The sequence below is a fragment of the Salmo salar genome, chromosome 02 (genome assembly GCF_965601325.2).
Source record: "Salmo salar chromosome 02, fSalSal1, whole genome shotgun sequence".
Taxonomy (NCBI): domain Eukaryota; kingdom Metazoa; phylum Chordata; class Actinopteri; order Salmoniformes; family Salmonidae; genus Salmo; species Salmo salar.
The window spans coordinates 54206776-54495133 of NC_138292.1; the positions used below are offsets into that span (position 1 = coordinate 54206776).

At 44.4% G+C, this 288358-nt stretch overlaps 9 protein-coding genes, 4 non-coding genes and 2 pseudogenes across 20 annotated transcripts in view; 7 read left to right on the forward strand and 8 right to left on the reverse strand.

Annotated features, from left to right (window-relative positions):
* The first annotated feature begins 7558 nt into the window (after positions 1–7558).
* LOC106585752 (uncharacterized) lies at positions 7559–13451 on the forward strand. The gene is made up of 5 exons (XM_014172329.3): positions 7559–7697; positions 10579–10772; positions 11328–12077; positions 12671–12731; positions 13039–13451. Exons 2-5 carry the CDS (start codon positions 10595–10597, stop codon positions 13145–13147), a joined length of 1098 nt encoding a protein of 365 aa, XP_014027804.2. The 5' UTR covers positions 7559–7697; positions 10579–10594; the 3' UTR covers positions 13148–13451.
* Positions 13452–33154: 19703 nt separating this feature from the next.
* Positions 33155–34968, forward strand: LOC106586353 (uncharacterized). The gene is made up of 5 exons (XM_014173553.3): positions 33155–33379; positions 33628–33984; positions 34150–34210; positions 34329–34370; positions 34612–34968. Exons 1-5 carry the CDS (start codon positions 33199–33201, stop codon positions 34676–34678), a joined length of 708 nt encoding a protein of 235 aa, XP_014029028.1. The 5' UTR covers positions 33155–33198; the 3' UTR covers positions 34679–34968.
* A 14721-nt stretch (positions 34969–49689) lies between these two features.
* Positions 49690–56217, reverse strand: ima2 (Importin subunit alpha-2). Of its 2 annotated transcripts, XM_014171600.3 has the most exons (11): positions 56095–56217; positions 55670–55786; positions 55425–55565; positions 55071–55159; positions 54694–54962; positions 54277–54371; positions 52063–52326; positions 51528–51761; positions 50759–50941; positions 50215–50364; positions 49690–49887 (listed from the first exon to the last, which is right to left on the reverse strand). In XM_014171600.3, exons 2-11 carry the CDS (start codon positions 55733–55735, stop codon positions 49801–49803), a joined length of 1578 nt encoding a protein of 525 aa, XP_014027075.3. In that variant the 5' UTR covers positions 55736–55786; positions 56095–56217; the 3' UTR covers positions 49690–49800.
* LOC123739885 (small nucleolar RNA SNORA84) lies at positions 50478–50612 on the reverse strand. The gene has a single exon (XR_006767993.1). It is a non-coding gene; the product is annotated as a small nucleolar RNA SNORA84 (small nucleolar RNA).
* On the reverse strand, positions 51867–52001 carry LOC123739890 (small nucleolar RNA SNORA84). The gene has a single exon (XR_006767998.1). It is a non-coding gene; the product is annotated as a small nucleolar RNA SNORA84 (small nucleolar RNA).
* LOC123740248 (uncharacterized) lies at positions 54546–54665 on the reverse strand (annotated as a pseudogene).
* A 236-nt stretch (positions 56218–56453) lies between the features above and the next one.
* Positions 56454–56526, forward strand: trnar-ccg (transfer RNA arginine (anticodon CCG)). The gene has a single exon. It is a non-coding gene; the product is annotated as a tRNA-Arg (tRNA).
* A 1780-nt stretch (positions 56527–58306) lies between these two features.
* On the forward strand, positions 58307–64418 carry LOC106585744 (UPF0450 protein C17orf58 homolog). Its single transcript, XM_014172323.2, has 5 exons — positions 58307–58519; positions 60652–61272; positions 61692–61778; positions 62161–62352; positions 63004–64418. Exons 1-5 carry the CDS (start codon positions 58456–58458, stop codon positions 63189–63191), a joined length of 1152 nt encoding a protein of 383 aa, XP_014027798.1. The 5' UTR covers positions 58307–58455; the 3' UTR covers positions 63192–64418.
* Positions 64419–67867: 3449 nt separating this feature from the next.
* LOC106585727 (nucleosome-remodeling factor subunit BPTF) lies at positions 67868–118388 on the reverse strand. 4 transcript variants are annotated; one of them, XM_082964786.1, is made up of 32 exons: positions 117591–118388; positions 114583–115405; positions 108126–108346; positions 102392–102637; positions 101653–101844; positions 100419–100768; positions 99980–100198; positions 98030–98178; positions 97017–97148; positions 94458–94587; positions 93771–93906; positions 93102–93422; positions 90930–92856; positions 89814–89938; positions 84256–84408; positions 83866–84016; positions 83589–83628; positions 83284–83509; positions 82858–83001; positions 80173–80303; positions 79729–79843; positions 79292–79512; positions 78672–78897; positions 77755–78335; positions 76823–76905; positions 75578–75803; positions 75096–75382; positions 74388–74561; positions 73464–73656; positions 73003–73087; positions 71838–72024; positions 67868–71242 (listed from the first exon to the last, which is right to left on the reverse strand). In XM_082964786.1, exons 1-32 carry the CDS (start codon positions 118105–118107, stop codon positions 71236–71238), a joined length of 8718 nt encoding a protein of 2905 aa, XP_082820912.1. In that variant the 5' UTR covers positions 118108–118388; the 3' UTR covers positions 67868–71235. The 4 variants fall into 4 exon arrangements, with proteins under 4 accessions (XP_082820912.1, XP_082820909.1, XP_082820910.1 ...); XM_082964783.1 differs by having other exon boundaries at positions 67868–70259; positions 117591–118387; XM_082964784.1 differs by having other exon boundaries at positions 67868–70259; positions 83284–83506; positions 117591–118386.
* Positions 118389–119357: 969 nt separating this feature from the next.
* On the forward strand, positions 119358–119439 carry trnas-aga (transfer RNA serine (anticodon AGA)). The gene has a single exon. It is a non-coding gene; the product is annotated as a tRNA-Ser (tRNA).
* A 4639-nt stretch (positions 119440–124078) lies between these two features.
* Positions 124079–137592, reverse strand: LOC106585723 (nucleolar protein 11-like). The gene is made up of 18 exons (XM_014172269.3): positions 137412–137592; positions 136857–136970; positions 136663–136719; positions 136263–136411; positions 134307–134364; positions 133993–134134; positions 133125–133325; positions 132762–132838; positions 132497–132620; positions 132064–132158; positions 131891–131956; positions 131566–131750; positions 127117–127242; positions 126480–126707; positions 126018–126096; positions 125629–125721; positions 125421–125528; positions 124079–124895 (listed from the first exon to the last, which is right to left on the reverse strand). The coding sequence occupies exons 1-18, from the start codon at positions 137556–137558 to the stop codon at positions 124782–124784; spliced, it is 2163 nt and encodes a 720-aa protein (XP_014027744.3). The 5' UTR covers positions 137559–137592; the 3' UTR covers positions 124079–124781.
* Positions 137593–139484: 1892 nt separating this feature from the next.
* LOC106585713 (cytoplasmic phosphatidylinositol transfer protein 1) lies at positions 139485–216644 on the reverse strand. The gene is made up of 9 exons (XM_014172239.3): positions 215907–216644; positions 159917–160065; positions 157247–157335; positions 156656–156663; positions 154268–154339; positions 151046–151144; positions 147185–147340; positions 146994–147057; positions 139485–145007 (listed from the first exon to the last, which is right to left on the reverse strand). The coding sequence occupies exons 1-9, from the start codon at positions 215952–215954 to the stop codon at positions 144649–144651; spliced, it is 1044 nt and encodes a 347-aa protein (XP_014027714.3). The 5' UTR covers positions 215955–216644; the 3' UTR covers positions 139485–144648.
* Positions 216645–225508: 8864 nt separating this feature from the next.
* On the forward strand, positions 225509–231920 carry LOC106585705 (26S proteasome non-ATPase regulatory subunit 12). The gene is made up of 11 exons (XM_014172226.3): positions 225509–225729; positions 226401–226460; positions 226600–226728; positions 227088–227195; positions 227376–227480; positions 228233–228382; positions 228772–228906; positions 229149–229261; positions 229727–229901; positions 230143–230220; positions 231273–231920. Exons 1-11 carry the CDS (start codon positions 225604–225606, stop codon positions 231480–231482), a joined length of 1389 nt encoding a protein of 462 aa, XP_014027701.1. The 5' UTR covers positions 225509–225603; the 3' UTR covers positions 231483–231920.
* A 587-nt stretch (positions 231921–232507) lies between these two features.
* LOC106585679 (ATP-dependent RNA helicase with zinc finger domain) overlaps positions 232508–288358 on the forward strand; it is a 72025-nt gene continuing 16174 nt past the window's right edge. For 2 of the 4 annotated variants that reach the window (XM_014172153.3, XM_082964804.1), the window contains exons 1-27: positions 232508–232728; positions 238134–238373; positions 238812–238848; positions 240011–240135; positions 241196–241252; positions 241433–241481; positions 241761–241854; positions 242255–242453; positions 242945–243052; positions 243675–243981; positions 245246–245513; positions 247351–247687; positions 249790–249920; positions 258622–258801; positions 259825–259926; positions 261154–261332; positions 264455–264573; positions 266175–266320; positions 266855–267002; positions 268046–268229; positions 269210–269438; positions 274673–274949; positions 281601–281652; positions 283986–284173; positions 286187–286409; positions 286510–286592; positions 287306–287807. In XM_014172153.3, the coding sequence (XP_014027628.3) occupies positions 238152–238373; positions 238812–238848; positions 240011–240135; positions 241196–241252; positions 241433–241481; positions 241761–241854; positions 242255–242453; positions 242945–243052; positions 243675–243981; positions 245246–245513; positions 247351–247687; positions 249790–249920; positions 258622–258801; positions 259825–259926; positions 261154–261332; positions 264455–264573; positions 266175–266320; positions 266855–267002; positions 268046–268229; positions 269210–269438; positions 274673–274949; positions 281601–281652; positions 283986–284173; positions 286187–286409; positions 286510–286592; positions 287306–287807 (4546 nt within the window). In that variant the 5' untranslated portion in view covers positions 232508–232728; positions 238134–238151. The other 2 variants (XM_082964806.1, XM_014172162.3) reach the window with 2 other exon arrangements.
* The window catches only part of LOC145863941 (toll-like receptor 12), a 2337-nt pseudogene continuing 1949 nt past the window's right edge, over positions 287971–288358 (reverse strand).

Sequence of the window (288358 nt, forward strand, 5' to 3'; positions counted from 1 at the left end):
CTTGCCAGGCTTCCCATCATTACGCGCATCAGTGCTTCATTGGACTCACCTGGACTCCTTCACTTTGTTGATTGCCCCCTCTATCTGTCCGTTCCTCAGCTTGATCCCCGTGTCAGCATTAATGTTGTTTTGTTTCCCTGTCCAGATGCTGTCCGTGTTTTGTTTTGTGTCCATTATTTATTAAATGTTCACTCTCTGTACTTGCTTCTCTTCTCCCAGCGTTTTTTTGTTTTTGTTTGGTGACGTCGGGTGCAGCTGCTGAAGGAACCGGGGGTGCCTCGGCTGGCTCGTCGGGCTTCCACGCCTTAGCTGGCTCGAGAGGTTTTCTTTCCTCGGTTGGCTCGGCAGGCTCCCATCCCGCATCATGCATTCAGCCGGCATGATACTCAAAAGACTCAGTCGCCAAACTAAATGTCCTTACAGCTGAGAGCATTAGTAAAAATAGAGGCTTTTTCCCTTTTCCGAGTATGAAAAGCTGTAGTCCGGGGGAGGCTTCAATAAGGGCGGCACTACAATCTGAAGACACATATGTTTCAGTGAGAAACATGCAATGAACTTTGCACTCAGTAATGGGGTCATTCACAAGAATGGTTTCTAGTGATTGCTCTAACATTTAAAAGTGCCATATTCAATGTGTGGGCCACTCTGCCACCGGGGCATCAGTCTCAAGGTAACCAATGGAATAACAAATAAATTAATAACGTTACAACCATGTTTTCTGTAAGTCTCCAAACTATCAGAATGGTAGGAGATGACAGTTTCTATAAACTCTGTAGAAGGCGGATTTAGAGGAACATAATTTAGGTTACTCACAATCAGTGGCGGTTCTAGCTTGTATGGCTCCCTCCCAAGACTAAACCAATTCACCTTGGTGGTGTGCAGACTGGTTTTATATTATTCTGAACGATTTCGGCACAAACCAGAAAAAGCAATATGTCTGTGAAACTATATATTCACAGTATTATGAATGAATTGTGGTTAATTTGGTAGCATTTCGTAGTGTGACTGATTTTACTAATTGCATTAGTACTGTACAAAGTTATAGGTGCTCTATTTGATAGATTCCCCTGCTCCCTCGGGCTTCCAGTGGGGAGACCTGAGGTCAACCTACTCCCTCCCCATCTCGTACTTCTGAGTGGGAGACCTTCCCAGGCAGTAGCCTGCCTAGCTCACAAACTAGAATCAGGTCGCCCACTCCGACAAGGTTAATTGACCCACAGTCCCACACAGTGACATGATATCATTGACGTGACGTGCAAATGAGCGATAGAAAACCGATCGCGCAAATGTCACCATTTCGATTTTTTTGAGATGCCCATGTTGCCTAAGTCCCCCACTGCTCACAATAACCATAGAGCCATTTCTACGGGAGTTGATATGGTTTCCAAGTCCTCTGTCACTTATTCTGCCATTGAGGACTGGAGCTCTACCAGACCCTGTCTGTCAGTCTCTAAAATCAAATCAAATTTATTTATATAGCCCTTCTTACATCAGCTGATATCTCAAAGTGCTGTACAGAAACCCAGCTTAAAACCCCAAACAGCAAGCTGTCACAGCTGTCTACAGGAAAGGACCAAAATGCAGCAGAGTTAGTGTTCAACATCATTTAATTTAAAAAAAGATCACTGGAACACTACAAAACAAGAAAATAACAACAGCTCAACAGTACTGACAGCATAACACACTGAACAGAAACAATTACCCACAACCCCAAAGAAAAACACACACTCCTATATAGGACTCCCAATCAAAGGCAACTCAACACACCTGCCTTCAATTGGCAGTCCTAATCACCAACAACCTCTCACACACACACAAAAACCCTGCCACATCCTGACCAAAACGAATCCAATTGCTCCCTCTGCTGGTCAGGATGTGACAGTACCCCCCCTCAAGGTGCAGACCCCGTAATGCACCTTACAAAAAGAAAACACAACAAAAAATCCCCAATACCCCAACAAAACCAATAAACAATAACCCCTAAACAATAAGGGAGGGAAGGGAGGGTGGCTGCCGTCAACGACAGCACTGTGCTACACCCTCCCTCCCCAACCCACCTATCCTGGAGGTGGCTCAGGTGCAGGACGTGGACCTCGCTCCACCTTCGGCGTCGCCCACTTCGGTGGCGCCGATAGCTGCGCCGGGCAGCCGGGCCACTCGGGCTGACCCTGGCAGACGGGCCACTCGGGCTGGGCCGGAGGACAGGCGGGCCACTCTGGCTGGGCCGGAGGACAGGCGGGCCACTCGGGCTGGGCCGGAGGACAGGCGGACCACTCGGGCTGGGCCGGAGGACAGGCGGGCCACTCGGGCTGGGCCAGAGGACAGGCGGGCCACTCGGGCTGGGCCGGAGGACAGGCGGGCCACTCGGGCTGGGCCGGAGGACAGGCGGGCCACTCGGGCTGGGCCGGAGGACAGGCGGGTCACTCGGGCTGGGCCGGAGGGCAGTCGGGCCACTCTGGCAGCTCCGGGCAGTCGGGCCACTCTGGCAGCTCCGGGCAGTCGGGCCACTCTGGTAGCTCCGGGCAGTCGGGCCACTCTGGCAGCTCCGGGCAGTCGGGCCACTCTGGCAGCTCCTGACTAGCGGGCGGCTCTGGCAGCTCCTGACTAGCGGGCGGCTCTGGCAGCTCCTGACTAGCGGGCGGCTCTGGCGACTCTTGACTGGCGGACAGCTCTGGTGACTCTTGACTGGCGAGGCTGGGCTGATGCACTAGACGCCTGATGCGTGGGGCTGGTACCGGACGTGCCAGCCTGGAGACACGCACCTCCATGCTAGTGCGTATAGCGGGAAACACCGGACCGTAGAGGTGCACTGGCGGTCTTGAGCGCAGGGTTGGCATCACCCCTTCTGGCTCGATGCTCACCTCGCCCTGGCACATGCGGGGCGCTGGTTCTGTGCCTACCGGCCTGAAAATCCCAGTCCTCACCACAGCCCCAACCCCAAAGCACGGGACCTGTCCAGTCTGTCTCTGCCCTACAAGGGTACGGGGAGCTGGCCTGGGGCTCCCATCTCGCCCCGCCAAACAGCCCTTGTGCCCCCCCCCAAAAAAATGATTGGGGCTGCCTCTCGAGTTTACTAAACTCCTCCATAGCTCTGGAAACGCTCCTCCTTAACTCTGCCCATGTCCATCCTTCCTCCTCGTTCCTCTGCTGCTTGGTCCTGGTTTGGTGGGCAATGCAGATGTAGAAGCAATTTGCGATGTTGCTGGAAATAATCCTGGATGCCCTGCGGTTAGGGTGAATCCTGTCTCTTTTAAAAAGTGCGGGAGTTGATATGGTTTCCCACAGCAAATCAAAGTTGTCACAAAACGAAACATTCCTGTCATTGCAAAGTTTCTTCGGGTACTCATTTAGGGCAACAATCATTATTTGGAGGGATGATTCTGGTGTGAAACAAGGGATCAAAACTACAAGGAAGTACAATGTTATGGCCCTTGGGCCATTGAATGTTTGGCACTGTCACGTCCTGACCATAGAAAGCTTTTATTTTCTATGGTAGAGTAGGTCAGGGCATGACAGGGGGTTTTGTCTAGTTTAAACTTTCTATGTTGTGTGGTTCTAGTTTCTGTTTTTCTATGTTTTTTGGGGGGAGGTGATCTCCAATTAGAGGCAGCTGGTCATCGTTGTCTCTAATTGGGGATCATATTTCAGTTGTTGTTTTTCCCACTAGGTTTTGTGGGAGATTATTTTGAGTTAGTGTATGTTGCACCTCTTCGTCACGGTTTGTTGTTTTGTTTATTAGTTTATTTGTATGTCTTGCATAGTTCCACAGTTAAAATAAAATGTGGAACGATACACACCTTGGTCTCCTTCGTCATACGACAAGCGTGACAGAATCTCCCACCACAAAAAGACCAAGCAGCGTGGTCAGGAGGACTGGACCTGGGAGGAAATCCTGGATGGGGCAGGACCCTGGACAAGGCCCGGGGAGTATCGCCGTCCAAAGGAGGAAATTGAAGCAGCCAGAGCAGAATGGCAATATTACGAGGCGTTATACCATCAAGGCAAGCACGAGAGGCAGCCCCCCCAATTTTTTTTTGGGGGGGGGCACACGGGGAGATTGGCAGAGTCAGGGTTCAGACCTGAGCCAACTCCCCGTGCTTACCGTGGGGAGCATGTGACCAGTCGGGCACCGTGTTATGCGGTGATGCGCACTGTATCTCCAGTGTATCTCCAGTGCGCATTCACAGCCTGGTGCGCTCGTTGCCAGCGCCCCGCATTTGCCGGGCTAGAGTGAGCATTCAGCCAGGAAGGGTGGTGCCAGCTCAGCGCTCCTGGTCTCCAGTACGCCTCCTCGGTCCAGGATATCCTGCGCCGGCTCCACGCACTGCATCGCCAGTGCGCATTCACAGCCCGGTTTGTCCTGTGCCAGCGCCCCGCATTTGCCGGGCGAAAGTAAGCATCCAGCCAGGACGGGTTGTGCCAGCTCTACGCTCGACCTCCGGTGCGCCTCCACGGCCCAGTATATCCTGTACCTGCCCCACGCACCTGGCCTCCAGTGAGTCTATCCAGCCTGGTACGCCCTGTGCCTGCTCCTCGCACTTGCCCTGAGGTGCGTGTTACCAGTCTGGCGCCACCTGTGCCAGCCCTACGCATCAGGCCTCCAGTGCGCCTGCCCAGTCCGGTGTGTCCTGTTCCTGCTCGCCGCACTCGCCCTGAGGTACGTGTTACCAGTCTGGCGCCACCTGTGCCAGTCCCACGCATCAGGCCTCCAGTGAGTCTATCCAGCCTGGTACGCCCTTCGCCTGCTCCTCGCACTTGCCCTGAGGTGCGTGTTACCAGTCTGGCGCCACCTGTGCCAGCCCCACGCATCAGGCCTCCAGTGCGCCTGCCCAGTCCGGTGTGTCCTGTTCCTGCTCTCCGCACTCGCCCTGAGGTGCGTGTTACCAGTCTGGCGCCACCTGTGCCAGTCCCACGCATCAGGCCTCCAGTGCGCCTTCCCAGTCCAGAGCTTCCTGCAACAGTTTCCAGTCCAGAGCTTCCTGCGACAGTTTCCAGTCCAGAGCTTCCTGCGACAGTTTCCAGTCCAGAGCTTCCGGCGACAGTTCCCAGTCCAGAGCTTCCGGCGACAGTTCCCAGTCCAGAGCTTCCGGCGACAGTTTTACAGTCCGGAACCTCCTGAGACGGCCCGCAGTCCGGAACCTCCTGAGACGGCCCGCAGTCCGGAACCTCCTGAGACGGCCCGCAGTCCGGAACCTCCTGAGACGGCCCGCAGTCCAGAGTCTCCGGCGACGGTCCGCAGTCCAGAATCTCCGGCGGCGGTCCGCAGTCCCGAGTCTCCGGCGACAATCCGCAGTCCCGAGCCTCCGGCGATGATCCACGGTCCGGTGACACAAAAGCGGAGGGATCAGCTGGCGGAGTGGGGGCTACGCCCCGAACCAGAGCCACCTCCTATGCTGGCGGATAAGCAGGATGAGAGGGTTCTTCGTCCAGCACCAGAACCACCTCCGATGCAGGAGGATCGGCGGGATGAGAAGGTTCTTCGTCCTGCACCAGAGCCGCCACCGACATTAGACACCCACCCTAACCCTCCCTGTTTTTTTTTGTTGTTTCAGGTTTTGCGTTCGGAGTCCGCACCTTTGGGGGGGGGGGGGGGGGGTACGATCACGTCCTGACCATAGAAAGCTTTTATTTTCTATGGTAGAGTAGGTCAGGGCGTGACAGGGATTTTTGTCTAGTTTAAATTTTCTATGTTGTGTGGTTCTAGTTTCTGTTTTTCTATGTTGTTTTTTTTGGGATGATCTCCAATTAGAGGCAGCTGGTCATTGTTGTCTCTAATTGGGGATCATATTTCAGTTGTTGTTTTTCCCACTAGGTTTTGTGGGAGATTATTTTGAGTTAGTGTATGTTGCACCTCTTCGTCACGGTTTGTTGTTTTGTTTATTAGTTTATTTGTATGTCTTGCATAGTTCCACAGTTAAAATAAAATGTGGAACGATACACACCTTGGTCTCCTTCGTCATACGACAAGCATGACAGGCACTTAAAAAAAAGAAAAGAAAGGGAGTAACAACAAAGACTTAAACTGTTCAACAAGCAAACATGACATATGTGCTTTTATCAAGCAACAGTACCCAAATTCTCTGAATTGGATACGTTGTAGTATCTTCATTGTGTGTTAGAGTGGATACGTCGTCCGTCCTTTCCTAGCCCACGTTTACAGCTGCTGTTGCTAACTCAACGGCTAGGATGTCTCACTTCTTTAGTGAATAAGAGTTCAAAGTTCATACCATTCACAACCAAAGCTCACGCTGAGGTTGGCGTAGTTCTGTAGTTGACATGTTTGTCCTTTTTAACGTATGGACCGTCGTCCTATCGTCCTCGGAACAAGAAATTACATTTTCATCAAGGGCTTATATAGTGGAGGGAGAGAAGGGTGTGTTTCATAGTTTATAACCCATGTCTCTTCACAGGGGCGGGCCACTGATTGAGCAGGGCTCTAACCTTATGAAAACCCAATTCTCTCATTTGGAAGCTAAAATTACATTCCATCTTTTCACAAATAGTGTCATATTTAAACATTTAAATTGCACAACAATTCCATGTGAATCTGATAACTAGAATGTGTAGACTTTCCCAGATACAGATTATGTCGTCCTGTCATCAGTCATAATGTCTCAGATGACAACCGAACTGACATCATATTCATTAAGTACCAATGCATATTTTCAACTGGTTCTATTACCGAAATATGGTTCCTTTCCCCCCACTTGTTTGATGTTCCCAGACTCTCTATGTTTAACAAAGGCTATTCAAGAGTCCTTCAGTAGAGTCAGAGAGAGAGGGAAGGGAGAAAGGTATTTATGGGGGGGTCATAAACCTTACCCACAGGCCAACGTCATGACAACGCAAAGAAAGACAAAGAAAACATGATACATAAATGTAAATGTAAATGTAAAACATGATGGCATCTTAAGTACTTGCTTGATTGGTTATGCTTTCCATTCAATGTATTGTGAGTTAAATGGCAGGAAGGATGGGGCTCATATTACACATTGTTATAGCTTCAGTCTTGAGTTCTCATCTCGACACCCACAGTAATTGACATAATCAGGTGATCACAATGACTATACAAAAAATAGAAATGCCAGCTAACCGGTTAACCATGTATGCTTAGTGTGGTACACATTGCAAACATGTGTTTTCATTGTGTTAAGTTGTGTAATACACAGTACTATCATTGGATCATGTGTTTGTGGAATGTTTGAACAGGTCACAGTTGGTCTTGGATGGACCAAAGTGTTAGTAACCTAAACCACAAACACAGATGGAAGTAATGATAAAATGAAGAGTCAATTATGACAAGAATCCTGTGAGGTGTAGCCCACTACTGCTTACCAATCCTGGTTTAAAGTGATGGTTAGAGTTTGCATCATCTTCATGTCATTGTTCTCATCATTCATTATGCTAACGCAGACTTGCCCTTTAACGCCTAAGCTTCACTCCCACTTTTGCAATTAAGATCAATAGTGTCTGTGTACATACTGTACTTTCCATTACTTTGCTGACGTGATGTGTTATTACCCAATGGCCTGAGAACAAAATGTGAAGAATTGGCTCACCTGGCTACCCGCCCTGCTACCCATCCTTCCCGAATAAAAACTCTGATGTGTTGTCTGTCAGACACAGAGGAGTAGGTACAGCTCGATCAGCTGTGTTATTTTCCACTGAACACTGTTCATCGCTTACCTGAACGACTGGTAAGGACATTGTTATTGAACTGACTCATTGTTTTGACCTGTATTGAATTATTGTATGTTGAATGTTCAGTGAAAAGGTCAATGTTATGGTTGTGGAGGTACTTTGAGAAATATGGAAGTACTTTGAGAAATATGGAAGTACTTTGAGAAAATGCGTGTTTTGGTAATTGAGGTCTCACAACATCGCCGATTTGCTAGCTCAGAAAAATACAAACGTAAATACCTAAACAAGTATACATTTTAGAATGTAAATACAAGAATAAATGAAAAAGTACATGTTTTTTTCATCCCTCACGGTGATAGCTTTGAAATACATTGGTTATGGGGAATACACTATGCGTGCAATTGACAATACATTTTAAAACATACATGAGTGTTGGTTGAAAAATCCTTAAATTATCTGCTCAGGTTTCATATTATTTGCCTACAACAATGTAAAGCCTCTCATGAACTTGAATTGAAGAGTTTCATTCCAAAATGATATTCTGTAGGTACCTTCATGTGTGTGTAAAATATTACTGTTCTCAGATTTTTTTATTAATAGATTTTAGATGTGTATTAAAATGGGTTTTGTTGCAAAATGCTACATATTGTTTAGCTGGAAGGGAATGTTCGTATCCTGTATACTTGACTGTGATATGTGGTTGTCTCTCCTAGTTATCTTAAGATGAATACACTAACTGTAAGTCGTTCTGGATAAGAACATCTGCTAAAAGGTCAAATGTAAATATTTTACATACAGCTCTCCTATTATTGTATTGATTAGTTCGTTTTATATATTGACGTCACAAATATATAATTTGTACAGTTCTTTATTAAAAATGTAGTTATCACATTTGACTGTGTAAAACCCAGCAGTACTTGTCATAAGTGTCGATGAAAGGGGACCAAAGCGCAGCGGGTAAAGTGCTCATCTTCTTTTATTATTTAATAAAGTGAACACTTAAACAAAAATAATAAACTAAACAATCAACAGTTCCGTAAGGCACCTAGGCTATACCGAAAACAACCACCCACAAACCCAAACAGGCTGCCTAAGTATGGCTTCCAATCAGAGACAACGAAGGACACCTGCCTCTGATTGGAAACCATACTCGGCCACACATAGAAAATGAACATAGAAAACTAGAACATACCCCCTGTAAACAAACAAACCCCAAAACACACAGAAACAACACCCCCTGCCACGCCCTGACCATACTACAATGACAAATGTAGGGGGGGGTAGAAGGATTACTTTATCCTATCCCAGGTATTCCTTAAAGAGGACTGGCGTCGTTAGGGAGCTTGTTCCACCATTGGGGTGCCAGAGCAGCGAACAGTTTTGACTGGGCTGAGCAGGAGCTGTGCTTCCTCAGAGGTAGGGGGGCCAGCAGGCCAGAGGTGGATGAACGCAGTGCCCTTGTTTGGGTGTAGGGCCTGATCAGCGCCTGAAGGTACGGAGGTGCCGTTCCCCTCACAGCTCCGTAGGCAAGCACCATGGTCTTGTAGCAGATGCGAGCTTCAACTGGAAGCCAGTGGAGTGTGCGGAGGAGCGGGGTGACGTGAGAGAACTTGGGAAGGTTGAACACCAGACGGGCTGCGGCGTTCTGGATGAGTTGTAGGGGTTTAATGGCACAGGCAGGGATCCCCGCCAACAGCGAGTTGCAGTAATCCAGACGGGAGATGACAAGTGCCTGGATTAGGACCTGCGCCGCTTCCTGTGTAAGGCAGGGTCGTACTCTGCGAATGTTGTAGAGCATGAACCTACAGGATCGGGTCACCGCCTTGATGTTAGCGGAGAACGACAGGGTGTTGTCCAGGGTCACGCCAAGGCTCTTAGCACTCTGGGAGGAGGACACAATGGAGTTGTCAACCGTGATGGCGAGATCATGGAACGGGCAGTCCTTCCCCGGGTGGAAGAGCAGCTCCGTCTTGCCGAGGTTCAGCTTAAGGTGGCGATCCGTCATCCACACTGATATGTCTGCCAGACATGCAGAGATGCGATTCGCCACCTGGTTATCAGAAGGGGGAAAGGAGAAGATTAATTGTGTGTCTACCATAAAGGCCTGATTGGTGGAGTGCTGCAAAGATGGTTGTCCTTCTGGAAGGTTCTCCCATCTCCACAGAGGAACTCTGGGGATCTGTCAGAGTGACCATCGGGTTCTTGGTCACCTCCCTGACCAAGGCCCTTCTCCCCGATTGCTCAGTTTGGCCAAGCGGCCAGCTCTAGGAAGGGTCTTGGTGGTTCCAAACTTCTTCCATTTAAGAATGATCGAGGCCACTGTGTTCTTGGAGACCTTCAATGCTGCAGACATTTTTTGGTACCATTTACCAGATCTGTGCCTCCACACAATCCTGTCTAGGAGCTCTACGGACAATTCCTTCGACCCCTCATGGTTTGTTTTTTGCTCTGACATGCACTGTCAACTGTGAGACCTTGTATAGACAGGTGTGTGCCTTTCCAAATCATGTCCAATCGATTGAATTTCCCACAGGTGGACTCCAATCAAGTTGTAGAAACATCTCAAGGATGATCAATGTAAACAGGATGCACCTGAGCTCAATTTCGAGTCTCATAGCAAAGGGTCAGAATACTTATGTAAATAAGGTATTACTGTTTATTATTTATAATACATTTGCAAAAATGTCTAAAAACCTGTTTTCGCTTTGTCATTATGGGGTATTGTGTATAGATTGAGGGAAAGGCTGTGACAAAATGTGGAAAAAGTGAAGGGGTCTGAATAAACGCTATACAGCGAATGCGCTGTATAGCGTTTTTCCGCTGTATAGAGTTTTGGAATGGAACTATTCAGAACAGCCTTACAGCTTCTCTTTGTAGGATAATGTAGGATAATCATGTATATTTTTATCCTATATCTTTCCATACCATTCTCAACAGATCACCCAAAGACAACATGAAGCTGGAGCTGCTGGTGGTGTTGGCTGTAGCAGCCCTGGTTCCCAGCCTGTCTGAGGGGCTGCTGCTCTCCAAATGTGAACTGAAGACCAAACTGGCAGAGGCTGCTGACCAATTCAATCTGACTGAGAAAATTGCAGCAAAGGGTGTCGAACTGGACAACGTCTTGGCCAAAGGTGGGTTGTGAATTCTATGTAGGCCTATTGTATTTTTGTGAGTTTCAAGAGATTATTTAAAAGTGGTGTGAGAGCATAAAACATCAATGTCACTGAAAAGGTCTAAAATTTAGTTAAAGGGGAAGTTCAATATTTTACAACTTAATGTTAAAGGGGTCCTCACCCTAGTAGTCTATGGGCCATTTTCTTTAAAGAGCCACTTCAAACTTCAGTGAACTTCAGCTAAAATCAATGGGGGCAATTTACAAAATTGAATGGCCAAATCAAGTGAAATAAACTCAATATTTGATTAAAGTTAATTAAAGGTGATTTGGCCATTAAAAAAACCATTGCACGGTTGCCCCTAGCCAGCGGTGCCTAAGGTTAGCTACAGTTTGTAGTGGCTGTTTAAAGACAAACTGTAATCCATGTTATTTTTTTATCTTATAGGCTACTTTCAGGGTGAGGAAAAATCTAACATCAAGTTGTAAAATACTGTACTTTCCCTTTAAAATATACAAATATATAATCTCTATCTCTCCTCTTCCTGCTCTCACTGTGACTTGGTTGGTCCAGTTATCTGCAGTTTGGACCTAAAGTCTGGTTTAAACACCAGCCTTGTGACCAACCTTGTCCTGCGAAAACCTATCCTGCATAAATCCAAAAGGCGCCCCATCAGCAGGAGACCTGTGAAACTGTTCGGGCACAAACGTCCAGGTAGAGATGTTGAGTCAAAGAAAGATGGAGTCAGTTCTGAGAGAGAAGAGGACAAGCCTAGACCTACAGGAAAGCCTGGGGGAATGAAACCCAAACCTACCGGGAAAACAGAGGGAGTGAGCCCAAGATCAGAGAGGCCCGAGGGGAAGAGGACGAGACCAGGGAGTCCCGCGAGAGGAAGAAACAAGCGTGAGGCCGAGGAGTCCGCTGGTGATGAGGAAGAACATGACAAATTTGAGGCGCAAGAAAGCAAAGCGGCTGAGGTGGAAGAGTTTGGCGGCTATGAGGACGAGGGTGATGAAGACGAGGTTGACGAGGATGAGCTAGACGAGGAGAACCTGGAAGAGTTAGAGGCGGAGCTGGACGAGCAAGAAGCAGAGGAACCGAAAGAGAGAGAGGGGAACAGAAAGAAGAGACACATCCCAAAGCAGCTCAGAGGTCCCGGACAGAGCCGCAAGCCACCGCCACGTAAGCCAATGCGCAAGCCATTCAAGCCGATCAAGACCCTGTCCTTCAGCTTTTTCGGTCTCTTCCAGCTGAGCAATCGCCTTGCCTGCGTCTCCTCCAACACCACTCGTTCTCTCAATCTCTGTAAGACAGAGTGCAGCTGTGAGTACAAACATCTTTCCTTCCTCAACCTGTTTAGCAGAATGTCAACAAATGCCTGCATGTATGTATTTACAGTACATGTATGTATGAAAGAATGAATAGGCCTACATGAGTGAGTGAGTGAATGAATGAACGTCAGGCTTGTGATCATGTCAAACCCTTACTTTGGTGTTCAACAACACACCTCCAGGTACTGCTGTTTTAAAACTTCCAAATATATAATCTCGCTCCATCTCTCTCCATTTCCTGCTCTCACTCTGACTTGGTTGGTCCAGTTATCTGCAGTTTGGACCTAAAGTCTGGCTTAAACACCAGCCTTGTGACCAACCTAGTCCTGCGCAAATGAATGAATGAATGGACAAACAAACGGATGGATTGTTCTTGTGTCATGAACAAAGACAAGAGAATAGAACTAGTGGGTTTCGTAATCAACCTCTCACTTCTCTGTAATCACACTCACTCTGTTTAGTCCTACATTAGCGAACATTTTCAAGGTGCAGGGCTAAAATACTGTACCTGCAAAGTGCACACAAAGGCCTTAGGTAATTAACGGGAACTGTACTGACTGTATGACTGTGTTTCTGCCCTTCCAGCCTTCGTTGATGATGACATCCGGGATGACATTGCCTGCTTTGTGAAGTCTCGTGCCTGGATGTAAGTTAACTGCCAGTACTAGTGAATAGCGAGGACAATGACATTGATGCCACACTGATCTTGATCCATAAAACATGAATTAGAGTGAAGCAGCCCCCGGACAGTGCAAAAAAGCTGTTGTTTGGGCATTAATTGATGCCATCTAATTCAATAGAAATTTGACATTCAAAATGCAATAACATAAATGGTTACTTTTGTACGGTAATAGTCTTTTAAGCCTTTGTACAACTTCGAAGCAAGCTGTATTATTGACTGAAAAATATATGATAACAAAATAATAATCACCATTTTAATTTGTGTGTTACAGGAAGGCTCTGAGGTTCCCATGGAAATGTGCCAAGCTGCAAGCCTCTGAGTACTTTGAGTGTGACCAACCACTTAACAGTACTATGAGTACTTTGCAAACAACTATTTAACAGAGCATTTTCCTTCTTTCTCTCAACTCTTATCTTCTGCTATAAGCGCCACAAATATGCTACTTTCTATTACCTCTAGATGGAGTGCTAGGAATGATTTGAGCCGTTATCCCTTATGTTGGGACAACAAGTGCCTCCTACAGACATTAGGCAACAGCATCATATTCTCCTTCAACTGTCCAACTACCACGAGTAAGGAAGTTAAATCTAACAGATGCCATTTTGTTGAAAATGTCTCCTTTGTTGCTTGGTTACAACATTTCCTTCTTTGACAAACAAAAAATACATAAAATGATCATAAAGACTTTTGGTTCCCAGTGTATTATTTCCTATGTGCCAATATCTGAATGTCTGTACATTGCTTGTGTGTATTAAATTAATACAATTCTGTTAAATTAAGTATTCCATTTTAATCTCAAAGAAATTAAACCCAACATGTATTATTAAGTTGTCATTATTTGAAGGGATGATCATGGTTTGAAATGAGATACGTAGAATAGAAGCTACCCACCGGGTACAGACATCAATTCAACTACATGGTGGGATAATTACCCAATTGTCATACTTGAGTAAAGTAAAGATATCTTAATAGAAAATGACTCAAGTAAATGTGAAAGTCACCCAATAAAATACTACTTAAGTAAAAGTCTAAAAGTATTTGGTTTTAAATATACCTAAGTATCAAAAGTAAATGTAATTGCTAAAATACACTTAACTATCAAAAGTAAAAGTATAAATCATTTCAAATATCTTATATTAAGCAAACCAGAAGGCACCATATATTTTTTTATTTTTTTTATTGACGGATAGCCAGGGGCACAATCCAACACTCAGACATAATTTACAAATGAAGCATGTGTGTTTAGTGAGTCTGCCAGATCAGAGGCAATAGGAATGACCAGGGATGTTCTCTTGATAAGTGTGTGAACTTCACAATTTTCCTGTCCTGCTAAGCATTCAAAATGTGCTTTTGGATGTCAGGGAAAATGTATGCGTTAGGAGTGTGTATCGGAGGCGAAGTGAGGTGCAGGAGAGCAGAGTGTAGTAAACAGGCGCACTTTTGATTCCGGTCAAAAGACAGCACAAAAATAACATCAAATGTGCCCAAAATACGGAACATAGACAAAAAGTAATGCGCATAACAATATCCACAATATCAAAATACACGTAACACAAACAATCCTACACAAAGACATGATGGGGAACAGAGGAATAAATCAAATTGATTGGGGAATGAAAACCAGGTGTGCAGGGAACAAGACAAAACAAATGGATACATGAAAAATGGAGCGGCGATGGCTAGAAAGCCGGTGACGTCGACCGCCGAACGCCGCCCGAACAAGGAGAGGAGCCGACTTCGCTGGAAGTCATGACAGTATGGAGTAAAGAGTACATTAGTTTCTTTAGTGAAGTAAAAGTAGTCAAAAATATACATACTAAAGTAAAGTACAGATACCCCAAAAAACGACTTAAGTAGTACTTTAAGGTGTTTTTACTTAAGTACTTTAAACCACTGAGTCAATGTCTATCCCACGTTGGTTCAATGTAATTTCATTGAAATTATGTGGAAACAACGTTGATTCAACTAGTGTGTGGCCAGTGGGGATTAACAGAACATGTTATTAACATGTTTAAAAAAAAAAGAACATGTTTAAAAAAAAAAAAGGGGGGTAACAATAACATGAAAAAATTACAAACATACCTAAGAAAAATATAGCCTGTGCACTGATTGAAATATCTTGTGGTTCCTCTAATCACAATTTTGTCATTTTGAAAGCATGATTAACAAATACATCTGTACACATTGCATAACTTGATTATTCATCAATTGATAACTGACTAGGAGCAGAAATCAGCCCAATATTAGCCAAATAATGGTAATTCTGCACAAAACCCCCGATTTAGACAGGCCCACTGGGCTAAAGATGGACCAGCCCATCTCTCATTTGCCAGAATTTCACTATGGCCATTCTGCCTATGATTACTTATAAATCCCAGCCTCCAAAGAAACACGCTGAAGAAAGCCACTGAGTGCTGGGGCTGGGGTACTGGAGAATGGGAGCAACTGCAATGATATGACAAAAATGACAGTCAACCCAACAAACCAAAACTGGTTCTGTGAACGTTCCCAGAACATCCATTTGGTTGCCCCAAAAGTTATAATAACACAAAACGGTCCAGTTGTGCTGATGATTATACAATGTTTGTATAAAACATTTGCCTGATGTTGAAAGAACGTTCCCAGAACACAGTTTCTTATTACATTACCTGGAAACCCAATAAGAACATTAGGGGAATGTTCTGTGGTGGTTTTTACAGATGTTGTGCACAACATTTGAGTGAATGTTAGAACATGCCAAGGATATTTCGTTTTTTTTTTTATTCTGAAAAAATCCAAAACATTATTTCAAAGTTTTTGGGATATTATCATCCTAATGTTAGATAAAACCCTAACTTAATGGCAATGTTATTTAATGTCCTGGGAATGTTCCTGTCACGTCCTGACCAGTAATAGGGGTTATTTGTTATTGTAGTTTGGTCAGGACGTGGCAGGGGGTATTTGTTTTATGTGGTTCGGGGTGGCTGTGTGTTTAGTGATGTGTTTGATTTATTATTCCGGGTTTTGGGCACTGGTCTATGTTAATGTATTTCTATGTTTAGTCTAGTTCTTTGTATTTCTATGTTTAGTTAATTGGGGATTGGACTCTCAATTGGAGGCAGGTGTTTTCTAGTTGCCTCTGATTGAGGGTCCTATATATAGATATGTGTTTGTTTTAGTGTTTTGTGGGAGATTGTGCTAGGTACAGCTTTGTTGCCATACCGGCCTGTTATTAGTCGTTGTGTTTTTGTTGTGTACGTATTTATTTTGGTTTACCTTCTTTGTCCGTTTAAATAAAAAGAAGATGAGTGCACATTTCCCCCCTGCGTCTTGGTCCGCTTTACCATACGACAACCGTGACAGTTCCTGGCTTGCTGGGAACAAGTTAAACGTGTTGCTAATCCAAAAATCTACATTTCTGTTTGTTCTGAACACTCCATAGCCTTATGGCAGGAAAGACACCATTACAAACGTTGGCTATGCAAAACACGGTTAAAACTTATTGACCTAATGGACTGTCAGTCCTTGCATCCCTTAGCACTACAGAAAATCAAGTGGCAGAGCAAATGTTTTGTTCTTTTTTAAAATTAAGCAGTGGTCCTTTTTTCCCCTCCCAACGATGGCTTCTAATATATATTCTTTGTGGGGTTTATTTTCGAGCACATTTGACAATACATCTATAAACAATGAGGTATGTGAGTGTTTGTTGACAACACCTTTAACGATTTGCTCAGGTTTCATTATTGTATTTGTTTACAACAATAAAGTGATTTCATCAACTGGAACCCTGGGAGGTATTTAAAGCCGTAATAGGATGCTGTTCAATGTTATTGTTTCAGTGTACATTTCCGCTGTGCCCATGGTGCAGACGACCGCATTATAACCTCATTATAGGATACTATATACTTGGTTCACAGCATTTCACCCAGATACAACATGAAGCTGGAGCTGCTGGTGTTATTAGCCGTTGCAGGATTGGTGGTCTGCAGGCTGTCTGAGGGGCGGCAACTCTCCCAATGTGAGCTGAAGGCCAAACTGGAGGAAGCGGCCCTCAAAGTCAGGCAAAGAAAATACAGGAAAAGGGCATCAATGGATGACATCTTGGCCATTTTTTTTTTTTAATGAAGTTTGTTCATTGAAGTTACCCCGAAGATCACTTATCAAGACCGGTCTTTGGGGTCCATAACTACGTATTCATGTAGCATTGCTTTAAACCTTCAAATATATAATGGTCTTTGTCTTCCTTTCTATGTTTCCTTTCGGTTCATACCATGAAATTGTTGTCCCAGTTATCTTACAGTATTCTGCGACATAACCCTGTGGCAAAATAATGAAAAATAATCGAATCCACAATTACATAATATGCAATGAACTACTGACTTTTTCATATGTAAATCATTATTATAACCCAAATGAAACCTTTGGTTTGTAAGCCCTGGGATGAATGAAAAAAAGTTGTATGTGTATTAGGTTGTTAACATCTTAGATTACATGTAAAAAACAACTCAATGCTGAACTAAATCAAAATATCGATTTGTATTATAACCTCTGAAGAACGTGTCTACAACTCACAAGTATTATTAAAAATGTGTAAGAAATTGAAATACATAATATATGTACCCCATCTCAATATTCACAAGAGACATATTCAGAACTTTTAAACAAAATTGTAAACTCTTTACACATACTTATGCTACTTTCACATAACAAAATACAATGTCAGTGTCAATGTATGCATCCTTCGATGCTGTGGGGGAATGTGTTATATCTTGTACATGTTCCCCCCTATAGATATTCCTTAACAACCTAGATACTAGTACATTAGTAGTACATAACAGTGTAATAGTGTAGTACTACAGTACAGACCTGTCTTCTGGATATGTGTAGTACTGTATATAAAACATCAGTGACTCTTTGATTCACCAAAGGTTCTTGTTCTCTACAGTTTAACAAAAACAATATTTCACTCCACTCTAAAAATATACTTTTGCATTATAAACATGTAAATAAAAAATAGAAAACAAATACTAAAATAGCCAATATATCATCATGTCATATACATCATAACCCGAGGGGATCACAGTTGTTCAAGTGTTGCATATACATTTTTTAGTGTCTCGATATTGTGTTATATGTTAGAATGTCTAATAAACAACTATATTGTATACATTAATAATATTGTTTTGTCAGAAATATATAAATATAATAAAAATTAAGTTTTACCAGCACCTGCATGCCAATGATACAGTTGTGTACTCTATCGTCCTCCCTGCTGATCATGCTCTATCTGAACTACATTACGCTTTCATTATTTTGCATAAAATCTTTATTGACCTTAAATTATTATTGAATACGTGTAAAACTAAGTATATGTTGTTTTCTAGTGTACAAAAATTATTCTAATGATTGAAGTTGTATCAGCATAGACATTAAGCTGACTTTTAAAAAACATATTGATGAGTTAGTTAATTAAGATGCTGTCACGGTTGTCGTCGGTGAAGGAGGACCAAAACGCAGCAGGTATGTGTATGCTCATCTTGCTGTTTATTTACTTTCAAAATGAACGTACAAAAATAACAAAACACGAACGATCAACAAAAACAGTCTGGTAAGGCACAAGGCGAAACACAGAACAATCTCCCACAAAATACAAGACAAACACACCCAACTAATATAGGACTTCCAATCAAAGGCAACACCAAACAGCTGCCTTCAATTGGAAGTCCAACCCAAATTAACTCAACATAGAACCAGACACACTAGACTAAACATAGAAATACCTAAACATAAACCAAAACCCGGAAATACTAAATCAAACACCCTTTTAACAAACACACCACCCCGAACCACATAAAACGAATACCCTCTGCCACGTCCTGACCAAACTACAATACTAATTAACCCTTATACTGGCCAGGACGTGACAGTACCCCCCCCCCCCCCTTAAAGGTGCTAACCCCGGAAGCACCTTAAAAACAAAAAAACAAAAAAAAACAACAACCCCAAACAACAAAACCAAAATTCCCCTCTACTAAAGGGAGGGAAGGGAGGGTGGCTGCCGTCAACGACGGCACTGTGCTACACCCCCCCTCCCCAACCCAACCAATATCTGGAGGTGGCTCTGGTTCCGGCCGTTCCAGGCTGTCGGGCCACTCTGGCATCGCCGGGGTGCAGTCGGGCCACTCTGGCATCGCCGGGGGGCAGTCGGGCCAGTCTGGCAGTTCGGGACAGTCTGGGCAGTCTGGCAGTTCGGGACAGTCTGGGCAGTCTGGCCACTCCGGCAGTTCAGGGCAGTCTGGCCACTCCGGCAGTTCAGCGCCGCCTGGCCACTCCGGCAGTTCAGCGCCGCCTGGCCACTCCGGCAGTTCAGCGCCGCCTGGCCACTCCGGCAGTTCAGCGCAGCCTGGCCACTCCGGCAGTTCAGCGCAGCCTGGCCACTCCGGCAGTTCAGCGCAGCCTGGCCACTCCGGCAGTTCAGCGCAGCCTGGCCACTCCGGCAGTTCAGCGCAGCCTGGCCACTCCGGCAGTTCAGCGCAGTCTGGCCACTTCGGCGACTGTTGACTGGCGGGCAGCTCCGACGACTGTTGACTGGGAGGCAGCTCTGACGACTGTTGACTGGCGGGCAGCTCCGACGACTGTTGACTGGCGGGCAGCTCTGATGACGACCGTTGACTGGCGGGCAGCTCTGACGACTGTTGACTGGCGGGCAGCTCTGACGACTGTTGACTGGCGGGCAGCTCTGACGACTGTTGACTGGCGGGCAGCTCTGACGACTGTTGACTGGCGGGCAGCTCTGACGACTGTTGACTGGTGAGGCTGGGTTTACGCACTTGAAGCCTGGTGCGTGGTGCTGGTACTGGGCTTACCAGATTTTGAACACGCACCTCCAGGCTAGTGCGGGGAGCGGGAACAGGACGAGTCGGACTGGGTTGACGCACTTCCGGGTTCGCACGGGAGACAGGAGCTGGAAACCCAGGGCTATGGAGGCGCACAGTCGGTCTAGATCTTACCTCCTGCACAACCCGCCTTGGCTGGATGGAACTAGTAGCCCTGTACGAGCGGGGTGCTCGTACAGGGCAGACTGGGCTGTGCAGGGGCCTGATGGTAGCCGTGCGTAGAGCGGGAGTTGGGTAGCCTGGTCCTCGGAGGCGTACCAGCGACCAGATGCGCTGCGCAGGCATCCTCCTACCAGGCTGGATGCCCGCTCTAGCACGGCACCTGCGAGGGGCTGGAATAACGCGCACCGGACTGTGCGTGCGTATGGGTGAGATAGTGCGCTCCTCAGCGAAACATAGCGCTCTCCACCCCATACGCTCCTCCATATAACCACGGGTAGCTGGCTTCCGGCTCTTCCTACGCCTAGCCAAACTACCCGTGTGCCCCCCCCAAAAAAATTATTGGGGGTGCCTCTCGTGCTTCTCCCTCAGCGCGTCCATGGCCTCGTACCTCCGCCTCTCTGCCTTGGCTGCCTCAATTTCCCACTGCGGGCGGTGATACTCCCCAGGCTGGTGCCAAGGTCCGGCCCCGTCCAGAACTTCCTCCCAGGTCCATTTTTCCCGCCAGTCCAACTCGAAGTCCCTCTGCTCCTTCCTCTGCTGCTTGGTCCATTGTTGGTGGGAGATTCTGTCACGGCTGTCGTCGGTGAAGGAGGACCAAAACGCAGCAGGTATGTGTATGCTCATCTTGCTGTTTATTTACTTTCAAAATGAACGTACAAAAATAACAAACCACGAACGATCAACAAAAACAGTCTGGTAAGGCACAAGGCGAAACACAGAACAATCTCCCACAAAATACAAGACAAACACACCCAACTAATATTGGACTTCCAATCAAAGGCAACACCAAACAGCTGCCTTCAATTGGAAGTCCAACCCCAATTAACTCAACATAGAACCAGACACACTAGACTAAACATAGAAATACCTAAACATAAACCAAAACCCGGAAATACTAAATCAAACACCCTTTTAACAAACACACCACCCCGAACCACATAAAACGAATACCCTCTGCCACGTCCTGACCAAACTACAATACTAATTAACCCTTATACTGGCCAGGACGTGACAGATGCTGAATATAGAAAGGGTGTAACGGCTGTCGTCGGAATGAGACCAAAGCGCAGCATGGAAAGCGTTCATGATATTTTATTTTCACCAAAAACACTCAAACAAAAATAACAAAAAATGAAACGAACGCACACAGTTCTGTCAGCTACAGATACGAAACAGAAAACAACTAACCACAAAACACAGGTGGGAAAAGGCTGCCTAAGTATGATTCCCAATCAGAGACAACAATAGACAGCTGCCTCTGATTGGGAACCATACTCGGCCAAAACAAAGAAATAGACAACATAGAATGCACACCCCACATCACACTATGACCTAACCAAATAGAGAAATAAAACGGCTCTCTAAGGTCAGAGCGTGACAAAGGGGCTTCTTCTATAGAAATAGGTCAGGCCTCTTGCTTAATAGTACAAAGCAGATCATTCAATCTATGTTCTTACTGGTTCTAGACTATATTGAAATAATCTATATGAATGCAGCTGCCACTTCATTAAAGCCTTTAGATGCATTTGACCATAGATCACTTTGTTTTATAATGGGAACAGGTTCAGTACACATCACTGCATTCTCTATTATAAAGTAGGTTGACCCTCTTTGAGGTCACGTAGGTCAATTTGTTGCTCTCTTTGCCTTTATAAAGCTCTTTGACATACTGTAAACTCCCTCTGTAGCTAACATCTACAATAACCATTATACGTACGAGTCAGAGTTATCACACACAGTGTCAGGGATTGCTAACTCTGGAAATTCATTTGGTCTGTACATAGTTAGGTAAATCAGCTCTTTCCCCCTTACATGGGGAATAATCTCCAAGCTTCTCTAAACATTGATGTTTTGGTGTCTCTTGGTTAATCTCTAGACTGCTGAATGAGGCCTGTTACAACTTACTTACAAAACCTTTAAAGGAGTTTGCGAAACTGTTCATTCATGGTTGTATGTAAACATATTTAATACGTATTGCTTGTTACAGAAGACTACTGTTGTACATTGAATAGCCATTCATCCCTGTTACACCTTGATGTAATGGCTCTCTATGTCTGTACATGTTTATAATCCACATAGTGTGAATAGTGGTTTCCATAAAGTTATTACCCCCGCTAAACCTGAATCTGAAATGACCTTTATGATCTTTCTTACCACTATTACTTTGGGGTTCTAATCCCCCTCTTTCAGAATCCCCACTGTGAACAAATCTTTAACATTCATGATCCTTCACCATATTTATCCCTAAACTACCCACAATAACTATTGTCTATTGTTAGTCTCAATGACCTTACTGCCAATATCAAAGTTTTATACATAGCTAAATACATTGTTGGAGACAGTTTATTCATTATGCAAACATTTGTTAATTAGATTATATTTCTTCTTAAGAATAATGTTGTTTTAATTCTATATTAATGTCATGCTTTGCTTTGGTCATGTGTTCTCTTATGGGTCAATGATTTTAATTACAATATAGCAATTATGTTCTCAGCTCAATTACTTAGAAGGGCATGTGGCCCCACCCCTCCCATGTGTTCCCAGGTACATATTTGGGAGCCCATATACATTCAGGATTTAAGGCTTACTAGTTATGGCAAATGTTAGGAAGACCTGGTGGTTGTAACAAAAACAAAAACAAAAAGTTAAATTAAAAAACAGCAAAGTTTTATACTTTGACCACATCTTTTCACATTTGTTTTATTTGGGTCTTGTTCATATACCCTGTTGCTTGGCTCCAGCCATTGGAAGCTCGGTGCATGTACAAAGAAAAAGAACACAATTCAACCATTGATGGATGGTGACACAGTAGATTCAGTGTAGATTTGTTGAAGACCACCAAGAAACAACTGATTTAGCCCACTGCATTAATTATTAAGGGGTGAAAATGAATCTGTTTAAGTCATAAGTAAAGGGCCCAACTTAAAGAGTACAATTACCCTTTCAAAAAGAGGATGGCATGATTGACTGCGACAGCCACCCCCTGGAGAGTAGCTCTCCTTGTGGTGTAAGGGGTATAAACCTTTTTTTGTTGATTCCCACCCTAGGAAAAATCACCTGTTGTTTGGGTATCGTGATGTATATATGCCCTCCTATTGTTGAATTACAATTAGAAAAAAACATTGTTTCAAACACCCCTACTGTCACGCTTGTCGTTGGAAATGGAGGACCAAAACGCAGCAGGTAAGTGCAGGCTCATCTTGACGTTTATTTATTTTCAAAATGAATACCAAAATAACAAAACACTAGAACGAACAACAACAACAACAACAACAACAACAACAACAACAACAACAACAACAACAACAACAACAACAACAACAACAACAACAACAACAACAACAACAACAACAACAAACAGTCTGGCAAAGCATAAGGCTCAACACAGAACACTCTCCCACAAAATACAAGACAAACACACCCAACTAATATTGGACTTCCAATCAAAGGCAACACCAAACAGCTGCCTTCAATTGGAAGTCCAACCCCAATTAACTCAACATAGAACCAGACACACTAGACTAAACATAGAAATACCTAAACATAAACCAAAACCCGGAAATACTAAATCAAACACCCTTTTAACAAACACACCACCCCGAACCACATAAAACGAATACCCTCTGCCACGTCCTGACCAAACTACAATACTAATTAACCCTTATACTGGCCAGGACGTGACACCTACAGAGACACACACACACACACACACACACACACACACACACACACACACATTCACACACACACACACACACACACACACACACACACACACACACACACACACACACACACACACACACACACACACACACACCTCTTTCCCAGAAGCCTTTCTCTGAGACACTGAGACACACACTGAGACAGATATCCATGTTTAATTTCTTCTTTAGTGTTCTGGGGTTTATCGAGGTCGTTCGTAGTGTTCACAGCTCTTACTTATACTCCGGCTGACCAATACCCCGGACATTACTGTTTCATATACAACAGCCAGGCCCTAAGTTCACCACAACAGGGGGGGGGGGGGAGGGGGGGGGCATACTCTGAAATGTTCAAACACATTCCACAGTTCAACGACGTCACTACACATCAATCATCATGACAGCTTTAAGCTTTAACATAAACAGATGCACTATCTGGTTAAATAAACACTCACTCGAGAGCGTGAGAACGGAATGACAGGATGTACATATATGGGCATAAGCTCTCACTCGGTACCGTGAGAACAGAAGGACAGGATATACATATATGGGCGTAACCACGTGACCCATAAAATAGGTCATAAATCACTGCTTTGACGGATGCCGTCTACTGTATTCTCTCTCCAAAGCTGCAGACCATACTATTTACCAAGAGAGTTTTCATCTATGTTTTACTGTAAATGTCTATCTACCACCACAAACCGATGCTGGCACTAAGACCGCACCGACGTGAGTAAGACCTTTAAACAGGTTAACATTCGCAAGGCCGCGGGGCCAGACGGAATACCAGGACGCGTACTCAGAGCATGCGCTGACCAGCTGGCAAGTGTCTTCACCAAGGTCATTATAGTAAACTAAAACTTAAACTAAAATTGGAAAAACGATTTAGTGAACTGGAATAAAATAAATAAGAAAAACATTTGAAAAACTAAACTATACTGAAACTACTATATTTGACTGCAAAACTGAATAAAATAAAATAAAAAGCATCATATTATGATGTTCAGTTGTATTTTGTATTTTGTTTTGGGGGGGTTTCAAATGGGCGTTTCAAGCTTTTTTTGAAATGGGGTTTTTCAAGCTTCTGATTCTGTCTGGTAAATGCTGCCAGTAGATAGCAATGTTTCAAACAGGCTCTGCTTGTGCATCACTATCACTAGCTATCACCAGAGAGGAAGAGGCGAAGCGAGAGGATTAACTCCGCCCAAAATCTGTCCCTGCAAGATAAGCAGATCTCTTTGCAGGAAAGTCTACGAGAGAGTATCAAATTACGTGAGGGTTATTTGATCAAATAGAGTAATATTTAGGTTGTTACAAATGTACTGATATAAGTGGACGCACGTGGCATTCGGCAACTTTGAGAAAAACTACTTAGTTGTACCTGTTGACACGCGTTTCTGCCATTGCTTAGAATGGTCCCATCTGATCTTGTCTCCTCCCATCTGCTTTCCATCTTTGAGGACATGTATTTTCATTGTTAGAATGGTTTCTTGAACATCTTGTCAATATAATAAATAATCTTTGCTATCACTAGCTAACAACAGGGAAGAATTCTGAAACAGAGACAGTAGAGAAAGCAAGACACCCCCCTAATTTTTTTCTGATTGGGGCGGGGCCACTCTGGTGTGCTTATTGCCCCTGCCCCGCGGAACGGGAGCCCCAGAGGGAAACATCTCACTGGCAATTTTTTTGTTTGTCGACGTGGGGGCAATAAGCAGACAATGGTTGCGTTCCCCTGGTCAGATGTTGCATGCATCAACCAATGGTTGCGTGCCACATCATCGACTGTGTCATCGAATGACAGATTGCTATAATATATGATGTGGTTATATGATACTTAAATACCTGTCCAGACTTCGTAGGATTCGTCAGGCGTCAGCAATGTCTGAACAGAGGAACGCGCCCCAAGTCACAAATAGGGTGCCTCCCATAACTAAGGTGAGGCGACGAAACAACCAATGGTTACGTGCCACGTCATCGACTGTGTCATCAACTGGGAATTGATATCACATATGATGTGGTTAGCTGACACTTAAAAAACCTATCCAGGCATTGTAAGATCTGTCAGGCGTCAGAAAAGTCTAAGCTTTGGAACGCGGCCTACAGTGTATTTTTAATTTAAATCTAACCAAACCTAGGACCATCACCTTATTACTGACATGAAGTGACATCCCAAAAAACACAAACTATAGGCCTACAACACATAAATGGCTCCTAGCCTCCCACACATAGGCTACTTTCCTTTCCTAACACTAAAACTAAAAATGAAACAAAATAATATAACAAAGAAATATAAATGTTTTTAACAAACTGAAACTAAATAAATCAAATCTGAAATTTTAAAAACTCTAATTAATTTTAAATAAAAATCGAAAAACGAATATAAAATCAGAAATCTATAATAACCTTGTTCTTCACTGACATTTTCAACCTATCCCTGTTCCAGTGTATAATACCAACGGCAAGGAAACCTGCCAAAATGACTTGCGCCTCGTAGCACTCAAATCTATAGCCATGAAATGCTTTGTAAGGCTGGTCATGATTCACATCAACATCATCATCCCAGACACCCTGGATCCACTCCACTTATCATACCGTCCCAACAGATCCAAAGATGACGCAATCTTGATTGCACTCCGTACAGCCTTCACCCACATGGACAAAAGGAATACCTATGTAAGAATGTTTCTCATTGATATACAGCTCAGCATTCAACACAATTGTTCCCTCCAAGCTCATCACCAAGCTCAGGACCCTCGGACTGAATACCTCCCTCTGCAACTGGATCCTGGACTTCCTGACAGGCCACCCGCAGTTGGTGAGGGTAGGCAACAACACATCCGCCATGCTGACCATTAACACGGGGGCTCCTCAGGGGTGTGTGCTTAGTCCCCTCCTGTACTCCCTGTTCACCCACAACTGCGGGGCCGCGCTCGACTCCAACAACATCATCAAGTTTGCTGACGACACGATGGTGACAGGACTGATCACTGACAACGATGAGGCAACCTATAGGGAGGAGGTCAGAGACCTGGCGGTGTGGTGCCAGCACAACAACCTCTCCCTCAACATCAGCAAGATAAAGGAGCCGATCGTTGACTAAAGGAAATGGAGGGGCGAGCACACTCCCGTCCACATCGATGGGGCTGTATTGGAGTGGGTCGAGAGCTTCAAGTTTTTCGGTGTCCACATCACTAAGGAATTAACATGGTCCACACACACCCACACAGTTCTAAAGAGGGCACGACAGCACCTCTTCCCCCTCAGGAGGCTGAAAAGATTTGGCATGGGCCCTCAGATCCTCAAAAGGTTTTACAGATGCACCATTGAGAGCTTGGTATGGCAACTGCAAGGCACCCGACCGCAAAACGCTACAGAGGGTGGTGAGTACGGCCCCAGTACATCACTGGGGCCAGGATTCCTGCCTCCAGGACCCCTATACCAGGCGGTGTCAGAGGAAGTCCTAAAGAATTATAAGACTCCAGCCACCCAAGCCATAGATTGTTCTCTCTGCTACCTTGGTACCAGTGCACCAAGTCTGGAACCAACAGGACCCTGAACAGCCATAAGACTGCTAAACAATACTGCTAAATGGCTAATCAAATGGCATCCAGGACCTGCATTGTTGCATTAACTCTCTTGCACACACTCACACATACTTACACTGACACCCCAGCATATTGGCAACACACACACACACACACACACACACACACACACACACACACACACACACACACACACACACACACACACACACACACACACACACACACACACTACATACGCTGCTGCTACTGTCCATGATCATCCTTTTACCTAGTCACTTTATCCCTACCTATATGTACATAGCTGCCTCAATTACCTCGTACCCCTGCACATCGACTTGGTACTGGTACTCCCTGTATATAGCTATATTATTTTTACTCATTATTGTTATTCGTTATTCACTGTGTATTTATTCCTATTGTCACTATTTCAGTTTTTTATTTTATTTTATCTTTAACTCTGCATTGTTGGAAAAGGACCCGTAAGTAAGCATTTCACAGTTAGTCTACACCTGTTGTTTACGAAGAATGTGACAAATGACATGTCATTTGATTTGTTTGTCTTGCCCTCAAGCTTTACTTGATGATGACATTAGTGATGACATCGCCTGTTTTATGAAGACTCGTGACTGGGGTGATTTGGTCCTCATATCATCTCCTTTGAGGTACCACTTTATATTAAATGTTGCTATTTACTTGTAATTACATACTATAAGCAGGTCAAATTTAGTGTGATTTCACAAATGTAATTTTGACATGTGTTAGATTAGTATACAAACTCAAATGTGACGTGTCAATCAAGTTAGAAGTTGTTTTTCTATGAAAGTTTCCTCTCTATTTCTATACTACCTAGCTACTTGATCATATCAATATTAATACAAAAAAATATTTATTTTTTTATGTGTGTATTACAGGAAGGCTCAGCACCTTCCAAGGAAATGGGCCAAAGCGCATTCCTCTGAGTACTTTGAGTGTGAATGAGCAACCAACATTCCACATGGGATTTTCCACCTTCTACTTTTAGGTCCACTTAGCAAATACAGTTGAAGTCGGAAGTTTACATACACTTAGGTTGGAGTCATTAAAACTGGTTTTTCAACCACTCCACACTTTTCTTGTTAACAAACTATAGTTTTGGCAAGTCACTTAGGACATCTACTTTGTGCATGACACAAGTCATTTTTTCTAACAATTGTTTACGGACAGATTATTTCACTTATAATTGTCACGTCCTGACCAGCAGAGGGAGTAGTTGTTTAGTATTGTGGTCAGGACGTGGCAGAAGTACTGGGTATGTGTTTGTCTAGTATTTCTGTTTCTATGTTGGTCTGTGTGGCTCCCAATCAGGGACAGCTGGTTATCGTTGTTCCTGATTGGGAGTCATATATTAGGAGTGTGTTTGTCACCTGGTTTTTGTGGGTTGTTTTATTTCGCACTGCTGTAAGTATCTATAGAGCCTGTGAAACTGTCATTAGTCGTTCTTGTTTATTGTTTTTCCCGTGTTCACTTTAATACTTTCTAATAATATTAAAGATGAGCATTCACATCCCGGCTGTGTTTTGGTCAATACAACACGGCTACACCTGTGACAATAATTCACTGTATCACAATTCCAGTGGGCCAGAAGTTTACATACACTACGTTGACTGTGTCTTTAAACAGCTTGGAACATTCCAGAAAATTATGTCATGGCTTTAGAAGCTTCTGATAGGCTAATTGACATTTGAGTCAACTGGAGGTGTACCTGTGGATGTATTTCAAGGCCTACTTTCAAACTCAGTGCCTCTGCTTGACATCATGGGAAAATCAAAAGAAATCAGCCAAGATCTCAGAAAAAAAGTTGTAGACCTCCACAAGTGTAACGGCTGTCTGAGGAAGAAGTGGACCAAAATGCGGCGGAGTTAGGGTTCGTCATATTTAATTACACAAACACTATGCAATTTACAAAAACAACAAAACTGACAGCCAACACAGTCCTGTCAGGTGCAACCACAATGACAAGCACAATTACCCACGAAACACAAAGGAAACGTAGGCAACTTATGTGTGACTCCCAATCAACCACAACCCTCTACAGCTGTGCTTGATTGGAAGTCACACGGCCAAAATCAATGAAACAATAAAAAACACACACTCCCTTCTGCCACGTCCTGACCCAACTACACCCTCTACTGGTCAGGACTCGGGCTGGACCGGAGGGCAGGAGGGCCCCTCGGGCTGGGCCGGAGGGCAGGAGGGCCCCTCGGGCTGGGCCGGAGGGCAGGAGGGCCACTCGGGCTGGGCCGGAGGACAGGAGGGCCACTCGGGCTGGGCTGGAGGACAGGAGGGCCACTCGGGCTGGACCGGAGGACAGGAGGGCCACTCGGGCTGGGCCGGAGGACAGGCAGGGCACCCTGGCAGATCCTGGCAGGCGGGCACCTCTGGCAGCTCCGGGCAGTCTGGCCACTCTGGCAGCTCCGGGCAGTCTGGCCACTCTGGCAGCTCCGGGCAGTCTGGCCACACTGGCAGCTCCGGGCAGTCTGGCCACACTGGCAGCTCCGGGCAGTCTGGCCACTCTGGCAGCTCCGGGCAGTCTGGCCACTCTGGCAGTTCCGGGCAGTCTGGCCACTCTGGCAGTTCCGGGCAGTCTGGCCACTCTGGCAGTTCCGGGCAGTCTGGCCACTCTGGCAGTTCCGGGCAGTCTGGCCACTCTGGCAGTTCCGGCTCAGGATTCACCAGGCTGGGGAGACATAACGGAGACCTGGCTCTGGGCGCAGGCCCTGGACTCACCAGTCTGGGAAGACCCGCTGGAGGCCTGGTTTGAGGAGGTGGCACAGGAGAGACCAGGGTGGAGAGACCCACTGGAGGACTGGTCTGTGGAGGAGACACGGGTTTGACCAGGATAGGGAGACCCACTGGAGGACTGGTCCGTGGAGGAGACACGGGCTTGACCAGGATAGGGAGACCCACTGGAGGACTGGTCCGTGGAGGAGGCACGGGCTTGACCAAGATAGGGAGACCCACTGGAGGACTGGTCCGTGGAGGAGGCACGGGCTTGACCAGGATGGGAAGACATGCAGGAGGCCTGGTTCTGGGCGTAGGCACAGGACGTGCAGGGCTGGGAAGACATGCAGGAGGCCTGTTTCTGGGCGCAGGCACAGTCTTTACCAGACAACCAGCACACACCTCAGGACGAGTATGGAGAGCTGCCTCAGGTGACATCATTCCCACGACACGCTCATTAGGGCGAATGCCGTACTTTATGCACCACACTAGCAGCTCTCTCATCTCTCTCTCTCCTAATTTCCCCATTAACCCCGTCACAGTCTCTGCCTCATATCCATCGCTCACCTCCAATGTCATCCCGACTGGCTCTGGTTCCGACCTCAGCTCCACCGACTGTCCCGTGTGCCCCCCCCAAAAAAATTATTGGGGCTGCCTCTCGCGCTCGTTGCGCTCTCTCTCCTCGTAATAGCGCCTCTCCACTCTCGCCGCTTCAATCTCCCACTGCGGGAGGCGATAATCCCCAGCCTGAGTCCATGGTCCCTCTCCGTCCAGGATCTGTTCCCAAGTCCATTGGTCCATCACGCTGTACTCCTGCTGCTCCTTCCTCTTCCGCCGCTTGGTCCTGGTTTGGTGGGTAATTCTGTAACGGCTGTCTGAGGAAGAAGTGGACCAAAATGCGGCGGAGTTAGGGTTCGTCATATTTAATTACACAAACACTATGCAATTTACAAAAACAACAAAACTGACAGCCAACACAGTCCTGTCAGGTGCAACCACAATGACAAGCACAATTACCCACGAAACACAAAGGAAACGTAGGCAACTTATGTGTGACTCCCAATCAACCACAACCCTCTACAGCTGTGCTTGATTGGAAGTCACATGGCCAAAATCAATGAAACAATAAAAAACACACACTCCCTTCTGCCATGTCCTGACCCAACTACACCCTCTACTGGTCAGGACGTGACAACAAGTCGGGTTCATCCTTGGGAGCAATTTCCAAACGCCTGAAGGTACCACGTTCATCTGTACAAACAATAGTACGCAAGTATAAACACCATGGGACCACACAGCCGCCATACCGCTCAGGAAGGAGACGCGTTCTGTCTCCTAGAGATGAACATACTTTGGTGCGAAAAGTTCAAATCAATCCCAGAACAACAGCAAAGGACCTTGTGAAGATGCTGGAGGAAACGGGTACAAAAGTGTCTATATCCACAGTAAAACGAGTCCCATATCGACATAACCTGAAAGGCCATTCAGCAGGAAAGAAGCCACTGCTCCAAAACTGCCATAAAAAAGCCAGACTATGGTTTGCAACTGCACATGGGGACGAAGATCGTACGTTTTGGAGAAATGTTCTTTGGTCTGATGAAATGAAAATAGAACTGTTTGGCCATAATGACCATTGTTATGTTTGGAGGAAGAAGGGGGAGGCTTGCAAGCCAAAGAACACCATCCCAACCGTGAAGCATGGGGGTGGCAGCATCATGTTGTGAAGGTGCTTTGCTGCAGGAGGGACTGGTGCGCTTCACAAAATAGATTGCATCATGAGGCGGGAAATTATGCGGATATATTGAAGCAAAATCTCAAGACATCAGTCAGGAAGTTAAAGCTTGGTCGCAAATGGGTCTTCCAAATGGACAATGACCCCAAGCATACTACCAAAGTTGTGGCAAAATGGCTTAAAGACAACACAGTCAAGGTATTGGAGTGGCCATCACAAAGCCCTGACCTAAATACTATAGAAAATTTGCGGGCAGAACTGATAAAGCGTGTGCGAGCAAGGAGGCCTTACAAACCTGACTCAGTTACACTAGCTGACTCAGTTACACTTATTGTGGAAAGCTACCCGACACGTTTGACCCAAGTTAAACAATTTAAAGGCAATGCTACCAAATACTAATTGAGTGTATGTAAACTTCTGACCCACTGGGAATGTGATGAAAGTAATTAAAACTGAAATAAATAATTCTCTCTACTATTATCCTGACATTTAACATTCTTAAAATAAAGTGGTGATCCTAGCTGACCTAAAACAGGGAATTTTTACTAGGATTACATTTCAGGAATTGTGGAAAAACTGAGTTTAAATGTATTTGGCTAAGGTGTATGTAAACTTCCGACTTCAACTGTATGTTCTGTCCATCGCCTAGATGGAGTGCAATGGAGGATGTTATCCCCTGATGCTAGAACAAAGTTGACAAAAGGCCTTTAATAGACAACGGTCATTGCTATGCGGGATCCTCGGGACATCCCTACCATAAACCCTAACCTTAACCTTAACCCCTACCCCTACCATTACCCTTACCCTAACAATAAACTTAACAATAACCATAACCTAACCCTAACCTTAACCCTAACCGTACCCACTTTACATTTCAACTTCAATGGGTTAGCACAGACCAATAGACAATATCCTCTCCTGCGACTACCAGGAGTAAGGAAGCTGAAACCAACAGATGCCATCTTGCTGCCTTTGTTGTTCACTAGAGCTGTATTTGTAACATGTCCTACTTTTTCCCTCATTATCTTTCGGATACCCGCATAGTTCAATTTGAATGTTAGTAGTTATGTTATTGTCATTGTAAGCTTTCTTTGTTTAATTCCAGGTCAAGTTATCTGTCTGCAAACACGATATTCCTTACATGAACAGTACACATGAAACCAATGCATAAAAACAAACCACATTCATGGGTCTCGTATTACTCTTGGGCTGGTGTCATGTGATCCGTCAGAACATGAAAATGAATAGACGCTGATCTTTAATTCTCAGTCGTGGTCATGAGATACCCATGAGAATTGTTATGTGTGTCAATTTAGTTAATGCCCAACTTACTTCTCAGGTGTCACATGTTTAACAAAGGAAAACACTTTGTGATACCAGCGAATAGCAGTTTTTAACACATTTTCCTAGAGGCCTGAATCGAATGGTGAAACACAACACTGGGTGGATCTTTGGTACATTTAGGTAGTCCTTTGACCCATTTCAGAGAGCCAGCTTTATTGCCTTAACTTGGATAAACATTTTTAAAAAGACAAGAACGAGTCTTTGTCAAAGGTCACTCTCAAGGGGCTAGGGCGCCAAGAGTATATCTACTGTGCAACTCTCGTCTTCCCCCTCACAATTGAGGAAAGACCAGACAGAGACAACATGAAGATGCAGATGCTGCTGGTGTTGGCTGTAGCAGTCTTGATGATTCCCAGTCTGTCTGAGGGACGGATCCTCTCAAAATGTGAGCTGAAGAGCTTATTGGAGGAGGCGGCCTTCAAATTCAACCTGACTGAGAAAGCCAGAGAGAATTATGTGACAAACAAGGACTTTGTGGCTAAAAGTAAGTTACATTACATAACCCAATGATTTTTTTCATTCAACAATTGGAACAATTTCTTAAATGCTAGGTGCTGGTTTCACGGACCTCGGATTAAGCCTAGTCCTGGACTAAGAAACATTTCTTGAGATTCTCAAGATTCTTAATTGAAATGGCTTCTTATTCCAAGACTAGGCTAAATCTGTGTATGGGAAATCAGCCCCTAGGAGTCCGATTGTAAAGTAACTCTCAATTGTCATTGCCTCTTCCAGTCGTCTGCCATGTAGAGAAGGCCACAGGTTTCAACACCAGTTTTGTGACTCCTTGGAGGGATGATGATGGCCCTGATGACAGCCCTACCCACCCTGCTAAGGATGATAACCGCTCGACCCATCCTACCCACCCTGAGCACCCTCCTAGGAGGGGTAAGAGACACGCTGGGGATTCTCACGGGGATTCATCCAGCGCTGAAAGTCATCAGTTCAGCTCATCAAAAGAAGACTCCAGTGAAGAAGACTCCAGTGAAGAAGAGACCATGTACCTCTACGGCTTGTTTCAGCTGAGCGATCATGTGATCTGTGCCAACGGCTCCACTCCGTCTCTGAACCTTTGCCAGATAAACTGCAGTGGTGAGTTCAATAAATGTGACCTATCGAAACAAAATATGAAAAATAGCACAACAAGATCCTTAATAGAGTAGTTGGATGTTAGATTTGATCTTGAGTTTGGTTTTAGTTAAATGGCTTGTACGAGAGTCAGTGGTGTATCTCTGTTGTGCTTTTTTTTGTCTCAAGATTTGATTGACGACGACATAAGTGATGACTTGGACTGTGTGGAGACAATCAAACAGACAGTGTAAGCGTTTGGTTTTGAGGTTGATGTTTTTTGTACATTTTCTTATTGTGTTAATATACTGTCTGCAAGTGCAGCAATTCTTACTAACTTTTGGATTGTCCTTTTTTCGTTTAAACAGGGAAAGTGGGCCTGGTGATCATAAAAGGGCTCTAATGAGAATGTAAGTATGCAAATGCAAAATGTATGTTTTAAATTTTAAACAGAAATCTATTTTATTTCCATCATGTTGAATTGAAATTGGTTGGCATTCAATGTTTAAACGTGTGAAAAATTATATTAGAATGTCACTTTAGGATGTCCTTTAGTGATTTTTTTGCGAGTACCTCTAGGGGTGTAACTGAACATGGAAATGTAAATGCTTTCTGAGGTAATTATTAATATTGTTTTAATGATCCTTATAGGTTTAAGCTGCTCTTCCAGAAGGAATGTGTCATGACGGTTGCCTCTAGCTACTTTTCCGAGTGTTGAATGAGAAGCCATGTAAGATGACAACCCCCCAAAAGTGTATTTTGCACACTAATCGTTCACTCTCTAAACAATACATTGAGTTACATAGGGTGAATTTACACAGGCAGCCCAATTCGAAGCTTTTGCCCAATTATTAACCAATTGCAAAAAAAGACCAATGCCAAAAGATCATAATTGAGCTTCCTGTGTAAATGCAGCCATGGTGTGTAACAATTCGTTCTCATCAGCCTCTTTTTCACAAAGTACACCAAAATAGAATGTATGTAGAAAGAATAAAGTTTAACAGTATATTTCTTTGGTTTGTTTAATTATTTTGTGTTGTTGTTGTTGATGTGAACACCTGCACCTACTTTTAAATGCAATTGGGATAAATATATAGCAGGTTAAAGCAAGGCATACCTTGGACTAAACACTGGGATAAACTAAACAGGAAGAGGGTTTACTCCGCCCAAAATCTGTTCACGAAAATAAGACCATGATGTGAGGAATTTTTGTATGGAAGTCAATGAGAGTGTAAAATTTGATCAACAGAAAATGTAATTACTAATTTGCTACGTGAGTCTTACAGTGGATATCATAAGTATTCACCAACCTTTGATTTTTTTTAGATTGTGTTGCATTACAAAGTGGGATTGAAATGGATTTAATTGTGATTTTTTTTGTCATTGATCTAAAAAAATATTACTCCATAATGTCAAAGTGAAAAGAAAATTCTACAGTTTACAAATGAACTATTCACCCCCTTTGTTTAGGAAAGCCTAAATTATTTCAGGAGTACAATTTGGCTTAACAAATCACATAACAATTTACATCAACTCACAATGTGTGAAATAATAAGAATTGACATGATTTTTGAATGACTACCCGTTTTTCTATCCCCCATACGTACAACATCTGTAAGGTCCCTAAGTCAAGTACTGAATTTCAAGCACAGATTAAACTACAAAGACCAGGGAGCTTTTCGAAAGCCTCATAAATATTGGTAGACGGGTAACAATAACCAATCAGACATTGAATATCTCTTTAAGCATGGTCAAGGTCATAATTATTCTGTGGATGATGAATTAAACCACCCAGATACAACAAAGATACATTCTTCCTTCTGAACTGAGCTGCAAGACAGGAAGGAAACTGCTCAGGGATGTTAACATGAGGCCATTGGTGATTTTAAAACAGCTACAGAGTTCAATGGCTGTGATAGGAGAAAACTGAGGATGGATCAACAACATTGTAGTTACTCCACAATAAAGAGTGAAAAGAAGGATGCCTGTACAGAATACAAATATTCCAAAACATGTGTCCTGTTTGCAATAAGGTACTATAAAACTGAAAAAACGTTGGCAAAGAAATTAACTTTTTGTCCTGAATATAAAGCGTTATGTTTGGGGCAAACCCAACACAACACATAACTGAGTAACTGCCTCCCTATTTTCAAGCATGGTGTTGGCTGCATCGTGGTATGGGTACGCTTGACATCGGCAAAGACTGGGGAGTTTTTCAGGATTAAAAGAAATGGGATGGAGCTAAGCACAGGCAAAATCCAAGAGGAAAACCTGCTTCAGTCATGTAAGGGAATTTTTATGTTTGTGCTTTTCTGATAACTAACTAACTAATGCACGTGGCTGACTGTACAAATCCTCTCTATCAGTAGCTGCAATTTGGCAGTACGCCCAGACCTTGTTTTGAGAACGAACTAAAGATATCTCAGTTTCAAGGTCTCAGCTTAGAGAGAAGAAGCCTCGTGAGGTATTGGTCAGTCACATGTTATGAACCAGTATTGGTTGGCCACATGAATGAAACAAAACGGTAATGATTAATTAATTATGCTAAATCATGCAAATATAACATGTCTGTGTATAGTCATATACAGCCAGCAGCATACCACCCTGCATCCCACTGCTGGCTTGCTTCTGAAGCTAAGCAGGGTTGGTCCTGTTTGGTCCCTAGATGGGAGACCAGATGCTGCTGGAAGTGGTGTTGGAGGGCCAATAGGAGGCACTCTTTCCACAGGTCTAAAAAAATCAATAATATCCCACTGCCCCAGGGCAGTGATTGACACTCCCCTGTGTAGGGTGCTGTCTTTTGGCTGGGATGTTAAACAGGTGTCCTGACTCTCTGTGGTCATTAACGATCCCCTGGCTAAATTCCCAAGCCGTCCCTCATACAATCACAGTCACCTAATCATCTCCAGCTTACAATTGTCTCATTCATCCCTCTCCTCTATTATACAAGTTGTTGCTGTAAATGAGAATGTGTTCTCAGTCAACTTACCTGGTAAAATAATGGTTAAATAAAAAATAAGACTGGGATTGCCCATTCAGAGCTTCTGATTGACATGTGTACTATGGTGCATTGAGTTGGTTGGAACTTCTCCAGTGTGCTGACAATTAACATTGATTAATTTAAGATAGACTTTGAGTGTCCCTGTGTAAGAATTTCCACGACAGTTTGGCATGTTTGATGCTGCCTGCGGAGCTTTCCAGTGGGGGTCTGCAAGGAAAACCGGTGGTACATTTTATGAAGAGTGAGAGAAATTCCCGTCCGACCAAAAACGGACGAGGACCCGCCCAGACCCTTACTGTGAGCTGCCCAGGAGGAGAGACATCATCCACGAACAATTGAGGGACGGTAACTGATTTCAGTAAGTCAATTTAAATTAATCTGTATAAAAAGAAACAAAAATCATCAAAAAGAAAATCAAGGCGAGTAACGCATAAAAAGGTACCCATAGTCTTAAAGAGAGAAGACTATTCAATAGTAGTTTTAAGAGAAGACTAGAGCAAGGGCGTAAAGGTACCATGGAAAGCCCCACTGACACCTGTCTTTAGGCATTTACAAATGTCTTTGTGGTCTGCAGCCACAAAAAAATAACAAGGTATTTTTGAGTACGTGGTGTTATTTATATGTATAGTGAGTAGCAGCAAGAGAACCGATTACGGAGTGTGTTTGGGAATAGTACTAAGTGAATGTGGATGTGAAAGTTGTGTGACTGTGAGATATGGGATGTTAAGCTGAAAGATTGGTATTTGGATAACAAGAGTTGATTGCGCCTCCCGAGTGGCGCAGTGGTCTAAGGCACTGCATCGCAGTGCTAGCTGTGCCTCGAGAGATTTTGGGTTAGAGTCCAGGCTCTGTCGCAGCCAGCCGCGATCAGGAGACCCATGGGGTGGCGCACAATTGGCCTGGGTTAGGGGAGGGTTTGGCTGGCAGGGATGTCCTTGTCCCATCGCGCACTAGCGACTCCTTTGGTGGGCCGGGCACAGTGCACACTGACATGGTCACCTGGTGCACAGTGTTTCCTCCGACACATTGGTGCGGCTGGCTTCTGGGTTAAGTGGGCATTGTGTCAAGAAGCAGTGCGGCTTGATTGGGTTGTGTTTCGGAGGACGCAAGGCTCTCAACCTACGCCTCTCCCGAGTCTGTACGGGAGTTGCAGCGATGAGACAAGACAAGACTGTAACTACCAATTGTTGTTAGTTTTCCAGTTCTGTGAGCTGACTTTTCCAGTTCTGTGTGATCTGATCTGTAACGTTATCTAGGGGTCTGTCCAACACCGCCATTGGATCTACAGGTAGAGTATAACAAGTCTCAAATCAGATACGTAACATGTCTCAGAGGATAACGTCTCGTTAAAAATGAGGATAACATGTCTCATTAGTAACGAGGGTAACATGACTTTAAATTATATGAGGATAACATGTCTCATCATGTTTCATGTATAACGTTATTATGTATGGAGATATAAAAAAAGAGAACTATTTCCGAATATGCTGTTAAACAGAGCTAGTGTAAATATCTAAACCCCTGTATGAATAGAACTGTAAGGGCTGTCGTGAGAGAGAGTGGACCAAGGTGCAGCGGAGTCAGTGTTCATCATAGAATATTTAATAGCAGAGAGAACACTATACAAAACGAGATAACTGACAGCCAAACAGTCCTGTCAGGTGCAAACACTAACAAAAACAATTACCCACAAAACCCAAAGGAAAAACATGCTCCTTATGTGTGACTCCCAATCAGCAACAACGAGCTTCAGCTGTGCCTGATTGGGAGCCACACACACGGCCCAAAACAAAGAAATACAAAAACATAGAGAAAAGAACATAGAACGCCCACCCAATGTAACACCCTGGCCTAACCAAAATAAAGAACAAAAAACCCCTCTCTATGGCCAGGGCGTTACAAGAACACTAGTCTAGAGGAGGAATTTGTGATGTAACACAAATGTACAAGGGTTATTATGATGAACTGAGGAAGTAAGAAAATAAAAATAATATTATACAACTAGCACACCCACATGTAGACGTATGTAAGTGGTGAAAAAAGTATTCTGAGGAATGTTCAGAGTGGTCCTTTTATGGATAAGGTTAAAGCATTGTACGGGACTTGACTTTCCCCTAACCAATAGAACTAATGAACGCTTAGAAGATTTCCTCCACCCTGGTAATGCATTTTGAAATAAGCCCATACCCTGTTAAATAGAACTAATGAATGTTGAACATGATTTTCTGTTAACTAAACTTAAAAGGCTACAATTTATTGTACTCCCGATGGAGTTTTCGTTGATATCCCAAATTGTGACGTTCTAAACCAATTCTCAGGTACCGATTTTTTCTACTGGAAAGAGTAGAAGGGTTTTAGTTGATGGAGACTAGTGAAAGTAACAAAGTGAATGATGATTGGCTTTCAGATAGCAATCCAATAATGCAATATTTTAGTAATTTGAAGGAGTAAAACAGAGGGATTGAGCATTGGGACTAATTTTAAATTAGAGGCTGCTCACTCTTCAAGGCCTGGTCCACTGCTCTCGTGTTTAAGTCATCTGTTGTTTGTGATTAGAGATAACCTTCCTGTGGAACAATTAATAGCCGCCAGTACACACTGAACTCAAACAGGCTGTAAGAGACACAGTGGGGAAATTTTGGACAGTTTGTACATGATTGTACACTACCGTTCAAAAGTTTGGGGTCACTTGGAAATGTACTTGTTTTTGAAAGAAAAACACATTTTTTGTCCATTAAAATAACATCAAATTGATCAGAAATACAGTGTAGACATTGTTAATGTTGTAAATGACTATTGTAGCTAGAAATTGCAGATTTTTATTGGAATATCTACATCGTCGTACAGAGGCCCATTATCAGCAACCATCACTCCTGTGTTCCAATGGCACATTGTGTTAGCTAATCCAAGTTTATCATTTTAAAAGGCTCATTGATCATTAGAAAAGGCCAGCATCCCAGAGTCGCCTCTTCGCTGTTGACGTTGAGACTGGTGTTTTGCGGGTACTATTTAATGAAGCTGCCAGTTGAGGACTTGTGAGGCGTCTGTTTCTCAAACTAGACACTCTTGCTCAGTTGTGCACCTGGGCCTCCCACTCCTTTCTATTCTGGTTAGAGACAGTTTGTGCTGTTCTGTGAAGGGAGTAGTACACAGCGTTGTACGAGATCTTCTTGTTTTTGTCAATTTGTCATATGGAATAGCTTTCATTTCTCAGAACAAGAATAGACTGATGAGTTTGAGAAGAAAGTTCTTTGTTTCTTGCCATTTTGAGCCTGTAATCGAACCCACAAATGCTGATGCTCCAGATACTCAACTAGTCTAAAGAAGGCCAGTTTTATTGCTTCTTTAATCAGAAAAACAGTTTTCAGCTCTGCTAACATAATTGCAAAAGGGTTTTCTAATGATCAATTAGCCTTTTAAAATGATAAACTTGGATTAGCTAACACAATGTGCCATTGGAACACAGGAATGATGGTTGCTTTTAATGGGCCTCTGTACATCTATGTAGATATTTCATAAAAGATCTGCCATTTCCAGCTACAATAGTCATTTACAACATTAACAATGTCTACACTATATTTCTGATCAATTTGATGTTATTTTAAATGGACAACAAAATGTGCTTTTCTTTCAAAAACAAGGACATTTCCAAGTGACCCCAAACTTTTGAACGGTAGTGTATACAATTATTTCCTTATGAAGTTATCAAGAGATAATTCGATTTGATTTATTCTAATTTGTTTATTTTTGATTTAACAGGCAGTGTTGTTTTTTGGGGGGGATGCATGAATCACTGTCACATACTGACCAGTAAAGGGGTAATTTGTTATTGTAGTTTGGTCAGGACGTGGCAGGGGGGTATTTGTTTTATGTGGTTCGGGGTGTGTGTTTATGTAGAGGGGTGTTTGTTTAGAGTTTCCGGGGTTTTGGTCTATGTTCTATGTTAGTGTATGTCTATGTTCAGTCTACTCTATCTATTTCTATGTTTAGTTAATTGGGATTGGGCCTTCAATTGGAGGCAGCTATTCCTCGTTGCCTCTGATTGAAGGTCCTATGTATAGGGGTGTGTTTGTTATGGGAATTGTGGGAGGTTGTTTGTGCACAGCTGTGTGTAGCCTGCATTACTGTTTGTCATCAGTTCGTTTTTCTTGATTTGTTTAGTAAGTGTTCTAATAAAGTCATAATGAGCACTCAACCCGCTGCGCCTTGGTCCACTTCCTACGACGACCGTTACAATCACGATGTGAGTCGTGTCCAAAGGGGGAATTACCAGTCCCCTGGGGCCCTTTTTTGTCTAAGAAGTCTGGATTTCCTGAATTACAAATGCTCTAAACTAAACTGTTGTTCTGGTCTGTCCTCTCTCGAGGTTATGGCGAAGGTGACCATAGATGGTATCTAGGTGCATGGAAGATAATTCGGCTGAGAACAGAACAGTGTAAACCTCAGCACCCCCTCTAAAACGTCTGAAAATTGCGAAAATGGCGTTCAGTATGGTCCAGCACCACTTCTACTATGAGACCTGAGTCCGAGCCGGCAACCTGTACACAGCATCCAAAAGCTATCAACTGCCTTTTCTCTCATGCTTTTTCTCTCAGGAGTGTGACATGGGTCCATTTGGAGAGGGATCCAGTCCAAACTTTTCTCATGCTGCTGGTATACTTGTAGGAAAATGGACAAGACATAATGGACTGTAAAGGACAGTGGCGGCTCAGGTGAGAGACATTATCAAGGGCCATCCACTTTGAACATGTGCCATTAAAAGGACAAACTGAAACACTATCTGAAGAAGAACATGAGGAAACACCAGGAAAGAAAGAATGAGTGCCGTGAAAGGGTGGTCAACCATGCCGTAATTGATTTAGGCTTATCTAAAATTGTTTATTTAGGGTATCAGGTTGATTGTGAAGGTCTGCACACTGCAAAATGTATAGTAATTTAGACTAAGAATGCATCTCATCACCTGTCATTACAACAGGTGATGAGAAAAGTTAGGGTCTTAAATTAAAGTGATAGAACCAACGTGAAGCACTAAGGACTGTCACTCTAAGTTTGGGTTAGATAATTTATCAATAGTTATAATTATGATTTGAAAGGCAAGGCTTCTAGAGACAGAGCTGTGCCCTAAACATGTTAGGAGAGACACTAGATTGGGGAAAGGTTAGCTCAAGCTACAGTCTCATTCTTAGCCATGTTGGTGTGAAACTGTTTTAACATGTGTTCACTTTCTCTTCCCTGTGAAATGTTATTAACAATCTATAATGCGATCTGCGCCTCTCTGGCTGGTAAGATTTCAGCAGCTATTATGTTTTCTGTTCCTCCAGAGGATGATGAAACTGCCAACTGTGGATGAGCCCCCATTTCCCCCTGTAGATACGGAAGATGAGTAATGACTGAAGGTTCTTTTCTTTAAATAAGTTGAAGGTAAACTCTTTACATGTTTACATTATGTGGAACACTGAGCTGATTTTTATTTATTTATTTATTTCACCTTTATTTAACCAGGTAGGCAAGTTGAGAACAAGTTCTCATTTACAATTGCAACCTGGCCAAGATAAACCAAAGCAGTTCGTCACATACAACAACACAGTTACACATGGAGTAAAACAAACATACAGTCAATAATACAGTAGAAAAATAGGTCTATATACAATGTGAGCAAATGAGGTGAGATAAGGGAGGTAAAGGCAAAAAAGGCCATGGTGGCAAAGTAAATACAATATAGCAAGTAAAACACTGGAATGGTAGATTTGTAGTGGAAGAAAGTGTAAAGTATAAATATAAATAATGGGGTGCAAAGGAGCTAAATAAATAAATAAATACAGTAGGGGAAGAGGTAGTTGTTTAGGCTAAATTATAGATGGGCTATGTACAGCAAGCACCAACCTTTTGAAGATCTTAGCAGAATTGTTAAAAACAACAGGGTTTTATATTTTGACTATGTTGATGTCCCAGGGACAGTTGGTGAAAAACATAGGTGATGTTCCACTAGACACAGGAAGACAAATTCACCTTTTAGTAGGACAATATTTGTATATATTAAGGATCCCCATTCTTCCTGGGGTCCAGCAACATTAAGACAGTTATATACAGTTTAAAATATTACATGACATTACATTTCACAACACTTTACCCAATACATTTAGTGTGTTCACTCAGGCCACTACTCCACTATCACATATTTACAGTACAACATCCATGTGTACGTGTGTGTAGAGTGCGTGTCTTATCATGTGTATGTGTCTGTGCCTGTGTGTGTGTCTCTCTTCACAGTCACCATGTTCCATAAGATGTATTTTTATCCGTTTTTTAAATCAGATTCTACTGCTTGCATCACTTACCTGATGCAGAATAGAGTTCCATGTAGTCATGGCTTTATGTAGTACTGTGCGCCTCCCATAGTCTGTTCTGGATTTGGTGATTGTGACGAGACCTTTGGTGGTATGTCTTGTGGGGTATGCATGGGTGTCTGAGCTGTATGGTATTAGTTTACCGTTTTTCTCAATCGCTTTGGCTCAATTCTCCAATGAGAATCATTTTTTTCCAAACCATAAGTTCAAATCTCTGAACAATTAGTTTCTTGTTCACACCAGATTTTAATTCCTTATTCATTTAAGCAAATTGCACGTGTTTTGGGGTCACTTGGAAATGTCCTTGTTTTTGAAAGACAAGCACATTTTTTGTCCATTAAAATAGCATCAAATTGATCAGAAATACAGTGTAGACATTGTTAATGTTGTAAATGACTATTGTAGCTGGAAACTGATGGTTTTTTTTAATGGAATATCTACATAGGCGTACAAAGGCCCATTATCAGCAACCATCACTCCTGTGTTCCAATGGCACGTTGTGTTAGCTAATTCAAGTTGATCATTTTAAAAGGATAATTGATCATTAGAAAACCCTTTTGCAATTATGTTAGCAGAGCTGAAAACTGTTTTTCTGATTAAAGAAGCAATACATCTGGCCTTCTTTAGACTAGTTGAGTATCTGGAGCATCAGCATTTGTGGGTTCGATTACCGGCTCAAAATGGCCAGAAATAAAGAACTTTCTTCTGAAACTCGTCAGTCTATTCTTGTTCTGTGAAATGAAGGCTATTAAATAAGAGAAATTGCCAAGAAACTGAAGATCTCGTACAACGCTGTGTACTACTCCCTTCACAGAACAGCGCAAACTGGCTCTAACCAGAATAGAAAGCAGTGGGTGCACAACTGAGCAAGCGGACAAGTACATCAGTGTCTAGTTTGAGAAACAGACGCCTCACAAGTCCTCCACTGGCAGCTTCATTAAATAGTACCCGCAAAACTCCAGCCTCAACGTCAGCAGTGAAGAGGCGACTCCGGGATGCTGGCGTTTTAGGCAGAGTTCCTCTGTCCAGTGTCTGTGTTCTTTTGCCCATCTTAATATTTTATTTTTATTGGCCAGTCTGAGATATGGCTTTATCTCTGCAACTCTGCCTAGAAGGCCAGTATTCCGGATACGCCTCTTTACTGTTGACATGGGGGAACATCACAACCCTGAACAACAGCTACATGCTCGTGGAAGAGAAAGATGAAGATGTGTAAGAATGCGTTGTGGTGGTGTTAGGGGAAGACATAATAGAGGAAGAGGTAGAAGGCAAAGAATAAGAGTCCCTGAAGAAATCAGAGCCACAATTGTGGACCGTGTCATAAACCACGGTCTTACAATGGAAGAGGCTGGTCGGAGAGTAATGTAAACAGTGTCATCAATTGTGCAAACATTCTGTAGGGAAAACAGGTAAATATGTACTTGTTATTTACTTTTGTTATAGCATTTCATTCACAACAATACAGCAACTATTGTAAAGGTAAATGCAAGTCTGAAATCACAATGTACCGTAAGATATGTATGAGGAATATACAGTAATACAACACAATTTGAATACAATATACTATCTGTAACATGATCTATTTGTGAATTCTACATGTCATATATAGGACTGCACAAGGACCTCATGCTGGTGGCAGAGCAGCAGTATTCAGCCATCAGCCAGAACAAGAAATTTGCAACATGGTCATAGCCAACAATTCCATGACACAAAGAGAGATCCAAAGTGCAATCATAAATGACAAAAATATCTTAACAAATATAAATTCTGTCAGCATTTCCACTATAGAGAAAAGTTTTGAAAAGAAAGCAAATGACTATGAAACAACTCTACAAGGTTCAATTTGAGAGGAATAGTAACAGAGTGAAGGAGCTGTGGTACCAGTATGTCCAGGTAGGAGCTGTGGTACCAGTATGTCCAGGTAGGAGCTGTGGTACCAGTATGTCCAGGTAGGAGCTGTGGTACCAGTATGTCCAGGTAGGAGCTGCGGTACCAGTATGTCCAGGTAGGAGCTGTGGTACCAGTATGTCCAGGTAGGAGCTGCGGTACCAGTATGTCCAGGTAGGAGCTGTGGTACCAGTATGTCCAGGTAGGAGCTGTGGTACCAGTATGTCCAGGTAGGAGCTGCGGTACCAGTATGTCCAGGTAGGAGCTGCGGTACCAGTATGTCCAGGTAGGAGCTGCGGTACCAGTATGTCCAGGTAGGAGCTGTGGTACCAGTATGTCCAGGTAGGAGCTGCGGTACCAGTATGTCCAGGTAGGAGCTGCGGTACCAGTATGTCCAGGTAGGAGCTGTGGTACCAGTATGTCCAGGTAGGAGCTGCGGTACCAGGATGTCCAGGTAGGAGCTGCGGTACCAGGATGTCCAGGTAGGAGCTGTGGTACCAGTATGTCCAGGTAGGAGCTGCGGTACCAGTATGTCCAGGTAGGAGCTGAGGTACCAGTATGTCCAGGTAGGAGCTGTGGTACCAGTATGTCCAGGTAGGAGCTGCGGTACCAGTATGTCCAGGTAGGAGCTGTGGTACCAGTATGTCCAGGTAGGAGCTGCGGTACCAGTATGTCCAGGTAGGAGCTGCGGTACCAGTATGTCCAGGTAGGAGCTGTGGTACCAGTATGTCCAGGTAGGAGCTGTGGTACCAGTATGTCCAGGTAGGAGCTGTGGTACCAGTATGTCCAGGTAGGAGCTGTGGTACCAGTATGTCCAGGTAGGAGCTGTGGTACCAGTATGTCCAGGTAGGAGCTGTGGTACCAGTATGTCCAGGTAGGAGCTGCGGTACCAGTATGTCCAGGTAGGAGCTGTGGTACCAGTATGTCCAGGTAGGAGCTGCGGTACCAGTATGTCCAGGTAGGAGCTGTGGTACCAGTATGTCCAGGTAGGAGCTGTGGTACCAGTATGTCCAGGTAGGAGCTGTGGTACCAGTATGTCCAGGTAGGAGCTGTGGTACCAGTATGTCCAGGTAGGAGCTGCGGTACCAGTATGTCCAGGTAGGAGCTGTGGTACCAGTATGTCCAGGTAGGAGCTGTGGTACCAGTATGTCCAGGTAGGAGCTGTGGTACCAGTATGTCCAGGTAGGAGCTGCGGTACCAGTATGTCCAGGTAGGAGCTGCGGTACCAGTATGTCCAGGTAGGAGCTGTGGTACCAGTATGTCCAGGTAGGAGCTGTGGTACCAGTATGTCCAGGTAGGAGCTGCGGTACCAGTATGTCCAGGTAGGAGCTGCGGTACCAGTATGTCCAGGTAGGAGCTGCGGTACCAGTATGTCCAGGTAGGAGCTGCGGTACCAGTGTGTCCAGGTAGGAGCTGCGGTACCAGTATGTCCAGGTAGGAGCTGCGGTACCAGTATGTCCAGGTAGGAGCTGCGGTACCAGTATGTCCAGGTAGGAGCTGCGGTACCAGTATGTCCAGGTAGGAGCTGCGGTACCAGTATGTCCAGGTAGGAGCTGTGGTACCAGTATGTCCAGGTAGGAGCTGCGGTACCAGTATGTCCAGGTAGGAGCTGTGGTACCAGTATGTCCAGGTAGGAGCTGTGGTACCAGTATGTCCAGGTAGGAGCTGTGGTACCAGTATGTCCAGGTAGGAGCTGCGGTACCAGTATGTCCAGGTAGGAGCTGCGGTACCAGTATGTCCAGGTAGGAGCTGTGGTACCAGTATGTCCAGGTAGGAGCTGCGGTACCAGTATGTCCAGGTAGGAGCTGTGGTACCAGTATGTCCAGGTAGGAGCTGTGGTACCAGTATGTCCAGGTAGGAGCTGTGGTACCAGTATGTCCAGGTAGGAGCTGTGGTACCAGTATGTCCAGGTAGGAGCTGTGGTACCAGTATGTCCAGGTAGGAGCTGCGGTACCAGTATGTCCAGGTAGGAGCTGTGGTACCAGTATGTCCAGGTAGGAGCTGCGGTACCAGTATGTCCAGGTAGGAGCTGCGGTACCAGTATGTCCAGGTAGGAGCTGTGGTACCAGTATGTCCAGGTAGGAGCTGCGGTACCAGTATGTCCAGGTAGGAGCTGCGGTACCAGTATGTCCAGGTAGGAGCTGCGGTAGCAGTATGTCCAGGTAGGAGCTGCGGTACCAGTATGTCCAGGTAGGAGCTGCGGTACCAGTATGTCCAGGTAGGAGCTGCGGTACCAGTATGTCCAGGTAGGAGCTGCGGTACCAGTATGTCTAGGTAGGAGCCTCATGTGGGCATCGTTCCATAACTCTTCTGCACACCTGAACCACTTATCCACCGCAGGAACTTCGGTCTGGTGCGGAGTGCACGGAGCCAGGGCTGGCTGATAACATAACCCAGAACATACTGGAAAGGAGTCAGCCCAGTGGAGGAGTGTCGCAATGAATTCTGGGCGTATTCTGCCAAAGGAAGGAATCGGGCCCACTCCCCCTGCATGTCCTGGCAGTGACTCCCTCAGGAATCTCCCCAGCTCCTGGTTCATCCTCTCCACCTGCCCGTTAGACTGAGGCCAGTACCCAAAAGTGAGGCGGACAATATGCTAGTTTATCCATTGGAATGGGACCGCCAACTCGTGGTAGACACAATATGTATTGTATCCTACAGAAAGCTTCTATATGAAGGCTTTCCAAACATGGGACTTGAATTTGGGGCTGTGTTAAGAAATGATGTCCTGCGGAAGGCCATAGTGCCGGAAGACCTGCTGGAACAGTGCCTCAGCGAGTCTATGGACAGATGTGACCAAGACCGCTGAGGCACGGGAAGGGTAAGTTGTTTCGCTGCTGGAGCGTGCTGGAGAGTTTTGAATTGAGTACATACTGAACATGTACACCTTACATTGGTATACAATATACAGTATACATTTATTTCCAATGGAGCACATCTTACTAAGAATGAGCAATTTACTGAAAGTACCAATGCAGCCGTTTTTAATCTCAATATCAAATCATTTCTGGGTAACATTACTGTGGTTGTTTTCAATTAAAATGGGCAGAAACAAACAAAATCGTTCTTAGGAAAGAGCAATTTCTCTAGAAAGAATTTGCTGGGAGTGGTATTAGCAGAGGTTTGGAACTCTCTTATTGGTCTGTTGAGCAGTTTTCTGGCAGCCCAAAGCTCCATCCCATCAATAACAGGCTGACATTTCAGGCAGTCTTTTCAAACAGCTCTTACATTAAAATGGCATCATCGTTTTCACAATTTCACAGTATTATTCCAAAATAGTGTGGAAATATATATAAAATACAGGATGATCATGTTTTTGACTGCACTTGGCCTTTAAGCTCATTCTTGTACCTTTACACAAGTATATCCTCAAGTTACTCTTGAAACAGTGTCATATTTTGGTTGCTTGGTTTATTACGGACCTATCCTCCACCAAAATCATCACTCCACCCTTCATAAGGCCAAGATATCGCTGTGGTCACCACCCACCTGACCCAACAGGCTTCAACACACATGGAAGAGGTAAATAATCTCTTTTAACAGCAGTGAGTCTAGAGGCCTGGCAGGTGTGAAAGGTGAGAGTAACTAACAAATGAGTGAGACTTGCACTGGTGTTCTGTCCTTCACTTGTCACAGATCCACGCAGCAGATATTTGAACACACTGGGACCGGAACGGAAGATCAGCCCCAAGACTGAACGTCCTGTGGTACCCAACGGACCAGCTCAAAGTCCTGTGATCCAGAACAAACCAACAGTGGAGCACCTGGTTGTGAGGTCCAAGACCGTCAGAAAAGCTTGGTTCCAGGCATAAGGACCACCTCTAGGTTGACACCAACAAATCTGTAAGATTGCCGTTTGTCATACCCTGTCCAGAAACAGTGGAATAATACACAAACTTTGCCCATTTTGCACACCAAATTGTTTTGGCAACGGTTGAGTGATATGGTCGGAGATTGATTGTCAAATAGATTGGTGGATAGGAGCTGGAGGCAATCTTTGATTAAAAAATAAAACTGATTGTCATCGTATTTGAATGGTGAGCATTTTATAGAGGATGTTTAGATGTAAACTGCATTGATATTTCATTTAAGCAAGCCTTTACCAATAGGGATATACCCCCCCTTCACCAGCGGGGGAACAGGCTGTGGGTCCTCCCAAGGGTATCAATAATAGTAGCATGTACTCTGAAGAATGACAGGAGGTTAAAGTCTTAACGTAATCCTACATGAGACTTAACTCATCATACTGTATCAGCCAATCATGGCTCTGCCTGGTGTTCAACCCCCCCAACAGCTGTTTGTGCTAGACCATTTAGCCTGGGAATAAACAATTGAATGTTTTATCCATGTTTAGAATGCTGGGCACTGCCGCGTACAATATGCACATATGTAGAAAATACTTTAGTGTGGTGTAGACTACCGGAACCCCAATTTAAATAAATAAATGTCCTGGAAGCATCAAGCTTACCAAAAACCCACCAATTTGACAGCACATATCGTAATAAAGTTTATTTACAGGTTGTAATTGAACAAATAAATGTCTGTACACTTGTGAAGTTGGGAGGGACAACAGTACACAGAAAAAGACACAGGAAACAAGGACATTTAAAAGTTGAAAGTGCTTTGGTTCTCAGGGATCTGGAAGGCGTAGCCGTCAGTTGTGATTTCTGGAGCAGACTGGTCCTCCTCATCCTGAAAGCAAGACAGGTGGTGTCACCAGAACAATTAGTTTGAATTGCAACATCATCCACTCTTTTACCATGGCCGCGTTTCACTCAACAAAGCTGTTCTCTACCAATCTGCTGCACCATACCAATAACACATGTAGCCTTTTAGAGTCACAATAAAGTGAACAAGGTCAGATGTGAAAAGATCAACTTGGGGAATAAAACCCAGCTCATGTTCAATGTCTCCTTTTGATAACAATCAGCCGCATCACCCATGAATGGACCTGAAGGAGACGAGCTAAAGATGACATAAGTGTATTTGGACTTAGTCATTGCTTGGTAAAGGTCTCACCTCGCCAGAGAAGTACTTCTCAATGAGGTTGAGAGATGCCTTGTAGACCATCTCGTTCTCGTGGGACTGCAGAGCCTCGATCCTGTCCAGGCCGCCACACTCCTCGATCATCAAGCACAGCTTCTCCACCTCGCCGATCTTCTCTCCTGCCTGAGAGCACGAGTCGTTTAGTATGGGCTTCTACACACTAATCCATTTTCTAATTTTAAACCAATAAACATAACATAGTCAAATTTTAAAATAGCAGATCAATGCTAAAACATGAATGTCTCAACAACCGGGCTATGGGAGATACTTGGAGTGGTAGCTCCCATGCATAAATCGCAGAGATTAATATTTGCCAGTCAATCAAAACCCACAGATCAGCACGGTCCAGCTGTCTCTAGGAACCACTAGGCAAACTGTCAGTGTTACAGGGTACTCATTAGCCATAATGTGTTACTGATAGAATTCCGGGTTGTAATAGGGACCTTCATTCTGTTTGTGTCATGAGACTTAAAAGCGCTACCCATTGGTTCTTCTTACATACCAGAAATGGACTTACCAGGAAGATGTTGGTTATGGCATCCAGAATGACCAGGATGGTCTTGCTGTCCTTGGCAGAGAGCAGGTTGAGCAGGGGCTCCAGCACGTTGGCCTGTACCAAGTGTATCACCTGCTCCACCGTTCCTCCGCTGGTGTAGTTGGTGATAGCCCACACGGCCTCCTTCTGGGTCTTGTAGTCTCCCTGGTTGAAGAAAGAGACATGAGGCAGGTTCATAGAGATAGCAAGAGGACTCATCTTTGTATTTGTGCCATTATAGTGTCTATGACAGCATGGCCATCGAGGCAATATCCACCAGAGTAGTACATTTCCTTCATGATTGGTTGATCATTCCTGATGACCCAGTTGGACATGACACCAACAGGGTAACCAGGAGGGATCAGCCAATGAAATTCCACCCAGTCGAGTATATTCAAATTGTGGAAGCCCTCAACAGCGCTGCCCATGCTAACAAAGCATTTTGGCCACTAGAAGCCTCTATCATTCTCTATGGGCAGGGCTCCCTTCCATATATAGACTCATTCACAGCTTTCATTTCTGCTGTCGGCACCCTCAGACAAGGAGTGCTGATGTTTGTGGAGCAGCACAACAGATAAACCAGGAATGAAACCGAACAGTCAAACGGGGAGGTAAAATCTGGGGCTGCATGTAGCAATCGTCTAGGATCAGGTCCTAAAAGGACAAATTAACCTAGTCCATCAGCCCTTGATGCATACAAGCCCCTTAATGGTTTGCCCCCTAATGAACAACCTATGAACCCTTGTCATACCTTTTTGAGGATGTCCACCAGCAGTGGCACGAGGCCGGCATTGACGACTTCCTGGATCTGGGTGTCCTTGCCAGCCGTGACGTTGGACAGGGTCCAGGCCGCCTCCTTCTGGATGTTGGACTTGTGGTGGCGGAGAAGCGCGGGGAACATTGCCAGAGCACCGGAGTTCAACACACACTGCGTCTGCTCATCTGTGCCAGTCACAATGTTACCCAGCGACCGCAGAGAGGGAGTCTGGGAAAATGGCAAAAATAAAGGAGGGGGGGGGGGGGGAATTAGGATTTGGATGCAAGCTACACAATTGACTGATGTGTGTGACAGGCTTTCCTCAGTAACTTGGAATGTCTCAACAACCGGGCTATAGAAGCTACTTGGAGTGGTAGCTCCCACGCATAAATCACAGAGATTAATATTTGCCAGTCAATCAAAACCCACAGATCAGCACGGTCCAGCCGTCTCTAGGAACCACAAGGCAGACCACTGTACAGGGACAATCAAAAATGGAAAGCCTAGTAACTGCGTCAAAGGGACGTACCACGATGGTGAGCTCCCCGGAGCCGAGCAGCTGGACGAGGCGGGGCACCAGGCCGGACTGCACTACCACCTCGATGCGCTCGTTAGGGCCGTCTGTCAGGTAGGACACGGCCCAGCAGGTGTCGGCCAGCACCTCCTTGTCGTCGTGGTGGAGCAGGCGCACCAGCGTGGGCAGCAGTAGCTGCACGGCCGCCAATGGCGGGGCAGGGTTCTTGTTCCGACACAGGTTGGACAGCGTCCATGTCACGTTCCTCAGGTAACCAGACTGGAGGGAGCAGGGAGAAGTCTTTAGAGATCAATAGGCCACTCTGTTGTGAGTTATACTTAGATTTATGGATGCATCAAATTGAGGTAATGAGCCAAGATGAGAACACCAAAGCAGTCAACTGTAACACGTCATAAATACAGTTGAAGTCAAGTTTTACACCTTAGCCAAATGCATTTAAAACTCAGTTTCACAATTCCTGACATTTAATTCCAATAAAAATCTCCCTGTTTTAGGTCAGTTAGGATCACCACTATTTTAAGAATGTGAAATGTCAGAATAATAGTAGAGTGAATGATTTCAGCTTTTATTTCCTTCATCATATTCCCAGTGGGTCAGAAGTTTACATACACTCAATTCGTATTTGGTAGCACTGCCTTTAAAATTGTTTAACTTGGGTCAAATGGTTCGGGTAGCCTTCCACAAGCTTCCCACAATAAGTTGGTGAATTTTGGCCCATTCCTCCGAGCTGGTGTAACTAAGTCAGGTTTGTAGGCCTCCTTGCTCACACGCTTTTTTCAGTTCTGCCCACACATTTTCTATAGGATTGAGGTCAGGGCTTTGTGATGGCCACTCCAATACCTTGACTTTGTTGTCCTTAAGCCATTTTGCCACAACTTTGGAAGTATGCTTGGGGTCATTGTCAATTTGGAAGACCCATTTGCCACCAAGCTTTAACTTCCTGACTGAATTATATAGTGAAATAGTCTGTCTGTAAACAATTGTTGGAAGAATTACTTGTGTCATGCACAAAGTAGATGTCCTAACCGACTTGCCAAAATTACAGTTAACAAGAAATTTGCGGAGTGGTTGAAAAAGGAGTTAATGACCAACCCAAGTGTATGTAAACTTCCGACTTCAACTGTAGCTGATGACCGAGTGGAATTTCCTGCAGCACTTGTTAACTTCTTATGGCTCGAGGTTGCTATTTTCACACCCGGATGAAAAGTGTGCCTAAAGTATACTGCCTGCTAGTCAGGCCCAGAAGCTAGGATATGCATATAATTGGTAGATTTGGATAGAAAACACTCTGAAGTTTCGAAAACTGAATGATGTCTGAGTATAACAGAACTTATTTGGCAGGCGAAACCGAGGACAAACCATCCAGGAATATTTTTTTTAGGTCACTCTTTTCAATGGGTTTTCATTGAGCACCCATAATTCTAAGGAAGTTGCTTGCAGTTCCTATCGCTTCCACTGGATGTCAGTCTTTAGAAATTGGTTGATGTTTTTCCTTTGTGTAATGAAGTAGCCCTGCTCAGAATGAGGCTCGAGGGAAGTGTACTTTTTGATAGAGGCGCACAACCTGAAAGAACGCTCCACTTTGTTTTCCTCCGGTATTGAACATAGTTTATCCTGTCTTAAATTTGAAAAAAAATATCTAAAGTTGTATTAGGAAAGTTGTTTGAAATGTTTGGACAAAGATTACAGGTAACTTGAGATATTTTGTAGTCATGTTGCGCGAGTTGGAACCGGTGTTTTCAAACACGCCAAATAAATAGACATTTTGGATACATAACAACGGAACTAATCGAACAAAAGGACCATTTGTGATGTTTATGGGACATATTGGTGTGCCAACAGAAGAAGCCCGTCAAAGGTAAGGCATGAATTATATCGTTTGAGTTGTGTCACGCCTGGCGGGATGAAATATGATTGTCTGTGTTTGATGGGGTGCTGTCCTCACATAATAGCATTGTTTGCCTTCACCGTAAAGCCTTTGAAATCTGACACTGTGGCTAGATAAACAAGAAGTTCAGCTTTAATTTGGTGTATTGCACTTGTGAATGTATTAAAGTTCAATATTTGTAATAAAAAAAGTTGAAGTTGGCGCTCTGCCATTTCACCGGATGTTGTCAAATCGACCCCGTTAACGGGATTTGAGCCATAAGAGGTTAACAAATTCCACAACAAACCAGAGCTTTTCCTCATGACATGTAAACAGCTTACAGAGAACACAGACAGGTCAGGAGCAGCCAGCAGAGTCAGGAGGGGCTCAATTGCACCGTGCTTGATGACCAAGTCCCTGTAGGTGGAGCCGTCACCTGAGGAAAAGGGAGGAATCAGCCCAAGTCAAAAATGTGGTCACAGAAGACAGCTGACCTGGCATACAACCACAGAGTAAGAAGGCTTATTGCAAAAGGTATATTGAGCCAACACATGTTCAAGTAGTCAACATTAACATGAAGTTTCACACACACAACTTTTGCAGACAAATTTGTTTGAAAGACACAGGGTTTGACAGGAAGTTATTCCAACAAACACGGGAAAAGCTTTCAGATCACTGTTCCTGTACTATCAATGGCAACAGTCATGCCATGGTCACTTTCGATACAGGCAACAAACAAAAAGTGTGCCTTCTCATACCAGCGATATTTCCCAGGGCCCAGACAGCCTGCTCGCTGATGTGGGGGTGCGGGGACATCACCAGGCTGATGAAGGCGGGGATGGCTCCGCCGGCCACCACTGCGGTGGTTTGGTCCGAGTTGCCAGAGGCGATGTTGGTCAGGGCCCAGGCCGCCTCGAACTGTATGGGAGGACACTCGGTCAGGCCCAGGAAGCTGACAAAGTTTGAGATGAGCCCGGCGCCGATGATGCGATCAATGGGAGGGTGCCTCTCTCTGGACAGCAGCTTCCTGTGGTGAACGGCCAGGTGAAAAGTAATGGTTAGGGGCAGACAGGGCAACAGAACAGAAACAGTGATTACTCAAAACCAGTTTCCAATGAAACGCTTACTGACTTACCTGGCTGACTGGGTAGCCTGCACCTGATGATCTAGGCTTTGGCTATTTACACCAGCCACAATCTCCTCAACCGTCCAGTGCTGTGCAGGCTATGGAAACATGACAGGATTACAGATTAATTACATGACATCTGTGGAACGTCTGCATGCATGTCAATGGAACAAAGTGACAAATATAGGCGCTAGCTAACAGGCCTCTGATAGAGTACAGGACAGCAAGGCGCCAACTCAATTGGGAAGAGGTCCATCTTTGGCTTGATGGCCTGTACACGTCATAATCCCCCCCCAAAAAAACTTGCCGTTGCCTGCTTGAGTTTCAAATAAGGGTAGTTACAGTATGGATACAAAATAATACCTGTGCATTTTGGTCCTTCTCTTGGAGTGGAGACGTAGGCTCATCCGGGCAGATATTGACGTTCCTTCTTTTGAGAAGCTGGTCGTCTTTCTTTGCCTTTCGAAGTTCAACGTTGACCTCGACTCTTCTGCGCCTCAACTCCTGCACATAAACAATGTCAAGTTGCATAGCGCTAGACAAATGGCAATACTGTAAACTAGGTGTTAATCAATGAAGATCAGGCAGCAAAGGCGATATCAACTTACGTTGGTATCTTTTCCCTTGTTTTTGAATTGGGTGATACGATCGGCGTCGTTCGCAGTTGTCGACATTGTTTTCGTTGCTTATTGAACAAGGCGATGACTTCACTGTAGTATTGATTACTAACGTTATGGGGAAAAGTTAAATGTTAGCTATGTGCGTGCTTTAAATAAAATAACCAACGTTTTCCTAGCTAGCAAGACAGTGTCCATTTCCTGCTGCCCGGCAAACTAGAATCTAACGTAGATCACCATGTGGCCGGTTGAAAACGCGCAAACTGACCATTTAATCATAACCAGTACACCAGAAAAACAGTAATAATTTAACAATATATCAACGTATATCATTTATATCGAGTGCACCCAGTAACTTCTATATTATAACCATTAAAATAAACAATAACTAACAAACGCATGAAGACCACACTCACCCTTTTCTTGTTCTTACTGGCAATGACGTCAAACGTGAGACCACCTTTAAATTTCCGGCTTTCTCGATCTGTGATTGGCCCATTCGAGTCAAAGCACCTCTTCATTGGCCCCTTTTTGAAAAAGTCGAAAAGGATTCACTAGTGGTGATGCGCTGTTATCGCGAGACGATACTACAGATTTTCCCTAAATTTGACTATATTTGCTTGCGACATGTCGCAGAGCACAGTAGTTGAGCTAAAACTGGTAGTAAATATGTTGATCATGAAACCAAATATACACAATTCTACGGAACTTTACACGCCTTTATCGTCATGTTTTCAATTTTATAAACTGTGCCTGCGCTAACTGGGAACGTGATGACCCAGTGGCCTAATGGATAAGGCATCAGCCTCCGGAGCTGGGGATTGTGGGTTCGAGTCCCATCTGGGTCGTATTTAACTTCCGTTTTACGTTAAATGACACAGAAAGAAGTAAATGATTGTTAATAGTTATATGGATTATAAAACCGGGGAATGCACTCCGACTCCAATTTGTCTCTTAGAAATGATATTGCATTAAACTATGGAGCCTTGACCCACGAAAATGTACCATACAAATCAATCACATACGTAGCAATAAGGTTTAATCACGACTTTAATACAAATGTTTGAAATCTGCAATACCGTAAGCATCCAAGCGTCGCCTCAAAGTTTGTGACATTGTTTCCAAAAGGGGGCAGTGGTTCTACGCGTATTACTTTTACCGGTATAGGCTACCAGAATAAATCACAGTGGCAAACAGAATAAATCAGAAACAATTAGTTGGCGCATTTCTATACAGTATTTATCCCGGTGTTTCACCCAACAGGCAAAGACTTTTCTGTTTCCATCTTGCTGGCCGGTGTTATCCCGAAATCTCCAACCTGACAGTGTATTAAGGCAAAGAAATTTATTTATAGACTAATACACATGAAAATAGCCAAACCGAAAACTGCAGACATTAGAAGTGCCTCCCCGCGATCAAACCGCCTTAAAAAAATAAAATGAGACGCAGCCTAACGTGATCATCGATAGCTGTCTTAAAGGACACAAATTTAAAAAAGCTTTCTGCTACTAAGATCAGTGAAATGTAGGCTAAACTGACAACGGAGCGAAGAGCAGAAATCTCAAGTAGCAAGCAAGTCGCAGCAAAGAAGAATTGAGTGTGTGCGCGTTCAGGCGAAGGGGGGGATTCTGTCAGAGGGGGAGATTTTCGCCACAACACCGACACCGTTGTCTGACTGGGCCATGGATCTAGCGGACCTGCTCTCATTTCCGACAGAGAGGAAGAGGCGAAGCGAAAGGCAATGCTTTGGCAATGTTAACATATGTTTCCCATGCCCATAAAGCCTTTTGAATTTAATTGAATTAATTGGGTCCAAAATCTGTCTTCTCCAGCAGGTGGCGTTTTTAAGTTTTTGTATGGAGGTCAATGAGCGTGTCGAATTTAGTTAAGACATTACATTTTTTGTTATTTGGTACCTGTGGATTATTTGATCGAATATACGTTTCGTAATGATTACGTTGTTACGAGTGTACTGATATAAGTAGGACACGTGACATCCTGGCAACTTTGAGAAAAACACTTTATATCGGAGTTGTGCCTGGTCATCACTAGTTACTACAGCCACAAAGTCATAAACACGCCTATTTATATCGGAGTTGTGCCTGGTCGTCACTAGTTACTACAGCCACAAAGTCCTAAAGACGCCTATTTCAAAAACAGCATTTTTGTTTTCATTAATATTTATTATAAGCATATTTTGACTTTGTAGCTGAAGTAACTAGTGAAAACGTTCACACAAGAATCTGTCCCACCTGATCTTGCCTCCTCCCGACTGCCTGCCATTTTTGAAGACATTTATTTTCATTGTTAGAGCGGGCACTAGAGTATCTGGTCAATATAATGGATAATCTGTATGGAGGACCAAAGCCAGGCCACTGGTACTTTTCAAATGCAATTTACATAACAAAGGCTAACTGTGAACTTTAAAACCATGTTACTTTTTTTTTAAATGATTGTTCAAATGCGACAGCCTATCACAATCCGTAATCACTAATAATCATTATCATCAGTAATTAGTGGAATTAAAGGCTAAAGTCTGGGCCACGTTTTTTTTTAAAGGCCCCCCCACACAGTAGCCTACTAAAGACCGAAGGGTGTTTCATGCATATCATTTGGAATTTAATAGGACCTCTATGGCTTCATGAATGAAGTGTCCCTGATGTCACTTTGTTTACCTCTGCGTCGGAGTGACACGCCTTCCATTCCAGGCATATAAACCTCAGGAATTCAGAGACACTCCAGCAGACTTCGAAATTGATCCAATAGTACTTTTCAGAATGACAGTGATTATTCTACTCCTGCTGGTACTTGCGTTTACTTTTTCTGAAGCGGAGGACAATGGTAAGTCGGGTAACAATTCTTGCTGCTTTCCAACTATGTCTAATTACATTTACATTTTAGGGAGAAGAATGGTGAAGAATGGTAACAGTGTCATTGTATATCAGAAGATCCATTAGGAAATAGCAATTGCTTTTAAAACCAATACACTTAAACTTTTTGTTTGTATCTATTGTAAATGTGATGATATGGTGATTTCTAAAGCAGTCGTAACATTTTCTCAGAGGTGCAATAAAGAAATAGATGTACTGGCTTATCAAATCGACATTTTATTTATCACTTGCGCCGAACACAACTGATGTAATAGACATGACTAAATGCTTGCTTACGAACCTTTCCCAATGATGCAGAGTTTAAAAATAATAATTAAAAATAGTAACTAACACACGAGGAATAGAATACACAAGAAAGGAACTATATACAGGGAGTACCAGTAGCCTACCAGTTCAATGTGCAGAGAGAGGTACGAGGTATTTGAGGTAGATACGGTACGCACATGAAGTCAAGGTAAAGTGACTAGGCATCCGGATAGATAATAATAAGAGTAAAGAAAAGATTAGCAGCAGCAAATTATGAGTGTAAAAGTGTGTGTTTGTGTTGGTATGCGTATGTAGTGTATGTTAGGGTTTTGTGTGGGGGTGACAGTGTAGTGTGTATATGGTGCGTGAATATAACATCTAGCGAGTGTGCGTAGGGTCAGTCAGTGCAAGGTAGAGTCAGTACAGAGAGTTTGGGAACCAATAATATACTATTTAGCAGTCTGGCTATTTAGCAGTCTTATGACTTTGGGGCAGAAGCTATCTCGCAGCCTGTTGGTCTGAGAGCTGACGCTCTGGTATCGTTTGCCGGACGGTAGCAGAATGAACAGTCTATGGCTTGAGTGGCTGGAGTCCTTGACATTTTTTCTGGCCTTCTTTTGACACCGCCTGATATAGAGTTCCTGGATGGCAGGACTTTACGCATGGAATTAAAGTAAATTTTATGATTGATATATTTTTTTCTCTTTCACAAATATAAGCCTATAGTTACATCTCAGACATATCTAATTAAATCTTTGTACAGGCTACTTTACAAAAATATAATCATCTGAAATGTGCGTATCATAAAGCTGGAGTAAACAAAAAGAGTGACATTCTCATAATCTGACTATTTTTACAACTATCGTTGTCAGGAAGTTAGATCTAGTTCGAATTACAAAGCATACTGCCACTAGAAATTTACGTAATTTAGCAGACGCTCTTATCCAGAGTGACTTACAGGAGCAATTAGGGTTAAGTGCCTTGCTCAAGGGCACATAAACAGATTTTTCACATAGTTGGCTCTAGGATTCGAATCAGTGATCTTTCAATTACTGGACCAATGCGCTTAACAGCTAGGCTACCTGCCACCCCATAATGTCGATTTTGATCATTGAGGCTACAATGATTAACCTGTGAATGTTTTACTTTACTTTTAAGTGTTTGGCTTGTGTGCTGACAGTAAAACTATACTTATAAGATCTGGATGAAAATGTCTTTAGAAATGACTATGTAATACCAGTAGATTAGATTATATGGTGAATACATAAAACAAAAAAATCACAATTGAATAGAATATGTGCAGTGCATTTTGCATGCTTTAGTTCAGTGCCCACACTCTTTTTATATATTCTACGTTACCAGGTTAGTCTTATTGAGATGAAATATCTCATTTACAAGAGACCTACCTGGCCAAATATCACCCCACAAAGTTTCAGACACATTTACAACATAATACGCAGAGCACTACAGTTTAAAAACATACATTTAAAGATTGAGCAGGAAAGATAGTTTGGAGGTGTGGTGCATCCTGGGGTCAGAACATTGACAGCCCTCCACTTCATTGTCCACCAAAGGTTTTACCCTAGCTTTAATCACATTCAAGGAGACAAACTCCTGTCATTTCATACCCTTTTGTAGTTCATTCCAAGTGGAAGGGGCAGAGAACTGGAATGCTTTTTTTACCCAGCTCTGACAGTTACAAAAATATTGAGTCTCTAGCTATTGCTTATATTAAGCAGTCAACTGTACTCATAACCTTATTTGATATAGGGGCCGTTGATATTATAAAGTTCTAATATACTGCTGGCTGTAACTGTCCTTGTCTGCTTTATCCAGAGCTGTTCTCCGTGATCAGCACCCCCCCTGAGAAGGGCCAGAGTGTTTTACCTGGCCAGAACCATAGCACAAGGCTAGGGGCCAAAGACCCCTCTCTCCCTATCAACGAGCTCCTGGAAAAGGGCAGCAAAGCTGGGGACTCCAAGTACGCCCTCCACCCCCTTCCCTCTGGGGTCTGGCCCAAGCACAGTGACCCTCGCCCCAGCCTCCACAACAAGAGCAAGAAGGGCCCTAAAAATGACCGCCTGATCGAGCACAACAGCGAGAAGAACCGCGGCGAGGCGAGTCTAGTGCTTCCCAAAACGCCACTGACCGCTGCCACCAACCGCACACAGAAAGTCAACGTGGACCCTCACCGGGACCCCCACACCAACTTCAACAATCCCCCACAGAGTGACCCGGACAGTTACCCCAACTCTAGACCCAGGGGCCACCCTCACTCGGCCCCCTCCCCTCGCAGGGACCCCTCAACCAGAAAGCTGGACCCGGAGGAGAACCGCCCTGGGGGGAAGTCCAGTCTGTACCAGTCCGGCGGCGCCAACCGGAATAACAGCCGCTCATCTGTGCTCATCAACCGTCGCTCCTCCAGCCTGCTCTACCACTTCGACATTCTGAAACGAGGTACTGAAAATGACACTACACCCCCACACTATGTATGGTACAAAGTGAGTTGTGACAGTGCGAGACTGCTGTGATTTCGGGATAGTTATCTAATTACCTCTCCAGCCACAAATTGCTGCCTACATCCGGATTGAATGTGTCCCTTTGTGTGAAGTCCTGGGGAGTAAGAGGTTATGATATCGATGCTAAATATGCCTAAGTGAGATCATTTATGATGTAGTAATTAAGGGGCGAGGACGGGGAATGTGGGTCCCCCTCCTGCGGAATGCGACGCCTGGGTTCTGTAATGATAACCCTGGTCCTTCTAATGACACTGGAATGAAGTCTGGCTCCGCACAAGCAGGCACGGCACGGTCGGTCACTCTCTCTCCTTCTCATCTCCGTCTCTCTCTTCCTTTCTTTGTCTCCCTCTCTCGCAGAGTCTGACTTCACTCACGAGGCCGTCTGCATGAGTGAGTGCAGGAAGGAGAAGGAGGAGAGGGAGCACTACTGCTACAGTGAATTTGGTAAGTGTGTGTGAACATGGTTAGACTATTGTATGAAAGGGATATGGGTGCCCTGGCCACCACCTTCCAGTGATCTCTCCATAAAGACTGTAAGTGAAGGGATGGGTAAAGGGGACAAAATAAGGGCATGACACAATGTCTGGTGTAGTCTATTTGAAACCCGCCTATCATGCTGTAGTTTAGACTAGAGTGACAGACATTCCCTTTGGTCATGTAGAGTCTTCTCACCATGGTGCAGGGTGAAGTTGCCCCTAAACGCTGATCTTGGGTCAGTTTTGTTGAGCCTAGATCTGTACCTATGAGTGCTCTGTGCTACTATCCACTTTAGAGTTACAAACAATGACCTGTACTTTCATTTGACCATTTACCTTTTACATTTCAGCCGTCAATGGGGTCGTTCACGACATAGACATGGTGCGTAAGGGGATTAGACTCATCACACTGATGGTGAGCAGCGACGGCTTCTACAAGATGAGCCGTCTCTACGTCACTCCTGACAGCTTCTTTCTCAAAGTGCGTCTCCTTGTCCTGGACACCTACAAATGTAGCAAGCCTTGTCCTGACATCAAACTAGGTAACTGTCAACTTAAGGAACCAATGAAAGCATCCCAAATAGCACCCTATCCCCTAAATCAGGGCTCTCCAACCCTGTTCCTAGAGAGCCCTCCTGTTGGTTTTCAATCCAACCCCAGTTGTAACTAACCTGATTCAGTTCATCAAACAGCTAATTATTAGAATCAGGTTACGCTAGATTAGGGTTGGAGTGAAAACCTACGGGACGGTAGCTCTCCAGGAACAGGGTTGGAGGGCCCTGCCCTATATGGTGCACTCCGGACAACAGTAGTGCATCATATAGGGCAGGAGTATTCAAGTCCAATCCTGGAGATCTGAGGTACTGCTGGTTTTCTGTTCTACCTGATCATGAATCGCACCCACCTGGAGTCCCAGGTCTAAATCAGTCCCTGATTAGAGGGGAGGAATGGAAAAAAGCAGTGGAACTGGCTTTGCGGTTCCAGATTTGAATTTGAGGGATATAGGGTGCCACCATGGCTCCGTTCCGATATCAACACTAGCATATTACTTCTAATGGATTCTCAATACATTTCTCCATGCTATGTGGTATGCTAGTATAGTCAATGGTACTGAACTCATGTCTACCAGTTGAGCAGAGAGACCAAATACTGAATTCACTGACACCCTCTCTTCCCCCAATGCTATTCTATAGGTAGCCGGTACATTGTAATGGGTCAGATCTACCACCGGAGGCGCCACCTCCCCAACGACCTCCTGGCCCTGCTGGGGGGGAAACTGAAGCCAGGGGACGGCCTCCTGCGTAGCAACAACTACGTCAAGCGCTTCAACAAGAGGAGACACCAGAAAGCCCTGGAGGCCACCCGGTCCAAGTGTAGGTAAAACCAAAACAGACTATCGCCCCCTGCAGTGGCGGAAAAGACATTGCAGTCGTCAACATGAAGTGACTGAGACCTATAACCCCTCTACAGCATTTCAGCAGAGACGTAGATGGATGAGGCCAATATGTTGTTTTTTCCGGCATGGACCTCCTGCACTTGTTTGTATCATAATCCAGGTTGAGTGGTAATGTTTTTGCTTGTCTGTCTGTACAGTCTTTAGCTTGTAGCTTTGCGTCCTCTTTGATAGAAGACACAAGTGGACTCTATTTCAAAGGTTCTCGTCTTTCAACCTCTGCTTGAAGTATTGCCCCATCAGATTTCCTAAATGTATTTTTTTTTAAAACCTTTATTTAACTAGGCAAGTCAGTTAGAACAAATTATTATTTACAATGACGGCCTACCCGGGCCAAACACGGACAACGCTTATTATTGTAAATGAGCATAGAGTTGGATAGAGGGCACACTTAACAAAGATAAAAGCTGAGCTCTCTAGTATTGTCTCTACTCTAGTCATTTATTAAGATGTCATAGTACTTAAAAGGATAATTTATTCATGTCTGGTACATGAATCAGTCAGATCAGTGCCTCTCTCAAATTGGTTTAATTTACGATTGAAAAATTCTGCCAGTGAACCCAGAGTTCTGGTTCAATGGGATAATTCAGGTTGAGGACATTTTCATTGGCTAATCCGATGTAACACAACTTTTCATCAGAATGTTTTGGTTGTCCCGCGTCAACGCTTGAAGATGGTGTCTGAGCATGTGAATGAAGCCCAAATTTACCCTGAGGGAGGAAGACTGCCAACTCCAGCCCCACTATTCACACGAACACACCCGCACATCTCCAATTGGCTTGTCCCAAGTTATCCCAATCATCCATGGGAAAGACTATCTGTTCAGATCTAGTTGCACACTTGTGCTTCTCCAATGGCAAGAGTCCAATCACATTTCCCCTTTAGAACTTGGTAGGAAACTTTAAAGGACTTCCTATTGACTGATATACAATATCAGCAAACTCCTATTTATGCCTGTAAGAAAAGCTGTCACATTTTCATACTGTTGTTTTGTGCCTGTCATTTGATTGCAGGAAATGCACTTTTACTGTATGTGAAAAAGAAGAGGGGGGGTAGGATGAAAGACTGGAAAAGCATCAACAACAAACCCCAGAGGAGGGAAAAGTTGAGAAGACAGAAAAGAGACTAAAATAAACCTATTTTTCTAATGTTAAAGATGTGTACAGTCTGTTTTCTCCATTGGATATTTCAGACTTCATAAGGGAACCTGATGGTATTAGTGAATGTTTTTGTAAATATAATCGCGGGAATCTGATCCTCAGCGCACCTGGACACGCGGCTTCAAAAAAGTGCGGCTCTCCTTGCCGGTTCTCTTTGGAGATGGTGTGGTGAAAGCTAATACCACCTCTGGCCCTTATTTGTTCATGCACACACACAAATGCGAACACACACATCCGATGGGGCAAAAGCTCAAAGGAGGCATTTGAGAGTGGCAAAGGGAAGGTGAGGGGGGGGAAGGAGAGAGGGAGGAGGAGGGAAGGTGAAAAAGAAAGAAGAAAAAAGGTTATAGTGCCTTCAGAAAGTATTCACACCCCTTGGCTTTTTCCACACTTTGTTGTGTTACAAAGTGTGATTAAAATGGATTTAATTGTAGTTTTTGGTCATCTACATACACAAAATACTCTAATGTGAAGGTGGAAGAAAAATGTGAACATTTATTACAAATGTATGAAAAATAAAAATACTAAAATCTTGATTGGGTAAGTATTCACCTCCCCATAGACAATACATGCTGGATACACATTTGGAAGATATTAGAGTTTGTAGATAAGTCTCTAAGAGCTTTGCACACCTAGATTGTACAATATTTGGCCATTATTCTTTGTAAAATTTTTCAAGCTCTGTCAAGTTGGTTGTTGATCATTGCTAGAAAGCCGTTTTCAAGTCTTGCCATAGATTTTCAAGCCAATTTAAGTCAAAACTGTAACTAGGTCACTCAGGAACATTCAACGTCATCTTGGTAAGCAACTCCAGTGTAGATTTGGCCTTGTGTTTTAGGTTATTGTCCTGTTGAAAGGTGAATTTGTCTCCCTGTGTCTGTTGGAAAGCAGACTGAACCAGTTTTTCCTCTAGGATTTTTCCTGTGCTTAGCTGTACTCCGTTTCTTTTTATCATAAAAAAAACTCCTGAGTCCTTGCCGATGACAAACATACCCATAACATGATGCAGCCAAAACCATGCCTGAAAATATGAAGACTAGTATTCAGTGATGTGTTGTGTTGGATTTACCCCAAACATAACACTTTGTACTCAGGACAAAAAGTTAAAATCAGCAATGGCCTCATGGTGAAATCCTTGAGAAGTTTTCTTCCTCTCGTGCAACTGAGTTAGGAAGGACGCCTGAATCTCTGTAGTGACTGGGTGTATTGATACACCATCCAAAACCTAATGAATAACTTCACCATGCTCAAAGGGATATTTTTTTTTATCCCTCTACCAATCGGTGGCCTTCTTTGAGAGACACTGAAAAACCTCCATGGTCTTTGTGGTTGAGTCTGTGCTTGAAATTCACTACTCGATTGGGGGACCTTACAGATCATTTTATGTGTGGGGTACAGAGATGAGGTAGTCATTAAAAAAATGTTAACCACTATTATTGAACACTGAATGAGTCCATGCAACTTATGTGATTTGTTAAGCACATTTTTACTTATTTAGGCTTGCCATAACAAAGGGGTTGAATACTTACTGACTCAAGACATTTCAGCTTTTCATTTTTTAATAATTAAAAAAGTGTTCTACAAACAAAATTCCACTTTTACATTATGGAGTACTGTGGGTAAATCGGTGACACAAAATCTCAATTTAATCCATTTTAAATTCAGACTGTAGCACAAAATGTGGAAAAAGTCAAGGGATGTGAATATTTCCTGAAGGCACTGTATGTACATACATCAAGACAGAGAGAGACCCTGGGAGAGAGAGTAAGAGACCCTGGGCTCTCTCCATTCCTGAGGGAAAACTTTGAATGGTTGATAAGATAGACATCCAGGCCACATAACCTTGGTCTGACCTGTCATCTTTGACTATCCTCATACTTAAAATGAGAGAAAAGCCAAAGGTTTGCACTGTGTGCACATATCTCATCTCATACTACATGGAACTAATAAAGATGTATTTGTTATTTACTCATTGGGTGTCGGTGTGGTCTGTGGGTCTATTCATGTGCTATCGGTGGGGACCTAACACTCAGCCGAAGCCTTGCAAACACACATTCTTGAATGGCACCACAGAATGACATATATAATCACTTTTGGATTCATTCCTGACCAAGATGGCTTCCATAATGAACACATTCTGGAATTATGAGGGTCTATGACATCAGCCTCTCTAGTGAATTATAGGATCTCTATGTATGCTGCACACAGATTTGAACTGGAGTGTATAGTAAAAAAATACTGTTTCAACCCTGATGATAACCCCTGGCGATTAAGTGCCCCAAAACAGGGTCATAATTGTGGTGTAATAGGGGCTCTGTCTGGCCTAGGGAATGATTTTTGAACTGAGCAGTTCCCATGCTTTGAAGTCCATCTGGGAACATAGCTGGAGGGAACAGATGCAGGCGGGCAGGAAACGGGAGTTCGCTCGCATCTCGGCTACCATCACAGCGGGACAACATTCCTTATGGAGAGGAATAGGGATAAGGGGTTGGGGTGGGGGACGAGGTGGGAATTTGTCCTAGTTCCTTCCTGTGTGACAGAGAGAGAGAGAGAGAGAGTGAGAGAGTTCCAGCCCCCAAGCCACAGAGAGAGGAATTGATGGGACTTGTGGTCATCTGTAGTCCATTTGGTGTCCTTGCAAAGCTCTGGATTCAGTTAGGGGTTTGGAGTGGAGGGGGAGCGTGAAGAAGGGAGAGAGGGAGGGGTGTGTGTGTCTTTGGTGAGAGGGGAAGGTTAAAGGAAAACTCCACCCAAACTCTCTTTTGGTATTTGTTTCATTAATCCATTGTTGATATAGTCCCAAAATGTTTTGCATGGCAGCAGTCAAGTTTTCAAGCTATGTAACTTTGAAAATACAGAAATCTGGCCCATATGATGCATTTTGCTACATATGATGAAAAACGCAGAATCATATGATGCAAAATGTATCAACAATGAACGAATGAAACAAATCCGGGGATTTTTTTTTTTTTTATGACAGGAGGTGACTGTGTATTGGGAAAATACAATGTGTGTGTGTGGGGGGGGGCATAAGTGCTGCCCTCAGGCATCATCCCCTGCTCTGGTCTGGGTAGAAGTTGCCTCTAAGCACAGATCTAGGATCAGATAATCCTCCCCGAATATCTTACCTTTTGTGGAACCCAGGAAGAGTAGCTGCTGTTTTCACAGCGGCTAATGGGGATCCTAATAAATACCAAAATACCTGAAACATTACAGGGGGAAATGCAGGGAAGCTGACTCTAGATCAGTGTCTGAGGCAACTTCATCCAACTCCACCGTGGAAAGGGATGAAAAAGGTACTAACTACTTAATATTCATTATATTACACATTCCTGACCATGTGACCTGACAGGATAAACACATCCGGACAAAACTCCTGGCCCTTAAACACAAATTAATTACAACATAAGCACGTAAACACAAAGATGACAGCCCATTGGACAATTGATGTCAAAACATGACTTTATTATCTAGGATGAAATGTCCTATCAAGTACAAAAAAGGATCTCATAAGAGTTGACACAATCTGTTAAAAACATATAGTATTTTCCCCCAGTTATGTTTCCTCTTACATTTACTAAAAAAATGAAATATTTTCAGCGATATGAATAAATAACAGATATTGTGATGAAGTTATTAAGAGATGTGTAGAACTGGTTGGTTCTTTAAATTTAAAAAAAAAAAAACTCTTCAAAAGGAGTTAACATTCCCCGCCCGTTTTAAATCAATATGCACACAATATGCAGCACTTTTAATATAAAGGGCAATTTTAACTAAATGCAGAGTCCACTATGACAAAAGATAGAGAATATCTATTGAATCTACAGGTAGGCTTAGTTGCTGGTTAAAATGGTCCAAAATAAAAGTACTAATGCTATAAAAATCTCTAAAATCTCTGTTTATTGACAGCCATATTATACAACATGAAATACAAATGGTGAACGATGCATGTAAGAATAGAAACTGGAGTGCATGGTTTGAAATGCAAACAGGTCAGTGAATAGGACTGACAAACAGGCTTCGGTCACCTCATCTCTCAACTCAGTCCACCTCCGAAAAAGTTGTTGGCACTTCAAACCAGGGTTTCGGTTATTTCCATTTCAATTCAGGAAGTAAACTGAAATTCCAATGAAAATGGGAATTTCAGTTCACTTCCAAAATTGAAATTTACCCCAACCCCTCTTCAAACCTAAGCCCCCCCCCCCCCCCCACTCTTAAGTCGATCTTTAAGATGTTAACTAAGAGCACCAATGACAACTCCAAAAATGTTCTCCCCCCAACAAACAGTACTGCCTCGACACAGTTATTACAGAAGAGTTCCAAATATGATCAAAATGGCCAAGAGTTCCTAAAGAAATCTTCATACAAACCCCAACTTAGTATGAAGATTCTCCAACGAAGGTTGACTTCCTGATTTACTGTTCTAGACCACAACATGTTTACTTGATGCAGTGGAAAACTATAAAGCATTTGACTTAATCCTTTATAGGGGGCCTATGAGTTGAGAGATGCATATGATCCAACCTTCTTGACAAAATATTGGGGGAGAGAGGGGGGGGGGGATTGCGGTGTGGATGGTCAGTACACTTAAGTTAAATATGCCCTTTAACGGTTTTCACATTCTCCAAGTCCATCCTCGGTTATTTTCCTGTGGAAGGATTTGGAGAGCTTTTCTTGTTTTCATCGGTTGAATGTCTTCAATTAAACATTTTCGAGAAGCCTCTACATGGCGAGAAATAGAGCTTGTTTTCTCAATGTCGGCTGTTGTTTCATATACACCAATATTCCCGCCTTAGGTGGTAACATAAAGAAAAACAGAGGTTCAACATCTGAAAAAACAAGGTTTTACAAACAGGATACCATTTCCACATTGAGACATTACATAGAAATGGTAACTTGGACTCTCTATGGCCTGTTTGGAGGACAGGGCACATACATCTTCAAGGTGGCACCATGTGGGTTCACAATGATCTAGGATCAGCTCGTTCCAAACACAAGCAGCCAGACAGGTGTGTGTGTGCTATTTAGACCCATTTTGGATGAGGAAGCAGAGACAGCTGGAAAATGTCAGTGGTTGTCATCCCAAATGGCACCCTATTCCTTTTACAGAGCACAACTTTTAAACCAAGACCCATATGGCTCTGGTCAAAAGTAGTGCACTATATAGGGAATAGTGTGACATTTGGAACATACACAGTCTGAAATGGGAGTTGACCCCAGGGAAGGAAGAATAACTGATACAAAAGAGATGTGAGATTAGTTAAGGAATTAACAACTTGAAAAGAGTCTACTGCTGCCGTGTTTTGTACTACCCTTGAACAGCCCATTAGCTTGAGTTCAGGGGGGTTTTCTCCCGCCATCCCTCCATTTCATACACCAGATCGGAAGTGGTTTGAAGGGAAGGAACCAGGCTGTGAACTGAAAGTCTGAGCCTCCCTCCCCCTGTTTGTTGGGGATGTGGTATCACCCATCATGAACACTAAGGGTTTGGATAATGGAGCCTTCCACTGCCAGTCTCTTCTCTTTCCACGGCCATAGAGGTGGTTGAGGAGCGGCGAGGGCTCATCCGGTTTGGTACCAAGGCCGTTCGGCCTGAAGCACGCGTCGGCTACGATCTTCCAGGAGCGTGTGCTGGTTTTAAACAGGGGGTGTGACTCCCACTCCGAAGTCCGACAGGTGTGGTGTGTGGGGACAGGTAAGTAGTAGCCTGGCTTCCCCATTGGAGTATGAGTGTTCAGGGGGAACCACATTGGCAGCCATTTTGACAGTAATCTTTAGAAGGAGTGCAGTCTGTGTATTCTAAGAGGCTGTAGACTGCAGTTTGTTGTTATGAGACCTACAGAACGCAGAGAGAAGGGGAAACAGTTCATGTGATCGCTTGACGTGTTTTTTTTAAATTAAAAGCTTGACAAAAATCACAAAATATGCATGAGGGAATACAAAAACTCTTATTGGATGCCAGTGGGGTCAGACGTTTGAGCAGAGAGAGCAGCCATGTTGGTGTAACATTAGTTTAATGTTCTAGAAGGCTTGTATATACAGTGAGAACATACCATGTAAAACGTGGGACAGTCGAGTTCATCAGGAAGTAACTGCAAAGCTACACAAAAAACTATGACCTATATATCTTAGCATTATTTTTCTTTTGAACATATAATACTCCTTCACAAAAGGATATAATATGCACATAAAACAATAACATTATACATTAATAAATCAGATAAAAGACTAACTGGTAAATGTTGTTCATCTTTTTAAAATGGCCAGTTAAGAGGAGGTACAATCTTTGCACTTCATCAATACAATAAAGGTACTCCGTTAAATGAAATGATATGTAATCTGCACATGTGGGACTGACTTGAATGCAACGTTACATGTGTGAGAAATACGTTTCAACATTTGAGCAAAATCTAATCACAACGATGAGGTTGTCACCTAACCGTTTCGATACTTGATATTGTGCCTCACAAGTCACCAGATTGAGATATGAACAGAAATGAACTCAACTTCCATCGAATATCTATTGTCTGTGAAATGAATGTAAAAACGTAACAGATGTTTCCCTTGATTGCTGTTTGTGACCAACATGGCTGCCATTGTCAAATGGAGAAATGTTTTTAAAGCGTCTTTCCTTCTAAAAATACAAAACAACACACCTACGGTGTGGTTTATACTGCAAATATACTTTCTTACAAAAAGTTTGACGCTGTTTAAAAGCAATAAAAACAGCAAGGTCCAGGATAGCCTAATGTTTTTTTTTAGTGACCCCGGCACCCAGCTCAGATTCCAACTACAAGGCCAGACTTATGACATCACAATCTGTAAGAGAGGGAGAGAGAATGGATGACATAAACACATGCAGGTGGAAGCACATGACCATAAGCACACAAACACACAATGCAGGGGAGGAGGAATAGATGCAAAACTACGTGCTAAAGACAGGAGATGGGATGCTAAGGACATGGAGCATGGATTGGACATTGCTTCTACACAGCTCTAAAGTGAATGCCAATAGAAAGCTGACGCCACACGCATACACAAACAGGCTCCACACAACAGACCACAGACAGATCTGTGTGGAAGGGCTGGCGTCTGGTGGTTCGGTGGCGGCTAAGGCCCTTCAGGTTGGACCCCAACGGCAGATGTGACAGAGACTAAAGCACTACAAAACGCAAAAAAACCCTCAAAACACCAAACTTCACAGAATCATCCTAAAGTTGGGGTGGGCGAGAGAGGGAGGGATAAGAGGGAGGGATAGCACAAAGAAGAGGCGAGGACGGAGGAGCACGGGAGGATCCGACGAAGACGGGGGGGACGGGGGGGGGTTAAATTAGGCGAAAAAGGGTGGGATGAGCTCAGAGTTTAAAATGTCAGAGTTGACTGACGAGGCCAAGGGAGAGTTCAGAGGTCTTACCTGCTGGCTTTGAACCCTTTTAGCTTCTGGACGAAGAAGTTCTCGAGGACCTCGGCGCACTGGTAGAACGGCGAGTCGCTCGGGTTGTAGTATCGGCAGTTGTCGAAGACTTTGGTCATGTCCGCCACGAACTCCGTCAGCCTGATGTAGTGGCGCTTCTGCAACCGCTCCTCCATCGTAGAAAGGTCTAGAAAGAAGGGAAGAAGACAAGAACAGAACATGAATCACCTCCGGAATCATCAAGTTGACTCTTCCCCAGAGTCGCTTCAAAAGGAATTGCAGTTTATGTGGTGTAAATGTTTGATAGATAATCAAGTATGCGTCTAAAAGCGCAATACATCACTTGTACGTCAACTTGACCGTCAGAAATACTAGCTCAACGCTAGTTTCGACCCTGGATCTCTGGCTCGTGCCCTTTCAAAGTGAATTACACTGGATGTGACCGAGCGGCCGACCCGTCGATTCTGGCAACATGATGTCACTGTTATGAAATTTGCCTTTGAAAGAAGTTGAAAGTTAACACTCAATTATCACGATAGTTAGCTAGGTAAGCTAGCAACAAGCCTGGTCCTTCATAATTCCCCACAGGGCAGCAGTGGGTTTCTCCCATGTCGTGCCCCGGGGCTCCATTTTAAATAAACATATCCGATTCTTAACCTTCCCTCACCCCCCCCACCCAGTCAGCAGGCCGACCCCTTGCCCATATCAAAGAGGGCCTTCTTCTCAGTCATCAGACTTCATCTACAAACCCCAAACTTATGCCGACCGGACAGCCGTGGCCAGACTTGGCTTTTTCTTCTGCAGGGTGAAAAGGTTTCTTTTTTGCGGGCGGCGGACTAGAGTTTCCAGGCCCAGGTCAAATGCACTGTAGTGTAGAAGGCGGCTACTGTAGTGTCCAAGTGCAGAAGTCTCTGGGGTTTTTCCGGCAGCTTATTAACGGTTTGTTTGTGTGGAAGTTCAAAAAGGCCCTGTTGACGCAAGTCCGCCTTTTACATGGGCAGTTTGATCCGAGTTGGAGGCCTTTCCTCTCGAGCAGGGCGACGTGTTGCGTTTGTGTGTGTAACAACTTAGGAGTCCCTTGTGATGGCTATTCCATTTATGACAACAGCACCTCTTTTTACAATGTTGAATCAATGCAAATAGGCAGAACTCTCCCCCCACTCACCCATTGGTTCCTTAATGACTCCGTAGTAGTCTGGGGCGTCATTCGGGTCCACCGGCTCCAGGAACGGCCACGCCATTTTGTGAGCCTGAGAGAGGTAGGGAGAAAGAGAGAGGAGACACTTGAGAGACGTAGAGCAAAAAAAGAAGAGAGAAGGAAAACAAACATGAGGTTGAAAATGGCATTGGAAGCAGCTGGTTCAACACAGATGTGCTCCGGCTACGTCCATGCCATGCGGACAGAGAGGAGGAGGGGAAGAAGAGAGGGAAAAAAAAGGAGGAGAGAAGGAAGAGGAGGGTGGAAAAACCCCTGTAGCCAGGGCAGTTGTCCAAGTGCCGCCCAGGGGACCAGCGTACAGATCAGATAAGAGATGAGAACAGAGGAGGGCTTTGTTTCGTACCGTCCCGACGCGAGGTAGAGGGGGAACGAGGGCGAAGGGAGGAGCATAGGAAGGGGTGACATACCTGTAAGGAGCGCAGGATTCTCCTTAACCCCTCGTTATCCTTGTCGGTGAGCGGCGTGAGCACGGTCATGGCGTCCTCTGTGGACTGGCACTGCGGACACACATACTGGTCGATGTGGTTGGCCTCGCTCTGCAGGATGCCCACGCAACGGCCGTGGTACCAGTTCTGGCAGCGGTCGCAGCCGATGTAGAACCTGAGCAGGGGCGAGGAGGAGGGCGGCAGGGGTGGGTCACGTTCATTGTGCTTGATGAACACGACCATGGTTTCTGTTCCAAGTCCCATTGAAGAAATAGACTCTGGCGTGTCTGAATACCCATAGTTGCATTCTAAATAGTAGGCATTTTGGGTATGTGAAACTAATACATTTTACAGTAAGGAACATTTCAGAAAATGTGTATGCTTTAAAAGCCAGGGTGATATAGACATACTAATTTCTGGTTTTCATCGAGTAGAATTCGCTGCACACTATTGAGTGAGAGAATAGTCTTTGGAGTCCCATGTGTGTAGGGGAATAGGGGATGTGCTCTACCAAAATTAACGAATGGCGGGAATCAACGCAATTGCGCATTAGATGACACATTCTCAGTATGGATGAGCCTAGTACGCTGATACGTGTTGCTTGGAGGGTTGTTTTTAGTAAACAGAACGTCTAAATAGCATGTAGTACGATTAGTACACGGTGTGTAGTTTTAGTAAGTAGTAGGCAAGACAGATTTCAGATGGGGCCAATGTCTTTACATAAGGAATTCAAGCTCTGTTACATAGAACAACCTTCAACCCTAGACGTCAAAGGAAATATGAAACGATACAAAGTATAACTGAAACGATACATCAAAAGGTCAACAGATATCACCATCTAATAGGTAATATTGTACGTTTTTGCCACTGAGAACCCATACACCACACACACTCCTATGCACTTACTGTGCTTCGTCGTAGGGCGTTCGGCAGATGCAGTAGAGCTCCTCGGTCTTTCCCTCCTGGGCCCGCTTGCACTCGCTGCAGATGTAGTCGTCCATCTTCTTGGCCTCCTTCTCGGTGACGCCCACACACTCGCCGTGGTACCAGCTGGTGCACAGGTCACAGCCAATGTAGAACCTGGGAGAACACAGGACGTGAACGAATGCCAAATCACTATGGGGTCAAATGAGGTCATGGTTTCAGGTACGTTTGTTAGGAATGTATTGAATGCCATTTGTGTGTTGCCATAGTGTTTCAACTTCCTGGTTGAGGGCATTTCAGGAAGTTAAATAATGGAGAGTCACCAGTTAAAGTCCAAACACACCGCAATAATTTCAGGTGAAATTGATCTTCACTTCTGTTAATGTTTGAGCTTCCTCAGAAATGGTTAATGGTATACATTTTGACTGTCTCTTCAGAGAGGCATTGGAGGTAGCTTACTATACATTTAACGTGTTTGAATTATATCGACGCTCCTCAGAACGGCTTTAGATAAGGGTCCCGTTTGCGGTACATAAAACGTTGTGTACGGCCCAAATGGCACCATATTCCCAAGCGCACTACTTTTGACTAGAGCCCAATGGACACCCTAATTGGTGTATAGTGTAGTGCTTTTGACCAGGGCCCTGCATAGGGAATAGGGTACCATGTAGATCACAGCCTGTCTCTTACTTGGACTCGTCGTAGGGCGTTCTGCAGACACAGTAGAGCTTGGTCTCCTTCTTGCTGTCTGAGGTAGCGATCATCTTCTTCTTCTTGGCGTTGGCCGTCGACGCCGCGTCCCTCTCCTCCTCCCGCTTCCGCTTGTGGGCGAAGGCCGCCGGGTTGAGTTGGGAGGTGTGTGTCAGGGCGTGCTGGGCGTGATGCGTGTGTGCGGCGGTGGCTGCCGCCTGGTGGGCGACGGCCTGGGCCCTTTCCTTGTCCCGTCGCAGCTTGGTGAGGTCCCTCCTCAGCTCATCCTGTGGAAGGAGATAAGGGTAGAGAGTGAGATCAAAAGTGTGTGTGTGTGTGTGTGTGTGTTGGACATCTGTGTGCAGCTCTGCTACCATGTGTCCATCATGAGTACAGTATGTTCATGGGAGAATGCAGGGGTGTGTGTGTGTGTGTGTGTGTGTGTGTGTGTGTGTGTGTGTGTGTGTGTGTGTGTGTGTGACCTGCGTCTCCAGCTGCAGCTCCTTGTCCAGCAGGGCTCTCTTCTTGAGGATCTCGGCCTTGAGCGTCTCCTTGTGCCGGCAGAGCAGCGACGACAGCTTGGTGGCGTTGGCCTTGGTCCTCTTCTGCTCGCCTGCTTCCTCCTTCTTCCTCTTCTTGACCGCCTGCTTCTCGTCCTTGTCGATCTTGTCCAGGATGAACTTCATCACCTGGTTGCACACAATCATCCTGGGTGGAAGGGGATAGAGACATGTTATATGCCTTATAAGACATTATAAAGGCTCATACATGCTTATAGCCATTTATAAAGACACACAATCCTCCTGAGGGGAGCGGTGGATGGGATTTTAAAACATTTTGTATTTAGGTGACAATGTATCGTCTTCATTTCAGTGTTCCCATCAATGTAACAAGAGAGTTAGCTATGAAGCTCGTTTTCATCCATAGTCCAGTGAAGGAATTTTAAGGACATTTGAAGTGAATACATTTTTGGGGGGGTAATTCAAATGATGAAATCTAAATGGACTTGAAGGAAATGTAAAGTATAATGTTCCCATACATCATAAACCTTTCCATCACCCGTTACCTCACACTACGAGACAAAACACTCTAAGCCAATCGGTAGCCATGTCACGAGGTCACATGTGACAGATGTCAAGAGTGTTTTTGTTCCCTGTGTTTATTTAGAGGTGGGGCCGGAGAGCGATGGAAAGAGAGACTAGCAATAGGAAGCCACTGCTCTCTCTCGCGCACGCACACACACACACACACACACACACACACACACACACACACACACACACACACACACACACAAAAGCTGTGGAGGTCAAGGTCAACCATGGTTCCCAGACTGTGTACACTGACGTGACTGACCACAAAAGAGAGAGATGGAGGGAGACAAGACCCAAAAAATTGGCCTGAATCCCAAATGAGCCCTGGTCAAAAGTGGTGCACTACATAGGGAACAGGGTACCATTTGGGATAGAACCACAGTGCCCTGGCTTGCCCTGCTCCAGGACTGTAGGTCTGGTTTAAACCCAGTGAGGAGGACACAACACATGGTCTGTCTGTGGTAACCTTTCCCATGACCCAGACACGTTAAATATAACCCCTGGCTTTCTCCACAGGGAGGGAGAGGATGACACCTCCCACACACACACACACACACACACACACACACACGGCGGGTCAACACAAGGTCTGATTGTCATGACAACAGCATTAGCTAGCTCCTAGTCCCTCACCTCTGGTTCTCCTCTCTCTCGGCGGGGGACATGGGCTTCTTCTGTTTGAGGTGCTCGATCACCGCGTTCTGCTTCATCACCACCTGTCACAGAGGAGACAGAGGGGTCAGAGGTCAACTCAGGCCTCACACGGTTGCGTCCCAAACGGCGCCCGATTCCCTATGTAGTGCATTACTTTGGACCAGGTTCCATAGGGCTCTGGTCAAATGTAGTGCACTATATAGGGAATAGGGTGCCACTCCAACTCAGGCCTCACACAATGAAAGAACAGAGAAATGTCAAAGACGTCAAATACACAGGAAGCAGGTGTTTGTTACACCGCAGGCAAAATACATGCGTTGTAGAACGCAAGACGCATAAACACACAATAAAGGACCCTTATGTATAGGTTACGTCCCAAATGGCATCCTATCCCCTATATTGGGCACTACTTTTGACACAGGCCCATAGGGCTCTGGTCAAAAGTAGTGCACTATATAGGGAAAAGGGTGCCATTTCAGAGGAACCCATAGTGTGTATGCACTAGACTAGGGGTGCACGCAAGCCACAAACGTGCTCACACACACACACACACACACACACACACACACACACACACACACACACACACACACACACACACACACACACACACACACACACACACACACACACACACACACACACACACACACACACACACACACACACACACACACACAATCTAAAACAGACAAAGACAGTGGCGGTGGACAGCTTGGAAAATAAACCACAGTCGTGGGAGCAGGCTGTTTGAGAGGACTGTTTATGTGCTGATGTCAGAGAGAGACGGGGCCTACTATACTGTTACACCACCTGTGTCTGGCTGGCTGCCTGAACACACACACACAACACAGACATGCGAGCAAACCCACGTAAGTACACGTTTCTGATATTGACCACTGCGCCCTCACCTGTTTCTGGATGATGTCGCTCTGGCTGGCCGCCGCCAGCGCCTGCTCCCGCTTGGCCTCGGCCGCCAGCCTCTTCTTCTGCTGCTGCTGCTCCCTCAGCTGCTGGATCCTCTGGAGCTGCTCCTGCACGCTGGCCGTCTGGATGGCCACCACGTTCTGGATCGGACCTCCAGGCTGGGCTCCACCGACCCCGGGTTGCTGGATCTGGATGGGAAGCTGGAGCTTCATCTGCTGGGGGAGCGAGCCTCCGGAGGTCCCCTGTTGGGCCTGGAGCTGAGCCAGGACCTGGACCTGTTGCTGGAGGCCCGGGACAGTGATGAGCTGGTGGGGGGAGCCCTGGAGCTGGAGGGTCTGCTGCGGCCGGCCCGTGGGGGTGCCGGGGGGGTGTTTGAGGGACTTGACCTGGAGGGGGGTGGGGGATTGGATGGGCATGTGGGCCTGGGTCTGGGAGGGGAGTTGGCCCTGGGGGGTGGCGGATGGGGGGGTGCTGGTGGCCAGGGCGGCGCCAGCCTGGATGGGAGCTGCAGCCTGCTGGGCGGGCTGGGCAGGGGTCTTGGTGGTCTGGCCCGGGGCGGTGGGGGCTGAAGGGAGGAGAGGAGAGAAAGGGGATGGGCAGACCTTTAGAAGACACACAGGCTATGAATATTTTATACAGGTGAATATTTGAATGGTAAAACAATAATCTGCGAGTGTATATGTGGCTGCTGATAGGCTACATAACATTTGGGTACTGGGTCCTGTTCAGTGGGCACAAAACAGGATAAAACACTTTTGACATACTACCGTACCCTCTCACTGTCTGTTAGAAAACATTTCCCCCTTTTGTGTCTACTGAACGCAGCCCTGCAGTGGATGATGGAGACTGTGTGTCCGTATCCGTGTCAATAATACACACTATTATTCGCTCTTTTGACTACCTGTGGAGGTTGGGGTAGCGGCAGGGGCCATGGGGGTGAAGAGGAAGCGTTGGACATGGCCGTTGGGCATGGCCGCCTGCATGAGCTGTTGACCGGGCCCGGGGATGACCGTGACCCCCTGGGGGATGACCTGCAGCTGGCCCGTGGCCTGGCCTTGGCCCTGGATCATCACCGTCAGGCCCTGGGCCCCGCCGCCTGGCCGCTCTACTGCCTGGCTCTGCTGCTTCTGATGGGGGGAGAAACAGGGAGATGAGGGAGGGGTGATGCTTTCGGAGGTCATTTACAGGTGCAACGGCAGCCTGGTCCCAGATCGGTTTGTCATGCAATATATAGCAACGACCATAGGAGTTGGCTAGACAAACTGATCTACGATCAGGCAAGGGTGCACTACTCTTTAAAAAAAACCAAACAGACCATGTCGAAACTAGCACATATAGATATACTAACAAGGACATGAAAATGAGTTATTCTGATCTTTCCTGTTGAATAGGACTAAAATGAAAACATACTCGTTTTGAAAAGTGCAGAATTACAATACACTAGGTGGGCCGAGCAGAAACCTATTGTCCCACTGTTGCCTGACATCAGTTGAAGGGTTATTATGGGGTAGCTGATGTTACCTGGGTGAGCTGGGTGAGTTGAGCCAGGGTGAGTTTGACCTGGCCCTGGCCCTGCTGTACCCGCTGCTGTGGTGTCTGGGCCGTGATGGGCTGGCCCGGGGTTTTGGGGGCACTGCCCACCCTCTGTCCGGCCACGGTGGTGACGGGGCTGGCACCTGAGATGGCCGTGGACACGGCCTGCCCCCGGATGATCTGGGTCACCACCTGCTGGCCCGCCTGACCTGGAGGAGGAAAACACACACACACACACACACGTAAGTGGCACACACACACACACACACACACACACACACACACACACACACAAGTCCAGACACACAAACAGACCGAAAGGCAGACAGACAGAGTCAGAACATGCATGAACACAAGTTCGTGAAAGAGACTATTCTAACTGGCCTATCATGCTAAAATGGAGTAGGTAAATACAAACAGCCTACCTTGCTGCACCACGAGGGGGGTTCGGAGGATGGTTTTACCCATGGCGCCTGTCTGATGGATGGGGGTGCGGAGCACGGTCATCCCCGGACGGATCTGGCCTCCAGCGGTGAGCACCTAGAAACACAGCCAAGGTCAGAAACACTGGGACTTCCCCTTATACCACAGGGACGACACGGACACCAGTGAAGGGTTGCTGTTAATAGTTCACGGGGAATTCTTTCAATAACGTGTCGATCACGTGTTACCGCTACTGACCGGTTTTAGAGGGCTGTGGGGAGAAGGAGTGACAAGGGGGCAGGGTGGATGTTGGTAAGGAAGGGGGAATTTGAAGATCTAGGCGGGGTTACCGTAAAGCACTCTGTGACAACTGATGGTGGAAATAGGGCTTTATAAATAGATGTGATTGACTGACCGACAGGGAAAGATGGTCTATGGGGTGTTACCTGCTGTGGTGAGCCTGGCATGCCCGGCCTGATGTTTATGGTTGTGGTGCGAGGCTGGAACGAGGCAAAGGTCTGGGCGCCGCCAGCTTGGCTTGAGGGAATGATGCCGAGCACCTGCTTCTGAATCATACCTGAGGAGAGGAGAGGACCTATTATTACTGTGAACCCACACATACAGGATTGGTATTTATCTAATACTTGTTAAAAAAGGACCTGTAAGTAAACATTTCACTGTTAGTCTACACCCGTTGTTTACAAAGCATGTGACAAATAAAATGTGATTTGATTTATTTCACCATAACATGAGCATTATGGACAAAATCAATACTCAGAATATTACATTTTCAGAATACACTTGTGTGTTATTCTGACTTTTGATGATCAAACGCTTCACATTTAAAAGACAGAAATGAATCCACACCAAAATTCACCAACATCTGTTAAAAACGAGAATCCTACTCCAGCTTTTCACTTTTGTCTTTTGGAAATGAAGAAAACTGAAACGTCTCCTCAAGGCTATACCGGTTTCACTTTATCAGGTATAGAAACAAACTATCCATTCTGCACATTTCATGATGTATCAAAACGTCACTCAATAAATGACTTGTGGATTTTGTTCCTTTCAAGTCGCAACCCTCTCTGATCTTGACCACAGTAAATATTAACCCAGCAAGTAAACAACATCAAAACTATCTTCAAACGGGGTATGTTGGTTTGAATCCATCACGTACGACCCGCTCATAAACCATGTATGGATTTTCCTTGAATTCATACGTTTTTATTTTCCTCCGACAAAGCAAGTGTTTCATATTCATTACTTTGGCCGCGCTTCAGTATTTACGAACTCACGTGGACACAGGACGGCAATCGAAAGGAAAATGCGTTTCCTCAAAAGATCTGATTTTTTTTTTCTTCTTCTCATTCTCTTCACCATCTCCTCTCTCTGTGTTTTTTTGTTGCCTTTTTTTCTGACCACAAAACCCATCAGGTAAAGCTATACATCAATGTTTTCCCCTCTTCAAATAGCAGAGGTTATACCAGCTACAGTAGAAGACTGGGGAGTTTCAGTTCTGGCACCGACATCAAACGCCCACTTCATAAGAGTAGCTGTTTGGAGAGTCGGTGAGCTAGCGAGCAAGCGACACAGAAAGAAAGAGGGGGGTAGAAATCCTTCCATCCTCCATCTCTCTATAGTGGGTTACCTGTCTGACGAACCAGACCTCAAGGTAAACTTGTTTTCCTGCTCCGCTTCCTTAGCACGTTCCAAAACAAACAGGCATTGAAAAAGTCACGCTGGAAAAATATACTACTGCTCTTTACTACCAGCTCTCTCTCTCTTCCTTCCTGGTCGACAGGATGAAACATGGATGTCACTAGACAGGAGCACTGTTTGTTTGCGGAGTAATTTAGCCTCTTGAAACATGGATGTGGCTTGTGTGTGTGAGAGAGCATGTGTGTCTGTATATATATATATGTATATATTTTCAAGGAGTGTAGCCATGAGCCTGACCCCCCTTTTATATAGATAACTGGAAACAGGAAAGATTTTGTGAAATATGGGAGGCAAAAACGGGTTCAGGACAAGGTCATGTTTTTGCATTGTATGAGTTTTAGTGTTTTATTTTATTTATCTAGGCAAGTCAGTTAAGAACAAATTCTTATTTACAATGACGGCCTACCGTGGAACAGTGGGTTAACTGCCTTGTTCAGGGGCAGAAGGACAGATTTTTACCTTGTCAGCTCGGGGATTCGTATTAGCCAGTAATAACGAGGAAAAAGCTAAGCCTTATTGAAGTAAGACAATGTTTCGGCGCAGATAAGTCTACAAGCATAAGTTCAGCATCTCCCCCTTTTAGCCACTAAAACTGCCACACCTACAATCACTCACACACTAACAAACCAAGTGTTAGTCCAAGTCAGTCATCGTGAAGCATTAATACTCACAGATATTCAATGGGAATTTCAATAAATTGCCACTTGGCTGAATAAACAAATGAAGTATGGTGCCTTTAAACAGTGTTGTACACGCGTCATTAACCCACTGTTAAAAGGTGAACTCAAATGGGACAGTGGTGCTAAAAATATGAACCATCGCCTCATCCGATGAGTCAATATTGACATCTAAATTAGCTAGCGTGCCACTTCAAAAGACGGTCTGGCTATGTTCTTAGACTACACAGTCTACCGTTCTGTCCCACCTAAAATAACAACGTTCTATTCGATTACCATGCCGACAGGGCACAAATAGACATGATGTGCATGTGCCACTCCAGACTGAGCCACTGAGTAACGGCTTGGCGCTTAGCGGTGCACCACAATGGGGTTGGCATCGAGTGGGCACCGCACCACTAGCCTGGTCAAGAGGACAGACCTTACCACAGGGTTGTGCCACATCAGGTGTGTGAGACAGTGCTTCCGTCAATAGCGGTAAGTTAGGTTAGTGGTTGGAGAAGACGGCGGTTGGTAGAGAAACATTTTGCTTTCAGTCATCCATCCTTGTCATCATGGAAAAAAAGGGAGGAATGAACGATGCATTTGAACAGCATTTAAAACAGCACCTCTCTCTCTCTTGTTTAATTTAACATTATTTTACCAGGTTGTCCCATTGAAGTCATAAAATCTGTTTTTCAAGTGAAACCTCTCTCTCGCTGCGTCTCAGGTGTGGGCACAGGGGAGTTACTGTACCTCCTTGAGTGGTTGGCACGTTGACAGTGACAATCTTGCTGTTGGCGGGCAGCGGTAGCTTGGCGGTGAGCACCTTGCCCCCCATGGACGTGCCCGTGATCTGGAAAGTCTGTCCGGCCGACGTGGCCACCGTGCCCGGTGAGGCTACAGGGAAATATGCAAATGAGGCTCCGCTCGAGAGTCAAACAACAACCGCTGTTAAACAAGCACAGCTGCTAACGCTGACTAACAGATTTAGTTTGTTAGGGGTTGATTCATACACAAACCACTACTACTTTCTACTTGCAAGGATTCCCTACTAAGTAAAAGATATCACTTAAGTATAAATAAAATCTGAACACATTTGAATGAGATTCAATTAAGTAATTCTCTTTACCAATCTACTGGCTTGTGAACAAAGAAAAGGACCTATGACCTTTGACATACCTCCACTGGGCTGCCCCTGCTTGACCCAGGAAGCAAACGACTGCTGGAAGTTCTTGTTCTGCTGGAAGGTGATGGGGGTGCCCACCTTGGTAGCCAGTACCACTTTGGTTCCGGGGGTGGCCTGGCCCGATAGGGTCACTACCTTGGGGGTGGAAGCTGGGGTGGCTGGGCTCCCCGTGGTGGTGACGGTGGTAGAGCCAGTGCCCGTTTTCTGGTCCAGACGCTTCTAGAACAAGAGAAACCGTGAAATAATCTGGAAAACACAAAACATCCCCATTTTTCACACAGCCAGTGGTCCTACTCACCTTGGCCTGTTCCGCCGCCTGGGCTTTCTCCTTCTCAACCCTGTGAAGACAAAAATAAATGTATCATACACAAACCACAGAAAGAGCTGGAACATAACTATTTTTTCCCCAAATGAATGCAATTAGCTATACAAAAACTATAGTATATCAAATTTATGAGTCGAAGTGAGGTCATAACAAAAGATAATGACCATTGAATTTACAGTTCACTCAAGAGAACAGCATGGAGTAAGCAGTTACTATGCCCCCTAGATCTAGTGCCCCCGTGCCCTCTGACCTCTCGGAGAAGGCCCTGATCTCCCAGAGATCCAGCTCCTCCTCGGCCACCCAGGACTCAATCACCACCGGCCCAGTTTCCTTTTTGGGCTCCGGCTTCTTGGGCCGCAGGTTGCTGGAGCGCAGGCCTTTCCTCTGTGGCGTGTGGGTCTCTGTATGTGTATGTGGAATGGATGCAAGAGAGAGGGGGACGGTAAGGGTGGTGCAAGAAAACAAAAGTAGAGGGGGAAGGAGTGAGAGAAGAATAAGAGAGAGAGAGAGAGAGATCGAGTCAAGAACGACATAAAATGAAGCAATGAGAAAAAATTAGAATGATGAGAAAAAAACACCACCACTATTCTCTTTTACATTCCATGTGGAGTTTTATTCTAGCCGGCTGCTTCTCCCTCACCTTTCGGGGTCTCGGGAGTGCCGAGGGGGCAGATGATCTTGCGGATGCAGTATTCCGAGCGGATGCCGTAGGGCCCCACGTCGCGGCGCTTGATAATCTCTGTGGTGGTGATCTCCGTCTCGGAGGTCTCTGTTGCAATGAGTGGGGATAGGGCTGGGTTGGTGTAGGATGAAGGAGGAGGAAGATGCAGAGAACAGCTCCCAAGACATGACACAGCAACGACTTAATACGCTGCCATTCAATACAGTACACAGGAATGACATTCCATGGGAAAAGCCTCGGACATTTGAGTAAAAAGTAAAAAGGAGAAGCAGAGGAAATGGGCTTCATAGTGGATATTTTAGGATATATACTGCCCTACGTATTTATTTGGACAGTAAAACTAAAACCTTTAATTTGGCTCTATAACCCAGCATTTTGGATTTGAGGTAAAAATGTTCATACGAGGCGACAGCACAGAATGTCACCTTTTAATTTGAGGGTATTTTCATACATACAGTGCCTTGAGAAAGTATTCATACCCCTTGACTTATTCCACATTTTGTTGTGTTACAGTCTGAATTCAAAATGGATTAAATATATATTCACATCCTTGAGCCAATACTTTGTAGAAGCACCTTTGGCAGCGATTACAGCTGTGAGTGTTTCTGGGTAAGTCTCTAAGAGCTTCCACACCTGGATTGTGAAACATTTGCTCATTATTCTTTTTAAATTCTTCATGCTCTGTCAAATTGGTCGTTGTTTATTGCTAGACAACAAGTTTCATGTCTTGCAATAGATTCTCAAGTAGATTTAAGTTAAAACTGTAACTCGGTCACTCAGGAACATTCCTCTCCAGGTTTCTTCCTAGGTTCCTGCCTTTCTAGGGAGTTTTTCCTAGCCACCGTGCTTCTACAGTCGTGGCCATAAGTTTTGAGAATGACACAAATATAAATTTTCACAAAGTCTGCTGCCTCAGTTTGTATGATGGCAATTTGCATATACTCCAGAATTTTAGGAAGAGTGATCAGATGAATTGCAATTAATTGCAAAGTCCCTCTTTGCCATACAAATGAACTGAATCCCCCAAAAACATTTCCTTAACGTCTCCTAAAGTTGATTCAGCTGCGGGATCGGAGCACCACCAGTACAGAGCTTGCTCAGGAACGGCAGCAGGCAGGTCTGAGTGCATCTGTACGCACAGCGAGGCGAAGACTTTTGTAGGATGGCCTGGTGTCAAGAAGGGCAGCAAAGAAGCCACTTCTCTCCAGGAAAAACATCAGGGACAGACTGATATTCTGCAAAAGGTACAGGGATTGGACAGCTGAGGACTGGGGTAAAGTCATATTCTCTGATGAATCCCCTTTCCGATTGTTTAGGGCATCCGGAAAAAAAGCTTGTCCGGAGAAGACAAGGTGAGCGCTACCATCAGTCATGTGTCATGCCAACGGTAAAGCATCCTGAGACCATTCATGTGTGGAGTAGTTTCTCAGCCAAGGGAGTGGGCTCACTCACAATTTTGCCTAAGAACACAGCCATGAATAAAGACTGGTACCAACACATCCTCCGAGAGCAACTTCTCCCAACCATCCAGGACCAGTTTGGTGACGAACAATGCCTTTTCCAGCATGATGGAGCACCTTGCCATAAGGCAAAAGTGATAACTAAGTGGCTCGGGGAACAAAACATTGATATTTTCGGTTACCGGCCCAATGCTCTAAACCCTAGGCTACTGGCCGCCCCGCTACCTGCATGTTTTGGAATATTTTTATTCTGTACAGGCTACCTTCTTTTCACTCTGTCATTTAGGTTTGTTGTGGAGTAACTCCAATGTTTTCTCCTATCACAACCATTAAACTCGGTTACTGTTTTAAAGTCCCTATTGGCCTCATGGTGAAATCCCTTAGCAGTTTCCTTCCTCTCTGGGAATTGAGTTAAGAAGTACACCTTGATCTTTGTAGTGACTGGGTGTATTGATACACCATCCAAAGTATAATTAATAACTTCACCATGCTCAAAGGGATATTCAATGTCTGCTTTTAAATTTTTTTTACCCATCTACCAATGGGCGCCGAAGACGTGAATGTCGATTAAGGCAGCCCCCCTGCACCTCTCTGATTCAGAGGGGTTGGGTTAAATGCGGAAGACACATTTTAGTTGAAGGCATTCAGTTGTACAACTGCCCCTTTCCTTTTCCAATAGGTGCCCTTTTTTTGCGAGCCATTGGAAAACCTCCCTGGTCTTTGTGGTTGAATCTGTGTTTGAAATTCACTGCTTGACTGAGGGACCTTACAGATAATTGTATGGGGCAGAGTTGCGGTCATCTTTCAGAAATCATGTTAAACCCTATTACTGCACACAGAGAGTCCATGCAAGTTAATGTGACTTGTTAACCCCCTAGAGTCGATTGACGCGCCGGTGCGTTAATGTAAGTTACATAACAAACAAATCCCCATCAAAATCCATCAGTTTAACCCTCCTGTTGTGCTCGTTTCATGTTAATTAATTCTGTGTTCCCGGTCCAAAATGACCGCCCCATTATAGCTGATTATAAATTCATAATAATACATATATTATCACCTAATGTTGTGTTAGATCTTTTTATCACCTTAAGTTCTTGTGAACATTACAAGTTTTGAACTTCTATTTGCTATTTATGGCCTGTAGGCCTCATTGACCTGAGCTCATACAACTCGTTTTTGAGTAAAAAAAGCATAATGTATGGATTATTTTGACTATAACAAATACTCAGATGAAATGTATTGTGCTATTTATCAGACTCATTTGTGTCAAAGTTTAATAATGACTCTCTCCTCCTCACCAGTGTCATGATCAAAGATATGATCAAGAGCCTCACATACAGTATATCGTTCGGTCATTGTGCTGCCACAGAATGAATTGTGAGCAAGGCCTCAAAAAAGCTTTATATACCAGAGCTGTGAGGAAAGTTCTATATATTATTGAAACAATGTTGCGATTGTTTGTGAGAATGCTGACAGGTGTGGTTCCCGTGGGGGAAGATTCTATTGGGGAAAGGTTCCCGTGGGGGTTGCCATGGAAGCCAAGAAGGGAAGTGAGGTGTGTGTGTGTGCTCAAACACACATGCATGTGGGGGTCTGGGAGAGGAAGTGTGTCCATCTGATGAATGGGCATGTGCCTGAACTCAATTTTATACACTAATTGTAGTCTCACCCATTCATTTCTAATGACCGGTCATTTTTGACCGGGAACACCACAGGTGTACAAAAGTTAAATATAACCCCCAAAACGTAATGAAAATCATCAAAATGTATTTTGTGTGTTCAGATGCCCTGTGTGGACAAAGTCATGGAACATTATGACAATCAGATTAAATTAACTACAATTTTCAGAGAGAAAACTTGTAAATTGGTCCAATTCGACAAGAACTCAGCAGGAAGGAAAAGCTAGAGATATCTGTTTAATTGAATGAGTCTCAATCCAGCACATCCGCCATTGTCGCACTTGCACATCGGAGGTGAAAGGTGGCAGAACTAGAGCGGTGTTTGTCAGACCATGAGACATCCAGAAAAATCATTCTTCTCACGTAAACGTCTGTAGAGTCCGAACGGTGTGGCCTACAAACTATTATGACCCCTCTATGGAAAAGGGAGATACTGTTTTGCTATACGACCCCTAAAAGTGTCAGGAGACTAGTCTGAAATAAGTACCGTAGATGTAATTTGCTTGGTAGCAACCAAACCGTTTGAGCTACAAACGAATGGGCAGCACATTTTTACTCCTGAACTTATTTAGGCTTGCAATAACAAAAGGGGGTGAATACTTATTGACTCAAGACATTTACATTTTTTTTTTAAATTGGTTCATATTTTCACTTTGACATTATGGGGTATTTGTGTAGGCCAGTGACAAAAAAATCTACATTTAATACATTTTAAATTCAGGCTGTAACACAACAAAATGTGGAAAAGGTCAAGGGGTGTGAACACTTTCTGAAGGCACTATCAGTTTCACAGTTGAGAAATTAAAGCACTTTATGTATCTAGTCCCCCAATTAAAAGGTGTCATAAGTATTTGGACAAATGCACTCGTATGTGTAGTAAAAAGTTTGGTAATTGGTCCCATATTCTTAGCATGCAATGACTACATCAAGCTTGTACACTTCCCCTACAATGTACACTACCGTTCAACAGTTTGGGGTCACTTAGAAATGTCCTTATTTTTGAAAGAAAAGCTACATTTTTTGTTCATTAAAATAACATCAAATTGATCAGAAAGCAGTGTAGACATTAATGTTGTAAATGACTATTGTAACCGGAAACGGCAGATTTTAATGGAGTATCTACATAGGCGTACAGAGGCTCATTATCAGCAACCAGCACTCCTGTGTTCCAATGGCACGTTGTGTTAGCTAATCCAAGTTTATCATTTTAAAAGGCTAATTGATCATTAGAAAACCCTTTTGCAATTATGTTAGCACAGCTGAAAAATGTTGTTCTGAATAAAGAAGCTGGAGCATCAGCATTTGTGGGTTCGATTACAAGCTCAAAATGTCCAGAACTTTCTTCTGAAACTCGTCAGTCTATTCTTGTTCTGAGAAAGGAAGGCTATTCTATTTGAGAAACAGACGCCTCACAAGTCCTCAACTGGCAGCTTCATTAAATAGTACCCACAAAACACCAGTCTCAATGTCAACAGTGAAGAGGCGACTCCGGGATGCTGGCCTTCTAGGCAGAGTTGCAAAGAAAAAGCCATATCTCAGGCTGGCCAATAAAAATAAAAGATTAAAAAAAAGAAAAGATTAAAATGGGCAAAAGAACACAGACACTGGACAGAGGAACTCTGCCCCTTCACTGTTGACGTTGAGACTGGTGTTTTGCGGGTACCATTTAATGGAGATGCCAGTTGAGGACTTGTGAGGCGTCTGTTTCTCAAACTAGAGACACTAATGTACTTGTCCTCTTGCTCAGTTGTGCACTGGGGCCTCCCACTCTTTATATTCTGGTTAGAGCCAGTTTGTGCTGTTCTGTGAAGGGAGTAGTACACAGTGTTGTACGAGATCTTCAGTTTCTTGGCAATTTCTTCATTTCTCAGAACAAGAATAGACTGACGAGTTTCAGAAGAAAGTGCTTTGTTTCTGGCCATTTTGAGCCGGTAATCAAACCCACAAATGCTGATGCTCCAGATACTAGTCTAAAGAAGGCCAGTTGTATTGCTTCTTTAATCAGAACAACTGTTTTCAGCTGTGCTAACAAGGGTTTTCTAATGATAAATTAGCCTTTTAAAATAATAAACTTGGATTAGCTAACACAACGTGCCATTGGAACACAGGAGTGATGGTTGCTCATAATGGGCCTCTGTACGCCTATGTAGATATTCCATTATTCCATTAAAAATCTGCCGTTTCCAGCTACAATAGTCATTTACAACATCAACAATGTCTACATTGTATTTCTGATCAATTTGATGTTATTTTAATGGACAAAAAAATGTGCTTTTCTTTCAAAAACAAGGACATTTCTAAGTGACACCAAACTTTTGAACGGTAGTGTATATGGGTGGGTGGGTGTTGCGGTACATGCAGAGAAAGGATGGTCTACCTGTGCGCGTGGTGCCTACAGCGGCGGAGGGCTTGACGGCCATGTCGTCCCACCTCAGACAGGCCCACAGTAGCCTCAGCATCAGACTGACTCCTGCCAGGGACTTCACTGTCTGGAGACGGTACCTGCAGAGAGAGACAAATAGGTTACCACACACACAGGAGCACAAGCGCGTGCACGTACACACATATACGCACGCGCAAAGACAACTGTCTGGGGTCACCAACACACACAGCCTATGTCTGCTACCATAAAGGTACATGAGCACATACACACTCACACAGAGTTCATAAAATGAATAAGTCAACCCTGGCAGCCAGGTAAAATGACCGTGTTAGTTCCTTGTTACCGAGGTTGGCTATGAACCTGACTCTTTGGTATGCTTCCTCAATTGGCCATTTAAAAAGGTTGAACAAATGTAAAAAAAGAAAAGAAAATACAAAAAAACATATTGGGACAGTAAAGGAGTGCATCCCAAAAGGCACTCTAATTCCTATAGAGTGCACTACTATACCATAGTATGCCATAGGGCCCCGGTCAAAAGTAGTGCACTATATAGGGAATAGGGTGCCATTTGGGATGCACACAGGGAAAGACATTCCTCCTTGTCCAGTGTGACTGACTGGCCACAGGCAGGGAAAACATCCTCAGAGTGGTTAATGCGCAACGCGAATATCCTGACACTTGCAGACCGCCAGTATGATTCACGTCTAGCAGTAAAAAGGCAGTGGTCAAAATAACCTGAGGTCTCTCTGTGAGAGCCACAACAGAGTCACAGGGGCCAAACCCACTACCGGCAAACAGAAGGCATAACCAACAAATCAACAGGACAGACGTGAATATCGTTCGCCGGAGCATTAATGCTCGAGGTTCCAGTTTTTGTGGTGCAGTGACTGTATCATAGCTCAGAGTTGATGGAGTGCAAGGCTGAAACTAACGCTAATCATAAATCAGATGGAGCACTAGAAAACTCATATTTAAGGCCCTGAGTTTTCCCTAGCCAGGTAGTCTGGCAAAACTCAGGGCCTTAATCATATCAAATAATGCAGTTAGTTAAAGAGCTAACCCGTTGAAAACAGGGGAGCGAATGAGAAATCTTAAAAACTGTGTTCTCACCTCCATGTGATGCCATAGGTGGGTCTGGGCGAGGGGTAGGGCCAGATGTCCGGGGCCGGCTTGGCGTTGTAGCTGAAGATGGACACCTCCCGGATGCCACCCCGCCGTGCCAGCTTCTTCAGGTCGTTGTTGGGCAGGACAAAAATGCTCTTACGCTGGCTCTTGGTAACAAACTTGCGGTAGGATGGCAAGGCGGTTCCCGAGCGCGTCTTCTTGGTGCGCGAGAACTTGAGGAGGCGAACGCGGCCCTTGGTGGAGGTCGTCGAGGTCACGACCCCCGAAACAGAGGAGGTTGAACGAGAGGACTCCTTGTGGGCGGCGATGAGCGTGGTCTTGTACTCGGTCACCGTTTCGCTGTGGCTCTCGTCCGATTGGCTGTCGGGCGTGGGTGAGCGCATTTTGGTCACGGTGGTTTTGGTCATGGTGGTGAGTGTGGACACCGCGCTGCTCTCGGTGGTTGAGACAATGGGCGCGGGCGTCGTCCCCAAAGAGCTTGAGACCCCCGCCGTTAGCCGAGACTCTGTGGATACCGTGGTGGTTGTGGTGGTTACCTGGGTGAGTATGGTCTTACAGAGGGATCCCACCCCACTGTTGCTGCTCTCCTCCGCAGAGCGCACCGACGAGGGGGACATTTTGTTGGGCGTGGCAGCATCGAGCTTAACTTCCATGGGCTGGGTGTTGTTAAGCTGCTGGGTGCTCTGGGTGGTCGTAGATCCGAGCGCCTCCATGTTGTTTTCCAGCCCGGCCACCTTCACCGGGGGCTGGCAGTCCTGCACCGACACTATGACCTTGCTCTCCACCTCTACCCTTGGAGCCGGCCTTGGTTCCGTGCTGTCCGGCCCAGTCCTCTCGGCTACAGGGGCCACATTGCCGTTGAGCAAGGGCTTATGGGTAGAGCCTACTTGACCCTCTCCCTCCGCCTTGCCTAGGCTGTTCACTTTGACCTCAGAGCTGTTAGTGTGAACGTTGGAGGGCTCGTTAGGAGTTAGTAAAGAGTTGGTCAAGGCTTTAGCCTCCACGCTGTCATTTCCATTGATCAGAGGTAGAGAGGAGTGCTGGGACCCAGTGGCGATGGCCTCAGTGATGCTCTGTCCATTGCCCTGCCTCTGCTCGGGCCCCTTCCCGTTCTTCTCTGTGCTTTGCTGGGGGGGATTAGGAACAGTAGTTGCACTATGGCTGCCCTCCTGGGTTATAGTGCTTGGAGAAATCGTTGTGGAGTGTGGTTTAAAAATGGCCACTTCAGGTCCTGCACCCTCGGTGGAAGTGGGCTTGTCGCTGGAAGACTCTGATGGTCTACCAGTGTAGTGGATCCCACCCGAACTCTGAGTTTCCATTGGTTCTGCTGTGCTGCTGGGCCTTTTAAGGCCTTCCTGCCCTGAACCGACCCCTGTGGGCCCTATAGTCCTCTCAGGGAGGTTTCCCTCCTGTTTCTGGGGGGTCATTTGGTTTTGTGTCCTAGGGAATGCTTCAGCTGCAGGCTCTTTGGCTGGGGTCGCTGTGGCTGGGTGAGGGAACCCCTCAGCGGTCTTTGAAGGGCCCGCCTGCACCTCCCCTTTGACTGACAATGGAGCAAGCGCAGGTGGCACCGAAGGGGTGCTGAACTCCAATTTCACTGTGGGACTCTGGGCCTGGGTCGGAGTTTGGGGCTGGAGTGGGGTCTGCGGCAGGGCCGGGGTGGTCTTCACTGGGGTAGGCTTGGCCAGGGAGACCTGAGCCCTCTGCTTCTCCTCCAGTGCGTGCTGCTTGACGCGCCGCTCCAGCAGACCGTCCAGCTTGGAGGCCTTGACCTTCTTCTTGTAGGCCACGCGCATCAGGAAGCCCTGGGCCACGTCCACCACGTCGTAGTTGAAGGGCCTTGCATTCCCCTCACCGAGCTCCTGCCTCACGGACGTTGTCTCCGTCTCGGTCCCTGGGCTGCTGCAGGTTCCTGAGAGAAAAACAAAATGGACACATAAGTTACTGGATCATCCTTTTTATCCTCTCGTCAGAACAATGGTGAAGAAGCTTAGTGCCCAAGTATGGAAGTATGTGAGCCTCCCTTCACATTGGCATGTAGAGCAGTATGAGATCTGATTGATTCAATAATACGTGTGACTGATATTGCACGTGTTAGTAAGCGAAGTTAAAGCTAAAAATCAATAAGGGAGAATGACCGTCTATAAAAGCGCTAACCTTTTTCATCATCTTGTCCTGAGTCTGAGAGGCTAGGGTCCACCTCCATCTTGTCAGCAGCCTCCTCTGCAGCGTAGTCTTGCATCTTCACTTTTGCTGGCCCGTCACTCTCTTCTTTCTTTCCCTCATCTGGCTTTTCCATCGTCTTCTCTCCCGACAGGCGGTCTGCTGAGGGCTCTGGGGTGGTAGTGGTGGTGGTGGTAGCACCCCCATCTTTCTCTACGGGTCTTCTGCTTCCCTGGGGTTCTGAAACTACAGTTTTGAACAACCTTGGCCTTGGACCCAAGTCCAGCAAGTTGCATTTCTCGCCACGTCTGGCAGCTGCAAAGGAAGAAAACATACATGTTTTAGTTATCATAGACACATTTATATTAGTAGACAATTTCACAGAGGACATTATCCCATGTGACTTAATAATTGAATCGTACATTTCTCACAACTTGTAGCAATTAAGAAATAAGAGGTGTTTGACAGCTACATTTGTCCACTGAATTCCTTGATTTTTTTCAAACCAAATCATAGAGATGGATAAATATCTCTATTTGGATATATTTCGTTTTTGCATTGACATTGCCAGTGCCGTCACAGATGCCATAAAGGCACAGATACAAAGATGAGAGCTCTATCTATCTCTATGAAGAGGACACAAACTAGAACGCTCCTGCTGACCTTCCAGCTCGGCGCGGTAGTTGGCGTTGGTGTTGCCGGGCAGCTTGGTCAGGAAGCGGTGCACATGCGTCTTGCTGATCCAACTCCAGCCGCCCCAGCCCGTCACGCGATACTCCTCTCCCTTCTGCTTCCACACCTTCACACGGGAGAGAGAGAGAGAGAGACAGACAGAGACGGAAAGAGCAGAATGACGGAAGTGGAAAGGAGAGAGAGGGGGGAGGGTACAAAGGGAAGAAAGCGGGCAGCAGAGAGAGAAGGGGGGAACGAGTGATAAAGAGGACAGGAGTGAGAGAAGGGGGAGAGAGAGAGAGAATTGAGAGGGCCATAGGGTATTCACACCCACCATTAAGTAAACACATCTAGTAGGGCCACTATGTGAAAGTTGACACTCCCCCCGGAGCTCGGACACTCACGCCTCATCAAAGGGCTTTCAGCACCGTTCGCCATTCTGGGAGGCAGGAAGTTGCAATTAAACACGTCCTGGCGATTAGGGGTGATGGTGAACGGCCCGGTCATAAATAGAGTGGTAGCGCTTGGACTTAAAAGGGCCTGGGCGCGGTCGGTAAACAAGGGCCAGATGAAAAGGGTGTATGTGTCTGTGCATGTGTAGCAGCCCTTAAGTGTGTGTATGTGTCTGAGTGAGTGTGTCTGTGTGCAGGTGTGTGTGTGTGTGTGTGTGTGTAATACCTGGTGCTTGATGGGGAAGGTGTACTTGACCCAGGTGGCCTGCTGCATGGTCTCCTCGTCCTCCAGCTTCTTCTCCCTTTTCTTTACCTTCTCCTTCTCCTCCCGCTCCATGGACGTCATACGGTGTAGCCTGCATGGTGGCACAGAAAGGGAGACGAGAGAGAAAGTCAAACAGTCGGTTCAAAAGCGGCTTCCTTCAATACACTCTGGTGTGAGTGAAAGGTCTGGGCTAGCCCGGATCAAAAAGTAGGAGGGTAACTCCCTCGTTGCTCTTGGCAAGGCCCCATGCAACACACACACAAATGATGCGAGCCCCTTGACTGACTCTGCACACCCACCCTTACTATAACATAACCAAGTCTTAAGGAGGGGGATTGGGGTCTATACCCATCAGTAGAACAAGTAGCAGTGTTTCCCCCAGTATATAAATATTGTGCAACACGCCGGGGGTGGGCCATTTGATCTGCTGCTGATCACCTCTGGGTAAACTGGTCTTCGTGTGAGGGACGGGAGGGGACAGAGGAGCTGCTAGAGCAGGGCAACGTTCTAAATGGCACGCTATTCCCCATGTAGCGTACTACTTTTGTAGTGTACTATACAGGGAATAGGATTCCATTTGGAAGGCACTGTGTGCCAATGTTTATACAAGCATATCACTTTGAATGCATTGCTTCATACTATTTTTAGGTTTTATTTAACCAGGCAAGTCAGTTACAAACTAATTCTTATTTACAATGACGGCCTACTTGTAAAGCCCCCCCCCCCAACCCAGACAACGCTGGGCCAATTGTCCGCCGCCCTATGGGACTCCTGATCACGGACCGTTGTGATACAGCCAGGGATCGAACCCGGGTCCTTAGTGATGCCTCTAGCACTGCAATGCAGTGCCTTAGACCGGTGCATCGGGAGGCCCACTAGGGATGCAACGAATCTTTTGGGAGTCCTTTAGCACCCAGCTCCTCAAAACCTCTAGCCACTAGATGTGCTTTAGGCACTATTCCAGTTAAGGATTCTTTAAGGGTACACACCCACCTTGTTGAGACACATTTTTGGCCAATGTCTTTGACTTCCACAAACACTCCATTTTTCCTCCAATTACAGGGCTCATCTAGCTTAGCTGAGTCAAAAGACACACCCTTTTTTTCCAAGTACACTTTTCATTTTGAATGTCATTCTGTTTCTCGATTTTCCATTTGTTCAATTCTGAGCTTATCTACTAGTGACAGGTCAGCTGACCCTGTTGTACCAGAAATTATAGCTGGTTCAGAGTTGTACCAGTTCTGGTGTTTTCCTTTGGCTTTTCCTGCTCGTCCAATGACGGTTGCTGTATGTGGAATACCATTTTCTTGTCCATGTATTTAACAGTTGTCCAGTTTTCAGATTGGAACAACCATGTTGTCTTAACACATGTGGCTGTTGTTGGATGTTTTCCTAATTTGAACTCTCAACAGTATTACCTGTGTCATGGTTGAAGGTCTCTGCTCAATTTCCTGTGTCAGTTTCAGTGTCCATTAGGGATGCACGATATATCGGTGAACATATCGGAATCGGCCGATATTAGCTAAAACCGCCAACATCGGTATCAGCTGATGTCTAGTTTAACACCGATGTACAAAACCGATGTCAAAGCTGACGTGCATACCTATATAATGTAGGTACATGACGTAATGACGGCACGTAAAATTCTGCGCTACACGTGCAACACAGCATTCCTAACCTAGCCCACAATGTCTGCTCTGTGGATCGAGCAGTCAACAAGTCGAGCAGTCATTTGAAAGAGAAAGAACATTTCAGCAAGACAACTCAAAAGGCAAAATCCATTAAAGCCAAGATAATGGAAATCATTTCCCTTGACAATCAACGGTTCTCTGTTGTGGGCTTTCGCCGACTGGTCAAGCACCGGTTCACACTACCAAGTGCGACCTGACCGGAGTTACACAGTAATAGCTTCACTGCTATTAGCTTCACGACATACATACTATGGAATGCCGTTTGGGTCTTCCTGTGTCAAAAAAGATACAGTAGCACTGTCAAAGCTGTACAAAAATGCAATACATGGCTGCCATTGCACTCAGGCCAGGTTCATCAACAAGACTCCTGCGCAGGCGCACTAATAACAGAGTGATAGAGCCGTAATAACAGAAATATAGGGATACTTAAAACATTAACTTAAGTGGTCATTTTGTTTTTTTACATGCAAAAGTGAAATAGGTGTATTTATGCTGTTGCACAGATCGCTTTATATACCGTATCTATTCAAAGAAACTACAGATAGTTTGAGAACTTTAGCATGACAGAAATATAATGCTTCTTTGTTCACATCTCCAACCACCCCGCCCTGGGTATTCAGCAGCTGCCACTGGTCTAGGGTTTGCACTTGTTCTAAGAAGTCCGACTTTGAAGTGGCTGCAGACTTGTATGATTAAATGGTATTAAGGAATTATTTGAAGTGGTAATGTAAAGATGACATAACACTGTAAATTAGGTTCCCTTGATGATTTGATGGCAGTTTAAAGTGAAAGACGTGACTGCGTGTGTGTGTGCTCTGAGTCTACTCGCCTAGTGTGTCCCAGAGAGTCCTTCCAGACAGGGAGCAGGGCCACAGGTTTGATGGCACACTCCAAGATGGCCATGGCCAGGGCAAACTCCCTGGCCTTACTGCACATCTGCACCGCCTTAATCCAGTTGTTCCTGATGAAAACCAAAACAAAGCCAAAGAGAGTCAGACAATGGTGTTATCCATCATATGGAAGCATGGTGACATCAGACAATGACAGTGTGACTTTATCTGTCACCTGGGACTGCTGGGATCAGAACTGAACAAGAGCAGAAGACGCTAACTTCAACGAACATTTAAAAACAAACATGTTAGCACCAAATTATGTCACAAATTACTATCTAAATGATAGCCTGTGCCCCCTCCCCCAACGAGGAAGAGCACACAATGGTTAAACGAACACTTAACCCCCTAAGGTCGATGTCCACGCCCCCTGCATACATTTCAATTAGCATAATACAACAACAGAAAAAATAAAAAACTCAGTTTAAGTTAGAGATTGTTTTTTTGCATTGGATCAGTCTCAATTCACCTAATCCGCCTATGTCGCACTTCCGCATCTGCGGTGAAAGAGCTAGAGCGGTGTTTGTCAGACCATGAGACAAATGGAGACTGTTCAATGCCAAAAATAAGGGGTTAAATACATGTCCAAAAAAATGTATGTTTCCCAATCTTTCTTCTCTCTCTCAGATATAGGACAGACACTTGAAAACAAAATTCCCTTCGATTTTTTTGAGGGGACTGATGTTCAATGTAGTGAATCTGCTATTCAACGCGTTTGTATGGGCTAATAGCAGTAACGCAAAGAAATATAATCATTCTACATTTTGTTTTTATACTTCAAGGGGTCTTAAAATTCTAAATCAAATAGCTTAGTAGAACCCCCCCACACACACACACACACCCCTGGCTTAGACTCTTATGGGTTAAAAACATTTTGATCAAATTCTTACATAACATATAAATCAACCAACTAGGATCTCAAAACCACCCAGAGCCCACATTCCATCCGTACCGGTGTGAGGCCCAGTTGGGGTGCATGAAGGGTGCGGGCACGTTGGTCTCCAGCTGGATGATGGTGAGGCGCAGCGTGGAGATGGTCAGCACTTTGGAGCCGTGGATGGAGCCGTTCCACTTGAAGTCGCCTGCTGGCGTCATGCAAAACTGGATAATAAAATATGTTTTATAAGTAGAGAGCTTTTCTTTACATGGGGAAATCACAAAGCACTGTACATCTAAAAGAAACTTAAAATTGCTTTAAGGAGCAACAATTAGAAAGATGGAAGAAAACAGCTCAAATCAAACAAGGAAGACTGAAAGGTGGCATCAAAGGCTTAACTTCTATGGGCTAGCGTCCCACCTGTGCGACACAGCCAGTGAAATATCAGGGCGGCAAATTCAAAAACAACAAAATGTCATAATTCAACTTTCTCAAACATACAACTATTTTACACCATTTTAAAGATACACTTCTCCTTGATGTAACCACATTGTCCGATTTCAAAAAGGCTTTACAGCGAAAGCAAAACATTAGATTATGTTAGGAGAGTACATAGACAAAAATAATCACACAGCCATTTTCCAAGCAAGAACATGTGTCAATAAAACCCAAAACACAGCTCAATGAAGCACTAACCTTTGACGATCTTCATCAGATGACACTCCTAGGACATTATGTTACACAATACATGTATGTTTTGTTCGATAAAGTTCATATTTATATCCAAAAACAGCATTTTACATTGGTGTTCAGAAAATGTATTCCCACCAAAACGTCCTGTGAATGTGCACATCAATTTACAAAAATACTCATCATAAACGTTGACAAAAAATATTTAAGAATTATAGATAGACTACCCCTGGAAGCAACCGCTGTGTCAGATTTTAAAATAGCTTTACGGAGAAAGCACATTTTTCAATATTCTGAGTACATAGCTCAGCCATAAACTCAGAATTAGTATTAGAAATATTCTCTTACCTTTGCTGATCTTCGTCAGAAAGGCACTCCCAGGACTGCTACTTCCACAAGAAATGTTGTTTTTGTTCCAAATAATCCATATTTATGTACAAATACCTCCGTTTTGTTCGCGCGTACAGATCACTTATCCAAAGGCATAACGCGCGAGCGTGGAACGAGAAGCATGTCAAACGCTGTTTAAAATAAATCTTTATGGTATTTTTTATGTTAAATTGCGATAATATTCCAACCGGACAATAGCATATTCATTCAAGAAGAAAAAGAAGGAACGGCGTGCTCGCGTGCCCGCGCATATCCAATCCCTTTGTTGCCAGGCAGACCACTCAGTGAATGAGCTCTTATACTCTGCCCAGTGACAGGAGAATGCTCAAACCACTTTCTGAAGGCTTTAGGCAACCAATGGAAGCCTTAGGAAGTGCAACGTCACCCCACAGACACTGTAGCTTCGATAGAGAATCAAAAGAAGAACTACAATTCTCAGACTTTCCACTTCCTGCTTGAATTTTTCTCCGGTTTTTGCCTGCCATATGAGTTCTGTTATACTCACAGACACCATTCAAAAAGTTTTAGAAACTTCAGAGTGTTTTCTATCCAAATCTACTAATAATATGCATATTCTAGTTTCTGGGCCAGAGTAGTAACCTGTTTAAATTGGGTACGTTTTTCATCCGGCCGTGAAAATACTGCCCCCTAGCCCAGACAGGTTAAAGGGATACTTCCGAGTTTTGGGCAATGAAGCAAGTTATCTACTTCCCTCACAGTCAGACAAATTCATGAATACCATTCTTATGTCTCTGTGTGCGGTTTGAAGAAAGTTGCTAACTAGGGAAGTAGATAAAGGGCTTCATTGCCAAAATCTTAAAGTATCCCTTTAAACAGTTGAACGTAAAACTTAGCGCAAGTGTTTATTTGTTCAAGTTTTTGTTGACTCCTTCAGGTGTGTACAAGCTAAAGTTATCTTAAAATAAGTTTTATCTTAAAGTTTACCTTGTGCGAGAGGTGTCGCCGCTTGTCCAGGTCCTCGCGGTGCTGGGGCTTGTTGAGGGCCAGCGTATTTCCGCTGTATTGGTTGTGGTAGACGCGGTACTTGCCCTCCTGGCCCAGCTTGAAGAAGTGGCTGAGTGTGCCCTTCATCACCACTTCCTTGCTTGTTAGGCTGCGGGTGCTGAGTCGTGACACGTCGCCTGCCGGGGTCACCACCAGCACCTGGAGTGAGGAGAGGGGGGGATCAAATCCAAGGTAAATCAAATACATTATATTTTGATAACAGACGAGCGACACTTGAATTGAAATAAATGCATGATATTTTTAGAACAAAACATTTGGCCCACGATTCCGGAAAAAGTTTGGTGCACCGGGCAACAACCTAAGGATAGCTAGGAATCCAACGGCTAATCAATATTTTTTGTAGATGAATAGTGATCACCTCTTTGCCCTCCTTGTAGCCCTTGTTGGCCTCGTTCACAGCTTCCTCCACCTTCTTGCTCTTCAGCTGGCTCAGCTTACTCTCCGGGTTACGCAGGCGGGTCACCATGCGGCCTCCCGGAGTGACTGCCGACCGCTTTCCACCGGCCTCGCCGTTAACCCCCTGGTCGTCCTGGCTGTTGATAGAGGACTGAGAGGACCTGTCGGCCAGGTCGGGCTCCTCCGGGACCCTGGGGGCCTCCCTGGCAATGGTGCTGCTGTTACTGTTCTCCTCACCACTGGGATGAGGGGGCTGGCTCAGGCTGGGGACCCCCTCTCCCCTGGGAGAGATAGACTCAGAACCTGCCTTCTCTAAAACCACAAATACATTTGAAAAAAAATAAAATAAATCGCAACATAAGTCACTATTTAAAATCATGCTTTAAAGGGATGTTATATTGCAAAATTAAAGTTTGTTATTTTCAGACATCGAAGTTAGTCATAGGTCAAAATGAGTCCACATCCCACACAATCATGCATGTCGATTCCAGCTATATGCCTCCACCCAAATGAACAATAAGCGCCAGGGAATCCGGAAATTATATGGTGCCTATCTTTTTCATTCATTTTGGATTGAGGCATGTAATCAAATCTAGATATTTTTGTTTGCCTGGGATGTGGACTTCTCAAGAGAAGACAGTCCCTTCAAAAGTTAAAATGACATGCAACAGTGCCCTCTAGTGTCATGAAGCAGCATGCGCGTCATTCCTGTAGTGCCCACACACAGCCTTTTACACAGCCAATAGGGTATGATGATTCATAGTTATAGTGATCTGGACCCATGCATTAAAGGCATGTTTTACACGTAAGGTTCGGAATCAAATGCATTGTCTTAAACTCATGGTGATTCATGCCAAGCTATTTAGTCTGATTGCATATCAAAGCAATTAGCTTTAAGTGTTCTTTTGGAATGAAATAAAAGCATGTATTCGGCAGAGTTGCGACAAGCGTTCAATACCGAAGCTGAAATTCAGGTGTTCGCAAGGGATGGAAAATCCTGCTGTTTGCAGGATAAATTATTGAGGTGCTTGACAGCCAATGAAATGAGGGATGCAAGAGGGACAGAGACCAATGGTAGAGCGATCCGACATGGGGGAAGCGGGATGTGTGGGGAAGAACAACCCAGGCACAGGGATTGAATGGAGGGGGATGATGAATGGGGTTCAAAGTTCACAGAGACACCACCCCCTTGGTACCTTCTGCCTCCTGCACGCCCTCCATGTTGGTTTTGGCCTCGTCCCCAGGCTCTCGGGCCCCGGTAGGGAGGTCTTGCACCCCCACAACAGGGCTGGGGGCCTCTGTTGCGGGGAGGATGGGTTGTGGAGCCGGGAGATCAGGATTACTCCCCTCAGGGATGGAGCCCTCACCAGTAGAAGGAGCCAGCTCGGCTTCAATCAGAGAAGCAGATATTCAGAGTTTGGCAAACTATGCTACATGTTGAAAACATTTTAACTCCATTCAAATGTGCATTCTCGCTAGAATGTAATTATCTTGGAACTTTTGGTGCCAAGATGGCGGCCAATAACATTACACATTTCAAACAGAGTTGGTCAAAGTGTATTTATCAGACTTTGTGTGGAATATGCACAACAAGAACCTCCAGCGTTTGTATATAGACGATGCTGTATTGTAATGAGACTAGTAGGCATTGTGTAAAACTTGGTGTGAGGACACTTATTACAGAGGGGTTATCAGCAGTATTGCTGAAGGCATTGTTTTAAGTTGACAAAGTGCTCTCCGATGTGTTGACAGCGCAACACAAGGGATTTCTTGTAATTGGCTCAGAAAGAGAAGAGAGCTGTGGGAAACGGATCAATAATTAATTAGGCCTACATCGCTCTATATTAAGACACAGTAATATCAAACAGGCCGTAGAGCCTGTAGGACCACGATGTAGTAGTAGCTGTAGTTAGATGGTGTGTGTGTGTCTCTTACCTGTAATGGTGGTCCCCTCTTTGGTCGCCTTGTCCTTGTCCTTCTCAGCCTTACCCTCCCCTGCTCCCTCCTTCTCTCCCTTCTTCTCTAGGTCATCAGTCTTCTCCTTTGGCTCTCCCCCCTCCGTCTCCTCCTCCTTCCGGAGAGTTTTCTGCGCCTCCGCCTTCTCTCTCTCCTCTGCCGCCCGGCGCTTCACCTCCTCCAGCTCCTGCTCCTGCTTGGCCCTCAGCCGGTTCAGGATCTCCTCTGGAGAAGGGAGAGGACACCGATTGATTGAGTCATTTCATTGATTAGACAATTAAAACACATATTATCCTATGTCAGAATGTTTAATTGTGGGAAAACTAAAAATCTTGAAAAAACGTTCAGCCAGAAATATCAAATAACTAGTAGTATATAGACTAAACGCGATCAAGGACAACACAATGAAATCTGAGCTACGGTGATACGTCAGGTAGAAATTGAAACCAGCAGGACTGCAGAAATCAAGGCGCCGAGTTATGCACCCGAGCTACACCTTGACTGTCTCATACGGTCTGAGCATAAACTACGGTTTTATTGACTAGCCTATAAAACAGTTCTAACTCAGAGCATTCTTCATGCTCTTGCCAGCAAGCGATGGTGTGTGTGTAGTCAGCCAGCCTATGCATTCGCTAAAGCTTTATCCCACACTAACAGAGTACGCTTAAATCGATACATCTTCTGATTTGACCACGGCGCAACTCTGCCAGATGAATGAAACATTCAAACCTATGCTTGAAAGCCTGCCGCTACCTGTGCTTCTCTCTGGGATATACCATAGGAACGGCCACGTCGTCTGTCTGGGAATGAGCACATTAGCACCCAGCTGTGCTTTGAATTGAACACCGCCTCAAAATGACACTTATCTGAAATGATAGCCGCATAGCGAGAACTTGTCACGGTTTAGACAACTGCTCAATGCGGTAAAGCAAAGAAAAGAGCCTGTATTAATGTGTGACTTCCACTCTATCGCAGGACCACATGGGGAGAACTTTAAATCGTACTCTGTGACGAAGCAGGTTATTTCATGGTGACAAAGAGAAACGGGTCGTTTCGGGCATCAACGATAGCCTACTTCCTCTGTCATTTGTCGCCGGAGAGCGTGTGTGTGGGCGGTGGAGAAGCCTTGACAGCAGCCTCAAGTGTCTTCTTAGGGGGCCCAATCTGGGATCTGTCATCACTCTCCTGATGCCAGTGTCTTAGGGTGGTGTGTGTGGCGTTTCTCTCTCACACGCACGTAGACAAAGTGTGTAAAAGACTCTTTCAGACATAATGTGATTTCCACAGTGTGTGTGCAGGAGCGGGTCGTAAGTAGACTCACTGGTGAGATTTCAAACCATTCATTCTCAATGGGAGGCACACCAACAGAGAACTGGATCTCAGTCTGTATCCGAGTCCATCACAATTGTACAGTTACAATAGCCTGGTCCCACATCTGTATATACTCTACAACAAAGTCCTACGGTTATTGCCATGTCAAACATAAACAGATCTAGGACCAGACTACAGATACAAGTCCCAATCTAAAAAGACTCAGCAATAGCATACATAGCATACATAGCCTATTATTGTTGTCACCTCGAGACCAATTACAGGTAAAAGGATTGGATAGCCTTAACACCCTTTCACATTCAACCATCCCATTTGTTCTTTAAATCAGATCAGTTGTCATGAAGGAGAGGAGGAAACAGTTAGGAGCCCAGCCAAACTGGGACTGGAGAGTAAAGTTATGTCATGGAATGGGTACTGGTTCCTATGGCCCTTCAACATGCCTGAGTAGTATTCACTTAGGGGGGGAGGAAGAAGGAGATATGAGAGAAATAGGGGTAGAGAGAGAGAAAGAGAGAGAGCAGGATAAAGAGAGAGATAGATAGAGGGGGAGGGGGCAGAGGAGGAGTCATTGGCAGGCTCTCTGGTGTTAGACAATGGAGCCCCTCACACTCTCAGAACCAGGGACCTTTGGCTCAGCTGGACTGTCTTGGCTAACTTAGCTACGTATAGAAGACAGGAGGACACCCAGCACAGCCATGTCCCTCCTCGTCTTCCAGCTCCCTCTCTTTCTTTGTCACCTTTATCTCTCCTCCCCCTTTTTGACCTTTTGCCTCCATATTCTTCCACTGTTCCTCAACCCCCCCCACCCACCAATGACTCTCTATCTGACCATCTCTCCCTCTCTCTCTGCCTCAGAGGCATTCAGTCCTGCCATCTTGGACCTCCTCCCAGTGAAGCCTGCTGGAGCAGTGCCACAGCCCCCAGAGCCTACAGCCAGGACAAGCCAGCACAGGAGGAGATAGAGGCACTTAAACACAACCAGCCAGCCAACCTGCCACTGGCCCACTGATTAGGGCCTACTTACCCAAATATGAGAGGTGTGGAAATATTTAGGATTTTGCTTTGGGAAGGCAGGGTAAATCCACAATGATAATCTGACAGAAGCAGGGGAGATGGATAGCGGTATGATAGTCACATACATTAGTGCTTTTTGAGGTCGTGTCGGTTCGATTATCAAAAAATAATTACGATTTTAATTTCGGTTTCAATTATTTTTTTAAACATTAAATGCACTATGTGGGTTGAATTGTGTAACAACAGAGAATTAAACAATGAATAAAAGTCCCACATTGGTAGTGACTGCCCATCACTTATTAACCATTCTTTGTTCACATTACTTTACTTTAATAAAATATTTCAGTTGGTGTGTAGATTACATTTGTTTTATTTGACAAATGTATTATTTAATTCAAAGTCATCATCTCATCTCTATAAAGCTGCTACCTATACCTGACAAAATCATTATTTTAATAGTTCTTCAAAGTAAATAAGGCATACTTTTATGACTGCTGAATACCAACTATCAATCACTTAGATCATGTATTTTCAGGTAGAGATACCTTGAAGAAACTCCTCTCTATGTATCCCCTCTTGATTGTGCATTCTTCCGTCTCTCCGTAGCACGGGTAAAAGAAACAGACCGGACAGAAGTAGTAGTGCAATGGATTATGGTCAACGTAGTTAATTATAATTTTTTTCTGCGCTAAACTATGTAGAACATTGGCCTGTTGGAAACTACAACTCCCTACTACAGCGCACAGTTCGGGCATGATGTGATTTATCTCTGGAGAAACTGCAGCACAATGTGCTGTAATGAATACTCAGGGAGAAAAAGGTGTAGATTCACGCGCAGAGCGAGGCAGGTGTTGATTTCGCCGTCGCAGAAGACAGGAATTATGGTCACAGGTAGGCAGTGGTCATACACAGGCAGCAGGTGGTCATACACAGGCAGCAGGTGGTCATACACAGGCAGCAGGTGGTCATACACAGGCAGCAGGTGGTCATACACAGGCAGCAGGTGGTCATACACAGGCAGCAGGTGGTCATACACAGGCAGCAGGTGGTCATACACAGGCAGCAGGTGGTCATACACAGGCAGGCAGTGGTCATACACAGGCAGGCAGTGGTCATACACAGGCAGGCAGTGGTCATACACAGGCAGGCAGTGGTCATACACAGGCAGGCAGTGGTCATACACAGGCAGGCAGTGGTCATACACAGGCAGGCAGTGGTCATACACAGGCAGGCAGTGGTCATACACAGGCAGGCAGTGGTCATACACAGGCAGCAGGTGGTCATACACAGGCAGGCAGTGGTCATACACAGGTAGGCAGTGGTCATACACAGGTAGGCAAACAGGCAGGTGACTCAAAACTAGGACTGAAGCCTATAACTGGTTCTCACAAACGAGCCAGGAAAAGGCTCAGTAGAGTCAATACGAACAATACCTCACAAAGGCACAAACAGAATGAACTGAACTAAATAAGGAGCTGATGAGACCAGGTGAGTAACTAACACAGGTGAAATCAATGAACAAAAATGAAAGACAGGGCTACCTTCAAGAACACAACGAAACAGAACACAAGGTTGACTAAGAAAATAAATACACAACCTTACATGTGCACATTGAGCTCACAGAAAACAACTGAACGAAATAGAATTCAAATAATTGAACTGACATGGTCAATTAGTTGTTTAAAAAACTAAAAAATGACCAACAACACTACCATACATGGACTACTATATCTATAGCCTTACATGATGTGCATGTGCACATCCCTCCTAACATATGCAAACGTGCAGACACACACACGCACACAAAATGCTAATGTGCACGACTTGCATGAGTCATAACTGTAAAACCCATACACACACACCCAATACCATGGATCTGAAATGTGTGTGTGCGTGTGTGTATGCTGCCGTGCTGATCAGTGCCCTCACGTTACCAACTCAGAGACCGACAACATTGTGAGGTGCAGCCGTGGGTATGAGGCAAATCGGCAGCCTCGTTGGAACCAACCAAACAGAGGAAATGATGCCAATGATGAATATCACAAACATCAAGAGACAGAGAGTAGTGCGTCCCAAAAGGCACCCTATGGGCCCTGGTCAAAAGTAGTGCACTACATTTTCCATTTTGGGACACACCCAGAGTAAGTGTTTGCTCATCTCTTTAACACCATTCATTCACCATAGGAGAATAACTGAAAGAGGAATCGAGTAGTAGACTAGAAGTTCTCTCCAAACCACTGAGCATTGTCAAGAGGCAAAACCAATGACTGATGGAAACAGCCAAACAACCAATGACTGAAGGAAACAGCCAAACAACCAATGACTGATGGAAACAGCCAGAACAACCAATGACTGATGGAAACAGCCAGAACAACCAATGACTGATGGAAACAGCCAGAACAACCAATGACTGATGGAAACAGCCAGAACAACCAATGACTGATGGAAACAGCCAGAACAACCAATGACTGATGAAAACAGCCAGAACAACCAATGACTGATGGAAACAGCCAAACAACCAATGACTGATGAAAACAGCCAGAACAACCAATGACTGATGGAAACAGCCAGAACAACCAATGACTGATGAAAACAGCCAGAACAACCAATGACTGATGGAAACAGCCAGAACAACCAATGACTGAAGGAAACAGCCAAACAACTAATCATTGATTTTATTTGTCAGAGTCAAACACTCCTTACTGGAAGTACCCGCTCTTGACTAAGTGTGCATCCCAAATGGCACCCCATTCTCTTTCTAGTGCACTTCTTTTGACCAGAGTCCTATGGGGCCTGGTCAAAAGTAGTGCACTACATAGGGAATAGGGTGCCATTTAGGATACGCACAAAACTGTCTTATTTGAAGAAAAAGCCCAAACTTACTTTACAATGGGAAAACAAATACATAACAGCTTTAGCCTACCAAACTGTGCTCAAAATTCCCTGGGGTCTCAATAGATTCAATGCAAAGCTTTCACCCTTCCAATGATAGTAACACAAGGATAGACTTCAAAAGGAAGGAAACAATAGGATGTGTACTATGATAGGGCATTTATAAGTTAGTTATCGAACAGCGTACAGAGAGCTGCATTCAATAGGCAAGTTGTCAGTGTGTCATACCGGTAGTTTAATAATAAATAACTACGCAAACAACTGCTAAAACATTCTTCTGAAATGACAATACCAGTCCTAGAACAAAATATGAAAAAAATCCCAAAACCTGTGTGTGTGTGTGCACACCCTAGGCCTCGTTCAGTAGGTAAACGTTGCAGAAATGTCCTTAATAGAGATCTGTATTCTACATGTCAGATAGATATCGGTTATGATGAACAAACGTGCCCTATCTGAATGTGTCCACATCTCTTACCGTTGGCGGCGGTGAGGAAGCACTTGTTGACGCCGCGGGCCTTGTTGGTGAGCTCCTCGGTGATGTCCATGTGCGTGTGCACCTCGTCCCTGATCTCCTCCAGCGTGGCGTACAGGTGGGCCTCCCAGTAGCCCTTGTCCAGGCAGTCGATCAGCTCAGCCAGCTGCACCTTGGTGCTGTAGTACCAGATGGTCTTGTCCTCCTGCTCGCCGTCCTCCTCACTGGCGTGGAGGAAGGGAGCGAGACAGGGGTGGAGGGTTGTGGAGAGAAAAAGAGGAGGGGAGAGAGATAAGAGGGAGATGGAGGGGACAGGGAAAGAGAGAACATGAGAGTAGGGAGACAGAGGGATAGAATAAGAGAAAAAGACAGGATGGAGAAAGTTCGATGTCTTTGATTAATTGATTTAGAATGAAGAACATTTAAGCAGACACCTTCTATTGTAAATTGTCCATTGTAAGGACATAGTACTGACAACTATTTAATACACGTGTCTTCTATAGTGCCAGTTCTCCTTAAAAAGGGCCATTCCGCCACTTTACAAACTAATATTCATTATCTCCAGCACCATACCGGTGTCTAGATATGTGAAAACGGCATGTTTCTATGATCTGTGGTTGCAAAGATAAGAAGAAAGGTCCTAAAAAAATGCTTCTCTGGGGTAGGATTAAAAGTAAGAAAAACTGATTTTCAAAACCTGCAACGGGTTTCTAGCCAGAGGGAAGCTATTTTCTTGCTCCACGTCACCGTGAATCTCATAGTGTTAGAAAATCACCGTTTGTAAAATGTTTAATCTTTTGATTACGTCATCGGGTAGAACGTAGAAATGCGCAGTTTTCACATACACTGTATGTAGACACTGGTATTGTGCTGGAGACAATGAAAATGAGGTTGAGAAGTGGTGGAATTGCGCTTTAAGTTTTAACATCGACTTAGCTGCAATCAAGGAAAACATGATTATAGGGAAATGAAAGTTGTAAGACCTTTGAGTGCTCCAGGCATGCATAAGACATAGGCCCACATCAAATATCAACAAAGTGACACATTTGACAGCTTTGTGCACAGCACGGTCTAGGCCTGGGTCTCACTAGCCTTAGGCAGTATTCCAACAATCTAGTCAGCATCCTCTCAGGATGCAACCACCCACTCGAGACACACACACATTCTCTCTCTCTCTCCATGGGGATGGTGAAGATCGATTACACTGCATCCGGTGAAAGCCACTTTCTTGAGTGGGATGAGACAGTGAAGGCTATCCCCGAATCCCTCTGTTCAGGTGTAGGTGTGTGTGTGTGTACATGAGTGTGTGGCACTCTCCTCTCAGGTTAAAGGAGTCTGCTAACACACCATCTGTGACTAGTGCTTAATAGCTGGCTTATATGCTATCGCTTACTAACATTTGTGTGTTGACATTGTCCTTATCCTTCAAACAAGTGAGGCATTGGCCTTTCTATACCTTACCAGAGAAGCTAAACAAGTGATGTAAGTCGCTCTGGATGAAAGCGTCTGCTAAATGACTAAAATATTAATGTAAACGTTTCAATAAAATCAATAATTGCCATCTGTCATGTAAACAAAGCTCACAGCTTGAACATGATCGCGGGTTGCTCAATTGCTCACGCTTCTGCTTAAATTTTGATTCAGGGTTATCCGTGTTTCTTAGGTGGATAACGTCGGTGCCTGATTGAAATTGACACTGTAACAACAATAATGAACATGCACCTGTGGAACGGTTGTTAAGACACTAACAGCTTCCAGACAGTAGGCAATTAAGGTCACAGTTATGAAAACTTAGGACACTAAATAGGCCTTTCTACTGACTCTGAAAAACACCAAAAGAAAGATGCCCAGGGTCCCTGCTCATCTGCGTGAACGTGCCTTAGGCATGCTGCAAGGAGGCCTGAGGACTGCAGATGTGGCCAGGGCAATAAATTGCAATGTCCGTACTGTGAGACACCTAAGACAGCGCTACAGGGAGACGGGACGGACAGCTGATCGTCCTCGCAGTTGCAGACCACGTGTAACAACACCTGCACAGGATTGGTACATCCGAACATCACACCTGCGGGACAGGTACAGGATAGCAACAACAACTGCCCGAGTTACACCATGAACACACAATCCCTCCATCAGTGCTCAGACTGTCCGCAATAGGCTGTGAGACGCTGGACTGAGGGCTTGTAGGCCTGTTGTAAGGCAGACATCACCGGCAACAACGTCGCCTATGGGCACAAACCCACCGTTGCTGGACCAGACAGGACTGGCAAAAAGTGCTCTTCGCTGACGAGTTGCGGTTTTGTCTCACCAGGGGTGATGGTCGGATTCGCGTTTATCGTCGAAGGAATGAGCGTTACACAGAGGCCTGTACTCTGGAGCGGGATCGATTTGGAGGTGGAGGGTCCGTCATGGTCTGGGGCGGTGTGTCACAGCATCATCGGACTGAGCTTGTCGTCATTGCAGGCAGTCTCAATGCTGTGCGTTACAGGGAAGACATCCTCCTCTCTCATGTGGTACCCTTCCTGCAGGCTCCTCCTAACATGACCCTCCAGCATGACAATGCCACCAGCCATAGTGCTCGTTCTGTGCGTGATTTCCTGCCAGAAAGGAATGTCAGTGTTCTGCCATGGCCAGCGAAGAGCCCGGATCTCAATCCCATTGAGCACGTCTAGGACCTGTTTGATAGGAGGGTGAGGGCTTGGGACATTCCCCCCAGAAATGTCCGGGACCTTACAGGTGCCTTGGTGGAAGAGTGGGGTAACATCTCACAGCAAGAACAGGCAAATCTGGTGCAGTCCATGAGGAGGAGATGCACTGCAGTACTTAACGTAGCTGGTGGCCACACAGATACTGACTGTTACTTTTGATTTTGACCCGCCCTTTTTTCAGACACATTATTCAATTTCTGTTAGTCACATGTCTGTGGAACTTGTTCAGTTTATGTCTCAGTTGTTGAATCTTGTTAAGTTCATACAAATATTTACACATGTTAAATTTGCTGAAAATAAACGCAGTTCACAGTGAGAGGATGTTTTTTGTAGTTGCTGAGTTTATATTACTGATTGTTTGGCGCTTCTGTCAGGGCTGGCTAGCTAGCTAGTGTTGTGTAACTTTAGCAACATGGTGGAATGGCAAGAGCTGTTTCAGCATTAGCATAGCGATTGCTGCATTAGCCGCAAGCCTGTTAGCTAGTTGCGAACACTCCTGTGTAGATGGCTGCGCTTGTGCGAATGTCTCTCGGCTTACCCTCCCTCACCCTTGAATCAGCTAGCTAGCTAGCATAATATGCTCTCGGCTGGTCGACATGGCTTCTTCTCAGAGGTGTGCAGTTTTAGCTTGCTTGTATAGCTAAATGAACGAATGTAAAAGCTTGTTTTTAGCCCACATATAAACAACTCTTTCAACCTAACTTGCTAGCTAGCTAGTTGGCTAACAAATGCTTATTTCATTAATGCAATGTTAGCTAAGCTAATAGAATGATCCTAGCTAGCTAACCAGCTACATTTGTCAGTGGGAGATATGCTAAAATGGAGACACCTTTGAGCCTTGTAGCCAGCTTATAGCAATACCTCCAGGACTCCTACACAAGGCAGGATGGCTGGTCAGCTAAAGATCATCTCTACCAATTGGCTGCTCATTTACTACATGTCAACATATTCTGTGGTACTAGTCCTAACATGTACTTTATGGTTATGTCAGAGCAATGTATATTATGTCATTGTCCACTGGATTAAAAACCCAAGACATCTCAAAGAACAGGCAAGAAAGTTAGAACTAAATGCTTTGTAAAGCCAGTCCTAAATCGCTCCGTCCCCCATGGCCCTAACCTCTTCATGTTTGCAGACCTGTAGGGTCTGGGCAGGTAGACTATAAGCAGTGCAATGATGGATTGCACACGTTATTGGTCTGCAGAAACAAATGGTTAGGGCCAAGGGGAGAGGTAGGGAGCGATTTGGGACCTGACTTAAGTGTTGCTGAGACTTTCCCAATCACACAGAGTTATTGGATGCTAACCCACCACCTCAAGCTCAACAGGCCTGCCTGCTCCAAGATCTCTGTCACAGTTAACAACTCCATTGTGGTCCCCTACCAGACTGTATAAAAAAACTCCTTCACACTGTCCACTGGCTCCCATCAGCAGTGTCCATCAAATTCAAGTCCCCGTTGCTTGCCTATAGGGTAGAATGGCAAATCGATCCTGGCCCAATCTTTGTCAGCACTGCCAAATGTTGCCATTATACATGTAGCATGTCTCATAGAAGTTGCATGTCTTCTCCCCAAAAATGTCTTCATCCTGTAGCTGACCTAAGAGCACTGTTGGAGGTTCGACAGGCTGAGATACCCAGAAGGTAAACACCAATCTGTAAAAATGTGTAAATCACGTTTAGATCAATGTTTCTTAACTCTGTTCCAGGGGACCCAAAGTGGTGCACATTTTTGTTTTGGCCTACACACCTGATTGAAATCCTCAAAGCTTGATGAGGTGATCCTTTGAATCAGCTGTGTAGCGCAAGGCCAAAAACTAAAAATGTCCCCAGGACCAGGTAAAGGGTCAACCATAGTAGTACGTCACCCCTGGAGCAAATTAGGGTTAAGTGCCTTGCTCAAGGGCACAGACAGATTTTTCACCTTGTCGGCTCGGGTATTCAAACCAGGGACACTTCAGTTACTGGCCCAACCCTCTAACAGCTAGGCTACCTAGGAAACACTGGTTTAGATAAAAGTGTCAAATATAGGCCCCACATTCTTCCTCCAAAGGACCTTTCAATAGAAAGACCGGGGCAGCCATTAGCAGTTGCCTTCAACACTCATCCTTTCCGTTTAAAAAGGAGTTCGGACACTATACTCCGTTTAGTATCGCGGTCTTCATTTTACAGTGTGATGACAACGGTTTTTATGTTCCTCCTAGTGTCAGGACAGCAAACAGTTTACACAACAGCATCCTTTCAAAGACTGAGAAGGCGTCGGTAGGCAGGGACATTATAGACCAGGCCCAGTCCTGCACAACAGCCACAGGTGAGACAACAGCTCTAGCCCATCATCCCATCCCTCCACATAACCCCGTGTTTCCCAATCCGTTCCTCCAAGGCCCGTAGCAATTGCATATTTTGGTCCTATCACACCTGATCAAACTAATCAACTGCTTGAGAAGGGATGTCCATGGAGAGATAACATTACAGAATATTCAGATATTAATGTATTGTCTAGAACAGACATAATTATCTGCCAGGTAGAATAGGAAATTGTAATAACTATTTATTCCACTGAACAAAGATATAAATGCAACATGCAACAATTTCTACGATTTTACTGAGTTACAGTTCATAAGAAAATCAGTCAATTGAAAGGCCCTATAGAACTGTCAAAGAGATTCCTCTCGGGGCCCTAATCTATAGTTGTCACATGACTGTGAATACAGACATGCATCTGTTTGTCACAGATACCTTCAAAAAAAGGTAGGAGCGTGGATCAGAAAGCCAGTCAGTATCTGGTGTGATCACCACTCCTCTTCAATGGCTGTACCAAGTTAATGGATATTGGTGGGAACTGGAACACACATCGATCCAGAGTATCCCAAACATGCTCAAATGGGTGACATGTCCAGTGAGTATGCAGGCTGGGACATTTTCAGCTTCCAGGAATTGTGTACAGATACTTGCGACACGGGGCCGTGCAGTATCATGCTGAAACATACACACTGTCTGCCATTTGCCCGGTACAGTTGAAACCGGGAAGGAAATCTCCCACGTGAAGTGTTAGTTTCATGAGGTGAAATAAAAGATCTCAAATGTTCCATACCCACAAATATCTTATTTCTATCAAATGTTGTGCACAAATTTGTTATATCCCTATTAGTGAGCATTTCTCCTTTGCCAAGATAATCATCCACCTGACAGGTGTGGCATATCAAGAAGCTGATTAAACAGCATGGTAATTACACCGGTGCACCTTGTGCTGGGAACAATAAAAAGGCCTCAAAAATGTGAAGTTGTGTCACACAACACAATGCAACAGAGGTCTCCAGTTTTGAGGGAGTGTGCAATTGTCATGCTAACTACAGGAATGTCCCCCAGAGCTGTTGACAGAGAATTTAATGTTAATTTCTCTACCATAAGCCACCTCCAAAGTCATTTTAGAGAATTTGGCAGTATGTCCAACCGGCCTCACAACCTCAGATCATTGTAACCACACCAGCCCAGGACCTCCACATCTGGCTTCTTCACCAGTGGGATCGTCTGAGACCAGCCATCCGGACAGCTGATGATACTGAGGAGGATTTCTGTCTGTAACAAAGCCCTTTTGTGGGGAAAAACTCATTTTGAAATCAATAGATTAGGGCCTAATGAATTTATTTAAATTGCCTGATTTCCTTATATGAACTGTAACTCAGTAAAATGCGTTTCTATTTTTGTTGAGTATAATTTTGGAGTGAGTGAACGTCTGTTTGTCGTTGTCTACTTACACCACGATGCGGCGGTCCAGGAACCAGTACTTGCGGCGGTGACGGTCATAGCCGATTGGCAGCTGGCGGATGTATGGCCGGCTCTTCTGCGCCTCCGTCACACAGTCCACCACGCCGGGCACCTTGTGTGCCACGCACACCTCGCACTGCCACTCGTCCTCGGGTACCTCCACCAGCGGCGGCTTCACGCACTCCAGGTGGTAGACGGCCGAGCACGTCTCACAGCAGAGGAGGTCCCCCAGCCGGTGGCACACCCTGCAGTGGTCGTCATACGCCACCACCCCCTCCGACATCAACTCTTCTCTAGCCAGGTTAGTGGCCAGGAACTGGTCCACGAGGAATTGAAGGACCTTAATTTTGCTCTCGAGGGGCTCGTAGGGGTACTCCTCGCCCTCCAGTAAAGGGAGCACCTGGCGGTACTCAGGGTCACTCTCGCAGTAGGCGCGCACTATCTCGGGCCAGGTCATGCCGTCGATGAAGTAGAGCGTAGAGTTGACGCTGTCCTTGAGGTCAGCAGGACCGAACGTGGTGTTGGACGTGTCCTCCTCGCGCAGGATGGCCTTGAGTAAGGCGGTGTGTGTCTCAGCCAGCAGGGTGCACTGCTCCTGGCCCGCCAGCGCCGCACAAAAGTCCTCAAACCGGAACGGCGAGAGGCGCAGGACCGAGCCGAAGTTGCGCAGCACCTCATAGACGGCCGAGATGTTGAGGAGCTGATTGGCCGGCACCAAAAGGTCCTCTGAGGACTTGGGCAGCTCCAGGGGGGGCACCTCCTTGGCCTCGAAGATGGGCGAGCGGGGCCGGTGCGGGCGTCTGCCCCTCCGGCCTGAGACAGAGAGGGATGGAGAGAGAGAGATATAAATTATGTAAAGAATTCAAATCAATCAAGAGACATAAAATGGGGTCAAGAAAAAAAGGCCCTTCAATACTGAGTGCTGGACTGAGGAACACAACAAGACCGGTGAAGAAACAAAGACAAAGCTAGATGCATACCGAATGAGCCAAAGCAGGCAGCACAATTTCCATCAACCATAACGGCTGTCAATGTTTCTATGAAACAGGCAGGGCTTCTTATTCAACACATTTGAGTGTGTAACTATTTTGTTACTGTTTATTGATTGATAACAGCTCTGTGAATGTGTGCATTACTTTCCTTGTATCAACTTTTAAGTATAGCCTATTGGTTATAACCAACTTGTATTTTTTTACCCTTCCATAAATCCCACGGTGTATATCAACTCTGAATCTCTTCTATAAACAGAATTTCTCCCTTTGGAAAGAGAACTTTAGATTTACTCAGTACATTTTTTTTTAAATCAAGTCTTAAAAATGTAAATAAGCCAACCTTAGCACCTGGTACTTGAGTATACCCCGTGCAGTGGAGAATTTGGCCTTCCTTCACTCATTGGGTGCTGACCTAGGGTCAGCTCCCCCTGTCCATGTAATCTTATTCATTATGATCGAAAAGGCTAAACTGATCCTAGATCAGCACTTTTTATGAATATGGGCCCTGATCAAGTTCAGAATCTGAAACATGGATCCACACCCTCTGATATCAGCTGGAGTAGTTAGGTATAACAACTAACATACTGTAGTTTGAAATTAGATTTCAAACATTAGACAGGGTGTAGACATAGACGAGGTGACATTAAAATGACCAACAAGCACCTCTCCCCTGAGCAAAAACCTCTGCCTTCATTCCTCCCAGGCCCTATGCACAGAGTCTCACAGAGTGTGTATGTGTAAGCATGTATTTGTGACTCAGTGTGATAAAAATGAGTGTGTGTGATTATAGGTCAGATGAAAGGCACATAAACCACTCTGCACAATTCAGCCATATTCACATGGTAAGCGAGCCTATTTGGGGTAGGAGGTTATTTGCCTAATCAGTCACTGGGGTGCAATGGAGAGACAGAATTATGATTCAAGAAATACCAATGTTGTCTAAGCTGTACACATCTGTGCTTATGAGATGTGGGGCAAGTTATGAATAATATAAAGACATTTTAGGATGAATACCATATCAATAAATCTATCATTTTATGGAAATATAATTCTGCATTGAATTACAAAACGGTTCCTTAATATTCCATAAATGGCTTGAAAACTGACTATGCGAAGTCCAAAGTACATGAATGATTAGACATTATGCAAGAACAAAACTATTGACTTTACAGTTCAACAATTATTTTTCAAAGGAGTTTGCCTTTGCTCTTGCTCGTTTACATTGATAGATTGGCTTTGCTATGGTTACCGTACAATTTAGTACGTGATATTATAATGAGTTAAAGCTGCAACAGGTGAAATTAGAGCGCCTCTTTTCAAAACAAAAGGGCCTTGCGATGATGTCCTTGTCAACCTGATTTGACCACAATCTCGCGAAATATATCGCAACACTTGATTTTCTGAAGGGAAAAAAACGGTTTAATTTAAGGGAGGGGGATAAATTACAAGTAGTTGATTAAACTGCGCATTTATTGTTTACATCTACTACAGGAACTGTATAAAGGTATATTCATGCCGTGCAAGGCAACGCGACAAAGTATCAAAAACGCACGCGCAGTAATAAAACAAATGGTATAAATCTGAACGTGAAATTTTGTAGGCAGATAGTGCAGCATGGCATGCTTGTTGACGGGTATTGCTAAATTAATGAATGGAAAGTAGCTAAATATTTATCTTTAACTAACGCCTCGGCAAATAATGTTGTATGCAAAATAGTGCAATTATGCAAATGAACAATTCCGTGTTTACAATAATCCCCATCGTCAAATGCGTGTTAATTTTTGCCGAAAGTTGCAGATTTTTTTATAACAGAAAACATGCGAGGCGACAGTAGTGTTCACTGTGCGGGAACTAGCAAACGATCACTGGAGCTCCTAAACAAAGGCCTGTTTATGAGTGCAATCTCCATTTTGAACAATGCAGCTTGCTTACCAAATGTGCTAAATAAAAACGGTAACACTTTGGCGTGCATTTGAAAAATGCTTCTAAATTGCAAGCAAACGTACCTGGAGTGCTGCCGTGCGTGCTATCATGGCTCCGAAAGCTGCTCTCTGTACAGTAGCTAGCATCATCCTCCTCTGGTAATTCTTCCAGAAAATCGGACTCATTGTCCACGGCCTCCTCTTCGTAGTCTGAGGGATTCTCGTGTAAAAGTTCGTCTTCCTCCGACCTCAAACTAATATTATCCTCTTCCTCGTCGCTATTGTCATCGTAGACCACCTTGCACAGTGGCGGTCTCCCCCTGCTGCCGCGACCGCCTCTCGAACCCCTGCCTCTTCCTCTGCCCCGCGATGTCGTCGCTGCTCCAACTTTCCCCCGGCCCCTGGACGAATGGTAGTTTTCTCTCCGATGAATTTCTGTATCACCGGTATCCACCACCGAACCTCGTCCGCGGCCACGTCCTCGGCCCCTTCCCCTACCACGGCTACCTCTCCCTCTACCTCTCGAACCGCGAACTGGCCCAGGGGAAACCTCTTGCATCTCCGCTGCCTGTTTAGGCGGCCTTCCTCTTCTCCCTCGCATTGTAGCAGATGTATTATTTTTTATTTCAATTTTAGCGCGCGACTAGTCCACGCAAACCCGAAAAAACGGGCACCCTCGGAAACCCTAACCAACGTCGCGATAGTCTCAATTAGCCCCACCAAGCCCCGGGCTCAATTTTTAGTAGAAAGTTCAAATAGAATGGCCGGCGTCCCGCTTTAGGTCGCCTGCAGTCGCCATTTTTCTTCGGATCTCTCCCTCCACTGAAAACAGACAGCAGGCCCTGTATGGAGGTCACGTGACTACTATTCTACAGTAGACGCATTTAGTTCATAAAATGTGTTATCCATGCAAACGTGATGCCTCCACGATTGTTTATTTACGTTCACTTGTCATGTCAATTCATACAAATCAAGAAAACATGGACTTATTACAATGTAACAGCGTTGTCAATTTGCAGCTGACGTCGTCGTTCTAGCCAGAATGTAGGCAAGCATATGTAGTCAGACACAGGAAAGATCAGAATCATGAAACCAAGTTGTTGTTAAGTCAGTTCCAGAGTTACAGCACATATTAGGGAGAAGTTCACTATATGTCAACATTTAAATCATGTAGGTATTGGCAGTTGATTTGTTGCTATTATCAAAGACACTCCATTTGTAATTTTGCTAATGAGTGGGGTTATTCAATAAACTTATTTTAATGGCAAAAAATACTCATAATATATTGTGTATTGCATTGGATAATTGTATGCATTTATTTAAAAAAATATTGATGCACACAGCGGATATTATGAAGAGGTCATTCAACATTCTGGATCAGAACGAAGAACACCCGAATAGGTCCATCACCATGGGATGATGGTGACATAACCTACCAATGTCGCAGTTGTGGTGCAACATTGTTTCTTTTTTTCTCTTTGTTGCTGCAATGGTTCCTAAATCCCTCTCTTATGATAGGGTCTAGCTACATTATGTTTAATTACGGTCTATGGTTTATGCTCTCAAATGTAGCCTATTTAGATCAGGCCTAATACGTCTGGTGTACTGGTGCCTGCTCTCTGTAGTTTGTCTATGCCAAGGCTTTTCTCTTTAAAGCAAGCACATTGCTTTATTAACTCCAGCAGGAAGAAGTCTAATTATTTCGATGTTATAGCTACATTTTCAATAGAAGCAGCCAGCAAAGTGAACGGTCGTTCAAAAAATAGCTAACGGTCTTAAAAACGATAAATGATAGCAGGTTTAACATGGGTATGGGTTAAATTGGTAGTAATTTATTGTATACAGTATCAAGTTGTCGTGGCCGAGTGGTTAAGGCGATGGACTAGAAATCCATTGGGATCTTCCCGCGCAGGTTCGAATCCTGCCGACAACGATTTCTTTTGACGATGTAAACTGGAAGTTTCCCTCTAAAGGGTACAACTTTTAATACCCAAATCTTTCAACAAAACATTTGTTACGTCAATTTGAATGTAATTAATGTCTTGATATTACCTACGGTCTTCATGCAAAAGGCGGTACAACACAATGGAAAAGGGCACCTCCAAGTGTTCAAAAATAAATACTTAATTTTCTGGTTGCATGTTCCACGTAGCCTTTAGCGGTATTGCAAAAAAATATTGATGTGGATATCTAAATGACATACACTACATGACCAAAAGTATGTGGACACCTTCTTTTCGAACATCTCATTCCAAAGCATGAGCATTAAAATGGAGTTTGTTCCCCCTTTGCTGCTATAGCAGCCTGGGAAAGCTTTCCACAAAGTTAGAACATTGCTGCGGTGACCTGCTTCCAATTCAGCCACAAGAGCATAAGTGAGGTTGGGCACTGATGTTGGACGATTAGGCCTGGCTCGCAGTCATCGTTCCAATTGATCCCAAAGGTGTTTGATGGGCTTGAGGTCAGGGTGCTGCGCAGGCCAGTCAAGTTCTTCCACACTGATCTCGACAAACCATTTCTGTATGGACCTTGTTCTGTGTACGGGGGCATTTTCGTGCTGAAACAGGAAAGGGCCTTCCCCAAACTATTGCCACAAAGTTGAAAGCACAGAATAGTCTAGAATGTCATTGCATTCATAGGCTGTTCTCTCTGCTACCGCACGGCAAGCGGTGCCGGAGTGCCAAGTCTAGGTCCAAAAGACTTCCCAACAGCTTCTAACCCCAAGCCATAAGACTCCTGAACAGCTAATCAAATGGCTTGTATGCTGCTGCTACTCTCTGTTTATTTTCTATTCATAGTCACTTTAACTCTGCCTACATGTACATATTACCTCAATTACCTTGACTAACCGGTGCCCCTGCACATTGACTCTGTACCGGTACCCCCTGTATACAACCTCGCTATTGTTATTTTACTGCTGCTCTTTAATTATTTGTTACTTTTATTTTTTACTTAACACTTTTTTTTCTTAAAACTGTATTGTTGGTTGAAAGGCTTGTAAGTAAGCATTTCACTGTAAGGCTGTATTTGGCGCATGTGAAAAATATAATTAGATTTATTATGTAACGTTAAGATTTCCCGTCACTGGAACTAAGGGGCCTAGCCCGAAACCATGAAAAAGAGCCCCAGACCATGATTCCTCCTCCACCAAACTTTACAGTTGGAACTACGCATTGGGGCAGGAACCCCATTTCATGAAGCTCTCGAACAGTTCTTGTGCTGACGTTGCTTCCAGAGGCAGTTTGGAACTTGGTAGTCAGTGTTAAAACAGAGGACAGATGATTTTTACCCGCTTCAGCGGTCCTGTTCTATGAGGTTGTGGCCTACCACTTTGCGGCTAAGCCGCTGTTGTTCCTAGATGTCTCCACTTTACAATAACAGCACTTACAGTTAACCGGGGAAGCTCTATCAGGGCATAAATTTGACAAATTGACTTGTTTGAAAGGTGGCATCTTATGACTGTGCCACATTAAAAGTCACTGAGCTCTTCAGTAAGGTCATTCTACCGCCAATGGCGATTGCATGGCTGCGGCTCGATCCTATCCACCTGTCATCAGGGGCCCAACTTTCATTGGGGACGGTGGGACCCACATTCTAAAATTGTATTTTGTCCCCCACAGTTTTATCATTGGCATGTGATATATATATATTTATAAAATTATAAAATTTGTATATATATATACTGTTAAAAAAAAAAGGGAACACTAAAATAACAAGCATCCGCCAACTCCTGGACAGTCTGTGGTGCAACGTGGCGTTGGTGGATGGAGCGAGACATGATGTCCCAGATGTGCTCAATTGGATTCAGGTCTGGGGAACGGGCGGGCAAGTCCATAGCATCAATGCCTTCCTCTTGCAGGAACTGCTGACACACTCCAGCCACATGAGGTCTAGCATTGTCTTGCATTAGGAGGAACCCAGGGCCAACCGCACCAGCATATGGTCTCACAAGGGGTCTGAGGATCTCATCTCGGTACCTAATGGCAGTCAGGCTACCTCTGGCGAGCACATGGAGGGCTGTGCGGTCCCCTAAAGAAATGCCACCCCACACCCAGGGGCGGAAATCCTGGGAAAAATATGATTTGTCCCCCCCAATATATCACTGAAACATAACTATGTCATTTAAATAATATTAATAATACGCAATGAAAGCAATTGTGCTGATTATAGACACTTAATAGCGCGTTTTTAAGTTTCAAAAGATTGCGAACCCCCCACCCTTTTCCTCACAATGGTTTGAGCCACAGGCAAGGTGGATCAACCTGAGGTTAATCCTGTCAATTGTGCACACACACTAGCTGAATATGCAGAGCTAGCGCACAAATATGAACTATTAAGCTAGCTAGTACCTATTCCATTTATGTGGCCTCGTCAAAGATGGAATCTTTGCTATCGTCAATTTATTCCGAGATCAGCATGCAGATGATGTTAGTTAGTGCTTCAAAGACCCTGTGATAAGGTTAGCGATAAACTGAAGTCCAAACTGAACAGAACTACATTCTCTTCTACCATTGTCTTAAATATATTTAATGGTCTCGTTGCAAAAGCTAAATTGTCGCAAGGGAACTTTTATTTATTTATTTTATTTAACCCGGGTAGAAAAGATTATAGCAAACACCACTGAAACTGAATTGGTGCTCGCTAGCTTTGCAAATTCAGCTATTGTTGGAAGCCAGCCAATATGAAACAAACTATTAAAATTACAAAAGGTTGCAGCATATGTTGTGTAAATGGTGAACTCATACAGCTGTCAACTCTTGTCATTTTAATCCGTTTAAAATTTGCTAGCTACCTTTTAGATCGAAGCCCAAATAGAATGATAAAAGATAAGATGATAGAAGCCCATCTCCTACTGTAAATAACCTACACACTGTGTGTGTGTGTGTAGCCAGCCAGCCAGGTAGAAAAATGGCAGAAAAATAAAAGACGGACATCAGAGTATTTTTCAGTACACCAAAACGCAAAGTAAGAACCCTAGTAGCCTAATATCTCAAAGACTAGTTGATAAAATGTTCATAAGAAAGAAATGAAATTCTAATGGAAATGTTTCACAATGATGTCATTAGGCAGAGCAGGCAACAGATGGCACACAGACAGCAGAGTTGGGGACAGATATGCAGGGACAGACTGGCAGAGACAGGGAGTCTCAGGTAAGTTTGTTGAGTCTTTGTTTGGCAACATTATGAAAGGTTCTCCATTTTTTTTACTTGTAAAATAGGAACATAATTGGAAAATGCCATGGATACCCCCACTCTTAATTTAAACTGGTGACTGAACTAAGATTTGTTAAAGGCAATGGTATTGCTGTTGTGAGCAGTTGTGTAGTTTTGGGTACCGGTAGTTAGGAGTACGGCAAACACCTTATTTATTTGGTTCCTCAATATACATTTACCATATTACAATGTAGGCTATGTGTTACAGCACTACTTTTGGTGTCCCCCTCAGGAATTGCTCTTGAGAAAATTTCATGTAATTGTCCCCCCCAAAGTTGATATCAGATTTTCGCCCCTGCCCACACCATGACTGACCCACCGCCAAACCGGTTATGCTGGAGGATGTTGCAGGCAGCAGAACATTCTCCACGGCGTCTCCAGACTCTGTCACGTCTGTCACGTGCTCAGTGTGAACCTGCTATCATCTGTGAAGAGCACAGGGCGCCAGTGGCGAATTTGCCAATCTTGGAGTTCTCTGGCAAATGCCAAACGTCCTGCACGGTGTTGGGCTGTAAGCACAACCCCCACCTGTGGACGTCGGGCCCTCATACCATCCTCATGGAGTCTGTTTCTGACCGTTTGAGCAGACACATGCACATTTGTGGCCTGCTGGAGGTCATTTTGCAGGGCTCTGGCAGTGCTCCTCCTGCTCCTCCTTGCACAAAGGCGGAGGTAGCGGTCCTGCTGCTGGGTTGTTGCCCTCCTACGACCTCCTCCACATCTCCTGATGTACTGGCCTGTCTCCTGGTAGCGCCTCCATGCTCTGGACACTACGCTGACAGACACAGCAAACCTTCTTGCCACAGCTCGCATTGATGTGCCATCCTGGATGAGCTGCACTACCTGAGCCACTTGTGTGGGTTGTAGACTCCGTCTCATGCTACCACTAGAGTGAAAACACCGCCAGCATTCAAAAGTGACCAAAACATCAGCCAGGAAGCATAGGAACTGAGAAGTGGTCTGTGGTTACCACCTGCAGAACCACTCCTTTATTGGGGGTGTCTTGCTAATTGCCTATAATTTCCACCTGTTGTCTATTCCATTTGCACAACAGCATGTGAAATTTATTGTCAATCAGTGTTGCTTCCTAAGTGGACAGTTTGATTTCACAGAAGTGTGATTGACTTGGAGTTACATTGTGTTGTTTAAGTGTTCCCTTTATTTTTTTGAGCAGTATATATTACCCCCCCCCCCCCCCCACTTTTAAAATCTAACTTGCGCCCCTGCCTGTCAGCAACAGGTACGGCTGAAATAGCCAAATCCACTAATTTGAAGGGGTGTCCACAAAACTTTTGTATATGGTATCATGTCATCTTACCTTAGACATACATATAACCATTCATGATGGGACAAGGACAATTTTGTGCATTGGTTATTTTTAATACAAATACTGTCATATTAATTCAGAATTTACTTTGTTAGAATGCAACACAAATTGTATCTATAGAAAACATGCTATACTACAATGTGATTGGGAGATGTACAGTTATTCACAGTCCAAATAGCCTTCAGGAAATACAACATTTAACCACAAGATTGTCAACCATATGGAAGGTTGAGTCCCATTTCTAGACACGTCAGTATTTTGTATATTCCTATAAAAGGGGCAGTATGTTTCATAGGTTAAAAATATCTATACAATGTTGCAATATCATTGGACTATATCGTTTACATAATTCATATTAGCAAATATTTCTACTACACACACCCTCAGATTATACAGACAAATACAAATCACATGGCTATAGGGACCTAGGCCTCATCAATGGCACAGTTCAGAACTAGAGAATCATTTTCTCTACACATCTGGGAATCTACTAGACTGATCCCAGATCTGTTTGGGCGCTGCTCAGCCAACTCCTATGCTCACCGTTGAAAGCACAAGCAGATCTGGGACCAGTGTAGGCATCTACAGTAGGTAGGTATGATACAGCAGTTGAACCATGGACCTTTTGGTAGTGGACCAAATACAAAGTGGAACACAACGATGCAACTGACCGAGAGAAAATGGGGAGAGAAGGTCAACGGCAGAGTTTGATTAGAAATAATCTGTAAATATAGTCTAAAACAGCTCAATGACTTCTATGGAGTACTGGCTGATGTCCTTCGACAGCTTCATTTTGTGGAGCTCTTGAAGGCTGCTCTCGATCTTCCCCAGTTCAGAGAACAGTTTCACCTGGAATGGATAGATGGGGATAGACGTTAAACTAACCCTTACAACAAAGAACCATATACAGCATGTGCGTCAGCGAGATGAAGTAGATGCACCAAGTAAATAGCAGTAGTGTGTCAATTTCTGCAACAAATAAGAGCGTTGAAGCGTGTGGCTGAACTCCTGAGCTGGGTCGGTCCCGTAGCTAGCACGTTTTGTAACGGTGGAGCGAACCAGTGCACATGCGCAGATACTCTGTGTGTCAGCAAAGTCTTGCATCGTGCTCATCCTAATATCGTCGATCTCGTAGCAACGTCATAAAACGCATAAAACCTTTGTGAAGTTCTGACATAAAACGGCTAGCATTTATAATTGCAACACTTGCATTTCCAGTTTGAACCACTGAAGAGGTAAACATTCCTCCCTGGGTGCCTCAACGGGTTTCATTATCACGGAAATAAAAACAAACAAATGACACTAGTTGTTATCAAGGGAACCATTATGACAAAAATGCTCAAATATCATTTGGATCAAAGAGCAAGCATATACCTGGGACTTGACAAAGCTTTGGAGATTTGACAGCAATCCTTTGGCATCAGGAGTCATGACCAAGACTGTAAAATGAGCATCCAACAACAAGCACACCCAGTCAATGATCTAGAAAAGGAAATTCAGAATACACACATTAAGTTAATGCTATAAAATATAATTATATGCATTCACCTTTTGTATAACTTTAAAGCTTCCATGTACCAACCTGTGTCATCGTGGGCGATCTCAAACCTGGCGTTTGTGTGTACACGTCTTGGGAATATTTCAAATAGACAAACTGGAGGTACTGAAGAAAGAGCTAGAAGAGGAAAGGAAACAGAAGGATGCAACCATCAGTCTTTCAATGCATCCTCATAGCTAACTGCAATACATAAATTGGTAGTAAATAGAAAAAAAACACCATGGTATATTGCAGGATTACAGTCAATTCCAAATCAATTTCAGTCAATTCAGGAAGTAAACAAATATTCACATTTTACTGTTCTTCAATGAGAAAGACTGGAATTGGAATTTACTTCCCGAATCGACGAATGAAATGGAATTGATCCAACGATGGCATATTGTCAAGGAGATGAGACACAGGTATCTACTCACAATAACCTGCTGAGTATCGAGGTCCTTCAGGTGGGGGAGCAGGAAGTTGTCACTGTACGGCGTCTGCAGGACCTCATTACTATAGCAGCACAGTTAAGTTATAACACCTCCACACAGGTTTAAGAGTCATTTCTATGGACTGGTGCTGTATATTAGCGCAAGGTAAACATTATGGTGCATTGCAGCCGACTGTTGACAATGAAATGTGTAATTGTTATTTAATTTTACCTATCCCCATTAATGAACAATTCAACGAAACAACCAACTCAACAAACCTATAGTGAGAGGATACAGTAACAGCCTTGTGTTGGTTCAATCCCTCTGACTATTGATGATTCTGTGTGTCAATGTGCGTCTATCAAATACACTGTTCAATCAATAATGCCATAAGCAGATATTACTGTAGTCTTGCAATGGATTAGTGTTCAGTGAAATGATTGTCCAGACTATACAAAAGGATACAGTAGCACAGCCTTGTGTAGACCCACAGGACAGGCCTCTAGCTGCAGTGTGGCCTTCTTATCCTGGGGAGGTTTGGGCTGGTGGTTGGCGTCACAGCTGTCCTCCTCAAACAGAGGCGGGCTGAAGCCGTTCTGTTGGCCCCCCCGGGCCCCCGCCGCCACCAGGCCCTCCATGAAGGACACGCTGTCCGGCTCCAGACTGACCATCTCCACGTCGCCGTCTGGCACACTTGAGGGAGAGTGACACACGGCCGTTACAACAACAATCCTGATTTCAGGGTATTTATATGAGTTGACAAATTATTGTATTTACAGGAACAAGACTAGGAAGTACTGGAAATGGTTCAAACAAAACAAGTTCTAGAAATAAAGCACTTCAAAATAAGCATAATTTAAAAAGCAATACACAGCCACAAAAGAGACCGCTTGGTTCACAATGTGGTGGAAAAATTATGCATTGTACACAATGAATAGAAACTTCAACCATCAAAAGAGAGCACAACAATTAGGCCAACAATTACATAACCATGCTCCTGCACTGGTAGGAAACACTAGCCTGAGCTTCACCAGAACGCATCTTACTCACAACGTATAGGTTGTTTCAAAAGACGCCCCATACACTATCGAGTTAGACTGACCTGATGAAGGTTTTGAGGCAGGCACACGTGACCACCTCAGGGATGTCTGGGAAGAGCTGCAGGCAGAGCTGACACAGAAAGTAGTCCTTGTGCTCCAGGGCCAGCAGCAGGAGGTCGGGACACACGCTGCAGAAAGACACAGAACACGTCAGAACCAAACCAAGGGACTCAACAAAAGACTGGAAAATACTACAAAAAGCTTCCTTTCCTAGTATTCTTTCCTTCATTGCTACTGATAGGTACCCACCCACCATAATGTCTTTATCTATGATTTCTTGCAGTGTTCGAGACCACCTAAAGCGAGACCGATTCAAGACCAAGCCTGGAGAGAAAAGTCCAAAACCGGATTAGGGGGGAGACTTTGTCAAGACTTAGACCAGGAGGGTGACAAGCGGTCCGAGTCAAGACCGAGCCACGAAAAAGTCAAATTCAAGACCATGATTGTAATTTCGTCAAATCATCAGTTCAAAATGTCCAGTATTTCTGTGTTCATATTTCAGAACACCATATGGATTCTTTATACATTCAGAAGTTACAAAATGCATGCTGAGGGAATAGAGCCACTCTACAAATTATTACTAACTCAAACACAGTGGGGAACAAAGGGCCTTTTACACCAAAGGATTTATAAAATAATTATAACAATAATTCTAATTACATTCTTTTCAGTGATGTTCTGATTTAATCTCTTCAGATTCTGTTGGAATGGAAAGGTTAACACTGAAGAGAAAGAAAAAAAAAGATCCAATCACGATTCTTTTTTGTGGTCTCCGGTGAGATAAATCTAGCTAAGACAAGCCATTGGCTAGGCAATCAAACTAGATAGAAGGCATCTGCCATTCAACTGTATTAGGGGCAACATTTTGGAGTGACAGTTTAATCAACCAACCAAATTTTGACTTGTAATAGGTGGGACCGTTTTTACAAAAAAAACGTATGGTAACGTCTGCCTTCTCAAAGGCCAACCGGCCACTGTACAATAAGGAGCAGAAGTTTTCCCACGGTCTAGCTAGCAATCTTTTGTTGGAGACTAGTTGCAGAGGCTGCAGCAGGTGTTATCAAAGAAGATGTTGTTCCTAATTTGTTAGCTTCTCCCTTTTCAATAATAACTTTCTACATGAAGTTAAGTTTGAAATGATCATCATCTGGTGAGTGGATTTATTTTGAATTTTTATTGCAGCTCACTTGCTGTTAGCAATCTCTAAGAATATAACTAACATGTGAAACATTGTTACATTTAAACATTAGGTGGCAGGTTACTTTGTGTGCTAAACATGAAACGTTTATGCAACGGGGAGTAATAGTTGTGCATTAGCCTAACGGTTGTGTTTTTGTATTCTCATGATTAGGATCTACTGGCTTATTATATCCACGTTTATAGACTGCTTATCCTTTAACACCATGCTGTGTGTAAATAAGAAATAATTCTTAACCGACTTACCTAGCTAAATAAAAATGTGTGACTGCCGTCTTTCCATCTGCCCTATGTGGTGGTGTAATGGTAACCGGAGAATACTCACATTTTGCTACAACAACAAAAAAATCACAAGTGGCCTGCCCAGCGAAGGAAAGGTACCCTGTGTAAAAAAATCCTGTTTGCTACGTTTTTAAAAAATGTTTTCCTATATATTTTTCAGTTTACCACTATAAATCACACCTTTTCTAATAGAAAAACAAAAACGTGATCTAGGATATTTTGTGGGGGTAAGGGATACTGAGGAGTATTTTTTGAATAATAATGTATTGTTTCTCAGCTCAATCTGATTGGATGGACCTGTGTCCACCCAGGCCCACACCACCCCTGATGCAAACAGGGCATGATGACTGAACTGCACATCACAAATAGCCTACTAACCAACACGTCAGACCAATACCTGGTTTGTATACACATTGTTGTTTTAGTTAGCATTTCCTGGTATTTATCATACTTTTAAACATCTTTCCTACCTACCCTACCGGCTACTAATGTCATTCTTCTGAGCTGCTCCATGCCAAAACCAGTGGAGAACTGTGCACTCTTGTTCCCCGCAGATGATATTCCGCTGAAACCTGGCTATGGGTGTGGCGTGCATATTAATATATTTCACTTGATTTGCGAAATTCTAGGCTACTCTGTGCATGATTTCTCTATTGTACAACATAACTGATAAGTCGTACAGTGGGGGGAAAAAAGTATTTGATCCCCTGCTGATTTTGTACGTTTGCCCACTGACAAAAAGGATCAGTCTATAATTTTAATGGTAGGTTTATTTGAACCGTGAGAGACAGAATAACAACAAAAATATCCAGAAAAACACATGTCAAAAATGTTATAAATTGATTTGCATTTTAATGAGGGAAATAAGTATTTGACCCCCTCTCAATCAGAAAGATTTCTTTCTCCCAGGTGTCTTTTATACAGGTAACGAGCTGAGATTAGGAGCACACTCGTAAAGGGAGTGCTCCTAATCTCAGCTTGTTACCTGTATAAAAGACACCTGTCCACAGAAGCAATCAATCAATCAGATTCCAAACTTTCCACCATGGCCAAGACCAAAGAGCTCTCCAAGAATGTCAGGGACAGGATTGTAGACCTACACAAGGCTGGAATGGGCTACAAGACCATCGCCAAGTAGCTTGGTGAGAAGGTGACAACAGTTGGTGCGATTATTCGCAAATGGAAGAAACACAAAAGAACTGTCAATCTCTCTCGGCCTGGGGCTCCATGCAAGATCTCACCTCGTGGAGTTGCAATGATCATGAGAACGGTGAGGAATCAGCCCAGAACTACACGGGAGGATCTTGTCAATGATCTCAAGGCAGCTGGGACCATAGTCACCAAGAAAACAATTGGTAACACACTGCGCCGTGAAGGACTGAAATCCTGCAGCGCCCGCAAGGTCCCCCTGCTCAAGAAAGCACACATACATGCCCGTCTGAAGTTTGCCAATGAACATCTGAATGATTCAGAGGACAACTGGTGAAAGTGTTGTGGTTAGATGAGACCAAAATGGAGCTCTTTGGCATCAACTCAACTCGCAGTGTTTGGAGGAGGAGGAATGCTGCCTATGACCCCAAGAACACCATCTCCACCGTCAAACATGGAGGTGGAAACATTATGCTTTGGGGGTGTTTTTCTGCTAAGGGGACAGGACAACTTCACCGCATCAAAGGGACGATGGACGGGGCCATGAACCGTCAAATCTTGGGTGAGAACCTCCTTTCCTTAGCCAGGGCATTGAAAATGGGTCGGGATGGGTATTCCAGCATGACAATGACCCAAAACACACAGCCAAGGCAACAAAGGAGTGGCTCAAGAAGAAGCACATTAAGGTCCTGGAGTGGCCTAGCCAGTCTCCAGACCTTAATCCCATAGAAAATCTGTGGAGGGAGCTGAAGGTTCGAGTTGCCAAACGTCAGGTTCGAGTTGCCAAAGATCTGCAAAGAGGAGTGGGACAAAATCCCTCCTGAGATGTGTGCAAACCTGGTGGCCAACTACAAGAAACGTCTGACCTCTGTGATTGCCAACAAGGGTTTTGCCACCAAGTACTAAGTCATGTTTTGCAGAGGGGTCAAATACTTATTTCCCTCATTAAAATGCAAATCATTTTATAACATTTTTGATATGCGTTTTTCTGGATTTTTTTGTTGTTATTCTGTCTCTCACGGTTCAAATAAACCTACCATTAAAATGATAGACTGATCATTTCTTTGTAAATGGGCAAACGTACAAAATCAGCAGGGGATCAAATACTTCCCCCCCCCCACTGTATGTACATCCACTACACTACTTTGCATCAGTGGGGATTAAGGGAGTACACGCAACGGCCATAAAAATAAAATTGGAAAAAAAAGTGCTTATATGGCATATAGCCTCCACTACACCACTGGCCCTTTTAAAAGAGCACACACTCCTACATGTGTGCTGGTATTACAGTTGTTTACCTTTCAGCATCATTAACCTGTTCTCTCACACTGGAGGCCTATAGGTTCACCACCGTCACACACTGGAGGCCTATAGGTTCACCACTGCGCAAACAGGTCTATAATAGATATAAAGACTTCAGGTATTCATGTTTCCAGAAAGGAGTGTATATATTTGGCCTGGTGAAGCAGTTCTATGTGCTTACTGGATAGAAGCTGATAATTCTGAGTTTTTTACTCCGCTGGTCTCAGGAAGAAATTATGAGGCTCACTGTCCGAGACCGAGTCAAGACCGAGTGCAAATGTATCCGACAAAGACACACTCAAAATGTGGTCTCGAGACCGGTCTCACGTACTTGAACACTGATGTCTTGCTAGATCGGTGAGGATGGAGGCAAGACACACACCCCAACTTGCATAACAAGTGGATGGCACCAACACTACTACCACGCACCCAATATAGCCCATCATTCTGATAACCTCCCTGTCCAAAGGACCAATACCCCCGTGCCGTAGGAGGTCCAGTCAACCCAATGCCACCCTCACCTGTGGCAAAGGCACTGTGTTTGCACCAGCTGTGCCAGGGCCACGGGAGTGTAGAAGGCTGTCTCGGCCTGGCTTCGGGCCACCAGGTGGCAGGCCAGCTGGCCCACCGAGAGCTGCAGGTCCTGGGCATCGCCTCTGGAGACCAGGGCCTCCACCTCCCTCTGGACCTCATCCACTGGACCAGTCTGGAGGGGTTGAGGATTGACCACAGTCAACACCTAACAACATTTCCTTGAGAACAATTACATTCACTCAACATAGAACATCAATACCTGTTTGAGACTATCAAAACAGAAGAGCAAAATGAATAGTTGATCTAAAATACCTTGACAAGCTCCAGTACTTGGTCCACTGTGAGGCCTTGTGCTGATTGGCTCTTCCGACTCAGCTTCTGTACAAGGGAGGACCAATCAGAACAGGTGAAATTAACATTAATCCATTCCGGTGGAAAAGTACTAGGGTTAGGGTCAATCAATTCTGGAAGTCAGGTTAACTTACACTCTTCCTGGTCTCTACTATTTTGGTGGGCCCCTGTGTCTGATCCCCATGGAGTAGGGTGTTCCAAGAGGGCACAGCCACCGACGATTTGGACACTACAAAGCCGCAAATGAAATAAAATCCAACTCACTAAACTGTTTGTTTAAGATGACATTTCAAGGGATGCTCTTCAGATGCAATTTCAAAACAGTCATTTACAGATTCAGTACATTAGATAGGTGAGGGAAACATATGCAATGACGTGTAAACAGGAGTGATATAGCTTCATCTGAAATGGCTTCCTATTCACTACTTTTGACCAGGGACACTAGGACTTGTATTAAAAGCAGTGCACTGTATAGGGAATAGGGTGCCATTTTAGATTCAACCAGGCACTGTCAAGGACGACTAACGCCACTCGGGTGACTGTTTCACTGAGGAAGTGCCTTGTTACCTGCGATCCCGGGGTGTCGTAGTTTCCCCAGGGCCGAGGCCAGAGAAGACTTCTGACACTGGTAGGGAATGACGGAGAGGGCCTTGCCATGAGGGACAAACAGCTTTCCCAAATAACACCAGACCTGAGGGGAAATGAAGGAATGATCATTGATATAAATAGGGGTGAAGCGGGTCTTTAGTACAAGATACAAGTATAGAGTAATTTGGTTGAAGATTGTGAGGCAAAAAAAAAAAATGAAACGCCAAATTCCGAGTATTCCTACCTGTCCATGGATTCTTCCCGCCAACTCCTTACCAGCCTGAAGAGTCTGGAAATTAGTATTCCAGATGCAGAGGAAATCTGAAATTGAACAAAATAATAATAAAAAGGATTGGATGTCAGCAACGTGGTGAAAGCTCCCGAGCAAACAAGGGGAAGATGTCACCATGTTGTTTACACGCGTCAAATCAGAACTTTGAAAAGTACGTATCTAGGGGTTGATGTTGGATTGGGTGAATGTGCGTGAGAATCATAATTCAATCAATTCATGAAGTAAACTACAACTCCAATTTCCCGCATGAGGAAAACTGACATTTCTGTTTAGCTCCTGAATTGACATGGCATTGATCCCAAACCTGATATTTACCTTTGCCAGTCCTGGCGGAGGGATGGGGCACCCCCACCACAGCCACATGAGCTTCGTCCAGGGCCACTGCCGAGGCAGCGCCCAGCTCTCCCTCCCCCACGGGCAGCCTCAGGCGCAGGCTACGAGGCAGGGTCTGCACCCCCTCCAGCCCCACATACCCCCGCGCCGCCACCACACTCTGGTACACACAGCCGTTAGGGTCTGGAAAAAAGAGAGCGAGAAAGACAGATGCAAGTCAGGTCAATCATAGCCTTGTGTCACCAGTACATCACTGAGAGCGCAAGTTTCTCATAAAAAAACGAAATGCTATCATGAGGCTGTAGCTATGATGACCGACAACCGCATTTCATTGTATGTAATGTGCTTCATTGTTATCGAATGCAGTACCATTTCAACAGTATTCTAGTTATCTGGGGGGGGGGGGGTGAAATCAGCATTAAAGCTGTAATATGTAATTTTTTGGGCTACCCGATCAAATTCACATAGAAATGAGAGTTATAGATCTGTCACGTTTTTGAAACCAAGTCCAAGTGGTACATCTGTTCTATGTGCGCTTATTTCTATGCTTTCTGTTCTTAAGTTCAGTTTTCCCGTCTTTTACTTTCGGTTTAGTACACCAGTTTCAAACAGCTGAAGATACAATATTTTTGGTTACTGAAAAGATATTTCACAGCATTTGAGATGGTACATTGATTCTCTACACATCGCTTGTTTTGTCACAAACTGAAAATGGGCTAACTATTAGAATTTTTTACCAGGAAATGCCGGAACGATTTCTGCAGAATCCACCTTAAAAAAGCTGAATGAACATTACTACTTGAACATTTCTAACACATTACTTTGGCAGGGAGGTGACGGCCGTACTCACACAGGTAGAGCAGGTTGAGATGTTTGTCCCGGAGAGAGGCAGAGAAACTCAATGGGGGAGCTCCAGAGTCTTCTCTCTCCAGCCTATACTTCTGTAGGGTGTTGGGGTTGAGCCTCTGCACATAAAGGCAGCGCTCCCCTTTCTGTGACGGACAACAGGGAAGCCACGTTAAACACGACATTGTGGCATAGAATTCAGACTTGCACAAAATATAGCTTGTTGCAGATGGCGCTGTGTTTATGCCTGCACGTGGCAGGTCATTGAGTACACGGCTATTCAGCGTACTGGTGTACCGCGAGGAAAGGATATTCTACCTGCTCTGTCGTGAAGAGGACAAAGTGTTGGTTCTCAGCCACGATGTTGGTGCTCCACCTAGGGGGTAACATGAGGACATTGTCAACTGTGCGCCTCACACAAAAAACGATTGTTTACTCAAATGAGCCAAGTATTGACAGCAATGTGGACAGAATTACCATAGTCGCTGACTCACTGTAATTTAATATGGTTGCAAGTTGAAAAAAAAACAATATACAGTTGAAGTCGGAAGTTTACATACACCTTAGCCAAATACATTTAAACTCAGTTGTTCACAATCCCTGACATTTAAATCCTAGTAAAAATTCCCTGTCAGGGTCAGTTAGGATCACCACTTTATTTTAAGAATGTGAAATGTCAGAATAATAGTAGAGAGAATTATTTATTTCAGCTTTTATTTCTTTCATCACATTCCCAGTGGGTGAGAAGTATACATACACCCAATTAGTATTTGGTAGCATTGCCTTTAAATTGTTTAACTTGGGTCAAATGTGTCGGGTAGCCTTCCACAAGCTTCCCACACTAAGTTGGGTGAATTTTGGCCCATTCCTCCTGACAGAGCTGGTGTAACTGAGTCAGGTTTCTAGGCCTCCTTGCTCGCACACGCTTTTTCAGTCCAGCCCACAAATTTTCTATGGGATTGAGGTCAGGGCTTTGTGATGGCCACTCCAATACCTTGACTTTGTTGTCCTTAAGCCATTTGGCCACAACTTTGGAAGTATGCTTGTGGTCATTGTCCATTTGGAAGACCAATTTGTGGCCAAGCTTTAACTTCCTGACTGATGTCTTGAGACGTTGCTTCAATATATCCATATCATTTTCCTCCCTCATGATGCCATCTGTTTTGTGAAGTACACCAGTCCCTCCTGCAGCAAAGCACCCACACAACATGATGCTGCCACCCCCATGCTTCACGGTTGGGATGGTGTTCTTTGGCTTGCAAGCCTCCCCTTTTTTCCTCCAAACATAACGGTCATTATGGCCAAACAGTTATATTTTTGTTTCATCAGACCAGAAGACATTTCTCCAAGAAGTACAATCTTTGTCCCCATGTGCAGCTGCAAACCGTAGTCTGGCTTTTTTATGGCGGTTTTGGAGAAGTGGCTTCTACCTTGCTGAGCGGCCTTTCAGGTTATGCCGATATAGGACTCGTTTTACTGTGGATATAGATACTTTTGTATCCGTTTCCTCCAGCATCTTCACAAGGTCCTTTGCTGTTGTTCTGGGATTGATTTGCACCATCTATAAGAGACAGAACGCGTCTCCTTCCTGAGCGGTATGACAGCTGTGTGGTCCCATGGTGTTTATACTTGTGTACTATTGTTTGTACAGATGAACGTGGTACCTTCAGGCATTTGGAAATTGCTCCCAAGAATGAACCAGACTTATGGAGGTCTACACATTTTTTTCTGAGTTCTTGGCTGATTTCTTTTGATTTTCCCATTATGTCAAGCAAAGAGGCACTGAGTTTGAAGGTAGGCCTTGAAATACATCCACAGGTACACCTCCAATTGACTCAAATGATGTCAATTAGTCTATCAGAAGCTTCTAAAGCCATGAGAACATTTTCTGGAATTTTCCAAGCTGTGTAAAAAGGCACAGTCAACTTAGTGTATGTAAACGTCTGACCCACTGGAATTGTGATACAGTGAATTAGGTCAAATAATGTCTGTAAATAATTGTTGGAAAAATTACTTGTGTCATGCACAAAGTAGATGCCCTAACCGACTTGCCAAACTATAGTTTGTTAACATGAAATTTGTGGAGTGGGTGAAAAACTTAGTTTTGAGTGACTCCAACCTAAGTGTATGTAAACTTCTGACTTCAACTGTATATATTTTTACATCGATGGCTCCGAAACAGAATACGCAAACCGGCCTCTATAGTGGTGGGACTAAAGCCAACCAAACCGAAGGTTACGGATCGCTAAACCAGACTAGTGTCCATTGTCTGACCTTATGACCTCCTCCTCTGACAGGACATCCTCTATGGGCTGTTGGGGGGCGGAGAGGAGGGAGTCCAGGAGTCTGACTGCCCCTCTCTGGAACAGCACCACAGGTTCTTCCCCTGGGGCAGAGTGGACCCTCCATACATCAGCAGATACCTAACAGACATGCAGACACAGAGCTAGTTAAGACCGATAACTGCAAGACATCAAGAAATGACCTTAAAGCCAGAGGAAAGCCTGAGATAAAAAGAAACGTATGGCATAATTTGATTCAATTATGGTACAATGACCTCTCACTGGCACAGTTCATGTTACTGTGCAATTTGCAGAGTATGTCACCATATTGACAAAGTCAAAGCAGAGGAGGTTGAAATGGTATGCGTGTGTGAGAGGAAGCTCATACTTACAGTTGCTTTAAATGCTTTGTCTAAATTGAGGTCTTCATCTTTCCAAACTCTGATGACCTAGTGAGTAAACATTCATTGACCATGAACAAAAGGAAGACAACCACTATATTTAAAGAATCAAGTCCAATCGTCAAGTCCAGATGTTTTAAATGTGTTCAGTTTCTATGTTTGTGGAAAGTGTCCACAAGTGTTACCTTGTTGTCAGAGACCACTACATACTCCTTGGTCTGAAAGTTGAACACTGCAGGACAAGTCAACAACTGTCCCTGTTTCACCGTCCAGCTACCCAGAGGCTTCTGGTCTGAAACCTGTCAACACAGCACCTCATAAGAAAACAACACATGCATTTTTCAACACAAACACAACCTTTGTCATATTATTCCGGTAGGTTACGTTCATATTCAAATACAAGACTAGTGTGACTACCTTTTTGACAGTGGCACGACGTCAGTTAACCAAACAAACCCACGCCAAGCAGCTACCTAGCAGTACTGTTCCCATTGAAAGAACAGTACGTGTGCTAACGTCCACCTATGTGCATGTCGATTGATTCAAGTAAACCGTCTGAATACGCAGATTTGTTGCTAGATAGTTGATGAACACCATTGCAATACTGGTAAGAGGGAGCAATTGTTATATGTAGCTAGCTATATTTTTAAACGCGTCGGATCCCCCCACTGCAATGGACACGAATGTGCCATCAGTTGAGCTGGTTGAACAGTTCAGCCACTTATATTGGTCAATATTACCTTGTATAAAGTGACAGATCTCGTGGAATCGGTGACGATGGCATGGTCACTGTCTCCATCCAGTTCAATTCCCTGGATTTCCGAATCTGAAGCATTTTGAGTTTGTACGAGTCCGCACAACGTGAATCCCTCATACAGCGCGGCCATGCTGGATGAAGAAAATGAAACGTGCAAACCTCGCGAGACTGACGCACGTCTACCATAGAGTATTTGGTTTAAAGATGGAAAACTGCAGTAAGATCAGACAGCGCGCCCCTGTGACTAGGTTATGGTATTTCATATTGAGTTGTGGTAATGTGTGGTGTCTGTAGCAGTCAGTGCCCCTGTGGGTATATATTCAATATACACTATATATACAAAAGTATGTGGACACCCCTTCAAATTAACGGATTCGTCTATTTCAGCCACATGTATAAAATCGAGAACACAGCCATGCAATCATAGACAAACATTGGCAGTAGAATGGCCTTACTGAAGAGCTCAGTGACTTTCAATGTGGCACTGTCATTGGATTCCACCTTTCCAACAAGTCAGTTCATAACATTTCCGCCATTCTAGAGCTGCCCCGGTCAACTGTAAGTGCTATTATTGTGAAGTGGAAATGTCTAGGAGCAACAACGGCTCAGCCGCGAAGTGGTAGACCACACAAGCTCACAGAACGGGACAGCAGAGTGACGAAGCACTTAGCGCATAAAAATTGTCTGTCCTTGTTTGCAACACTCACGACTGAGTACCGGAGCGCCAAGTCTAGGTCCAAGAGGCTTCGAAACAGCTTCTACACCCAAGCCATAAGACTCAGGAACACCTAATCAAATGGCCCCCCCTCCCTCTTTTACACCGCTGCTACTCTCTGTTGTTATCACCTATGCAAAGTCACTTTCATAACTCTACCTACATGTACATATTACCTCAACTAAACAGTGCCCCCGCACATTGACTCTGTACCGGTACCCCCCTGTATATAGTCTCGCTATTGTTATTTTACTGCTGCCCTTTAATTACTTTTTTAAAAACTGCATTGTTGGTTATGGGCTCATAAGTAAGCATTTCACTGTAAGGTCTACACCTGTTGAATTCGGCACATGTGACTAATAAAACTTGATTTTATTTTCAAATTTCCTCTGGAAGCAATGTCAGCACAAGAACTGTTCATCAGAAACTTCATTAAACGGGTTTCCATGGCAGAGCAACCACACACAAGCCTAAGATTACCATGCGCAATGCCAAGCGTCGGCTGGAGTGGTGTAAAGCTCGCCGTCATTGGACTCTGGAGCAGCGGAAACCTGTCTCTGGAGTGATGAATCACGCTTCACCATCTGGCAGTCCGACAGACAAATCTGGGTTTGGTGGATGCCAGGAAAACGCTACCTGCCCCAATGCACAGTGCCAACTGTAAAGTTTGGTGGAGGAGGAATAATGGTCTGGGGCTGTTTTCATGGTTCGGGCTAGGCCCCTTAGTTCCAGTGAAGGGAAATCTTAATGCTACAGCATACAATGACATTCTAGACAATTCTGTGCTTCCAAATTTGTGGCAACAATTTGGGGAAGGCCCTTTCCTGTTTCAGCCTGACAATGCCCCTGTACACAAAGTGAGGTCCATACAGAAATAGTTTGTCGAGACCGGTGTGGAAGAACTTGACTGGCCTGCACAGAGCCCTGACCTCAACCTCATATAACACCTTTGGGCTCAATTGGAATGCCGACTGCGAGCCAGGCCTAGTCACCCAACATCAGTGCTCGACCTGACTAATGCGCTTGTGGCTGAATGGAAGCAAGTCCCCACAGCAATGTTCCAACATCTATTGGAAAGCCTTCCCAGAAGAGTGGAGGCTGTTATAGCAGCAAAGGGGGGGACAAACTCCATATTAATGCCCAAGATTTTGGAATGAGATGTTCAACGAGCAGGTGTCCACATACTTTTGGTCTTGAAATGTATATATCAAAATGTTCATTCCCCTTGCTCTTTATCTTTCACTCTCTCACACACAAACCCCCATGCAATCACCCGCCAACCCTGCGTGCTGCACACACACACACACACACACACACACCTGACAACCGACAATGGCAAAGTGTAGTAGCAAGTAAACTTTATTTACTACAAGAATTAAGAAAAAAGTGAAACAATAATTACAACGGAGAACCAAATATACTTCAAGGAGGGCAGTAAAAATATAACAATTATAAATCAGTGGAAGAACCCAGAGCGACTTCCAGTAGCCGAACAAGGATGGCACTTCAGATAGGGAGAGAGTAGCTCTGGTCCAGGGTGTTAGTGTGGATTGCTAACGCTTGTCCTGCTCAGGAGGCTCAGTGTCAGGAAGCAGCAGTGACAACCTGGACCAGAGCTAGGGAGACAGCGCGACAGCCTAGCAAGCCGCATCAGGAGGGACACAACGAAAGCTTGGTCCTTTCCTTAGAATGAACAGATGCCATTTGAAATACAGCAAACCACAAAATCAAACTACAGCAGTTGTGAAAATTATAACAGAAAACCAACCTCCGAGTCAAGATGCATTGTATAAATTCAAAAAGTAAACACAGTCACCCCGATAAAAAGAAAAAAAATATTGATTCAAATATTGTTTTTATAGATAATGTGTCATTACCTCAAAGAGCTGTAGGATCACCAAAAGCAACCTTAACGTTGATGATGCACACTACAATGGGGAGGTTGCAAATTCAAAGTAAATCTTTTCACAGTGAGCACAATATGTTGAAAAATATGTATTTTCAATGTCCTTTCAACCAAAAAGGACATTTTTTAAATGTATTTTGCTCATAGGGTTGTAATGTACAGCATGTAGCTACAATGGTCTTTTCTCCTGTGGATTTTTCAACAGCTTGATAAAGAATACTAACAATGGGACATTGCACCTTAAAATGTTATAGATTCAAACCAGACTTTTGTACTCTCAAAACGAATGCAAAATGACAAGTACATTATCAAGAGTTGGTTATTTTTCCAGAGTGAAGGTCTAGGTTTTATAAATAGTAAACTCTTCCATTTTCTGTTCCATGCTCCACATACGTTCCATGCTCCACATACGCTCCATGCTCCACATACGCTCCACATACGCTCCATGCTCCACATACGCTCCATGCTCCACATACGCTCCATGCTCCACATACGCTCCATGCTCCACATACGCTCCATGCTCCACATAATCTCACTCAAAAAGTCTCTGTGGAGCATGCAACTGAAAATGAAAGAGTTCACTATTTAAAAAACCTAGACCTTAACTCTGAAAATAATAATATACTTCTCATTTTGCATTGGTTTTGATATAGGCATTAGCTTACTGGCACTCAAACATATCCCTGGATCTTTTTTTATTCCTGATAGTCAATATCATTTAACACATGTATCCCACAGGAAATTTAACAGCAAAGACAAGTAGTTTAGAATGATAGTGAGCGTCTTGTGTAAAGAGGAGACATTTTGGGCTTAGACACTGTAGAGTGGTCTATATCTGACCAACAAGTAGGCTTGTATAACTTTGGTCCAACAAAACCCTAAAACAGAGATATAACAGTCAGTATATTTGTTAACGGCTAATTTCATTCTCTCATCACAAAATGCGAATGCCCACATATGTAATGTAATGTGACGTCTTTAGGACAAAACAATGGTCAACAGGTACTACAAACTACAGCTATTTCTCTCTATATCTTGAACATTTTGATGAAAATAACTAACATGAAGCTGTATTTCAAATCAATGTTTTGAAATTGCAATAAATTGAATAGTAGGCTTAAAAGGACAAATCCGTCATTTTTCAAACTCATACTCATTATCTCCAGCACCATACCGGTGTCTAGATATGTGAAAAAGGCATGTTTCTATGATCTGTGGTTGCAAAGATAAGAAGAAAGGTCCTAAAAAAAAATGCTTCTCTGTGACATCACAAGGTAGGATTAAAAGTAAGAAAAACTGATTTTCCAAACCTGCAACTAGTTTCTAGCCAGAGGGAGGATATTTTCTTGCTGCACGTCACCGCGAATGTCAGTGTTTGAAAATCATAGTTTTTAAAATGGTTGACGTCATCGGGTAGAACTTTGTAACTTTATATATTTTTCTACAAAACGTAGAAATGCACCATTTTCACGTGTTGACACTGGTACTGTGCTGGAGATAACAAAAATGAGGTTGAAAAGTGGTGGAATTTCCCTTTAACATTACAATAAATTGGGATGTTTTTTCTTTATTGAAATGTTTTGGATTTTGTATACAGACGAGACAATATAGACTTTTGCATGCAGAGGCACTGAGAAGAGAGTTGTATTCTCAGAACATGCTCAGTTTCAGTCTCTGCTAAAACTCTGCTTTACTATACAATGATTACACTACAGAGCCTAGGACAACGTCACATTTGCTTTCTCCACAATTTCGCATCAACAACATATCCTGCAATTTATATACACATATACTTTACATATGTATACATGTTTGTGAACATTTCATGCGGCATATGAGACCCCTTTATGCATCTATGTGATTGTATAAAATAGTAGCTAGGGCATTACATAAAGAGAAACCTTCTGTCCTCAATGTTTCTCTCCCCCCCCCCCCCCAAAAGTTTCTGATGACGCACTGTGATGAGGCTAGTGCAGGAAAAAAAAAACTTTGAGCCCACCAAAACTGGTACAGTACCAACATTGGCAAGCAACATTATCGGCATTCCTAAAAACACAATGCACACAATGCAAAGATAATCAAGTACATACAATAAGGCCAGGTTGAAGCAAGTGCCCTGCGCAAGCATGGAATTTCTTATCAACTCCACTGTGCTCAATGTTCACTTACAGTTGAAATTTACATACACTTAGGTTGGAATCATTAAAACTTGTTTTTCAACCACTCCACAAATTTCTTGTTAACAAACTATAGTTTTGGCAAGTCAGTTAGGGCATCTACTTTGTGCATGACACAAGTTATTTTTACAACAATTGTTTACAGACAGATTATTTGACTTAATTCACTGTATCACAATTCCAGTGGGTCAGAAGTTTACATACACTAAGTTGACTGTGCCTTTTTAAACAGCTTGGAAAATTCCAGAAAATGATGTCATGGCTTTAGAAGCTTCTGATAGGCTTATTGACATAATTTGAGTCAATTGGAGGTGTACCGGTGGATGTATTTCAAGCCCTACCATCAAACTCACTGCCTCCTTGCTTGACATCATGGGAAAATCAAAAGAAACTAGCCAAGACCTTAGAAATGTTTTTTGTAGACCTCAACAAGTCTGGTTCATCCTTGGGAGCAATTTCCAACTGCCTGAAGGTACCACGTTCATCTGTACAAACAATATAAACACCATGGGACCACGCAGCCATCATACCGCTCAGGAAGGAGATGCGTTCTGTCTCCTAGAGATGAACGTACTTTGGTGCGAAAAGTGCAAATCATTCCCAGAACAACAGCAAAGGACCTTGTGAAGATGCTAGAGGAAACGGGTACAAAAGTATCTATATCCACAGTAAAACAAGTCCCATATCAACATAACCTGAAAGGCCGCTGCAGGACGGACTGGTGCACTTCACAAAACAGATGGCATCATGAGGCAGGAAAATTATGTGGATATATTGAAGCAACATCTCAAGACATCAGTCAGGAAGTTATAGCTTGGTCGCAAATGGGTCTTCCAAATGGACAATGACCCCAAGCATACTTCCAAAGTTGTGGCCAAATGGCTTCAGGACAACAAAGTCAAGGTATTGGAGTAGCCATCACAAAGCCCTGACCTCAATCCTATAGAAAATTTGTGGGAAGAACTGAAAAAGCGTGTGTGAGCAAGGAGGCCTACAAACCTGACTCAGTTACACCAGCTCTGTCAGGAGGAATGGGCCAAAATTCACCCAACTTATTGTGGGAAGCTTGTGGAAGGCTACCCGAAACGTTTGACCAAAGTTAAACAATTTAAAGGCAATGCTACCAAATACTAATTGAGTGTATGTAAACTTCTGACACACTGGGAATGTGATGAAAGAAATAAAAGCTGAAATAAATAATTCTCTCTACTATTATTCTGACATTTCACATTCTTAAAATAAAGTGGTGATCCTAACTGACCTAAAGCAGGGAATTTTTACTAGGATTAAAATGTCAGGAATTGTGTGAAAAACTGAGTTTAAATGTATTTGGCTAAGGTGTACGTAAACTTCCGTCTAAAACTGTAAATTTACAGCATATCCCCAAATGGCATTTTTCCTAGTCATATCTGTTCTGTTGCTATACCAATTTGATTAAACTGACTGCATCACTCTCCAATGTCAAACTTTATGCCCAATATGCATTTTATCATGGCTTATCTAATGTTGCGTAAACGTTCCAATGGTTAGTTAAGTAGACAGGCGAGTATAGATGCAGGTATAAAAAAAGGGAGAGAACGGTTACGTTCCCTGCTCTTCCTAAAGAGGGCTGAAGCAGAGCTCTGGAGACCTGAGACGGGATCTCTTTCTGTGGTTGTATTGACCTTCCATCTGTTTCAATTGGAGTGTGGAGTGGAGAGACATGAACACACACAGATCTGGGTTCAGTTTTGAATGGTCTCTCCTCCATCCAGGTGAAAGGTGGTGTCTTTTTAGTGAGTCAATGTAGTTATAAAACTAACTATACTACAGTACTTCTACTTCCATTTTGTTAATTTCAAAGTTTAATTATTTCAAGGTCAAAATTATATTTTGATATTTGTAGGCTGAGAATTCTATGGAAAGATGTTCATTCACTCAAGTGAACAAAACATTAATATCATTGTCTCTCTAATTTCATGTTATGGCAACTACATTTACATTACATAAGGTTTATCAGCTGACCTGATATATATAAAAAAAAAAAAAGAGAATCCATCTGGCATTTTGTCAATAACATATTTAATGACGAACACAGGGATCGCTAATTGAGGACAGCACACAAAACCCCTTGTGGATATGTTCTCTTGATGGACAGCTTGGGTGGTTGTTACAGTAGATCAGACAGCTGATTGGCTAGATATCAGGAAGAGGAAGCCATCCATTGAAGGCTGACAAAACAGACTTCTGTTGAGGATGTAGGAGATTGGAAACTGGTGGTTAGACCTTTGACCTCTGGAGATATGTGTAAGAAGCACTCACCTCTGGGATATGGTTAGTTGGGCCTGGAGGACTGGGCACTGGGGTGTAGAGGCTAGTCTTGCTGGGCTACTAAGACAGTGAGGTGGCAGGGCATATGGGGGAAAAGAACATCTCGTCCCTCCTATTCCCCCCCTAACTCAGCCTGGTCAGCGTCAGAGGAGGGCCAGGGGGAGTGATTTTGATTTGGAAGCGGCACCAGCATAGAGCCCTGGGGGACTCCACTCTGGTTCTGGGCAGCGGCGTCGGGCAGGGTGAGGGTCTCAGGGGCGGACTTCTTGCGGGCTCTGTCCTTGGGGACGGAGAGGAACTCGGGCGCGTCAGTGCAGAGGGGGGTGGTGGGGGCGCTGGCGGGGCCGGAGAGGGTGCAGGAGGACAGGGGCATCTGGCTGATGGAGATCGATGGGGGGAAAATCCCAATCTTCTCGTTGGTGGCTTCCTGGATGGTGCGCTCGTACTCTCTCACCTCATCCATCGTCATGTCTGCACGGAGAGAGAGAATGAGGGGGGAGACAGCACTCCAAAGCATTCTAACACTTCTTTCTAATCTTAGTCTGCCATCATACTACTAGTTATGTCATAATCAAAATGACCAAACATTTTCAAATCAAAAGTCATTTTACATTTTCCTCAAGTTGTGAATATTTTTTACTTCATGTTTTCCCGATATAGAAAGAACTATAAAGCTCGTAAGAACCACTTATTTAAAAAAAAAAACGTTTTGTATAGAAACAGAGTGATTGGTTACCTCCTGAGTTACGTCAACACGAACAGAACACGTCAATGAAACAGAATAAGAGGAAATGAAACGACACATACGCTGACTTTGTCATGAATCTCTATGTCATCCAGTGATGGGGAGTTTGTGGAACGCTCTCGCTGCTCATGGCAAACTTTAATGTTAGTTTGTTCCTGCATACTTTTCTCGTATTCCCGCACGTCATCCAAGTTCATATCTGCAAAGAGGGGAGGAAGGAGGTCGAGATGTTGGCGTCGTCACGTTAGGACGCTCAAGACGAAGGTAGAGGAGGGGTTAAGTGAGGAGGGGCACGCCGTGTGTGAGTAGAGAGCGCTGGGTAGTGATTAGTGCTTTTGGGAGGGGCCAAAAGGTCGAAGTTCAAGCACAATCAATAGGAGGTGGAGAGGGCAGAGCTAGCTTCCCACGACCGAAAAGAGTTGGTTTGAGGAGAAAGCTAGTCAGGCCAAAGCCGGATTATGAAGATGAAGAGGAAGAAAGGGAGGGATAGAGGGAGAAGGGAAAGGAGAGGGAGAGTAAATGATCCAGAACCCTCAGAGTCAGACGTGAAGGGTTGGGAACATCACCGGAAAAAATACATTCCCAAAGAACAGTCCTAGGCAAGGTCATCCCAAATACGTCAGGAGGATTTGGGTGAGGGGGAAATCATCCAAATAGTGCATAGGAGGGAAAGTTATTCCCCCCCCCCCCCCCCCAGAGATAGAGGAGAAGGGAGAGAGTGAGTAGTGGTGTCCCATTACAGCAGTAATGGCTTGTTATGGACTTACCCTGCAGCCATGGAAAAAGCTGAGCGCTAATAAGAGTCCTGCTAGTATTACTGCTACTGCTGCTGCTGTTCTCATTGCCATGCAGTCACGAACGACATACACACAACTGTCATGATTCAACGAGTGCAATATCTTCTGTGTAATATCGCCTAATACGTTCAGCAATTGCTATTCTCTTGAGGAAATTGTAGCAAATTCAGCCATTTGTGTTCACTATAGACATCGTACAAGCTTAGATGCCAACAAGAATGAAAAATATTTTGGACGCAAGAAGAAACAGATCAGTGTACAAGGAGGGATATTGTTTGATTGAACGCCAATACAGAATTGCAGGAATTGGTTTTCCAGACAAACATGGAAGGAACTGCAGTCCAGGTGTTGTCTGTGTATGACAGATGTAGTGAGTTAGTGAACACAGATCAACCCTGGACATGACAGTACTTCTAGGGAGCGATTTTCCCAGACACAGATTATGCCATTGAGCTTGGTCTCAGTCCAGGACTGGGCTTTGAATCTGCCCTCTAGGGTATGTGTTCTAAGTTGGGTTATTGATGTCAGAGAGGTCAGCCAGCACATAAGATGGATCAGGGTTAGATGCAGTGATGGGGAATTGGATGGTGTTTAGGGTTTCACATGGCTTATTTAGTTCTATAACACACAATGATACAGACAGTCGATTCAAGACGGCATCAACAGTAACCACGTAGCTCCCAAAAGGAGTACAATCTTATTGATGACATTCTAAGGAGACTTCATAGGTCCCAGTGTTTAACTTGGGCCATGTTCATTAGGCACAGAATAAAAACTGGAAGGGACTTCCTAGTCTTGTCCAATAAGTAGCACTCATTCATTTTAACCTTCAACACAAAAAAAATAATATTTGCCCTACTGAACACTACCCAGTGATTAGTTAGAGGACCAATTGAGCAGTGCTTGTCGACCTACCGATCCACTCATCCACCCAGGCAAAAGCCTGCCTGTGGCCTAGGAGCAGCACATCACGCACCACCTATAGAGAGAGACAATAGAGGGGGTCAGAGAACACTGATCTCAGAGCAGTTCTACAAAAATTAACCAGCACTATCTGTGGAGTAAGTGGCTGCTATGTGTGTGTGTGTGTGTGAGTGACTTCTGACCTTGTGTACAAACTGCTCCACGCGCGTCTGCAGGCCCCACACCTCAAACTTGACTGTGACCAGCTTGTAGGAGCACATGATGGGCTCCTGGGTGTCCCTCCAGCCCTCCTGCAGCATGCCCCTCGATGTCTTCTCTGACTTGAAGTACCGCAGGTCCTGTTGGTGTGGACACACACACATGAATGTACGCACACGCACACACAAAAGTAGATCTCAGTAATTAATCCAAACCTCTGCGCCCTGAGAGAAATGCATTATGGGAGCTACAAATAGAAAGCTAAAGTTAAATAGGAATCCTTCCCTCCAGATATTTTTCCCTAAATCTCAGGGTGAGGAAATGTATCATTCAACCACCGCGTACTGCATCTACTATATTCAACAGTATAACTATACTTACACAGATGCTATATGCTAACATGCTAATTTATAACACTGAAAATTAGATATGGAAGAGGTGTGGGGAGAGAATTAGAAGGTGATGCTAGAGTTAGCTTAGCATTATCTGGTCAGAACTGAATTGCGGAGTGTATCGTGGGTTTACCTGCACTACAAATTCAATTCAGGAATATAACTAAATTTAAACTTATTTGAATCAAATTCCAAACCAATAAAATAGTTTGGGATATTTGGAAGACTAGGATGCTTAGGGCAAAACCAATTATAGGTCGACCGATTATGATTTTTCAATACCAATAACAATTGTCGGAGGACCAAAAAAAGCCGATAACGATTAAATATATATTTGTAATAAAGACAATTACAACAATACTGAATGAACACTTATTTTACCTTAATATAATACATAAATAAAATCTATTTAGTCTCAAATAAATAATGAAACACTCAATTTGGTTTAAATAATGCAAAAACACAGTGTTGGAGAAGAAAATAAAAGTGCAATATGTGCCATGTAAAAAAGCTAACATTTAAGTTCCTTGCTCAGAACATGGGAACATATGAAAGCTGGTGGTTCCTTTTAACAGGAGTTTTCAATATTCCCAGTTAAGAAGTTTTAGGTTGTAGTTATTATAGGAATTATGACGCGTCAACTATTTCTCTATACCATTTGTATTTCATATACCTTTGACTATTGGATGTTCTAATAGGCACTTTAGTATTTCCAGCCTAATATCAGGAGTTGATAGGCTTGAAGTCATAAACAGCGCTGTGAAGCAAGCATTGCTAAGAGTTGCTGGCAAAGGCAGTAAAGTTTGAATGAATGTTTACGAGCCTGCTGCTGCCTACCACCGCTCAGTCAGACTGCTCTATCAAATATCAAATCATAGACTTAAATATAATATAATAAACACAGAAATACGAGCCTTTGGTCATTAATATGGTCAAATCTGGAAATTTTGAAAACAAAACGTTTATTCTTTCAGTGAAATACGGAACCGTTCCGTATTTTATCGAACGGCTGGCAACCCTAAGTCTAAATATTGCTGTTACATTGCACAACCTTCTTGACCTTATGTCAAAATTATGTAAAATTGTGGCAAATTAGTTGCAACGAGCCAGGCGGCCCAAACTGTTGCATATACCCTGACTCTGCGTGCAATAAACACAAGAGAAGTGACACAATTTCCGTAGTTAATATTGCCTGCTAACATGAATTTCTTTTAAACTAAATATGCAGGTTTAAAGAAAATATACTTCTGTGTATTGATTTTAAGAAAGGCATTGATGTCTATGGTTATGGTTAGGTACAGTTGAAGTCGGGAGTTTACATCCACTTAAGTTGGAGTCATTAAAACTTGTTTTTCAACCACTCCACAAATTTCAAGTTAACAAACTACAGTTATGGCAAGTCGGTTAGGACATCTACTTTGTGCATGACACAAATCATTTCCCCAACAATTGTTTACAGAGATTATTTCACTGTATCAGAATTCCAGTGGGTCAGAAGTTTACATACACTGTGCCTTTAAAAAGCTTAGAAAATTCCAGAAAATGATGTCATGGCTTTAGAAGCTTCTGATAGGCTAATTGACATAATTTGAGTCAATTGGAAGTGTACCTGTGGATGTATTTCAAGGCCTACCTTCAAACTCAGTGCCTCTTTGCTTGACATCATGGGAAAATCAAAAGAAATTAGCCAAGACCTCAGATTTTTTTTTTTTTAGACCTCCACAAGTCTGGTTCATTCTTGGAAGCAATTTCCAAACGGCTGAAGGTACCACGTTCATCTGTACAAACAATAGTACACAAGTATGAACACCATGGGACCACGCAGCCGTCATACTGCTCAGGAAGGAGACGCGTTCTGTCTCCTAGAGATGAACATACTTTGGTGCGAAAAGTGCAAATCAATCCCAGAACAACAGCAAAGGACCTTGTGAAGATGCTGGAGGAAACCGGTACAAAAGTATTTATATCCACAGTAAAACGAGTCCTATATCGACATAACCTGAAAGGCCGCTCAGCAAGGAAGAAGCCACTGCTCCAAAACCGCCATAAAAAAGCCAGACTATGGTTTGCAACTGCACATGGGGACAAAGATCGTACTTTTTGGAGAAATGTCATCTGGTCTGATGAAACAAAAATAGAACTGTTTGGCCATAATGACCATCGTTATGTTTGGAGGAAAAAGGGAGACGCTTGCAAGCGGAAGAACACCATCCCAACCGTGAAGCATGGGGATGGCAGCATCATCTTGTGGGGGTCTTTGCTGCAGGAGGGACTGGTGCACTTCACAAAATGATGGCATTATGAGGAGGGAAAAGTATGTGGATATATTGAAGCAACATCTCAAGACATCAGTCAGGAAGTTATAGCTTAGTCACAAATGGGTCTTCCAAATGGACAATGACCCCAAGTATACTTCCAAAGTTGTGGCAAAATGTCTTAAGGACAACAAAGTCAAGGTATTGGAGAGGCCATCACAAAGCCCTGACCTCAGTCCTATAGAACATTTGTGGGATGAACTGAAAAAGTGTGTGTGAGCAAGGAGGCCTACAAACCTGACTCAGTTACACCAGCTCTGTCAGGAGGAATGGGCCAAAATTCACCCAACTTATTGTGGGAAGCTTGTGGAGGGCTATCCAAAACATTTGACTCAAGTTAAACAATTAAAAGGCAATGCTACCAAATACTAATTGAGTGTATGTAAACTTCTGACACACTGGGAATGTGATGAAAGAAATAAAAGCTGAAAGAAATAATTCTCTCTACTATTATTCTGACATTTCACATTCTTAAAATAAAGTGGTGATCCTACCTGACCTAAGACAGGGAATGTTTACATTTTACATTTTAGTCATTTAGCAGACGCTCTTATCCAGAGCGACTTACAGTAGTGAATGCATACATTTCATACATTTTTTTTTTCTTCCCGTACTGGTCCCCCGTGGGAATCGAACCCACAAACCTGGCGTTGCAAACACCATGCTCTACCAACTGAGCCACACGGGACTTTACTAGGATTAAATGTCAGGAATTGTGAAAAACTGAGTTTAAATGTATTTGACTAAGGTGTATGTAAAACTTCCGACTGTACATTCGTGCTATGATTGTGCTTTCTTCACAAATGTGCTTTTGTTAAAACATCACCCGTTTGGCGAAGTAGGCTGTGATTTAATGATATATTAACAGGCACCGCATTGATTATATGCAACGCTGGACAAGCTTGTTAACCTAGTAATATCATCAACCATGTGTAGTTAACTAGTGATTATGTGAAGATTGATTGTTTTTTTAAATAAAAAGTTAAGTTTAATGCTAGCTAGCAACTTACCGTGGCTCCTTGCTGCACTCGCGTAACACGTGGTCAGCCTGCCACGCAGTTTCCTCGTGGAATGCAATGTAATCGATGCAATTACCTCTAATGAAACCACACACACATATACACACACACAGACTCACCTCAGACTCTTTATAGTATCTCTCAGGGATCTCGTCGTAGGCGATATCCACAAAACACACTTCCCTTTCCTGGTCTTTATTTTCACTGTCTGAGAAGATCTGAAAACAGACAAAAAACAATATCCTCTTCACAAAACTACACAGCTCACTGATATTGATTGTGCCTCCCAAATCTTTGTGTTATCATTCGATCCCAAATCTTCGTGTTATCATTCGATCCCCTGTTTGTTATTTGATGGAAGCTAGTCATTGTCCATTCTATTTCAGCCAGAGTGGTCAGAATATCCACAGGGTCAGATATTTGATTTATCATTGCCCATATTCACTAAGCATCTCATAGTAAGAGTGCTGATCCAGGAACAGTTTAGCCTTTTAGATCATTATGAATAAGATTACATGGACAGGGGGGGACCTGATCCTAGATCAGCACTCTTTCTCTGAGACGCTTGATACATACAGGCCCTGACCTTAGACCTTTGATTACGGACCACTTTACCTTAGACTTTGCTGCTCCACTAGGCTACTGAAGGGACACGTCATTGTGCAACGCAGCCAGAAGGGAGAGCTCTAAGCTTGTGTTGATTGACGTCCACTGTACAGTATTCTCACTGCCATTATCTCCCATTCACACAACAGACAGACAGACCTCATATATAGCCACAGAGCAAACAGACACCAATAGCATTAGCCACTCTCTGTTTACATCTTGAATATTGTATGCCTTGCTGCCAAATATGATTATGAATAGTAGTCCAGCGAGAAGAACGTGGCTGTGATGGTGCCACATTTATAATACATTTGTACCTTATTTATTGAGGTATAATAACTACATAAAGAAAACTGTAAAATGATGTTTGACTTAACGTAAATTAAATATCATATTTGGAAGCAATATGATCAGTAGATTCTTTTGGTTCAGCTCGTGTGCTATATTTGGACTAGTCTCCAATGCCAAAACTTCAAGATGCCCTATGGGTTGGTAAAGTGTGCCACCCCCCCCCCCCCCCCCCCCCCTCTCCTCCCCTCGGGGCCAGACACACGTTTCTCGAATAGATACTGTGGACTGAGGTGTGGACTCTGACCACTGCCTGGTTGCCCTCTGTGACTTATAGCAGGTGTGAAGCTGTAGTGCTGTGCTGAATGTCAGGAGGTGGGAGGTTGACATCCTCAGGTTCAGTGCTTACAGACAGAGAGATGTGGACATGCACATTTGCTCTCCCTTTCACTATATCTTCTGTCGTCTTTCTCTTCTTTCCATCTTCTTGTCCATCTCTGTTCTCTTTGTCACTCTCATCTTCCTTTCTTCTCTCCCTCTTCTATCCTTATCTCTTCCTTCCTTATCCTCTCTTTGACTTCCTCACCCCTCCATCTCCCTCTCTCACCTCTCTCCCTTTCTCACCTCTCTCCCTTTCTCCCTCCAAGAGGCCCTTCTGCCACAAGATGCCGCATTGGGGGTGACATGCCATCATGGATAAGTGCAGCCAAGGGACAAAGAAGACAGAGTAGAAAGAGGAAGAAAGTGCAATAATGAGGGGAGAGAGAGAGAGAAGAGGAGAGAGAATGAGAGAGGGCGAGTGTGAGAAGGAGAACGTGTAATAAATAATGAGGGGGGAGAGTAGGAACGTTAGGAAGAGGGGAGAAGAAAGAGAGGGAGAAAGGACAAGGGAGACGGAGGGAAGAAAGAGAGCGTGCAAGAATGAATGAAAGCGAGCAAGTAAGAGGGAGAGAAAGAAACTATATTGGTGAAGTCTCAAGGAGACAGACAGACAGACAACCATGAACCATGAGGAACAGTATTTAAGCAGTGGCTCTTCTCCAAACCTAACAGCAGCCCTGCCCTGTCACGGTCTGCTACCTGATACAACTGTGGAATTGTCAATCACATCCTCTAACCACACCCTCCATTCATTCAGACAGAATATGCAGTCTGCTCACACACACACTACTTCATTCACACACTGTCATTCACACGGATTCACACAGACACACTTCATTCACACACGTATGGATGTACAAACACAAATGAAATCCAAACAGACATTGAACCTCTTCTCTGTCAGGAAATAGGACTGTGAGCGTGAAAACAGGTTTTTACAGCCTGACATTATCTTTCATAACACCGTGAGCACAGAAACACAGGGCTGCATATTATTTCACAACGTACACTATCTTGGCAGAGAAGACTGAAATTTGGACCAGATTATACAGGGTTGTAAAAGATGCAGAGCTTGTGCTGGTCAGCCCTGAAGCCGCATTGTCCGTGGAAAGAATCACATGGGAGCTTTTTAGTGGAACTTGTGCGTGCCAACACATATGCGTGTCTGCATCTGTGTGTCTGTACGCGACACCAAATGTGTACTTGATATGTGCGTGTGTGTGATATGACTCCGTGTGTGTGTGTGTGTGTGTGTGTGTGTGTGTGTGTGTGTGTGTGTGTGTGTGTGTGTGTGTGTGTGTGTGTGCACATGCACAGAGACACTGGCCAGCAGTTGTTAGAAGAGAGGTAGGCTGGGGTCAGATTACAGATGTAGAGACCAGAGTGTCTGCCTTTTACATTCAGTCTGATATAGCATCCTCTCTTTTTACATTGTCTGATATAGCATCCTCTCTTTTGACATCGTCTGATATAGCATCCTCTCTTTTGACATCGTCTGATATAGCATCCTCTCTTTTGACATCGTCTGATATAGCATCCCTCTGCTCGTCTGTTAGCACCCCTGCTCGTCTGATATAGCATCCTCTCTGCTCGTCTGAGCACCCCTGCGTCTGATATAGCATCCCTCTCTTGTCTGAGCACCCCTCGTCTGATATAGCATCCTCTCTTTTGACATCTGCAGGGCTTTCACTAACATTGTCTGGCCATGGAAGTGGGTCTCACACACACAATAAATGACCAGACAGGTTGATGCCCGTCTACTCTCTCTTACGACATTAAGAGAGAGTGGATTTTTCTAAGATCAAGACTGACAACTCCTTACACACACACACACACACACACACCATCCTAACATACTATTATGCTAACATAATAGTAGAGATATTATTCTGTAGAGAAACGAGTTTGTGAATTGGTAGAGAGAAGGCCAGAGTATAAATGAAATGGCCTCTTCAATTAGCAGCACTGCACTTGGCAGACACCGAGGGGCCATAAGGCCCCTATTATGGAATTACTTTATCATACTGAAGGCCTCAGAGCAACACACACACACGGTCTTTACTCACGTTGTCATTGCTGCCTTTGTTGTCCTCGTATTTCGTCTCTATGTGAATGGAGAACTTGGGCAAGAAAGAACACTGCAAAACAAAAACCATGTCTCAGGAGAGATATTTGAAAATGGTGGAAAAACAACATCTTTCACCTGAAATTGGTGTTTAGTTTTATAATGGTTTGTGTGTCAGAGACATTTAGTCTCCAGACTTCCTGTACCAATATCCCCACCAACTGATGTGTTAGGTTATTTGTTCAGAAAAGGGAAAATGAATGTATGGGAGTATGCTCGTGTCTGAGTGGTCTGTGTGTGGTGTGCATGTACCCCCCCCCCCCCCCCCCCATGACTCACACACAGCCTTTTATTGCGCCTGAAATGGGCTCTGTCACTGTCAAAGCCATGTCTCCCCTTCATCCCCCTTTCCCCTCCATCCTCTTCTCGCTGCTGCTCTCCTCCTCTCTATATTAAGCCATATGACTCATTGTGGTGGCATTTATCACTTTCTGAGAATTTGAAAATGCCACAGCTCAAAGGCTTTAGAAGTTTCAGACAGTATGTAACAGGTGGCAGCAGCAGGTTTCCAAGACTGTCATCAATCTTAAACCCTTTTCAGACAACAAACACTGCTACAGTAATGTTTTATAATGGGTTGAGACGGATGTTGGTTGTTAACACCTTCTGTGAACTACCAGTGTATAAAGCATTATTTGTATGTATTATGGATCCCCATTAGCTGCCCTTCCTGGGTTACAGCAAAATTAAGGCAGTTATACAATATTAAAACATTACAATACAATCATTAGAGAATTCACAACACACTAAGTGCGTGCCCTCAGGCCCATACTCCACTACCACATATCTGCAACACAAAATCCATGTGTACGTGTGTGTATAGTGCGTTATCATGTGTGTGTATGCATGTGTCTGTGCCTATGTTTGTGTTGCTTCACAGTCCCCCCTGTTCCATAAGGTGTGTTTGTATTTGTTTTCATACTGTTTGCATCAGTTATTATGATGCCTTCGATCACATAAGACTTGCTATAAGCATCTATAACAGCTAATAGTTGTATAGAGTCATGTACTAAAATCACTTAACCAAGGACCTTTTGGAATCAACATCAATAGCAAACCCACCCCACACAAATAGTGGAAACCTAAACCTCAAAAAGATATGGACATGTGAAAATATGTTACTTAAAGATGCAGTACGCAGAAATCACTCCACCATTTCCTGGTTGCTAAAATTCCAATAGTTAGCCTAATTTCAGTTTGTGTGACAAAACAAGCACCGCTACTTAGACTTGCTTTCAATGAATGTGACAGATCTATAACTCACATTTCTATGTGAATTTGGTCGTGTCGCCCAAAAAGTGACATATTGCAGCTTTAAAGGCATTTAATACCAAGTAAATAGTATTTAAGAAAGCTCTGGATGAAACGTATTTAAGAAAGCTCTGGATGAAACGCATTTAAGAAAGCTCTAGATGAAACGTATTTAAGAAAGCTCTAGAGAAACGCATTTAAGAAAGCTCTAGAGAAACGCATTTAAGAAAGCTCTAGATGAAACGTATTTAAGAAAGCTCTAGAGAAACGCATTTAAGAAAGCTCTAGATGAAACGTATTTAAGAAAGCTCTAGAGAAACGCATTTAAGAAAGCTCTAGAGAAACGTATTTAAGAAAGCTCTAGAGAAACGTATTTAAGAAAGCTCTAGAGAAACGTATTTAAGAAAGCTCTAGAGAAACGTATTTAAGAAAGCTCTAGAGAAACGTATTTAAGAAAGCTCTAGAGAAACGTATTTAAGAAAGCTCTAGAGAAACGTATTTAAGAAAGCTCTGGCTATGGCAGCAAGTAAATGGACATCATTTGATACCTTAAGGGCAACTGAATCCTCAGGGCAGTAAAAATGTATGATGCTTCTCGTGAGTGAAACGAGGGTATGGATGTGTCTTTATCTCTGGAGAGCACATGCCTAGCTACAGACATACATTCATCACCATGAAGAGAGCTGTAATTCAGAAGACACACACGGAAATGCACAAGCGTGAACACAGTGCACTAAGCTGTTGCTATGGATAGCCATACTTAATGTCTCAATAGGGGAAAGTGTCATCCTAACAAAGCCACATACATTTTATACAAATCCAAAATAACACAATAAATATGCATTAAAACCACACAACCCAAGCCTTCTATATACACATATCCCAAAACACTGACTCCATATGTAACGTCTAGTTAAAACAACCAGTGAAGGTGAAGAAAATGGTAAGAGAGAGATGTGGCGTTCTTTCCTGGTCCTTCCATGTTGCTGCATTGAATGTGTCCGGACACCCCGCGCACTACTGAACTGCGGTGGCTCTCTTCACAGCTCTGTGATCAATAAAAGGAAGAGATACTTACTGTGTACTCTAGAGAGGCAGGCGCAGAGGGACGCGTGGGAGCCGAGGGGAGAAAACACACCACAGTTAGGGCTTCAATGACGCAACAACACAGTAGCAACGCAGACAGGTTACGATGTGATACAATGCCAAGGAGCACAACGCGACACAAGAAACAACCCAGCTCAAACATCCGGAATGCCGCTGAACATTTTCCATTGTCTTCTGAAGAAACTTTTCTGGGAAATGATGTTGACCCGACGTTGTAATAACATTACGAGAATAATAGTCTGACATATGTTATTTCAAAACCAAATGGGAACCAGACAGAAACGTTGCCAGAATGTTCTCGCAACGTTAATAGAACGTTTTTTTTGGGGGGGGGGGGGTCAGCTGTGTGCACACAGTATAACGTGACTAAGCTAGCCTGGCCATGCTATGAGCTCAGTGTCACAGTAACTAGATTAGGTTGAGGTTGGCCTGGTGCATTTCCGCTCGGGTTACGGTCGATATGTGGTCAGAGTTCCTTTCTGACCTAACACAAGCATTAGTGGTGCATGGTATGAATGGATTCTGGTTCTACAATAAGACGTCGGTGTGAGCGTGCGTTCACCTGTGATGGTATAGGGGTAGTAGTTCCAGGCCTTCTCTGTTACGTAGAAGATGTTGGGCACCACTGCTCGAGCCCAGCTGGGCAATTTACTGTAAAAAAAGAAAGAAAGAAAGAAATGAAAAGAGAGGAGAAGAAAGAGATCCATCATGATGGTGTCAATTAATCAGACATCTTTTGTAAAGTTTGAGTGGTTTTTCTTCCTTCCTTCCTTGTTTGTTTGTTTCTCAAGGTGAGTGGGCGTGTTAAAAAGCCCCGGCCATTGAAGGCAGTTAAAAAAGAAGCTTGAAAATGAAACTAAGAACATTGAAAAAGATGACAAGAGAGAGCAACACTTACCAGAGCCGTCTATAGCCTCACAACACTGCCTCGATGGGGTTGGGTTTTTTATTACAACGGCAAGGTTTTGTGGGAGAGGTTGAGCTCTCTTTTACATGCAGGTGCACCGAAACACACAAGCCTTGGCAGAGAAAGCTGAAGGAGACATTCACTCAAAGGCTCTAGTGAGTGTAACAGTGGCATATAAAAGGTGTGTGTGTCCGCGTTGGGGAATAGAGATTTGTGTGTGTGTGTGTGTGTGTGTGTGTGTGTGTGTGCGCGCATGCGCATGTAAGCCTCCAATCTCTAATAAAAGCTTTAGAAATTCAATTTTCTTTGATCACACGTTGCTAAATGCATGACTGAGCGAGTGGTGACAGCTGATATACAAAGAAAATGATAAGCCAAAGAAATGTTGACAGGCCAACTATTCACAGCCTGTCCCCCAAAAGCAAATGACTGTCACTCCGTCTGCTCAACGTCTCTCATTCTTCTTTTAAAACAATCCATCATGCCCGTCCACACATTGGCACTTCACACTGTGCCCGCCAAGCTCTAAAAGCGGTGGTAAGGTTTCTCTATCCCCACATCCCACCCATTCCTTACAGTATTTAAAGACTCTGGCAGGGAAACCAGTCATTTGCGCTTAAGTTCTGAAAGTGTGTGTATGTGTGTGTGTCCGCAAAGTAGACCCACTCACTTCATTCCATCACAAAATTAACTATCCGAGTCAATGTGTAATGAAGACCATTGAAATAATGAATTCCTAATTTATGTTTAAGTTAAGAGGTGATTCAAGCTATTCATGCCAGAACAATAATCTAGCGAATCAGAAAGGTGATTGAGTGCTGGGGACCATGACGCAATGCCCACTGGCTTCAATTTCCTGCTTGCTTTGGAATATTAGGGCCAATGGATTTCTATTAATCATATGTGTCCTGTTGTGATGCATGAGACATAACTGGCCCTAAACTAAATGTCTTCTATTACATTTAGAATGTTCTTCTCATCTTCAATTATTTTCCATGACATTTATGTTTTCACGACAGAAAGGCCTTGGTTTGCACAGAAGGTTGAGAAGAGCTGGCGGATTCAGTGTGTCTTGGAGTAGTCCCTCCCTCCCACGTTCTCCTCTCTCTCCCTCCCTCCTTACATAAGGCAGACACCTGGTTCACTAAGCCTGAGATGGATGTTTATGGAGAGGTTGCACTTGTAGTAGTCAACATGGACACACACACACGGCTGAAAGGCACCCATCTGCTGTCAAGAACTAGAGCAGCGGGGAGTGTGTTTAAGAGGTGGTAGGGGCTTAGGTAACTGCAGCTGTGGTTGCACAATGAGTGGCGAGTTACCATATGCGCCCCCCCCCCCCCCCCCACACACACACACACACACACACACAGTGTCCCTGCTGTTGCTCAACCTCACTACATAATTCCCTCATCGTCATACTGTGTCCTCTGATGAACTGTGTCACCATTAAGACAGTACTTCATGTGTTCACATCTTCTCTTACAATACTGAATAGTGACGGTTTTCCTACTGGGAGTTGGGTAGTGACAATTGTTATGATAGTAATACTGTAGTAGTCTATAGCCAGTCCTTATTCAAACAATACATTATGTATCCCATGACAGATTCCAAGATGTGTCGTTTTGAAGAGCCTGCAGCAGGTTTTTTGATAATGTTAAAATATGTCTCCTTCTGAAAATGCATGTCTCTCTTGCCTCCTTCCCATTCGCTCTCTCCTGTGTGTCTTTCTGTTCCCCTCCTTCCCCCTCTCTCTCCTCTGTGTCCCTTTGTTCCCCTCCTTCCCCCTCTCTCTCGCTCTCTAGGATGAGCGGTACAGCAGGGCAGACCCTGTTGACTCAGCACCTTTAGGTCCCGGGCATCCCGACCGCTGACACATGTATTTGTGATGAAATCTAGCTCTCTCTGTCCCTCTCTCTATCCGTAGATCTTGCCGACTTAGGAAGTTTCTGTCCTTGGATGCTCAGCGATGCGCTGGGAGAGGTTGCACGCACACACACACACACACACACACACACACACACACACACACACACACACACACACACACACACACACACACCTGAAGGGGGAGTATTGGGTGTTGCACAGCTGTGAGGGCTAAGTAACTCGGGGCAACGCGACAGCAGCAGTCTGCCATGCGAAGCCTCGAGTGTGTGAGGAACAACACTGTCAGCGTTCCAAATGGCACCCTATTCCCTACATAGTGCCCTAAACCTATAGATAAATCAGCAGAACAGCAGCCCCGCATCTTGTTATGGTGTACAACCATTGACCATAGATCTCAGATTGCACCTTCAACATGGGTGGATGAAGGTCACTCACCTGTTGAGGTAGACACGTTTCTCAGTGAACTGGCCCTGACCGTGGGCGGGGTCCTCAAACGGTTCATTCTGGACCACCTCCACCCCCTCACCGCGGTCACTCTGCTCATGGCTGTGTTTGCTGATCATATATAGCTGACCAATCCTGTACTGGAGAGAACAGAGGGAGACCATGTTTAGGGTACGACCGCAACATGAACACGTTCAGTTTAACAAATTCATTGAATACAGCTGATCTAGTCCTGTAACGGAGGAAACAGAGAGGTGGACCCGACCATGATATGAACATTAACAAGCGTGAATAGGAAGAACACATATGAATTCTTATACAGTGACTTCAGAAAGTATTCACACCCCTGGACTTTTTCCACATTTCGTTGTGTTGCAAAGTGGGATTAAGATGGATTTAATTGTCATTTCTTTGTCAAAGGTTCTACACAAAATATTGTGTAATGTCAACAACAACAAAAAGTCAATAAACACTTGATTCCTTTTTTATTTTTCTATTGTGTTATTTACTGTACGTTTGCTTATCCCATGTGTAACTCTGTGTTGTTGTTTGTGTCGCACTGCTTTGCTTTATCTGGTTAAATAAATGTGAAATATTTTCTTATTTAATATTTTTTTTTAGATAAGTATTCAACCCCGAGTCAACACATGTGAGAATCACCTTTGGCAGCAATTACAGCTGTGTTTGTAAAGCTGTGAGAGCTTTACAAACCTGGATTGTACAATATTTGCCCTTTTTTTTTTGTTTGTTAAGTATTCAAGCTCTGTTAAGTTGGTATAATATAATATAAAATAAAAAAATAAAAAGAGTTCAACCGACAACGACACAGATATAATCACCTCCTATGACACGTCAACACCAGATAAATGACAGATTCTTTTTTGTGAGCTTTATCTGTCACAAATGCTTTATTAAACAGTTGAGTTTGAGATGGGTGAAATTAAATCTATCAGGATGTCACCATCAACATTTTGAAGTCATTGTTTTCAGGGCTCTTGCCCTTTCCTTTGAAGACTACTAGAAAGACCACCAGTGAAGTGCTTCTGAGACTTCCTGACCAATCTATTGGGGCTTTAATAATTCAAGGTTAATCCACAAAGACTGGCTTTTGATCAGAGTTAAGCTGCTGTCCCAGAGCAAGAGACAAAGGATGGAAAGAGAGGTGAGGGGGTAGGGAGAGAGAGAGAGAGAGAGAGAAAGGACAGCGAGCGAGAGAGGGAGGGGAGGGTGGGGCTGGGAAAGGAGTGGAAAGATACAGAGGGAAAGAGAGGGGGCAGAGAGGTTGGGAGAAGAGGGAATGTATTAAAAAGACAAAGGGGAAAGATAAAGAGGGGAAGAGGATTGAGAAAAAGAGCCGGCAGAGAGAGAGGATGAATGGAGAACCAGGATAGGCAGCGAGAGGGGATGAACGAAGAACCAGGATAGGCAGCGAGAGGGGATGAACGAAGAACCAGGATAGGCAGCGAGAGGGGATGAACGAAGAACCAGGATAGGCAGCGAGAGGGGATGAACGAAGAACCAGGATAGGCAGCGAGAGGGGATGAACGAAGAACCAGGATAGGCAGAGAGAGAGGATGAACGAAGAACCAGGATAGGCAGAGAGAGAGGATGAACGAAGAACCAGGATAGGCAGAGAGAGAGGATGAATGAAGAACCAGGATAGGCAGAGACAGAGAGGATGAATGAAGAACCAGGATAGGCAGAGAGAGAGGATGAATGAAGAACCAGGATAGGCAGAGAGAGAGGATGAATGAAGAACCAGGATAGGCAGAGAGAGGATGAATGAAGAACCAGGATTGGCAAAGAGAGAGAGGATGATAAATGGAGGGAAAGAGAGATAAGAGGACATTATTCAGGAGAGCGAGGGAGAAGCTGGAGAGCGGTAGCACGAGAAAAAGAGGGCGAGAGGTAGAGGACATGCTGAGATGATACTGAATGACGCTAATACTCTTATCTGTGGCCAGCTGAGAACAAGTGAAGCCCTCCACTCATCCCCTGCTGAGTCACTCCTCTACCGCATCCCTCTCTCCACTCATCCTCCACGCATGACCTGCCAGGCTGCTGCTAAGTAAAGCTTTGGAGAAGAGGAGAGGAGGAAGAGGGGAAGAGAAGGGGAGTGCAGTGGAAGAGGGGGGGGGGGGGGGTTGAGGTTTGTAACCTATCCATCAGCCTTGGTGTGTAAGATGTTAAGTGACTTCAGAAGAAACTGAAGGATTGACCAAGGGTCCCTCGAGTGTCACAGTTTTCAGGATGCATAGGCAGCACACACACACACACACACACACACACACACACACACACACACACACACACACAGCCCAATAGCAATCTGAAAGTTTGTCACACTGCAGTAGAGGCCACTTTGTCCAGCTCCTTAAACTACAACCACTTCCCACCCTCCATTCCGTGACCTCCATGGTCAGCTGGTTTCTCCTTTAACCTTACAAAAATTGGAAACTGCACTGGAATGACTCACTCCATTCCTCACCAGTCGGAACCCAAGGTCTCCCAGGGGCTATGGAGAGTGAGCTTGTGTCAGAAATGGATGCCTCAGCACAAAAGTGCACTCAGGAACCACCTACAGTAGCACATTGCTGCACATTGCAGCCCGAGACGCAATCAATTATTAAGACCGGTGTCGCCCGCGTGGGTGAGACATGTCACAGACAGGGTGGATGGGGGACACTGCAATGTCATCACCCAGGGCCAGGAGTATCCTTTTGGGGGGTGGGGGGCAGGAAAGCAGTCCTAGCTAGATGTCTAACAGGAACACAGAGAATCCTCGGAGAGGATGTCCATCTTAATGAGTGGATTGAGCTCAATCCCCTCTTTCTGCCGATATAAAGTTTGAATTTATTCCATAACGTGGAGCTTGTGAAAGCGGTCTTTTTCTACACATGAAAGGACGCGGACAAGAAAATCATCACGTATTTGGCTGCAAAACGCAAACCGTGTGAGCTACAAACTAGTAGTAGTCACCACCATCGAAAGGGGAGACTCTCACGAACATGAATGTGTCGGTTGTTCTGCTTTACGACGCACACAAGCATCATGGGAGTCCTCTGAAGGTAACCCATTACCGGGCTGTAAAAACGGCAAAAAGTGAATAGGGGGTAAAATGTGCCACAAATAACGTGCCCAAACATGGGTAAAAAATGTAATACAATCCCTGAGTTCTCTTATATCTCTACAATATAGGACAGACACTTCAAAACCTTATTCCTTATGATTTATTTTTGGATTGTCCGTTTTTGCCATGTACAAAAGTGTGCTATATTCAATGCGCTTCTATGGGCTATAGTAGTAAAGGGCAAATTCAATGTTCCATCAAATCATTTTTTTCAAAATATATATATTTTTTTTATACCTACAGGGGCCTTAAAATTCAAAATCAAATGGATAAATTATTCATTTGATGATAATCTTAAAACAATTCCATATGTAAGCTTAGTATATATTGCAATCTAAGGGGCTTAGACCTACAGGAGTTTGGGTGACTGACTTCATATGGCCCAAACTGGAGAAGTACAGTCGGAAAAGTGGGTAGGGCCTACAGTGAACGCCATTCAGGTATGTGGACACCTGCTCGTTGAACATCTCATTCCAAAATCATGGGCATTAATATGGAGTTAGTCCCCCCTTCGCTGCTAGAACATTCTCCACTCTTCTGGGAAGGATTTCCACTTGATTTTAGAACATTGCTGTGGGGACTTGCTTCCATTCAGCCACAAGAGCGTTAGTGAGGTCGGGCACTGATATTGGGTGACTAGGCCTGGCTCGCAGTTGGCGTTCCAATTCATCCCAAAGATGTTCGATGGGGTTGAGGTCAGGGCTCTGTACAGGCCAGTCAAGTTCTTCCACACCGATCTCGACAAACCATTTCTGCATGCACAGACCATTATTCCCCCTTCCAAGCTTTACAGTTGGCACTATTCATTGGGGCAGGCAGCATTCTCCTGGCATCCGCCAAACCCAGACTCGTCCATCAGACTGCCAGATGGTGAAGCGTGATTCATCACTCCAGACACAGGTTTCCACTGCTTCAGAGTCCAACGGCGACAAGCTTTACACCAGTCCAGCCGACGCTTGGCATTGCGCATGGTGATCTTAGGCTTGTGTGCGGCTGCTTGGCCATGGAAACCCATTTCATGAAGCTTCCGACAAACAGTTCTTGACCTGATGTTGCTTCCAGAGGCAGTTTGGAACTCAGTAGTGAGTGTTCTAAGTGAGGACAGAATATTTTCACACGCTACGCACTTCAGCGGTCCCTTTCTGTGAGCTTGTGTGGCTTACCACTTCGAGGATGAGCCAGTGTTGCTTCTAGATGTTTCCACTTCACAATAAGAACACTTACAGTTGACTAGGGCAGCTCTAGCAGGGCAGACATTTGTTGGAAGGGTTTTATCCTATAACGGTGCCACGTTGAAAGTCACTGAACTCTTCAGTAAGGCAATTCTACTGCCAATGTCAGTCTAAAGAGATTGCATGGCTGTGTGCTCGTTTTCATACACCTGTCAGCAACAGGTGTGGCTGGAATCCACTCATTTGAAGGTGGTCCACACACTTTTGTATATCTAGAGTATCATACCCCCACAAAAATACTAACCTCCCCTGTTATTGTAATGGTGAGAGGTTAGTTTGTCTTGGGGGTATGATATTTGTGCGTCTAACTTTCTCACTCATCATTATTCACGATTCATTCAGGATTATCTGTAATCATGTGTTTAGAAACACTTATTTATAATAAAAGTGATTTCAAAATGACAATACATTATTTAGCATTAATTTCTAAATCGGGCACAAAATAATCTGAAATGGAACAAAGCAAAACAGCAAACGCACCCAACAAGTTTGTAGAGATACAAGCTTGATGTAGTCATTGTCTGCTAGGAATATGGGACCAAATACTTAACTTGTACTACTTTAATACACATACATATATAAGTGACTTTGTCCCAATACATTTGGTTTCCTAAAATGGGGGGGGGGGGGGACTATGTACAAAAAGTGATGTAATTTCTAAACGGTTCATCCGATATGGATTAAAATACGCCTCAAAGGATAGGTTTTGTTGTGAAAACTATTTCATTAAAAACTGTTGACAGCCCCTCTCTCTGTGTTCTCAAGAAAGGAATGAAGGAGAGAGGGGAGGAGATGGAAACGCATGGTGGTGAGATACGTAGCTAAAAGGTAATGTGTCAGCCTATTCATTATGAGAATATAATGCGCTATTACTAGGCTATTCAAAATCAAATACAAATTCACTATACTTGTAGGCTAACTATGTAAGCCGCCCTGCATTATCAGTGAACCAACAGCGTCGCCTAGGCCTCTCATTTTTCTCCCAGACTAAGGAATGAAAAGTTTGGAGCTTAGCATAAGGTAACCAGTCCATCCAGTATGCATATTAATACAGTCGACACTCAAAGGCGATTACTAGAATTTGTTTACATTTTGGAGTATATGCTAAACCAATGACATCTTAAATCAGTTTTGTTTATGTTTTTCTGCCGTGCGTAACACGTGGTAAACTATGTATTGTATAATGGCACAATCAAATCAAAGTTTATTTGTCACGTGTGCCAAATTCAACAGGTGTAGGTAGACCTTACAGTGAAATGCTTACATACACGCTGTAACCAATAGTGCAAAAAAGGTGTTAAGTGAATAGGTAGGTAAAGAAAGAAAACAACAGTAAAAAGACAGGCTATATACAGTAGCGAGGCTATATACAGTAGCGAGGCTACATACAGACACCGGTTAGTCGGGCTGATTGAGGTAGTATGTACATGTAGACATGGTTAAAGTGACTATGCATATATGATGAACAGAGAGTAGCAGTAGTGTAAAAGAGGGGTTGGCGGGTGGGACACAATGCAGATAGACCGGTTAGCCAATGTGCGGGAGCACTGGTTGGTCGGGCCAATTGTGGTCGTATGTACATGAATGTATGGTTAAAGTGACTATGCATATATGATAAACAGAGAGTAGCAGCAGCGTAAAAAGAGGGGTTGGGGGGGGGGGGGGGGCACACAATGCAAATAGTCCGGGTAGCCATTTGATTACCTGTTCAGGAGCCTTTTTCTCCTAGACTTGGCACTCCGGTACCGCTTGCCATGCGGTAGTAGAGAGAACAGTCTATGACTAGGGTGGCTGGGGTCTTTGACAATTTTTAGGGCCTTCCTCTGACACCGCCTGGTGTAGAGGTCCTGGATGGCAGGCAGCTTAGCCCCAGTGATGTACTGGGCCGTACGCACTACCCTCTGTAGTGCCCTGCGGTCAGAGGCCGAGTAGTTGCCGTACCAGGCAGTGATGCAACCAATCATTATCTTAATTCAGTTTTTTGGGGGGGCTTGTGCTCATATATAGGCCTATGCATAAGCTCTAATATGCATATGGATATTTTGAATGAATCATTACCTTAGAAAGCTGTCCATTTCGTTGCGTTAGGCTTTGAAACAACATCCACAACGACCATCCTTTACACCCAGTTCTACCTGTTGAACTTCTTTCTTCAAATTGATCAATCACAGTGAGGTGAGCTTTAAAAGCACATTCTGTTTTGAAGATACTTATTTGATGTGATTCTCCATTCCATTTGCATTGACGTCAGAGTGGTTAGAAGGACAAAAGAGCCTTGAGTACCAGGCCATTAGCGACCTGATGATCATTAGCAAGTTGGGTACTGCCAACGCATGTCCGGAGTGCATAAGAGGAGACAACCGTGACTCAACGGTCATGTGGAATTTTACTACAGTCAGGACTCATGATGACCGCCAGTGGGGCGGTAATATGGTCACTGCAACAGCCCTAGTGATAATCTTTGTTGACGACGGACAGCAGTTTCAAAATATAGAGAGAGCCAGAATACAGTATCTTGTATTGGTTGAATAAGCCATTGTCCATGTTCTCATTTGAAACAGTGATGAGGGGCAGGGGATCAATGTTGAACCAGAGGAGGCTGGTGGGAGAGATATAGTAGGACAGGCTGGAATGGAATAGATGGAAAGGTGTCAAAAACATGGCTTCCATATGTTTGATACCGCTCCAGCGATATCTCTGTTCGCAGGCTAGTTGGAAATGTTTGCAGGACAAACAACGTTTGGCACTGATCGTTTGAATACCGTCCTTGGGTCTGCAAATAAAAAATGGAGCGCTTCAACAGTCCACAGAATTCACGTTAAAACATACGCTACTTGATCAAACCCACTTCATCTAGTATGCGTCCCAAATGGCAACCCATTCCCTATAGTGTACCCTATGGGCCCTGGTCACAAGTAGTGCACTATACAGGGAATAGGTTGCCATTTGGAATGCACACCCTAGTTTCTTTGGCATCTGTGCCGTCTTAAGAGAGGTAAAGAATAAAGATGAATCAAAGCTTCAATAAGCAGAAGAGCCCCAACCAACAACCCTGGCCTGCTTATGCAATTTGCCTGATGACAATGCAACTGACAGCACTGGTCCCGTTAGTCTCTGTCACTGAACAACAGCTTTATCAATACGGCTACAGATTAGAATGCTGCTGCTCGGTCAATACCATGGATACAAAAACAACCTGCTTGGCAATATCTCTAGGTCTAGATCATACCTTGGTATAGATAGTGTGTTAGTAGACGTCAGGTTATGTTCAGGGTGACCTGACCAGGACAAACTATGGGATCGGGTTATGGAGTATGACGTTAGCCTACGGGCTAAGGGCTAACCAGGAGTGTTCCTGACCATGTGACTTGACCAGGAAAAGCTGACCGGTCGTGTGGCCTGTACTACTTTCTCAGACAACCACAGTCCGAGTGGACAGAGATATGAATAAACAAAAGCGGCATTTTTCCTTCAAAATTTCCCCATGGGGACAATAAAGTCAGTAAGTAAGTATAAATCCGCAACAATCGATGGTGGCTAGAATCAGAATTCCCCTGGTGATTATGTACGGTCGATGCGGCACGCTTCGCCAAGGAAGCGATTTATGGTGAGCCCGGAGGCAGACAAAGTGGTGCATATATCATTGTACAAGCCCCTCCATCCCTTCGTCTGGGTCGGAGAGGGGGAAATGAGAGGGTGTGGGCGATAAAAGAGGGAGGGAAGAGTGGAGGAATTCTACGCAGAGATGATCCCCACCCGTTATTCTATTTGGACGTTGCTCATCAAACACACGGGGCCTCCAGCTCTAATACTTCTTCACAAATAGACATGCTAAAAGCGGTAGCCGGCGAGCGCTAGCTGCATTGTTTTTAATTGGGTGTGGAAACAGACGCTTGGCCCAGAGCCAAACGCTTCTTCTTGCCCGTTTCTGAACATCTAATTAAAAAAGTAAACACTGATAGATTCATTTTGGGCCTCAAGATGAAAGGGAGACTTTGTGCACTAATATGTTTAAACACCACAACAGCTGTAAGGCACACTTGTTATGCATCTAGAATAGTCTACACAAGAAGGCTATAAAGAGTTGCTAGTGTCATTGTTGACATGGCAAATAATGCTGCAAAAGACGGCGTCTTACAGTTGCTGAATACTAATGAATATCTTTTTTTATTTTTATTAATATGCATCTGTCTCTTTGTGTATATTGCCAAAAGTCACGGAAAGCACTGTAAGATTAGCCTACAAAGTAGGCGATCAGTGAACCTTCTTTCCACTAACCCAATTATCCGACGCTACCTACACCTCAACGCTAACAGCTACGCTAATTGCGCTGTTCCGCCTCGTGAACCAGATGAGTGTCGACCCCCAAAGAAGCTCCATAGCAACCCTGGGAAGAATCCATTACCGCGACCACTATGCCCTGGCAGGTAGCAAAAAATACACGCTCCCAACCAGAGAATGGCTTAGACAAAAGAGAGAGAATGTCAAAAGAAATCTCTCCCCTGCCCCAAAGGCAGACTGTTCATATGAATTAGCGCCTTACTAATTTCTGTTTCCCCATTTCTCAAGTTCTCTCATCTCCATTAAGGCTTGAACGGGTCTCTGTCGGCAGAGGGAGAGCAGGAGAGACAGAGTGAGAGGAAGGAAATTCCAGGTGCCGCATACAGTCCAAAAGGTAGGCATCAGAACCAGTTCAATCCCTGTCTTCTCTAGTCTAATACTGCCAAGAGGTAATCTACAAACAATGTACGGCTTAATTTTATTCTCTATGGGCCTTTTAAACCCCCCCTCCAATCGACAACAATGAGACCTGCCAACGATTAAACTGATGGATTAGCTAAACCATGAGAGACACCATAAGAGGAGGAGATGGGCTACATGATTAGATCAGATTGCCTGTGACAGCCTACCTCCACTGGAAAAAAGAAGGCATGGTGAGTATATAGCTGGCTCAGGGGAGATAACCCCGGCCTGATCGAGATCTGTTCTCAACTCCGACTGTAGAGGGAGCGACAGTGGCAGAGCACCCCCCCCCCCCCACCAACACACACACTATATATCATTCTGACCACAGAGATCATCACGCCATTGAACCGGCGTGGCTTGCTGGATCGAATACCCATTATTCCCTGTGGAGAATGCCTGGCTAGGATTACACTGATAGCCCCCTTACGACATGCCATACCGTTACCCCCCCACCGCTTCCAGATACTGCCGTCTCAGCTATGGCGCCATCACTCCCTAGTAGCCTCATTCACTCAGCTGGGAAATATATTCCATACACTTCCACACTGATGTGCACATTGAATCAATTGTGCAGAGCGCAGGGGTACTGCTCTCTCAAGATAAGATTATCCCTGTGTGCTTCTGAGTCAATAGGTGCAGGGGGGTCAATTAGTGTGTGTGTGTGTGTGTGTGTGTAAACCAGAGTATCATCAGTGTGATAACATGGTCGGTAGGGAGGGGGCTATGAGCCAGATGAAGGCTTGATTAAGTCTGTGGGGAAGGGAGTGAGTGAGTGTGTGAGAAGTACAGCATTTCCCTTTTCTCATGTGCTCAATATAGCCGCAATGAGAGTCGTTCTCACTGGCGGTTGCTCTGCCCTGTTCCTCTCATCTCAGACACAATGCACACATCCCATGAGCCTCAGCACAGACAGTGACAGGACCAGATTAGGGCCTGAGCCAGCATCTCACGCAACACTACCACCACTGGCCTGCCTGCTCTCCTCTCTAAGAAAGAGAGATGACACAGAGGGAAGGAGGGTGACAGAGAATGAGTGAGGAGAGAGAGAGAGAGAGAGAGAGAGAGAGAGAGAGAGAGAGAGAGAGAGAGATGATAATTGGTCTATGATGAATGCAAACACAGAGAAACCAATATGAATTATTCAAATTGGGTTTTGAATATCCTTTTGGTCTCTGTTTGGGAAGCCAAAGCAGCCATTAGCATACAACATAACGAGTTGCTTTTATCCAAATCTGTTCACAGTTAGCATATCCAATAGAAAGTAATGGCACACATGAGAATCGGACCTACAACCCTGGTGTTGCAAGAGTACAACCGCCCCCAATTCACTTCCTCTGTACACAACCCTCTCAGTTGGCCCCTCAGACTCTGACTGTATAGCTCTTTGTCATGGTCCTTCGAGCCGGATAGCAACAGGAAGCAAACCATCTGAGTCGCACGTCATGCTAGCATCCATGTTTGAAGTGAGCATTTAGCATGTATTACCTGTAGTTCTCTTCATATGTATTTACAGTCTACCCGGCTCTGAAGTCTGTCTCAACAGATGCGTCACAGAAGGTGGATTGACATCATTATAGAGCAGTGTCACTGAATGCTATGGCGACTCCACTACCCATAATTCATCCCTCTGGCTCAGCAGGCCAACGGCCAACAGTGTCCTTTCCAGACATGCTTCCTGTTCTTCGACATGGTTATTTATATGGGTTAGCCCACCAGATGGAGACACACACGCCAACACACAAACAAACATCCTTTCTGACACCAATACATCCACTTTGGTCAGGCCTTACCCACAGTCCATGAAATTGACTAAAGCGGACACCCCCAGTAAGATGGAGGATAGAAGTGGAGGGGGGCCAGGCTGTGGCCTTGTCTGGGCTGGAGTGAGACAAACAGGGCCGAACTTGTCTACCTGGTGCCCAGGATCCGGCCCGGGCCTAGGCCCTGACACTTTCCACATGCTTAATTGGCCTAAATCTGATTAAGTGGCAAGCATCCCAGCTGAGTCGCACGCCTCGCACGCCCAGAATACATAATCACCACCGTAATCACTATTCATCGTCACAGCGTTGACTATTCGTCATCATACGTGCCCCCAGGGGACGCCAGCGGCTGAGGCCGCCCCTGAGTCAGTGGAGAGGGGCATTCTGGGATGGATGACTTCCTGTGATGAAGGCCATGGTCATTCTAATGGGATGATGGAAGAGGGGAAGAGATGGAGGGATAGAATTATGTAGTTGAAAGAGAGCGCAAAACAAAGATTGTAAAAACTCCATCTATCCTCCATCCATCCATCAAACCACCATAGCCTCCACTTAGATATAAACCTACTGCTGCATTAGACAAGCACCCAGTGAAGAGAGATTACTATGTACGTGAATGACAGGAGGGATAGTGAGGATACATCTAGGCAGCCCATCACTGGATACGTTTCAAATGGCACCCTATTCCCACTATAGTGCCCTATTCCCATTAGAGATCTGGTCAAAAGTAGTGCACTACATAGCAAATAGGGGGCCATTTGGGACGCAACCTCCACAGATCAGAAGCATATTTCTCAGCAGTGGCGGTTATGTCGACCTTGAGGAGAAGGTCACAGTGAGCGTATATGAACGGCAAATTCACGCCCACAGCTGTTGAGGCCGGTGGGTTGGGCGCACAGGAGCAGTGTGAAGAGCAATCTGAAACATGCCGCCTCGCTGCGGGAGAGGCCCTGACATACACACTCAGTCTATTCTCTTTCTCTTGGATGTGTGTTGAGAGGTGGGGAGAGAGAGACAGTGAGTGTGTGTGTGTCAGTAAGTGTCTTGCTGTGCGTGTGTATGTCTTCCTCTAATGGTCTTGTTCATTCATTGGCTAACACACACGTCCACATGATCACGCCTACTTGTCACAACAAAGTCTGAATCAATACCTCAGTGTGGTTTTACCTCAGTGCTTTGGATTTGAAAGCAGTCAATTACCCCTAATGCATCTCTGACATGACTGTGTTCAACCTCCACCATTTCTCTCTGTACTTTTGTCCTCACATTTGTTAACTGTTTATTGATATTTCAGAACCGTTCCATGAAGAACAAATGCATACTTTCCCTTCCTCTCTTTTGAAACTGTCAGGCTTTGGGAATCTTAAGAGTCATATTTGAAAAAAATCTGCCTAACTGCGAGGCTGAATAGACGTCTAAACATCCAATTATGCTTGTGTTCGTGAGCTCACGTCCTCATAAAATCCTTAACGTTACCCTTTTAAAAAGGGCAGACAGACAGGAAAAAGACACAGGGGCACATTTTGTTGTAACACCGTCACGCAAAACTTAATTACACACACACCGTTACACAAGTGGACACACCCAGGGGAGGAACAAGAATTAGGAGGGTTGTAAAATGATTCAGAACCTCTGGAAAGATTAACCGATGTGAAAAGACAGGCCTACATTTGGGCTGGGTTGAAGTTTAATAACACAGGAGGGGAGTGAGGGTAGCAGGAGAAAGGAGAGCTGAGCCCAGAGCACATTAAAAGGAAGAAATAGAACTGGGGGTGGAGAGAAACAGGAGGACTTTGTTGCTTGGTGAGCAACAGTGGAGTAGGATACACTGCAGTAAAACCCCATCACTCTTAGAGAGGGAGAAAGGGAGAGGGAGCGAGAGAGAGGTGGAGGGCCGGAAGGGGTGAGGGAGAGAACGAGAGGGAACAGAAATGAAAACGAGAACAGGGAGAACAAGAGAAGGATGATGAGAATGAGTGAGAGACGGAGTTCAAGAACGAGAGAGAGAAAGAGAGAGAGACAGAACAAGAGAGTAATGGTCTGTGGGAGGGAGCCGGGCCCTGGGACTGTAAATCCCCAGAAACTTGAGAGGAGGTAAACAAAGCATTAGCCGCCCTGTTCTCCTCCTCTCTCCCCTCCACCCCTCTCCTCTCATGACATCCATCCATTACACACAGCAGGAGGATGTGGCACTACCTGTACAGTAATCCTACCTGTATAAAACTAACTTAACTGTAATACTGCACATACACATTTCAATAAACTTTCGAGAATAAGTGCCATTAATATAATATTATTTAATTCATATAATATAGACTTTTGGGTATATTTGAATAGATTTGAATACACTTACATCCTAATGTCTATCCCGTGCATGACAATAACAGCCCCATACCCACATCGACGGGACAGTTGTGGAGAAGGTGGAAAGTTTTAAGTTCCTCGGCGTACACATCACGGACAAACTGAAATGGTCCAACCACACAGACAGCGTGGTGAAGAAGGTGCAACAGTGCCTCTTCAACCTCAGGAGGCTGAAGAAATTCGGCTTGGTCACCAAAAACACTCAAACTTTTACAGATGCACAATCGAGAGCATCCTGTCGGGCTGTATCACCGCCTGGTATGGCAACTGCTCCGCCCACAACCGTAAGGCTCTCCAGAGGGTAGTGAGGTCTGCACAATGCATCACCGGGGGCAAACTACCTGCCCCCCAGGACACCTACACCACCCGATGTCACAGGAAGGCCAAAAAGATCATCAAGGACATCAACCACCTGAGCCACTGCCTGTTCACCCCGCTATCATCCAGAAGGCGAGGTCAGTACAGGTGCATCAAAGCAGGGACCGAGAGACTGAAAAACAGCTTCTATCTCAAGGCCATCAGACTGTTAAACAGCCATCACTAACATTGAGTGGCTGCTGCTAACATACTGACTCAAATCTCTAGTCACTTTAATAATTAAAAATTGGATGTAATAAATGTATCACTAGCCACTTTAAACAATGCCACTTTATATAATGTTTACATACCCTACATTACTCATCTCATATGTATATACTGTACTCTATACCATCTACTGCATCTTGCCTATGCCGTTCGGCCATCGCTCATCCATATATTTATATGTACATATTCTTATTCATTCCTTTACACTTGTGTGTATAAGGTAGTTGTTGTGAAATTGTTAGATTACTTGTTGGATATTACTGCATGGTTGGAACTAGAAGCACAAGCATTTCGCTACACTCGCATTAACATCTGCTAACCATGTGTATGTGACCAATAAAATTTGATTTGAACCTGTGGCGGTGACCTCAGCATGAACCTATGGCGGTGACCTCAGCATGAACCTGGGAGCTAAGCCGGACTAAAGGCAACTGGGTCATAAAATTGTTGTTTACTGTGCTGTAGGGAGACTTAATCATTGTGGAAGTTGGAATATTTTGAAGGTACAACTGTCATGCACACAACTCTTCATATTTAGTAATAGAATTAAACTCTAAGGGCTGGGTTCCCGGAACCAGATTAGACGAAGTCTAGTCCTGAACTAAGAAGCAAATTCAATTGCGATTCTCCATTGAGCATGCTTTTGAATCCAGGGTTAGGCTTGATCTGTTTCTGCGAAACTGGACATATATACTCTGTATTAGGCAACGAGTGAATTAACAAAATAAGTAGCTATGGCTTTGAAAATATATTACCATCGTCAAGTAAGTTTATGTTCTTATTCATTCTGTTAAATCATTGCCATTTGTTTGGTAAAAACAGTAAGATAAATACACATGTAGGTAGAGTTTTGGCACAACGGACCAGTCAGTCACCGGATCTTGCAGTCGCATCAGGTAGCACATAGCCACACACACACAATGAAACCCAATGATGTCATTGACAATGAAATTCAATAAAAGGTCAAAATAGAATCAGTGAATTTATTAAACGGAATGGACATTCTGTTTGTTCGATTTTCTACTCAATGACGCAAACGCTGCTAAACCCATTTACTTCAGTGAAAGGTAGTAGCAATACGTTCCTGTCGCCGACTGCCTCCGCGCCTTAAAAAAAAAGCGGTTGATTTACGAGGATACTGCTCCGGTCGCTTAGTGGGACACAAAGTCCCATTAAAAGCCATAAAGCATTGAGGACCAGCGTGTCCAATGTGTCACAGGGACACTCCGACACCTGCTGTATTGGGATTACACTAGACAAGGCTGCCCTGTCTTCTCAGTCTCACTTTCCTTTCCTCCACTGTCTTTCACTCTCTCTTCCCCGTTCACTTTTCATTCAAACCTATTCACGGTCTCTTTTTCCTTCTCTTGTCCTCTGGTTCTTAAATTTGCTTTTTCTCTCCATTCACTCTCCCATTATCTCGCTTTCCCCTCTTCCTCCTTCACAGTTCATTCATTCTGATTTCTCTGCCGCTCATATTCTCTCCTTATTGCTTTCTCTTCTCCTCCACTCTCTCCCCTCTCATGCATTCTCATTCTCACATCATTCTCATCCATTCTCTCTTTCTTTTTTCAGCCACTCTTTCTTTCTAGTCCTCTGGCAATTGTCATCGGGAGCTTATTTTATCTCTCATCATGGAGGATAATGGCAGCTGAATAGTAGCTCTGTGTTCCCCAGTGGAGAGAGGGGGACAATGGGACACTCGCGTGTTGAGTCTCCTGTTTCACACCTGAGACCCACCCATCTGTCCTCGATAGAGAGAAAAACATGGTGTGTGTGTGTGTGTGAGAGAGAGAAAGAAAGAGCGAGAAAGAGTGTAATAGCCTATGCATGTGTGTGTGCGCGTTTTAGTGTGTACTGTAAAGTGGTTTGTGTGTGTGTATGAGTCCATAGCACTTTTCCCACAGGGTTTAAGCCATACCTTGAAATCCCATTTACTGTGCGCCACTGAAAACATAGCGTGATAGGGGCTTGGATACCACAACATAAAGGAAACATCGTGATAGGGGCTTGGACACCACAACATAAAGGAAACATCGTGATAGGGGCTTGGATACCACAACATAAAGGAAACATCGTGATAGGGGCTTGGACACCACAACATAAAGGAAACATCGTGATAGGGGCTTGGACACCACAACATAAAGGAAACATCGTGATAGGGGCTTGGACACCACAACATAAAGGAAACATCGTGATAGGGGCTTGGACACCACAACATAAAGGAAACATCGTGATAGGGGCTTGGACACCACAACATAAAGGAAACATCATGTGAGTCTTTTATAGAGGGGGCTAAAGGCGGTCAAGGACATAGATGTCAGGAAGTATTTGTATATCTCACCTTGCATGTTCTCTCTCTCTTTCGCTCTCTCTGTTGTGAGAGTGGAAATACAGAGCCGAACAAACAAGTGAACAAACTGCTATTTTAACTCCCCTGTGTGTCACTGTGGTCAGAGCTAAGCAACAGTATTTCCCGCTGTTATTGGGTTCAGAGGTGTCACCAATGAGGCAGTGGAAACGTTAGCACAAACAGCCACAGAAAACAGTGCTGAAAAGTACACCACGACAGCGACCTGAGATACCCTGGTGTTCATGCCGCTTACATCAGCCACACACTAAGTACCATAAGGCGGTAAAGAAACAGTGACGACATACTGCAAGGGATCGTGTCAAATCATGGGTCTCACTTTGCACCCACAGAGTTCCACCACTTTCTCTTGTTCCCATGCCCCTTTATCCTTAACTCTCTCTCCCCCACCCTCTCTCCGTAGCTCCCTCCCCCTCACCATCTGTAGCTCCCCCCCCCCCCCCCCCTTTCTGTCGCTCCCTCTCCCCCCTCTCTGTCAGTGCCTCTCTCTCCCACACACACACACACACACACACACACACACTTCTGTTAGGTTTGCCAGTACTTTACAGACGGAGAAGTCAGAAACATAATTTGCAGCGTCCCATAACATCACTCTGGCCTTCATTTAAGGCTGCATGCCAAACGGCAACCTTTTCCCTACATAGGGTTCTGGTCAAAAGTAGTGCACTATGGGCCCTGGTCAAAAGTAGTGCACGATATAGGGAATAGGGTGATATTTGGGTTGCAGACTTAAGTGGCTGGTGGGGAGGGAGCATCACTAAAGAATTCTGTCCGCTGAAGACTTACGCTAACCCTGAGTGCTGGCGAATGGAAAAACATTATGTAATGTGGAGAATGGCATATTTAGTGAACATTTTCACATTGGGAACATCCCTACATGGTGGAGAGGAATCATCCTCAACACTAAAGATTGTTTATACTGCGCGGGTGTGTGGGTGTGCGTGTTTGACTTTGAATGAGAATGTGTGTTTATGAGGCGGTGTAAGTCTGTGTGTGTATGAATGTCTTTGCCAGTGTGTGTGTGTGTCAGTGCTATAAATTGTGTATGCATAAGTATAAGGGAAAGGTCAATGAAGGCAGCTTTGATGGAAATCCCCAAGGGTGTGTATGTGTGTGTGTGTGTGTGTGTGTATGTGACTCAAAGGGCTGTATTAATCAAGGAGAGGTCAGGGGCTGATGCTATTTTTAGCCTGGTGGGCCACGTTTAACTCTCTCTCCATCGTAAGATGGCAAGGACAGTCACAAGACTCCCTAAACACACGGACAGAAAAATTAATTCCGTCACACACAAATTCTCTCTCTCCCTCACACACACCCACATCTCGTCTCCCACGACCCGCTCCATCTTACCCTATAAGGCGGTGTAGGTCTACAATACAGACAGGTGTGGTGGCAGAGTTCCTGCCAGCTACTCTGGACCATGACCAGAAACGACCCTACAATACAACTCTCTCCAGGACCATGATTTATGGTCTGTTGACATGAACATCTCCCAACGTCATCCACACCCAGCAGACATGGTCTATGGTCATAACATTACAGTAATTGCAATTGCGGTCACAGGTACATGAATGTAGAAAATGTATTAAACATACTGTAACTGTATATTTTTACATATCTACTAATGATTTTTCAAATAATTACATGTCAATGTGTTTTTATACCTTTCATTAAACATTTACAGATAGTATACTCATATTGTTTTACTAGCGAGCTGTGAATATTACATGCTAGCGACTACACGCTTGTAATGAACACATTGCTTCTACGTTTTACAAGAGTTCAACAGGTTCCTCAACAAATGACCATGTCCAATGGCGCTTAGTCTGCGTTCCTCTTACGTAGTGTAATCACCTAATTAACTTGACCTTTTTCAATCTTCTTTGATGTACAAACACAGCATTCACATATACCCAATAACATTTTTTCTCCCACGAAAAAAACAATTGTGTATTGTGGGAATGGGCTGTTCAGATAGCTCCACATTGAACTCAGTCAGAGCTGTGATTGGTGGTTACGCCTATGATGAGTATGTGTAGGTTTGTTTAAAGGTTTATTTTTTATATTTAACCTTTAACTAGGCAAGTCAGTTAAGAACAAAAGCTTATTTACAAATGACAGCCTACCCCGGCCAAACCATAACGACGCTGGGCTATGGGACTCCCAATCACAGCCGGTTGTGATACAGCCTGGATTCGAACCAGGGACTGGAGTGACTGAGATGCAGTGCCTTAGACCGCTGTGCCACTCGGGAGCCCTTGCCTGTGTGTGTGGCAACATGATTAGGCAGTGATAACTCACCTTGTGTCTCTGATGATACTAAGAGATACATGAGAATGGGCTCAGGCACGCAGGCATGTACCTTGGGATTCTTAACCTCCTCACGCGTGAGTTCCAAATCTCTAACAGTCACCCCAGCTTGAGTTTTTTTAACGATTGGGATGTCAGAATGCACTCACTGTTCTAAAATGGGATTGTTACGCAACAGGGCATTTAGCCTACAAATAATTAGCAGGCAGCGCGGTTTATGTTCCAACAGTTTGAATTGAGGTGTGTTCCGCCTCCTCATTAATTCACATAGAAGTAGACCATTTCATTGTTGCAGACAATTTGTTTGAGGCTTTACTGAGCCGGACCAACTTCTCTCCTCGAGGAGAGCCCAAGCACCTCCCCAGTGTTTCCGCAGATCAAGTACGCAAACATGCAGGCTTGCACAAATGTTTTCCCCATGGCATATTTTCTGTTTGGCGCTTGCATTACCTTCATTGTTATTTTCCTTACAAATAGCTAATAACTTTGGAAAAATGTGCGCGTTCCTATCAAAGTAAGTGCCTTATTTTCTGTATATCGTGTTGTCGTTTCTACTGTAGCATGGAGCATAATATATTTACTGTTTTATTCACGTTTTCAAGTGCTGGTGACAACAACAAAAAATATATATATGTTTATTATTTTCCAATTAAAAATAAATGTAAAAAGACAGCAATACAAACATTGACATTCCTTGTACTGTTGAATGGGATGGCCAATTTACAGGACAAAACAAAATCCTATTAGGTGGTACATGTATAAGAAGACAGCATATAGTCATTACAAGCAGTGTAGTTAAGCCCAAAATAAATATTGAGTGGAGTACAGCACAGAGTAGCAGCAGATCATCAACACAGTTATGAAGCAGGACTAGATCATTTATCCAGTATCGGCTGCCCTATTTTGTACAACATTGGACTTCTATTGGGAGGTATTGTATCAAATCTTTTCCATATGTATTACATTCCCTAAATCCCATAACAAAATTTCAAAGGTAGGTACAGTCTCCAATTTCCAAAATTACAATATGAGCCTTTTGGCTAATAGAGTACAAAGAGAGACAGCCTTCCCCTCCTGGTTATTCCCATCAACTGTACCAGACAGAGCGATCAATGGATCTGGGGCTAGAACTCTATCGAAGGCATTAGAATAAGTAATAAAAAATGAGAGCTCAGTAAGCATGCAACTTAGGACATGCCTAAAATAATTGGGTCAACGTCCCCTCATCCTCATTGCACCTCTCACACAGTGGTGAGGTGTCTGGGAATATTTTATGCAGTTTCACTTTTGAGTAATGTAACCTGTGTATCACCTTAAACTGAACAAGGTTGTGTCTGGTATTCACTGAACTGTGGTTTATATTCCTGAGAGCTTCTACCCAGTCCTCATCTGAGATTTCTGAACCAAGTTCTTGTTCCCAAGCCCTTTTAATAGTGTCTGTGGATACCTCTATGTGGGCCTGTATCACATCATACAGTCTAGAGACCGACCCTTTTGAATGGGGTTTGACAAGGATCAGGCTATCTAATGTAGGATTATTTGTCTTAACGCCATACTGTGGGATATGTGACCCATTGGCGAAAATCTGATATCCACTTTGGAGGGGACAATTACATGACATTTTCTCAAGAGCAATTCCTGAGGGGGACACCAAAAGTAGTGCTGTAACACATAGCCTACATTGTAATATGGTAAATGTATATTGAGGAACCAAATAAATAAGGTGTTTGCCGTACTCCTAACTACCGGTACCCAAAACTACACAACTAATCACAACAGCAATACCATTGCCTTTAACAAATCTTAGTTCAGTCACCAGTTTAAGTTGAGAGTGGGGGTATCCATGGCATTTTCCAATTATGTTCCTATTTTACAAGTCAAAAAAATTGAGAACCTTTCATAATGTTGCCAAACAAAGACTCAAACTTACCTGAGACTCCCTGTCTCTGCCAGTCTGTCCCTGCATATCTGTCCCAAACTCTGCTGTCTGTGTGCCATCTGTTGCCTGCTCTGCCTAATGACATCATTGTGAAACATTTCCATTAAAATGTAATTTCTTTCTTATGAACATTTTATCAACTAGTCTTTGAGAGGCTACTAGGGTTCTTACTATGCGTTTTGGTGCATTGAAAAATACTCTGATGTCCGTCTTTTATTTTTCTGCCATTTTTCTACCTGGCTGGCTGCACACACACACACACACAGTGTGTAGGTTATTTACAGTAGGAGATGGGCTTCTATCATCTTCTATCATTCTATTTGGGCTTCGATCTTAACGGTAGCTAGCAAATGTGAAACGGATTAAAATGACAAGAGTTGACAGCTGTATGAGTTCACCATTTACACAACATATGCTGCAACCTTTTGTAATTTTAATAGTTTGTTTCATATTGGCTGGCTTACAACAATAGCTGAATTTGCAAAGCTAGCGAGCACCAATTCAGTTTCAGTGGTGTTTGCTATAATCTTTGCTACCCGGGTTAAATAAAAGTGAAATAAAATAAATAAATAAAAGTTCACTTGCGGCAATTTAGCTTTTGCAACGAGACCATTAAATATATTTAAGACAATGGTAGAAGAGAGTGTAGTTCTGTTCAGTTTGGATTTCAGTTTATCGCTAACCTTATCACAGGGACTTTGAAGCACTAACTTACATCATCTGCATGCTGATTCCATCTTTGACGACGCCACATAAATGGAATAGGTACTAGCTAGCTTAATAGTTAATATTTGCGTGCTAGCTCTGCATATTCAGCTAGTGTGTGTGCGCGATTGACTGGATTAACCTCACGTCAGTTACGTGCATTGAGTGCCTTTCAGACAGTAGACACGACCTCTCTGTTACCTTGCAAGCTAAGGAACTGGCAGTGGATCAAACCATTGTGAGGCAAAGGGTGGGGGGGTTGCAATCTTTTGAAACTTAAAAACGCACTATTAAGTGTCTATAAATCAGCACAATTGCTTTCATTGCGTATTATTAATATTATTTAAATTACATAGTTATGTTTCAGTGATATATTGGGGGGGACAAATCATATTTTTCCCAGGATGGGGGGGTCGTGTCCCCCCCGTGTCCCCCGGGATTTCCGCCCCTGATGTGACCTTAAGAAATTCCTGATTTTAGAGGCATCTGAAAAAATGTGTTGTTGGTATGTTAAACTTAGCTTCATTTCAACAATTACAGTGTAACTGATCATCAATGTATAAATGACAAATTGTTGCGAGCCCCTTCTCCCTCCACTGTGAAAACACCATATCATCCAATGCAGGGTGGAAAGCATGATTCAGGCAAATCGAGCTGTCAATGTATACAGTGGGTATGTTAAGAAAATACCTAATCTGTTTCCAGATCCTAAGAGTATGACAAATGACTGGATTAGAGTCATAAGTGGCTTTTTTTCCACATATGCCGGACTATTAATAAGTGCAGGGAGTGAGGAGCGTTGACAGGGGGCCTGCTCAATCAAAAGCCATTAAGGCATATCATTCTATTGCATCCCAGGTAAGCTTTCCCTCCAGAAAGACACAATGTTCAGATTAGCAGCGCAATAATACAGTTTAAAGTGAGGAAGGCCAAAGCCCCTCTATCTTGTACTTGCATAAATGCTTCTTTGAAATTCTGGCTGCCTTGTTATCCCATAAAAACGGAATTACTATTGAATACAGTTTCTTAAAATAGCTTTGTGGTATGAAATTGAGGAAGACATTGGAAGAGGTAAAGAAACCTGGGTAGGACAACCATTTTAATAGCATTTATATGACCAACCAAGGGGATAGGCAGAGGTTTCCAAAAATCTATATTTTGTTTAAACTGATACATTTTCATGTCCCAATTCACTTTCAATAGCTGAAAAAGTTCGTCACTACAATGCCAAGGCTGGTGAACTTGTCCATCACTGTTCTAAATGGGGTAGATTGCAGAAATTGCATATCCACAGGCCGTGATATCGGCATCAATTAGCTTTTTTGCCAGTTTTTCTTGGAGCAGAATCTATTTATCAAGTTAAGGGGGAATAGAAGTTTTAGGCTTGGATAAAAACAAAATAACATCGTCTCCATATAGGGAAATGTTGTGCTGCGTGTCTTTTATTTTAACCGGAGCTATATTCGGCACATGCACGGGGGTCCATGACTATAGCGAAGAGAGCAGGCGAGATAGGGCACCCCTGTCGGCAGCCCTTGAAGAGGCGGAATGACTGCGACATTTCCTGATGTGTTACCACGGGTGTTACCAATTCCTTTCCAAACCCGAAATGCTCCAGAACCGACATCATATACTTCCACTCAATCTGATCAAATGCCTTCTCTGCGTCAAGAGCTATTACCACTGCCTCAACTTTATGATCATGATACATTACGTTGAAAGGGTGTCTCAAATTGTAGTATATATGTCGGCCCGGGATAAAAACCTGTCTGGTCAGGGTGTATGATGTCAGAAATATATTTTTTCAATCGGTTTGCCAATATCTTTGTCAACACCTTATTTTCAATGGGGAGTAACGACACAGGGTGATAAGACGACATCTCCATGGAATCTCTATCTTTTTTCAAGATCAGTGCTATAGTAGCCTCATACAGTGTTTGCAGGAGTTTGGCATTTTCTTTGGATCGTTTAAACATTCGCAACATAAGTGGAGCTGGACTGGTGCAGTACTTCTTATAGAATTCTATGACATATCCATCGGGCCCAGGGGCCTTGCTGTTTGGAAATTGTGCTATCGCTGTGTTAATTTCCTGTAAAGTTATCCCAGCATCGAGTTTCAGCAGCTGCCCCCTGTATAGTTTAGGAAGTTCACATTCAGTGAGAAAGCGTTCCATAGTTTGTGGATCAGTAGCATCGCATTTTGATTGATATAGCTCTGAGTAAAACTGCGCAAAGCATTTATTAATATCATGCGGATCTGTTACTATTTTACCCTTCTTGTCTTTTATTTTGTGAATAGCTCTAGATGCCTGTACATGCCTTAGCGGTCTTGCTAATCATTTATGTGGTTTGCATTCCGATTCTTGCATAGATTATAATGGACACATATATGAGTAAAATATATATATTTTTAACTGTGTGTGGTGCCGTGTTTGTTGACAGTATAAATTGCATTTTGGGTGTCATGTAAATGTCTGTCAGAACAAAGATGTTATAACAACATGAGGTGAAGGGATGGTTCACTCATCTTTCGAGTAAACTTCTGGAAACGAATGATAGTAGAAGATGCACCCACTTCAACATGCATACCGCAAACAGACCAAACTCCTCTCCTCTTCTTATGTTTGGCTGACGCGGAAAAAAAACATGATGGTGCACACAAACTACCCATCATCAGATTACTTTCGATTTTTAGAAAGTGCTTTACTCAATTATCTTGATCAATGGTGAGCTCACCCGTGATGTTATGAATTGTAAATAGTAGTTGCTATTAGCTATTATGTTTAATGTAGCCTACATTTTCCTGTTTGGATAATTGTGTTATGCCGTCTCTACTTCTGTGAATATCTGAACACTGCATATAACAATTAACTGGTCACAATCAGAACATAACGTTGTAAGGACTGTGTTTGTGCAAAATGTTTCTGTGAAAAAAAGTGTGGCCAGCTCAAACTGACTGTTGGGTGAATCGAAACAGGACATTCTAAATAAGGGTTCTAATCACACCGGTTTGAACGTACTCTGCGGGGACTACTGTGGAATGAACACACCCGTGGTTGGTATGTGTGAAACGGTTAAAGGTATTGTTTGGGATTATGGCAATGAGTGCCATTATCTACTTTCCCAGAGTCAGATTAACTTGTGGATACTATTTGTTATGTCTCTGCATTCAGTTTGAAGAAAGTTACCAACTAGCGCAATTGCTGCAGATACTCATAGACTTTCAGTCATTGTGCTAACGCTAGTAAGCATTGGCTTGCAAAATTGGCTCCAACTTCCTTCATACTGGACACAGATACATACACATGGTATCCACAATACCATGGTATATAACTCTGGGGAAGTAGATAAAACTTTGCCAAAATCCTGAAGTATCCCTGTAATAGATAGGTGTGGGTGTACCACTGATGGAACACCACAGAACTCATTCATTATGGCTGAGTCTAGGCTCTCTTATGTTCTAGCAGTGTTGCGCTAGACTCTAGTTTACTATGCAACTGTCTCCCTCCATTTCTCCATCCTTTCCCTTACTTACTCTCTCTCTCTGCATTTCCCTCTCACCCACTATTTCACTCTCACTTCATCCCACTACATGCAGTACCTTCTTCCCTGCCTCTCACTTCATCTAATTTTCACTCTTCCCCCCCCCACCCATCTCCAAACCCCTGCAGTGACCTTTTATACTGTACCCAGAGCAGTACTTTGCTTTAATTAACATAACTTTGCATTGGATAAGCAAAACGAAGCTAGTCGTCTTAACACTGCTCCGGATAGACATTCCTATAGTCACAATCCTGACCAGGGAAAATCTTGTCAGGGAAAATCTTAAACCTGACCTTATGTCTAAGGCCAACGTAATTCTACCACCCCATCACTACAAGCAGCTATACTAGAGGCCATTTTATGGGGCTCAATATCTACCACAACAATAAAATGGCCTGAGCCAGAGTGAGCTGTCCTGTGGACCAAGGCCAAGACCATTGACATAAAAAGCCTCAATTATTTCTCTACCTTACCCTCTCTTCGCCTCTCTCTCTTTCCCTCGTAATGGCATCCTGCGGTTTTACGACCTGGATTTCATGGAAAAGCCAAAAGATTAAATTAATAAGCCGTGGTCATTACGGCTAACAAGTGGGCGACCTTGATAAATGCTAATGACCAGATAATATGAGTCTTTTAAAGGTGAGGTAAGGAAAGTAGCAATTAATTAAAAAGAGCGGAGAGAATGAAATACTTTAACTTTTGGCCAGTTAGCCGAGAGTTCCACCTTGCTTAGCCTCTCTTTGATGCTAGGAGTTAGCGTGTTGGCCGCTAACTGCTAAAAACATTAGCCATTAAGAATGAGAGTTAGTTAGCGTGTAGGCCAACCAATGAGAGTTTGTGGTAGAGAGTGGTGACATGTTGATGACCATGATGGTTGGCCGGCGTGTGTGTATCTGTGTGAATGTTGGGGTTATGCTCTGACACTAAATATGCATCTACAAATAGGCTGACTGTGCTTCCCTGCACAGTGATGATGGACTGCGTCATGTGGCCGTTGGATGCTTTCCATTGAACAGGAAACAAGGGGTGGGACACTCCATGTGTGGAGGGGGGGGGGCTTGTTCAAAATAGGTCTTCTTATCCTAATGCATCAAAAAGTGCCCCGTCTTTCTTTAGTGCCTCCGACATTCCCTACAGATGTGCCAGGAATGCCAGCAGTTTCCCGTCGCTGAGAATGGGAAAACCGTTAAGGAAAAAACAGATAGGTGAGGTCTTACGAGGGGCACTGGGTCAGAGGGCAAGTGTTCACCTCCCCATCTGGGAACTCATGCTGGGAAGAACAGAGACAGAACAAATATGGCAACTTTCCCGTCACTGGAACATTCTTTCCTTGGGAAGAACATTAACCTGTTAGGGCTAGGGGGCAGTATTGACACGGCTGGATAAAAAACATACCCAATTTAATCTGGTTACCACTCCTACCCAGTAACTAGAATATGCATATACTTATTACATATGGATAGAAAACACCCTAAAGTTTCTAAAACTGTTTGAATGGTGTCTGTGAGTATAACAGAACTCAAATGGCAGGTCAAAACCTGAGAGATTCCTTTACAGGAAGTGGCCTGTCTGACCATTTCTGGAACTTCTTTGCCATCTCTATCTTTTACTAAGGATCTCTGCTCTAACGTGACACTTCCTACGTCGTCCATAGGCGCTCAGAGCCCGGGAAAAACCTGAATGTCGTCATCCCAGCCCCAGGCTGGAACACATTATCGCCTTTCTCAAGTGGCCGATCAAGGGACTCTGGGCTTAGGCGCGTGACCTGACCGCCCTCGTCTTTGTGATTTTTTCTCTGTTTGCCGAAAAGGAGTTTCCCGGTCGGAATATTATCGCTTTTCTACGAGAAAAATGGCATAAAAATTGATTTTAAACAGCGGTTGACATGCTTCGAAGTACGGTAATGGAATATTTAGAATTTTTTTGTCACGAATTGCGCCATGCGCACGACCCTTCTTTACCATTTCGGATAGTGTCTGGAACGCACGAACAAAACGCCGCTATTCGGATATAACGATGGATTATTTTGGACCAAACCAACATTTGTTATTGAAGTAGCAGTCCTGGGAGTGCATTCTGACGAAGACAACAAAAGGTAATCAAACTTTTATAATAGTAAATATGATTATGGCGAGTGCTAAACTTGCCGGGTGTCTAAATAGCTAGCCCGTGGTGCCTGGGCTATGTACTTAGAATATTGCAAAATGTGCTTTCACCAAAAAGCTATTTTAAAATCGGACATATCGAGTGCATACATCTGTATCTATAATTCTTAAAATAATTGTTATGCTTTTTGTGAACATTTATCGTGAGTAATTTAGTAAAATGTTAGCGAATGCCCCGGAAGTTTGCGGGGGGTATGCTAGTTCTGAACATCACATGCTAATGTAAAAAGCTGGTTTTTGATATAAATATGAACTTGATTGAACAAAACATGCATGTATTGTATAACATAATGTCCTAGGGTTGTCATCTGATGAAGATCAAAGGTTAGTGCTGCATTTAGCTGTCTTCTGGGTTTTTGTGACATTATATGCTAGCTTGAAAAATGGGTGTTTGATTATTTCTGGCTTGGTACTCTGCTGACATAATCTAATGTTTTGCTTTCGTTGTAAAGCCTTTTTGAAATCGGACAGTGTGGTTAGATTAACGAGAGTCTTGTCTTTAAATAGCTGTAAAATAGTCATATGTTTGAGAAATTGAAGTAATAGGATTTTTAAGGTTTTGAAAATCGCGCCACAGGCTTCAAGTGGCTGTTACGTAGGTGGGACGAATTCGTCCCGCCTAGCCCAGAGAGGTTAAAAAGTCAATCACGGGTATTTTTTGCCGTAACCTCTTTAGCGTTCTATGGTTTTAGATGTCTACATTCCATATTGTCTGAAATCCCCTTTTCAATCCAAATGTGGTAACGAGAAACATAAAAAGGGTTTTGGTAGGCTGGAATTTGGTCACTGGAGTGACCGTTGTCATGGGGACAGAACGATTACCCCTTCTCAAGGGTTGCCAACAAGACCAGAGTGTCCGAGCAGAAAACAAGTGCTACATTAAGTACAATTGAAACGGACCCTGAATACACAAGTGACACAAAAGGGACACTTAGAACTGTTCTGAGTTCAGAATGGTTCCGATGGAGTCACTGGTGATCCTAAGAACTGGTCTGAGATCAGTCAATGGGCGTCACGTTTAAGCCTGTCCCTCATCGCAGGTAATTTGCCAATTAGCGCATATGGACGTCAATAAATGAATCCCTGGAGTATACTGTTATTCATGCAGAGAGGAAATTGAGTCCTGGGCTTTTCAGGGGAAACAATCAATAGCAACAATCCAAACAACAAAAGAAGCCACCGGCCTAGATAAAGAGGATCCATACGGTTTAAATGCAATCGTCAATTTCCACATCTGACCAAAAACACAGGGCAGAAATGTGACACTGAAAAAAACATATCAAACGTGTTGTGCCCTGACTGAAAAATAGGGCCTTATTCACCTCTCCTTCGACAACAGACAGAGAAAGAAAGAGAGAAATAGAGAGAGCTCCTCAGCCGAAAAGGACAACAACCACATGAAAGGAATGAAATCTCATCCAAATTGTACAAATTGAGTTTTCTAAAGAAGTGAGACAACAATCAAGTTCCTCTTACCAAATCGACCGCTTGTGTGAAGTTAAGTGATGGCAAATTGATACAATGACTTCAGTGCTGGAGACAGATGAGGGATGCGATAGACATCCAGTGTTGTCTCATTTCAGGGCCCATTACCTTGCACAGCTCATCATCAAACAATACCAATATTCATATTCGCACACATTCAGCTCCGCACACCCACACACAAACATGCACAGGCATACATGCAAGCACGCACATGCAAGTACACACACGCGCACAGCACTAGAACCATATACCTCTCAGCCAGCAAATTAGTGACAGTTAGCATGTCAAGAACGCCAAGCAGCTCGATTCCCTTGTGACGTTCCTCATGTGCTCTCTGTCAGTTTCAGTCACATCCATTCTGTGGGCCACCCAGTCTGTGCAACTGGCCAGCTGCAGAGCCAGAATGGCTGGGGAGAGGAGTTGGTTAGTGGAGTAATACTACTCTTTCAGCTCTACCTGCACCAATCGATACACCACCTCAGCCTCAATCAGAGTTGCCATAAGGAGCCTGGAGTAGAGGAGACTATGGTGGTAGAACGGTCAGGCCTCTGATGAATTTGGAACAGGCGGTGTGTATGTGTAATATGTGTGTGTTTGCCACGGTCAACATCGCAGATGAGCGAGAAGCAAGACTTCGCTCTCACACAGTATTGGCGGACGTGCACGGGTTTCGCTCCACGGGGCCAAAACAGCGGAGAAGTTTAGCCTCAACGCTATTAGTTGTGGAAATTCACCCACTATGCTGTTTACTTTCTGCATCTACGTCGCTGAGTCTACCTTTAATACGCATGTGTGAAATTAACGTTTTTTTTTTTGCATATCCCACTCTCCCTGAGACACCCTTGGAGAGTGGGGTCCCGGCCAGGGTCTGCCATAGTCAACGGCGACCCTGAAGCAATTAGGGTTAAGTGCCTTGCTCAAAGACACAGAGGACTCGAACGAGCCACCTTGCATGCTTACATGACGTGTGTTTTCTCCTAGGACATCAGTAGCCTCATTGATTTTGGCCCTGGTCTCAGTTAACATGTTAGTTTATCCACTATGGGGCATGTAACACTGTGTAGGAGGCCTGACAGTGAGCCTAGTCACAATTTATTGTATTCAATTGGGTCAGGATGGTTATCGTTTAGGCTTTCAGTGTGTGTGTGTGTGCAGTAACATTTGGGTGGGATTGAGTGTGTGTAGGGTGTATTTTGTACACAGATCCCTCAGCTGTCCAGAGTGAAAACTGATGCGAGATCCTCAACAATCTCCGCTGTTTCCTCTTGAGCAGACTGGCCACACAGTATGACTGACACAAGTAGACCATTCACTCTGAAAAAGTATTATAGAGCTTCCCCTCCAAGTCTCCTTTCCTCCATGACCAATGATCTGAAACCCCTGATTCTCTAATCTCTAGCTCAAATCGCCCTCTTCCTCTCCTTCTCTCCTCACAGATCCGTGGAGTTCCATTCTCACACAGCCATTTTCATTCACCTTCACAGTGTGTGTACACACACACACACACACACACACACACACACACACACACACACACACACACACACACACACACACACACACACACACACACGTATGTTTTGGCCTTGCCTGTGACTCAACCTAACCCATATTAACCTCGTAGCCAGGCGGTCCACTGCCCTGAACGCAGTACATCACTGGGGCCGAGCTCCCTGCCATCCATGACCTCTATATCAGGTAGGTGTGAAAATTGTTAAAGACTCCAGCCACCCAAGCCATAGACTGTTCTCTCTGCTTCCGCATGGCAAGCGGTGGAGGAGCTACAAGTCTGACACAAACAGGCTCCTGAACAGCTTCTATCCCCAAGCCATAAGACTGCTAAATAGCAAACACAATGGCTACACGGACTATCTGCATTGACCCTTCTATTTCATTTTAGATTTTTGCACTGACTCTATGCACACTCACACTTAATTTGCTCACACACATTCACGCACTCATTTACAATCCATCTTTTATTTAACCTTTATTTAACTAGGTAAGTCAGTTAAGAACAAATTCTTATATACAATGACGGCCTACCTCGGCCAAACCTGGATGCCATTCTATGGGACTCCCAATCACGACCAGATGTGATTCAGCCTGGATTCGAACCAGGGACTAGTGACGCCTCTTGCACTGAGATGCAGAGCCTTAGACCGCTGCGCCACTCAGGAGCCTATATACGCTGCTGCTACTCTGTTGATCAAATATCCTGATGCCTAGTCACCTTATCCCTATACATATCTAACCCTACCACTCCAGTATCCCCCTGCACATTGTAAATATTCTAAACATGGTATTGGCACTGACCCTAAATCTGACCCTGTATACAGCCTACTTACTTTTTGTGACCAACTTTTTATTTAGTTTTGTCTTTTTTTTCAGGTATAGGTACAAAAACGATCAAATAAATGCATACGACGAAATCCCCCCCCCCCCCCCCAAAGCATGCATGCATCCCACCCTTTCCCATCTCACCCGGCAACCAGGATTGCTTATAAGTCTCCCTTTCACCCATCCATCTCCTCAGTCTCCCCTTAGAAGCCTAGAACAGAGCGCTGTGCCACACAAACATTTTTTTAAGTATTTTTCCTCCCTCTCAGACACAGCTTGTGTGTGTGTGTGTGTGGGCGCAAGCAACTGTGTGTGTGTGTGTGTAAGAAGTGAAAGAAAGAAAAATAAATAAAGTACACGTCCAGAGAGATGGAGAGAGGAAACCATAACATATAGGCCAAAGAGAGAAAGAAAGAGGGAGGAAATGGAAGATAAAGAGAAAGACATTTGGAGGCCTGGGTGGACTGCTAAAGTCTAACCCTCAACTATTCACATCAGATCTGTATATCTCAGAGTAACTACACAACGCTAGTCACATAGTTTAGTTATTTCACAGGTTGTACCTTCTAACTGTAACCCACACAGCTTTATAATACATTTCCTGTTGCTCTACAGATGTCAATGAAATGCTATTTTCTGTAGGACACAAGCACCACACATACACGGCAGCAGCCACACTCGTCTCCCCGGGTTAACGTCACGTTTCAGTTTCCTTTCCTATTGGTGATTACCAGAAACACCGGTGAACAAACGCTGCGTCGTGACCCACTACGGCTCAGAGCTGCCATGGTGTTCTAACTAATATGTCTGCCTGTCTTATGCTGCACATGGTGAATTGAAGTACTGACTCATTCCTTGCTTGCTTTTGGGTTGTTTAATATGAGATGCTTACAAGACATTGGAGTATATTTCCAAAAAAGGTAAATTTAGGGTTGAAGTATTTTAACACATGAATAACAGTCCATGGTGCACAGGGAGTGCACGCTCTTCAGAATCGCAATTCAGGTTACAGGAAACAAATAAACTATAAATAAATGTGCACCGAGATCAAATGCCTATCTATCTTGGCCAGGACGCTCTTGAAAAATTGATTTCAAATCTCAAATGAGCCCTTCCTGGTTAAATAAAATATGAAAATATCAGCTTTGTCACCGTGGCTTTTGAGAGAGAGAGAGACAGAGAGACACAGCGAGAGAGAGTCTACCCTCTATGTACTTCTGAATGACTAGCACCGTGCTTCGAGCCCCTCCACCTGAGCCAGCTAGCTGCGTTTGGGGTACAAGCACAGTACAGCCGAGTCACCTGCCCTTTACCCCTCTACTGTGGACCATCTAAACATGAAACAGTCCAACCTCTGCCCCTGCTGTGTTGACAGACCAAATAAGACTGAAAGGGCTTCTGTCTATGGCTCAATGGCAGCATAGGCAAGAATGTTTCCAAAACACTACAGAGGAGAGCTACCGTTAAGCCAAGGCAAAACAGATACTCTGAAAAGGACAGGCAGCAAGCAGGTAAAGTAAGTGGATGTAGTAAAAACTATTTCAAGAGTGTTTATGAAACACAATTGTCCGACTCTGCTTTCAAGACTGGTTTGGTGCATTTTACCATAACACATGCCTTAGTGAGCACTGACCTTGAAATATGTACTTTTGTTCGATTTTATTAACAACAACAACCGCCGCAGACGACTGCAACTCTAAACAGCCGCCCACTCAACACACACAAAAATCATGATTTGCACCCTCATCTAAATGAGGCTACTTCCACAAACACGCCACAAACCCGCTGTCATCGCCCTCTCAGATAAAACAATGGATCAACCGGAGGGGAGGAAAGTCTGTTTACCGCAAGCCCAAGTACACCGGACCCATTTCCCTTGCATACTTCTAGACAAGTAAACAATAAGACAGACTGCTGGCTCCAGTTTAGCATCCTGGATATTTGTCGGCTGTTTTAGACTCGCTGTGTAGTGCTGCGGGGTGTGTTCACCCACACCGAGCCGCAACTGCTAATAACCCAGCCGCAACTGCTAATAACCCAGCCGCAACTGCCCAACTATGTGATAAAGTGAACATCTGAGGACCGCATCCGACCCTAAATGTACCGTACAGTTCCCTTTTTTCTCTTCAACAATGACGTTTATCTTCGACATTTATTCATTTAATATTTAGGCCTATTGTGAACAGTAGCCTAATGTTTTGCTGAGACCCTGACACCGTGCGCAAGGTTTTGTGAAAATGAAGTCTGACAAGCGTCTAAATCACATGCTTTTGTGAAAATGCACTGTACAATTAGGCTACTTTGTCCTTGAACATTTGATTTAACAATGACGTTTTTCTTAAGCATTTGGGCCTTTTCACTTGAAAAGGTTGCTGAAAGGAAACGGACCTCTTAGGCAGACTGCCTGTATTGGCAAGTAGCCTAACACCGCATTTGAAAAAAAAAATCGGATAATAAAAAAATAAAAAAAAAAGCGATAGAAAATGAATAGAACAACAACGTTTAGAAAATCAAAGTACCCACTGTCCAGCTATGAGGCTATGACTGCCTACTTTTGTCTTCCTTTCCCTTCTTTTGCGTCACAGAGTAGCATCCACTGTGTCAGGTTTCAGTCGACCCGCGTAGAGTCAGGCTCTAACGTTTAGGCTTATGCACTAAGGGCAGATAAACATAATGAAAGAAAAACCTCAACGTAGCCCCAAGAATAAGACATTTTTTCATACATCATTTTCTCTTTATTCAACCCGTCCACCACCCACCCACTTCATCCACACAATATTGCATTACCCTAAACCCGCCCGCCCCGGATATAACCGCGGCTACTTCAGGTTGCGAGTCAACTCGTGCATCACTATCGCTGTGGCGTGTGTCAATGATGCATTACCGCTGGATATAAAAAGGTCAATGTTTATTTAGGATGAAAAACGTACCTTTAGAGCTTCTTAGATCCAGCACATGCCCAACTTTAGAGATACCTGGGTTTACAGTAGAGGGAAAATAAATCATAATTTGAAAACAAAATGGCAACCATACTGAGAAAGGAAGTAAGGAAAATTTACCACTAACAAACACAGGGCCAGATATTTCTTTCATCCACCCAAAGTGTAAGGGAAAGTTAAATTGGGTGAGACAGAGGCAGCCAGATGTATAAAGCAGTCTGCCCATGTGCCCGCTGCTGATTTTCCATGATGGGGAGCCAATTCAGTGCTTTATGATGTGTCATAAAGCTAAAACAAATAGAGCTTCAAAAGGAGGCTAGCCATGCTGCGCTAGCACAAACAGATAGGCTTTATGGGAGTCCTGTTTGATGGCCAGATTTGAAATAAAGCTGTGTGACCACTTATGTTTGCCTAATGATTGATGTTAAAGCCTCGAGCATGAAAAAACGGACAATGGTACTATAATTTTAAAGGTAGACTCATGACTTTACCACGAGCAGCACCGCAGATATTGTGATGAGCAAGATGCAAGACTTCGTTCTCACACAGTCACACAGTATCTGCGCAAAGGACCAAAACAGCAGAGAAGTTTAGTCTCGCGCTTCAATGCTCTTAGTTGTTGCGCAAATTCCCCCACTATGCCGTTTACTTTGTGCACCTACGTCATATCGCTGAACCGTTGATATAGGACTGAAAGGTGAATAATGTCGTGGACCACAGTAAATTCTTACCACTCCCACCATTGTAAGCAACCAACTGGTATCCACAAAACGACAACGTTTTTGTAACGTGATGGTCTGACGTTCACGCAATATGAGGTGTGTTAACAATAACATAGCCTGCTAACTGTTTCAAAGACTTACTCGCAAACCTGTTCATCGTTATAAACAGGCCAACTGTACCCTTTACTCTAAAATAGAGCCTATAAGCCAAGAGATATAGAGTATGTGGACTTCTGAGGTAGAGGTAAGTTTGGCCTTGGTGTTGCTCGCCCATGTATGTTGTGTCGATGGTGTTTTACATGGCCTTGGTTGTCTAGTCCTGGTCTGCATCCCAAATGGCACCCAATTCCTTATTTAATGCGCTACATTTCACCAGAGCCTTAGTGGGCCCTAGTTCAAAAGTAGCGCACTATATACGGAATAGGGTGCCATTTGGGACATAGACCTGGTTCCCTTCCCAGTGGTAACCAATGTGATATGAGAGGCCTGGTTACAGTAGCTGTTGTAGGGCCTTCGGCCAAGGATAATGGAAAGTATTAAGAGTGGAATGACTGGGCACGCAGACAAACACACGGAGACACAGGCAGGCAGGCAGACACACAGGCAGGCAGGCAGACACACAGGCAGGCAGGCAGGCAGACGGAGGCAGGCAGACACACACAGACTCCACCTTCAGTGCACCCTCTCCTATTTGTTCATCAGCAAAAAAACTTCAGCAACAAACTCCCTTTGGAACAGCGAAGTCACGCAGTAGAGGAGTACATAAACTACCGTCCACTAGTAACATAAGGCTCTCCTCACAACTCCACTTCCTAAACTGGGGCTTGCGTCATCGATCGCAAACACAGAGCCAAATGTGCTTTTCACACATCTTGACCGGGTAAGGGACAGACGCACAAATCCAAGAACACACTCACACACACGTTTTCTACATTAGGTTAAGTCTACGCAAACAACAGCTGGGCCTTACACAAACCGACCGCGTTGGCATTTAAAAGGCGAGGGATTCACAATTCACTCATGCCAGTCAAATATCCTCTGGCCCTCACAAAAATTCCCCTTTAACTCAAACCAGCCAAAAAACACATAGAAACCCTCCAAGTACGCGCACACACACGGCTCAAAGAAGAGCTTTTGGAAAGAAAATCCCTTTCAGTCCAGTCTCGTTTGTCTCTGACGTCAAAACCCAAACTGAACCACATGAGAGGAACGCCCCACTTAAACGTCCTTTGAGGTGGTTGATGCTTGTCCACAATCCCTGTGTGTCTGTCTGTGTATCCCTACGTGTGTGCGCGCGCGAGAGAGCGTGTGTTTCTTGGACGGGCTCGGGAGTGATGACGTCACGGCGTTCGCAGGGGAAGGAAGCGGGGGAAGAGTCTGTTTGGAGAGCAAGCCAGCTCTTATTAATTACCAAGCGAAACATTCCTGGCTTGGGAAACGGCCAGGGAGAGAAGAACCCGGCAGTTATGAAGTCAACAGTCAGAACCCTGAGCGCTCTCCCTCTCTCCCTCTCTCTGAGCTTTCTTTGTCAGTCAGTCTCTCCTTCCCGGTCTCTCTCTCGTTTCCTCTGACAGCAACAACTTCCAAGAACAAGACGGGGACAGACAGAACAGACAGGACGTCAGGACTGATAAATCAGAGACGGGCAAAGTTGAGGATGAGTTCAAAGGAGCTAGCACACACACAAAACACACGCTACGACAGACAATAGGAGAGTGTAGTAAATATTGACAAAGGAAGAGATCCTCTAAAGCCGGCCATTGATCACAGGGGATGTTTTCTATAGTGCTGACTCATGAGTTTTATTTGCCAGGTTTAAATAGACACACATCCCAGACACACAGGCATACTGCAGAACACAGAGACATGGGCATTGATGCCTGGTAGATCAAAATCCATAAAAAGTGCTTACATGTGAACCATAAGGACGTACACAAGGATCAGACCAGGGTAATCTTCTGCAGAGTGACTAATGGCTGAGATCCATTGGGGATGTCTAACAGCCACACAAAATGAAGAGGAGAGTGGGTGGGTTAGCTCCTCTGTACATGCCAAATGGGTGTGGGGGCTCAGTTGGAGGGCTGAGGGTGTTGGTGGGCTCCACAGCTGTGTACCCGATGCCACCCTGCAACCCCTATTAAGAGGGAGTGAAGTGGGCAGCGAGAGATGTGTCCCAGCCCCTCCATTGGATCATAATTACAGCCGTGTGTGTGTGTGTGTGTGTGTGTCTGACAATGGAAGCAGGTGTGTCCGTGCATGTATATGTGTGTGCCTGTGTGTGCACCCACTGCCCACACACACACACACACACACACACACTTGCCACAAAGCAGGTGGAGGGTTGATGATGATGATGGGGTGGTGGCGAGACCCAGCTGACATCTGCAGCACGGAGAGACAGTCTGGGAGGGAGGCTAGCTAGCCTCTCACTGAGGTAGTCACGACAACGCTCACACAGTGGAGAGCTGGGCTGTGATCAAGCAGAAGGGGGAGGGGTCAACACCCCCAGAGCATGCTGGGCAGGGAGCCAAGGGCTTTAAATACCAGCATCTCCCAGGAGGGAATAAATTGTCCAAAAACAATACATTTGGGGGTCAGAGAGCACCGGGAAAACGCACCGAATAATCAAGTCATCGTGTTGTGTCAATACAATGGTATATCAGGACTAGTTTATTAGATCACATTCTGGTGGGGTATCCCACTGAGGAATTAAACCCGCATCCGTCAGCCCAGCACTTGTCAATAACATATATTAGGCTGCATCACATCCAGCTGTGACTGGGAGTCCCATAGGGCGGCGTACAATAGGCGCAGTGTCTTCCGTTGTAGGGTTTGGCCGGGGTTAGGCCGTCATTGTAAATAACAATCTAAACTGACATGCCTTGTTAAATAAAACTATGAAAAATTAAAAAGCTGAGCCGAGGGACTAAATGAAATATTACCACTATGTTTTTAAAATTATGTCTATATTTATTTCCCAAACACAATTACAATCACTTTGTCTTTTACTAAATGTAAACATCTTTTAACATAGGTATTAATACCTAACAAACACTTTGAACATGTTAAAGGCCCTGTTGTTACCTCATATCCCAGAGATAATGCCTTGCATTACACCTGGGAAGAAAACAATTCAATTTGCTCAACTTGACATTGGCTCAACCAACCCCAAGGCAAACATTGACTAAATTATTTATTTCACCTTTATTTAACCAGGTAGGCAAGTTGAGAACGAGTTCTCATTTACAACTGCGACCTGGCCAAGATAAAGCAAAGCAGTGCGACACATAACAACACAGTTACACATGGAGTAAAACAAATATACAGTCAATAATACAGTAGAAAAATAAGTCTATATACAATGTGAGCAAATGAGGTGAGATAAGGGAGGTAAAGGCAATAAATAGGCCAGGGTTAGCGAAGTAAATACAATATAGCAATTAAAACACTGGAATGGTAGATTTGACAGTAGATGAGTGTGCAAAGTAGAAATACTGGGGTGCAAAGGAGCAAAATAAATAAATAAATACAATAGGGGAAGAGGTAGTTGTTTGGGCTATTTATAGATGGGCTATGTACAGGTGCAGTGATCTGTGAGCTGCTCCGACAGCTGGTGCTTAAAGCTAGTGAGGGAGATAAGTGTTTCCAGTTTCAGAGATTAAATATTAGCACACACAGCTACAAGGATGCATTTTCATGCTAGGTTTAAGACCTCATATGTAAGTTTATATAGAGACCCTAAATGATTTATAGAACAATCTTAAATATTTTTTGGACTTAACGTCCTTACCACTTTTTCCATGTGGTTTGATCCTTCACTGACTCCATGAAATGATTAACTCTTGCAAAATATTTGGTCAAATGATACATTTTGTGTATGTATTCCTAGAAACACGGGAGGCTCAACTTACCCCACTCTCCCCTACAATGTGTATTCGTTCCTGCCTATACATCCTTCCTCTATGAACCAACAAGGATCCACCAAACCCAAACAAGCGTGACCACATAAGACAAAGTCAGCCCTTTTCTTCTTCGTTAGAGCACGCAAGCACACTCACGCAAAGTTATTAATGTCTCTGAAACGCCAGCTGTACACGGACCAATTCCTGGAAACATTCACCCAAGGCCACTTTTTTTTTGGCTTCATTACCAAGCCTTTCAAGGGAATGACATTGTTCCGTTCCATTTCAAAGCTAAGCCACCAGAAAGTAACTGCCTCAGTCAATACTTGAGACAATTAGGTACCACTTTATATAAAAGGCAGCCTTTATTAAGGTTTTGTAAAGACTTTGACATGGCACTAACATACCTCATTGAACCAATCAAGGTCTTGATATATTAAAATCCCACAACCACTGTCAATAGAAGACTGATCTCCTCTCCAGGGGGTGTACTTGTACATCAAGCTGCCTCATGCTACAGAAACAGGAGATCCGGTCCTATGGGCCGTTCTGGCTCGGACAAGTCTCCCTTTCATCTCATTTTGCTCAAATGAACAGCAAACCTGGTTTTAAACGAACAGATAAAGCAACACCTCACGGCACAACGCCTCTCCCCAATTTGACCTTGATAGTTTGTGTGCATGTATTGACATGTAGGCTACGTGTGCCATTTTTATATGTGTGTAGTTCTGTCCATGTCTATTCATGTTCTGTATTATGTCCTGTTTCATGTTCTGTGTGGACCCCAGGAAGAGCAGCTACTGCTTTCGCAACAGCTAATGGGGATCCTTAATAAAAGGGAGGATCACCGCAGAGTTGAAAGTTAACCTTTCTTAGCGATACCTCTATCCCCCTCTTCTGAATAAATAAACATGCCCTGCTCCCTCTCTCTCTCTCCCCCCCCGCTCAGTCAATAAATCTTAGCAGGCGTTTTCACTCCCTAATCCTCTAAATCACACTCCCCATCAGACCACGATTCAACAGAGTCAGCTAGAGAGGACATGGACTGACAAGCATGCCCCCCCCCACACACACACACACACACACACACACACACACACACACACACACACACACACACACACACACACCACACACACACACACACACACTATGCAGTGACCCTGGCTATGGAGTAATTAAGATAAGACTAATAGTCTATTAGCTCCATTTGATTAGGCTGACAGGACGGATGTAGGAAGATGATGATGTTAAGTCCCAATCCATTTGTTTTCCTAAAGCTAACAGAATGAACCACAGCTAAGTTAAAGGGATAGTCCACTCCAAAATCAAAGTTTGACAAAAGTGTCCAGATCTTAAAAAGGTGGATATATATATATATATGATATGATATATATGATATATATGATTACATTACAGTCCCTATCTTTCCCATTCATTTGAGATGATTATATATATATATATATATATCTCAATCTCAAATGAATGGGAAAGATAGGGACTGTAATGTAATCATTTTAGCCAGTGCCATTAATTTCCAATTCTCCTTCCAGTCTGTATCAAATATCCTTCCAAGCGTCTATCACAGCTACCGAAATCTCTATCAGTGCTTTACCCCGTGACCTTGTGAGTGAATCTAAGCCAAACACTTGGCAGTGTAGCAAAATACATCAATCTTTACGTCGAACAAATCAGGACATTCATAAGCTGGCCAATGGAAATATTTACCCTGACAAACTACCCCCAGAGCCAACAAACATCCAAGCACATCAAATGCTAATGTCCTCAAAAGTTGTTAAACAATTGAGCTTCGGGCGGCTTTGTAGCGACGCGCTAAATAAATGTACCACTGCTGCGACGCTAATTGCTACACGGTAGGTGGGCGAGAGCGAGAGTAAAGGAAAAACTTCTTGCCTTTTGATGTTATTGTAAGACTCAATTTGGCTTGATTTCTCTGTAGGAAGCCTGACTGAAAAGCATAAGTGGGAGTGGTCCCCTGTAGCTCCCATCTGTTCAGAAAGCTAGCGTGCATTATTTTATTATTATTTTAGGACGTTTGAATACATAGTCCCAATTCATAGTCTTTTTAGCTAATGAGGTAACGATTTCTAGTCCTAACAAATCTCAGGCATTTTTTTTTGTGACAAGTAGCCTATATTTGGGACTGGAAGTATTTTTTACTAAACATTCCATGTTAAAATGTTATAAGATTGATAAAATAAAAAAAAAAGGATTAGATGTGGCATGGATGCATTTCATTCAAGACTTCCATCGTGGCCTACTTGCAGTAGCAGTTGAGGGTGGAGTAAGACATTAAGACATGACACCAGCTAATATCTACTACTCTGCTGTCACAGACATTAGGGACTGGGTGAAGATGCGGTGCACACACACATGCACACATAGCTATGGTTCGCTGGCCCCTGCTGGGAAGGGAGGCAGCGGCACTAACAAGCTCCTATACATGCCCTCCTATCAGGAGAGGGGTCCAGGACATGGCAACAACACAGCAACGACACCAGACAACCAGGGATTTGGGATTGCAGCGGCGATGTCCATTTTACCCATCAGCCTCAGGGGTACTGTGGGATTACAGTCACTTGAAAGGAATGGAACTGGAAATGCAAGGACTTTTCTAGCAAGGATAGGAAGTCATAGAGCTAGGAGTATGATATTATTGCTAACATCCCGTAGAGCAAACAAACTGATGAAGTGAATAAAATAAAACAAATTAAATCCTACTGTTTTATTTTTTTAAAAGCACACATTCACATTGGGCAATCATAAAACCCTAACCCTAACATATGGGGTATTTGGGGATATTGACAAATACATATATTTTTTTACTAATTTATATTTTGTACAAGGCGATTCGAAGGAGCCAAAAAAAAACTCTTTATGTGAACAATAATTGAGCCATAAGTAACATACTTCTCGTCCATGATCCATCCACCTGGTACAGTGTTGGTATGGATATCACTCTAGTTAGTCAAACTGTATCCAAGTCTCCACACTGGAGAGTAGAGCTACCTACCAAATCCTGGCCTTTAAGGAACGCAAGACTATTAAATATCTCATTTGACAGTTAGCCCTGAAATGGTCTTAAATGATAAACTGTGTAATCCTATTTCTATTCAGGGAATGGTAAACGGCCGATGGTTGCCATAGAGACGGCGATGATGGTAACAGATCCAGGCAACATAGACAGTAGCTATCTATAGCCCGTCTGTCTGTGGTGTGGGTTGAGCTACTGTTGCTGTCCAAATGCATATCACCTACATATTGGTTTGAAGCAGATCAGAGTAGCAAGGTGTGTGTGTGTGTGTCTGACAGCGGTGCACTACTTTTGACTAGGGCCCAAACCTGAACAGGCACACGTGCGCATGTGAACACACACACACACACACACACACACACACACACACACACACACACACACACACACACACACACACACACACACACACACACACACACGTAAACACATACCAATGGCACACACACACACTGTCTCAGAGTCCATTAGAGCTGTTAACATCACACTAGCAGAGTGCAGAGAAACATTCTCACAATTATGCTTCAATGGCCACTCTGCCAGACCCATCTGCTGCTAGAGAGGCCAGACGATGTTGTTTACAGCCCATCTGGGGCCTGTGAATACGTGACTACGTCAAACATCTCCCACCCTCCAGACTTTTTTCTCACAAGTGTAGCATAGGTTGTGCGCTCCGCAAAGAACGTGTCCACTCCGACAATGATAACGGTAAAAGACTGGAATAAATACACTGCTCAAAAAAATAAAGGGAACACTTAAACAACACAATGTAACTCCAAGTCAATCACACTGAAATCAAACTGTCCACTTAGGAAGCAACACTGATTGACAATAAATTTCACATGCTGTTGTGCAAATGGAATAGACAACAGGTGGAAATTATAAGCAATTAGCAAGACACCCCCAATAAAGGAGTGGTTCTGCAGGTGGGGACCACAGACCACTTCTCAGTTCCTATGCTTCCTGGCTGATGTTTTGGTCACTTTTGAATGCTGGCGGTGCTTTCACTCTAGTGGTAGCATGAGACGGAGTCTACAACCCACACAAGTGGCTCAGGTATTGCAGCTCATCCAGGATGGCACATCAATGCGAGCTGTGGCAAGAAGGTTTGCTGTGTCTGTCAGCGTAGTGTCCAGAGCATGGAGGGGCTACCAGGAGACAGGCCAGTACATCAGGAGATGTGGAGGAGGCCGTAGGAGGGCAACAACCCAGCAGCAGGACCGCTACCTCCGCCTTTGTGCAAGGAGGAGCACTGCCAGAGCCCTGCAAAATGACCTCCAGCAGGCCACAAATGTGCATGGGTCTGCTCAAACGGTCAGAAACAGACTCCATGAGGGTGGTATGAGGGCCCGACGTCCACAGGTGGGGGTTGTGCTTACAGCCCAACACCGTGCAGGACGTTTGGCATTTGCCAAAGAACACCAAGAATGGCAAATTCGCCACTGGCTCCCTGTGCTCTTCACAGATGAAAGCAGGTTTACACTGAGCCACGTGACAGACGTGACAGAGTCTGGAGACGCCGTGGAGAACGTTCTGCTGCCAGCAACATCCTCCAGCATGACCGGTTTGGCGGTGGGTCAGTCATGGTGTGGGGTGGTATTTCTTTGGGGGGGCCGCACAGCCCTCCATGTGCTCACCAGAGGTAGCCTGACTGCCATTAGGTACCGAAATGAGATCCTCAGACCCCTTGTGAGACCATATGCTGGTGCGGTTGGCCCTGGGTTCCTCCTAATGCAAGACAATGCTAGACCTCATGTGGCTGGAGTGTGTCAGCAGTTCCTCCAAGAGGAAGGCATTGATGCTATGGACTGGCCCGCCCGTTCCCCAGACCTGAATCCAATTGAGCACATCTGGGACATCATGTCTCGCTCCATCCACCACAGACTGTCCAGGAGTTGGCAGATGCTTTAGTCCAGGTCTGGGAGGAGATCCCTCAGGAGACCATCCACCACCTCATCAGGAGCATGCCCAGGCGTTGTAGGGAGGTCATACAGGCACGTGGAGGCCACACACACTACTGAGCCTCATTTTGACTTGTTTTAAGGACATTACATCAAAGTTGGATCAGCCTGTAGTGTGGTTTTCCACTTTAATTTTGAGTGTGACTCCAAATCCAGACCTCCATGGGTTGATAAATTGGATTTCCATTGATTATTTTTGTGTGATTTTGTTGTCAGCACATTCAACTATGTAAAGAAAAAAGTATTTAATAAGATTATTTCATTCATTCAGATCTAGGATGTGTTGTTTAAGTGTTCCCTTAATTTTTTTGAGCAGTATATATTGAATATATTAACAGAAATTACCGTAACCAAACAAACGTTGTAGATTAGAAATTAAATGTACTACTGGTGATAATTGGTAGACACTAACAATCAAAGAATTCACACAATGAAGTTATGAAACAGTGAATGTGCCAGAATTGGCGGGAGAGAGCCCTTCTTCTTGGACTGTGTGATCGGCGAGGATGAGTCTCAGCTTCCTCAATGGATTGGTTCACCGAGAAGATCCGCGCGGATGAGTCTCAATGGATTGGTTCACCGAGAAGATCCGCGCGGATGAGTCTCAATGGATTGGTTCACCGAGAAGATCCACGCGGATGAGTCTCAATGGATTGGTTCACCGAGAAGATCCGTGAGGATGAGTCTCAATGGATTGGTTCACTGAGAAGATCCACGCGGATGAGTCTCAATGGATTGGTTCACTGAGAAGGGCGCGAATCAGACAGGTGTCTCGTGTGCCAATTTTTTTTTTTTACATCTTGGTCGACCAAGTCTATCGACCAAACAATTGACCAGTCGACTAAATGCGGTCAGCCCTAAAAGAAAAGCAGAGAAAGACCGGGAGAAAAGAAGAAATGAGCGAGAAGAGAGAGATCGAGAACAAGAACGAAAACGAGAGAACAGAGGCAAAACGGAAGCTCCAAATGAACTCATCAAGCCAAAGGGCCCATCCCTCCTGTCCAAAATACTCGTTGAAGATGTGGCTTAGCCCGACTGTAATTACACTGCCAATGGCTACCGTTTGGGGACAACATTTCTCAGAATGAGGACATGTTTATAGATGTATTGTCTTCTCATATTCTATTCATTTCAATCCCAAAGCAACGGATTCAGCCTGTGTGTGTGTGTGGTGTGTGTGTGTGTCTGTGTTTACTTGTTCAGTTCCCAGCTCCCCTATAAACTCTTCTCAATAATTCATAATGGAAAGTTGGCTGTTAAAATTCAGCATGGTGCACACATAATAAAATTGGGCATGGTATGACCCATTTCATATTACAAGGAAATCAGGTGGCTAGTCAAAGTGGACTGTGATTTAAGGTCAGGTAAAATATCAACTTGGTTGACTGCTTGATTGTCTTCAGTCAATACAAGAGTGCTGAATTATGAATGTGAATGATGTGATGTTTGTATTGGGGTTGATAATAGTCATTTTTATATGAAAGTCTGAAAACGGAAGGCTGTTGGAGTGAAAGGGAGACCTGTAATGGAAACGCTAAAGACAGACCACAGCTACTGTAGGATGAATATGCAGAGTAGGGAAACGCTAAAGACAGACCACAGCTACTGTAGGATGAATAGGCAGAGTAGGGAAACGCTAAAGACAGACCACAGCTACTGTAGGATGAATAGGCAGAGTAGGGAAACGCTAAAGACAGACCACAGCTACTGTAGGATGAATAGGCAGAGTAGGGAAACGCTAAAGACAGACCACAGCTACTGTAGGATGAATAGGCAGAGTAGGGAAACGCTAAAGACAGACCACAGCTACTGTAGGATAAATGGGCAGAGTCGGGAAACCACAAGAATGTGCATCTGTGAGAATCAAATCAAATTTGTCACATGCGCAGAATACAACAGGTTTTCATTACGGTGAAACGTTTACTTACAAGCCCTTAACCAACAATGCAGTTAAGAAAAGTGTTAAGAAAGTATTTACTAAATAAACTGAAGTACATACATACGTGAGTGTGTGTGTGTGTGTGTGTGTGTGTGTGTGTGTGTGTGTGTGTGTGTGTGTGTGTGTGTGTGTGTGCTCTCTCCAGTTAATTGAAATGGCTTCTGTCCAAGGAAGAGCGAGTGACTGTCAGCAACACGTGACGATCACCCTGGAATGGCCTTACGGAATAGCCTTCCGCAGGCTACGCACACACAAACAGACACAAACAGACACACACACACACACACACAGAATCGAGGAAATGAGAGGAGGCCTCATCCGTGGATAACAGTCTATCAAAAGCCATGATGGTACTTCTGCTGGAGCAGCAAATAGCAACAAATGGCATCTAATCAAATCACAACACTGTCATGTACACCAGATGACAATTGTGTCTTCCACCAATCCACCTATGGAAAATGTTAGGTCCATTTCCTCATCATCAACACAACATTGAATAGCCACAATTAATTATAAAAAAATGGACAAATTCAAACCAGGCACTGTATGTATCAAGCGTCTCAGAGTAGGAGTGCTGATCTAGGATCAGGTCCCCCCTGTCCAAGTAATCTTATTCATTGTGATCTAAAAAGGCCAAACTGATCATAAAATCCAGGCAGAGTGACGCTGAAACTCACTTTTTCACTTTAAAAATGTATGCCAAGGAAAAACCACTGATTAAAGTTGAACAAACTATACACTTACATGCAGAAGTCTATTTTTTAACAATTGCCACTGAAAATGTCACTAAAACACAAATCTCCATCAGTTTTGTGTGTACACGTTTTACCAAAACTCTGTTAAATGTCTACTTCGAATTAAGATTCAAAGATGTCTACAGAAAGAATGGGGTGTCCGCTATGATATGACAACTTGAGTTTGAAAAAAAATAGATATATTTTCGCTATTGAACTACAGTAAGTGAAGTGGATCAACACCCGGAAACAGAACGACATCATGGGTCCTTGATCTGTACTTAACAGAAATGCGTAATTTTGAATGTCATTCTCTTCATGGTGATGCATCCTAATTATGTACACAAAAATGTAGAAAAACGCAATATCCTCCTTATTCTAATGAGCTCCGAACCAAACAAGACCAAATGTGGTTGGTCCAGACTAGAGGTCCACCGATTATGATTTTTCAACGCCGATACCGATTATTGGAGGGCCCCAAAAAAATAAACCCGCCACCGATTAAATCGGCCGATTTTTAAATATTTGTATTTATTTGTAATAATCACAATTACAACAATACTGAATGAACACTTATTTTAACTTAATATAATACATAAATACTATCAATTTAGCCTCAAATAAATAATGAAACATGTTCAATTTGGTTTAAATAATGCAAAAACAAAGTGTTGGAGAAGAAAGTAAAAGTGCAATATGTGCCATGTAAAAAAGCTAACGTTTAAGTTCCTTGCTCAGAACATGGGAACATATGAAAGCTGGTGGTTCCTTTTAACGTGAGTCTTCAATATTCCCAGGTAAGAAGTTTTAGGTTGTAGTTATTATAGGAATCTCTCTATACGATTTGTATTTCATATACCTTTGACTATTATTGGGTGTTCTTATAGGCACTTTAGTATTGCCAGTGTAACAGTATAGCTTCCATCCCTCTCCTCGCGCCTACCTGGGCTCGAACCAGGAACACATTGACAACAGCCACCCTCGAAGCAGCGTTACCCATGTAGAGCAAGGGGAACAACTACTCCAAGTCTCAGAGCGAGTGACGTTTGAAACACTATTAGCGCGCACCCATTTACTAGCGAGCCATTTCACATCGGTTACACCAGCCTAATCTTGGGAGTTGATAGGCTTGAAGTCATGAACAGCGCAATGCTTGTAGAATTGTGAAGAGCTGCTGGCAAAACGCACAAAGGTGCTGTTTGAATGAATACTTACGAGCCTGCCATCGCTCAGTCAGACTGCTCTATCAAATCATAGACTTAATTATAACATAATAACACACAGAAATACGAGCCTTAGGTCATTAATACGGTCGAATCCGGAAACTATCATCTCGAAAACAAAACGTTTATTCTTTCAGTGAAATACGGAACCGTTACGTATTTTATCTAACGGGTGGCATTCCTAAGTCTAAATATTCCTGTTACATTGCACAACCTTCAATGTTATGTCATAATTATGTACAATTCTGGCAAATTAATTACAGCCTTTGTTAGGAATAAATGGACTTCACACAGTCCGCAATGAGCCAGGCAGCCCAAACTGCTGTATATACCCTGACTGCTTGCATGGAACGCTAGAGAAGTGACACAAATTCATGTTAGCAGGCAATATTAACTAAATATGCAGGTTTAAAAATATATACTTGTGTATTGACTTTAAAGAAAGGCATTGATGTTTATGGTTAGGTACAGTGGGGGAAAAAGTATTTGATCCCCTGCTGATTTTGTACGTTTGCCCACTGATAAAGAAAGGATCAGTCTATAATTTCAATGGTAGGTTTATTTGAACAGTGAGAGACAGAATAACAACAAAAATATCCAGAAAAACGCATGTCAAAAATGTTATAAATTGATTAGCATTTTAATGAGGGAAATAGGTATTTGACCCCCTCTCAATCAGAAAGATTTCTGGCTCCCATGTGTCTTTTATACAGGTAACGAGCTGAGATTAGGAGCACACTCTTAAAGTCCTCCTAACCGCAGCGTGTTACCTGTAAAAAAGACTCACGTCCACAGAAGCAATCAATCAGATTCCAAACTCTCCACCATGGCCAAGACCAAAGAGCTCTCCAAGGATGTCAGAAACAAGATTGTAGACCTACACAAGGCTGGAATGGGCTACAAGACCATCGCCAAGCAGCTTGGTGAGAAGGTGACAACAGTTGGTGCGATTATTCGCAAATGGAAGAAACACAAAAGAACTGTCAATCTCCCTCGGCCTGGGGCTCCATGCAAGATCTCACCTCGTGGAGTTGCAATGATCATGAGAACGGTGAGGAATCAGCCCAGAACTACACGGGAGGATCTTGTCAATGATCTCAAGGCAGCTGGGACCATAGTCACCAAGAAAACAATTGGTAACACACTACGCCGTGAAGGACTGAAATCCTGCAGCGCCCGCAAGGTCCCCCTGCTCAAGAATACATATACAGGCCCGTCTGAAGTCTGCCAATGAACATCTGAATGATTCAGAGGACAACTGGTGAAAGTGTTGTGGTCAGATGAGACCAAAATGGAGCTCTTTGGCATCAACTCAACTCGCAGTGTTTGGAGGAGGAATGCTGCCTATGACCCCAAGAACACCATCTCCACCGTCAAACATGGAGGTGGAAACATTATGCTTTGGGGGTGTTTTTCTGCTAAGGGGACAGGACAACTTCATCGCATCATTTGACGGGGCCATGTACTGTCAAATCTTGGGTGAGAACCTCCTTCCCTCAGCCAGGGCATTGAAAATGGGTCGTGGATGGGTATTCCAGCATGACAATGACCCAAAACACACGGGGAAGGCAACCAAGGAGTAGCTCAAGAAGAAGCACATTAAGGTCCTGGAGCGGCCTAGCCAGTCTCCAGACCTTAATCCCATAGAAAATCTGTGGAGGGAGCTGAAGGTTCGAGTTGCCAAACGTTAGCCTCGAAACCTTAATGACTTGGAGAAGATCTGCAAAGAGGAGTGGGACAAAATCCCTCCTGAGATGTGTGCAAACCTGGTGGCCAACTACAAGAAACATCTGACCTCTGTGATTGCCAACAAGGGTTTTGCCACCAAGTACTAAGTCATGTTTTGCAGAGGGGTCAAATACTTATTTCCCTCATTAAAATGGAAATCATTTTATAACGTTTTTTGACATGTGTTTTTCTGGATTTTTTTGTTGTTATTATGTCTCTCACTGTTCATATAAACCTACCATTAAAATGATACACTGATCATTTCTTACATTTACATTTCAGTCATTTAGCAGACGCTCTTATCCAGAGTGACTTACAGTAGTGAATGCATACATTTCATACATTTTTTTCTCTGTACTGGTCCCCCGTGGGAATCGAACCCACAACCCTGGCGTTGCAAACACCATGCTCTACCAACTGAGCCACACAGGACTTTGTAAGTGGGCAAACATACAAAAATCACCAGGGGATCAAATACTTTTTTCCCCCACTATACATTGGTGCAACGACAGTGCTTTTTTCACAAATACGCTTGTTAAATCATCACCGTTTGTCGGTTTGTGATTCGATGAGAAATTAACAGGCACCGCATCGATTATATGCAACGCAGGACACGTTAGATAAACTAGTAATATCATCAACCATGTGTAGTTAACTAGTGATTATGTTAAGATTGATAGTTATTTATAAAATAAGTTTAATGCTAGCTAGCAACTTACCTTGGCTTCTTGCTGTTCTCATGGAGTGCAATGTAAGGCATGTGGTTAGAGTGTTGGACTAGTAACCGGAAGGTTGCAAAAACGAATCCCCCCTGAACAAGGCACTTAACCCCCGTTCCTAGGTAGTCATTGAAAATAAGAATGTGTTCTTAATCGGACTTGCCTAGTTAAATAAAGGTGTAATTAATATATATATATATATATATATATATATAAATAAAAATCGGCCATTCCGATTAATCTGTCGACCTCTAGTCCAGACTGGACCAAATCTGTACCAGTCATAGACATCTATGTTTCAGAAGTTTAGACTTCACAGAAGAGCACAGTGAAGTACAGGAGTGCACAGCCCAGCACAGGGGGCGGTAGGTAGCCAAGCGATTAGAGAGCAGAGCCAGCAACCGGAGGGTTTGCCAGTTCAAATCCTAGATGCCATTGCCTGCCATTGTGCCCTTGAGCAAGGCACTTATCCCCCCACAAAACATCTCTCCAGGCACCCAGTGAGGCAGCCTCCTCACACCTCTACAAAACTACTCTACTGTACTCTACTGAAACCTTGGTTTGTGACTACTATGATTTCTCCATTGTGGCGAATTCAATTGCAGTCATTCTGTTACAGATTTTTCAGTCACTATTATCGATTTGGAGTGATGCGTCAGCAAACAATTTCTGCAAAATTAAATATAAAAATGTTGATATTAGTTGGCCTTCAACATTGAACAAAAATATATGCACAACATGAGCTGAAATAAATCAAATTTTAAAAATCACAGAAATGTTCCGCACACACAAATAGCTCAGATTTTGTCCACAAAGCATTTCTCCTTTGCCAAGATAATTCATCCACCTTACAGGTCTGGCATATCAAGAAACTGATTAAACAGCATGATCATTACGCCGGTGCACCTTGTGCTGGGGACAATAAAAAGCTTCTCTCAAATCTTCAGTTTTGTCACAACACAATGCCACAAATGTCTCAAGTTATTGGGGAGCATGTAATTGGTATGCTGAATGCAGTAATGTCCAACAGAGATTTGAATTTTCATTTCTCTACCATAAGCCACCTCCAACGTCATTTTAGAGAATTTGCCAGTACATCCCACCCGCCTCACAACCGCAGACCAATCAGAATCACTGATTGGCTGGGCCTGGTTCCCCCATGGGTGGACCTGGTTCCCCCGTGGGTGGACCTATGCCTTCCCAGGCCCACCCAGAGTGCACACCTGCCCAGTTGTGTAATCCATAGATTAAGGCCTAATGTATGCATTTCAATTGACTGATTTCCTTCTATGAACTGCAACTCAGTAAAATCTTTTAAATTGTTGCTTCAATATTTTTTTGTTCAGTATAATACCTTAAAAAACATATACTAGAATAAGTCTTAAGACCCCTTTTCCATCTGTGTGAGCAGAAATCAAAGCCTTTGCTTATTCCAAATTTTCAGGAACGAAAATGGTTGAAAAAAATGTATCTATACCTTTATTTCCCAAAAAATATAGACTTCTAGCTTTCATTTGACACTAAATTTGATATGCTCCTATAAACGTGTTGGTGCTCATGTATCCTTCTACATGGAAATGACCATCAGTTTGCCTACTCTGAGACGCTTGATACACACAGCCTCAGGACACACTCCCAAAAAGGAGCGAGAAAGACAGACAACCTATTTTGAGTTGTGAGGTAATTTGGTTCTTACACTTCTGAACACGCTTCACAACACCTTGTGATGCTCGCAATAGCGCTATTCTCATCTCACCCGGCCAGTGAACACCCACGGGATTAGTATTTTTCTAGTTTGTGCCGTAAACCGACGACAGCCATGAAAGAGACTGACTTCCATTTCAATACGATGCCTCTCTCTCTGCCCTTCTCTCCCTCTGCCTCTCTGGAGCGGCAACATCGCAGCAAGATGTGAAATTAACTCCCGGCGTTGGGTTGGGGATCTAACAATTGCAAGCCATCGAGTTAAAGAGCCTTTAAAGGAAGTTTAACACAGTCTTTACAGAAACTTGATGTGGAGGGAGACGCATCATGATGAGGCAACTTGAGGCCATGTAACTACTTTCCAGACATTAAACCCCCCCCCCCCCCCCATGGGCCTCATTGGACAAAGTAGTCCCTTGAGGTAACTGTATAAAAATACTGTATGCCTACAATACACCCCTTTTTAATTTGTAATGTTCAGTAACATTGCACCAATGGAACACATGACACCTGTTTCACATACCCACATCTGTGGTGGCTAGTTACCAGCACAGGGCTGATTGGCAATGCCCAGGGGAGTAGTATTCTACGCCAGGCTGGAACAAGACAGCAATCAGGCAAAAGCAGCAGCTTGCCGAGAGGGAGGCTAAATCCCAATTCAGACGGCAGATAAAGGAGCGGCTGATTAAATCAACGTAGACAGCAGATGGGGCACGGAGAGCAGCGTTTGACACACCGAATGGGAGCCAGCTGAAACCCCCCTGCTAATTTCAGGGGACATTAGTTCAAATTAAGCCAGGGTTATGTTCATTAGGGCATACCGTAGCGGGAATGTATTGGTTCCGTTGGCTCTGATGGTTGGACCATAGTGCTAGCAACAGAAGTTATGAGGTTTGATTCCCACATGAGCCACATACTTACTGAATGCGTGAACTGTAAATAACTTTCATAAATGACTGTGAATGATGATTCATCAGAAGACAAGCTAACACAAGTGGATGTTCGATCACACAGCCCTACCCACAACACTGACGGAGTGAGTGAGTGCCACTAAAGCGGAAAGGTAGATGACCTCTCAATTGGCACACTCGAGAATTTCATCAACTTTACAATGAACTTCGCTAATTGACTTTTTGATAGGCACAGACGCTTTCTCTGTCACTGTTCTGGGAACATCACCATTCATCAACTAACATAACATACACGAAAACAAATGAGCTTCTATCATCCACTTCTATAGAGTACATTCCCTGTGATGGCTAGCAGCCATCCATATTCAAATTCAAAACACATATACTCCACTACCTGAAATAACCTTCTCTGCCAGAGAGTGAGATGGCTCAGTGATAAAGGGTGTAGAAATAGACAGTTGTTACACTTTTGGCCTTTACTCACTTCAACTCACACAGAATAAGAGCTTATGTCCCAAAACCAGAAAAGGGAATTGGATTCTATTTTTTCTTTGCAAAGAATACCATCCACAACCTTAGGACTATAAGCTTTTACGTCAGACCAGCGTTATAATCCCTCCAGTTATAGCCGAAGCTGGAAAGCGGAGAAATTTCAAGCACGGCAAAACGCATTTCATTTTAATTTTTTTCGAAAGGGATAGAGAAACCCCGCATCTCAGTTATTTTAAAACCTTCACAAAAGGAAAGGAAACAGGCTGCTTTGAGGTCGCAAGGTGTGTTTGAACAGTTCGCTGTGGATGCGTCGCAAATGACATCCTATTCCCTATACCATTTGGGATGCATAACAAGTCTTTCTAAGAATGTCCATGATCCTGAACCACTGTTCACGGTAAAGAAAACAGGTTTCTGGTGTACGCAGAAGTCGGCCCTAGACACTGCTCCGAGGTCAGTTCAACATATTTCCTGATGATTCAAGTTAACATTACTGGGTTGGAGAAACCTTAGAGACACCTTATTGTGAATTTTCCAAAATGCCTCAGGTCATGCACGCATTAGTATCACATATCTGCAACATTAGTAAGTATTGAGCAATGGTGGAAATCAGGCTTGTTGCCCTCGGTAAGAATGATGAATCATCACCCTTTTAAATGCCAACAGATCTGTAGGACCTAGATGGGAGGAGTGACATCTTGAGAGATAGACTAATGAACTGTCTGTGTGCTCTGAAATGAATCACTGTTCCATCCTCTGACTGGAATAAACAGGCGTGGTGGCTGATAAATTACTATGGGAAATGGCAAAGCATGACGTTAACGGCCTAGAATATGAGCCAAGATCAATTTAGCATTTCCTCCCTAATGGTTAACGTTAGGATTTGGGGTGGGTAAGCTGATCCAAGATCTGTGCCTAAGGATGACAGGATCTGATTGGTGTGGGTGGAACAAGGTGACTTGGTCAAGTGAAAATATACAGTGGGGGATAAGATAGGAGATGGGGTTCACAGAACTTTTCTTATACGTTATCCAAACATTTTCAACCCACAGTAGTAACACATGAACGTACATGCTTTCGTGAATAGAAACATGCTGTAAAAACAAGTTGGAAAATTCCACAGTAATAATTTGCCACATTTCCAGAGTTACCATCTGCACTACGCTGAGGTAACATGTCACTAGAGGCCAGAGCCAGGCCAATCACTTCCCAGAAAGAGACAACACAAAGAGAGGGGTGACCTCGCATGTCCCCATTACCACACACACACACTTCATTAAGCCAGTGGCCCTGGGGTTTTCAGACAAAACAGACTTGGCCAGAGAAGATATCTGGCCTGAGGACACTTCCTCCCCCGGTCAGGAAGCAGCCATTCATGTTATCAGAGACATGGCCGACTCCCAACTCAATGCATAGTCATGATAAGCGCAATTTGTTTGAACGAGAGAAGGAAAGAAAGCAATCTTCCCGACGACAAGTCAATGTGAGAACTGAAGGCTAGTGACAATGGGTGTCAACACACGTTGTTGACAACGTTATGTGCCCTTCCAATGACTCCGTCACACGTGTTGACTGTGACAAGAAACCTTCAAGAGACAAAGATATCTCTCTTTATATTCTCTCTGCCCTTACATTCCATAGTTCACTAGAGGCTCAAGGTTTAACTGAGCCACACACAAAGTTCAGAAGCAATTATAAAAATGCGTGACTTCCTTACATCTTACAGTTGTGCTGCTCTGTGTCCTACCAGCCTATTAGGAATAGGTACTGTGCCTTCAGTGACACTATTTTGCATGTTAGTCAGTAAGCTATTAGTGTCTGATGTGAGAAATAGACCATTGAAGAGAAAACACACAAACATCTTTTTAAATCACTTCGAAGACTCACAATGAAAAAAAAAAACTATTCTGTCACTGTCTTCACTTTGACCATACTCTCGGTCAAAATGACTGACTGGGTGCCGAGTTGAACCCACGCTGGAAGACAAAAAGTGTTGCTTAATGCCAAACAGAGAAACTGAGCCCTCAGTCAATGAACCTGTGAACCTGTCCCTCTGTTATGAAACTGCTGATACCAAATAAAGCGTTTTGGCTGACACGCGTTATTAAAATGTTGAGGGAGTTTATGGAAAGTACATGTTTTTATGTCCCGTGTTCCATTGGGTTGAAATTCTGAGAAGACCAGAGCAGTTGTTCTAAGAAAACCGAGCAACACTCATGCATTTCTAATGGACAATGTCGCAAGGACCAAGGCAGGAGGATTGCAGAAATGCAATCAACATGAGTGACAACACCATAAGGTGTTATTACCATAATTTACATTGAAGACGTCACGGGCATGACAGCTATGCAGGCCTACAACTATATTATCTAGGCAACGGTGTGAGATGGAGGACAAACTGACACATTGACTGATCAGAGAAGAATGATTCCCCCTTTTCACCGAGGACTACAAGCATGCACAGATGACTGGCTGAGAATTAAGTGTAACTAAACAGATTCTTAGGGGAGGTGCTGCTCATTCCTTTGAATAAAGATGAGCGTCGTGGACCCAACTGTGCTCAAGCAGGAGCAGAATTATGCTACAGCAACCTAAAACAGCATTAGGTCTACAAAATAGTCCACAAAATATAGCAACATATTATTAATTATGTTCATAACAGTGGCCTATACGATTATGGTGCAATATTACTGTGTCATCATTATTGATTAATTGATTTGAGTTCGCCATACCCTAATAGGCTATACGCTAAACGGTAGTTACAACAGCCCCATCCTGAGGTATAGTCTCAAAGCCATTGATCAGTAACAGTAGCCCAGTGACCTCTAGACTCATATACTATTTCATATAAAGTTTGAGTCAATTGCCTCTAGCTTGCTGAAAACATTAATGGGTGTTTATATGTTCATCGCAGATTATAAGTGTTGAATTTACTTCCGTTCTATCGTTTTTCTTAAATGTAGTCTAATAAGCAGATCTGGTGTGTGTTCATCACACATGGCACCTATGACACATGAACATGGCATTTACTTTCAAATAGCCTCAATGATCAGTCTGTGTGTGGATAGGTTAGGCTGGCTTACTGCAAGACAAAACATATTATCTAAAATGTTACTTCTTCCACTCCGCCCTTCCGATCTGTTCCTCTTCTCGCACAATAAAGTTGGCTGAAAGTCAAGTTGAATGTTGTTTGACAAATTTAAACATCATCAAACAATGGAAATGATAGATGACTACCTGTTACAATTGTACACAAACATTGTTATACACTTACCTCCTCAACAGTCAGCGGCATGCATATCCTGTACTCCTTGAGCAACATCGTATTTGATGAAGTCTCTTCTTGTTTTACAATGTAGTCTGTCGAACAAGTTATGACCGCCAAAGCTTTAGCTAATAAAAACGCAGAATGTGGCAATGCATGTGGATTGCCTTGAAAAGAGATGACCACTGCGAGTTGTCTTGTCTCATCGGAACGAATGGAATTTTCACTAGGAATTTCTCACAAGCAGCGTTCAAAAACTAGCCTCTTTTTTTATTTTTATTCCGGACAGGACGTGGGTAAAGAAAAGCGTAAAACCGTACCTAACTAGGATATGCCCTCTGCGAAATACATGAGATTCGATTGAAAATCTGCCAAACAGATGTTGCTTTCAAACGTGGGCGGTAACAAAACGGTCAAATTGCTTTAGCTGCAGCTTTCTCAAAACAAAAATAAATAAATACGAGGTTTATCAACAACAACAAAAAACGAGGGTCAGGTCCGTCCTTGCGTAGACTAATTGGCTAAAATGTGCTCTTCCTCACGCTTCTGTGTTCCTGCACATACGAGTCTTCTTCACTTAGGCTTAGCTTTATGTTGCGGTGTCCTCTCTTCGGATGTGAAGAAATGCAAGCAAATGCTACGAGCTCTTCCTTTGGCTGTCGTTTCTCACTCAGTGCGACGACGAGCTTCTTCGTTGCTGCCACGGAAACATGCAGCCAGCACAAACCACGCGGGCAGGAAACAAGAAGCGTGAAAGCAAGCGCATCAGAGTTCATGCTCCTTTTACATTACATTACATTTAAGTCATTTAGCAGACGCTCTTATCCAGAGCGACTTACAAATTGGTGCATTCACCTTATGATATCCAGTGGAACAACCACTTTACAATAGTGCATCTAAATCTTTTAAGGGGGGGGGGGGGGTTAGAAGGATTACTTTATCCTATCCTAGGTATTCCTTAAAGAGGTGGGGTTTCAGGTGTCTCCGGAAGGTGGTGATTGACTCCGCTGTCCTGGCGTCGTGAGGGAGCTTGTTCCACCATTGGGGTGCCAGAGCAGCGAACAGTTTTGACTGGGCTGAGCGGGAACTGTGCTTCCTCAGAGGTAGGGGGGCCAGCAGGCCAGAGGTGGATGAACGCAGTGCCCTTGTTTGGGTGTAGGGCCTGATCAGAGCCTGAAGGTATGGAGGTGCCGTTCCCTTCACAGCTCCGTAGGCAATCACCATGGTCTTGTAGCGGATGCGAGTTTCAACTGGAAGCCAGTGGAGAGAGCGGAGGAGCGGGGTGACGTGAGAGAACTTGGGAAGGTTGAACACCAGACGGGCTGCGGCGTTCTGGATGAGTTGTAGGGGTTTAATGGCACAGGCAGGGAGCCCAGCCAACAGCGAGTTGCAGTAATCCAGACGGGAGATGACAAGTGCCTGGATTAGGACCTGCGCCGCTTCCTGTGTGAGGCAGGGTCGTACTCTGCGAATGTTGTAGAGCATGAACCTACAGGATCGGGTCACCGCCTTGATGTTAGTGGAGAACGACAGGGTGTTGTCCAGGATCACGCCAAGGTTCTTAGCACTCTGGGAGGAGGACACAAGGGAGTTGTCAACCGTGATGGCGAGATCATGGAACGGGCAGTCCTTCCCCGGGAGGAAGAGCAGCTCCGTCTTGCCGAGGTTCAGCTTGAGGTGGTGATCCGTCATCCACACTGATATGTCTGACAGACATGCAGAGATGCGATTCGCCGCCTGGTTATCAGAAGGGGGAAAGGAGAAGATTAATTGTGTGTCGTCTGCATAGCAATGATAGGAGAGACCATGTGAGGATATGACAGAGCCAAGTGACTTGGTGTATAGCGAGAATAGGAGAGGGCCTAGAACAGAGCCCTGGGGGACACCAGTGGTGAGAGCGCATGGTGCGGAGACAGATTCTCGCCACGCCACCTGGTAGGAGCGACCTGTCAGGTAGGACGCAATCCAAGCGTGGGCCGCGCCGGAGATGCCCAACCCGGAGAGGGTGGAGAGGAGGATCTGATGGTTCACAGTATCAAAGGCAGCAGATAGGTCTAGAAGGATGAGAGCAGAGGAGAGAGAGTTAGCTTTAGCAGTGCGGAGAGCCTCCGTGACACAGAGAAGAGCAGTCTCAGTTGAATGCCCAGTCTTGAAACCTGACTGATTAGGATCAAGAAGGTCATTCTGAGAGAGATAGCAGGAGAGCTGGCCAAGGACGGCACGTTCAAGAGTTTTGGAGAGAAAAGAAAGAAGGGATACTGGTCTGTAGTTGTTGACATCGGAGGGATCGAGTGTAGGTTTTTTCAGAAGGGGTGCAACTCTCGCTCTCTTGAAGACGGAAGGGACGTAGCCAGCGGTCAAGGATGAGTTGATGAGCGAGGTGAGGTAGGGGAGAAGGTCTACGGAAATGGTCTGGAGAAGAGAGGAGGGGATAGGGTCAAGTGGGCAGGTTGTTGGGCGGCCGGCCGTCACAAGACGCGAGATTTCATCTGGAGAGAGAGGGGAGAAAGAGGTCAAAGCACAAGGTAGGGCAGTGTGAGCAGGACCAGCGGTGTCGTTTGACTTAGCAAACGAGGATCGGATATCGTCAACCTTCTTTTCAAAATGGTTGACGAAGTCATCCGCAGAGAGGGAGGAGGGGGGGGGGGGGGGGAGGAGGATTCAGGAGGGAGGAGAAGGTAGCAAAGAGCTTCCTAGGGTTAGAGGCAGATGCTTGGAATTTAGAGTGGTAGAAAGTGGCTTTAGCAGCAGAGACAGAAGAGGAGAATGTAGAGAGGAGGGAGTGAAAGGATGCCAGGTCCGTAGGGAGGCGAGTTTTCCTCCATTTCCGCTCGGCTGCCCGGAGCCCTGTTCTGTGAGCTCGTAGTGAGTCGTCGAGCCACGGAGCAGGAGGGGAGGACCGAGCCGGCCTGGAGGATAGGGGACAGAGAAAATCAAAGGATGCAGAAAGGGAGGAGAGGAGGGTTGAGGAGGCAGAATCAGGAGATAGGTTGGAGAAGGTTTGAGCAGAGGGAAGAGATGATAGGGATGGAAGAGGAGAGAGTAGCGGGAGAGAGAGAGCGAAGGTTGGGACGGCGCAATACCATCCGAGTAGGGGCAGAGTGAGAAGTGTTGGATGAGAGCAAGAGGGAAAAGGATACAAGGTAGTGGTCGGAGATTTGGAGGGGAGTTGCAATGAGATTAGTGGAAGAACAGCATCTAGTAAAGATGAGGTCAAGCGTATTGCCTGCCTTGTGAGTAGGGGGGGAAGGTGAGAGGGTGAGGTCAAAAGAGGAGAGGAGTGGAAAGAAGGAGGCAGAGAGGAATGAGTCAAAGGTAGACGTGGGGAGGTTAAAGTCACCCAGAACTGTGAGAGGTGAGCCATCTTCAGGAAAGGAACTTATCAAGGCGTCAAGCTCATTGATGAACTCTCCAAGGGAACCTGGAGGGCGATAAATGATAAGGATGTTAAGCTTGAAAGGGCTGGTAACTGTGACAGCATGGAATTCAAATGAGGAGATAGACAGATGGGTCAGGGGAGAAAGAGAGAATGTCCACTTGGGAGAGATGAGGATTCCAGTGCCACCACCCCGCTGGCTCGATGCTCTAGGGGTATGCGAGAACACGTGGGCAGACGAAGAGAGAGCAGTAGGAGTAGCAGTGTTATCTGTGGTAATCCATGTTTCCGTCAGCGCCAGGAAGTCTAGGGACTGGAGGGTAGCATAGGCTGAGATGAACTCAGCCTTGTTGGCTGCAGACCGGCAGTTCCAGAGGCTGCCGGAGACCTGGAACTCCACGTGGGTCGTGCGCGCTGGGACCACCAGGTTAGAGTGGCAGCGGCCACGCGGTGTGAAGCGTTTGTATGGCCTGTGCAGAGGGGAGAGAACAGGGATAGACAGACACATAGTTGACAAGCTACAGAAGTGTTGTTTCTTGTATTATTGTCTCTTGTGTCTTTAGAGAACTGTTTCACTTTGATATCCTTTTTCTTCTGTCCTGATTTTCTCTTTCTTTTCTTCTGTTAACTAGATATTCTTTGTTATTCTTCGTTAGCTAGCTAGCTTCTTCCAAAAGAGTCCCTAGCAACTGCTTAGCAACTGGTAAACAATTCAGCTAGCTAAGATAACTACAATTTTATGAAAAATAGGCTTTTGAAAAATAACTATCTTCTTTGTTTGTTGCTTGTTTTTTCTCCTCTTCAGTCTTGCAGTTTTCTTTTGCTTTTTCCAATGTACTTCACTCTAAAAACCATGTAAATTTCAATATTTGTAGGAGCTCATTTTTCAGCTGCTGCTGCTCAAATTGGAGTTAACTTTTCATTCTGTGGGTTTTTGATGACTTTGTGTCTATCATCCATCCAATCAAATGTTATTTGATTTTGATGACTTTGTGTCTATCATCCATCCAATCAAATGTTATTTGATTTTGATGACTTTGTGTCTATCATCCATCCAATCAAATGTCATTTGTCACATACACATGGTTAGCAGATGTTAATGCGAGTGTAGTGAAATGCTTGTGCTTCTAGTTCCGACAGTGCAGTAATATCTAACAAGTAATCTAACAGTAACCCAACAACTACATAATACGCACAAATCTAAAAGGGGTGAATGAGAATATGTACATATAAAAAAAATGGATGAGCGATGGCGGAGCGGCATAGGCAAGGTACAATAGATGGTATAAAATACAGTATATTATATGAGAAATGTAAGATATGTAAACATGATTAAAGTGGCGTTATTTAAATTGGCATTGTTTAAAGTGAGTAGTGACTGCCTGTTCATACCTCTTTGCCCTGACTTGGCCATAACAGTGTTATAGGCCTTATGACAGAGATGTAGGACTACCAAAAAATACAGATCTAATAATGCATTTCTTAAAAACCAAGGTCTATTTGGAATTAAATAAATAATAATAACCGACACAAATTGTTTACTTAGCCTACAGGCTATTCTCTTTTTTGTCTATAATGTTCTCTCTGGTATGCAATCTGGTTTCCGCTCAGGTTATGGATGTGTCACTGCAACCTTAAAGGTCATCAATGATATCTCCAATGCCCTTGATTCTAAGCAATGTTGTGCTGCTATTTTTATTTATTGACTCTGCCAAAGCTTTTGATACGGTAAACCATTCCATTCTTGTGGGCCGGCTAAGGAGTATTGGTGTCTCTGAGGGGTCTTTGGCATGGTTTGCTAACTACCTCTCTCAAAGAGTGCAGTGTATGTCTCAGCCACTGCCTGTCACCAAGGGTGTACCCTACTGACAGGCAGTAGGCCCCAAGCTCTCTCATCCATTTATATGCAGATGATACAGTCTTATACTCACCTGGCCCCTCCCTGGATTTTGTCTTAAACGCTCTACAACAAAGCTTTCTTAGTATCCAACAAGCTTTCTCTGCCCTTAACCTTGTTCTGAACACCTCCAAAACAAAGGTAATGTGGTTTGGTAAGAAGAATGCCCCTCTCCCCACAGGTGTGATTACTACCTCTGAGGGTTTAGAGCTTGAGGTAGTCACCTCATACAAGTACTTGGGAGTATGGCTAGACAGTACACTGTCCTTCTCTCAGCACATATCAAAGCTGCATGCTAAAGTTAAATCTAGACTTGGTTTCCTCTATCGTAATCATTCCTTTTTTCACCCCAGCTGCCAAACTAACCCTGATTCAGATGACCATCCTACCCATGCTAGATTATGGAGATGTAATTTATAGATCGGCAGGTAAGGGTGCTCTCGAGTGACTTGATGCTCTTTACCATTCGCCATCAGATTTGCCCCAATGCTCCTTATAGGACACATCACTACACTCTATACTCCTCTGTAAACTGGTCATCTCTGTATACCTGTTGCAAGACACACTGGTTGATGCTTATTTATAAATCCCTCTTAGGCCTCACTCCCACTGTCTAAAATATCTACTGGAACCCTCATCCTCCACACACAACACCCGTTCTGCCAGTCGCATTCTGTTAAAAGTCCCCAAAGCACACACATCCCTGGGTCGCTCGTCTTTTCAGTTCGCTGCAGCTAGCGACTGGAACGAGCTGCAACAAACACTCAAACTGGACAGTTTTATCTCAATCTCTTCATTCAAAGACTCAATCATGGACACTCTTACTGACAGTTGTGGCTGCTTTGCGTGATCTGTTGGTGTCTCTACCTTCTTGCCCTTTGTGCTGTTGTCTGTGCCCAATAATGTTTGTACCCTGTTTTGTGCTGCTACCATGTTGTGCTCCTGCCATGTTGTGTTGCTACCATGTTGTTGTCATGTTGTGTTGCTGCCATACTGTGTTGTCATGTGTTGCTGCCATGCTATGTTGTTGTCTTAGGTCTCTCTTTATGTAGTGTTGTGCTGTCTCTCTTGGCGTGATGTGTTTTTTGTCCTGTATTTTTATTTTTTATTTTTAATTCCAGCATTCGTCCCCACACGAGGCCTTTTTCCTTTTGGTAGGCCGTCATTGTAAATAAGAATTGGTTCTTAACTGACTTGCCTAGTTAAATAAAGGTTAAATAAATCAAAAATAGGGGGCAAACTGATCAAGCAATAAGAAGTGGAATAAATGAACCAGTTGCATGTTTCAGGAAATATGACTTGGTTATATGGTTTAATCTTTTAGGATTTTATTCCAAGTTCCAATGTCTATAGGACTTTGTGCCAATTTGCTTCAATGGAAAATAACAATGGTTCAAGGTTATGGGCCCGGGTCAAAAGTAGTACACTATACAGAATGCCATTTGGGACACAGCCAATAGCTTTTCATGTGATCTAGTTTGTAGTTTGACCAACGTTACAATAATGATGTAACTCCAACATTTGAATAATGTCTGTTTTTGATTAGAAAGGGTGTTAGGCTCTATGTTAGATATATGACCTTCTCAACGCACACAATAGCCCTGTATGTAGGACTATGGCTTCATAAAGCTCCAGCTCAGAACAGCACATCCTCAAATTAAGTCATGTTACGCAATACCTGTGGCCCACTTTTCAGAAGTAGACAATGGGCATGGGTCGGACTCAAGCTCTCAGCCTTGTGTTTGATAAGAGTGCTGGACGTGGTTTCATCTTCCGTCTGTCAACGGATCTCAATGGATCTCAGATCGTTTCAGTGCACGGTAACAAAAAGTGGATTCAGGATGATAAAATTAAAATGTCCTCATTATGATTTGCATGGTCACACTCACAATTGATTTCTCGTTCTCCATATCACTTTACACTTCTATGCTTATAAAAGTGATTCAATTAGTTCTCAATCAGTCTCTTCTCAGGCTCCATCATAAAGATGACAAGGTTGTTACCGATGGAGGCTTGATCGGTACTGTTATTTGCCCTACATTACTTGAATGAGTGCTTTTGGATCCTGCAAATATTTGGATGCCTCTTAAGCCCTGTTTTATTTGGCCAATATTTCCATTATTATTTTCATTATTTCATATTTGGTCTCCTCTCTGAGCTGATACAGGCCATGTTTAATTTTCAAGCTGTTAAGGTTAAGGTTTAGACTGTGTTGGAGAAATATGATCCTAGGCCAGCGCTTAGGGGCAGCCTCTCCCCGGAGCAAGAAAATCACTGACCTACATGAGTTGTATTTATTTCTGAGGGAAATCTTTAAAAGCAATGAACTGTGTGAATGAAACCAAATCATGAACAGTAATGTCCTAGTGACATCTGCTGGTAAACTAGAGTCAATACATGGAGATTAGGCCTACCCCTTCCTTCATGGTTTCAACCGAGGTGTAAGCAGCAACATACTGCTAAATTCTTTGTTCACCATTCAAGTCCAAGGTTCTAATCCAGCCACTTGTCATCTCCCGTCTGGACTACTGCAACTCTCTGTTGGCTGGACTCCCCACGTTTGCTATCAAACCCCTGCAACTTATCCAGAACGCCACAGCTCGCCTGGTGTTCAACCTTCCCATGTTCTCCTATGTCACACCGCTCCTCCGCACACTCCACTGGCTTCCAGTAGAATCTTGCATCCACTTCAAGACCCCTTTACTTGCCTATGGAGCAGCAAGAGGAACTGCCCCTCACAACTTTCAGGCTATTCTCAAACCCTACACCTCAACTCGAGCACTCCATTCTGCCACCTCTGGTCTCTTCACCCTCCTGGCACCCCAATGGTGGACCGAGCAATTCACATAATAAGTTGCATGGACTCACTCTGTGTGCAATAATAGTGTTTAACATTACCTCATCTCTGTACCTCACATATACAATTATCTGTAAGGTCCCTCAGTCGAGCAGTGAATTTTAAACACAGATTCAACCACAAAGACCAGGGAGGTTTTCCAATGCCTCGCAAAGAAGGGCACCTATTGGTAGATGGGTACAAATAAATAAACATTGAATATCCCTTTGAGCATGGTGAAGTTATTAATTACACTTTGGATGATGTATCAATACACCCAGTCACTACAAAGATACAGATGTCCTCCCTAACTCAGTTGCCAGAGAGGAAGGAAACCGCTCAGGGATTTCACCATAGGCCAATGGTGACTTTAAAACACTTACAGAGTTTAATGGCTGTGATAGGATATAACTGAGGATGGATCAACAATATCGTAGTTACTATACAATACTAACCTAAATGACCGAGTGAAAAAAAAGGAATCTTGTACATGTTTTCACTTTGTGACTATGGGGTATTGGGTAAAAATAAAATAATATATGTAATCCATTTTTCAATTCGGGCTGTAACACGACAAAATGTAGAATAAGTCAAGGGTATAAATACTTTCTCAAGGCACTATAAGTGGTGATCACATTTCAAGCTCAGGAAAGAAACTTAATAAATATGTACATTTAGTGTGAATTATTCACAACATTGTGTCAACAGTGTGAAAGTGGACTTTTCAGAATCATACTTTAATATGATAGGCTTCCTGAGACAGGGTTCTCTATACAGTTGGTTTAATAATAGTAATAATAATAATAATAATTCATGACATTTGTAACAAGTTTTTCATTATACAGAATAATATCAAAGTGCATATGAGTTTTTCCCTGGGCAGTCAGGGAAATGTTCTCATTCCACCATGGGTGTAAGCCATTTGCAAATAAAATACATTCCTCACTATCTCTCCCTCAATGTTTTTTAAAACAGAACTGTTTGGGTCTGAAATATCACCAAGAGAAATATTACCAAGAGTGCACAACTGTCTTGAAACTTTGATGGTTGATTCAATGAGATGATATTTGGAAGGAAGGCCTCGAGACTACATCATCATCATCATCATCGTCAATTAGATCATTTGTAACGTATTTGGGTTTACATTCACTTTACTTAAAATGCCTCCTTCACAGAGACAGGGGTCTTTTTGTTATTGGCCCACTATTTTAATGCTTAAAAAAAAGATACCAGAATAACCTAGAAAATAATTCTGGTAAATTATAACGTTTCACCCTGAGCACAGTTTCCCCCCATCAACAACCTATTAATGGAAAAAAAATATTAAAGAATATCAGTGAGGACAGCTGGAAAGGTTAAGTTGAGAGAGGGGGATGCTGTGTGAATAAGTAAGGCTTGACTCTCAAAACGCCTGACACAAATAACAATTATTTTTGATGGTCCTTCTCTGGGTCCTTCTGGCAGCCTAGGTGGCCTTTGCAGTTCATTGTGATTGGCCGGTTTTCCTTCACTTCCTGTAGTTTTGACACAACAGCAGCGGGCTAGCAGCACTCAGCAGACATTTCACTTGTAAATTCGCCTTAGTATTCAGCTTACGATGTCGGAAAACATGTCTGCAGAGGTGGAGCGATCAGAAAGATCAGATGGCAAGCTTGTGAAGATGGAGATTGACTACAGTTCAACTGTAGATACACGTCTACCGGAGTGTGCTGAAATGGCAAAAGTAAGTTGAGTATGAATGAGGCCAGCGCTGGCTGAGTCATGGTGCATCACGAATGTTAACAGAATAGATAGCTAGCTAACTTGTTAGCAAATAAAGTGCTGTTTGTACTAATAGGCAACATTGCAACTGTGTTGCAACAAAGTATCACAAATATTGAGTCGATTTACTTGTATGGTAAGTTATACATCTCGATTAGTTAGCTAGGTAACGTTAGCTACGGTAATTGTTTTCGTCAGGTAGCTTCTCTAGCTAACGTTACCCACAGACTATACTAGTACAGTATCTTCGCTCTTGGTGTTATGCTTACTAGCTGGTTGGTCGTTTCAGTTGGGTTTTATACTAATTTATCAACCAGCTACTAACGTAGGTACCACAGTTATTGTTTTTCGAAGACCCCTCTACTTTGAGTTAGAAATATACAAACGTTATAGCTTGCTAGTGAAGTTTTTCAGTTTTAATCATGTGTCAAAGCTGACAGAAATTTGTTGACATCTTTGGCTTTCCCGAATCAGACTCTGATCAGCAATGACTTTATGGATGATACAGTTTTTATTAGTATTTTTGGTCAGCCATCTCATAATTTGATCATGTGTGGTCATTTTAAATTGATCTTTGTAAGAATTGTCTGTCATTTGTCCTGACTGTAAGATTTATCTGCTCTGCTTTTCTAGGAAGGTAGGCTGCAGGAGGCCGTTGAAAGCCTCTTGTCGCTGGAGAAGCAAACAAGGACTGTGAGTGTGAATTCATGAATTTATTTCTAATTAAACATCATACTCCATTGAGATTTAACAATATAAATGATCATACTCCTCTGACTAATCACATAGCTATCTTTGAGTAACATTGTCCTCTTTTTATCCATCTGCACAGGCTTCTGACATGGTGTCAACCTCCAGAATCCTGGTGGCCGTTGTGCAGATGTGCTATGAAGCGAAGGACATGGACGCCCTAAATGAAAACATCATGCTGCTCTCTAAAAGGAGGAGTCAGCTCAAAGGGGTGAGAGTTGGGGCTCCTTCTTTGAAGGGATACTAAGAGAAGGTAAAACTTTTGAGGCAGGGGCGTATTAATTAGTGCAAGCAGTTGCCAAAACGTTTTGCAACAGAACTGCTTGCAACGCAACAAACATTTCTGTTGTACAAATTTAATGTACGTCCGTCCTCGTTTTTGTTCTGTTTGCCAACATTTGGTTTGTTGTGAGTACACCCCAGGTATGCACCAGTAGGTTACGGTGCTTTGCCATCAAAACAATGTTTTCTTTGTGTCCTTTTATGTGTTCCAAGACAAAGTAAAGTGTTGCCTGATGTTAGCTCTTTCGATATATAACCTTCTCTTTTGCTTTGTTTCTCTCTTCTCAGGCTGTTGCTAAGATGGTGCAAGAATGTTACAAGTATGTAGATACCGTGACCGACCTGACCGTTAAGCTGAGACTCATTGACACACTTCGCACAGTGACCGCTGGCAAGGTACGTGGTGTCATGAACTTTCTCTGATTATCCTTACTTGGATCATCCTAAAATGACATTAAGATGATATCACCAATCATGTATATTCAGATGGCATAAAACAAATATTTTACTTTTGTGGGTCCAAGTCATGTCTCCATGCAATTCAAATGCGCTAACGGCTTTGTTTCCCTCACTCAGATCTATGTGGAGATTGAGCGGGCCAGGCTGACCAAAACATTGGCAAACATCAAGGAGCAGCATGGTGAGGTCAAAGAGGCCGCAGAAATCCTCCAAGAGCTGCAGGTAAGGGGCTTTCGCTGGCATTCCTTGGCAGTTTTCCCAATTTCTTATAGACTGGAGGTAAGAGGTTTCAACCATCCATGTTGCATGAAGCTATTTGACTTACTGGACTGAATCTTCAGACACAAGTGCAGAACTCAAACTGGCGGCCAAATCCCCTTGACATCAAATAAAAGGACATTTAAAAATTTTTTTACTTCATATTCATCATCTCCAGCACCACCCCAACATCAACATATGTGAAAATGGCGAGTTTCTTTGTGGAAGAAAAGTGTGTCCAATGACATCATTGGTGTGCATCGTGTGATTTTTAACCAATTATGAGTAGGCATTGTCATTGGAAACACTTTACTTCCATCTTTTTTTTACTACAAAACATAGAAACTCGCCATTTTCACATATGTTGGGGTGGTGCTGGAGATGATGAATATGAAGTTGAAAACTGCGAAATTTCCCTTTTCATAATTTCAGTGAAAGTTGGCTGAGACACCATAAATAATCTAAATAAAATCTTGTATCTGTGAAGTGTTATGCCCTCCATCAGTCCTTATTGAGGGCAGGACCACTACAACAGTTGTTCACAAACCATTCTTCTCCCGGTCCAGGCTGGGATGTTGCACAGCTGGGCCGTGTTCAGCAGGCGCGAAATGGGAGTGGTATTAACTGAACTTGCCGAAATGAGAAACGTTTTGCTACAATGTGCCCTAATGAACATGACCCAGGGCTCTGACAACATGCACTCTTTCACCCTACAGGTGGAGACATACGGCTCCATGGAGAAGAAAGAGAAGGTGGAGTTCATCCTGGAGCAAATGAGGCTGTGCATCGCCGTCAAGGACTACATCCGCACCCAGATCATTAGCAAGAAGATCAATACCAAGTTCTTTACAGAGGATGGCACTGAGGTGAGAGAAAAGAGGAAAGCCAAAGAGTTTATTCAGGCTGGGTGTTATGATATGGCCTCCCTCCCAAATGGCACCCTGTTCTCTATAAAGTGCACTGCTTTTGACCAGGGCCCATAGGGGTCTGGGTATGCTATGTAGGGCATAGGGTGCCATTTGTGTTTTTGTCTATTGGGGTGGAGGAGGAACTACCTAAACATTCAATGTTCCAATCAAAACGTTGACTTTCGTTTCCTATTTCGGAACAGTTTGACAGAAAACAATATTTATTCGGCTGTTTGGAAAAAATGACTTTTTGTTTTGGCTGTCCACGCTGCTCCTGATGAAGAAACATAGCAGTTAAGAACCAAGCTGCAATATTATTAACCATTTACGTCATTATTTTTCCTTAGGAGTCTAAGCTGAAGTATTACAATCTGATGATCCAAGTAGACCAGCACGAGGGATCCTACTTGTCCATCTGCAAACACTACCGTGCCATCTACGATACCCCCTGCATTCTGGAGGATAGCTCCAAATGGCAACAGGTGAGCACTGGTCTCAGAAGACTGTTTTTGTTTTTTAGGCTTCAGCTGTACCTTTTTTGTTTCAGAAAAAAATATTGCTCTTGCAGCAGGACTTAGTTGGAGAGGGTTTTAGCTAGTGTATTGCACACTGATTTGTGTAAATGGAACTAACATTGGGTCTGCCTTCACAGGGGACTAAGATGTTACAGATTGCACCTTTAAAATACATAACAAAACAACGCTAATGTTCTTTCCTGTTCCAGGCCCTGAAAAGTGTTGTTCTGTACGTGATACTGGCTCCCTACGACAACGAGCAGTCAGACCTGGTGCACAGAATCAACGAAGACAAGAAATTGGAAGAAATACCCAAATACAAGTAAGACATTCAATCGCATTATATTCCGGTGCTTTCATTTCTCCCCTCAAATACCAGAATGTAATCTAGCTTCGATGGTTCATTCCTTAAAATCTTCAATGGTATAACACATTATTTCTCATCAGCAATGCCCAAATATTCCTCATCGGAAGAATGTAACCTCGAGATGATTCATTCGTAATAATCTTAGCATTCAATACTGTTTCACAATATTCCTCATCACCCTAGCACATCATCCAATTCTGTAACACAGTAATTAACTATATATTCACCAAGGTACCATATAACTGAGCCAATTCCCAGTGGGGAAACCTAGCTAAGCTACCAACTGCATATGCTGGATCTTTGTGGTACGGTGAAACCTGGGCTAACCTCTGGTGCCTCAACTACATGTCATTGTGGGGTGGTGCTATTGCCGTGCTGTGGTTCGTCTCATCATGGTTTCCCTCTTACCTCTCCCTCCAGGGACCTCCTGAAGCAGTTCACCACCATGGAGCTGATGCGTTGGGCCTCCCTGGTGGAGGATTATGGGAAGGAGCTGAGGGAGGGCTCCCCCGACAGCCCGGCCACCGACGTTTTCAACTGCTCAGAGGAGGGCGAAAAGCGGTGGAAGGACCTCAAGAATAGAGTGGTGGAGCACGTAAGTAGTTTATGGAACTGCTTTCATGGAATATCACAATTACTTTAGTGGGATAGTTTGTTTTAGCAAAGAGTCTGTGGTGGGATCACAATGCTGTCTCGTTGGAACATGGTTGCTGAAAAATGACCTGGAAACGTCCCTTTCCCATCTAGAATACTTTCACATAATTTATATTTTTGATTCCAGCTATGTTATGTTGCACCGTTGCTTATCTTTGTGTTTTTCTTAATCTCTCCTTTAGAATATAAGAATTATGGCCAAATATTACACAAGGATCACAATGAAGAGGATGGCTGGCCTCCTGGACCTCTCCATAGACGTAAGCACCAGCAATCTACTCTTTACATCTGTTACATTTTTGTCAGGGGATGGAATTCTTACTGGTCCTCAACCCTAATGAATGCAGCCTTAAAGGATAGTTTCCCCTCCAGAATAAGGTTGAAACTTAGGTGCAGCTCCGTATGATGTGGCACTGTTCACGCCAGGGGAACTGAACAGGAGTTAACGACTTCGGTGAAACTTCACATGATTGTTGCATTTCTGTTTTCGTGTGTTGCACTTGCATTTAATAGCATCTATGAATCACATGATTATGCGTAGTATTGACGTCAAGTTTTGTTAGTCGTATGTACGGGATACACCGTCCAACGAAATGTTTAGGCAATAACCAAGGACACGGATGGTTCCTGATGTTGTGAGATTACCTCTGGTGTTTACAGAACAACAGGTGCTGTGAGATTAGGAAGTCAGAACCGGCTGAGACAAAGCAATTGTAACAGTAGAGCAAAGGAATGTATGAAAGCGTATATTCTTATTTTAAATATATGTAGTTCTGTCCCTGTGCTGTACATGTCTACTAATGTTATGTATTATGTTATGTTTTCTCTGTTGTCTGGACCCCAGGAAGAGTAGCTGCTGCTTTAGCAGTAGCTTATGGGGATCCTAATAAAATACTAGAGATTTATATACCTTTAAAGGTCAAATCAAAGGTAGACTTAGAGATATGATGTAATGTACAAAGTCAACAGCATAGTGGGCCAATTTCCGCAATAATGAAGCATTTTAAGTGCACGGCTAAACTTCTCCACTGTTTCGGTCCCATTGCTACCATGCTGTAACGGTGTAAAGAGAATCCATACACAGTTACTGTGTGAGACCGAGGTCTTGCATCTCGCTCATTGCAACTTAATTTTCGCTGAGTGGTCTACAGTTGTGCTCAATCCATATTCTCCACTTGATATTGGAGTGTGAAAAACATATTTTTTGGGGAGTTATCTATAGAAGTACTATAGTATCCTAAATGAAATGTGTGATTTTGTTATTGATGGTCTTTGAAGACACCGATTCTAACATCTCTAATATCTCTTGCAGGAGTCTGAGGAGTTCCTCTCCAACCTGGTGGTGAACAAGACCATCTACGCCAAGGTGGACAGGCTAGCCGGGATCATCAACTTCCAGAGGCCGAAGGACCCCAACGACCTGCTCAACGACTGGTCCCACAAACTGAACTCCCTCATGTCCCTGGTCAACAAAACCACACATCTCATCGCCAAGGAGGAGATGATACACAACCTGCAGTGATGAGGACCGAGTGCATTGTTTTATTTTTTCTTCTTCTTTACTTCATTGAGTTTTTCTGAATTTACATTGATGAATGAACTGTTATTCCAATGTCAACTGCCCACATTTTTTGGAATAACAAATACCACATCGCACCTAGTTCCCTTTTTGTTTGTTACGGTCAGCAAAGTTGAAGCATTTACAATAAACAAGTCTTATGGCCATATGTTACTATCTCTCGTCCCACTGATGTAATACGAATTACACTGTTTAGAGTGGTCTCCCAATTTATCTACCACAATTTGGGCATGTACTTTGTTCTAGAACCTAGACCACAGAGGGGCATACACTGTAAATGTTTTCTCTCCTGTTCCAACTCTCTTTTTCATGTAACTGTTATTAGGGATTTAGTGTTAGAGCATTTGGGTGCGACTTGCTGTATTAAAACATTTGCTGTGAGTTCTTGACGTCTTTTTTTTAATGTCTACTTCGCAATGTAAACAAACTATTCTCACCTGGCTTAATGGATATTATTTTGTTGAGTATTGTAACAGAAAATGTGATTATTACAGAGTTGTATTTAACTGTTGTCAGATTAAGTTAAGAGTACTTGTTTTAAAAGCTGTGAAAGGCAAACCTGACAGATGCAGCTTTTTGTTGTTGGTTTGAAAGGTTCTGGATCCTCTGTAGTTATATGGTGCTGAATGTAAATGTTACAGCATGCACAGCTGACACTAAATCAAAAGTTATTTGGTGAGCTTATGCATTATATTGACAATTTCTACCTTACTGTGTAGTTATATCCATATGAAAATAGAAATAGAGCAGTTATAAAAGCAAAGACAATGGGATATTATGTAGAAATAAAATTCAAATGTAGTTATGTATGATTAAACATGACATTATTGTTTTAATTATCCAAATAATCTATACATCAAAATATCTCTGAAAATTGTTCAGATAGTAGCCTATATGAGGTGGACAAAATACAACACAGAATGTTTTATTGATGCAATACTGTTATATAATTTACAGTGCTCAGCTAGGTGGAAACTGGTTTATGCAATTATCTAGGGAAATATATGAAAACTGGTATAATGACTTGCTATAAAGACTGGTATATGACTTGGTTAGAAGTTCACAATGGTCAAACCCCAACCTACACCAAAAAGACCCAAATCCCCTCAACCTTCAGATGAGCTATATCCCACTATCCTTTGCGATGGGCTGACAAGTGGATCCAAGATGGCGTAGAAAGTAAAGCTAGGTAAGTGTAGACTTCCTATTTTCAGTCCTTTCAGTTGTCTTTTTCAGTGGCAAGGACACCGACTTGACTCCCGTCTGTAACACATTCTGAGAGTAATGAAGGTATACAATTGATGCCGAGACCACAATATAATGTCATGTCACTCCTATACGTCTAAAAACCGAGCCAAAATTACAGGCCCGGGCAATATCGCTAACGATAGCTCGGAAACGGTAGTTGTGTATCCATTCTGCATACGTTTTGGGAAGCATGCTAGCCAGATGGCTAACGTTAGCAAGCTAGTTTGGTGCCAAAACCAAAGCGAAGGGCCCTCTTTTGGCTGACGTGCAAACTGCTGTCGACAGCACCATTTTCTCACTATGTGCTCATGATGTATTCAACGACAATTATTATGGAACTGTTTTATGTTTTTTCTCGTAATATTGTTATAAATTATGTGCCAATGCAATGGTATTGGCTACTATCGCTCAGTCAGTCTTATCACAAAATTATTGCTAGCCCTCCTAGCTAGCAAAATTATTTGCTAATCTAATTTCTTTGTTTTTAAAGTTAGAAGCAATACATTTTCATGGTTCAAATTCCTCCTATATTTAATCATGTTGCACACCAATATGTCACAATAGATAGCTGAATGCCTTGATACAAGCTAATGTGAGCTAACTAGCTAGATCACGCCACACGACTATTGCACTGTGGTCCCACCAAACATGCGAGCGAACTCGAAGCCAGCCACAGTTAGCGGTGCTTCTACCGTGTTGTTTTAGCTAATACCGACGATGGACAAGTTACTAGTTAACGTTAGTGGTTTGCCAACAGACATCGTACATCTATTATTAACTGTCCCGGAATCTCGAAATAGACTGTTTTTATATTTGTGTTAGTCTATAGGAGTGCCTTTTTTTTGGAGCGATCATGCCGAATAGGGCATTGTGTTTTGATCAAACTTGCCATTAGGTAAGCACTAGCTAAACCATAGCGATGTAGTAACTAGCTAGCTAACAGCCTAAAAATGTCGCCCCTTCATTCATCTTTGTTTATTTGAAATGATGCGTTTCATTTGACAGTAAAATATAATGAATGACTCTTCTGGCCGTTACTTGCAAGCCACATGGTTGTCATTTTGCTCTTACAAACTGCCATAGCATGCTCATGTTATGTCCTTGGTTGTCTCAATTTCTTGTCTATTGACCAGTCCATAATAGTAAAAAAGTTCAAGCTAATAGACTTAAGATGCCAAACAAAAACTGTTGGCCCATATTTGGGTCAACAAATATGTATTTGCATTCCAACAGTAGTTGTAGCATTTCCCAAAATGCTTTGAATACTCTGGTAACCTGCCTCTGAACCTTGTCCTTATCTGAGGTATTCCTTAAAAGATCATGTTACACACATTCTGAGGAATGGTGTTGGTTTAGGCTAGGACTATGGCATGACTAAAATATAGCCTAAGTAACCTAGTTTAAACACTCATCTTGGTCATCGTGAGGGAATTGAAACATGTGTGATTCACTTTGTGGAAACTCTACATTAGACACTGAGTGGGGGTGTCCACCCACTTTGGGCAAAGTGGGTGAAAATGTGCTTCCTTATTTTATACCAAGACACATCTGATTCTTCAAGTTCAGAATTGTTCAGTTGGTCTGTCTCTAACATATCATTAACATTATATCCAAGAATTTGGAAAATGCTACATGTCATGTCTCAAATTCGATATCTATCTTGCCTCTCGTTTCATTTCCTCCGGATTTGAGAAGAAAGATGACGAGTTAAACAGTGAGCCTGTCTGTCAGTTTGCCTTAATTCTCGCACAGCATCCAGCCTAGCTGACACAATGCAATTTTGTTTTCACCACTTTTCTTCTGGCCTCCATTGATTTAGTCACCCTAGGATACAAGGGTTAACTCCAATAACATTTGAACGAATTATGATAGAGACAGGAGGTTTGTACTATAAACCCAATTAACATATTATTTTACCGATGGGTCAAAATATTCGTTTTTAATTGGACACCCTACACTGAGAGCTGGCTCAGTCAGTGATGGTCATAAACAAAGACATGCCCCACTTCTGCTAAAGTAGGGGTGGTGTGCAATAGGCTACTGTCCTTAGATATAACTGCTGTGGCGTAGTGTGTTTCTTCACTATGAAAGAACCATATCAAACCCTGATAAGGAGAAATGGAGCGTTTGTTATAAGTTGCTCCTTGGGACCGGAGGCCTTTTCTGTTTTTAGTCAAAGCAGAGGCTATCTCAAACAGGGACGACCACTCACCACAGACACTGCATGTCAGGTTTTAAATTTAGGCCTCCGTGTACCTCTCAATGTCTGGCTGTAACTACAGTCACTGGTTACAATCCAGGCTGTGTCACATCCGGCCGTGATTGGGAGTCCCGTAGGGCGGTGTACAATTGGCCCAGCGTCGTCCGGGTTTGACCGGGGTAGGCCGTCATTGTAAATAAGAATGTGTTCTTAACTTACTTGCCTAATTAAATAAAGGTCAAATTTAGAAAAGTGCATAAAAACAGATTGTTGCCCATCAGCTAGTCGCCCCCTTCTCCCCTCCAGCTATTTGTCATTGCACTCTGTTGCGGGAGGGTAGCGTGTGTTTCTATTCGAGACACTGTATCCCTTGAATCCCTGGACGCCATGGCCAGGCTCAGCTCTGTGCTGTGATTAACGCTAGAGGACACCACACTCTCTGCAGAGGACAGACGCCACCACAAGTGTTAACAGCCGCAAGTGTCCAGTAGTGAACTCGACTGCCCTATTGCCTGTAGTTGTGCATATAGGCCTATTAGGTTCAGAAATACTCAAGTGTAACCGGTGAACAGGCGATACACACAGGCTATTTCTAATTGATTTAGGGTACATTTTTGCACGGCAAGTGTAGTCCACTCAATGCCCCTGTTGCCTGTGTGCATATAGCCTAGGCTTATTAGGTGCAGAAATACTCGTGTCACCTGTAGACAGCATACATTAGTACCCAATGCCGCAGCTGCACGCATTTGTTCTATTGATTAAGTGCCGTTGATGGGTCCTTTCTTTGCTAACCGTTCAATTGTGGTTCAACGCCGCCAATGGATAACTCCAGTTGACTCGAGTGGCATTGGCCATGGGGCCTTTTTGGCGCCTATATGTTACTATGCCTAAAACAAGCTTGTCATTTGACTTGAGCTTTTATTATTGAGTCAAATGTATTGAAATGCCTTGGTAAACAACTAAGCCTGTAAATAGACCTACTACCACAGTGGAAATACTGCTTGGCCTCTCAGCACATTTGTTATGACATCAAAAAAGGATGTGGTTCTTGTTTCAGGGAACCCCACATAGCACTTTTTCTCTGACCATATTCCAGGCTGTATCACAACCGGCGGTGATTGGGAGTCAAATAGGGCGGCGCACAATTGGCCCAGCATCGTCCGGGTTAGGGTTTGGCCAGGGGAGGCCGTCATTGTAAATAAGAATTTGTTCTTAACTTACTTGCCTAGTTAAATAAAGGTAAAATAAAAATAAATCAGTTGCTTTTTAGGCTAGTACACTGGTTTTCAAACCTCTTCTCGTGGACCCCCAGACAAGTCACAATTTTGTTGTAGGCTTGAACCAGCTCCCCTGATTCACCTTGATGATTAGTTGACAAGTTGAATCTGGTGTGCTAGCTGTGGAACAGTTAAAACATTTGACTACTATATTTGAAAACCCTAAACTTTTAATCACTTAGAAAATTGTTGCCCCTATGAAATGAATACATAGCCTAGAATTCTGTGGCATTGTAAGTATTGCACACCACCTATGCAATGCCGGGTGTACCCTAAACCCGACACTTTCAAAATCCTAACATCGCTGAGCCTCACGTTAAACAACCATCTTTCCTGTAGATGTTTTTGTCTTGCCAACATAATGGTGCGCACACTAAACAATGTGGCACAGCACAGACGAGCCACACTGTACAAGATTCTTCAGTTGGTCGTGAGGATTCTCGATACCACGCCGTTTTGCGGGAAACGATGTGATGTGATTTAGATTTGTAAACTTAGCTAGAACAAGCTGTGGCTCAAAGCAGCCTCAGACGTTTTCAGTCAGACATTCGCCCTTGCCATACAGAGTTGAAATCTATCTAGCCAACATTTTTGAATTGAATATCATTGAATATCATTGATTGTGAACTTCAGAACTGTAATGATTTGAAGCTTTGGTTAAAGACAAGTACAAATGCATACTAGTAGTCATCTCTCCTGCTTTGAGAGTCTACACATTCTGGTTGATGCAAAACAACGTCATCATCTCTCTCACTGGCTACTTCTCAGGCGAGTTCTCATTGGCTATTACTATTCGCCGTTCTTTACATTTGGCGTTGCACATCTCACATTCCAAGAGCATTGCAGATTTTGTCAAACATGTTTGAGAATATTGGGACGTATGGGACTGCTCAAAGACAGGATCGGTAGTCCTCAAATTGCATCTCTGACCTGCTCATTAAACGAGCGTCAGTGACGACCGCACGCCCCAAGTACGCAACGACATGGGAATTTTGTCTCTGATCTCAAACTTTCTGGGACAGCGTAAGATTGTCATACCTTCATACCGACCTTGAGCCATCCCGGGATATTCTGTAATATTCGCACTGAACACAAATGTTCAAACCCAACTGAGCCTCTGTAATCCGAAGGTTAGCAATTCAAACAAGTACATGTAAAATCCCATAGAGATTGCCAATGAGCGCATTGCTGCCCTACAGCTTAATTTACAAGGCTCTGGTCTCATGTTGTGTGCTTGTAAACAAACACCATGTGACTGGGGACCACCAGTAAGCTTCATAATGAAAAATTGTGACAGGTGAAATTTAGTGTGATGTTTATCACCTAATGTATTGCACAAGTTGACTGTAGGTATTTACTTAAAAAGTAGCTGCAAATATTCAAATGTATAAAAAAAAAAAAAATCTAAGAAATAGTTTAAACAGTATTGGAAAAAAACATCCCATGGCTATTTCCAAATAAGGTATACCGCCCAAGCCTAGTGTACACACAGCTTAGGAGCCAGTAGGACTAACTTAGGTTTGTAGTGCCACACGTGACTACTTATTTTTAGCTGGGAGGAGAATATAGGTCTATGTACCAACACAGATGGATTCCAAGATATTTCAACTCGTCAAAGCAAGTGTCTACAAATAGACCTACCAGCCCACTACCCCAAGTACCCCATCACAGAAATAGCATTGCCCCCCCCCCCCCCCCATCTCCCCCTGTCTCTCACTCCGGGGTGAAGTTTCCACTCGGTACAGGTCTAGAATCATCTTCCTCTCCCCCAATCCTTACCTTTACCATTAGTGGGGAAAATCCTAAACTGACCCACGATCGGTGTCTAGGTGCAACTTAAATGCCCCTTTTCTCTCTCTCTCTCTCCAGACATTCTGTCCCTGAGTCATGGCGGACAGGAGAGCGGAGAAGTCATGTGAAGAAGCCAGCGGATCGTTAGCCAGGCGGGAGTACGAGGTGGCGGTGAGCCACTGCACAGATGCGCTGCTGGCCCTCGGCCCCCCGGCCCTTCCCAGCCCTGGTACCCCCGCATCCAACCCCCCCAACGACACGGTTACCCCCCTCCGCAGCCGCGCCCTGCTCTACAGGATAGCCGCCCTGCTACAGCTGGTGAGACGTCAGACTGATCCGGGATGCACACCTTTGGGCCCACACCCGTACCCACTCCCTCAGTGGGCATATGGCCCACAAATGGGTTTGAATTTAAGTGTGTTCAAGTAAAGTGTCATAAGCCCATCTTGACTTGGATTTGTTTTCTGAGAACCAGATAAAACGAACCAAGGTCCCACCTCCTTTCATTTCTCTGCCGCTAACTGCACTGTTATCTCCTTCTAGCACTAAAAGTATACCCCACTACTTAAGCCTCACGATTATAGAGACTACTTAAGTACTATAATTATATTGCGAGTGACTCCGCTCTGAGTAGCAAAGATATCAGTTCTGAGCACTTATCTAAGACTCAGTCAGGACCTCTGTCATATAAAACCCACGAGGTCAGTCATTCTGCTGCTTTGACTTCCTGTTTTCTTGTTTTCTTTCTACCACCAGAAAAACTATGATCAAGCAGATGAAGACTGCAAACATGGTGAGTTGGTGGAGTACTTATCATAACCCATTGTATTGAAGTCCCATCCTCAGGTTACACAGTCATATACCAACTATAGACTTGGATAGAGGATGCACTTGCCATAAAGCCTGTTTTTGCATGGGCAGTGCCATGGAGTGCTTTCACCATTTAAAAACTCATAGAAGATCACATGGACTACTTTAAAATTAGGGCTGGGAATTGCTAGGGACCTCACAATACGATGTTATCACAATACTTAGGTGCAGATATGATATGTATTTTGATTCTCTATGTATTGCGATTTGAATACAATGATTTTATTGCGATTCGATGTTCCAAACATATGGCTAAGCCTATGTCGGCTGCAGAGAGTCGAGAGAGCATGAGAAAACGAGTTTGGATCCGTTAGAAAAATAAAAGTGCTGAAAAGAAATTGGCTCCCTATTAAAAAAAGATAGAAAACAAGCTATGAAGGAAAAATACTGGAGTTTTGGTGCAGGTACAGTCTACTAGCGCAACATTTTCTATTGAATTATTGTTAAAATGATACGATATCGTCAAATAATAGCCCCGATATGTAACTATAAAAAAAAAACAAGACTATTTCAAATGGATATAGCCCTGATTGGAATTTGCCCAGAGCCAATGCGCCAAAGACGCCCTCTATCCAACTCTATAGGTATAACACAGTCCTACTCAACAGACCTTACGTTTTTATTGGCAATTAGTCATCTCAGATAGTTTCATTGCTATTAAAATCATTCTAGACATGATGTTATGCTAAACAAATGTTAGGGTTAGAAACAGGTCAACATCTTGGGAAAATGTCAGCGCTAAGGTTCAAGCTCAAGTTAGTGAAAACTTACAAGACAAGTGGTTTGCATAACATTAGCTGTCGTAGCCGCGTGGAGCGGGACTTCTGCACGCCATGCCTGCTTCAGTAGCTAGCTATGCCCATGTCAAGACAAGCAGTTAGAATAACATTGGTGGTCATAGCCCTGTGTCGCAGCACTTTACCACACCATGCCTGCTTCAGTTCAGCAGCTATGCCTATGTCATGTGACTTGGGTGGAGAGAATGCAGTTCGATGTGATGGGAGTGAGCACACGTTCCACGCAATGTAGTGCAGTGCGATCACGCAAAGTAACATTCCCTGTCGTCCTGTGTGTGTTTATTGTAGTTCTGGCCGAGGAGCTGGCCAAGGGAGACGGGTCGTTTCAGGCCAGCCTGCGCTGCATGCTGCTGGACGGCAGCCTGCACGAAGTGGCTGGCCTCCTCTCCAAGTCCCTGTTTGGGGAGCCTCTGGTAACACTTGCTCCCGGCCTTACTTCTCTGTTAACCCTGCCTCTTCAACACCTACACCATCTTTTTCACCCTCCTAGTTTATCACCTCTTCTTTCTCCCTCTGTTATTTTTCCCCACACCTTTTTCTCCTCCTCTTCCACCTCCTCCTTTTCCACCCTCCCCTTTCCACCTCCCCCTCTTTCTCCTTCTGCCTTTTCCTCCTTTTCACCCCTCTTCTCCCTTCACCTCATTTTCCTTCTTCCATTTTGCTCCTTTTCCCTCCACCTCCTATAACTGATCTATGGAGACAAACACAGCCATTTAGCTCTGAGAGCAGCTGGAATATTTGGTTCCTTTGACTTTTCCAGGAAATGTCCTCTGGGTTTTTTATGAAGCAGGTTCTCTCAGCACAGAGGAAGTGTTCATGTTGACTGTTGAATCGATATGCTTTTAAGGGTTTGTAGCTATGTTATTCTCCAGCCTCTTTACATGAGGGTAAATGTCAGAAAATAGCCAAATATTAGTGTTGCATATCTCAATTGACTTGAAAAAAAGTAATTCCTAAAATATGAATACCTTTTTAGATTAACAGGCAGTGCCCAAGTGACCGTTTCAATTTTGTGATTTATTTTAAGTGTGTGATGCCCTGTTCTGGTGTCAGGAAACAAGCTTGATTCTCATGAGGATACTGTCCCTTAGTTAAACTCCCAAAAGCAGATAACCTTCAACAGTGAAACGCAAAGCCTGAACACTCTGGTGTCTTATCTGGCAACCAAAAAGCGTAGATATGAAATCAGTTATTTGTTCTCAAGTTGACTAGAACCAGGGAGCAACAAACATGCTGCTGCATCAAGTATAAGAATCATAAGCGGCATCCACAGAACCATTTTGACCAGCCTGTGAATGGATTTGGTTTTGGGATAAACAAATGTGTTATTCAGAAAATGTATGTATCCAATAATATTTTGTATTGACCAGTGACTGTGCCAAGTCTCTTTAATTGATAGTCTAAAATCCTTTTGGATATGCTTGCTGATATTGTATGTGTTGTAATGTATTTCCTATACCTTTTCTTCTTCAGAACGGCATCGTCACAAAGGACTTAACTAGATTAAAAATGCTTCTCTCAGAAATTGAAGTAAGTGTTTGTGTGAGGTGGTCTTGCCTTATGTTGGACTTTGGCCTATGAGTATTGATCATATTTAAGTGAATGACACTGCAGATTTATCACCTGTTGCAGTACTCGAGGTCAACTAATTGTTTGAGTGGACATTAAATGTTATTGTCTTATGAATACAATACTTTCTCTCTCTCACAGGCCATTCGTGGCGAAATGGCTCCAGAATATACAGACGACAACGAGGAAGGTGAGCAAGTCGTCCTCACGCGGGAAAAAAAATATATATTTGGATGCGTTTATATATGTCAACGATTTCACAGCTTGTGCTCAACACACAGTCAGGCTCAATGCTCAGATTTGCTTCGAAAAGGAAAGCTCTTATTTAACGCCCGGTCGCAGGATATCGAAAGACCAAGCCTTTAGAATTGGATTTCATTTTCACTTTGACTCAAGTCTCAAAAGCTTGACTCAAAGTCCATATGTAGGTGCTTATTTACTGTGTGAGTGGGATGTTTTGTTGATGTAGTTATGTCCTTGTGGTCAAAAGTACGGGATGGATGGCAGTTTCGCCCCCCGCCTAGAGGAGTTACCAGCAGTGAGGAGTACACGCTGTGTAAAAGGTAATGCTATCGTGCGTTGCAGACTCTTATACCGGTGGCGTAAGACCATAGTTCATATAACATATTACATGGCTAGTTTAACAAGTAATTGGCATGTTGTATGCAATCACTTTGTCACATTTGTACATTGAGTGGCCTACAATTAAAGCCATTGTTATTGTACCTGTATTATGTCCACCTGCTGCAAACATGGGCTTGTTTTTCAAGCAATAAACATTTATTAACTCTTGTTACCTAGCTGAGTAACTGACACAGTTTTTCAGTGTTGGTTCAGAGGGTGAGGCCCTTTGGCTTTTGGTCCTTGGGGGTTGGTTTCCCGGACACTATTGGAAATGAAAACCACGTAACAAGTTGACGCCACCTGGTTGAATGTCCCGTTGTCTTCGTCATGCTCCTCCAGGTTCGTGGAGCAGGGCCTGTGTCGCTACGGTGCCCAGTGCACGTCGGCCCACTCCCAGGAGGAGCTGATGGAGTGGCAGAAACGCTACGCCTCGCGCCTCATCCGCCTCAAGCAGCAGCAGGAGAGCAAGCACTTCACCGAGAACTACATGGAGGCGCTCATCGAGAAGTGGATGAACTCTCTCTCCCCTGAGAAAGTGGTCAGTTAACCCTAGTCTAGTCACTTATCTATGGCCTTAATAGACTAATGTTAAAATACACCCTCCCTTACTGGAAGTAATCACTGATTTTAACTAGTGGAGGACAGGCCGAGAAGCTGTTTGCTTGGGTCTTCAAATGCGTTAACACGAGCTCCCTGCCTCCCTTCAAGTAATCACTGATCTAACCCAAATTGAGAGGTGGTCAGATCAGGGATTAGTACTTCAAGGAGGGGAGGAAGTAAAGATGCTTGTATTGGGACAGAGCCCTTGAGGCTGATGCAGGTGTAGATGCAGTGCTGCTGTACTTTCAGCATATTGATTTTTAGACTTGTTGACTCTTTCATTTTGTCTACTTATCTCAAATAAACTGCCCTTTTAAAATGTACATTCTATTAAGCTGTTATGTCCTCATTTTAGCCAGGCTTTTATTTTGTTCAACTCTCCTTAACTTGGCATGAATGGTGTTGTGTTCTGTTCTGTTCCTGCCGTAGCTGAGTGACTATTTGGACGGCGTCAACGTGGAACACAGCTCCAACCTCTCCGTAACGGTCACCACCAAGAAATCAGCTCACTCCTGGACCTTCTCCCTGTTCTGCAAGGTAACAGGTGCTCTGTCTCACTCAATGTCAGCACACCAAATACCACCCTATTCCTTATACATGGCACCCTATTCTCTATATAGTGCACTACTTTTGACTAGGACCCATAGGGTTTTTGGTCAAAAGCAGTATATAGGGAATAGAGTGCGGTTTGAGATGCAACCAATGGTTTCAAATAAATATATTTCCAAAAGCACCACACGAGTAAATTTTGATTTGAAATCAACATCTGACTGTTATCTGTAGGCCGTGCACGGCCATATCATTATAAGCAACTTTGATAAAGACTGCTCCCACGCACAGGAAAGCTCTGCATGTTGGTTTGGTCACGTGGACCTTTATCAAGACATTATCATAACACAGATAAAATAATTGTGCAGAGGTCGTGTGTGGGAGAAATTTGTATCATATTTAGATTTTTTTTTACCCCCATTCCCAGCACCACAGCAGGAGACCATGTACTTATGCGTCTGAACATTCACTCTCAAAAGCCAACTTTTTCATATACCCATTGATATACTCTTAGACTGTAACTGACTGACAATGCTTCCAAAGAGCACTCGCATGTGATGCAAAGTAGCCCGTTATCTCTGATTTCACACTTTCTGCCCCTCCCCCTCAGCCTGTGAGGAAGCTGTACCGCATCGCCCTGCTCTATGACGCCCACCGGCCCCACTTCTCCATCACGGCCGTGTCGGTTGGCGATGCCGGCGCCCAGCGGCTGCAGGCGGCGGCCGAGGGCTGCCAAGAGTGGACAGCGGGCGAGGAGGCGCTGGCGGCCGACAACGGCATGGACCACTGCGTCTACACGGTGGTGGTGGGCTTCAGCACCGAAATCTTCGGCACCTTCCGCCAGACCATCGTCTTCGACTTTGGCTCGGAGCCCGTGCTGATGCAGCGCATCATGGTGGACGCTGCCTCCATAGAAGGTGTTTTGTTTTTTTGTGAGAGATATTGACGTTTTCAGTTATAACTTTATAACCTCCCACCCTCCCTCAGTAGTCCAAGTTTCTAACACAATAAAACCAAAACTAAAATGATTAGGAAAATAGAAGTTGGGTTATATTGATAATGGGTTGCACGTGTGACATTCCTTAAAAGGCCTCAGTGCTTAGCGATGTAATAGGAGGCAACTGAACTCACCCTATCCACCACAATGTGTAGCACCAACCTGAGTGATACGGCAGCCATGTACAGCGCATTCGGAAAGTATTCAGACCCTTTGACTTTTTCCACATTTTGTTACGTTACAGCCTTACTCTAAAATTGATTTCAAACATTTTTTTCCCCCTTTTATCAGTTTACACACAATACCCCTTAATGACAAAGCAAAAACAGGTTTTTAGAAATAAGTATTCAGACCCTTTACTCAGTACTTTGTTGAAGCACCTTTGGCAGCGATTACAGCCTGAAGTCTTCTTGGGTATGACGCTACAGACTTACTAAAGACTTCTTTTACTCACTATTTCAGACGTGCAAATGCAATGTTAATTGTTCTTTTTATCCTTTGGTTATGTAAAAAAATTATCTGTGTACTGGCCAGTCCTCATAGCTTTTGTAGCAGGTCAATATTCCCCGTGATTTGGGCCAGGTGGAATCTGCGTGGGCAGAATTTTCCTAAGCTCCCCTTCCTAAGCTGGAAGAGGATTTGAAATAAAGTAATACTTGTGGAATCAAAACGTCAGAAAATTCAGAACACTGTTAGCCATTATTATGTTTACAGACAAATGCATGAACGCGATTTGATAAGATTCAATAGGATTGGAATAATAATATCAGGATTATATAGGTCTCTATGAGTAAGAACCTGCAGATTCTGTCTAGCCTTACCCAAAATCCCGTGACTTACAGTAAAATGTATATATGGCCCATGCGGGAATCCAACGCACAACCCTGGTCTTACCAGCTGAGCCATCAAAAATACTCAAGTGCAGGCCAATATTTAATTTTCTTACCTCTTTATTTATCTAGGCAAGTCAGTTAAGAACAAATTCTTATTTACAATGACACCTAGGAACAGTGGGTTAACTGCCTTGTTCAGGGGCAGAATGACAGATTTTTACCTTATCAGCTCGGGGATTCGATCCAGCAACCTTTCGGTTGGTTACTGGCCCAACTCTCTAATCAGTAGGCTACCTGCCGTCATGCTCAAGTGTCAATATTAATGGAAGGTGTGGTTTTCACCCTCTCCAGACCTGGAGCACCTAATGCAAGCCAGGCAGCAGCTCCTGATGACGGCCAAGCGCTGGGACCCGTCCTGCAAGACCATCGTGGAGTTCAGCCCCAACGAGACTGTGGACCTGGACCGCAGCCTGCTGGCCCGCTACCAGATCCCCCTGTCGGCCGACCAGCTCTTCACCCAGTCGGTCCTGGACAAGACCCTGACCCGGGACAACTACCAGGCCCGCCTGCACGACCTGCTCTACATCGAGGAGATCGCCCAGTACAAAGAAGTCAGCAAGTGAGTGAGAGCCTCTTTGTTGTAGTCTTGTTTCCAATCAGTCCTATTCTGAAAACCTTCAACCACTGACAATGGGTTGTATTGCTAAAAAGACACTTTTTAAATAGCACTTCCATTGCTAGTGATAATTGTCTTTTAATTGTAAAGAGTGTGTACTGATTGAGTCTGTTTTCTCCGAAGGGTTGGTCCTTTTATTTATTTTTAGTCAGTCACACCTCTTGATACCTGCGAATATACATTTTAGTGTTATGTTTTATGTAGTGTGTAGACATTCTGGATTGAACGGGGGTCTGTAAGACTGGCCCACCACAAGGTGTCAGAGTCGATCTTCCACAGTAAAAGGGTGTGTGTGTGTGTGTGTGTGTGTGTGTGTGTGTGTACACTACACACGTGGCCAGGCACACAGCTAAAGCCCTTTGGATTAGGCATATCTCCTCAGCATCCCCAGAGATTTCCCCCAGACCAGGACAGTTTTGTTTTAGAATAGAAGTACTTTCTTGTGTATAAACTAAGGCGACTCCCCAAAACCCCCCTGTAATTCGACACCTGCTGCTGTCCTCAGTGGAAGGTGAGAAGGAGACCAGGTTATCACAGCAATCCAACCCTGATTAAGACCTAATCAAAGGCCCCCCAGCCTTCACTCAGTCAACCCAGTGGAAGGAACCAGGGTTCCCCTCCCCCACTGTTCCACTGTTCCCCTCCCCCACTCCTTCAATGTTATTGTCATTTGCCTGGGGCTGTGGAATGGATTCCTCTCAATCATCCAATTTACCATTGAGGGCCGGTTTCCCGGGCAACAGATTAAGCTGAGACCTGGACAAGAAGCATTTTCTATGGAGATTCTCCATTTTAAAGTTATTTTATGTCCGGGAAGTATGGGGCTTCATGGGGTGTTCATGGACCTGTGAATTTCTGGCTTTGCATGCATGCTCATCTGATTCAATACAGACTATGTAATAGTTTTATATAATAATATACAATATAATTAATACACCATATTAGGATATATAATACAAAAATGAATATTGTATTAATACTACTATAATATAGTCTAATGTCCCTGTCAAATACCCTTCACAGTATTGCTGTCTTGATAAGAGAAATTGATATCAGAGAGAATTATTTAGGCTGTCCATGAACCACCTGTGACTACTTGGCACAACTCCAGTGTCTTTTTTTCTTTTCCAAACAAATGATCATTCAACGATTAATCTGCAATGCTGTCTAATTGTTAAGGTCCCTAGCTTACCTAAGGGACTCCCAAAGCTGACAAACATATGGTCCAAGTCAGTTTTGCCACTCTGCTGAAATAGCAATTGGTAGATTTTCATGCCAAACAAACCCATATTCTTTTACCCAACACAAACATATTTTTACCACTAACAGCTGTCTATGTGAATGCCTCCGGGCAAAACATTTGCCATGTAAACCACTGTGGATCACAACAATCACTGTTTGCATATAAATGAACAGAATGAGATAAGGTCAAATTTCAGGAAGTAAAGAGGTTACACCCTTACAACCTTATTCCAGTTAAACATGGTGCATATTTTGCAATGACTCCAGTCCAGTCCCATTTCATTGTTAGCCATCTTTGCCACTGTCCTATCCTCTCCCCTCCCAAGTTCAACATCAAAGTCACCTCAGCACTGGCTAACAATGCTAATGTCTATTTCCAATTAAATTAGGCCTAATTCTGATGTCCATTTCTGGCTAACTTCGCTCAGGCCTACTTCTCCCCAACTCCCGCCTCTCCTCCGTCACATCATTTTCTAACAATGCTAATGCTCTCGTTCGACTAATTTCTGGCTGATGACAAAATGTCCTCTCCCACCAGGTTCAACATCAAAGTCAACCTCCAGCTGGTCACCAGCTTCATGCTGACGGGCATCTCGGGTGGCGCCAAGTACGCCCAGAACGGACAGCTCTTTGCCCGCTTCAAGCTGACTGAGACGCTGTCGGAGGACACGCTGGCGGGCCGACTTGTCATGACCAAGGTGAACTCTGTCTTGCTGTTGCCCCTGGCCCGCCAGGAGTGGTGCAGCCAGCCCCCTGGGGTCAAGGAGCGTGTCTATGAGGCCTGCATCGAAGAGAAGACCAAGGACTACATTTTCCTGCGGATATGCAAGGACTGCTGCGAGGAGCTGGGGTTGATACCTGATAGGGAACTGCAGGTACGGACCAAATACATCGTTGTATAACACTGATTGACCTAGCAACAAGTTGCTACAGAAAAGTTGATTGGTTAGAATAGATCATTTATTTTTCAAGTGAGATTTAAAACATGATAGCTGCCGCAATAGGTGTTTTTCTATTTATTTTTGTGGGTAGGTTATTGGATGAACAGATCTAATGTCCAGTATGGAGTAGGTGCCATTTTAGCCAAGTTCCAATATGGAGGATGTTGCATTTGTTCCCTGTATTTCAATACAACACATAATCACACCATGGGTAAGGTATAATGCGTTTGAGTCACAAGGACATCTCCCTTGATATGGCGTCAGCCTCGAAAAGCTTGTTTATGTCCCATGTAGGACAGAGGAGATGGCATAGAAACTATTCTCTGAGTCGGGGGAACGGTTTAAACCCCTTAAAGGCCCACCACCCCATCCTTCTTTCAGTCTTTTCAATCTCCCATTCCACTGTGTCCTCTGCCATTTGAGAGCTGAGAAATCTTTAATGAAAGGGTCACCTCTCCGTCTGAGGCTTTAGCGAAAGCAAACTCTCAGGGTGAAAGGTCCCAGTATCGATTGCCACTTCACAAAGGTTAGCGCCGTCCACGGTAAGGCTGGCGCTCCAGGGAAAATTGCACTCTGCCAGCGCGGCGAGAGATCCCAATTACTTTGCCCAGTGGCGGCTAAAGGCTGTTCTTACCCGCCGGTGTGAATGATGGGCTGGCAGGGGAAAGCGAGGCCCGGGCATAAGCAATTATCCGAACAAGCCTGTTGCAGGGAATATAATCTGTCCGTCGTGTTTTGGAGCAGCTCATGTCTAAGTGATTAGGACAGGGCCCGTGTCGACGGGGGAATTAGAGCTAGCCATCTAGCCACCCGGTGGAAAACCCATGCTGTTATGAAATGAAACAGAACTTTGTCAGGGAGAGAACGTGCCCCCTAGTTAAACGAAGAGCCATGATTACCAGTGCCAAGCAGACTGACCCCAGATGAGGAACAAATGTAGGGATGGAATCACGGAATCTAGACAATAAAACGGAAGTCAACTATATAACAAAAAAGGTTTGAACTTGTATATGCGGTGCGCACAGCAGCACTTTGTGTAGCTGGTGGCTATGATGCTAATGAAAATCTGGTAGACAGAAAGGCTTTCCCCAAAACCTGTTTTAAATCAATATTAAGTACAAAGTAGCCTATGCTTACCAGGCAGAATGACATCATGATTATCTGCATTCATCCAGTGAGTATTTGTTTAGCTAATTCTACCTGCGCTACAAAAACAATCCCAGCCTCTTTCTAGGTGCGCAATGGAATTAAATTGTAACTGCCTGTATACAATCCGCGATGTGGAGAACACGGAAGGCGCTCCAGGGAAGTTGTTGTTGCACATAAGACACGAACAGAATGCATCAGTGATTCACATTTCCTGCAACTTTGTGAAGAGGCAATGAATTCCCCGTCTGTGTGCGCGTCTACCACTATATGTAGCCGTTAGCGATGAACAGTCTTCCGCTAGATTGAAAGGTTTTCCCAAGAACCTCAATTAAATGTTAACTACACAAAGTAGCCTATGCTTACCTGACATGATGTCATGGTTATTTGCATCAATCCAGTGGTTATTTGTTTTGCAAACTCTACCATCACATGTGCACTACAAAAATATATCTAATCAGCCTTTTCCAATGGGCACGCTGGAATTAAAGGGTGACTACACCAACAACAAAAAATCATTTCCCCCAGACCTCAAATGTTGTCCTGATGTGGTGTAAGTATTGATGTGGTGTACCATTTTCTATTAAAACACTGTGATTTTTGAGAGGGAAAACCTGGAGAGAGAAAAACATGGAAAAATAAAACAGATTTTTATAGGGCCCTATAAATGGTTGCCCCTGGTCCATTAAAAAGGAGCGAGGGAGACCGGCACTTTGAATTTGTGACAACCATCTTAGCATTGCGTTGATAGGCCATTGAGTAATATGTCAGTTATGTAGAGCCAATAGTTTCCAGCTAAACCTCTCTAAACTGCATCTTTATTTAGTCTCGAAACACTTGGTTTGAGTGACCTAAATAAGTGACCACTCCTGTGTTCCCCTCTGCCCCAGGTGGAGCTGCAGTTTCAGTTGAACCGCCTGCCCCTGTGTGAGATGCACTATGCTCTGGACCGCATCAAAGACAACGGCATCCTGTTCCCAGACGCCAGCCTTACACCCACCATCCCCTGGAGCCCCAACAGGTACACACACACACCCACCATCCCCTGGAGCCCCAACAGGTACACACACACACCCACCATCCCCTGGAGCCCCAACAGGTACACACACACACCCACCATCCCCTGGAGCCCCAACAGGTACACACACACACCCACCATCCCCTGGAGCCCCAACAGGTACACACACACACCCACCATCCCCTGGAGCCCCAACAGGTACACACACACACCCACCATCCCCTGGAGCCCCAACAGGTACACACACACACACCCACCATCCCCTGGATCCCCAACAGGTACACACACACACCTACCATCCCCTGGAGCCCCAACAGGTCCACACACACACACACACCCACCATCCCCTGGAGCCCCAACAGGTCACACACACACACACACACCATCCCCTGGAGCCCCAACAGGTACACACACACACACCATCCCTTGGAGCCCCAACAGGTACACACACACACCCACCATCCCCTGGAGGCCCAACAGGTACACACACACACACACACCATCCCCTGGAGCCCCAACAGGTACACACACCCACCATCCCCTGGAGCCCCAACAGGTACACACACACACCCACACACCATCCCCTGGAGCCCCAACAGGTACACACACACACCCACACACCATCCCCTGGAGCCCCAACAGGTACACACACACACCCACACACCATCCCCTGGAGCCCCAACAGGTACACACACACACCCACACACCATCCCCTGGAGCCCCAACAGGTACACACACACACCCACACACCATCCCCTGGAGCCCCAACAGGTACACACACACACACACCCACCATCCCCTGGAGCCCCAACAGGTACACACACACACCACACCCACCATCCCCTGGAGCCCCAACAGGTACACACACACACACACACACACCATCCCCTGGAGCCCCAACAGGTACACACACACACACACACACACCATCCCCTGGAGCCCCAACAGGTACACACACACACACACACACACCATCCCCTGGAGCCCCAACAGGTACACACACACACACACACACACCATCCCCTGGAGCCCCAACAGGTACACACACACACACACACACCCACCATCCCCTGGAGCCCCAACAGGTACACACACACACACACACACCCACCATCCCCTGGAGCCCCAACAGGTACACACACACACACACCCACCATCCCCTGGAGCCCCAACAGGTACACACACACCCACCATCCCCTGGAGCCCCAACAGGTACACACACACCCACCATCCCCTGGAGCCCCAACAGGTACACACACACCCACCATCCCCTGGAGCCCCAACAGGTACACACACACCCACCATCCCCTGGAGCCCCAACAGGTACACACACACCCACCATCCCCTGGAGCCCCAACAGGTACACACACACCACACCCACCATCCCCTGGAGCCCCAACAGGTACACACACACACACACACACACCCACCATCCCCTGGAGCCCCAACAGGTACACACACACACACACACACACACACCCACCATCCCCTGGAGCCCCAACAGGTACACACACACACACACCCACACACCCACCATCCCCTGGAGCCCCAACAGGTACACACACACACACACACACACACACCCACCATCCCCTGGAGCCCCAACAGGTACACACACACACCATCCCCTGGAGCCCCAACAGGTACACACACCCACCATCCCCTGGAGCCCCAACAGGTACACACACACACACCATCCCCTGGAGCCCCAACAGGTACACACACACACACCATCCCCTGGAGCCCCAACAGGTACACACACACACACCATCCCCTGGAGCCCCAACAGGTACACACACACACACCATCCCCTGGAGCCCCAACAGGTACACACACACACACCATCCCCTGGAGCCCCAACAGGTACACACACACACACACCATCCCCTGGAGCCCCAACAGGTACACACACACACACACCATCCCCTGGAGCCCCAACAGGTACACACACACACACACCATCCCCTGGAGCCCCAACAGGTACACACACACACACCATCCCCTGGAGCCCCAACAGGTACACACACACACACCATCCCCTGGAGCCCCAACAGGTACCACACACACACACACCATCCCCTGGAGCCCCAACAGGTACACACACACACCCACCCATCCCCTGGAGCCCCAACAGGTACACACACACACACACCATCCCCTGGAGCCCCAACAGGTGTACACACACACACACACACACACCATCCCCTGGAGCCCCAACAGGTGTACACACACACACACACACACCATCCCCTGGAGCCCCAACAGGTGTACACACACACACACACCATCCCCTGGAGCCCCAACAGGTACACACACACACCCACCATCCCCTGGAGCTCCAACAGGTACACACACACACCCACCATCCCCTGGAGCCCCAACAGGTACACACACACACACACACACACCATCCCCTGGAGCCCCAACAGGTACACACACACACACACACACACCATCCCCTGGAGCCCCAACAGGTCCACACACACACACACACACCACCTCCCCTGGAGCCCCAACAGGTACACACACACACACACACACACACACCATCCCCTGGAGCCCCAACAGGTACACACACACACACACACACACCACCCACCCACACACACACACACACACACACACACACACCATCCCCTGGAGCCCCAACAGGTACACACACACACACACACACCATCCCCTGGAGCCCCAACAGGTACACACACACACACACACACCATCCCCTGGAGCCCCAACAGGTACACACACACACACACACACCATCCCCTGGAGCCCCAACAGGTACACACACACACACACACACCATCCCCTGGAGCCCCAACAGGTACACACACACACACACACACCATCCCCTGGAGCCCCAACAGGTACACACACACACACACACACCATCCCCTGGAGCCCCAACAGGTACACACACACACACACACACCATCCCCTGGAGCCCCAACAGGTACACACACACACACACACACCATCCCCTGGAGCCCCAACAGGTACACACACACACACACACACCATCCCCTGGAGCCCCAACAGGTACACACACACACACACACACCATCCCCTGGAGCCCCAACAGGTACACACACACACACACACACCATCCCCTGGAGCCCCAACAGGTACACCACACACACACCATCCCCTGGAGCCCCAACAGGTACACACACACACACCATCCCCTGGAGCCCCAACAGGTACACACACACACACACACCATCCCCTGGAGCCCCAACAGGTACACACACACACACCATCCCCTGGAGCCCCAACAGGTACACACACACACACCATCCCCTGGAGCCCCAACAGGTCACACACACACACACACCATCCCCTGGAGCCCCAACAGGTACACACACACACACCATCCCCTGGAGCCCCAACAGGTACACACACACACACACACCATCCCCTGGAGCCCCAACAGGTACACACACACACACACCATCCCCTGGAGCCCCAACAGGTCACACACACACACACCATCCCCTGGAGCCCCAACAGGTACACACACACACACACACACACACACCATCCCCTGGAGCCCCAACAGGTACACACACACACACACACACACCATCCCCTGGAGCCCCAACAGGTACACACACACACACACACCATCCCCTGGAGCCCCAACAGGTACACACACACACACACACACACAATCCCCTGGAGCCCCAACAGGTACACACACACACACACACCATCCCCTGGAGCCCCAACAGGTACACACACACACACACACACACACACACACCATCCCCTGGAGCCCCAACAGGTACACACACACACACCATCCCCTGGAGCCCCAACAGGTACACACACACACACCATCCCCTGGAGCCCCAACAGGTACACACACACACACACACACACTCACACCATCCCCTGGAGCCCCAACAGGTACACACACACACACACACACACCATCCCCTGGAGCCCCAACAGGTACACACACACACACACACACACACACACCATCCCCTGGAGCCCCAACAGGTACACACACCATCCCCTGGAGCCCCAACAGGTACACACACCATCCCCTGGAGCCCCAACAGGTACACACACCATCCCCTGGAGCCCCAACAGGTACACACACCATCCCCTGGAGCCCCAACAGGTACACACACCATCCCCTGGAGCCCCAACAGGTACACACACACACACACACACACCATCCCCTGGAGCCCCAACAGGTACACACACCATCCCCTGGAGCCCCAACAGGTACACACACCATCCCCTGGAGCCCCAACAGGTACACACACCATCCCCTGGAGCCCCAACAGGTACACACACCATCCCCTGGAGCCCCAACAGGTACACACACCATCCCCTGGAGCCCCAACAGGTACACACACCATCCCCTGGAGCCCCAACAGGTACACACACCATCCCCTGGAGCCCCAACAGGTACACACACCATCCCCTGGAGCCCCAACAGGTACACACACCATCCCCTGGAGCCCCAACAGGTACACACACACACACCATCCCCTGGAGCCCCAACAGGTGTACACACACACACACACACCATCCCCTGGAGCCCCAACAGGTGTACACACACACACACACACCATCCCCTGGAGCCCCAACAGGTACACACACCATCCCCTGGAGCCCCAACAGGTACACACACACACACACACACACCATCCCCTGGAGCCCCAACAGGTACACACACACACACACACACCATCCCCTGGAGCCCCAACAGGTACACACACACACACACACCATCCCCTGGAGCCCCAACAGGTACACACACACACACACACACAATCCCCTGGAGCCCCAACAGGTACACACACACACACACACACCATCCCCTGGAGCCCCAACAGGTACACACACACACACACACACACACACACACACACACACACACACACACCATCCCCTGGAGCCCCAACAGGTACACACACACACACCATCCCCTGGAGCCCCAACAGGTACACACACACACACCATCCCCTGGAGCCCCAACAGGTACACACACACACACACACACACACACACTCACACCATCCCCTGGAGCCCCAACAGGTACACACACACACACACACACACCATCCCCTGGAGCCCCAACAGGTACACACACACACACACACACACCATCCCCTGGAGCCCCAACAGGTACACACACCATCCCCTGGAGCCCCAACAGGTACACACACACACACACACACACCATCCCCTGGAGCCCCAACAGGTACACACACCATCCCCTGGAGCCCCAACAGGTACACACACCATCCCCTGGAGCCCCAACAGGTACACACACACACACACCATCCCCTGGAGCCCCAACAGGTACACACACACACACCATCCCCTGGAGCCCCAACAGGTGTACACACACACCATCCCCTGGAGCCCCAACAGGTACACACACACACACACACACCATCCCCTGGAGCCCCAACAGGTACACACACACACACACACCATCCCCTGGAGCCCCAACAGGTACACACACACACACACACACAATCCCCTGGAGCCCCAACAGGTACACACACACACACACACACACACCATCCCCTGGAGCCCCAACAGGTACACACACACACACACACACACACACACACACCATCCCCTGGAGCCCCAACAGGTACACACACACACACCATCCCCTGGAGCCCCAACAGGTACACACACACACACCATCCCCTGGAGCCCCAACAGGTACACACACACACACACACACACACACACTCACACCATCCCCTGGAGCCCCAACAGGTACACACACACACACACACACACCATCCCCTGGAGCCCCAACAGGTACACACACACACACACACACACCATCCCCTGGAGCCCCAACAGGTACACACACACACACACACACACCATCCCCTGGAGCCCCAACAGGTACACACACCATCCCCTGGAGCCCCAACAGGTACACACACCATCCCCTGGAGCCCCAACAGGTACACACACCATCCCCTGGAGCCCCAACAGGTACACACACCATCCCCTGGAGCCCCAACAGGTACACACACCATCCCCTGGAGCCCCAACAGGTACACACACCATCCCCTGGAGCCCCAACAGGTACACACACCATCCCCTGGAGCCCCAACAGGTACACACACCATCCCCTGGAGCCCCAACAGGTACACACACCATCCCCTGGAGCCCCAACAGGTACACACACCATCCCCTGGAGCCCCAACAGGTACACACACCATCCCCTGGAGCCCCAACAGGTACACACACCATCCCCTGGAGCCCCAACAGGTACACACACCATCCCCTGGAGCCCCAACAGGTACACACACCATCCCCTGGAGCCCCAACAGGTACACACACCATCCCCTGGAGCCCCAACAGGTACACACACCATCCCCTGGAGCCCCAACAGGTACACACACCATCCCCTGGAGCCCCAACAGGTACACACACCATCCCCTGGAGCCCCAACAGGTACACACACCATCCCCTGGAGCCCCAACAGGTACACACACCATCCCCTGGAGCCCCAACAGGTACACACACTATCCCCTGGAGCCCCAACAGGTACACACACCATCCCCTGGAGCCCCAACAGGTACACACACCATCCCCTGGAGCCCCAACAGGTACACACACCATCCCCTGGAGCCCCAACAGGTACACACACCATCCCCTGGAGCCCCAACAGGTACACACACCATCCCCTGGAGCCCCAACAGGTACACACACCATCCCCTGGAGCCCCAACAGGTACACACACCATCCCCTGGAGCCCCAACGGGTACACACACACACACACCATCCCCTGGAGCCCCAACGGGTACACACACACACACACCATCCCCTGGAGCCCCAACGGGTACACACACACACCATCCCCTGGAGCCCCAACAGGTACACACACACACCATCCCCTGGAGCCCCAACAGGTACACACACACACCATCCCCTGGAGCCCCAACAGGTACACACACACACCATCCCCTGGAGCCCCAACGGGTACACACACACACACACACACACACACACACCATCCCCTGGAGCCCCAACGGGTACACACACACACCCACCTACCTGATAATTAATTGCAATCACCTGGTGTCCCAGGTCTAAATCAGTCCTTGAGGAAAATAATGAAAATCAGGAGTGGAACTGGCTTCGAGATCCAGATTTGAATTAGCCTGCCATAGATTCTCCAACCCCTGTTCCATGGTGTGCAAACAGGTTCAGAACAGCCATTGATAGTCATAATCTGCCCAACAGGCCCCTTACTCACACTCATCGATCCATGTGAGGTTTTGACATGAATTTTGGCAGAGGCCGTTTTTTTTATTTCAAGAAAGATTATGCAATAACCTACGTGTGTATGTGTAAAATGTTATTCTAGCTTGCATACTCCTTTAGGTTAAGTATAGTAGTCTCCCTAAAACATGCATGGTAAATTAGATTTGCTAATACTTTCACACCGAACAGAAGTTGAGAAAGGTGCCCGAGACTAGCTGTCCTTGCTGACTAGGCGGACATTTTGAAAAGCTGTCAGTTCTCCCGGCGTTACATATCTCGTCTAATGACGGACAAATGTTGGAGGGCCACAGAGTAATCTTAATTGACACGAATCCGAGAGCCAACAATGTCAAGACTAATCTCTTGCTTCCAAATAACTCATTTATCTGGTTTCTTGAATATGATTAACACTGTATATAGGCTTTGATTTAAAGATTTAATGGGCGAAAGCTTTTGCTACTGAAAGATCAAGTCAGATTCTAATTCCTGCGTTTTATATATGCGTTTTGCAATTTAAATGCATAAAGGGGAACACTTACTAAATTGACAATGGTTATTAGTACAATCACCACCTTAACTAGCTCCATATGGCAGTAACCAGCTTTGGATAAATCCCACAATACTATGGGTCCATGTATGCTTCACCTCGTTAAGATAATGGTATGAGAATAAGTAGTGTTAAAAATGGGTTTTAAATATATGGAAAGTGTTGCCTGTTTAGAATAAGTAGATTATATTGCTTGTTATGTAGGCCTAACAAAGCCCCTGCCTTGCCTGACTGCATGGTGATTATTGACTGCCATGTTGATTGGTCATGAGTAAGCTAATTGGCCAGCGCCAATGCACTTGTCTCCTGTGTCTGGGTTTCTCAGACCAGCTGTGCACCCTGTGTGTGTCCGCTTTGTTTCACCACCCATACACAGTGCTTTCGATCAGCCTCGCCAGCCATTCCAAGACCTCAACCCTCCTCACCCCTCTTCCCTCAGACCTCATTACTCTGTGGGTGTAGCAGCCCAGCTCAGTTTTAAACCCTGACCCGGCTCTCCATTCATCCCCACTGATCCCTGAACCCGTCCCTCTGCCCCTACCTATTCACAGCCCCTCCGTGGTGCTTACAGCTGCCTTTAGCAAGGCTGGGCCTGTATACGATCGACCGGGCGGGCTGTTCAGCTCCACTGGGCCAGTGCTTTCTAATGAGGACCGAGATGCTAGTAGACTGGGAGACTGGCCCACGGTTTATCACACTTAAGAGGGTGTGTTAGTGGGGTTTGGTGTGTAAATGTGTGTGAGGGTACCAATGTCCTCTCCTTGTGTCAGGGACCCCATCCGCGATGCTGCTTGTTCGCCAGCCAGCCAACTAATCGACTTAGTTTCCATGTGAATCTCATCGCCCTCCTCCCTTCTTCCTCCCTTATCTCATCCCCTCTCTCTGCCAACCCTGCAGGCAGTGGGACGAGCAGCTGGACCCGCGTCTCAACGCCAAGCAGAAGGAGGCCATCCTGGCCATCACCACGCCTCTCACCATCCCCCTGCCCCCTGTGCTCATCATCGGGCCCTACGGCACAGGCAAGACCTTCACCCTGGCACAGGCCGTCAAGCACATCCTCAGGCAGGACGACAGCAGGTGAGGCGGGCACCACACAGCAACTCCGCTATGGCCAGATAGGTCGCTCTAAAAGGGCAAGGTTACTTCTGCTCCCGGGGGCTACCGGCTTCCTTGGAGTTGACATTTAGTTAAGAAAACACTCAGGGTGACATTGTCAAGTTGGGTGTATCTTCCGATCAGAATGTGTCACTGAAAGCAATTGGGGGATGTGTGTGGGTTATGGGAATGTCCGTCCATTGGGATTGAGGCAGCGATTGGTTGGTTGATTTGTGTTTGGATGGTTAATCTCCATTCAAGTGAACCACATGTTCAATTGGATTGTCATTACAACGGCCTGTTATCTCACTTCCAACAGAATGCCATGATGTAATAGAATGCAAAATGGCCTGAAGATTCACATTCTCTTGTTAGTACGGCGAGGTGCTGGCAGGAAATGTATATTGGCTGGTGTAAAAATTTGAAACGACAATGTTTTCTGTGTTTTTATTTTTTTTAAATCGTACAATACATTGTGGCATTTGGCCTTGAACATGAGATGCGTTTTTATTTTATAAAGCCTTCATACATAATAAAAAAAATATGTTCTGGAAAATGTGTTGGAATGCAATATTCATCTGAAACTTTTCAACTGACTATGTTAAATATTAAATGGTGGGGATGAATTATGGATGTTTTAAAAGCCGATTACAAGGAGGGTTATTGACCCCTATAGACTGTTATTCATCATCATGTTAACTTTTTGAGAAATAGGAACTTAAAGTCCACGGTCAGTGCACAACGTTCCTACAGCGCTGTTTAAGGGACGTGTTAACATGTTCACTTCAAAATGAAGGTCCTAGAATTGTCAGTATGGCCTGAAAGCAGAAACGGTAGGAGTTCTATCACTTCTAGTCAGTGATTCTCCGACATACCTACTTGTCTTTATTGTTATGGCCTGGAGTTTTTCCTTGGTCATATCACGTGTTCAACAAAATCTCCAGGCCATATTTATTTGTTAAAGGTCTCTTAATTGCTGACACATTTATCCCTTTTCTTTCGCAGGGTCCTCATTTGCACCCATTCCAACAGTGCAGCTGACCTGTACATAAAGGACTACCTTCATCCATACGTAGAAGCGGGCAACGCGCATGCAAGACCTCTCAGGTAAGGGTCTGTAGAAACGCTCTACAAGGGGTTTGCAGCACCTCTTCAGAACACTGAGACCCTCAAGATTTATTCCAAGATATTTTTATTTTTTTCCCCCGTTACAGTACCCAACCTTGAGAATTCATTGCTTACAACATCTTTAAAGGAACATGTCTGCCGCCTGAAATCAATCCCCACCTCTTGTGAACAGTGTGCTTTCAAGCGTTCAGTTCTCCCTGCTGGCTGTAGCCCGAGGCATCAACAAACCCAAATCCACTCATAGTTGTATCAACTGCATGGAATCGCAGTCAAAACCAATGATCGCTCAATCAATCAATCAAATGTATTTATAAAGCTCTTTTTACATCAGCAGATGTCTCAAACTGCTATACAGAAACCCAGCCTAAAACCCCAAACAGCAAGCAATGCAGATGTAGAAGTACGGATGGATAGTATTGATCCATTGATCCAGGTTAGAGGTGCAGTGGAACGGAACAGCGGTTGCCTTATGGCAGTGAGCTTGGCAGACCTCCATCTTTCTGAGATGTGTCCTGGCCTCACAACACAGCAGCTGTGACATGAAGACTCCTACATTCCTCCCTTTCTCGCCTACACTCAATCTCCTTCCCTCGACGGCTGCTTCAGTGACTTCTAATCACAGTAACTGTAATCCAGCCCCCCCCCCCCCCCAACAAAATAAAAATGTATCCCTGACTTCTAGCCAGACCCCATGTGGCAGTGAAGGGCCTGCAGGGGGAACAAATGACTTGTTACACTTGACTGATGGCCTGATACCAAGGGCTGTGTTGGGAATCCCGCTATAATCGCCATGTAATTGGGCTATCAGCCAATTTCTCCTGAGGCTTTGTGTGCTTAGCCAAGTGAGAAGGCCATAAGTGTACATGCTGAAGGCGATACACACAGTTCTTTAGGTCAGCTAAACCCTGTCGTGGCACAAAACCCCATAAGGAATGAGACAAGATACAACCAATGGCGTGTTATGAAAATGTCAGGACAGTTGCTAAAAGTATGAAAAGTCGAGATGTTGCTAATTTGTGTCTCTACTTGTCAATTGCAAGTTCAGCAATTGAAATGTAAAATAAATAAATAACCCCAATCACATTAAAAACCAGTCAATGGATACTTCTCAATGTTAATATGTATCTGCCGCTTTTTGATTTTTGTCAGCCCAGTTTATCTGGAATTAACCATCCCGCTGTGTCTTCTCTCTCTCTCTGCCCCCAGGGTATACTTCAGGAACCGCTGGGTGAAGACTGTCCACCCGTTGGTGCAGCAGTACTGCTTGATCTCTAACACACAGTACACTTTCCAGATGCCTGAGAGGGAGGACATCCTCAGGCACCGCGTGGTGGTGGTCACCCTCAGCACCTCCCAGTACCTCTGCCAGCTGGACCTGGAGCCAGGTGAGTGGCTAACCGCTGACGTAGCATACACAGCTAACGTAGAATACAGTTGTGCTTGGTTTGCTAACTGCTTACGTAGCAAATATGCCTAATGTAGCAGCATATACTGTACTGGTGCTTTGTTTATAACTGCTTACAGAGCAGACATGGGTAATATACTCTTTTTGAACTGCACTGTTGGTTATTAAGGGTTTGTAAGTAAGCATTTCATGCTAAAGTCAACACTTGTTGTATTTGACGCATGTGACAAATAAAGTTTGTTTTGATTTAATGATGCAGCATATACTGGTGCTTGGATTGCTAACATAATAAGAATACACAGGTAACGTAGTATACACGGATAAAATAGCATACATCGCTAACGTAGCACATAGATAAGGTGACATAGCTAACATAGTAGACACTGGTGCTACAATGAGTTGAGCCGCATACCCACATAAATCAACATGGAATACACAGCTAACGTAGCACATAGCTAATGAAGCATATACAGCAAACGGTTCATACACTGGTGCGATAACTACTTGATACAAGGCGCTGTATAGCCAGGAACAAGTGAGCAATGCAACTGCAAACTGCGTGTTTTAAACAGCTTAGGCTACATGCAAATTGAATGCATTTACCAAGCAGTTTTGTTTTAACGAGCTCATAAAGTTAACAGAATGACAACGGGGCCTTAAAACGACCCAGACACCCACGTACTGTAGCTACATGACACATCTCAAACCCGCCCCAACGCGTCTTCTGCTCACCCACCACACCTTCCCCATAACAGCAGGAGAAAGCAGAGAGAGGGGAGAAGTAATTTTAAGATGGAGTATAAAAAGACGGTGAAAACAAACCAATTTGTCAGCGGCGAGCTAATAACCGTCTCTAATGTGTCAGCGGAAGGCTTTGTCTGTTGCTTAGGAACACCATCTGCCGGTATCGAATGCACTTTATTTTATTAGATGAAACGAGGGGGGGGGGCCCGCGCTCGCCGTTGATGAAAACCGCCGACAAATGAGGCAATTGGGAGCCCCTCGCACTCCTTTGTAGTGATAACAAATCACCAATCCAGTACACATGTTGAACAGGTTGCGTTGTCTCCTATCTGTTTAGTTTGGGCTTGTTAATCCCCCCTCTATGGGCCAGGCTTTTGGCAGCCTATGGTTTGTCTGTATGTGTGAGAGGACCGAGAGAACATTTAACTCCTAAATAGTCTACCTCCTAACACCACCGCACCCCCAGGGCTCTCCTTCCTCCCACAGCTCAGGCCAAATTCCACGGCCATTGTTAGACATATGATGAACAGCGGGTATCGAAATGCAATTTGTCCCCTGGTTCTTAGCCCCCCCCTCCTTCATGTCCGACTGCCCTTGCTCATCAACAGAACAGAACCTGCCTTCCCAGCTTCAAGGCACACTACAGGTTGTTATGTAATTACCCATCTACATCATTCCTGTACATTGTGTGCTGTTTTGCATATTTATGAGGGTGGAGCTGCAAGCAGCAGGGAGCGTTGGCGCTAGCTTCACCTTCGGCTGGGGTTAGAGGGCTGGGGTTAGAGGTCACCTGTAGTGCATGTTGTTAATAATGACTCATGACAATGGGAGGTGAATTTATGGGGCTTTGGCGCCTTTGTAGTCTCTTAACTGACGTACAGGGTGCCATTCACAAATAACCCTACTACAATAGATGGTAAAATGTGCTTTATATTTCATCTCTTGCTCAAGTGTGACTGCAGTTCCAACGCTCAACATGAATACAAATGCTATTGTGCATTTTGCAAAAGATTTTGTTGTAAAGATAAATATGGCCTTACACTATACAGAACATGAATGCATTCCACTCCTGTCTGTATTGCTAGTACCAAACGTTAAAGAAAAATCCACCAACTCCCTCAATGGATCCGTTTCTCCACCATCACACTGTGAACATGTTGAGGCGTTTGGACACGGCTGTACAGTGGTTGTTTCTTCCACCTCTCTCCCTGCCCGCTCTGCTCCGACAGTCCTCGACTATGCTGTTTCATCCTCATGCGCCAAGCGGCGTTTGAGCCTTCTAAATCAGGGTTACCGCTCCATCCCTTTCGAACGTCTGCAATACCAGCTTTAGTGTGTGTATAGGGGCTACTGTCTGACGTTGCGGGAGAGAAAGAGATGGAGAGATGATGGCAGAAGACAGGCCCACATCTTTTTTTTTCTGTGTCTTTTTGCTGTCTGCAATCACAAAGCCAGACGGATCAGAAACCAAAAAAGAAAAACTGTCTGTACATAACCTTCTCCTCGTGGGCTGAGCAATGTTTGAGTATATTAAATCAGGGATACCACCGCTCCAACCCTTTCAAACATCAGCGAAAGCAACATTGGTGTGTAGTGGCTACTGTTGAAGATGGATAGAGAGAAGGGGTAGAAGATTAACTAACCTTTGTTGCTCCAATGTGTTTTTTGATTTGTGTTTGGGGGGCGGCAGGGAGCCTAGCGGTTAGAGCGTTGGACCTGTAACCGAAAGGTTGCTAGATCGAATCCCAGAGCTGATAAGGTAAAAATCTGTCGTTCTGCCCCTGAACAAGGCAGTTAACCCACTGTTTCCCGGTAGGCCGTCATTGCGAATAAGAATTTGTTCTTAACTGGACTTGCCTAGTTAAATAAAATAGAAATCACAAAACCATAGAGGCGAGACAAAAAAAACCGAGCTGGAACAAATATCTCATCTAAAGTAGACCTACAAAGTTTACAGAACGAATAGTAAATGAGCGCATTCGTAATGGTTTATTTTGGGTTAGAAAGTTACTGTCTGTAAATTTATTTAAAGTGCAACAACTAAGACCAACACATCGGCACGTTTGGACCCCGATCCAAAAGGACCAAACTGCAAAACTATACATAGCAGTTCTACACCACACAATATCAAAATCAGTCTTTATCCAATGAGGTTGTGATGTTACAAGTGTCATTACCAATGGCATCCACCATAAGCACCACAGACCAATGCATTGCTAATGTCTTGACCTTGCTAGCCTGCAATGACCCGTGCACCATTTGTTTCAAGGAGCCTAATGAATCCCCACCTCCATGGTAATTAATGGGTCATCTGACGGTGCTCTGAATGAAATTGTTTGTGTTCTTCTGTGTCCGCAGGGCTTTTCTCCCACATCCTATTGGACGAGGCGGCCCAGGCCATGGAGTGTGAGACCATCATGCCTTTCGCGCTGGCCAGCAAAAGCACCCGCATCGTGTTGGCTGGAGACCACATGCAGGTAAAACCGCGGTTTAGGATGAGGTTTATGACGTCATTGGTTTGAACAAACTCTGACCTTTTGAAACAAACTCTCACCATCTCCTTTTTTAGGGCCTTGAGTTTTTTTTTGATCAGGCCGTACTCGTATTCTCTCATGCGAGTTACCTCCGAGTTCTGCAGTCCTTTGCCAAGCCAGCAAATAAAAAAAACTGTGTATCGCCCAAGTCCTTTACATTTCCGTGTGCTTTGGACGTCGTCGTTAGCCTGTGGCCAACTTCACATTGGCCGTGAGTGAAACAGACTGAGGAGAGAAAGAACTTGGCAGAGAGATCATGTTTACCATTCACAGTCCAGTCAGACGAGGCAAACTAAACTAAACTCCCCCTGTCAGTCAAGCTTTGTGGAACACTCCAAAGTAGCCTCTTATTTCCGTTTCTTTTTGTGTTCTGGACATTGTGTTTATTTTAACGCGACAGGACAGGATTACGAGTGGGCAGTAGATAAATACACCCTGAGGGAGTTTAACCATGCGATAACGGTTTTAATTATTTCTCTACTCCTTCCTGCACCCTCTCTGAAGGAACAACGCCTTCAAACATGCTCAATTCTCCTCTCCTGCCTCTCCTCTGTCACTTTCTTTCTCTTGCTCTCTCTCTGCCTCTCTCTCTCTCCCCCTCTATCTCCCTCTACATCTTAATCTGTTGCACATTGTCTGTGCGCTACGTGTCTGTTGCCAAGGAGGATTTGTTTGCCCCTCCTCCTACTCTCTTCTGTCTTATCACTCTTCATTATGGGATGTTGTTTTGTCTCTCAGCTGAAAGAAGTAGGCTGGGAATAGTGAATGAAGGTCCACGGCTCCTGTTGACTTCAGGTCTTCTATCTGCTGCGTGAGCCTTATTTAAAATGCCTGGCTGAACTTTTCCCCTGAGACTGGGAGGTTCAACCTGGAGCTAAATTACCACAAACACAAAACAATCTAGTTCAGCCAGTGTCAGATTAGAGGTAATTGCTATTGGGGGGGGTTTTGTGTGTCTTCAGCGCATCTTAATCAAAGTTGCTGTTGAGGATGTTTCCGGAGCACCTCAACGTGTTATGCTAACTTGAACTCTTATTATGTCATATTGTTGCGTTGTCGATACCATGTGTATCCTGTACATACGGCGAACAAAACGGAACTTTACAAATCACGCTAATGGCCAAACATCTCAGCAGAAATGTAGCAACCGATGCTAAGATACTGGCCACAGGTCAAAACATTCTTCGATTTAGAGCCGGTTGGACGCGAACCCATTGATTTGGAGCATTGCGTTATCTACACGGATTGCATGACTCGAGCTGTCGAAGAACAGACGACGTCTGTTCCGTAAGCCAAATATACATTCTCTGAAACCAAAAGTAGATGTAGAATACATTTGGATCAAACCAAATATTGCCACAAAACATGTACAATTCCAGTTATATTGACTACAAATGCAGAGAAGACACAACTCCAGTCAGGCTATATCACCACCTGCACATCCCTGTTGCATTGAGAAGAAACAAAATGAATTTTACTCAATGTTTTTGGGTTGCCCTCACTTCTCTACCTCCGTCCCTCTTTTCCCTGTTCCCTCCCTCCAGCTCAGTCCGTTTGTGTACAGCGAGTTTTCTCGAGAGCGGAACCTGCATGTGTCGCTGTTGGACCGGCTGTACGAGCACTACCCAGCCGAGTTTCCCTGCCGCATCCTGCTCTGTGAAAACTACCGCTCCCACGAAGCTATCATCAGGTAGGTGTGAACGTTATCACGTCGCCAAGACGGATCCAATTTTCACCCTGACTCTGCAACGTCGTTTACAAATGAGAGATTTTATGCAGACAGGAAACTTGAGAGGTGACAGTTCCTCTTGGCTATTGACAGACATAAAAGCCCAATGTACACTGAGTCCCATGACCACGGTGTTAAACTATTCTCAGATGGGGATGTTGCCATTTTTAAGTGAAAGAAGATTACGCAATGGGTTTGAAGTGGTTTCTCCACTTTAAAGTGGTTTTGGTATTTTATATAATGCTTTTCACTCACACACATTTCCATTTGGAGAACATTGTGAAGGCACATTCTTTACAAGAATCTCGAAAGTCGCTAGGAACGGCGAGGTACGCATGGAATGGAAAACTAACAAAAGAAGAATAGCCATAATGCACGCAACCGTATCCGTATACAATGCTTCATGCAACCATACCTTTCTCGACTGATGCAACTGTGACATTTTGTGAAGACCCACTGATTATTAAGTCTCCCACCCTCCCTCCCTACCTTCAGTTACACGTCAGAACTGTTCTACGACGGGAAGCTGATGGCCAGCGGGAAGCAGCCGTCTCACAAGGACTTCTACCCGCTGACCTTCTTCACGGCGCGCGGCGAGGACGTCCAGGAGAAGAACAGCACGGCCTACTACAACAACGCAGAGGTATAAACCGTTATGGTTCCCTGTACGCCACTGCCTTAGGACTGCATTGATAGAATGAATTGGTGAACTGAATTTTGATTAAACAATTCATGGTGAATTGAAATGGTTAATGATTCAAAACACACCACATACAGTCAACATTGTGTAATGTATTACTTGTCTCATATTATTTACTGTGCTTCACAACCAGACGTTTGACACAACCACTGAATGCTAATTCCTTGCGAAAGCCCAGCATTTAAACCAGGCACTCCAGCGACTGAGTTTGAAATTCAGAGGTGCCTCTGCTAAATCTGAGGGGAAACTTGCCAAGTTGACCCCTGAACCCAGCTGACAGAAGCTGCCCAGTTAAATTGGACCTACTCCTATCACAGCGCTGGGCTAACCTGTCATAGACGCCACAGGAATTACCCTACCTCCCTTTGATACCGCACCTGTGTCAAACGGCTTCGGGACATTAGCATAATGTCATAGGTTTAGGTTGCCTTGATTTAAGCGTGTGTCCTGTCTGTCTGCTGATGTGACGTTTGGATTCGCCTAGTTTTTTTTCTTCTCTCGGCTGAAAAGGCCCCTTGAGCAGCAGTCATTTCCACCGTCTCTTTAGTTCTTGTTTTAAGCCCTGGTTAAGTACTTTGATGACTCATAAATAATGGCAACAACTTGATTAAAATTGACTGTCTCCTGCTTTGCACTTGTAAAGATTCAATTGACACCAATGGAAGACGAAAAGGTTTTTGGCGGGAGGCAACGGGGCCGAGGCGGGGCGCCCTGCCTTCCAGGACAATTGTTTCTATCCAGCTCGAAGGACCTTGAAAATGCGCGCCACCTTGTAGTCAGTGGGGAGTAGGGTGAAGTTGCCCCTAGATGCTGATCTTGGGTCAGTTTTGCATTTCCCCCATTTATGGTTAAGGCTAATATTGGGGAGGGGAAGCTGATCCTAGATCTGTACCTAGGGGAAACTTCACCCCAGAGAGACATGATCTATGAGAAACACTGGCACTTGTAACCAGTCTCACCAGTCTCTCCCTCCTGTGTTACTCCAGGTGTTTGAGATCGTGGAGCGGGTGGAAGAGATGCGCAAGAAGTGGCCGGTGGCGTGGGGCAAGCTGGACGAGGGCAGCATCGGTGTGGTGTCGCCCTACGCCGACCAGGTATTCCGCATCCGCGCCGAGCTCCGAAAGAAGAGGATGCACGAGGTCAGCGTGGAGAGGGTGCTCAACGTCCAAGGTGAGAAGAATACTTTATTTAATCCATTTCCTTACAGTGAGATTTGTGTTTATTTCATTTAACTTACGACACTACATTCCGCTGTAACCCATGGCACAGATGGCCATTTGGCACATATTTGCTATCAAATAGAATGAGAATGTCAATCCCGCAATCACAATGGAATTGTAACGATCAAATCCCATACTACTCATACACTGAAGCATTTACAGGACTTTCACTGTGGAACTTTCCCTTCTCCCATTTTTAAATTCTGTTTTGGCATTCTAAGACGGCAGAGATTTTAAAGTGTGACCCTTCACATTTCTACCCGACAACTCCGAGATTCTCAGTGACCGTGTGTGAGATGTGGGGCCGGGGCAATTGGCAGCAGCACTTCACATCCTCTCTCCTAACATAGTCTGTCTCTCATCTCCTAGCTAGCAGCTCCTCTCGTCTCCAGGACGAGGCTAATGCTCCCACTGGCAACACACACTCTCTCACACACACACTCACAGCCATACGCTGCTGCTTCCAGCTCATTAACTCTCTCATTAAGGAGAAGATGCAGCGATCAGGACGGATCTCACAACACACAGCTGTCTCTGTTTCTCAATGTGGTGTTGGTGTACAGTACACACACACACACACACACTAGCTGGAGTTTGGGTGTGAAGTTTTTTTTTGTATTGCCAAACTCCTATGCTTTATCATGAATCATTTCTGCAGTAATTGGATCATATTTTGGGTCATGAATGATGCCTGGTCGAGGTACTTGGCTCATATAGTTATTATGTAATGAATTAGTAATTATATTTCTATGAGATTAATATCCACAAAGCACACTGAATATGACCAGTAGCACTTAGTGACCTAATGAAAAAGCATTGTATGAATGCAAGTCATTACTAAAACCTTTGCCATACGACACACTAGCTCCTCAGTGCTGGCTGAAAACGAAGGTCTAAACTGGCCTTGCATGTTCCCCTCTCTCTCTCCAGGTAAGCAGTTCCGGGTGCTCTTCCTGAGCACAGTGCGCACGCGGCACACCTGCAAGCACAAACAGACGGCCATCAAGCGCAAGGAGCAGCTGGTGGAGGACTCGACAGAGGACCTGGACTACGGCTTCCTGTCCAACTACAAGCTGCTCAACACGGCCATCACTCGCGCCCAGTCTCTGGTGGCCGTGGTGGGAGACCCCATAGCGCTCTGCTCGGTGGGCCGCTGCAGGTACAAAAAAAACTACCAGGAAGCGTTGTCATGGGTTAGGGCCCTGTTTTGAAAACGTAACTTCTTATGGCTGAAGTCCCGTTAACGGGATCGGGATCCGGTTTAATGGCAGAGCGCCAAATTCAAAAATTATTAAAAATATTGAACTTTCATACATTCACAAGTGCAATACAGCAAATTGAAGCTGAACTTCTTGTATTTCTAGCCACCGTGTCAGATTTCAACAAGGCTTTACGGCGAAAGCAAATTACGCTATAATCTGACGATAGCACCCCAACAAACAAACACTGACAATCATATTTCATCCCGCCAGGCGCGACACAAATCTCAGAAATAACATATAATTCATGCCTTACCTTTGACGAGCTTCTTCTGTTGGCACTCCAATATGTCCCATAAACATCACAAATGGTCCTTTTGTTCGATTAATTCCGTCGTTAAATATCCAAAATGTGCATTTATTTGGCGCGTTTGATCCAGAAAAACACCAGTTCCAACTTGCGCAACATGACTACAAAATCTCTCATAAGTTACCTGTAATCTTTGACAATTTTCAGCAAACAACTTTCCTAATACAACTTTAGGTATTTTTTAACGTAAATAATCGATAAAATTTAAGACGGGATAAACTTTGTTCAATACCGGAGGAAAACAAAGTGGAGCGTGCTTTCAGGTCGCACGCCTCTATCAAAAAGTACACTTCCCTCGAGCCTCATTCTGAGCAGGGCTACTTCATTACACAAAGGAAAAACATCAACCAATTTCTAAAGACTGTTGACATCCAGTGGAAGCGATAGGAACTGCAAGCAACTCGCTTAGAATTCTAGATTCTCAATGAAATCCCATGGAAGAGAGAGTGACCTCAAAAAAGAAATATATCCTGGATGGTTTGTCCTCGGGGTTTCACCTGCCAAATAAGTTCTGTTATACTCACAGACGTCATTCAAACAGTTTTAGAAACTTCAGAGTGTTTTCTATCCAAATCTACCAATTATATGCATATCCTAGCTTCTGAGCCTGAATAGCAGGGAGTATAGTTTGGGCACACTTTTCATCCGGATGTGAAAATGGCACCCTCAAGCCATAAGAAGTTAAATTAATCCTTCCTTGAAGAAATCCCTGATCTGACTGGATTGGTGAAAACTATACGGTAGAACTGTTGTTTACACCTATCAATCTGGGTTAGATCAGTGATCACTCCAAGGGATGGAGGAAGGATGGGTGTGTTTTTATGGTACTCAAGCAGGGCCTGGAGTTTTCCCTGGTCACGTCCTAGGTTTTGCTGTTTTTATGTTCCATTACATGTTCTGAAGGCTCACAGTAAATATCTTAAGCTTTGCAGTGTGTGGGTGGAAGGGGCACAGTCAGTGTGCCAGCTGTGCAGGAAAAAGTAGCACAGTGGGGGTATATCTCCCTGCCAGGCAGGCTCGCTCTACCTCTGCTCCAAACACTCATTCACACACCCTCCCCAATCCCTCTCCAATGCACGCCCGCGGAGTGTCAGCTTAGGATGACATCATCTGACCGAGCCGTTGACATCAGCAATGTGCTCTGTTTCTGTGTTGTTTGTTTTGATAATGCTGTCATATTGTAGGGCAAGGGGGCACTACTTAGTTTTTCTCCAATGGAACTGAAATATTGGGGGGGGGGGGGGGGGGGTAGTATTGAATTTGGTGTTGCTATTTGTGACCTACAGAGTTCTCATCTTTGCCCTGAATGGAGTTAAGCCAAAATCCACACTTTGCCTAGTTCTGTGTTGTTTACGTCTGAATATTTTCCCCATATTCAAAGCGTCTTCAGGGCTGGGGCACAGATTCTGCTACCCCATTCCCCATTGCAAACACACACACAAACAACACCCCCACGGCGCTCACCGACCCCCAGCTGCAGTCCCTCTCTCCCGTTGCCATGGCAACTGTTGCGCGTCAGCCAATCGCGGCATCCGGCTGCGGCAGTTGTTTAGAAAATGTCTCCCCCAGTTAAATCAATGGCGCTAATGAGGAAGAAGCTCTGTTTAGATGGACTGTCTTAATGCCTGGAGAGGGGGGGGCACCGCCAACATCAAACTGTCACCTTTAAAAAGAACAGCCCAGTGGACTGGTCATGGCCCCATAGAGTAGGCTGCACAGTACAGACGTGCGTGCATACACACACACACACACACACACACACACACACACACACACACACCACACACACACACACACGGCGGGTGGGAAAGAGGAGGAGCATGAAAGAGAGAGGGAGAGATGATTGGGGCGTTGACTGGTAAGAACAGGGCACTGGACAAACACCCACCGCTCTGCTGTGCCTGTCAGATAAGCCAGCGGGTAGCCACAAAGGTTAAGCAGCCCAACTACAGAGAGAGGCCATAGCAGTTGTATATACACATATAACCCTCCACAGTGAAAGATGTCACCAAGCAAATCATGATCTCTCTTTATCTTTTTAGACGCTTCTACTATTGCTCACATGATTCACATGGTCTTTCGTGAGTGACGTGTGGAATACAGTCGCGCTCTTGATGAATGCACATCGAATAAACAAACAAATTGGCGGTGAACTTAGCAATTCAGATTTGTTTTACAGATTGTGTACAATTGATAATTCTCCATCTATTTGGACTTGAAACTCAGAATGAACAGATTGTGTTGTCTCTGTCCATGTGGGCTGGATGTGGGTCATGGAAGCGATGCCTTAAACGTGGGTACCGTAAATTCCGGACTATAAGCCGCAACTTTTTTCCCACGCTTTGAACCCCGCGGCTTAAACAATGACGCGGCTAATATATGGATTTTTCCTGCTTTCATTTTATTTTTTTCAAAAAAACACATTCTGTGACGTGCTCAGTTTTTTGGCGGCATGAAGCTTTCATTAGACCAATGAAATTGCCGAATGGGTTAAGGTCAAACAACTTTTTTGTTTACTGTTTAGATTAAATCGAGCGCTCTCAAACTTCCCATCATTCTGATTACGGTAGTCATTTTGTCACCCTCATCATGGCAAAGACACGGAGAAATGCAGATGATGCAGCTTTCAAGTTGAAGGCGATTGATCTGGCTGTTGGAAAAGGAAATAGAGCTGCTGCACGGGAGCTTGGTCTTAATGAGTCGATAAGACGTTGGAAACAGCAGCGTGAGGAATTGACTCAGTGCAAAAAGACAACTAAAGCTTACTGCACATTTTTTATTTTTTGTTACAAGCCGTGTTTCGTTAAAGCCTATTTATTTTTGTTACAAGCCGTGTTTCGTTAAAGCCTGTGTAAAGTTCATTTGTTTCAATGTACCGGTAGGCACCTGCGGCTTATAGACATGTGCGGCTTATTTATGTTCAAAATAATAATAAAAAAAAAATTCAGTGGGTGCGGCTTCAGGTGCACTTAATAGTCTGGAAATTACGGTAATCTGAGGAGACGGGATAGCGATGGCATGGGGATGGTCTCGCCTATGGGGGGAACAGACTCGGACCATCTTATTGACGCCTGATTTAACAAGAAATAGCCTTCGCAAGTCACTGCAGATCGATGATATAACCCAGACACACGTCTACCTCCCATTCCAGCCACAATAAGGAGAGAAGATGCATGTTGCCACTGGAGTCCTAGCGCTGTGTTCTGTGAGACGTGCACTGTACCACACCAGCCATTATTGTGAGGTGCCCTCAATTTGATACCAACACCAAAGCCTTGCATTTGCTTTCAGAGTAAAGCTAGAGATTCATTGAAATGTAAATTCAATACCATTTAATATTCTATAAGGATTTTTCAATTTACTCCTTAATTGGAGTTGAAATGGAACTGACCCTAAGTTGGGGAGTAGTGAATCTCGCAAGCTTGCATCATAGTGATGCTTTTTCATAGAGACGTCTACTCTAGATGCAGTCATTTTCAAGTCACTAACTTTGACCCCTTCTTTGAATATTTATCGTTGGGTTTGTGATGAGTATGCTGTGTCATTTGAAAGCACCTGTAGCTGTCGCATATTGATGATGTAAGGGACAGTTGTGAATAGGGGCCTGTCTCATTTTGATGATGTAATGTCAGAGGGGACAGTTGTGAATAGGGGCCCGTCTCATTTTGATGATGTAATGTCAGAGGGGACAGTTGTGAATAGGGGCCTGTCTCTGTTCCTTAAAAGGGCTGACAGCCTATTTTCCCTCGGCCACAGGTTCTGCAGTTAATATGCAAATCTGTGAATAATTTCCTGAAATTTTTGTTCACCTGGACATAATGCAAGCTGTGTTGCGCGCGCGCGCGTACGCGCACACACACACACGTAAATCATAGACTCACACAACACACGGTCTACTCGTCAGAACTGATCTGTTATGAACATGACAACCCCACTAAAGACATGTTCTTTTGAGTTGACCAAGAACTTCATTTGCTTTGGTGTTGCTGCCTACAATAGCCCTTTTTTAAGTGGACCATGATTTATTCATTTATGCTACAGTACATGATTTAGAGTCATATCTACAGTAGTGGGTGGTTTCATAATCGAATTCTGAAAGTAGGAGCCTTTCACATGAAGATTCTGTGCAAGATTTGACTATTTTATTTAACCTTTTTGACAGGGAGTCTTTTCCAGATGAGCCCTGTATAGCACCTCAATATACATCAAATTACAATAAACACATTAAACTACACATTAAAATACATGTTATTGTACACAACAATACACAAAAAGTAAAACACAATCATAAAAAATACATTTTTCAGTGAAAAGAATGTCTGAAATGCCCTGGAGGCACCAATTCCTCCAATTTTAAAGCATATTGTAGATCGTTCCACATGTAAGGTGCAAGGTAATTAAAGGCTGAATTACCTAGAAGAGTCTCCAGAGTTAACCAACCCTGTGAACGGGTTTGATAACTTGTCATTTTAAATCTTAACAGTGATGTTAGGTAAGTCGGAAGTTTGTGGAGCAGGGCTGTGTAAACAAAAAGAGCGTAATGATGTTATCTACATGACTTCTGTGTGTGTGTGTGTGTGTGTGTGTGTGTGTGTGTGTGTGTGTGTGTGTGTGTGTGTGTGTGTGTGTGTGTGTGTGTGTGTGTGTGTGTGTGTGTGCACGCGCGCGCGTTGTGCACTAGGCATTTCTTGAAATAATGACTTAAGTCGGCGTGCGAGCGAGTGTGCAACCAAGTGTTCGAGAGTCAAGATAAAGTGTATTATGAGAACACGTCCGTATATGTCCATGCCACTCACATCACCCCCCTCTCCTCCCCTCTAACAGAAAGTTCTGGGAGAAGTTCATCTCCATCTGCCACGAGAACGCCAGCCTGCACGGCATCACCTTTGAGCAGATCAAGGCCCAGCTGGAGGCCCTTGAGCTCAAGAAGACCTACGTGCTCAACCCGCTGGCGCCCGAGTTCATCCCCCGCGCCCTGCGTCCCCAGCCGGCCCAGCACCCCCATCATCACCAACACCATCACCAACACCCACACCCCCAGGGACACACGGCCAGCAAGCAGCCCGGGCCCCAGCAGCAGCAACAGCGGTCTCCTCCAAAGGTAAGTGGGTTAAGCCTGGGGGAGGGGTGGCAGAGCAGCTGGGGGCTATGGGTCTTGGGGCTATGGGTCTTGGGGCTATGGGTCTTGGGGCTATGGGTCTTGGGGCTATGGGTCTTGGCGCTATGGGTCTTGGGTGTGGTGGTGTAATAGGATACTGAAGGTTGGAGGTACTGTGCATTGATGTCTTGATTGTACTGTTTTTTTGTCAAGAACTGCAACGCTGCTGGGTTTTTCACACTCAACAGTTCCCCGTGTGGTCCACCACTCATAGGACATCCAGCCAACTTGACACAACTGAAGGAAGCATTGGAGTCAACATGGGCCAGCATCATGTGGAATGCTTTCGACACCTTGTAGAGTCCGTGCCCCAGCTAATTGAGGCTCTTCTGAGGGTAAAAGGGGGTACTCCTAATGTTTTGTACACTCAGTGTATATTAAGCTAACAATGATGAGAGCTGGGGCCGGCACAATTACTTTTTAACCATGTAACCGATGGTTATGGATGAAGACCGTCATGAAAATAAAATAACCAGAACTGTAACAATTGGATACATTTTGTTGTGTGGAACAAAAAGCTGATTGAAGACAGGACGTCCGGGCATTCGTGCATTTGAGTCCATTTCTGCTGTAACATGGACTTTACAACATGATGAAACTTTGTTGCTCGTTGCTGAAACAATCAAGGTGTTGTAGCAAACAAGTCTTTGTTTGCCTAGGCAACGCCCCCTTCCTGCAGCAGCACGTGCAGTCAAGAGCGGAGGAGATAATGTCAGTCTTAACAAAAATAGGATAGGACTGGCCACTTCAGAGCCTAGTTCCTCTCTCGGTTTCTTCCTTGGTTCCTGCCTTACTAGGGAGTTTTTCCTAGCCACCATGCCTCTACATCTGCGTTGCTTGCTCTCTGGGGTTTTAGGCTCCGTTTCTGTGTAAGCATTTTGTGACAACTGCTGTTGTAAAAATGCTCTATAAATACATTTGAAAGAGAGATATATATATATATACAGACATACACAGTATGTCGTTTGATACATTTTTTGGGGAGGGGGGTGAAATTCCATGACCGTCACAGCCCTGATGAGAGGGATGCATGGCTCTGGCTATCAGTGTCTTTGTCTTGGTGGTAGTACAAGAGTACACTCAGAACTCACATAGTCATTGGTTTTAGAGCTCAAGGAATTTATCATCTTTTCAATTCAATCAACTTCAGTTCAATACAACGTAGTTGGTTCCCTCGTGGGCCTTTTTTGGAAAACATTTCGGAACATTTTGTACTTTTTGTGGTTGCTTCAAGAGCAGTTTCCTCAAGTAAGTCCTCTAGGTAGTTGTCATTTATTATCGCAAAACCATGCTTTTCTTTTTGAAAGTGGGTTTCGAAAAGACGAGAGAATAACCGTTTGAGTTTGCACGAGTGCGTCTGCGTTTTTTTAACTTGTCTCCCCCTGTGAAAATGTTAACTGTTTTTCTCTTGTCCTCGCTACTGGCGTAAAGGTTAACTAAATCACAACAGCTGCCAAGCCCCTGTATCGCCCACTGGGTCTAATGAGGTGGATATCCACATCACACACACGTGCACACAGTCACGCGCACTTCCCTGTGCATACATACACGGTAACACCAATAAGAGCGCGTACTGGCTCACACACACACACACAAAGTGGGTTGGTTACAGGCTCTTACACTTTAAAAAAAATACTACTCCATACAGAAAGGTCAGTAGTAAGTCTCTGTCTCCTGCCATGTAGGGCTCGGCGGTAAAATTATTTTTTGGGGTTACTAAATAGAGGAAATTAATGCAGGAAATTAAGAAATGTGTAAATGCTGGAATTGAACAAATGACTATGCAAATGAAAATCATTGGTGAAGTACCCGAGTTTGAGTCTACCAAAGAGGATTATGCATCTCTTTATAAAAAGTCCTGCAAATAAGACCACTTCATTGTCATTTTTGTCCTATTGTTTTTTGGTTGGTTTGGTTGAACAGTATAAAGCAATCGGAAATGAGAAAGCCTATTAATTTGTTGCTATGCACTAGAACTTGTATTATTCACGTCAAAAATGAGAATATTACCGTCAAATGCCGTCACAATGTCAAAAATGAAAATATTACCGTCAAATGCCGTCATAATGTCAAAAATTAGAATATTGCCGTCAATGTCAAAAATGAGAATATTCCCGTCAAATGCCGTCATAATGTCAAAAATGAGAATATTACCGTCAAATGCCGTCATAATGTCAAAAATGAGAATATTACCGTCAAATGCCGTCATAATGTCAAAAATGAGAATATTACCGTCCAATGCCGTCATAATGTCAAAAATGAGAATATTACCGTCCAATACCGTCATAATGTCAAAAATGAGAATATTACCGTCCAATACCGTCATAATGTCAAAAATGAGAATATTACCATCCAATGCCGTCATAATGTCAAAAATGAGAATATTACCGTCAAATGCCGTCACAATGTCAAAAATGAAAATATTACCGTCAAATGCCGTCATAATGTCAAAAATTCGAATATTGCCGTCAATGTCAAAAATGAGAAAATTACCGTCAAATGCCGTCATAATGTCAAAAATGAGAATATTACCGTCAAATGCCGTCATAATGTCAAAAATGAGAATATTACCGTCCAATGCCGTCATAATGTCAAAACTGAGAATATTACCGTCAAATACCATCATAATGTCAAAAATGAGAATATTACCGTCAAATACCATCATAATGTCAAAAATGAGAATATTACCGTCAAATACCATCAATGTCAAAAATGAGAATATTACCGTCAAATACCATCATAATGTCAAACTTTGTTTGCCATCTTGGATGAGCAGACTGATAGCCGTGTGAGCCCATCTTGATCAAGTGTGCATCTGACTTTGCTGTCCCTTTGCGTAGACTCGTTCCGAGCTCCCAATATCACTGGCCCAATATGGCCAAGCAGGAAATGCTGCTGCCATCACCCGGTGTCCCCTGGTCTGAAGGTGTCCTCCAGCTCTGTCTCGATCTCCCTCACTAGCCATGTGGCACTGGTCATCTGGCCTGGCATAGACCTAGAAGAATCGATGCCAGGCAGATGCAATGGAGCTATCATTAGCCACTGTATTGCACCTGTGACAGAGGTTGGCTTGGCAGGAGTGACATTGAGAGGCTTTGATACAGTCACCTCATGCTCCTACAGTCATCTAAAAAGATAGGGTTTACTATTGACTTTCATTTTTTTTGCTAGTCCTAACACATTACATCGCTCATATTTCTTTATTTATATATGGTACGGCTAGATCTAGTACAGATGGACTACAATATCTCTGGCTCAGTTGGTAGAGCATGGTGTGTGCAACGCCAGGGTTGTGGGTTCGATTCCCACGGGGGGCCAGTACAAAAAAACGAATGCATGGTATGAAATGTATGCATTCACTACTGTAAGTCGCTCTGGATAAGAGCGTCTGCTAAATGACTAAAATGTATAATCTCACCCCTGAAAATAACACATTCATATTTTATTTAAACATCTATGAATATGCTGTATGTGGCAAGACGAGACGCATTATGCCAAGACAACCTATGCTATTTGGTGCCATATTGACTTCGTAGCGACTGCTTTTAAACTTCATACTCATTTGCCCTCCATATGTTCCGATGGTTTTTCCAAGGTAGTTTTTATTGCTAGTGTGCGCTCTAGGTGTTTGTCACTGAACTCCTAACAAATAACTTAGCCCTTATTCCTTGTCATAACAGTCGTAATGCCAACTCTCTAGCCTCGTAGGCTAGCAGTTACTACATTCGCTAGTGAGGGGTCTCAATCGTCGGTCCAGGCTGTGCATCATTAGTCTCTCCTTATTTCAGATCATCTGCTGAATAGACTGGCTTGAAATCGAATGAACCCCAGTTCCTGACAACAGTTTGTGCCCCTTCGTTTTAACCACAGTTCCCTGTTTTCACCTCACACTTTTTTTTTTGTTAATAGCTTAACACAACTACAAGAAGCATGCCCTGAGTGTCTAAACAGAAAAAGGGGAAACCAAACCAGCCATCTAACCTATCATGAGGCGCATCCCGCAAGGGAAACCACGTCAACTGTTATCAGTTTAACACCACCACCTAGGCGGACTGTGTGCCTCGGCTCGGCTACGTTAAGACACGCTAAAGTAGATTACTGAGTACGTTCCTCTGCATCAATAATACAACGGGTTAAAATCCACCTAAAGTCAATTGGATGGAGAACTTCCGTGTTGTTGGTCACATAACAATCAATCAATGTCAGACGTTGTCTGAAAAATGGATACGGCCCAATGTTGTGAGGGCGTTAAAATGGAACCTGGGGGCACGGAATTGCCTCACTTCTCTGTATGGAGAGCGAGAGGTTGAGGAGTAGAGATGGAGAGAGAGAGCATTAAGATGTATTGGTGCGTGCTTGTGTGTGTGTATGTTTTGGATAAAAGTGTCTGCTAAATTGGCTATTGTGTTTGCTTGCTCACTCCAGACGGTGTCAGTCCTCATTAGCCTATTAACCTCTTGGGGCTAGGTGGGACGCTAGCGTGCCACCCGTGGTGCACTCCATCAACAGCAGGTGCATTTCAAGAGCGGCAAATTTGAATCCAAATAAATGTCAAAATTCAAATTTTTCAAAAATACAACTATGTTACACCATTTGAAAGATAAACATCTCCTTAATCTAACCACGTTTTACGATTTCAAAAAGGTTTTACGGCGAAAGCATAAATTTAGAGTATGTTAGGACAGTACATTTACAAGAGTTGTGTGTAATGTTTTGTCAAGTCAAAGACAGGGTCACCAAAACCATAAAACCAGCTAAAATGATACACTAACCTTTTACAATCTCCATCAGATGACACTCCTAGGACATTATGTTAGACAATGCATGCATTTTTAGTTCTATCAAGTTGATATTTATATCCAAAAACAGCGTTTTACTATGGCATTGATGTTGAGGAAATCGTTTCCCTCCAATAACCGGCAGTCAAGTCAGCGTCACAAATTAAATAATTAAAATTAGAAAACATTGGTAAAATATTATATTGTCATTTAAAGAATTATAGATTTACATCTTTTGAACGCAATCAACTTGCCAGATTTAAAAATAACCTTACTGGGAAATCACACTTTGCAATAATCTGAGCACTGTGCCCAGAAAAATACGCGTTGCGATACAGACTAGACGTCATGTTGGGGAGATCTAAAATCGAAAATACTATGTAAATAATCCATTACCTTTGATTCTCTTCATCAGATGTCACTTCCAGGTATCACAGGTCCATAACGAATGTAGTTTTGTTCAAAAAAGCTCATCATTTATGTCCAAAAATCTCCGTCTCGTTAGCACATGATGTAAGCCAGCCGGACTTCTCGTCATGAACGAGGGGAAAAAATATATTTCCGTTCGTTCAAACATGTCAAACGTTGTATAGCATAAATCATTAGGGCCTTTTTTAACCAGAACATGAATAATATTCAAGGTGGACGAATGCATACTCTTTTATAACGTATTGGAACGAGGGTACCCAACATGAAGTAGCGCGCCAGGTGTCTAATGGGACATCATCGTTCCATGGCTCTTGTTCGGTCAGATCTCCCTCCAGAAGACTCAAAACACTTTGTAAAGGCTGGTGACATCTAGTGGAAGCAATAGGAAGTGCCAAAATATTCCTAAACCCCTGTGTTTTTCAATGGGATAGGTTTAAAGTCAATACAACACATCAGGTATCCACTTCCTGTCAGAAAATGTCTCAGGGTTTTGCCTGCCAAATGAGTTCTGTTATACTCACAGACACCATTCAAACAGTTTTGGAAACTTTAGAGTGTTTTCTATCCATATATAATAAGTATATGCATATTGTAGTTACTGGGTAGGATTAGTAACCAGATTAAATCGGGTACATTTTTTTTATCCAGACGTGCAAATGCTGCCCCCTAGACCCAACAGGTTAACAGATGAAAAAGGTGCGTAATGTATGCTGTCCTTTTTAATACAGTAATGATGTAAGGAAGCGCTTCTGTATGCAACCATCATAACAGCTATAGAACACCCAGTTCCAGCTGAATAGATTATTAAATGAGGCACGAGTAGAGGGTGGCCATTTTTCTATGAGCACAGAATTGGTCAAATGATTTAAAGAAGCGAGGCGTCGGAAAATATGAAACCTACCACGTTTTGATGTCTTGGGGCCCGGTAGTATTTCTGCCCACATGAAAGCCTACTTTCGCTAACTACTCAAATGCAGTATGTTTGAAATGTTTTGACCCATTGCTTATTCTTTCTATCAGCGGTTTTCCCTAGGCAGGTCACGTTAGGTAAAACTCCTGGCCCTAGAATACTATAGCTGCCTCCATGAATCCACACAGTGGCTTTATATTCAAGAGCTGCAGCAGAATGCTTTATCCTCCAAGAATGTTGTTGCCATTTAGATTCAACAGCGTTGGCTATTTAAAGCGTTCTACAAGCGTTAACCGTGTAGCCGTTGTGACATATGTGGGCCACCGCGGACCTTACGGTTACCGCTGCCTGCCCGCCTTGTCGCATAGGGAGCCTCGCCCTCCTCCACTTACCCCCTCCATCCCTCCCCCTCTTTTTCTATGGACTTCTCTCGCTCCAGCGCTTTCTAAGGATGCCTCCCTCTCTCTTCTCTTCCAGGGGAAAGGTCAACATGCGAACCACACGGAGCACTTCCCACCTGAAGGATTTGGTGAGTGTCCATCTTTTCTCTTCCTTCCATCATCTACAGTGAGGTACAGTGGGGGAAATAAGTATTTGATCCCCTGCTGATTTTGTCTGTTTGCCCACTGACAAAGAAATGATCAGTCTATAATTTTAATGGTAGATTTATTTGAAAAGTGAGAGACAGAATAACAACAAATAAATCCAGAAAAACGCATGTCAAAAATGTTATAAATTGATTTGCATTTTAATGAGGGAAATAAGTATTTGACCCCCTCTCAATCAGAAAGATTTCTGGCTCCCAGGTGTCTTTTATACAGGTAACGAGCTGAGATTAGGAGCACACTCGTAAAGGGAGTGCTCCTAATCTCAGCTTGTTACCTGTATAAAAGACACCTGTCCACAGAAGCAATCAATCAATCAGATTCCAAACTTTCCACCATGGCCAAGACCAAAGAGCTCTCCAAGAATGTCAGGGACAGGATTGTAGACCTACACAAGGCTGGAATGGGCTACAAGACCATCGCCAAGTAGCTTGGTGAGAAGGTGACAACAGTTGGTGCGATTATTCGCAAATGGAAGAAACACAAAAGAACTGTCAATCTCTCTCGGCCTGGGGCTCCATGCAAGATCTCACCTCGTGGAGTTGCAATGATCATGAGAACGGTGAGGAATCAGCCCAGAACTACACGGGAGGATCTTGTCAATGATCTCAAGGCAGCTGGGACCATAGTCACCAAGAAAACAATTGGTAACACACTACGCCGTGAAGGACTGAAATCTTGCAGCGCCGCAAGGTCCCCCTGCTCAAGATAGCACACATACATGCCCGTCTGAAGTTTGCCAATGAACATCTGAATGATTCAGAGGACAACTGGTGAAAGTGTTGTGGTTAGATGAGACCAAAATGGAGCTCTTTGGCATCAACTCAACTCGCAGTGTTTGGAGGAGGAGGAATGCTGCCTATGACCCCAAGAACACCATCTCCACCGTCAAACATGGAGGTGGAAACATTATGCTTTGGGGGTGTTTTTCTGCTAAGGGGACAGTACAACTTCACCGCATCATTTGACGGGGCCATGTACTGTCAAATCTTGGGTGAGAACCTCCTTCCCTCAGCCAGGGCATTGAAAATGGGTCGTGGATGGGTATTCCAGCATGACAATGACCCAAAACACACAGCCAAGGCAACAAAGGAGTGGCTCAAGAAGAATCACATTAAGGTCCTGGAGTGGCCTAGCCGGTCTCCAGACCTTAATCCCATAGAAAATCTGCGGAGGGAGCTGAAGGTTCGAGTTGCCAAACGTTAGCCTCGAAACCTTAATGACTTGGAGAAGATCTGCAAAGAGGAGTGGGACAAAATCCCTCCTGAGATGTGTGCAAACCTGGTGGCCAACTACAAGAAACGTCTGACCTCTGTGATTGCCAACAAGGGTTTTGCCACCAAGTACTAAGTCATGTTTTGCAGAGGGGTCAAATACTTATTTCCCTCATTAAAATGTAAATCATTTTATAACATTTTTAACATGCGTTTTTCTGGATTGTTTTGTTGTTATTCTGTCTCTCACTGTTCAAATAAACCTACCATTAAAATTATAGACAGATCATTTCTTTGTCAGTGGGCAAACGTACGAAATCAGCAGGGGATCAAATACTTTTTTCCCTCACTGTAAGTGTTGACTTGTCTATTTGTATCTCTTTCTGGAGTCCATACAAACCACTCACACACACAGACAAGAAACAGTTACCACTGTTAGTGTCAGGGTAAACACTGCCAATGCAAACTGAAAGTCAAGAACACTATACTCTAGCTGTATGTAGTTTGCGGGTGAAGCACTGTCCAAGTCTTTAAACTGCCATCTCTCCACAAACATACTCAAAACATACTCTACTATGGCAGTTCCTTTTAGAACACTGCATGAAGTCATAATAGGGTGTAGTCTGGGAAGACATGAAGTCAGGTTAACTGTTCTTTATCCATGACTGGGGGACAAGGAATTATGCACAAACAAACATATCTTTCTAGCTAGATCATTGCAGGAACTGTCTACACTTGAAGACCAACATGGTGCAATTGTTGTGAAAACGTTATGTTGTATTCAAATGATTAAAGACATCTTATAGCCAAAGAAGTACCAATTGTTTCAAAATACAATAACATTATCTCATGGGGAAATTAGCTTGGTCCGCATAGGCACAAATAACACAGACCAAAACAATGGTTAGGTCTAGATAATCAAATCCTTCAGGATTAGCAACAAGATTAGCCACTGCTGTAATGAATATCACTTAGGAATAGCAAATCATTAGCAGATATTAACTTTTATTTCCCTCTTCTCTTCCTCCCCCAACTCTCTCCAGTTCAACCCAACCCTGCGGTGTTGATGGGCAACCCCATCCGGGCGTTCACGCCGCCACTGGGGGGCACCCCTGGCGGCATGGGCAAGTCCCCCAGTCCCGTGCAGAGGATAGACCCCCACACGGGCGCCAGCATACTTTACGTGCCCGCCGTCTACGGGGGCAACATGGTCATGTCCATGCCACTGCCCGTAAGTATACTGCTACTGGGAATTGTAATTTATTGTTGAGGAAAGACTCTGTGGGTTTTGGTTTGAATTAATACATTTTTGTAAGTGTATTGCTTTGAGTCAGAGTTGGAAGATGTTGAGGAACGGGTTAACTGTGTGTGCAGAGCATACAGCATACTGTACACTCTTATGCATATGCATACTCGCACACACAAACTGACTTACACAGATCTTTCAGTTGGTGTTCGTTCTTGGTCTAAATGCACTGTTTATTTGAGTCAAGGAAAACAATACTTTTTTTGGTTGTAACATGATGAATCAGTCAAAGAAAAAACACGGACCCCTTATGCAATACTACATTTAATTCAGACTTGTCCGTTGGGCTTTGGTGTTATGCCGAGTTGTTAACGAAAACTCAGCAGCGCGTAACGATCGCTAATAGAGTGCCAAAATCCCCATAAGCTTGATTTCAACATGTTCCTTTTGTGTTTGGGCCCTCTGTCTACATCCCTCCTCATCCTCTGAAAACAAGACAGAGAACAACACGTTAATTGAGAATAATGACTTCTGTTAGTCTGAACATTTTCAGCTCAGCCCGCAGGGTGAGATTTCACACTCGTTATTCCTCGTTCAGTAATGGAAAGAAAGTCAACTCTCCATCTAACCCAATCTAGGCTGTTTATTTGCCCATTAAACCATAATGGCACATGGCTGATAGAATGAGCGTTTTTAATCAGGAGGATGATTTGGCACGGCAAATGGCTGTGTCGACACACGGAGGGGAAGGCTGTTTTTAAAATTATGTTCTCGTTAAATAGATGCCATCCTTTTTTATGTTCTTCACCGCACTGATATTGCGTGTTTTTGTGAAACAAAAGTGATTATTTTACTATTTTCAGGGCCATTTTTCTTTATATTTGAGGATTTTTTTTTTAGGTTATTTAAAAAAAAAAAATTTGTAATCATTTTTTTGAAGATGCTTTTATATAGGAATTTGTTTATTCTATGGACCATGCAAACAATCGTAGAGTCTTCATTCCTTCACATACCAATGCCTCTTTTCTTTTTTTTTAAACTTTTTTTTTTAACCTCGTGGAAATTATGGTTGGATGTGCTTTGTTCAAAATTGCCTTTTTCACAATGTTCATTTTATTCAGTATTTCTGCTCACTGTTGCCAGTCAGTTTGCATCCACTGCAATAAAGGGATATGTTTGACTCACCAGCTGGCCTGACAGGTGGCAGAGTCCAATCCAACATCTAACTGCTCTCCATCTCAGAAGCAGATAAATATTTTAACACACTGACTGTTTCCTCCGACCTGCATTAGGCACTGTGCTTTTCACATAGACCGTCAGCACATCGGGGGGGGGTTGCACTACTCTAGACCATATTATATTTGAAATTATAAACTGGGTGGTTTGAGCCCTGAATGCTGGTTGGCTGACAGCCATGGTATATCAAAGATCGTATACCACAGGTACGCACCTCAGGAGTTTGGTATATGGCCAATATACAAAGGCTAAGGGCTGTGTCCAGGCACACCGCGTTGCGCGTAAGAACATCCTTTAGCTGTGGTATATTGGCCATATACCACACCTCCTCGGGCATTATTGCTTAAATATCTAGCATGGTAGTTCAGCGCGACACATCAAGGCACGCTGCATTCACTTTTCAACACAGTATCTCCTGCAACTTGTCAGTTGTGAAAGTCTTAATGCATTTTACTAGGATGTCCATGAGAAAAAGGTATAATTTCATTAATTGGACTAGGTGCCAACATCACTCTTTAGGAATGATCTGTTACCTGGACTTGCACTTATTTGGTTCTAGCGATATTTTTATAATTTATTTAACAGGGACAATGCACTGTAATCAACATTTTTAGAATGAACTTCGATAGAACACCACTGGAATTAGCTGACCTGCTTCCTGTCAACCCTATCTGCTCTGACTAGGCATATTAGGTGTATTTGATGTGTATTGATGTGTGTGTGTGGTTGATTTATATTGACTCGTATTGATGTGGTGTCCAGTCTGTCCCCATCCAGTTGCCGTGGCCCGGCTACCAGAACCGCTTTGCCATGGACCCACGCATCATGAGCCACCAGGCGGCCATGGCCTACAACCTGAACCTCTTGCAGGCCCAGAACCGGGGCTCGCCCATCCCATACGGCGGAGTCGCACACCCTTCCCCCTTGGGCATGGGCCAGCAGACTAGTCCCGACAAGGAGCTTCAGGCTGATTCCACCAGAAACGGTGTGTAGCAAATAAGTTGTAGTACTTTAATGTGGAAATGGGTAGAAACTGTGTGAAGCACAGAAGCTGAAAAGGTGTCTGCATTTGTTAACCCCCTCAGGTAAAATGGATGGGTGTGCAAAGTCCGAGCAGATTCGGCTACAGACACCAGAGAGGAAGACCTCGGAGATGAAGGACAAACCGGTACGTTGTTGTTAACTCGCTCTGTAGTCACCCTGTGGGCTTAGTTGGTGCTTTATCACAATGAGAAAAATGACTTTCAATACTCTCCATTAAATCCTCTATTTAGCAACAATTCAAATAATACATAATTTCAAAAAGGAGTTTTGCTTTGCTCACACATATTTAAGTATTGATATAGAGCGGTTGGTTGTTTAGCAATAAAAACGAGCTGTCTGTATACAACTATGTGGCAAAAGACTGGGTTGGCTTGATTGTTGACGGCATGTAAACTATATTTAGTCTCCAATGTTTATTGAAAACATAAATACATTTGCACAATCGGCACTTGTTTTCTCTCAAATACATCGTTAGTTGTTGGTTAGCGAGCTAGCGAATTTTAGCCATGTTAGCATGAATGTGACATCAGTCAAAACACAAAACAACACATGGTATCAAGAACAGGATAAAACTAGCTGAAATGAGCCACCTGCGATTCCCCACATGGCAGTTCCTTGTCATCATTTCTATCGATCTGGCCATCCAGAATCACAACAATACACAGACTTCTGCCCGAGTGAAGCATCGTTTTCGTGACGTTGTCAGCTAACCCATTTAGAATTGATAAATGAATTGGTATCTAAGTTAATATAGTTGAATTCATTCTTTAGAATTGCTGTATGGCTAAATGAGCAATGTGATTGTAGCTCAGCTCACACTGTGTTCAACTGCTCCAGGGAGAGTGTGATCCGGGCGGTGGCCGGAGTCTGGACTCTCAGACAGACGGACTGGGCTTCCCCAATGCCATGCTCCACCGCAAGGACAACTCAAGCCAAAGACCCCTCAACTACCACCTGGCGCCCCCCAACCCGGCCTTTGCCCCCCATCCCGTGGGCCGGGCCTTCCCCCCACAGTACCCCGGCGTGTCCAGGCTCCCCTTTAGGGTGCCGTCCCAGCACCCAGGTGGGGGCCCGGCCATGGGCCAGCCTAACCAGCATCACTCGGCCCAGCTATCACCAGCCTACGACAGCGGCAGGCACAACCCCTCCTTCTTTGGTGGGGTCATGGCCTCCCACAGAGTTGTTCCAGAGACTGAAGAGGAGGGGCCGGAGGAGATGGGGAATTCCATGAGGTCCCAGATGGGCCACCAAGGGGGGCACCACCCGGCCCTGTCGCAGCCCAGCCGAGTTAACAGCTTCGGGGAGGAGAACCAGGAAGGAGGCCTGGGAGATGGGATGGGTGAGTTCTACCATAGAGTTCATATTCTACGAGTGCTACTTTTTTTTTTGTCTCCTCTAACCCGGGAGGTTTATTCAAAGCAAGGGAACAATAATAACAACAAAATAGCAAACAGTCTGTAAATGTTGAATAATAAAAAGAAGCTAAAGAAAATTGTGCTTTTTCACGTCTGTAAATATGAAATACTCTTGTGATACAGGTAGGTATACAGGTATAAATGTATATCTGTGTGTGGCGTTAGTCTGGACTGTGGTTCAGGAGGGGCCCGTTTGGTCCACAGATGGTCCCAGAAGGCAGGCTGCAGGGCCGTGTCCCGGGGCCAGTCCAGGTAGGTTCTTGTCTTGACCATTCTAGCCAGACGGTGGTGGGCAGACAGCTGCCTATGTGGGATATTCTCCACGAAGACCAGGATGAGGAAGTCCCTGTGCTCCACCAGCAGACAGATTGTGGCCAGTCTCAGCTCTAGCAAGCACCAGTTACTGCGCAGGAAGTGACGACTCACCACACACAGGGTGTGGCGGCTGCCATAGAGGCTCACTGTGATGTTGTCC

Bases quoted from the DNA above. Each gene is read 5' to 3' on its own strand.
- LOC106585752 (XM_014172329.3), top strand. From the start codon at position 10,595: ATGAAGCTGGAGCTGCTGGTGGTGTTGGCTGTAGCAGCCCTGGTTCCC. The intron at 12,078-12,670 runs GTGAGTACAAAC...CTGCCCTTCCAG, and splicing joins CTGTAAGACAGAGTGCAGCT to CCTTCGTTGATGATGACATC. The intron at 12,732-13,038 runs GTAAGTTAACTG...TGTGTGTTACAG, and splicing joins GTGAAGTCTCGTGCCTGGAT to GAAGGCTCTGAGGTTCCCAT.
- LOC106585713 (XM_014172239.3), bottom strand. From the start codon at position 215,954: ATGTTGCTCAAGGAGTACAGGATATGCATGCCGCTGACTGTTGAGGAG. The intron at 160,066-215,906 runs GTAAGTGTATAA...TGTTCTCTCCAG, and splicing joins TGCCGCTGACTGTTGAGGAG to TACAGGATTGGTCAGCTATA. The intron at 157,336-159,916 runs GTGAGTGACCTT...CTTTTTTTACAG, and splicing joins AAACGTGTCTACCTCAACAG to TAAATTGCCCAGCTGGGCTC.
- LOC106585723 (XM_014172269.3), bottom strand. From the start codon at position 137,558: ATGGCCGCGCTGTATGAGGGATTCACGTTGTGCGGACTCGTACAAACT. The intron at 133,326-133,992 runs GTGAGTACGGCC...TCTTTTTTCCAG, and splicing joins TCTCAACCTGCTCTACCTGT to ACCCTAACGGCTGTGTGTAC. The intron at 131,957-132,063 runs GTAAGTTAACCT...TCCCTTGTACAG, and splicing joins TAGTAGAGACCAGGAAGAGT to AAGCTGAGTCGGAAGAGCCA.
- LOC106585727 (XM_082964783.1), bottom strand. From the start codon at position 118,107: ATGCGAGGGAGAAGAGGAAGGCCGCCTAAACAGGCAGCGGAGATGCAA. The intron at 75,383-75,577 runs GTCACACACACA...CTCCTTCCACAG, and splicing joins AGCTGCAGCTGGAGACGCAG to GATGAGCTGAGGAGGGACCT. The intron at 70,260-71,837 runs GTAAGACCTCTG...TGCGTTCTGTAG, and splicing joins AAAGGGTTCAAAGCCAGCAG to GTCTCATAACAACAAACTGC.
- ima2 (XM_014171600.3), bottom strand. From the start codon at position 55,735: ATGTCGACAACTGCGAACGACGCCGATCGTATCACCCAATTCAAAAAC. The intron at 51,762-52,062 runs GTACGTCCCTTT...CCATTTTCCCAG, and splicing joins CCGGGGAGCTCACCATCGTG to ACTCCCTCTCTGCGGTCGCT. The intron at 50,942-51,527 runs GTATGACAAGGG...TTCTTCAACCAG, and splicing joins TGGTGGACATCCTCAAAAAG to GGAGACTACAAGACCCAGAA.
- LOC106586353 (XM_014173553.3), top strand. From the start codon at position 33,199: ATGAAGATGCAGATGCTGCTGGTGTTGGCTGTAGCAGTCTTGATGATT. The intron at 33,380-33,627 runs GTAAGTTACATT...TGCCTCTTCCAG, and splicing joins CAAGGACTTTGTGGCTAAAA to TCGTCTGCCATGTAGAGAAG. The intron at 34,211-34,328 runs GTAAGCGTTTGG...TCGTTTAAACAG, and splicing joins GAGACAATCAAACAGACAGT to GGAAAGTGGGCCTGGTGATC.
- LOC106585744 (XM_014172323.2), top strand. From the start codon at position 58,456: ATGACAGTGATTATTCTACTCCTGCTGGTACTTGCGTTTACTTTTTCT. The intron at 58,520-60,651 runs GTAAGTCGGGTA...TGCTTTATCCAG, and splicing joins TTCTGAAGCGGAGGACAATG to AGCTGTTCTCCGTGATCAGC. The intron at 62,353-63,003 runs GTAACTGTCAAC...GCTATTCTATAG, and splicing joins TTGTCCTGACATCAAACTAG to GTAGCCGGTACATTGTAATG.
- LOC106585705 (XM_014172226.3), top strand. From the start codon at position 225,604: ATGTCGGAAAACATGTCTGCAGAGGTGGAGCGATCAGAAAGATCAGAT. The intron at 225,730-226,400 runs GTAAGTTGAGTA...CTGCTTTTCTAG, and splicing joins AGTGTGCTGAAATGGCAAAA to GAAGGTAGGCTGCAGGAGGC. The intron at 227,196-227,375 runs GTACGTGGTGTC...TCCCTCACTCAG, and splicing joins GCACAGTGACCGCTGGCAAG to ATCTATGTGGAGATTGAGCG.